Here is a 233,366-nt window from a genome sequence, read left to right as displayed (position 1 = left end):
ATGTTGTGTCCGCTGAAAACTAAAAAATAAATATTAAAAAAATTCTCTCTCTCTCTCTCTCTTAAAAAAAAAAAAAAGAATCTGACCCAATGGTCTCATGTCCAGAAAGTTTAAGAAAAGCAAACAAGCTAGATGTAGAGGTTGATACAGGAGGACTGCAAGTTCGAGGTCACCCTGGACCCTGTCTCAAAAAAATAAATAAATAAATAAGGTTGGGGTGTAACTCATTGGTAAAGTTCAAACCCCTGTATGAAAAAGAAAAGTACACATTCAACTGTTTATTTTTGTATTCAAGCATGATAAACATTTATTGCCAAAACCTTGGCGTTTATTTATTTTGGTACAGATTGAACCTAGGGACTCATGCACATTGGGCAAGTGCTTTATAACCGAGCTACATCCCTAACCCTAACTTTTTTATTTTATTTTATTGTACAAGGGATTGAACCCAAGGGTGCTTAACCACTGAGCCATATCCCCAGCCCTTTTTTATATTTTTTATTTTGAGACAGGGTCTCACTAAGTTGCTCAGGGTCTTGCTAGATTGTTGAGGCTGGCTTTGAACCTTCAGTCCTCCTATCAACCTCCCAAACTGCTGGGATTAGAGGCGTGCACCACCGTGCCTGCAAAATTTGGGAGTTTGAGACAGAATTTCTTTTTTTTTTTTTTTTTTTTAAGAGAGAGTGAGAGAGGAGAGAGAGAATTTTTTTTTTTGAGAGAGAGAATTTTTAATATTTATTTTTTAGTTCTTGGCAGACACAACATCTTTGTTGGTATGTGGTGCTGAGGATCGAACCCGGGCCGCACGCATGCCAGGCGAGCGCACTACCGCTTGAGCCACATCCCCAGCCCCAAGAGACAGAATTTCACTATGTTGCCCAGGCTAGTCTAAAGTCATGGGCTCAAGTGCTCCTTCTGCCTCAGCCTCCAGAGCACTGGGACTACAGGCCTGCACCACCACACTCCACTCATCCTGATATTTATTTTCAATTTTTTAATTAATTTATTTATTTTTGGCTCAGGGGATTTAACACAAGCCCACTTTACCACTGAGCTACATCCCCAACCCTTTTTACTTTTTGAGACAAGGTCTCTCTAAATTGCTGAGACTCGCCTCCAATTTGTGATCCTCCTGCCTCAGCCTCGAGAGTCGCTGGGATTACAGGCATGCACCATCAAGCCTGGCCTATTTATTCTTAAATAGCTACTTAAAGTAGAAAAAAAATCTTAGTCTGTTATGAAATATTCAAAAGAGAGGATCACACTATAGAATATGACAACATCTCCCTCTTGTGGTTCAAAGCGTTAATTTCAAAGATGAATGTAAGTACAGAATTGCTTTTTTTTTTTTTTTTTGCTACTGGGGATTGAACCCAGGGGTGCTTACCCTCTGAGCCACATCCCCAGCTCTAAATTGCTAAGGCTGGCTTTGAACTTGTGATCTTCCTGCCTCAGCCTCCCTAGTCACTGGGATTATAAGTGTGTGCCATTGCACCCAGTTATCCCCAGTCCTTTTTATTTTTTATTTTGAGACAGGGTATCACTAAGGGTATCACTAAGTTGCTGAGGGTCTTCCTAAATTGCCAAGTCTGGCCTCAAACTTACAATCTTCTTGTCTCACCCTCCCGAGTCACTGGGATTACAGGCATGCACCACTATACCTGGCTCAGAACTGTAAATTCTTAGTTTACAATTGTGCTGTAAATGTTTAGCTCATGTTTATTGAATCTTTTTTGGAGTAAAGAAGGACAATAGAATATTCCTTTTTCATAGATACTTTCAGAGTTCCAACATCTCAGCAGAATGTTTACAAAGTTCTTTTAAATTGGGCACAATGGCATGTGCCTGCAGTCCTAGCTGCTTGGGAGGCTGAGGCAGCAGGATGCCATGGGCCTAGTAGTTCAGCCTCATAGAGCAGCGTGGGCAACATGGCAAGACTCTGTCTCAACAAAACAAAAGTTCTCTATAGAGAACTTGAATTACTAAGTAGATGATTTCATTGAGAACTTGTTATTCCCCATTTAAAAATTTTCTGTGGTATGATGATGCACTCCCGTAATCCCAGCAACTCCAGAGGCTGAGGCAGGAGGATTCCAAGTTCAAGGATAGCTCTGGGCAACTTAGTGAGGCCCTAAGCAACTTGTCTCAAAATAAAAAATTAAAAAAGCTGAGGATATAGCTCAGTGGTTAAGTACCCCTGGGTTAAATCCACAGGTCCAAAAAAAGAAAGAAAAAGGTCTGGGGATATAGTTCAGTGGTAGAACACCCTGGGTTCAATCCCTATTACCAAAAAAAAATTTTTTTCTTCATTTCTGTGGGTATGACATGTGAATGGAATCAGCATTTTATCTTGTTAGTTTAATAGATCAAACTTTAAAAACTGTAGTATTGAAAATATTTCAGTCCAAACATTCCTAAGGTTTTCAAAATCAGATGTTAGAGTAACTCGAAACAACTTGTTCTAACAACGTGAAACTGTCCAAAAAGTCCTCTTCTTCGATTCCAAATTTTGTATACTGATGAACGTAGGCTCTAGTGAAAAAAAAAAGAAGTTGACAAATAAAAAACTTCAGGCAAACGAAATCAAACAATATACAAACAATAAATAGACCACTTCTACCTCATGAATATTCAAAAATCACAGAATCTCTTAGAAATCTTATATTTGATTGTTCACTCCAAAGATTTGTGAACTTCCACCTTGTCAAGTTTCTGACCTTTTACCGTCCAACAGAATGAGAAGAAGAGGCACACAAGGGCTGGGAGCCCTGACACACACCTGTACTCCCAGCTGCTCAGAAGCAGGATGGCAAAGTCAAGGCCAAAGGCCAACCACAGCAATTTAGGGAGGCCCTCAGCAACTTGGTGAGTCTCTGTCTCAAACTGAAAAATAAAAAGGGCTGGGAATGTAACTCAGTGATTAACCACCCCTGGGTTTATCCCCAGTACAAAGAGGGGATCGGGGAGAGAGAGAGAAAGAAGAGAAAGACAGGGAGGGAGAGAGAGAGGCACAAAGGAAAAAGAAGCATATTCAGGTTTGGACATCTACCCAGCACACTCTATGGGAGACGACTGACTAGGTTCAATATGAACTCTAAAAAGTGTCTGAGAAATTTCATTTAAGGCTTGAAGTTAGAAACACATCAATCCGATTTTAGGACTGTAGTGAAGCCTCCCAAAGTGCTTTTAAGAGAACATTTAATTTGAACTTATACTAGGGTGTCTTCTCAGTCTCTCCTCAATATTCTAAGATAGAGTCATGTCCAGAAAAAGACTATCAAGGGCAGACATTAGTTGACATAATACTGGCTGCTGCCTCTAATTAAGAGTCAATGAAAGAATGAGGCCAGAAGAGGACAGAACGTTCACATCAGAAGAGTGAGGGCTTATGGAATGGCCACGTGCAGGATGACCAGGCCCTTGGGAATCCTGGCTAATCAATCCTAGCTAATCCTAGCTAATCAGGCAAACGAAATCAAACAATATACAAACAATAAATAGACCACTTCTAACTCATGAATATGAATATGTTCAGTCATTTGAGGAATTTTACTTTGACAGTAAGTAATTGTCAATTGGTAGAGGTCAAGAACCTGCTAGAACATTCTTTAGTGTCAAGCAGAGTTGAACTTCCCATATACATTATTGAGGAAAATCTGAATCTCTTTTACTCTCATGAGTATCTTTTTTGGGGGGCAGGGGGTGCGGTTGGGGTACCAGGGATTGAACTCTGGGGCACTCGATCACTGAGCCACATCCCCAGCCCTTTTTTTTTGTATTTTATTTAGAGACAGGGTCTCACTGAGTTTCTTAGACCTCACCATTGCTGAGGCTGGCTTTGAACTAATGATCCTCCTGCCTTAGCCTCCCAAGCCACTGGGATTATAGGCATGTGGCACTGCACCCGGCTACTCTCCCAAGGGTCTTATATTTAAAAACTATCTTATCATCCCTGCCTTATGGTGGAATTTCTACTTTAATTTCATTTCTACTCTAATTTCATTTGGCTTAGAAAGTACCCATTTAGTCAACAATAACAATATCAATATAATGATAATAGTGTAGAGCAATTATTGAGCATTTACTAGTGGGACAGTGTTCCAGGTGTTTTACATGACTATCTCATTTAGTCCTCACCAGAGTTTCTCAGTTAAAACCCACAGTGCAGATGAGCCACAGAAGTTACATGCCCAGGGCTTCCCACCCATAAAGTAGCATCTGGGTTTATTCCAGATCCTTCACAGATCATGCTCTAACACTGTTATGTGCCTAACTTGAGAAGGTCTATAGATTTCTTTCTTACTTACTTTGAAGCAAACATATTCCACGCTTTGCCCACAATCATATCAAGAGGCTTTACTAAGAACTGGCTATTGCTGACGAGCGCTGCAGACTTCTCATATCTGTTAAAGGCTCGCTGGGTTTTCCACACATTGAAGGCAATGTCAGGCTGTAACCAGGAAGTGTAGAGAGCTGGATCTTTAAATCCCTCTAGAGTAAAAAAAAAAAAAAAAAAAATGACATAAGCTATTTTTTACAGCCTAGATTATTAATTGTAAAAATAAACGAATAAACATTTTCTCGGGGCTGGGGATGTGGCTCAAGCGGTAGCGCGCTCGCCTGGCATGCGTGTGGCCCGGGTTTGATCCTCAGCACCACATACAAAGATGTTGTGTCCGCCGAGAACTAAGAAAAAATAAATATTAAAATTCTCTCTCTCCATTTCCATGCAATTTCCCTTAAAAAAAATTTTTTCTCATCCATTTCATCAGAAATTTCCTTTTGTTTATTAATTTTTTACTCTATTATTTGCTGGGGGGTGAGGTTATTTATTCATTTTTTGCAGTGCTAGGGATTTAAACTGGGGCCTGGCACATGCTAGGCAAGTGTTCTACCACTAATAGGGCTAATACCCCAGCCCCACTTTGCCTCATAAATGTAGCTTTATATGGCTTTTGGATAAATGATCTACATTCATTGTTCCAAAAATAAGTAGTAATAATTCACACCATTCAGAAAAGTAATAAAAAGAAAATTTAAAAATCACCAGGACAGAGTTAGGGATATAGTTCAGTTGGTAGAGTGCTTATCTCACATGCATAAGGCCCTGGGTTCAATCCCCAGCACCACCAAAAAAAAAAAAAAAAAGAAGAAGAAGAAGAAGAAATTCACCAGGACAGCTGAAATGTCCCCACTCAGAGATAATGGCTATGAACCTTTTGTGGACCCCCCTGTGTGCTCAGTTTTACACACAGGAGCATCCATATTCTGTATTTTCTTCATTGATGTGTTGTGAATTTGTTTGCATATCAAGGATCACTTATGTTTAAAGGCTTCTTAGATGAACATGCCAACATTTTAGAAATTTCCTAGTATTGGCCATTTAGAAAATTCCCATTTTGTAAAAAAATGTTACACTGAACATCTCTTGTGCATTTGTGTCATTTTCTATGGCTAAATTTTTAGAAATCAAATTATTTTAGGCATAGTTTTAAATTTTTTTTTTAAAATCTAAAATGAAAACTATTGCCGGGTATAGTGGTGCACGCCTGTAATCCCAGCAGTTTGGGAGGCTGAGGCAGAGGCTTACAATCAAAGCCAGCCTCAGCAACAGCTAGGCACTAAGCAACCCAGTGAGACCCTGTCTCTAAATAAAATGTAAAAAAAGGCTATGGATGTGGCTCCGTGGTCAAGTGCCCCCGGGTACCAAAAAAAAAAACACAAAGACTATGAAGTGGGTATATCATCCAATTGACTTGAAATGATCCTTTATATATTATGAGTTCTTTGTTTAAGTGGCAAATATTATTTGGGTGTGGTGGCGCACACCTGTGATCCCAGCAGCTAAGGATTCTGAGGCGGAAGGATTGCAAGTTAGAAAAGACCTAAGCAATTTAGTGAGACCCTGGCTCAAAAAAATAAAAAGAGCCGTGGCTGTGGCTCAGTGGTTAAGTGGATAACCACTTAAGTGGTTCAATCATTGGTACCAAAAAAGAAAAAAAAAAAAGCAAATATTACAAGGACAAATTGTTTTCTTCCCTTTCTTTCTTCTTTTTTTGCAGTACTGGGAATTGAACGCAGGGGCACCTTACCACTGAACAACATCTTCAGGCCTTCTTATTTTTATATTGAGACAGGGTCTTGCTAAATTGCTGAGGCTCACTGGGAGCCTGTGATCATCTTACCTCAGCCTCATGGGACTACAGGCATGCACCATCACACCCAGCTTGCATGGGTTTTTTTTTTTTTTTTTGTATGTAATAAGAAATAGCAGGTTTGACACTGCTGCAGTTTTTATTATAAGGATAAAATAAATCTAGAAATCAGTCACAGATAAAATCTAATAAGAGTACTGCTCTTTCAATTTCTAGAAAAAACTGCAACAAAGAGCTAGTCAAACCCTTGCTGGGCAGTGGCATGCATTTATAATCCCAGTGATTCAGGAGGCCAAGGCAGGAGGATCACAAGTTCAAGTTCAGCAACTTAGTGAGACCCTGTCTCAAAATAAAAGGGCTAGGGATGTAGCTCAGTGGTAAAGTGCCCGTGGGTTCAATCCCCAGTATTGGGGGAAAGAAAGTTTGTCATAGAGATCATTGATTGTCCAACGATTCCTATTTTCCCCTTCTTCCCTAGTAGCAGGACTCTCAGTTTTTTTTCCCAGTGCTCAGGTTGAACCCAGTGCCTATACATGCTAGGCAGATACTTAAACCACAGAGGTACACCCCCAGTCCTTTAACCTCTCAATTTATTTTTCTTTCTTTTCTTTTTCCTGACTTCCTCTCTCCTTCTCCTCCCTCCCTCCTTCCCTCCCTTTCTCTCTCTTTTTTTCTACTAGGGACTGAACCCACATCCCCAGTCCTTTTTTAAAAAATTTGAAACAGGGTCTCACTAAATTACTTAGGGCCTTGCTAAATTGTAGAGTTTAGTTTCAAACTTGCAATCCTCCTGCCTCAGCCTCCTGAATTGCTGGAGACCCCCAAATTTTAACTCTTCTCATAGCCACCTTTACAGTTAGGTGTGGCACATAACTCAATCCCAGACAATGAAACAGAAATGGAAGGGTGATGTGCAACTTTCAGAGTGGGGAGGAATGTCTTTTTTTGCTCATTCCTATGTGATTTTGTGTGTGTATGGTGCTGGGGATTGAATCCAGGTCTTCATGCATGCTGGGCAAGCACTCTGGCACTGAGTTACTCTGCCAGCCCATTCCTATGTTATCTGATGGCCAAAGCTCTGGCAGGTGTCATGACTATGCATGTGGAGCCCCAAGGGAAGGACGGCAGAACAACCAGGTGTTTGGAAGAAAAGAATTAAACTGAAAGATGATATATCATGGGCTCTGTAATGTTGTGAACAATCAATAAAAAAAAAATAGCTAAAAAAAAAAAAAAGAACTAAACTTTTATCTTGTTTTAACCACTTCTATTTTGGTGTCCAGTAATATACAAACTGTTACAACAGTTCCAGTTTGATGTTAAAACACAGTTATTACTTTCTTTTCTTTTTCCATATTTTTTCAACTTTTTTTTTTAGTTGTAGATGGATACAATATCTTTGTTTTATTTATTTATTTTTGTATGTAGTGCTGAGAATTGAACCCAGTGCCTCACACATGTGAGGCAAGCACTCAACCACTGAAATATAACCCCAGCCCTCCATATTTTTATTGGAGATTTTTTTCATTTTTTTTATTATTTTTCCCCTCCATTTTTTTTTCTTTTTTTCCATAGTTTTTACCGTATGTGTCTTTCTCTAAGAATAAATATACAAGTGGGATTGTTTTTTTTTTCTTGTTGGTACCTGGGGTACTTTACCACTGATTCACATCCCCAACTTTTTATTTTTTGAGACAGTGACACTGGCCTCCAACTTGGAATCCTCCTGCCTCAGCTTCCTGAGTTGCTGGGATTACAGGCATGCATACCCAGTGGGACTTCTTTTTCAACCACTTGCAGGATGTGAATTGTACACCTTAATTTTCACCTTAACTTCTGCTTACCGAGATCTGCATTTTGTACCTCTTTCCCACGAAGGATGACCAAATTAGCAATGGAAGTGTTAAAATGCAGCTCCTTCTTGAGACTCATTTTCCCAATAGCTGGAAGTCCGGATATGGGAGGTCGTACCTGCCAATCAATCCCTACCGCAAGAAGGGGAAAAAATGTCTTGTGATATATATATTTTACATAAATTTTTATTAGCTATGTAAAAGTTGATTTTTTTCTTTCTTTCTTTTCTTTTTTTTTTTTTGGTACCAGAAATTTAACTCAGGGAAACTTAATCACTGAGCCACCTCCCCAGCCCTGTTTTGTATTTTATTTAGAGACAGGATCTCACTGAGTTGCTTAGTCCCTTGCTTTTGCTGAGGCTGACTTTGAACTTGCAATCCTCCTGTCTCAGTCTCCTGAGCTGCTAGAATTTCAGGCATGTGCCACAGAGCCTAGCTTTGTGTTTTTCCTTTAGAATTTAAAAATTCTCATCTGGTTGAATTATTCAAACTGCTGAGTCCTAAAAAAAAAAAAAAAGGCTGAAATATTCATCATTGAAAATCAGGCATGGTGGTATATGCCTGTAATTCCAGAGACTTCTGAGGCTGAGGCAGGAGGATCACAAGTTGGAGGCCAGCCTTAGCCATTTAGGGCGACCCTCAGTAACTTATGAGACGCCAGTCTCAAAATAGAAAGTAAAAAGGGCTGGAGATATAGCTCTGTGCTAAAGTGTCCCTGGGTTTTAGGTCCAATCCCCAGTAGCAATTAAAAAAAAAAAAAGGCCAATCTTTAGAGGAATCTGATAACATAGGAACAGTTATAAAACTAGATCCTACAACCTGACCTGTGCCATAAATATATTTATTCATATACATATTCATATATTTAAAAAAAGAAAAGATTCAGGGGCCAGGAGTGTAGCTCAGTAGTAGAGTACTTACTTAGCATGTGTGAGGCCTTGGGTTCAATCCCACAACCACAAAACAATAACAAAAAACACATTTATATGTTCAAACTCTATCTATAATTGTGAAAAACTGTTGACACCCTAAAGTCCCACATGGGAAAATGACTAAGCAAACTGTGGTTTATTGACTTAAGACAGCTTGGAGCAGAATGTCTCAAACTACCCTAAGGAACATTGTGTTCCTTGAGATACTAACAGGTATTGCTAGAAAAACAAGTATTGTGGCCAAAAACTTCGGGAAGTGCTACTTTAAGATGTGGACTTTTTATTTATCTTCAAACTTCTGGCACTATAATCTAAAAATCTATATGCTAATACAAGCAAATGTAGAGAAAATCCACTTTCATAGTATTTAAACCTGTTATCTTACTTTGCAATATAATATATGCTACTAAAATAATACATAGTGATTTCTAGTTAAACAGGAAATACTGAACATATACCAGTTTACTGCCCCTCTCTTTTCAAATTCCACAAAATGGAATATATATATATATATATATTTTTTTTTTTCTTTTAATTTTGTTTTCAGTGCTAGAGATCAAACACAGGGCCTCCCACATGTTAGGCGTGTGCTCTACCACTAAGCAACATCCCTGACCCAATAGGGACTTTCTTTAAATGCATAAATAAGAGGGGAAAAAAAAGAATAAGAAGAGAGAAGATAACATCAACAAGATTTTGGAAGCAGGGTCAGCAGATGAACCACTGGCTACTGAATGTAAGCAACTAGGAAAGCCAGAACTTCTGCCCATGCACTGTTGGGGTCCTAGAAGCAGGCTAGGCATTTCTAAAAGTGGACCAACAAGAGGATTAGTTAAAAATGTATATGAGAAGCAGTAATAGTCCTTGCTCCTTCCTACTTCTTGCAGCAGAAGGAGTACCTTCCTCTATCCTAGGTTTCTGCTCTGAAAAGTTTAAAGCAGAGGCCTTAGCCTCAGTGACTCCGGGCACAGCCATGCTGTGAACCTTACCAAAAACGGGGTCTCTAAGGGGAAGCTCTTCTGAACCAGTATTGAAGAGACTGGCAGCCAGGTTTAGTGGTTCACACCTAGGACCGCATGCACAGCTAAGCACATGCTCTATCACTGAGCTACAGCCCCAGCCCCTCCCATATTATTTTGATTTCTAATCCTGTCTTATACTCTCTAAAAGCCTTTAGACGGTTCTCTCTGTCCCAGACATTCTGAAATTACTCGGTATAGGTCCTTCATCCATCTCAGAAGAATGCAGGACTCTTGAGGACAGGGATTTTTTCTTTTTCTATTTTTTTGTAATACTTCTTTCACAAAGTTACATCCCAGTTCTTTTTTACTCTTTTAAATTTTTAAAAAATTTTGAGACAGGGCCTTGCTGAGTTGCTGAGCTTGGCCTTGAACTTACCATCCTTTTGCCTCAACCTCCTGAACAGCTGGGATTACAGGTGAGCACCACTACAACTTCTCACTGCACAGATTCCTGGTTTCTTCTTCTCCAGGTACTGGGGATTCAACTCAGGCACACTTTACCACTGAGCCAGCTCCCACTACTTCCTATTTTGTATTTTAAAATAGGGTCTCTCTAAATTGCTAAGGCTAGACTCAAACTTGGGATCTACTTGCCTAAGCCTCCCAAGGCTCTGAGATGACAATCATGTGCCACTATGTACAGTACTACACAGATGAACCTAGGGCGCTTAACCATTGAGCCACATCCCCATACATTTTTTAAAAAAATTATATTTTTAGTTGTTGATGGACCTTTATTTTATTCATTTATTTATATGCAGTGCTGAGAATTGAAACCAGTGCCTCACACATGCTAGGCAGGCACTCTACCACTGAGCCACAACCCCAGCCCGCCCAAGTCCCCCCCTTTATTTGTATTTTATTTAGAGACAGAGTCTCACTGAGTTGCTTAGGGCCTTGCTAAGTTGCTGAGGATGGCTTTGACCTTGTGATCCTGCTTCCTCAGCCTCCTGGGCTGCTGGGAGTACTATACAGGTTCTTGATTGCATTCATTAGTCTTGTTCATATAGTACCTCTCTTGGTGTATCAAAATTGACTTGAAGCTGGGTGCCATGGTGCATGCCTGTAATCCCAACGGCTCCAGAGGCTGAGACAGGAAGACTGTGAGTTCAAAGCCAGCCTTAGCAATTTAGTGAGGCCCTAAGCAACTCAGTGAGACCCTATCTCTAAATAAAATACCAAAAAAAAAAAAAAAAAAGCAGGGGGGTCTGGGGATGTGGCTCAGTGGTTAAGTGTTCCTAGGTTCAATCCTAGTACAGAAAAAAAAAGGATTAAGTTGGATGTGGTAGTGCAGGCCTGTAATCTCAGTAACTCAGGAGGCTGAAGCAGGAGGATTACAAATTTGAGGCCATCCTCAGCAACTAAGTGAGGCCCTCAGGAATTTAGGGAGAACCTGTCTCAAAAAAACTAAAAGTGCTGGATATGTAGCTCAGTGGCAAAGCACCCCTGAGTTCATCCCCAGTACCAAAAACAAACAAAAACCCCTTTGTCTCCAAAATACTGAGTGAAAATGATTCATAACCTCAGAGCCTATGCCTGGTCAAATGGAAGGCTGAATAATGACATTTATAGCCTCAAATTCTTTACCTTCCCAGTACTCTTTTTTAGGAAGCTCCTAGAGGGTATGGTCTACCAACATGAGGGAATAAACCAAGAAAGAGGAGGATCTGAAATCCAATAAGCTGGGGCTATAATATAGTATGAGGCAAATGGAGACACCTGCTGGCTGCTTATCAAGCCTGTAGAGCAACCAATCCCAACTGAAAGAGGAGGAGGGCTTTCCAGAGACACATCCCCAAGCAGACAGTGAAAGTAAACTGTTCCCTGAGGGCTTAAACATGTTGAGAAGGATTCATTTTTTTGTAGATGGACACAATACCTTTATTTTGTTTATTTACCCTTTTTTTTAATGTGGTGCTGGAGATCAAACCCAGTGCCTGGCAAGCGCTCTCCTACTTAGCCCCAGCCCCAGCCCAAGAAGGGAATCATTTTTATGGAAAAGTGTCAGGTAGATGGTGATAAGTACAGTGAATACTGACCAAATAAATAAAATTATTAACAACTCTAAAAGGAAAAAATAAATTCTACATGAAATGTTAGGAAGATGGGCTGGGGATGTGGCTCAAGCAGGTAGCGCGCTTGCCTGGCATGCGTGCGGCCCGGGTTCGATCCTCAGCACCACATACAAATAAAGATGTTGTCCCCTGAAAACTAAAAAAAAATAAATTAAAAAAAAATGTTAGGAAGACAATGGTGAATATCTAAAACAAGAAAATAAGACAAAAAAGGGTAGAAGCAAGATATTTAAAAAATCTGGGAACAGATTTCAGAAGAAACAGCTAAAGACAAAGTAGTTTCATCTGAGCAAGGAGCAGTTGTAGGACAGGGGACTACTGTTCTTGATATTATAAATTCATACTGAAAAATTACTTCACTTTAAAAAATTGATATGTAATTTACATACACTGCAATGTATACCTGTAGGTATATGTTTAGTTGTGATTTTTTTGTTTGTTTATTTTTCCTGGTGTTAGAATTTGCACCAGGGACACTTTAACCATTGAGCTATGTCCCCAGCCCTTTTTATTTTATTTATTTATTTTTTTTTAAAGAGAGAGTGAGAGAGGAGAGAGAGAGAGAGAGAGAATTTTTAATATTTATTTTTTTTAGTTCTTGGCAGACACAACATCTTTGTTGGTATGTGGTGCTGAGGATCGAACCCGGGCCGCACGCATGCCAGGCGAGCGCACTACCACTTGAGCCACATCCCCAGCCCCCGTTTTTATTTTTTATTTTGTAACAGGGTCTCACTAAATTGTGGAGGCTGGCCTTGAACTTTACAATCCTCCTGCCTCAGCTTCCTGAGTCACTGGGGTTACATGCATGTGCCAGTGCACCCAGCTTAAGTGCACAAACTCTTAAAAAAATGATTTTTTTGTTTGTTTGTGGTATTGGGGTATCCAGGACCTTGTGCGTGCGTGCATGTATACAAAGCACGCATTCTACCACTAAACTACCTTCTAGTCCTTAAATGAGTTTTAACTACTTGATTTGAAAACTATATTCAAGGCTGAGGTTGTTGTTCAGTGGTAGAACACTCTACTTGCCTGCCACATGTGAGACCCTGGGTTCAATCCTCAGCACCACATAAAAATAAATAAATAAATAAAATAAAGGTATTCTGTCTGGCTACAACTAAAAAATAGTTAAAAAAAAAAAAAGAAAACTATATTCATATATTGCTTTAATTAAAAGAAAATAAAAATTTGAAAAAAACATATGGCACTCATCCGAAATGTTCTTTGGTAATGTCAAAACGGTGAAATGATTAAATTTTCTTGTAGGCCTTGGTGGCTCATGCCAGTTTCTGCAACTTAGCGAGACCCTGTCTCAAAAAAAGAAGAAAAAGAAGACTTCATGTGGGTCTGGGTATGGAGCTTAGTGGAGAGCACATGCCTAGCATGCACCACGCCTTGGGGTTAGTCCCCAGCACAGGAGGACAGAGCTGGGAGGTGGGAAAGAAATGAAAAAGCAGCAGCAGCCTTCCTGTGATGTCCTGGTGAGTTTCTGCAGTAGCCTCCCTGGCAAGATGAAGGAATGTTTATATCAACTGGCCCAGCCCAGTTTATACTCAGAGCTCTAGGACAGGCACTTTTCTTAGCTTGTGGACTGTGTATTTTAAAAAACCCTTTACCTTCTTCCATTTTCGCATTAGAAATGAGCATCTGTCTCAAATGTTTGAGGAGGCCAATCCAAGTAAACGTGCTATATGCCAGTGAATTCTCAGACATTTGAGGAATGTTACGAATACCCAGCATCTTGAATTCAGGATGGGGAACTAAATCCTCCATTAAGTCTCCTATAAAGAAAAAATTAAAAAAAAAGATTTGAAGTAAATTTTTTTAAATTCTAGACTGTTGACATTGACCTATATACAATCATGATTTGTTTTTCTGGGTCAAATGCTTTCTTAAAGGCCAGAATTGGTTAAACTTTAAAATAATAAAAATTCAGAGAAAATGTCTAATACAGACCACATCTCTGGTTCATTTTGGCATCCATTTTAGCACAGGTGAGAAAATACAGTTTGCCAAAAAGGAAACAAGAATTCAGAAGCCAAGTAACTGAAAAATGTGAATGAATATTTAGCTAGATCCCAGGAAAACAAAGAAAGCATGAGGGCTAATATACTTTTCTTGTCTTTCTGTGTTCACTAAATATTTTGTTAGAAAATTTTCAAGATTTAAAATTAAAAAAAAAAATTTTAGTTGTAGATGAACATGATACCTTTATTTCTTTATTTTTATGTGGTGCTGAGGATTGAACCCATTGCCTCACATGTGCTAGGCAAGCGCTCCACCACTGAGCCACAACCCCATCCCTCTAGTTCTTCTATTTATCTGGTTAAATGATAATCAAAATTAGGCAGGTGCAGGGTGCAGTGGCACATGCCTGTAATCCCAGCAACTCAGGATGCTGAGGCAGGAGGATTGTGAGTTCAAAGCCAGCCTCAGCAAAAGCGAGGTACTAAGCAACTGAGTGAGAACCTGTCTCTAAATAAAATACAAAATAGGGCTGGAGGTCTGGCTCAGTGGTTAAGTGCCCCTGAGTTCAATCCCCAGTATCTCCCATCCCTGCCACCTCCCAAAATCAGGCAGGCTAGGGATGTAGCTCAGTGTTAGAGCCGTGCTCAACTGTTTGGAGAGAAAGGAAGGAAACAAATATGAGTGGCTGTGGGTGGGTGGGGGAGTAGAGGTGTGCTGGAGTTTGATCCCCAGCACTGGAATTAAAAAAAATTAAAAAAAAAAAAAAAGAAAGAAAAGAAAAGAGAAAGAAAATACCTGCTAACATGAAACCCTACTTGGAAAGAAGACAAAATGAATAAATTCCTTGAGACAGAAATGTGCCTATTTTTACAAACTTATATTTGTAATGAAATTGAATTAAGGAGAAAGGCTAATTTGTTTTACATTGACAGTTGTTTTATTTATTTATAGAAAATACCTATAGCAGAGAGAGAAGAATGTATTGCTATAATATAAAATGTAAATTTTATGACATTTTGAGTGAATACTCATGTCCTATGTCCTAGTGAAAGAAAATTTTTGACACAAACATCTACAAAATGCTGCAAAAATGGGTTTACACTAGTGGACTTTCCTCTAAACATAAGAATCTTTTTCTATAAAACACCTAGAGTCAAAGTCTAGGGTAAAAGTAACACACAGAGCTGGAATTGTGGCTCAGCGGTAGAGTGCTTGCCTAGCACGTGCGGGGCCCTGGGTTCGATCCTCACCACCACGTAAAAAGAAATAAAATAAAGGTATTGTGTTTAACTACAATTAAAAAATAAATATTTAAATAAATAAATAAAAATAAAGATAATATGTCCATCTACAACTAAAAAAAAAAAAAGTAACACAGTCACCAAATAACACATGGATTTTTTTTCTTTGGCAGTCCTGGGAATTAAGCCCAGAGCCTTCTACTTACAAGGCAATCACTCCTGCACTGAGCCACATCCCCAGTCCTCCTCTCCAGCTTTCTTGTTCAACTGCTGTCACCTTACCCATTTTTGGACCTCACTGAGAGCCTAATCCACCAACCTCTTCCCTTCTCAAATCATCAGACTTCTTCTTTCTGGCAAACTCCCAGTCTTGGATCAGTCCCTCTCCTCACATTCTCAGTCAGAGCACAACTGAAGAAAATCAGACCACATGGCAGATTGGGCCCCCCTTGAGTTCTTAATCCTCAAACATAACACCAATTTATGACTTAGGTCCATGCTACTTATGAACTTCAGATACATATACTCCCTACCCAACAAGTATTTTCTTGAGTGTTTACTATTCGCCACAAACTGTTCAAGCACTGAGACAGAGTGGTAAACAAACTAAACAAAAATTCTTACTTTATAGACAGTACTTTCCTATGTTCATATATGACCAATGTAATTGGTCATATTTACATGATCAATGTAATTCCACATGATGTACAACCAGAATGGGAAGATGTACACACACACACACACACACACACACACACACACACACACACTCTCTCTCTCTCTCTCTCTCTCTCTCTATATATATATATATATATATATATAAATAAAATTAATCTCATATAAAATTCATTTTATAATTTATGTATAAAATATGTCAAAGTACAGTCTACTTTCATGTGTAACTAAAAAGAACAAATAAAAAAGTTTTTTAAAAGTCCTGATTTTAGCGCGACTCAGTGGCCCATGCCTGTGGTCCCAGCTACTCCGGAGGCTGAGGCAAGATGAAAACTTAAGACCAGGAGTTCAAGGTCAGCCTCAACAACATGGGACAAGATAGTCTCAAAACAAAAAAGGAAAAGAAAATTTTAAAAAAGAAAATACACATGCTAAATTTTAAGAAGCAGAAGGCAAGTAAAAAACTGGGACTGGCAAGAATACAGCTCAGTGTGAGGCCTTGGGTTTCATCTGCAGCTCAAATAAAGAAAAGAAAGAGAGGAAAGAAAACTGGGACATACAACTTTTGGAGAGATCAGAAATGGAGGTAGGGCTGGGGATGTGGCTCAAGCGGTAGCGTGCTCGCCTGGCATGTGTGCGGCCTGGGTTCGATCCTCAGCACCACATACAAACAAAGATGTTGTGTCCGTCGAAAACTAAAAAATAAATATTAAAATTCTCTCTCTCTCTCTCAAAAAAAAAAAAAGAAATGGAGGTAGAGATAACAGAGACAATTACATTTAGATGATCTGAATTGATAAGGTACCACTTGAAGAAGAACTGAAGAAGAAAGAATGGTGGGAAATGTAAAAATGGTCAGAAAATACAAGAGTAATTAGGAAGGAAGAAGAAGAAAGAGAGTGAAGTCCTCAAGCTGACAGGTGCAGGAAGGAAGGTCAAGAAGGGAGCTGTCAAGTATAAAATGCTGCCAGAAACTCAGGCTAAACAGGTCTGCTGAATTGGGGGAATAGGCAGCTATAGTGGTACAAGAGACAGAAAGAGAGAAGGCCAGTGGCAAGAAATTAAAAAGGGAAATATATCATCTAGAAACCCAAAGAAAACCCAAGAATGAAAGAAAATGTTTGCAAATCAATATATTAGATAAGGGACTTATATCCAGACTATATAAAGAATACACAGCTAGGTGAGGTGGTGCATGCCCATAATTCCAGTTACTCGGGAGGCCCATGCAGCAGGGGGATCACAAGTTCAAGGCCAGCCTCAGAAACATAGTGAGACCATGTCTTGAAAATAAAATATAAATAGGAATAGAGTGTTTGTCTTGCACGCACAAGGCCCTGGGTTTGATTCCCAGAACCACCTCCCAAAACAATAACAAAAAAAAAAAAAGAAAGAAGAAAAAGAAGAAAGGATCTTGAATGATTCAGTTAGTGTATAGTATCTACCACTCTTGAGAAATTTAGCAACTTCTCGAGAATTTCAGTACAGCAGTTCAGAGATAAAAGCAGGCCTGAGAGAAGGTTTTTGAGATGAGGGAGATTTGAGTGTATCTTCAGGTGGAGGAGAGGAGACAGTAAAAAAATAACTTTGAGGGTTTCAGAGTAGGAGTCTTTCATACAAATAGCACACAGAGGGATAAATACCTAGTGGGTTTCTTCTGTAGTGAAAAGCGCCTTCTTCAGAATAAGTAGGCTGAAACACACTTCCCAGCTGATGTGCAAGGACTTGATTTATATCACTAAAGGATATCTGCTTGATATTCAAGAGCTTTGCACAGATCTTATGGACAGCATCGTTCTCGTGAACAAGGAGGGCATCTGAAGATCGGTACAGGTGAGAAAGAGTCATAATGGAGTTGTAGTTCTGAACAATAACCTGAGGAGGAAAAGGTCAGAAACAAGAAAGACAGGAGAGAATAGTAGTTAAGAGCAGAGATTCAAAGGGTAACAAGTCTAGGTTCACATCCTGGCTCTGTGATTTTCTAGCTGCATGACTTCGGGCAAGTTTGTAATGTCCGTATGCCTCAGTTTTCTCATTTGAAAAATGGGGATAATAATTACACTAGAATCGGGGCTGGGGCTATAGCTCAGCGGTAGAGTGCTTGCCTAGCACATGTGAGGCCCTGGGTTCAATCCTCAGAACCACATACAAATGAATAAATAGAATAAAGGTATTTAAAAAAAAAGATTTATTTTTATTTATTTTTTAATTTTTTTAAGAGAGAGTGAGAGAGGGGGGAGAGAGAGAGAGAGAGAGAGAGAATTTTTAATATTTATTTTTTAGCTCTCGGTGGACACAACATCCTTGTTGGTATGTGGTGCTGAGGATCGAACCCGGGTCGCACGCATGCCAGGCGAGCGCACTACCGCTTGAGCCACATCCCCAGCCCCAGATTTAGTTTTAAAAAAAAATAAAAATAAAATAATTACACTAGCATCCTAGAGTTCTAAAGATTAATGATATAATGCGAGTAAAGCACTTAGAATCATGCCTTGTACACAGTAAGGGCATGACAAATATGAGCTACTACTATTATGCCTCCTTCCTACATCATTTCCTAGAATGACTTATCTTACTACTAGGCTGATCACAGGAAATTGGCCTGCATAGAAAATTTCCTCCCAATGGAAAGAAATTATTTGAGCTAGGCATGGTGGCACATACCTACAAATGCAGCAGTTCGGGAGGCTGAGGCAGGAGGATCTCGAGTTCAAAGCCAGCCTCAACAATTTAGCGAGGTGCTAAACAACTCAGTGAGACCCTGTCTCTAATAAAATACAAATTAGGGCTGGGGATATAGCTCAGTAGTCAAGTATCCCTGAGTTCAATCACCGGTATTAAAAATATATATATATTTGAAGGCTGGCAATGGCCCCAACATGTGATCAAGGCCCCTGCTTTATATACAATAGCCAGAGGGATTATTTCATAAATGGGTTTCTCAGAGAAGAAGCACAGTCATCTTTGGAATTTTGTTCATTCAGTGCTTGGGACTGAACCCAGAGCCTTGTGCATGCTAAGCACATGCTCTACAACTAAGCTATATCCCCAGTCTTCATCTTTGGAAGTTACAAAAATAAGAAACACTCAATTGTATGGAAATGTTTAAGCAAAGTTACAGGAATTGTTCATAAAAGTACCGTATTGTTTAATCACTCATGATGTTGTAACTTAATGTTTTCTTTTTTTTTTTTTAATATTTTTTCGTTCTCAATGGACCTTTATTTTTTATCTATTTATATGTGGTGCTGAGAATTGAACCCAGTGCCTCACACATGGTAGGCAAGTGCTCTACCACTGAGCCACCACCCCAGTCCCTTAACATTTTCAAAGAAAGGGTGAGAGCCATCTTTTACTCACATTCATTTTAATTACAAAGAATAGAAAACATAAACTTTTCCATTAATTATGTTCATACCTCACCAGTTCCATAGGGCCATATAATCTGATTCATTCTTAAAGAGTTTGAGTACTGATCTTGTAAATCCTGTGTAATGAAGGCTCCCAGCCCAGATCCTGTGCCCCCAGCTATACTCATTATGATGAAAAAACCACTCAAGGAGTCACATTTCTCCACTTCCTTCTGGATTAGGTTCATGATAGATTCTTCATGCCTAGGTCCATGTACAGAGTAACTGCAATAGCAAAAGAAACAAACACAAACACTTTTCAATTTAAATAGAGATGCAATGCAGAACAAAGAAGTCTTTTCAAAGCTTTGAAAGTGAAGTAACTCTCATGAAAGGTTCAGGTCCCTGACGGACAAAATCTAAAATACACTAGTCAAATACATTTAACAGGTGATTATGACTATTAGCAGAGTGCATTTACAGGATCCTGAAAGTTCTCATTTATAGGCCATTCATTGAGGTAGAGCTTTCAATTACCAGGTAGTTTATGGTAGAACATAATATTATATATATATAACAACAGGCCTAAAGCAATGGTTCTCAAACTCTGCTGCACATTGGGAGTTATGGGAGCTTTGAACATCTCAATACTTGAGCTTCACCCAAAACCAATGAAACCATAATCTCTAGAAGTGAGCCCTATATAGCAGGATTTTCCCAAGACCCCCAGGAAATTCTAATGTAAACTGCAGTAAAGTTTGGAACTACTGCCTTGTAGTGTTCTCTAGAACTAATATTCCTGCCAAATAAGGATATTGCATTGACAAGTTAGTTTGCAGCAGGTCAGTGATGATGGAAAACCCTGCTATAAAAGATCTTTGGTTTCATCCGTACTTGTATCTGAGGCAGAGAGAGAATGAAAATTTCTTCTCAGTGAAGTCAAATTCTCAATTTTAAAACAACAATTTCAAGATTGTGTGCTCCACATATTAACTGTGCAGTTGTAACTACAGGGTCCATCAACTAACTATTAGCTGTAACCAAACTAAAAATCATGAGGAATTATTCTTACCCATATGCCCAGTTGTTTCCAGAACCTTGTTTTTGACAGAAGCATGCATGCTGACCATATTTCCATCGGCCAGACTGAGAAGACTTTGTCAGAGTTTGATTGATAACCTTAGGTTCCATGTCAATAAGCACAGCCCGGGCAACTGGAACTAGACAGGGGAAAAAAATCAACAGAAAAAATATGTCTTATTTGGGTAATTTAAAAGCATAAACTTCTAGGTCATTGAGTTACATCTCCTGCCTTAGGTCCAGAGGGGGGAAAAATCAGAGATTGGGAAAAGAAAGATTTGTCAAAATGCATAGAAATACTGCAGCAACAGATAAATGTAGACGTTAAGCCCAGAGTTCTGCTAAGTGGGATGAATCAGTACGGGATAAAATGGTCATTTTAGCTGGGTGTAGTGGCACCTGCCTATAATCCCAGCTACTCAGGGGGTTGAGGCAGGATTGCAGGTTTGAGGATAGACCAAGCAACTTAGCTAGACTCTGTTTCAAAATAAGAAAAATGAAAGGGCAAGGATATGGTTCAGTAATACAGTGTTTGCCTAGAATGTGTGGCCCAGGGTTCTATCCCCAGTACTACATACACACAAAAAAAGCCACTTTGGTCAGGTCTGCAATACCTGTTGAATGCTTATAATGTGCTATCTACTGTACTGGGAATACAGAGATGAAGACAACATCAAACCAATCCTAGAAGGACTCCTGGGAGAGATGAAACACAACAACAACTTAATCAGAGTGCACCATATGACCCACAATGAATCCATGCCAAAGGAGCAGCATATTCAGAGGTACAAAATACCACTGGTGCAAGAGGCAGCTCAAAATTGTTAAAGCAGAGGATGGAGGAGGGGGCAGAAGTGAAGGACAGGAATGGAAAGCAGACAGGGATCAGATCTTGGAAATTCTTGTAGGCAATGCTACAAAGCTTGAATTTGATCTTTTAGACAATGATAAACCACCTAGCATTTTCAAGCAGGTGAGGAAAATTGGATGTCTTTTTTAATACAGCAGAGTGGAGGACAGATGAGATAGATAACAAAACTCTAGGCAAGGAAACCTAGAAGGAGTGTCTTGAAACACTCTAGGCAAGAGAGGAAAAGAGCCAGAACCAAGTCAATGACAGTGGAGATGAGAAGAGCAGAACAGCTTCCAGAGGTATATGGGAGGCAAAATTAGCAGATTTTGGTAAGTGTAAGTTTTAAAGGCAAGATAATGAATGCCATGGGTATGGAGATGTTGCATTTGAGGTTAACATGGGAGATGCAACAGGAGATGTCCACTAATCAATCTACAGCTGGAAAGAGAGGCTGGGGTAGAGGTTTGAGAGTCAGTGGTATAAAAAATATAGCACATTATAGTGACTGAAATCACTCAGAAATATACCTGTGGGAGAAGAGGAGATTCTGAGGGAAAAAAAAAAAACTACTTCATAAGAAGAGTTCAGAGACTAAGAAGGAGGAATTTCAAAGAGGCAGTTTTGTAGTTAATGTTATCAAATCCAGTAGAAAAGTTAATTGAAGAAAAGAAAATCATGCAGCTGGGTGTGGTGGTGGTACAGGACTGTCAGTTCCAGCTACTCAGGAGGCTGATGCAGGAAGATTGCAAGGTTGAGGCCAGTGTCAGCCACTTAGCAAGACCCTGTCTCAAAAATAAGATTTACATAGAATGTAGCTCAGTGGTGGAGTATTTGCCTAGAATATTCAAGGCCCTGGGTTCAATCTCCAGTACCAAAATAAATAAATTAATAAAAATTTAAAAAAGAAAGAAGGAAAAGTAAAACAGTAATGAGGAAGTCATTGGAAACTCTTCTTTGAGCAGCTTCAGTGTGTTGTGGGGCAGAAGCAGGATTGTAGTTGGTTAAGCATGACTCTCCTTTGGAAATCTTGGTTGGAAATGCTAAGACATAAGAAGGAATAAGAAAGGTATAGTCAAGAGATAAGTTTTGTTTGATTTCATTTTTTATTTTTTTATGGTGTTGGGGACTGAACTCAAGGCCTCACATATGTTAGGTAAACTATTCACCTCAGCACTACATTCCAACCCATTTGGGTGGTTTCAGATTCATAAAGTCTAAGCATACTTACCTGCTGGAGGAAAGATGTCCTGGAGAGACAAAGGTTGCTAACACAGAAACAAAGCGCCAAAATCATAGTTATTCCCTAGTGAAACTGAAAGGGACCAGGTACAAACACCTTAAATTAAGCAATTTAAGTCAGAGTAAAGAAAAGGACTATGGACTACACATACCTCCATTTTCTTCCTCCCTGAAGAATCTTTCTTGGCAAGATGCTTGATATGCCTCATTTTCTTTTTTAGAGCAGAGTCCTTGGAAATCATGTGAGTCACTAAATAAAGTATCAAACACTTCAAAACCAATCTGGTTGCCACACTGACCAAGCTGCACTGTTACTATTGACATGCTGAGCCATGAACTAGTCCTGTTTCTTCAAAAAAAGTGAGCATCCTGTAACAGAAAAAACACAGAATCACTACATTATTAATAAGAAAAAGTGAGATGCCATGTGCATTAACTGTAAATCAATAAAAAGTAATTTTTAAAAATGCCTATATGTATATGGTATTATATGTGAAACAAAATAGGTCTATTGTCTAAAGAGCCATTCATTCAGGAAAGTTCTTCTCTTCTCTACTTAGTTTCAGGATTGGGGATTTTCTGTTCCCAAATGCATTCACACACAGCTTAATGGTTTCAAAAATCTGATTTGTAGTCACTTTTTTTCCTATGTATGCATTTAAAATAAAACAAAGCAAACAAATCAAAAGAAATGCGAATTGAAGGAATTAGTAACAAACACTTCACAACACAGGGACACTAGAAGTTGGCTCAACAATCGTAGTTCAATTAACGTTATTTTTCTCTGGCTCAACAATCGTAGTTCAATTAACGTTAATTTTCTCTGGTAAAATAAAAACTTAATCTCTTTCCACCAACCACCCTTCTGGCCTGGAAACTATAATTAACACTTTAAAGAAAGTCTTTGTGTTTAGCTCAAGTAATACAGCAAAAATGGAATTTGGAGAAAGAAGATCATATGATATAGTAAAGATCATTTAGAAATTGAACACAGGGGCTCTCTAACCACCTAGCTACATCCCCACCCCTTTTTATTTTTTGAGATAGGATTTCGATATATTGTCAAAGGTCTGCCTTAAATTTTTGATCCTTCTGCCTTCGCCTCCCCAGTCGCTGGATTAGAGGGTGCAACATCGAGCCCAGCTATATCTTCATTATTTTTAATGAAGACAATTTTGGTAAAGACTAATACCAAGTCCATGCAACACTGGAAATGAGCGGGCCTGGGGGGGTGGGAGGAGTTCTGAGCCAGCTCATGTACCCATAATTTCAAATCTTCAGAGTAAGTAATATTATTCTCATATTACCGATAAGAAAAACTGGTGCTCTGAAATGTTGTGTGACTTTCTCAAGGCCACCAAACTAGTAAGTGGCAAAGCCAAGATTCTCTCTTTTCCCACCGGCGGAGCTCCGGGCTACCGCCACTCACTGACAGCCCTCCACTCCGCCGCGGTTTCCGTCGAGTTCAAACTTCAGAGGATCAACCCTCTCACTATGCGCATGCTCCTTTCCGGAACTAAAAAGCCACAGAGAACGAAAGCATATGTTTCTTAAACGAAGAATTTTGCTGTATTCCCCGCCGTTTCTATTCAGAAAGGTTAATTACGCATGTTCGATTTCAATTTATCAACTTCAGATATGTTACGCATGCTCATTGTCCATCAAATTCTTTGGCTTACAATGCGCATGCTTTAGTCTCCCAGCGAGGCTTCGGGTGGAGTTTTGCGCATGTTTCTGCCAGTACCTAGATCCTGGAGATAGTTCTACGCATGTTCACTGCCCACAGTTTGACTTCATGGAACTCTATGCGCATGCTCTAGCGCTGAACTTGAAGAGCCAGTCTGGGGCCTAGGCGCAGACGCACTAAGCCTAAGCAGCCGGTGATGGCGGCAGCGGCGGCTGTGGCTGCGGCGGGTCCGGGCCCATGAGGCGACGACGGAGGCGGGACGGCTTTTACCCAGCGCCTGACTTCCGAGACAGGGAAGCTGAGGACATGGCAGGAGTGTTTGACATAGACCTGGACCAGCCAGAGGACGCAGGCTCTGAGGATGAGCTGGAGGAGGGGGTGAGGCCCGGGGTCCCGGGGGGCCCGAGGTGACAGGGCCAGGGCGGCGGCGCGGGCCCAGGAAGCCTGGCGTGTCCTAGAGCACGGAGACCCTGGGGGGCGCGAGTAGTCTCCTGGACTAGCTGAGGCGCCGCGCGGCCGCGCTGGGGACCTGGCGGGGAGGACCTGGCCCTAGGTATGAGGCCTCTGCGGGGCTCGCAGGTGCAGGTCGCGCCCTTATCCCTAGATCAGCGGAGCCCCCAGCAATCTGTCTGTAGAGAGGTGGAGAAAAGGGCGCGTGGTCGATTTCTGGAGCTGTTGAACTTGAGTGTGGCAGGGCACGGGTGGTGTGAGCGTGTGTTTGGGGGAGGGGGTGCTAAATGTCCCGTAAGTGCAGGTGAAGCGCGGAAGGGTTTCCCTCGGAGTGTAAGATTTCAAGTATTAAATCTTCAGACCTCCCACAACCACCTCTCTTCTCGGCCTGTCGCTTCTCTCCTAGGAAGCGCTCAGCTGTTAGAAGTGACAGCTGAAAACTTCTGTCGGGAGTAGCACTGCCGCTGCTGTTACAGCCACCAGGAGTTTTATTTCGGGAGCAAGGGGGCTCTGCTGCATCTTCCAGGGTTTGTTTGTTTGCCTTTTTTTTTTTAAACCCCTTCCGTGTGACTTTTTTTTTTTTTAAGTATCTATAATGACACACGGCATTTGTAACTTAATTTCCTCCAAGTTGAAGATGTCTGTATTTTTTTTTCAGAATAATTTATGTAATTTTGGGGTGGGAAAAAACCAGTGTTGACAGCTGTGATTTGGCTTGCCAAAAATAAATTGCTTGAACTGAGACTTGTGAATAGTGGTGTGAGGACTTTCCTTGCTGTAATTTAGGGTGCTAAATTTAGAGTTGTTTTTCCTAATGCACGTCTCAATTTTACCTTTGCTGTGATACTATTGGTTATTCTTTATGAAATATAAATGTTTCTAAGATACTTATGGGAAAAAAAACCAAATTGCACCTGCGGTGCAAAAATGATGTAGTTTATTACTGATTATGGACAAACGGTCTTCAAAGTTAACCTCATGGCAATTTAGGTCCTAAATTCCATTGTGTATATGTAACTTATGACTGCTGTCAGATGTTTGCTGTAACCGCATAAGGGGCTTCCCTTCTCTTTTCTCACCCCCAATTTTTCTCCTCTGGCAAGTAAATTGTGTCCTACTGCTGACCAAAGATTGAGATGCTATATGTAAAGAACTTTGAACACTTCATGAAACTAAGTGGGCTAAAATAATACTGTTCTTTTCATAATCAAATGAGTTTCAATCGAAGTCACACAGTTTAGAAGGTGGGTATTGAGAAATTTTTTTTAAACTGATATATTTTTGTATGGAATTCTAGTTAGCCTCTTAATTGGACATAGTGAACACTAAATACAGTTTGAAACAAATACAAGATTACTTTCTATGTTTAATATACTCTGTTGTATTGGTTCCATATGGAAGTGGCTGTGGAGTAGGGCAGGGGAGAAAACTAGATAGAAAGAATGTGTTACGTCTTTGTTAGTTGAACCGATTTTCCAGACTACAGGTTTATCTTCCTTTGAAAGTACACTATTGTATTAAGATTCCCTATAGGAACTGGGATTTTGTTTTTCTTCTCACATTCTAAATTTGTTTCAGAAACACTAAGTGTTACAGGTTAGCTTTACTCCTGGGCTTTTGTTTTGATGAGCATAGCAAAATTCTTTTTTTTTTTTTTTTTTTTTTTTTTTAAAGAGAGAGTGAGAGAGGAGAGAGAGAGAGAGAGAGAGAGAGAATTTTTTTTAAAGAGAGAGTGATAGAGGGAGAGAGAGAGAGAGAATTTTTTAATATTTATTTTTTATTTCTCGGCGGACACAACATCTTTGTTGGTATGTGGTGCTGAGGATGGAACCCGGGCCGCACGCTTGCCAGGCGAGCACACTACCGCTTGAGCCAGATCCCCAGCCCCAGCAAAATTCTGATAGGATGTGGTGGAGGGGGACTATAAGATTCTGATAGGTTATGGTAGAGGGAACCAGAAAAAGTGGAAAAGCCAAGAATTGTGGCCATTACTTTAAGAAGAGGAAGTTTCAAAAAAGAGCAAAGGTAATTAAGAGCAAAAGATTTTGAGAGAGAGCCTTCAGTAAAATATGTTACTTGGCAGTGCTGTTTATTTATTTTAATATATGACAGCAGAAAGCATTGCAGTTCTTTTTTTTTTTAAGTATTCATTTTTTAGTTGTAGTTGGACTCATTACCTTTGTTTTATTTATTTATTTTTACGTGGTGCTGAGGATCAAACCCCGGGCCTGGAATGTGCTAGGCAGGTGCTCGACCACTGAGCCAGAACCCCAGTCCCCATTGCAATTCTTATTATACATATAGAGTACAATTTTTCATTTCTCTGGTTGTATGCATAGTATATTCACACCAATTTGTGTCTTCATACCTGTACTTTGGATAATAATGATCATCACATTTCACCATGATTAATAACCCCATGCCCCCTCTCTTCCCCTCCAACCCCTCTGGCCTATCTAGAGTTAGCTTGTTCCTCCATGCTCCCACTCCCTATCCCACTATGAAACAGCTTCCTTATATCAGAGAAAACATTCGGCATTTGTTTTTTTGGGATTGGCTAACTTCTTAGCAGTGCTTTTGGAGTTGAAAGTGTTTCTTTTGAGTGTTATTCTTTTTTTTTTTTTTTTTGGAGACAGGGTCTCACTAAGTTGCTTGGTAAATTGCCAAGGCTATTTCGAACTTGCAGTCCTCCTGCCTCAGTTTCTTGAGTTGCTGGGATTACAGGCATGTACCACCACCCCTCACTAAGAGTTTGTTTTGCTTAAGGGGCTCCTCAAGATGGACAAGGGAAGAGAGTTGGAGTGGGATTGGGTTGGTAACCCAAAGAGATTCAGTGGCATACAGAGTACTCTGATATTTAAAATGAAAGGATTTTTTTTAACCTGAAATATGGGTAGAGTTTAGATTCTTAGAAAATCTTCAAATGTTTCCTTTTGGTTTATTATGCAAACCTTTTAACCTTGGTATCAGAGTAGCCTCACTTCTTCATTTTATAGTAAGGAAATGGAGGCATAGGCTAGAGAGATGATTGCCTACAATCATATAGTGGTGTATTCTCACTCCATTCAGCAAATTTCGTTGCACAGATTTTTCATTGCATTTATTAGTCTTGTTATATTTTGCCGGTATGTCAAAAGTGAATTTTGGCCATACTCACTGATAATGTGACCTAGAGTAAGTTGTCTAATCTTTGACACCTTTCTGTAAAATGAGCGTTACATGAAAAAAAATGTTAAATATTCTCAAAATATCCTGGTATATTAAAAAGTTAGCTGATTCATGGCAGTACTGACAGGTACTACTCATTTCCTTGGCAATGAACCAATCATTCAAGTTTACCCTCATTCATACCTAGAAACTTAATTATAAATGCAGTTATAGTATTTTTAGAACTGTAACATCAGGGTTTTTTTTCTTTTAATCATTGATCCTATATGCCTTTTTAGATATGTTACACTGAGTAAATCTGTAAGTATAGGTTTTTACATGCTTAATTAAATTTTCAGAGACTAAATGATGAAGAGATTGAATTGATGCATTTATGGATAAAGTAGAAGAATGTCTGTCATCTAATTAAACACAAAACAAACCCTGATTGAACACCCAGAGGAATGTAATAGTGTATATTAAAACCAATGGTTTAGAGTTTTGATGGGGGATTATTATTATTTTTTTGTGTGTGATGCTGAGCATCGAACCTAGGGCCTTGTGCAAGCAAGGCAAGCACCCTACCAACTGAGCCATATCCCCAGCCCTTTTTTTTCTTCTTCTTTTTTTTTTTTTTTTTGGTACCAGGGATTATAATAATCATAGAGGCTTACTATACAAGTTTCAGATTGGGATATCATATTTTTATTGAGTAGAATGTTTAATATTTTTGAAAAACTAAGTACTAGGTAGTATATACTTAAATATTCATGATTTTGAAAATTATAGAAAAAAATCTCATCAGTAATTATCTTGTCTTGTAATACGTAATTAACATAAAGCAGCAACTGAGATTTTGAGCAAGGTTTATCCCTTTCTCCCAGTTCATCTGGATTACTGAATCTCATAAAGGAAGTATATGTGTACATTCAGACAAGTGGATAATTGATTTCCTAAAAATCTTTTGTAGAGTGTGTGTGCCTGTATGCACTGGTAATCAAACCCCTGGTTTGCCCCTGCTAGGCCAAGTGCTTAACCACTGAGCTATATCCCAACCATGGATAATTGGTTTAACAAATATCTGGACTAAGGATAATTTATTTAAACTTTTATAAAATCTACTCTCTTTCGTTGGGTATAGGCATATTAATTTGAATTTGTATACATTTTTAATTTAAAACTTTGTAAATAGTCATTCCAGTGGGCTAGTTTGAAACAGTGTATCTTGTATAGTACCTTTTTTGTCAATCATAGTGGCACATAGAAAAAGTATTGGATGAATCATAAAGCTTAAGAGAGCAGAAAAATTCTGAATAGTTTCTTGTGAAAGAAGTCTTTAGTGTGTATTATATAGTGTTAGCTTCATTGTTCTCGTGTGAGACTTTTCTAAAGGAGGAGCAGAAAGAATTACACCTTTTGTGCCTTTGCCCTAGAAGGTAACGGGTAGAAGTTATAGGCAAAGATACAGGTGGTGTTACAGGCCTGGCCAGCTCCGGAAATGAAACATAGCCAAAGGGCATATCTTATGAGGTGGCTTCAAAGTAATGGTTCTGTGTTAACTACTCTGTGGTCTTTAATTTAGAATTAAGTAAAATGGACATTATAAAAAACAATTATGTAATACCACTTTTATCACATCTAGGAGAAGTTAGTCTTTTGTCTTTAAGCCATCAGAGGTGATTATATGGAGCAACAGCGACCAAAGAAACTAACCATAGCCATTCATACCACTTCTGTTTGAAAATTGTATACAGTTGAAACTGTGAGAATTATTTTTCAGCTTGATAGTGCCCTATCCATTTGCATAAGTTCAGTCATGAAACATATATACATCCTGGTTTTACACTTCATCCTGAGTTGTTCACACATGAGCAAATTATGACTAAGATAGTAAGTTTACGCCATGAATAAGTTATGACTAAATTTTGTGTTTTTAGGCTTTTGAATGTCTATTCTTTAAGAATACTACCAGTTTCATTGTGTATCTTGGCTGTATACTGATAACTTTAAAGATTTATTGGCCTAAATGTCTTTGGAATTGTTCTAAAATTTTAACTTGAAGACTTCTGATTTTTTAGAGCCTTTTCTAAAGTGATACTCTTTTGTGTAAAATGACTATTCAGTAATTTTCATTTTAAAACTGTATTTTATACCAATAACTGAATTCCTGCTGCTAATTTTATTATTATTATTTTGGTGCTGGGGGATTGAATTCAGAGGTGCTCTACTGCTGAACTATATATCTCCAGTCCCCCTTTCCTTTTTAAATTTTTTAATTTTGAGCCAGGCGCAGTGATGTACACCTATAATCCCAGTGGCTTAGGAGGCTGAGAGACAGGAGGATCCTAAGTTCAAGGCAAGCCTCAGCAATTTAGTGAGGCCCTAAGCATGTTAATGAGACCCTATCTCAAAAAATGAAAAGGACTGGGGATGTAGCTTAGTTGTAAATCGCTTCTGGATTAAATCCCCAGAACCCCTAACCCCCCCCCCCTTTTTTTTTTTTTAATTTTGAGATAGGTCTTGCTGAATTGCCAAAGCTAGCTTCAAACTCGCAATCCTCTTGCCTCAGCCTCTGGAGTCGCTGGAATTATAGGCGTGGGCTACTGTGCCTGACTTTTTTCACTTTCTTAATGGTATTTTTTAAAAAATATTTTTAGTTGTTGATGGACCTTTTTTACTTTATGTGATACTGAGAATCAAACCCAATGCCTCACAATGCTAGGCAAGTGCTCTACCATTAAGCCACAACCCCAGCCCTTAATGGTATTTTTTGAAGGCCAAGATTTTTAATTTTCAGTGAATCTAGATGATCAGTTCTTTTTCTTTAATCATTTGTGTTTTCAGTGATGGATCTAAGAAATCATTACCTACTTCATCATCATCTGTGTTTATTCTGCATTTTATCTCTTATGTTTAAATCTTTGATCCATTTTGAGGGTTTTTATTGTTGTTACTGAGAATTGAACCCAGAGGCACTTGACCACCGAGCCACATCCCCAACCCTTTTTATTTTTTATTTTCTTGAGACAGTGTCCACTAAGTTGTTTAAGGCCTCACTAAATTGCTGAGACTGGCCTCCAACTTGCAATGCTCCTGCCTCAGCCTCCCACATGACTGGGATTATAAGTATGTGCCTTCATACCTATCTTGAGTTAATTTTTATGTATGTTGTAAAGTAAGGATACAAATTATTTTTTTTCATGTGAATATCTAGTTATCCCAGCACCATTTATTGAAAAACAAACTGAATATTCTTGGCATCTTTGTCGAAATCAATGACTGTAAATGAAAGGATTTATATCTGGGTTCTCAATTCTCCATTGATCCATCTGTCTGTCCTTTGCCTCTACTATCTTGATTGCTGTAGCTGTGTATTAAGTTTTGTTTTGTTTTTTGATACTGGGGATTGAACCCAGGGGCACTTAATCACTGAGCCACATTCCCAATACCACCACCCCCACCTTTTTTTTTTTTTTTTTTTTTTTGAGACAGGTTCTCCCTGAGTTGCTTAGGGCCTTACCAACTTGCTGAGACTGGCCTGGAACTTGGAATACTCCTGCCTCAGCGTCCCAAATTGCTGGAATTACAGGCATGCACCACCACACCCAGCTAAATTTTCAGATTGAGAAGTGTTAGTCCTCCAACATTGTTCTTTTTCAAGATTGTATTGGCTTTTGGGGGTCCCTTGCATTTCGTTAATATATAATATTTTATATTTTAATGTATGTATATATGTAACATTATACATTTTTTAGTTGTTGGAAAAACTTTATTTTTAAAAAATATTTTTTAGTTGTAGTTGGACACAATACCTTTATTTTATTCAGTTAATTTGATGTGGTGCTAAGGATCAAACCCAGGGCCTCGCATGTGCTAGGCGAGCACTCTACCTTTGAGCCACAACCCCAGCCCTTTATTTTTTATTTATATTCGGTGCTAAGAATCAAACCCAGTGTTCCACACATGGGCCAGGCAAGTGCTCTACCTCTGAACTACAACCCTAGCCCGGTTCCCTGCATTTCTATATGAATTTTAGAATCAACTTGTCTACATCCTCAAGAATGGAACCTCAGATTTTGATAGGATTCAATCTATTCTGTAGACCATCTTGGTTAGTATTGTGACTTGACAATGTTAAGTCTTCTAATCTATAAATAAGGAACCTAAACAGGAATATTTAGATTTTTTTTTTCGTTTTTTGGTACTGGGGATTGAACTCAGGGGCACTCAACCACTGAGTCACATCCCCAGCCCTATTTTGTATTTTATTTAGAGACAGGATGTTGCTGAGTTGCTTAGCTCCTTGCCTTTGCTGAGTCTGGCTTTGAACTCAAAATCCTCTTGCCTCAGCCTCCCAAGATGCTGGGATTATAGGCATACATCACCCCAGGGAATATTTAAATCTCTAAAAAAATTTTCTCAGTGATGTTTTATAATTTTTTTTTCTTTTTGATACTGGGGATTGAACACAGGGGCACTTTACCACTTAGCTACATCTCAACCCCTTTTTATTTTTTATTTTGAGAGGCTGGCCTCAAACTTGCAATTCCCTGCCTTAACCTCCCAAGTCACTGGGATTACAGATGTGTGCCACTGTGCCCAGCTATATTATACTTTTCATTGTTCTAGTCTTGCCACTTTTGACACATTTTTTCTAAGCTATTTAAAAAATATTTTTCATTGTAGATGGACACAATACCTTTATTTTATTTATTTATATTTATGTGGTGCTGAGGATTTAACCCAGTGCCTCACACATGCTAGGCAAGCCGTCTTCCACTGAGATACAACACTAGCCCCTAAGCTATTATTTTTGGGGAGCAGGGATACTAGGGATTGCACCCAGGAGTGCTCTATCACTGAGCTTCATTCCCAACCCTTTTATTTATTTTTTGAGACAGGGTGTTGCTAAATTGCCAGGGCTGGCCTGAAACTTGTGATCCTCCTGTCTCATTCTTCCAAGTAACTGAAATGACAAGTGTGCATCACCACACCAGGCTTCTAAGCTATTCTTATTGATGCAGTTGTGAATGAAGTTTTCCTAATTTCATTTGGGGATTGTTCATTACTAGTGCATATAAGGTTAATTAAATTTTTTTACTCATTTACTCTGTAGTCAGAATGGCCAGCATGAATCCTAAATATTTGAGTACATTGCTTAATTATTTTTCCCTGATTAGCTCTATTGTACATTACATATCTTAGACTAGTTGTGATTATCTTAGACTTAGTTCAGAGCATTGTGTTAGTCTTCCTGACAGAAGCATAGCAGAATAGCACTTTGTGTGAATAATTTGATTTAATAACTCAGAATGTAATGCCTTCAGTTTCATCATGCACACGAATATATTTTTAATAGATATATGTCATTTTTGAAGGAAATGCCAATTGATTTTGTTTTGAAATGATGAATGAGTGGACTCTGTAGTATAGTTGTAATATGAAATTAAAAGTGAAAAATGTGGAGGGGAGGAAGAAATTAAAAGAGAAAAAAAATTGAAAGTGAAGCCCCCATAGTATTGTGTACTTTATTTTGTTCACCACCATATTTGCTGATTATTAAATTATAGAAAAATTTTAAGATGGTTTATTTATTTAATTCTTTTTCAGTTATAAGATAAAACATTAAACTTTTAAATTTTATGTGTATGTGATTATTCTAAAATTTTTAACATATTTTTCAGGGTCAGTTAAATGAAAGCATGGACCATGGGGGAGTTGGACCATATGAACTGTAAGTTTATATGAAAAGATTTTCATTGTGCTTTCCTTCAAGTAGGTTATACTAGTTCTAGTTCATAGCCATCAAGTGATTCCAATAACTTGTTCTTAAATATCTAGTCATTCTTATAGACTTGGTTTATTGAGTTTGGCACCAAAATCTGATCAATATAATAACGTATCCAGAGTTGTTGTTTTTTTTCCAGGTGCTGGGGCTGGGGATCGAACCCAGGGCCTTGCACTCGTGAGGCAAGCACTCTACCAACTAAGCTATATCCCCAGCCCCCCAGAGTTTTAATATTATGTATAGCTTTTGATAAAAAGCTATTTATTCAAATTCATGGTGTATGGAGTGAATCTAAATTTTTTCACTGAAAAATTTGTATAAAAAAAATCAAACGTGTCTAGTTTTTTTTAATACATCATTCAAACATATTCATGCAGTCTTAAATCATTTTAAACAAGCTGTATTCAGTGAGTATGGTGATTAATCTGATCTGCACCATACCCTCAGGTAAAAAGCTTTGGTATGGGAGGAGATTGAGAATATAGGTCACTCATATAGGAAACATAAATGACAGACACAATTGCCACCCCTTTTGGAATATTTATTTATGCCAGTACTGGGGATTGAACCAAGGGGTGCTCTACCACTGAGCTACATCCCCAGCTCTTTTTTTTTTTTTTTTTTTTTGGTACCAAGGATTGAACCCAGAGGCACTTAACTACTGAACCATATCCCCAACCCTTTTTTGTGGGCGGGGGGGGTCCCAGGGATTGAGCTCAGGAGCACTTAACCACTGAGCCACATCCCCAGCCCTATTTTTTTTTTTTTAATTTTATTTAGAGACAGGGTCTTAACTGAGTTGCCTAGTGCCTTACTTTTGCTGAGTCTGGCTTTGAACTTGTGATCCTCCTGCCTCAGCCTGCGAAGCAGCTGGGATTACAAGCGTGTGCCACTGTGCCAGGCTCCCAACCCTTATTTTATATATTTTTTTAGAGATAGGACCTTTCTGAGTTGCTTAGGGTCTCCCTAAGTTGCTGAGGCTGGCTTTGAACTTGTGATCATCCTGCATCAGCCTGGAGCCGCTGGGATTAGTTGTGTGCTCCCATGCCTGGCTAAATATTTTATTTTGAGTCAGAATCTCATCAAGTTGCCCAAGATAGTCTCAAACCTATGATTATCCTTCCTCAGCTTCCCAAATTGTAGGCATTACAGGTGTGTGCCACCATGCCTGGCCATGGATAGATTTTATTAGCAAGAATTTTTGTAGCCTAAGGATGAAATAATTGTAAATTTTGAAAGATCTTTGATTTCGGCTGAAGTTGACAAATGGTGTTATATAATACCTTTTCTCATGGACATTTTGAATTGGATAGGTTTTGAAAGATCCTAGGAAATCTAAATGTGAATAAGTATTCAACTAAATTTGAATAACTAGAAGATTTTTCCTTTGTCACCTTAATAAACTTATTCTAATTTCCCTTTGTTTGGAGGTGCTTCATGCGTATGAAAATAAATGATGGCGATTCTGTGAACAAGCAGATAGGCAATTATCAGCCCACCCTGATAATGACCTGCCATGTCATTAAATCATCACTTTTCTTAGAGCACAGATAACTAGTTTTATTGTTGTGTACTTTTTTCCTTTTACTTAATTGGATTCCATTTCTTTTATTGCTTTCTAACAATGTGACGAAGATAATTTAACTTTTTGCAAATTTACTTTTGGTTGTGCTTTTCTTCCCAGTGGCATGGAACATTGTGAGAAATTTGAAATCTCAGAAACTAGTGTGAACAGAGGGCCAGAAAAAATCAGACCAGAATGTTTTGAGCTACTTCGGGTACTTGGTAAAGGGGGCTATGGAAAGGTAGGAAGTATTTTTGAAATGAGAGCTGTTGTCTGTGTTGGTTAGATTGCTTTTTATACCCTTGTTCTAGCAGTTATCTTTAATCTTTGTTAGCCATTAGCAAAGAATATGGTTTGACTTGAGGGATGTAAATAGTTCCATTTTCTTTCTTGCTACTACCACACAGGTAAAAATCTGCCACATAATAGATGCTTAGTATTTGTTAAATAAGTAGGCACTGTGCCAGGCAAAGTCTAGTATTAGAAGATGGGTTCTTTCCTTTAGTTAAATGATACCTTGTATAAGTATCCTTTACAAACTACTGCTTACTTTCAAAAGGCATGCACATTAAGTTATCTGTTATTGATCTCTTAATCTCAATTGATTTTCTTTGATTTGCAGTTACCTGGAGAAATCAAGTTAGGGAAACTGAAAAAATAAGAAAGCAGACGAAATTTTACTATCATAGTTTTGCCGTAGGCAAGACCTCACCTTTAGGTGTTCTGTCCAAGAAAACTTACATCCAGCCATTTTATTTCAAGAGACAGAATTTAGGTAACATCTTGTTTAGGATTAGGTTTTAATAATTATTTATATTATTATAAAGTATTAATTTTTGCCAAATATGACATGTGTAGTTTATTCTTTAGCTTAAGGACATATCATATGTTTTGACCATTCTGAATGTGTAGCACATGCACTTCAAATTCATATGTTTTAACTGTTGCATGAAAATGTTTTATAGCTAGCTATTTTTTAATGGAATGGATAAATGGCAATTCCATATCAACTATTATTAAATAGTTTTATATGAAACAAGAACAGTGGCATCTCTGGAATAAATTTATGAAGTATTTTATAATTTTTGAGTTTGTTATGCTTTTGGAAACCCTGACTATAATTTATTCTAAGTAAACTGGGATTTTATGTATTAAAGTAGCACAGAGTTCTCATCACTAGATGGTCACTTTCTACCATTGCCAACAGATGGCAGCAGAACAAACAAGAAAGTTCCATGTTTAACAGATTTCACTAGTAAAATTTAAAATATGGTCTATTCCAGCTGATCATTTTTGCCCATACTACTTCATGGTGCTAAGTTTTACAATATAAACTATTGTGTTAATTGTTTCATATAAATAGCAAGTAAGGGAGCATAACTCACATAATTTGGCTTTTAATAACACAAATTTTTATTTCTTTATTCAGGTTTTTCAAGTACGAAAAGTAACAGGAGCAAATACTGGGAAAATATTTGCCATGAAGGTGCTTAAAAAGGTGATTCCCTCCTCCTACTTTTTTTCCCTCCACACAATGTTTTTTTATTGCTATAAAAGTTTGACTTTGAATTCTCAGTCAGAAAAATGTATTTCTAGGGACTGAAAAGATAGTTCAGTGGTAGATGACTTGCCTAGGATGTAGGGAGCCCTGGGTTCAATCCCTAGTACCACCAAAAAAGAAAAAAGCAAATGTGTTTCTGGAGGCTTGAGTTGTAGCTCAGTGGCAGAGCATGTGCTTAGCATGCATGAGGCCCTAGGTTTAATCTCTAGCACCAAAGGATGGGAGGAATTATTTCTAATAATTATCCTCTTAGAAAGTGAGGTCTGTTTTGTTACTTTTATTCCTGTTTTATTTCTGCCTGGTGAGTGTGGAAAGGAGAGCACTTTCAGTTCTCTGAAGTAAATCTAGCTGTTTTTGGTCTCTTTTTTTCTTTTTCTTTTTTTTGGTGGGGGGTGTGTGTGCTAGGTATTAAACTCAGCATTCTGCCATGGAGCTACATCCCAAGCCCACCCCATCCCCCCCCCCTTTTTTTTTTTTTTTTAAGAGAGAGTGAGAGAGGGGAGAGAGAGAGAGAGAGAGAGAGAGAGAGAAAAAAAATTTTTAATATTTATTTTATTTTTTTAGTTTTTGGCGGACACAACATCTTTGTTGGTATGTGGTGCTGAGGATCGAACCCGGGCCGCACGCATGCCAGGCGAGCGCGCTACCGCTTGAGCCACATCCCCAGCCCCCCTTTTGTTTTTTGATACTGGGGCTTGAACCCAGGGATGCTTAACCACTGAGCTACATCCTCAGCCCTTTCTTATATTTTATTCAGAGACAGGGTCTTGCTGAGTTGCTGAGGCTGGCTTTGAACTCGAGATTCTTCTGTCTCAGGTGGGATTAAAGGTGTACACCACTGCACCGAACCCTAGTGCCACCCCCCTTTTAAAATATTTTTTTAGTTGTTGATAGACCTTTATTTTATTTATTTATATGTGGTGATGAGAATTGAACCCAGTGCTTCACACATGCCAGGCAAGTGAGCTACCATTGAGCCACAGCCCCAGTCCTGCTAGTCCCCTTTTAAATATTATTTTAAAACTGGATCTCACTAAGTTGTTCAAACTGGCCTCAAACTTAAAATCCATCTCCTCAGTGAGTAGCTGGGTTTATAGGTGTGTGCCATCACACATGACTAGTGTCCATATTGTTAAGTAATAAACATATACTGCTATTTCTTAGTTCAGTTTTAGAATTATGTGTTGACTTCCTATTATAATAATTAAGGATCTTGGGGCTGGGGTTGTGGCTCAGTCGTAGAGTATGTGCTTAGCATGCGTGAGGCACTGGGTTCGATCCTCAGCACCACGAATAAATGAAATAAAGATGTTGTGTGTCCACCTTCATCTAAAAAATAAAGATAAAAAATAATAATAATTAAGGATCTTAATTTCTTTTTTTCCTCACTCCCTTTTTCATATCCTCTCATTTTGGTTCATTTTCTTTGACTTTGTGTGTGTGTGTGTGTGTGTGTGTGTGTGTGTGTAACTTTTTTATTTTTAAATGCCTGATATTAGAAAGTGTTTTTAGTTGAGGAGAATAATGTGAAAAGGCTTAGGGAATTGAAATAAGAACATCAATTATTGGCATTAGCCTAGAGAAATAATTTTGTAAGAGTCAATGTTAGGGGCTGGGGATGCTCAGTGGTAGAGTGCTCTGCTGGGTTGCTCAAGGTCCAAGGTTCACGCAAAATAAATAAATAAATACTCAGCCTCACCCCCCACCCACCCCTGCCATGGGGTTAGAATAAAAAGAAAGAGTCAATGTCAGTACATTACTGTAAATACACTCTTTACAAGTAAACCAAGTGGTGAATATTTACTAGACTTAAAAGTAGAGTTTTGGCTAGTTATCATGAATTCATTGTGTGGTAGCAGTCTAGTCACTTAGCCATTTTGGTGATTTCCATTTGCTTTGATTTTACTAATGTCTTCTCACACCTTTCAACAACTCTTTGAAACACCTTAAGTCTTGGATTTGGGCTGATTTATTAGATAATCTATCAGTTCCATTTATTTTCTTAAAGACCTCTCTTTAGAAACCTTCTATTCTCCTGTTTTCATCTGGACTGGTAGGTCTCTGGATAGACCTGTCATTACTGTCTCTTCATTATGGTCCTTAGAATTGATTGTTGGCTCCTTCAATATTGGATCCTGTTTTCTGGATCCCATATGATTCTTTTTCTTAGTTATGCCTTGTTTCCTTCTGCTAATAGCACCTTGAAAAAGGGTATATGATGGTAAACATTAAAAAAATACTGCATGTTTGGAGCTGCTGTTGTAGCCCATGTGCTTGCCTAGCACATGTTCGATCCTAAACATCATATAAAAAAAAGTATTGCATCCATCTACAACTAAAAAAATATTTTAAAAAAGATTGAATGTTTGAGAATTTCTTTATTATACCTTTGTACTTGTGTGTCTATATGTGTGGGACTGGGGATGGAACTCGGGGCCTTATGCATGCTAGGCAAGCACTCTACCACTGAGCTACATCCCCACCCCTGCATAATGTTTAAATCCAGTTAACATATTTATCTCTTCAAACATTTGTCATTTCTTTGTGGTGAAAACTCAAAAGTTCTGTTAACTCTTTTTTTTTTTTTTTTTTTTTTTTGGTGGTGGCAGTGGTGGTGGTGGGGTGATTAAACTCTTGGGCTCAGTTGTGATCAAATAATCTTGCTTCATCCTCTCAAGTAGCTGGATCTATAGCTATATATCACCATCTCTGGCTCTTCTAGCTTTTTGAAATGTATAATATATTATTGTTACCTATAGTTACCTTATTGTGCAGTAATACACCAGAACTTCGTGCTCCTATATCTGTAAATGAGTAAATACCATTTGATCAACTTTTCCCTATCCCTCCTTCCATCCTACTCTCTGTAGTCTCTGTTAATCATCATTCTACTCTAAACTATTGTGAGATCAATCTTAGCACTGATTGTGTTGTGTGGGTATGTGTGGGTATGGTACTAGGGATTGAACCCAGGAATACTCTACCACTGAGCTGTATCCCTGACCCTTTTATTTTGATACAGGGTCTTTTAAGTTCCCCAGGCCAGCCTTGAACTTGGAATCCTCTTGCCTCAGTCTCTTGCTGAGGATTATAGGCATGCACCAGCACACTCAGTCCTTGTTGCTTTCTGTTTGTAGAAAACTGTTTTATGAAAACATTATCTTCTCTTATCCCCCTGAGGAGGGTTTTTATTTGTTTTTTCTTTTGAGATTGAACCCAGGTCCTCCCATATTGTAGGCAAGTGCTCTATCACTGCATTTCATCTGCAGCCCCTTCTGAGGTTTTTGTTTTTGTTTTGTTGTTGTTGTGTTTATGGTGCCAGGGATTGAACCCATAGCTGGTGCTTTACTACTGAGCCACATCTCCAGCCCTTTTTGCTTTATATTTTGAGGCAGGGTTTTATTAAGTTGCTTAGAGTCTCACTAAATTGCTCAGGTGAGCCTTGAACTTGCAGTCCTTCTACCTCAGCCTTCTGAGCCACTGGAATTATAGGTGTGCCATACCACACCCAGCTGAGGTTTTAATTATTTATTTATTTTGTAGTGCTGTGGATTGAACCCAGGGCCTTATACATACCAGGCAGACACTCTACCACTGAGCCACATATAATTCTTTAAGTTGTCTTTTCTTCCATGTGTTGTGTCTTTTCTGAGTTTCTGTTTTGACTTTGGTTTCTCTCTCATGTCTGTGTTAGAGGCTTTCTTTAGATGCCTAGTATCCTTCACTGATTATTCCTGTTTAAGAGTGGCACTCTGAAAAGCTGATCTGAAGTTCTGTGTGTAGGCTTCATTGTAGGGAATTCAAATAGTTAGCTGTTAATTAACTAAGAACCTCCAAGCAATAATGCCTTTAAGTCTTTTTTTTCTGAGGCATATCAGTTGGGGAAAGTCCTCCATTCTTTTTGTCTTTATAAAGTTTTCTGGAACTGGGTGAGAGAAGAGATGGAGAACTCACCTTTCAACTTGTAGACTTTGACTAAATTCACCTTTTTACTTTAGTATCTCACTCTGTATCTTATCCTTTACCTTTTTTTTTTTTTTTTTTTTTTCCCTGGAGAGCATACTTTCCTAGAACTAGCTCCCTGTTTAGTGCAGGGGTGTGAATCTTTTTGCTTTATCTGTTCCTTATACAGACTTTCAGATTTTTAGCTTTCTACCTTTTGCTTTCTGTAGTCTTTAATACCCTTAATGTTTTTTCCTCTTGTACTGGGGATTGAACCCAGGGGCATTTTACACTGAGCTACATCCCTGGTGACCCCCGCCTTTTCTTTCTTTTTTTTTTTTTTTTTTTTTTTTTTTTTGTAGACAGTCACAATACCTTTATGTTATTTATTTTCATGTGGTACTGAGGATTGAACCCAGTGTCTCACACATATCAGGCAAGCATTCCACCAGTGAGCTACAATCCCAGCCCTGCCCCAGTCCTTTTAAAAAAAAAAAAAAAAAAATTTTTTTTTTGTAGTTGTAGATGGACAGCATGCCTTTATTTTATTTGTTTTTATTTTTATGTGGTGCCAAGGATCAAACTGAGGGCCTCACATGTGCTATGCAAGAGCTCTTCCACTGAGCTATAGCCCCATCCTCCCTCACCCAGCCCTTTTTATATTTTATTTTCAGACATAGTCTCATTAACTTGTCTTGCTAAGTTGCTGAGGCTAGCCTCAAACTTGTGATCCTCCTGCCTTAGCCTCCGGTATTGCTGTGAATACAGGCATGTGCCACTGGGCCTGGCCTCTAATTTTTAAAAATATTTTTGCCTCTGTTTTTTGAAACTTTTTAAGTTTTTATAGATGGAATCAACTTTTTTGTATCTTGTTTTTTACAGGTACTTAGGTTTGATCTGACCCCAGTCTATTAAGTCACAGACCATTGTTTTATCCACACTCTGTCATTACCTTTTGAGATGTAGGGTCTTTGTGTCTCCTAGTTTAACTTCAGATGGAATAATTATGTTCAGTTTCTTGTTCTTTTTGTATGGGACTGATTTCTAAAAAGTGTCTATTGTCTTAAAATAAAAACCTCAAGACAGTCAATGCACTGGGCTCAGTGAGGCAGGCCTGTAATCCCATCTACTTCAGATTCTGAAGCAAGAGGATTGCAAGTTTGAAGGCAGCCTGGACAAATTAGCCAGATCTTGTCTCAAAGTAAAAAAAAGGGGGGGGTGGCCTAGGGTCATAACACAGTGGTAGAGCATTTGCATAGTATGTGAAGCTCGGAGTTGGGTTCTCAGCACTACATGTTAAAAAAAAAAAAAAGTTATAAAGGTCCATTAACAACTTAAAAAAAAATTTTAAACAAAAAGGAAAACAGGGCTAGATATGTAGCTCAATGGTAGAGTACTTGCCTAGTGCATGTGAAGCCCTTTATTTGATCCTCAGTATGGGGAATGGGGAAGACAATCAGTGTGCTGGGAGTGTGTCGCTTAGAGGTAGAAAGCATGCATGCCTGGTATGCTTGAGTCCCTTGGTGTCATCCCCAGCACTCCTCTACTCCCACAAAAAAAAAAAAAAAAAAAAAAAAAAAACATAGACTTTTAAAAAACAAATTACAGAATTTGTTTTATTTTGGTCTTTTTCTTCTTCCTTCATGATTTTCATTTAAGCTATGTAAATGACTCCTCAATTTGAAGTAGCTGCTATATGGCATTCATATTGGAATTATTTGAGTTTAGTGAATTTTAATCTGTAAAACATATTAGATAGAGAATAATAATGTGTGTTTTAGAAGTGTTGGAAGAAATATTGGTTAAGATTTTTTTATTTGTTCTAATTAGTTATACATGACAGCAGAATGCAATTTCAGATATTATACACATGGAACACAACTTCTCCTTCCTCTAGCTGAACATGGTGTAGAGTCACCCTAGTAGTGTAGTCATATGTGTATGTAGGGTAATAATGTCCATCTCATTCCACAGTCCTTTCTATCCCCACACCCCCTCCCTTCCCCTCACTCCCTTCTGCACAATCCAAAGTTCTGTCATTCCTCCCCACCCCCCATTAAGATTCTTAAGTAATCTATTCCTTTTCTCTCTCTCTCTTTTTTAATCCATTCCTTTTGATATATTACTTGTTCATATTTGATAAACAGGGCTGTCCATATTAGACATAATTATACATGAATGAAATATGTTTCTCGCAGAAGTATCTTATTGAAAAGAAGACAATATTGTGGTTTTTTTTCCCAGTGATGGTGTTGGTGGCATATTGGAAAATCTGAATTTGGGGCACAGGTATCTAGATATAAGCTTCTCACCCCTCCTACTTGGTTATCATTCCTTCCCACTCCTAGGGTTTCTTCCCCCAAGCATGTCTAGAGGATCAGATATCATCTCCTTCCTTGTTGGTTGTCCTTGAAAACAAGCTCACAGCAAAAATAATGAAAGTGAAGAGGTTACTTAGGGTTATAAGTCCAGAGCTTTTATATCTAAATCCCTAGATTAGATGACTGTAGACTCCTTTTGAGGTTTTTCCTTCCCATTTTATTATTCTGGAGATAGTACTAACCTCCCTGACCTGCATATGTTGCGATTCCTCTTCCTAGCCTTAAAGATGATTAGAGAAGAAGCATATGTCCTGTTATATTAACTGAGTTGCTTGCAACTGGACATTCTGCTTGGTTTAATCAAATTGTTTACTTCTTACAGGAACGGTCTTATTTGGATATTTGCTCATGGTAGAATGTTGAGGAAAGGGCTACAAACAACCATGTCACTACCCTACTGATTGAAACAAAAATATATTCTGGAAGCAAAATAATATAATACAAGCATTATAAATTTTAGAACCTTTGGCCAAACGTTTGTGGTTCCCAAGAATGGCCATTCTGAGCTGGGGTTGTAGCTCAGTGATAGAGCACTTGCCTAGCATGTATGAAGCACTGGGTTCGATTCTCAGCACTGCATATAAATAAATAAAATAAAGGTCTATCCACAACTAAAAAAATATTTTAAAAAGTGAATAGCCGTTCTTCTCCCATTCCGTCCTTTATTGAACTAATTAAGAACCTTCTATATTCCAGGATATATACTAGATACTAGGATTTTCCATTTGAGACATGTAGTTCTGCCTCTTACTTTACTTACAATGTAATTCAAGGGAAGAATGGATACACTTTGTTTTGTTCTGTTCCATTTTGTGCTAGGGAAGTGCTCCACTGAGCCACATCCTCAAATTTTTACTTAAAATTGCTCATCTTCCCTTTGGTCAAAACCCTTTCTCCTTTGATATTTAAGCCTATACCACTCTTTTTCTCTGTTTATCTACCATCTCCATGTGTTGTTTTCATGAAGGTGTGACTTCATAGTTAAGTCCCCTCCAAATTCCTCCCTCCAAAATCCACATCTTATCATGCTGGGAGTCTTCACTATTTTGTATGAAATAAATAGCCTAGCTTTCTGAGTCTTTGATTATCTCAATACATCGGTTTTTACTTCCATTCCATACCATTGTTTTAGCCTCCTTATTTTATTTTTTTAACCCAAACTAATCAATATGATCTGCTGTTGCATTCATTTGATAACCCAATTGACCTTATATTTGGGGAAGTGAATCTGAATGAGTTCCATTGACAATGTTCCTTTACTCCTCTATCTCTGCTATTGAGAACAGAAATTAAACAAATATGTAGAATTGCTGTTTGGAAAAATTCATAATCCCCACTTCTAACTTATGATCTCAACTCCTTGGGATGCTTAATACTCCCTGACATTATTTCTGCATGTCCTTAGATAACTCACCCTCTACAACTATTTCGAGACTTTACTATTAGCCTCCTTCTCCTATTAGCCAACTGCCTTTCTTGTTTGAGAACATCAGATGTGATTTCCTTCAACCTCCTATTCTAGTCCTTACCCCCTAGCTTACTGATTTTCACTTTCACTTATCTTTTCTTTTTTCTTTCCAGATTTAGTGAAACGTGTTCTTCTTCATTTCCAGGGCTAATCTCTGGTTCGTGTTTTGCATACCATCATCCCTTTCTGCCTTTCAGGCACTTCTGTTTTGGTGCTGGAGATTGAAACAAGAGCCTCATGCATGCTAACCATATGCTTCACCACTTAGCTACATTCCCAAAACTCCAACTTCTTTTTTTTTTTAAATATATTTTTTAGATGTTGATGGACCTTTATTTTATTCATTTATTTATATGTGGTGCTGAGGATTGAATCCAGTGCCTCACACATGCTAGGCAAGGGCTCTACCACTGAACCCCAACTCCAGCCCCGCCCCCACCACTTCTTTTTTATTTCTTTTATTATTTATTTATTTTGATATATTTTTTAGTTGTTGATGGACCTTGATTTTATTTATTTGTATGTGGTGATGAGAATTGAACCCAGTGTCTCACATATGCTAGGCGAGTGCCCTACCGCTGAGCCACAACCCCAACCCAACCCAAAATTTTCTGAAATTTTTTTTCTTTTTAAAGATTGTTGTAATTTTTTTTTATACCTTTATTTTTTAATTTGTTTTCATGTGGTGCTGAGGATCGAACCCAGCGCCTCGCACATGCTAGGCGAGCCACAGCCCAGGCCCCTCCCGCCACTTTTTTTTTAACTTAAATATATTCATGTCTTTGGCATAATTAAAACCTTCCTTCCCTCAAAGTCTCACTTTGCTTCTTCATAGCTGTACTTGAAGTTCATTAGTCTCTTCTTTTTCAAGTTTTTTTTTAAAATTTTTTAATATTTATTTTTTAGTTTTCGGTGGACACAGCATCTTTATTTTATTTTTATGTGGTGCTGAGGATCAAACCCAGTGGCCCGCGCATGCCAGGCGAGCGCGTTACCGCTTGAGCCACATCCCTAGTCCCCCCTTTTTTTCTTAAACTCACTGTATTGTGACTTATAACTCTACTATTTCAGTTAAACTTTTATCCCCTGTGTCATCACTAACTTCCCCATTGCTGAGTCCAATGGTCTTTAGTTGGTTCATCTTTAATTTATTGCTATGTTGCATTGAAGCTTTAGAGCACAGTATCTATTTATTTATTTATTTTCCAATATTTTTTTAGTTGTAGATGAACACAATACCTTTATTTTATTTTTTAAAATTTTTATGTGGTGCTGAGGATCGAACCCAGCGCCTCAGATGTGTGAGGCAAGCGCTCTGCTGCTGAACTACAGCCCCAGCCCAAGCACAGCATTTTAAAGTCAGCTCCCCTGGCTGCTGTGATTCTACTTTGCTACTTTTGCATCTTACTCCCTGGCTTCTCATTTCTGTAATTGCTTATTTAAAAAATTGAAACCTTCTAAGCAGTTCAAAAATAACTTATCTTTGAAAATTTTCACACTTTCTAAAGAGTCCAAGAGTAGTGCAGTGATCACAGTTGTGTTTTGTCATATTTTCCTAGTCAGCTGTCCCTCCTTGATTCCATGCCCCCACATATGTGTAAGTATTTATGATTATTTAAGTTTTTAAGTTTAATTAATTTTTGTTGTATAATTTTGAGAGCTGTTTGAAGACATCAGAGCATTTCATCCCTGAATTCTTTGATATGTATCTGCTAAAAGTAAGGGCATTTTGATAGCACATTACAATTTTCACACTTGATAAATTTAACATAGATATACAATTTGTTTTCTAATATCTAGTCTATATTCAAACTTACCCAGTTGTCTCACTGACATAATTTATAACTGTTTTGTTTTTAATATCCATGATTTAATCAAGCCTCACACATTATATTGAATTATCCTCTCTTCTTTAATTTACTTTGGAGTCATTTCTCATCCTTTTGTTTTTTCTCCAGTTCTTGGTATTCAACACAAGGCAAGCACTCTACCATTAAGCTATATCTGCAGACCTTTTATAAATATAATTTTGAGATGGGGTCTCAATAAGTTGTTGAGATAGGCCTTGAAGTTGCTATCCTCCTGCATCAATCTCCGGAGAGCTGAGATTACAGGCATGTGCCACCACACCTAGCTCTCACCCCACCTTTCTTTCTTTCTTTCTTTTTTTTTTTTTTAAGAATCCAGGCCTGTTATTTTACAGAATATCCCTTAACTTAGAGTTATCATTTCCTCATGAAAATAACATTTTAAATTGGTTAAGCACCTCTTGGAAGAATGTTATATAGGTTCCGTTGTGTTTTCATGCATGGACTTAGGAGGCACATTATGTCAGTCTGTTCTATTATTTGATTAAGCTAAGTTTGATCACTTGGTTAAGACAGTGTTCATTAGATTTTTCATTGTACAAATAGTTTTTTTCCTTTTGCATCTAGTAAGTGATCTATGGGATGATTGTTAAAGATAATGTGAATTTCCTGTCCCATGATACTCTTTTATTGGGGGAGGAGTTACTGGGGATTGAACCCAGAGGCACTTTACCACTGAGCTACATCCCCAGGCCTTTTATTTTTTATTTTGAGACTGGGTCTTGCTAAGTTGCTGAGGCTGGCCTCCACCTTGCAGTCTTCCTCCTTTAGCTTCCAGAGTTGCTGAGATTATCACCAGACCTGGCCCCTAATAATCTTTTACCTAGTGATTTTATAATCACTTGTTTCTTGCCCAACTCAAATATTACTCTAGTGACTATAAGATGAAGATTTTTTAAAAAAATTTTTCTTTTCTTTTTTTCCACCCAGTACTGGGGGGGGGGGCAGGGTGAATCCAAGGGCACTTTACCACTGTGCTACATCCCCAGCCCTTTTTATTTTTTATTTTGAGATAGGGTCTCACTAAATTCATGGGCTGGCCTTGCTCAAACTTGCAATCCTCCTGCTTCAGCCTCCCAAGTCACTGGGATTACAGGCGTGGGCCACTGTGCCTGGTGAGAGACTTTTCTATTTTTATAGTTTTCTATTTTGTGATTTGTCTGTTAAGAAGTACTTTTCCCTTTGTTTTTTTAAGACTCAAAGCCAGGTACAGTGGTGTGCAACTGTAGTCTCAGTGACTCGATAGGCTGAGGTAGGAGGATCACTTGAGGCCAAGAATTGAAGACAAGACTTTGTAACAGTAAGACCTGGTCTTAAAAAGAGAGAGAGAGAGAGAGAGAATATCAGTCTGGACTTGGACTTGTATTTCCATCTCAATGTGTTACCTATTTTTGTCATCATTAATTTTGGTTCTCAAATTGTCCTAAATTTCACTAATGAGATCCCTTTTCAAAGGGCTTCTCTGTGCTTTTACTATATCCACATCAATTTTTGAGCAGTACCTTACTTTCTGGTATAATAGAGTTCTTTAGATTTTCCTTGCACTTTTTCATGACTCTGGCCTAAAATCATCCATTTCTCCAAGGTCTCTGGTTTCTTTTGGCAAAGAATGATATTTACAAACCAATATCTGCATGTTAGCTATGTTTCTTGCTACTGAAGTGACTCTTTTAGTAGACAGAGCTAGGAAATTGTTTTTTGTTTTGTTTTGTTTTGAAAATCATATCTTCATATTGCCACCCTAATTCTAGTCCAGTTTTATAGGGTTGTTCTTCCCTTAGTCCTTTTTTGTTAAGTATGGAAATTGAAGCCAGGGTCTCACACATGCTAAGCAGGCACTCTAGCACTGAGCTACATCCCCATCCTTGGTACAACATCAATAAAAGTACTCATTTGTTTAGTTATACAATACAGTTATTATACAACTCAGTGGTAGAGCATTTGCCCCTCATGTGAGAGACTGTGGGTTCAGTTCCCACCACTGCATGTGTGTGTGTGTGTGTGTGTGTGCGCGCGCGCGCACGTGTACATGTGAACATGTGCGTGCAGGCACACACACATACACACACAAAAGAGAATTGCAATACCGATATTCTTACTAAGCTATAAGCATACTAAGTATGGTTTAAGATTTCTTTGTAATGTTTTTTGTATTCACATATTATCAAGTGTGTGCAGCCTAGTGTTAAAGTTTCTTTTTCTTAAGTAAAGTTATCAGCATAATATTCAATTAAATGTATGCATTTCTGTCACATTCAGTTTTATTTTCCATTTCCATCCTTGTTGATATTTTATTCTAGGAATGTGTAAAACATTAACATGTTTCAGAAATCAAGATGTCTATAATTATAATATTTGATTTTGTCAGGAAAAATGGATACTTAAAAGTCTTAGTCTCTTTCCTGACCTACCATTCTTACTAGCTTCGGGTATGTCTTTGTTATGTTCACTTTTACAGGTGTAAGCAGATACATATCTGATTCTTATTTTCCCTTTCTTGCACGAAAGGACAGCATTATACATACACACTCATACAGGTGCTCTCTACTTTTTTTTGTTTGGGTACTAGGAATTGAACCCAGGGGTGCTTTACCATTGTGCTACATTGTCAGCCCCCACCCCGCTTTTTTTTTCTTTTTGAGCCAGAGTCTTTCTCTGAGTTGCTCTGGATGATCTCAAACTTGTGATCCTCCTGCCTTAGCTTCCTTAGTGTCTGGGATTATAGGCATGCACCACCATACCCAGCTCATATACTCTTTTGTATCTTGCTATAATAGAGTGTTCCTTATTCTTTTTATAGCTTTTGAAGAATACCTTGTGTAGATACTATAGGTTTTCAACCAATATCTTAAGAATGGGCTTACGAATATAAATTTAAGAATAAGTTTGTAGTGTTTCACTGTTACAAGTAATGTTGCAACTAATAACCTTGTGTATTTACTTCCCATCTTACTAGAGGTGTACCATTAGGGTACTAGAACTTCAACTTAGTGTTGTCTAAACAGTACATTATTTTCCCAAAACTTTTTTTGCCCCGCTTCCGTTTCCTGTTATTGACTGATAACATTTTCTATTATTTAAACAGAAACTAGGCTATCATTGTTTTTATCTAATTATTCAGAAAATACAATTGATATACCTTTAGCCTTTCTTTTTTTCTTTTTCTACTTTGATTTTCTTAGTTACTCATCTTCTTAGTTTCCTGTACTATAAGTTCTAACTAGTCTCATTTCTTCACTAAAACTCCATACCATTACTAGCACTTTCTTTTTTTTTTTTTTTTCTTCACCAGGGGTCCCCAACCACTGGGCCACATCCCCAGCCCCTTTTTATATTTTTATTTAGAGACAGGGCCTCACTAAGTTGCTGAGGCTGATTTTGAACTTGTGATCCTCCTGCCTCAGCTTCCTGAGCTGCTGGGATTACAGGTGTTCACCACTGTGCCTAGCCACTACTAGCACTTTCTTAAAGCCAAACATTACATTATTTAACTCATCTTAACATATCTTCTTTGACTCTAAAGTAAGATTCCACTACCTTTGCTTAGATGCCAAAGCCATTTCCTGGCCTCTGCCTACTTCTCCAGCCTAATCTCTAACCACTTGTTACCATACTGAAATGTTTATGGATTCCTCAGGCACATTCTGTCCTGTCAAGCCTCTTTTGCACTAGAATACCTTTGGGGGGGTGGGTACCAGGGATTGAACTCAGGGATACTCGACCACTGAGTCACATCCCCAGCCCTATTTTATATTTTATTTAGAGGCAGAGTCTCACTGAGTTGCTTAGCTCCTCACAGTTACTGAGGCTGGTTTTGAACTCATGATTGTCTTGCGTCAGCCTCCCAAGCTGCTGGGATTATAGGTGTGCGCCACTGCACCTGGCTGGAATGCTTTTTTCACCTTCCACATTTTAAAAAAATATTTATTTCTTAATTGTAGTTGGATATAATTTTATTTTTATTTTATGTGGTGCTAAGGATCAAATCCAGGGCTTTGCATGTGTTAGGTGAACACTTTACTGCTGAGCCACAACCCCAGCCCCTACATTTTATCTTAATAACTTTTCAAAGTATAGTTCAGGTATTGTAACTTCCAAAAAGACTTCTTGCCAGGTCAGATACTTTTGCTCTGTTCACCAATAATGCTGTATGTTTATGTCAAATGAATTCACTTTCCTCCCTGATACTCTGGGCTCCTGTGGATAGGGCATTCCTTCTGTTAGTTCTGCTTACTTGGCACAGAGCCTGGAGCATAGTAAACAGTAGTAACAGTTAGTGAATATATGAATAGACTTACTCTTGTTTATAGATTTTTTTTTTTTTTTTAGAAAATGTGTCTCTAGGTTTCATTTACATGTTTACTTCAAAAAAACCCTAACTAGTTCAAATGTGTAGAAGTGAATGTGTTTTATTACCCCATCTCAGTTTCTAGTAGGAACCATACCATGTTGGTTAGAAAAGCACAAAATAGATTTCCAGTTACTATAGAGTAAAAATGTTCACTATTTTGTTCTTATAGTTCATCTCTTTTCCTTTAGGCAATGATAGTAAGAAATGCTAAAGATACAGCTCATACAAAAGCAGAACGGAATATTCTGGAGGAAGTAAAGCATCCCTTCATTGTGGATTTAATTTATGCCTTTCAGACCGGTGGAAAACTCTACCTCATCCTTGAGTATCTCAGTGGTCAGTACACAGTTTGGTGTAATTGTTTGCATTTGCTCTAGAAACTGGGCTAAAACATTATTTTCTATTGGAAAATATACTTTTCCCTATCATTATCAAATAATTTTCAAAATTGATGAGTACATTGAAGTAAGGAATTCAGATGTAAGCAAATGTTTCTATTTGTAGACAAATATGTAAAAAGTCTTTGAAGTTTACATTTTTTCCCCAATATGTAAAATTTTGTCTTAAGCCTTTCATAGTCAATCATTAAAAAAATAATAACAGACAACATGTTGGGTCCTGGTGGCTCACACCTGTAATCCCAGCAGCTCGGGAAGCTGAGGCAAGAGGATCACAAGTTCTAAGCCAGCCTGGGCAATTTAACAAAACCCTGTCTCAAAATGAAAATTTAAAAAGGGCTGGGGATGTAGCTCAGTGATAAAGAATCCCTGGGTTCAATCCTCATTACTATAAAAATGCGAATACCTACTCAATGCAGATCCATCAAATTGTGCTAGAATTGAGATATTATAATTCAAACAAACCATTCAAATAGTCCTTTATAAACTGAAAAGAAAAAACTTGCTGAAAGTATTAAGATACTTCATTCTTGCCAGTGGCAGTGGCACATGCCTTTAATTCCAGTAACTTCAGAGGCTGAGGCAAGAGGATCTCAAGATCAAGGCCAACCTGGGCAATTTAGTGAGACATTGTCTCATAATGAAAACAAACAAAAAAAAGGGTTGGGATGTACCTCAATGGGAAAGCATACCTCAGTTCAATCCCCAGAACTGGTGGGGGGTTGGGGGAGATAGTGTATACTATTGTAATTATATTTTTAAAAGTTTGGTTGATGCATCCTTGGTGATAGGATATACAGTTTGCAGTGTGAATTGTCCACATTTTTCAGGGCCTACCATCTGCTGGGAACTCATTGTTCCCCATATCACTTCTAGATCAGAGGTATCTTATTTCCAACAAATAATATTTGGGAGAAAATAATATTCTGAGAAACAGAGATTTTGCAATAGCTTATAACTTGGAGAGAAAGCTGAAGAATTTAGCAACATTTTTGTGACTATTGCCATTTTTTCCTGTAGCTTTATTTTCACATAATTTCAAACCCATATTTTAAAAAAAGTCTCAATAGGGGTTTTACCGTAGTGGTAGAGCGCTTGCCTTGCCCTGGGTTCGATCCTGAGCACCACATAAAATAAATAAAGAAATTGTGTCCATCTACAAATTAAAAAACAAAAACAAAAACAAAAAAGGAGTCTCAATAGTACAAAAAACTCTCATATACCCCTCACCTAGATTCTCCAGATGATATCAGATTTTTACCACTCTTTGTTTTATCTTCCTCTATGTATGTATACACACACACTCATATGCACTTACATAATTTTTTTCTTTTTGTGGTGCTGGGGATCAAACACAGGGCAGCATTATTATTATTATTATTATTATTATTATTATTATTTTAGTACCTGGGATTGAATCCAGGGGCACTTAGCTACTGAACCACATCCCCAGTCCTTTTTGTATTTTTCTGTTTAGAGACAGGGTCCCAGTAAATGGCCTAGGGCCTTGATATGTTGCTGAGGCTGGCTATTTTTGGAGGGGGAGGGGCACCTGGCCTTGAACCCTGAGGCACTCTACCACTGAGCCACGTCTCCAACCCTATTTTGTATTTTATTTAAGACAAGGTCTCACTGTGTTGCTTAGGGTCTTCCTAAATTGCTGAGGCTAGCTTTGAATTCAAGATCCTCCTGCCTCAGCCTCCCAAGCCTCTGGGATTACAGGCATGGGCCACCTTGCCCCGCTTGAGGCTGGCTTTGAACTCCTGATACTCTTGCCTCATCCTCCCCAGCCACTGGGATTATATGTGTGTGCCCCCAGGCAAGGCAAACTCAGGGCCTTACGCATACCAGGCAAGCACTCTACCAATTGAACCACATCCCCAGCACTAGTTACATAAGTTTTGAACTGTTTAAGAATATCGTAGACATGATTTCTCTTTACCCCTAAAACTTCAGTGTTTATTTTCTAAAATCAAGAATAGTGTCTTATATGACTATACTAGAATTATCAAAAAAAAGGAAATTAAAATGGATACATAATTTCTTTCTTTAGTAGTCTAAGTTAGAATAGTTATTCAGTCTTTCTTTGTCTCTCATGATATTTACATTAAAAAAATTTATTTGTAGTTGTAGATGGACAGCATACCTTTATTTTATTTGTTTATTTTTATGTGGTGCTAAGGATTGAACCCAGTGCCTTACATGTGCAAGGCAAGTGCTCTGCCATTGAGCTGCAGTCCCAGCCCGATGTTTACAGTTTTTAAGCATATAGGCCAGTTACTTTGTAGAATGGGTCAATTTAGTTTTTTTGTTGTTGTTGTTGTTGTTGTTGTTGTTTGTAGTTGTTGATGGACAAAATAACTTTATTTTATGTGGTACTAAGAGGATCAAACCCAGTGTCTCACACATGCTAGGCAAGCACTCTCCCACTGAGCTATCCAGCCCTCAATTTGGGTTTATTTGATGTTTCTGTAGGATCTATTTATTTATTTATTGATTGATTGATTGATACTAGGGATTGAACCCAGAGGCACTTAACCACTGAGCCACATCCCCAGCCCTTTTTAATATTTTATTTAGAGACAGGGTCTCACTGAGTTGGTCTCACTTACTAAATTGCTGAATCTGGCTTTGAACTCAAAAATCTTCCCTGCCTCAGCCTCCCGAGCTGCTGGGATTACAGGTATGCACCACTGCACCTGGCTCCCTCTTTTTTTATTTTGAGACAGGGTTTCACTGAGTTGTTTAGAGCCTTACTAAGTTACTGAGGCTGATTTTGAACTATCAATCTTCAGCCTCAAACTTGAGGGATTGATGGGATTACATGATGGGGCACTTTACCACATCCCTAGTCCTTTATTTTATTTTATTTTGAGGCAGGATCTCACTAAATTGCAGAGGTTGGCCTGGAACTTTCTATCCTCTTGCCTCATCCTCCTGAGTCTCTGGATAAGTATCTTTTAAGGACATACTTTGAAATTATTTAAATTTACATCTCTCATCGAGTTTTCATATTCACTTTTCTCATCTGATGATTGGGGTGGGGGTGGTAATGGGAATTAAACCCAGGGGTGTTTACCATTAAGTTACATCCACAGACCTTTTTCGAGACAGGGTCTTGCTACATTGCTAGGCTGATCCTCTTGCTTTAGTCTCCTGGGTTGCTGAGATTACAGGCATGCACCTCTGCACCTAGCCATCTGATTTTTGCCTGTAATAAATAATTGTAATGTTTACCAAGTGATTTTTTTCCTTATTCTGTCATGTCTCTTTCATTTATTATTTGGCATCCTACTGTAATAAAAATTTATTAATTTTTTACCTCACTACGGTCTCATGGATTTTAAGATTATTTGGTAGAATATAGTCCTTTATTATTTATTTTCATACTCAAATTATGCCATATTTTACAAGGCCACTGCAGTGTTGTTTCAATTTATTTAAGTATTCTGAAAATATGGAATACTACTACTATTCACTAAAATTAATGAGGGTAGCTTAATAGTATACTAATGTCTTTCTACTTATGGATAAAATGTTAAAGAGGATTTAATCAGGGCTGGGGATGTGGCTCAAGAGGTAGCGCGCTCGCCTGGCATGCGTGCGGCCTGGGTTCGATCCTCAGCACCACATACCAACAAAGATGTTGTGTCTGCCAAGAACTAAAAAAATAAATAAATAAATATTAAAAACTCTCTCTCTCTCTCTCTCTCTCTCTCTCTCTCTCTCTCTCTCTCTCCTCTCTCACTCTCTCTTAAAAAAAAAAGAGGATTTAATCAAGATTCTTTTTTTTTTTTTCAAGTCTGATACCGACATATATTTGGAAGTTCGTATATGTAAAACGTAGAATTCTAAGTGTATTCTACTTTTAAACTTACATGTTTCATGTTTCAGGGCTGGGGTTGTGGCTTAGTGATAGAGCACTCACCAGCACAGGTGAGGCACTGAGTTCAATCCTCAGCACCACATTAAAATAAATAAATAAATAAAAAGTATAGTGTCTACCAACAACTAAAAAAATTTTAAAAAACCTCATATGTTTCATAGAAGAATATGAATACTGCCAGAAATAGAATCCTGCAGACTTTATTTTAAAACCTATAATTTTTAGGTTCGGTGTTTTATTTTTAAAGATTTTATTTTTAATCATGGTTAAAAGGAAAGCAAAAACTTTCTCATTAGTAGTGGATTGGAATTAAAGATGGTTTTGTTTTTTGTCTTTACCTTTCCTTCACAGGAGGAGAACTATTTATGCAGTTAGAAAGAGAGGGAATATTTATGGAAGACACAGCTTGGTAAGTGAAATTTTGTGGTTGCATGGATTTAGATGATGATTCACATCATTAAAAGCAAAGCCCCATTCCTACTGTGGGCAGCCACATGATTCAATAAATTGATCTGGAGCCAGTCAGTAACTCAGAACCTCAAGGGGGAGAACTAGCTCTGGGACCTGGCAGCTATTGGAGGTCACATCATTCCTTTGCCCCCAGGCCTTGGGTGGACGGCTCTTCACACCAGTTGTTCCTAACAGAATCATTCTCATTGCGACTTTCTTTCCTTGAATTGGTAAGCTGCCTGCCTTGGCTGTGGGTGAGTGTGGTTTTCCAGTGAAATTTTATGTGTGGAACAGTGGAAAGTATCAGAAATCATCTCCTCTTTTTTTTAGACTTTCCAGTTCCCAAGGTGCAATCTTAGGGAGGTGATAAGCCTGCACATATCATCTGTGGATTGGTTATGTAGCCAGAATGGGATCTACCCTCCTATTCGTAAGATGGCATCTGCTTCAAATTAAAAATATACACATCCTTTTGTGAAGCGACAGTATTGGGTAACAATAAATCAGTTTATCCTACACATTAATTGAATAGAAAACAACACTTAAATGTTTTTTCTACCTTAATTACCAAACTGCATTCCATTGTTTAATTTCAGGCCTTTTCTAACACAGAAGCTGCATTTAAGAGCCTTAGGGATGAAGTGCCCTTTTTTGGAGGAGGCTCTCTGAGCCATGTTGGAGGCTGTATTTGTGGTCGTGCTGGCTGTGAAACTGCCTCAGTCCTCTAGGACACACCCTCTCCATCCTGGAGTAATCTGCAGGATTGCAACCTTGTTATGCAGCCAGTATTGCAGTGCCTTGTGCTTTTCGAATCCAGACAGGGTTGATTCAGCCCTTTATTCTTTTGAGGTAGATAAATTTGAGTGTAACACAGTTTATAGTTGTGGGCTGGCTGGCAAGAGGGAGGGCAGGTACTGTGGGCATCTATCTATAAATATACAGTTGTATTAAATAAGGGATGAATGGGTTTTAAGGGTCAGATTATAAGGTAACTTTTAAAATCAAGACTTGATCTCTGAGAAAAAAGTTCCTGTTTACTGTGGGATTTTAAAGTTGAGGGTGGGTGGGAGGAATTTGCTTTGATCTGAATGACTGTTGACCTAATTCCTACACAGAACAGAACATGGTCAGTGACAGTTTAGTATATCCTGAATATCTTTGCATTTTTAGCAGTATATTCTAATGGCAAAATAAAAAGTTTTTATAATTTCACTAAAATGAGTGAAACATAAATGTCCCATGCCTTTGGCAGCATCCTATGCCATCTCTTTTCCACATACATCCCCTCACCCCTCTAATTTGGTCTTTGGTGCATGTCTGTTTCTTTCAAGGAATTTTGCTCCATACATAAACTGCATTGGGTAGATTACTCTTTTAATTTTATTAAATCACTTTTGTTTCCAGCTTTTACTTGGCAGAAATCTCCATGGCTTTGGGGCATTTACATCAAAAGGGAATCATCTACAGAGACCTGAAGCCGGAGAACATCATGCTTAATCACCAAGGTGGAGATATATTATAAATAGTTCTGCAGTAAATAATCATCTTAAAATTCTTCCACATGGGTCATGTCCATTTTCAAAGTTCCAATATCATCTTTTATTATGCATTTCCTTCCTTGGAATTTGTGGCATAATCATAGTTGATGTCTAAGTATTTAGGTAGTTAGGGTAGATGAGAGTAAAGGAAGTTGAAGCTAATAGCCCCTCTTTTTTGGTGGCACATGGGGATTGAACTCAGGGTATCCTACAACCAAGCTACATTCTCAGCCTTTTTTTATGTTTGGGGCGCAGTTTTTTGGTAAATTGTTGAGGCTGGCATCAATCCTCCTGACTCAACCTTCAGAGTCCCTGGGATTATTGCCTGACATGGGATTATTGCCACCATGCCTGACAAGAGCTACTCTTTTCTTTCTTTTTTTGGGGGGGTGAGAGTGGGGGGTATAGGGTTTGAATACAGGGGTACTTAACCACTAAGCCACATCCCCAGCCAAGGAGCTACTTTTTATAGCTTTTCTTTTCTTTTTAAATCTGTATGTTGTGTTGTGAAAATAATATTAGAAGCAATACTTTTGTTTCTGGTGTAGTGGTACTAGGGATTGAATCTAAGGGCACTCCACCACTGAGCTACACCCCCAGCCTTTATTTATTTATTTTAGTACTGAGGATTTAACCCAAGGGCACTTTACCTTTTTTTATTTTTTTAATTTGAGACAGGGTTTCACTAAGTTTCTGAGAGTCTTGCTAAGTAGCTGAGGCTGGCCTGGAACTTGAGATCCTCTTGCCTTAGCCTCCTGAGTTGTTGGGATTACTGATATGTGCCACCACACAGGACTCCCAACCATTGTTAATTATTTTTTTAAAAATTTTTAAAAATATATTTTTTTTTAGCTGTTGAAGGACTTTTATTTTATTTATTTGTTTATACATGAGAATTGTTTAATTTGTTTAATTGTTTTTTTAATTTATTTATTTGTTTATACAATGAGAATTGAACCCAGTGCGTCACACATGCTAGGGAAGTGCTCCACAACTAAGCCACAACCCCAGCCCACTGTTTATTTTTATTTTGTGCCAGGTCTTAGTAAATTATTGAGGCTGGCATCGAACTTGTAGTCCTCCTGCCTCAAGCTCCTGAGTTGCTGAGATTATAGGTGTGTACCACCATGCTCAGCTGGAAGTAACATTTTTTTTTTTTTCAGAGAGAGAGTGAGAGAGGGAGAGAGAGAAAGAGAGAGAGAGAATTTTAATATTTATTTTTTTTAGTTACTGGCGGACACAACATCTTTGTTTGTATGTGGTGCTGAGAATCGAACCCGGGCCGCATGCATGCCAGGCGAGCGCGCTACCGCTTGAGCCACATTCCCAGCCCCATGGAAGTAACATTTTTATGATAATTTTTTCTAATGCTGGAAAAAGGAAAGAATTGAAATTGAACCAAAGTATGTGATAGAGCCTTGGAAATAAAATGTTTAGTAAGCATCAGTTAATTCTTGTTGTTTTGTTACAACAAATATAAGCATCAAGAGACTAATATTCTTTACAGCTGTAGGCATATCAAAGTGATCCTTGACTACAACTGCATGATACTATAGATAGCTCAATTTATTCTGTAGTCATCTGGGTTGGGTAGACTGGCAGTTCACTCACACTACAAAGGAGAAAGCGGCAGACCAGAGTACCTAAGGGAGCTGGCAGAAGCTTCTGATCTTAAATGTCTACAAAATTATCCATGAGATAGTTAAGTGTTTCAGATTTTTGGGCACAAAATGGTGCATGGACAACTGGGGTCAATATAAATGTTCCCAATAGTGCTGCTTTTTTTTTTTTTTTTTTAAGAGAAATGATAGTTAACTAAGCACATCATGAGAATCAGTATTTTTACCTTTCTCCCACTTCCCATCAGCCCCTATCCCCAAAATTGGATTCTGATTCTATAATTCTAAGGCAAAGGATAAAATAGGGAAGTGATGAAATGGTAAAACTCTTTGATCCATGAGTTTGAGTACATTAGGTGGTTCTATGAAAAAAGTCCATAATTCTCTTCTATGTCATTATATAGTATATATCTACTTTGGAATTAATAGGCTACTACCTTTTCTTTTCTCTGAAATGAACCTAGAATATCAGTGCACCTGGTGTTGATCAAATGACAGTTCAGTAAAGCTAAACTTGAACTAAAATGATCTTTGTGAAAGGTGGAACTCCACTTTCTGGAGCAGAGACGACTATCCATGCCAAATTTATTTATTTATTTATTTATAGTTTTTAGTTATAGGTGGATGCAATATCTTTATTTTTATGTGGTGCTGAGGATTGAACCCAGTGCTTCACGCATGGTAGGAGAGCCCTCTACCTCTGAGCCACAACTCCAGCCCTCCCATGCCAATTTTAATTCTTCCCCCTAACTACTAGTAATTTGACAGTAAGTCATTTCATTTCTTTAACTGGAAGCATTTGGCAGAGAAATTATGTTATAATGACTTTTTGAGATCATTTTAAGAACTCTCAAGTTCATTGTGATATAGCTTTATCACTTTATCACAATGAACTTGACAGCTCCACCCATAACTTTCATTTAAAAGGTACAGAATATGTTTGTTAGGTTCTGTGAACTTAAACTAGACTTCAGAAAGAGGCTTTCCTAATACTTTCCTTTTTTCATAATGGAAGAAGACTCTACATATAGGTAAAGGCAGAACCTTAGACAAGCTGTTCCACTTCTTCTGTTTTATCTTTACTAGATTATATCATTGGCAAAAAAATGATTCTGTCCTAACCTTAAAGAATTATCACTCCATCTTATGAGTAGCACCTAATTAGTTCTTGATATTGTCAAGGTGAAGGCAAGGAAAAGTTAAATGGATAGATTTTCTTGTCTTGTACGATATGTTCAAACACTGCATATACTTAAAGCTCTCAGAATAATCATGTTTTAATCTTTTATTGTAGGTCATGTGAAATTAACAGACTTTGGACTATGCAAAGAATCTATTCATGATGGAACAGTCACACACACATTTTGTGGAACAATAGAATACATGTGAGCTGCATGTTAAAAGAAAATGTAACTGGTTTGGGGGTAAAATCTAACTTTTACATGATTTAAGTAATAGTGAGTTAGTTTTCTATAGTATTATTGACTTTTATATTGTTTTTAAAATTGTGATTCAGATAATATGCAAATGGGTGAATTTTTAGGCTTTTGTTTTTCTCATTATAGGGCCCCTGAAATCTTGATGAGAAGTGGCCACAATCGTGCTGTGGATTGGTGGAGTTTGGGAGCATTAATGTATGACATGCTGACTGGAGCAGTAGGTGCACAGTTAAAAGTTGCATGTATTAAGATCTGTGTCAAATAGTTATTAAACCACTACAGCAAGAGACCTTCCCTTTACTTACAGAAAATGTCACAAGTTATTTTCAAACCCAAAGATTTGTTTATCAGCAGTTTAACACTTGTAATGTTTTATGATTATATAGGATTCTTTTTTTTTTTTTTTTGGTACTGGGAATTGAACTCAGGGGTGTTTTACCACTGAGCTACACTCTCAGTCCTTTTATTGTTTTTATTTTATTTTGAGACAGGTTCTCACGAAGTTTCTGAGGTTCGTGTTAAGTTGCTTGGCAGGCTCCCAAGTTGCTGGGATTACAAGCATGCACCACTGAACCCATCAGGATTTCATGCCTTTTTTTTTTTTTTTGGTACCAGGGATTGAACCCAAGGGTGCTTAACCACTGAGTCATATCCTCAGCCCCTTTTTAAAATTTTTTACTTCAAGACAGGATCTCACTATGTTGCTTATAGCCTCGCTAAGTTGCTGAGGCTGGCTTTGAACCTGTGATCCTCCTGCCTCAGCCTTCTGAGTTGCTGGGATTACAGCATGCTCTACCATGCCCTACTGGATTCCCCACTTTTTAAAAAACATTTTTATTTAAATGATTTATGTCATGGCAATCCCATGAAATAGATGTAAGATTATCTAATGAGTTATTTTGGAAAAGGAGGAATGAAAGCATAAAATTCTATGCCTCATTGCTAATCACATGGCAAGTTAACAGAAGAAACCCAGTCTTCCTTACTGGGCATTGATATTTCTTCTATACCATTGCTTTAAAACTACAGGTCTTTAGTAGTTAGCTCATTTCACAACATATATTTTTGATCGATACAAATGATTGATTAATTTAAGAAATGGATAATATCATTTAATATTTTTTGTATGCTAATGTTTCTCATTCTTTTCTACCTTTAGCCTCCATTCACTGGGGAGAATAGAAAGAAAACAATTGACAAAATCCTCAAATGTAAACTCAATTTGCCTCCCTACCTCACACAAGAAGCCAGAGATTTGCTTAAAAAGGTAGGGTTCTTTTTATTTTATTATTTTGTAATGCTGGGAATAAAACCTAGGGCCTCACACATGCTGGGCAAGTGCTGTACCACTGAACTATATCCCTAATCCATGGGTAGAGTTCTTTTTTTTTTTTTTTTTTTTTTTTTTAATTAGTTACACATGACAGTACAATGATCTTGACATTTGAATCAAATGGGGTATAATTTCTCATTTTTCTGATTGTACAGGTTGCAGAATCACATTGGTCATACAGTCATACATTGGTCAAACAGCAATAATAATGTCTATTTTATTCTGCTGCCCTTCCTATCATGGGTAGAGTTCTTAAAAAGGCAAACTATAAACCTCAATAACTAGAATTGTAGTTAACTAGTTAGGATTTGTCACATATTTTGAATAAAAATCATACATAAATATTGAACCAAAAAGCCTGAAGTTTTTGAAAATAAAGAACAAATTTAAAGATTTTATTTTTGTTCTCAAACAATATTTGTTAGTTATGAATAAATTACATTTGCTCAAGGCAAAATAGAAAACAAATTCTAAAAAGAAAAAAGCATTCAATTTAAGTAAGTTTCTTCATTAGTACTTTTTTCCTCCCTAAAGCTGCTGAAAAGAAATGCTGCTTCTCGACTTGGAGCTGGTCCTGGGGACGCTGGAGAAGTTCAAGTAGGGATTGGCATGTTTGATGTTTTGGGAGAAGATGATGCCTAATTTTATTTATGTGTGAGGTTGAATGTAGTTGCTTATCAGTTTAGCTTATTTTGTGACTTATAACTTCAAAAAGGTGGTTTATTTGTCATTTCTGTAAAGTCTAATCCCCTTGACTTTTTCTGTTCTTTTTTCCTAGGCTCATCCATTCTTCCGACATATTAATTGGGAAGAACTTCTGGCTCGGAAGGTGGAGCCTCCCTTTAAACCTCTGTTGGTATGTATATATGAAAGCATATACTTTGAGGGATCTGGTACTTTTTTAGGGTAAGAAAAAAATTTCAGAACAGTCAGAAACATTACATTTATTAAATTTCAAAGGCACATTGATCTGTCCTCTCTTTTTAGAATTTTTGTATTATCTTTTCAAGAACTAATGCCAGTTGGCATTCAATGACTTTATTAGTTATTTTAAAGTTGATTTTAATATTTCAAGACGATGGGACTTGCTGGGCATGGTAGCACACACCTGTAATCTCAGTGGCTTGGGAGGCTGAGGCAGGAGGATTTCAAGTTTGAGACCAGCCTCAGTAACTTAGCAAGGCCCTGTCTCAAAAATCAAAAGGGCTGGGGATGTTGCTCAGAGGTAAAGCACCCCTATGTTCAATCCCCAGTACCAAAAAAAAAAAAAAAGGTTGGGACTTTTTTATTTTTCCTTTTTTGCTTTATTTGGTTTTGCTTAATTCAACCCCATTTTAAATGTGATTCTCTGGGAACATTTTCTTCAAAATATAGAATATGTATGAATTATTTTTCTAACCTTACCATAAAAAAAATGCCACAAAGTGGATGGTTTGACAGAAATTTATTTTTCTGTTGATCTGGAAGCCACAAGTCTGAGATCAAGTTGGCAGGATTGACTCATTATGAGCAAGACTGTTCCTTGTCTCCCTATGCTGGCAATCTTTGTCATTGTTTGGCTTTTAGGCACATCACCTGGATTTATTTGTCTGTGTAATCAAATGATGTTTTACCTGTGTGCATATCTGTGCCTAGATTTCTCTTTTTTTATAAGGACAGCAATCATATTGGATTAGGGTCCCTTCCTCATCTTTACTGATCACATTCTACAACAACCCTTATCAGATAAGGTCACATTCTGAAGAACTGGGGGTTAGAACTTCAGCTTATGAATTTAGGGATAGTACACAATTCAATTGATAATAATATGGTGATATATAAATGAGTATTTGTTCTTTCCTCCTACCTCAGAACCTGAAAAAAATGATAGTTTCTTTTTCTGTTTCTTGGGATGTAGGTGAAGGAAGAGGAGGAAGATACTGATAATGATAATGTTGATGATATGATGATGATGATGATGATAATGATGATTTGGTTATAAAGCACAAGTTGACCTGCTTTAAAATGTTGGCATGTACAATTGTAAGGAGAAAAATCAACTAACATGCTTCCTGCCCAGAATCAAAGTGTTCAGTTTGTTTAAGCATAAACATAAACATGACCACTATGCTATCATCACACCTAAAAAGTTGATAATTTCCCCAGTTGTTTCCTTTTATTTTTTTAATCCTATTAGCTTCTTTAATAAGGTTTCAATCACAGTCTATACATAGTTTGCTGTTTCTTTTATAGATAGCCCCTTTCCAATCTTCCCTTGGGGATTTATTGAAGAAACTCTTCATCCTCATGGCATCATTGACCATGTTCATGTTTCCTGTATTTATTTATTTTTTTTTAGTTATAGATGGACACAATACCAATATTTATGTGGTGCTGAGGATTGAACCCAGTGCCTCACGAATGCTAGGCGAGCACTCTACCACTGAGCCCCAGCCCCAGCCCAGTTTCCTGTATTTTCAAAAACTGATTGTTAGATTTAGGTGCTTGATCTGATTTAGATTAAACTCTTGGTATTATATGCTTTGATAAGGAGGCCTAATGTGTAGTTGTATTTTTTCCAGTGATTTTTGATTAATGCCTATGTCATTATTTCTTAACCAAGGGTAATTTTTGGTGGTGAGTACTTGGGATAGAACCCAGTGTGCTCTACCCCTAAGCTACACTCCATACCCTTTTTATTTATTTTGAGACAGGGTTTGCTAAGTTACCAAGTTTGGCCTTGAATTTGAAATTCTCCTACATCAGCCTCCAGAGTCATTGGGAATACAGGCGTGCACCACCATTCCCATGCCAGTGGCAATTTGGCAATGTCTAGAAACATTTTGTTTGTCACAGTTTGAAGGAGAGGATAATAACTAGTACATGGGGGCTAGAATAGGACAGCCCCCTATAACAAAGATTTTTCAAGCCCAAAATGTCAATAGTGTTGAGATTGAGAAAAATCTAACATAGTTCCATGATTACATTAATGGTTTGCAAAATGGTCTGTTCTTTTATGTTTATTGTTTATTCCCTGGAATTTTTCTTTTTGGGGGTGAGAGGATTCTGGGGATTGAATTCAGGAGCACTCAACCACTGGGCCCCATCTCCAGCCCTATTTTAGAAACAGTATATTACTGAGTTGCTTAGTGACTCACCATTGCTGAGGATGGCTTTGAACTTGTGATCCTCCGGCTTCAGCCTCCCAAGCTACTGGGATTACAGATGTGCACCACATCACCTGGCTGGAATTTTTCTTTCTTTTCTTTTCTTTTTTTTTTTTTAATTTGTTGTTTTTAGGTATACATGACAGTAATGTGTATTTTTTTTTTTTTAAGAGAGAGTGAGAGACAGTGAGAGAGAGGGAGAGAGAGAGAGAATTTTAATATTTATTTTTTAGTATTTGGCGGACACAACATCTTTCTTTGTATGTGGTGCTGAGGATCAAACCCGGGCCGCACGCATGCCAGATGAGCGCGCTACCGCTTGAGCCACATCCCCAGCCCCGTGTATTTTGACATATTATGCATACATGGAGTTACAACCCATTCCAATTGGTATCACATTCTTGTGGTTGTATGTGATGTGGAGTTACACTGGTCATGTATTTATATATTGGAATTTTTCAATAAAAAGAGACTCTCATCATTTGTTTGGTTACCCAAGGTGCAGTTCATATAGGAGAGACAGGATTGATTCTTTCCCAGTTTTCAGAATAATGAATTAGTTCCCTAGCATCTTCCTGAACTTGACTTGAATTAAAAAAAAAAAAATTAGTATCATGAATCCATGCATTTTAACATATTTGTATTTCAATACATTGTAGTTTATTGATGCTAACTTTTTCCAATTTTTGACATGACTACATTCTCTGCTATTGCTCTAGAAAGCAAAACAAGGAAATTGATATTCTGTGTATATCTTGTACATTTTCTTCCCTACACCTGGAATTAGCCATTTCTCCAAGGAGTGCTCATTCTTCCTCCTAGTGGAAAGTGGAGACATTGGGCTCTAAGAGTTCTCAATATTACTAGGTTGACCATTGTTACTATGTCTTGATGTCTTTCTTTAGAAATATATTTTGTGAATAAGGTTATTGTTGTAATCTTTTAGTATTAAATCAAATTTTCTGAATTGATATTTATTTTCTTTGTAAACGTCCATCATAGAATTAAAAGAAATTCAAAGATAATTAAGATGCAGCGGGGCTTCTTGGTAGTTACAACTTTGGTGTACTAGAACATACGGAGAAATGACCTCTGAAGTCACAAAGCATATTCATTGTAGATCATACCTTACTCTTTAGGACTTCACCTAGAGCCTGTTAAGCCTACTGTAATGTATATTCTCACTTATTGCCAATGATAAATAGGAGAAAAGATAGGCCTGAGTCTGAGATTGAATGTTCAGTCTATTATAAAAGTCTAACTATATTAGGAAAGAGAGAATGAATTAAAGAAATATATCTGATGGTTAGCACATAGGTGATACTATTCTTTCATGAGAAAATACTCTCATGCTGTGTAGACTTATTTTTGCTTCTTGAAAACTATTAAGGAGTGAAATAAGCTGTGAAAGGAAACTTTATTATTTATTTATTTATTTATGTTTGGTAGTGCTAAAGATTGAATCTAGGGCCTCTAGTATGCTAAGCAAGCACTGTACTATTAAACTCCATCCTCAGCCCCTAACTGGAGCATCTTACAGGTATGGCTTTACTCTTCTCTAATAGTCTTTTAGGGGCTGGGGATATAGCTCAGTTGGAGAGTGCCTGCCAAGCATTTACAAGGCCCTGGGTTCAATCCCCAGCACCACCAAAAAAAAAAAAAAAAAAAGTCTAGATTCATTACAAACCTGCCAATAGTCAGCTAAGCAAATTTTCTGAGTCTCAACAGGGATTTAGCCAGTGGACTAGACAGAATTGAAGATTTCTAAGAGGGAAAGGGAAAAATTAATATTTACATATTTAATAGGAATGATAACTATATATTAGAATCTATTTCAATGCATATGTAGAATGTGAAGATGTAATTTGACTGTTGATACTTTCCAACTGCATTTTTTCTTTAGTCTGTGCCAAAAACTATTCTGATATTTTATTACAGTCAACCCCCTCGAAAAGAGCTTTTTGTACAGCTTGCAACAAACACAGTTGGTTGACATATGTAATATACTGTTCATCATTTTCTAATTCTTTTGTTTTCATAAAGCAATCCGAAGAGGATGTGAGTCAGTTTGATTCAAAGTTTACACGTCAGACACCTGTTGACAGCCCAGATGACTCAACTCTCAGTGAAAGTGCCAACCAGGTCTTTCTGGTAAGTAAAAAAAATTTCCATGTGGCCATGGGAAATTTAAATAGAAGGATGGGTTTTTTGTTTTTTTTTTCAAGTTGTTGATGGACCTTTATTATTTATTTATTTGCTTACTTATTTATTTATATGCAGTGCTGAGAGTCAAACCCAGTGCCTCATACATACTAGGCAAATGCTGAGCCACAATAACATTGGTACCTACAAAATTTATTTTGATAAGCTAACACTCCATTTTAGCAATTAAAGTGTGAATTGTGATTCTTTTCAATGTATGATTTCTTTTTTGGTTGAGCAACTGACTTAAAATGATGTTTGGCTTGGCACTGCAACCCAAAACCACACAGCCATTGCAAATGGGAAAAAGGATTTTAATTTTTTCCAGAACAGCAGTAGATTGCTGGTAGTCTTAACTAAGTCTGTAGGGGATCCATAATGTCAACTGTGAATATTTGACATCAGAATAGAGTATCATTTGTGGTAATAATTATTCTTTCATGTAGAAGTACTTAAATGTGCTATGCCCCCAACCACAAGATCTGTTTACGTTATTATTCTTTTTCCAGTACTGGGGATTAAACCCAGGGATGCTTTATCACTGAACTACATCCCCACCCTTTTTTATGTTTTTATTTCGAGACAGGCTCTCATTGAGTTGCTTAGGCTGGCCTCAAATTCTCCTGCCTTAGCCTTCTGAGTTTCTGGGAATAGTTTTGTGCTACCATGCCTGACTTCCAGGATACACACATACACATCTCTCTCGCTTTTAATTAGAGCATTATAGTATAAATAGTAGCTAAGCTTATCCTGAATGCATGGAATCTGACCCACTCCTTCAGTCCTGATCCCTCCCCCCTCCCCCACTCTCCCACCCTACGCCCTTAATACATTGATCTTCCCTTATCCATCCTTCCCAAGATCTCTTTAAAAATTATTATTTTTTGATTCTTTTTTATTATTATTAGTTGTTCAAAACATTACAAAGCTCTTGACATATCATATTTCATAAATTTGATTCAAGCAGATTATGAACTCCCATTTTTACCCCGTATACATATTGCAGATTCACATCGGTTCCACATCCACTTTTTTACATACTGCCATACTAGTGTCTGTTGTATACTGCTGCCTTTCCTATCCTCTACTATCCCCCCTCCCTTCCCCTCCCCTCTCCTCCCATCTTCTCTCTCTACCCCATCTACTGTAATTCATTTCTCTCTCTCGTTTTTTTCCCTTTCCCCTGACTTCCTCTTATATATAATTTTGTATAACAATGAGGGTCTCCTTCCTTTACCATGCAATTTCCCTTCTCTCTCTTTTTCCCTCCCCCCTCTCGACCCTGTTTAATGGTGATCTTCTTCTCATGCTCTTCCTCCCTATTCTGTTCTTAGTTGCTCTCCTTATATCAAAGATGACATTTGGCATTTGTTTTTTAGGGATTGGCTAGCTTCGCTTAGCATAATCTGCTCTAGTGCCATCCATTTCCCTGCAAATTCCATGATTTTGTCATTTTTTAGTGCAGAGTAATACTCCATTGTGTATAAATGCCACATTTTTTTTATCCATTCATCTATTGAAGGGCATCTAGGTTGGTTCCACAGTCTAGCTATTGTGAATTGTGCTGCTATGAACATCGATGTAGCAGTATCCCTATAGTACGGTCTTTTAAGGTCTTCAGGGAATAGTCTGAGAAGGGCAATAGCTGGGTCAAATGGTGGTTCCATTCCCAGCTTTCCCAGGAATCTCCATACTGCTTTCCAAATTGGCTGCACCAATTTGCAGTCCCACCAACAATGAACAAGTGTACCCTTTTCCCCACATCCTCGCCAGCACTTGTTGTTGTTTGACTTCATAGTGGCTGCCAATCTTACTGGAGTGAGATGGTATCTTAGGGTGGTTTTGATTTGCATTTCTCTGACTGCTAGAGATGGTGAGCATTTTTTCATGTACTTGTTGATTGATTGTATATCCTCCTCTGAGAAGTGTCTGTTCAGGTCCTTGGCCCATTTGTTGATTGGGTTATTTGTTATCTTATTGTCTAATTTTTTGAGTTCTTTGTATACTCTGGATATTAGGGCTCTATCTGAAGTGTGAGGAGTAAAAATTTGTTCCCAGGATGTAGGCTCCCTATTTACCTCTCTTATTGTTTCTCTTGCTGAGAAAAAACTTTTTAGTTTAAGTAAGTCCCATTTGTTGATTCTTGTTATTAACTCTTGTGCTATGGGTGTCCTATTAAGGAATTTGGAGCCCAACCCCACAATATGTAGATTGAAGCCAACTTTTTCTTCTATCAGACGCAGAGTCTCTGATTTGATATCAAGCTCCTTGATCCATTTTGAGTTAACTTTTGTGCATGGCGAGAGAAAGGGATTCAGTTTCATTTTGTTGCATATGGATTTCCAGTTTTCCCAGCACCATTTGTTGAAGATGCTATCCTTCCTCCATTGCATGCTTTTAGCCCCTTTATCAAATATAAGATAGTTGTAACTTTGTGGATTAGTCTCTGTGTCCTCTATTCTGTACCATTGGTCCACCTGCCTGTTTCCTTTAAAAATTAATTTAAAAATAGGGCCTGCAGGTATACTCAGTGGTAGAGTCTGTGGGTAACGTGTGAGGCTCTGTGTTCAATCTCCAGCACTGCCAGGGGGATAAAAAATTGATATCCCACCTACCTGAAGATTTTGTTTCTAGCAACTGCAGGTCATCAAAATTTAAATTCGATTGTAAGATTCCGTCATAGAATTAAAAGAAATTCAAAGATAATTAAGATGCAGTGGGGCTTCTTGGTAGTTACAACTTTGTACTAGAACATATAGAGAAATGACCTCTGAAGTCACAAAGCATATTCATTGCAGAATCATACCTTACTCTTTAGGACTTCACCTAGAGCCTGTTAAGCCTACTGTAATGTATATTCTCACTCATTGCCAATGATAAATAGGAGAAAAGATAGGCCTGAGACTGATTGTAAGAGATTGAACATTCACAGCAAGGACAGTGGCAGCTGGTAGCCCAATAGCAAGGTCCAAGACAGAATTAAAGCTAATAAAATTGCATTTTTGCCCTTTACAGTTGAGGGGTTTTGTAATGTCGATACTTGTTCACCAAAACAAAACAAAACAAAAAAAATCTGGGGCTGGGTATGTAGGAATGTTGGAGTGCTTGCCTAGCATGCATGAGGCCCTGTGGGTTTAATCCCTAGTACCACAAGGAAAAAAAAAATCTTTCTAATCATTGGTGCAATACCAGAACAATCACTCGTGCCATGTCTGAAGATTTTAGTTTTACTGTGGTCTAATGAAGAGAAATTGTTTTGGGAGTGATAATCTTGGTTGCTTATATGCATATGTCTGGAAACATGCATTTCGTTTGCATTTCTTTCAGTTTGTAATATCTTAATGTGGAACCTATATTTTTCCTATTTTCCTACTCCTAAAAATAGGGTAGAGTTTTTTTGGGTTTTTTAACCCAATGCCTTTATTTTTATGTGGTGCTGAGAATCTAACCCCGGTTCCGCCCCTGCCCATGCTAGGCGAGCACTCTACCGCTGAGCCACAATCCCAGCCCCAAGTAGAGTTTTGTTTGCTGGATTTTCCTTACTTTAAAAAATACACCTGGGCTGGAGTTGTTGCTCAGTGGTAGACCGCTCTCTTAACATGCATGAAACACTGGATTCGATCCTCAGCACCACATAAAAATAAAAAAATAAAGGTATTGTGTCCACCTACAACTAAAAACTAAATATTCTTTAAAAATACACTTGTATTTTTTGCAGTGCTAAGGATTGAATCCAAGGCCTTGCCCATGTGAGGCAGGCACTCTTGAGAGTGCACAACTAGCCCAGCATTGGTGATTTTAGTTGTGCATCATTGTGTTGGTGTGTCAGAGACTAGACACCCATTTTCTTTTCTTTTTTTTTTTAATATTTTTTTAATTGTAGATGGACACAATACCTTTATTTTATTTATTATTTTTATGTGGTACTGAGGATAGAACCCAGTGCCTCACACATGGTAGGCAAGCACTCTCCCACTGAGCTACAACCCTGGCCCTGGACACCCATTTTCTTGATGTATGTGTCAAAATGCCATTCTGTAGTTCACTGTTAACTGTCTTTCAGGGTTTTACATATGTGGCTCCATCTGTACTTGAAAGTGTGAAAGAAAAGTTTTCCTTTGAACCAAAAATTCGATCTCCACGAAGATTTATTGGCAGCCCACGAACACCTGTCAGGTATTTCAGACTGTTATTCTCAGGTTTTTTTGTTCATTTGTTTTTTTCCTTAAACCTAGAAGAGCATTGCTTAAGAAACTTATGTCAAGTAAAATAAATGAAAGTTTGTCATATTCTCTTTGGTTAATGTAATCACAGCATCTATGTCATCTCAAATTGCAAAGGACTAGTCTAACGATAGATCAGTCACACGCTAGTTTACATTTCCCTCCTGAAAGTAAGCTGCTATGCTGGCAAATACCCTCTTACTCCATTCACTCAACATTTATTGTGCACTAGGAGCTGGGCTGCATGTTATATGTTTTTACAGTACATATAACATGGGAATTGTCCCTGCCCTGATGGAGCTTACAATTTAGTGGCAGTCACAGTAACAAAGATGGAAATACATACAAAAATATGTAACTATCACTAGTGCCAAGTGCTATTTAAAAAAAAAAAAAAAAAAAGCTGGGTACAATGGTGCATTCCTGTAATCCCAGCAACTTTCAAGGCAGAGGATCACAAGTTTGAAGCCAGCCTCAGCAACCTGGGGAGACTGTCTCAAAGTTTAAAAGGGTGGGCGATGGTGGCTGAGAATGTAGCTCAGTGGTAAAATGCCCCTGGGTTCAATCCTTGTTACCTACCCCTCAAAAAAAAAAAAAAAAAAAAAAAGTAGCAAACAGAGGAGACAACAAGGAGACTTCTACTTATAGGAATAAGAGAGTGGCCTCCTGGTGAAGTAACATCTAGGAATAAAGAGCAAGAGCCAGCTATGCAAAAATAGGAGGTACAAAATGTTGCAGGCAAAAGAACAGCAAGTGAACAAGCCCAGAGGGAGAAAAAAAACTTGGCCTTTTCTTGGTGTTTTGGAGTGTGGTGAGTGAGGAGGAAAATGGCAGAAATTTGGAAAAGTGTTTTAATTTTAAATGCATTGGGAAGCTGTTTGAAGTAAGGGAGTAAAATTGTTTTAAAAATAAGGTCTGGAGATGTGGCTCAGTGGTAGAGTGCTTGCCTAGCCTGCATGAGACCGTGGGTTCGATCCCGACCACTGCAAAAACAAAAAAACCTGCATATCTGTTTATCACTCAGGGACTTAGAGACCAGTTAGAACACTCCAGGAATTAGTCTAGGGAAAAGATGGTAAAACCAAAATTTTTGCCTTCATTGCTAATCCACACAATAATAAATTTAAATGAAAAAAGTGTTATATGTGCCTCTCCCTTTAAATCTAAGGGAAATACTTCTTGTTGAGATGATCCTTGAGACAAATGAATGATAGCTCTTCCTTGTCTTAAAGCCCCGTCAAATTTTCTCCTGGGGATTTCTGGGCAAGAGGTGCTTCAGCCAGCACAGCAAATCCTCAGACGCCTGTGGAATACCCAATGGAAACAAGTGGAATAGAGCAGATGGATGTGACAATGAGTGGGGAAGCGTCAGCACCACTTCCAATACGACAGCCGAACTCCGGGCCATACAAAAAACAAGCTTTTCCCATGATCTCCAAACGGCCAGAGCACCTGCGAATGAATCTATGACAAAGCAATGCTTTAATTAATTTGAGGCAAAAACAAAAAAAAGCAGGGGAAAAGGGATGTGTGAGCATCCTGCAAGATGAAACAAGAAGAATTAAAAACGACAGTCTCAAAGAGTCAGTGTCATTTCCTGAAATGCTTTGGACAAAGGAAAAACAAACATGGATTTTTAAAAATCAATCAATGGTGCAAAAAACAAAACAAAACAAAAAAACTTGAGCAAAATAGTATTTCAGAACTCTTAGGCACATCAATTAATTGGTTCCTAGCAACATCTCAACCTTATCAAGGATTTTCACGTTGATGGCTGGAAACTGACAGTATTAAGAATAGGATGTTGCTTCTGAATCACTGTCAAATTCTGATTGTGTCGGAGAAGGGTTTTCCTTTCATTAGGCAAAGTATGAAATTGCCTATAATACTTGCAACTAAGGACAAATTAGCATGCAAGCTTGGTCAAACTTTTTCCAGCAACATGGAATCAAAGACAAACTTATCAATTGATGTTTTACGTGCAAACAACCTGAATCTTTTTTTTATATAAATATATATTTTTCAAATAGATTTTTGATTCAGCTCATTATGGAAAACATCCCAAACTTTAAAATGCGAAATTATTGGTGGTGTGAAGAAAGCCAGACAGCTTGTTTCTTCTCTTGATGAAATAAAAAAATGCAAATGAATCATTGTTAACCACAGCTGTGGCTCCTTTGAGGGCTTGGGGTGGACCTGGGGTTTATTTTTAGTAACCCAGCTGCAATACCTGTCTGTAATACTAGGAAAACAACAGCAACAATCTATTTAATCATTTCTACTTGCAGTACTGCTATGTGCTAAGCTTAACTGGAAGCCTTGGAATGGGCATAAATTGTATGTCCTACATTTCATCCTTGTACTGGGCCTGCATTGCACTGGAAAAAAGTCACCACCTGTTCTTATACCAGTATTTGGTTCAAGACACCAAATGTGTTCAGCCCATGGCTGAGGAAGGATGGACGAGAGTCAGGATAAAATGCATACTAAGGGCAGCAAAATGGGGAAGATAGGAATATCCAGGGGAAGAGGGTGTTGCCATGGTCCACTCTCTGTCTAATCTCTTTATGGCAAATTGGTAAAATTTTAAGTTTTACTTCGTTTTACTGTTTTTGCTGTCTACCTTCTTTAACATTTTTTTCCTTAACAGTTTTAAAAAGGAAAAAAGGTCTAATTTTTTTCTCCTATACTGGGGCTACCTTTTTTGATTGTAAAAATACTTGATGGCCTTTTGATGAATGTCTTCCACAGTGAATAAGAAAACTTAGTGGCTTAATTTAGGGAACATGTTAACAGGACACTGTTTTTGAATTGTAACAAAATCTACATAAGTGATTTACAGGTACAAAGAATAAATAAAGGTGACTTTACCTTTCTTAAATACTTCCTGCCTTAAAGAGAGCATTTCCATGACTTTAGCTGGTCAAAGGGTTTAATATCTGCAGAGCTTTATAAAAATATATTTCAGCGCATACTGGTATAAGTAGATGATCATGCAGTTGAGTCTTACCACTTCTTTTTTGTTTGTCTTTTATAATGTATTCAGTCTGAGTGTCAAAGTCAATTTGTAATAGTTTGCAACCCTAGAATTTTTTTAAATAGATGCTGCTTGCTATGTTCTCCAAACCTTTTTGAGCCATAGGATCCAAGCCATAAAATTCTTTATGCGTGTTGAATTCAGTCAGAAAAGAGAAAAACTTTGCTTATTTAAATTGCAACTCAAGTGAGATGCGATGACAGTAAGCAAAAGAGAACCATGAAAAATGATTGGAAATATACCTTTCAATTGTGGCAATAATGAAAGAACTGATAAAAGTTCATATTTGGACAGAAAACCATTAAAACAAACAAACAAACAAAAAAATCCCTGTACCCCACCCTCTTACTGCAGCAGCCTACTAAGAATTTTATAATTGTAACTGGTAAATTAGAAGCTACATGATGATTAAGGGCAGAAATTGTACTTAAAATGTGCAGATCTTTGTTCTCTGACAATTGTGATGTCTGGAAAAAACAAATCCAAAAAGCTATGGTGACATGTATAGGTATTATTTCAGACTGTAAATGGCTTGTGCTACCCTGATAACTTGTTTTCAAATGTGTTTACTAACTGTAGTGTTGACTGCCTGACCAAATTCCAGTGAAACTTTTACACCAAAATATTCCTCCTCAGTCCTATCTGCTAGTAACATGTGCACTGTGATTGGCTGGCTATAACACCCTATAGTTAATCTGTTTTCATAATTAGTAGTGCCAGCAATAGGGGCGAACACTGCAACTTTTTTGCATAAAAAGCATTAATTGCACACTTACCATCCACACAGATATTTAGTTTTTCTAACTTAACATTTATTAAGTGAAATTAATTTCCCATGCTGTGTCAAGTTTATTGAGAAATTGTGTTTCATAAGTGGATACCCCTACTATGACTGTGAAAACATGTCAAGTGTCACATTAGTGCCACAGACAGAAAGCACACACCTATGCAATATGGCGTACCCTATATTTATTTGTAAAAATTTAAGCATAGTTTAAAATATATGATGTCAATATTACTAGTCTTGAGTTTCTAAGATGGTTCTTTATGGTTATTCCAGGTAAGTGTATAAAAATGATTAAGTGCTTTTCTTTCATCACTTGATTATTTTCTTTACAATCAGCTATTATGTGATATTTTTTTATTTTATACATGCAGTTTTTTAATTAAAATGTAATCACTGAACTGAAGTTTACTAATTTGATTTTATAAGGTTTGTAGCATTACAGAATAACTAAACTGGGATTTGTAAACCAGCTGTGATTAACAATGTAAAGTATTAATTATTGAACTTGAACCAGATTTTTAGGAAAATTATGTTATTTATTTCTTTTTCCCCTTTATGGTCTTAAATAATTTGAATCTTTCAAGGATTTTTTCCATACTGTTTTGAAGATAGAAGATAATTTGATGGGTGGGGGAGAAGGATGCATGTTTGAGACTCCATAAATTCAACATTCTTTCCTATAAGTAATAAATGATTATAAACAAGATGCATCTTAGATAGTATTAATATCCTAAGCCTTGGATTTCATATTTAATATAGGACCTTTCTTTTCTGAATATTCAGCTAGTCATATGGTTCCTAGTTTACAAGGGCTTAATCTAAGATTATCCCCATGAAAAATGTTGAATTTATGAAGAATGGACTTTGAAACTTTGAAAATGGTTAACTTCTCAAATAAAAATATCAATATCCAAACATCTGCCTTTTTTCATAGGAGTAGACACTAGCAAGCTGGACAAAACTATCATAAAAGTATTTGTCACACATGACCTGTGGTCTGTTGCTGATTAATACAGTACTTTTCTTGTGTGATTCTTAACACTACAGCACAAGTATTATCTCAGTTGATATCTGAAGTAACATCTAAAAGATGGGTTCATCTCTGTGTTTGCTCTTTAAACTATTATGTTTCTATTATCCCAAGTTGGCTTTGCATCTATTAAGTAAACTCTTCAGCTGCCTTATTAGGAGTGCTATGAGGGTAACACCTTTTCTGCTTTTCATCTTGTATTTAGTTTACTGTATTAAGATATTTGGTTTCAGATTGAATGAATGTAAATAGAAATTAAATGCAAATTTGAATGAACATAAAATAGAAGTGACTTTTTTTATTACCTAAACAGAGGAAGAAACAACTGTGTACATTATCAGTTATATAGTTTTTTTCTCATTAACAAGTCAGATGTATTCATGTTCTCATATTTAATAAACTATTAATGTACGTAAGGAATAACAGTTGTAAAACTGTTTCTGCCGAGAATAGAAGCTATTTAAATATATAACAAAGCTTTAGTATTGATTTTATATATTGGATGTTACACATCTTTTATTTTCAAATTGTATCAAGTAGAAGAACTTGAATTGTTTGCTTTTTTAAAAAATTCACGCAACAAGTTATGAGTTTTTTTCCCTCAAAATATCTTCTTTGTTTAGCCATATTTATCTTTTGGAGACAGAATCTGTGTTGCCCCCAGCTGGTCTCCAGCTTGCAGTCCTCCTGCCTTAGCTACCTCAGTAGCTGGGATTACTGGCATGTGCCACTGCACCCAGCTTCTTGGCAACATTTGATTGTTCTTTTGCAGTGCTGGAATCAAGCCCAGGGCCTGTTGCATGCTAGGCAAGCACTCCATTACTGAGCCACATCCTCAGTCCAACTGGGCTACATTTGATAGTTTGTGCACAAATCTGTTTTTTAATTTTTCTTTGCTAGAGATTGAACCCAGGGCCTTAGATATACTAGGCAAGCACTCTTCCATTGAACTACATCTCCAGCCCCACAAACTGTTTTAATTGTCTCACATCTACTCTAAAATGGCCATTTTGTACAAACCGCATCTCTTCTATGAACATTTATATCACACTTGCCTAGGTAATACCTCTACAGAAAGTTATCACTCATGTTGATTTTTTATAAAAGATGGTAGCATCTCTTAATGCTGGTACTCTTTAACTTTTGGAGATTGTGATCTGAATTCACAGAATAATTGGGGTTTTGGAGCTCTGTTCCCTTTGGGGTCAAGGACTAAAAAGTAGTAGCAAAATGCTTCTAGTTCATCATCTGTCTTAATAGATGGCATAGCTCTCCTATTACATCTTCCCAGTTTTCAGTTCATTGTAGTAAAACCCCACCACAGTCCAAACTTCTGTTGTTATTTAGTCAATACAAACTGTTTGAATAACCACTAGGGGAGTAGGTATGGTTAAATGGTATTGTAAATAGGGCTGAATGCTATTCTTGTGTTCTGAACTAGAAGTCGTTTCAGCTGTTTTTCACAGCCAAACTTTAATCCTAAATTCCTTTTCTCACCCATTCCCTGCCATATACCTAAACAATACAACTGAGCTTTGCCACAAAGCCAGGAAGGTGATTTAAGGCTAAATAAACTTGCTCAAATATTTGTGGTAATTCTCAAAGTAAAAAAGAGAATTAAATATATTGTGACTAAATAGACAGAAAATAGTTACTCTTATAACCTGGCAGTGTTTACCTAGGGTAAAAGGTTACCTTTGTCAGTTTGAGTAGTTCTCCAGGCATTATCACTTGGCTGCTATCTTTATTAATGCATGTTCTGGTCTAGGCTTTGTCTTACCAATACTACAATATGTTTTCAGCTTTCTCCTAACTTTTGCTTCCCACCATCCTTTCTTTGTGTACAAATTGATAGTAATAAAGAAATAGGCAGAAGCCTTGTACTCTAATTGTAGATGTAACCAGTAGCAGCCCTTTATTGTTCTGTTAATATTTAGGTATCAAGTGGAGAGAAAAAGTGCCTTATTTTCTTTTCCACGACCCTGAACAAATTACCTAGAGGCAGGCAAACCACACTATCCAAAGCTATGACCACCCCTAATACAAGCTTTTTTTCCCCTGCTTGATGCTGGGGATTGAATCCAGAACCTCTCACATGCCAGGCAAGTGCTGTACTACTGAGTTTCACCTCGAGCAGTGCATGAATTATTTTAATAGTTACTTTGAGATATTTAATAGCACTATACAAAAAGCAAGATTGTGAACATTAAAGCTGATGGTAGGAAGCATGTATGAGGTCCACAAATAATGAATTTAAATAATTTATTCTTACTGATTACTTATACTATAGAGAATAATACAATATTAAAATATATCATCCTCAGTAAATTAATCTTCATCTAGAAAATGTAATTTTTACAGGTAAAATATAGCATTTAGAAATTCAATTGAAAAATACAAATTTCGTGAAAAATTTTAAGCATTTTTAGAATGGGAATTATAAAAGTCAATGCTGAAGAAAATTGTTTCAAATAATATGTATCTTAAAATACTGTGAAAAATATACTGTAATGTCAGGAAAGAATACCTGAATTATTATTATTACTATTTTCTTCTTTTTCTTTCTGGGGTAGGGAACGAATCCAGGGCCTTACATGTGCTAGACCAGCACTCTGCCACTGGGGCAATATCCCCAACCCACCTGCATTCCTTTGAAACTACTAGTTACGGTTTATAATTTCTGTTTTGGTAACATCAACAAGAGAACACATTTACAATTTAACACTGCAATTATCTGTCAGATAATTAGGATAGAACAAATGTTGTATATTCTTTAGGTTGAATATTATATACTTTTTAAAACACGGGTTTTTCATTTGATCTTGATAAACCAGACTACACATGTAAATTATATTCTAAAACCACTTGGAAACAGTTTTCTTCCAGCCCTGAAAATCTGTTCAAATGCATTTATCAATAGTCACTTTTTACCAAATGAAATTAGTGTTTGTGGCCTTAACAGTTGTACAACTTAATACATTTGAAGGTGTGATGAAGTGGCTCCATCATTCCATTTGTTTATACGATCTGAAATCACAGTTCTGCATAATGGACATGTTTTCTCTCTGTTGAACCATAAGGTAATGCATTCTTCACAAAATATATGCTGTAAAGGGAATTAAGAACTAGATTTTACATTAGCAAACACTTTACATTCATCATATTGTAGATAATCCTATTCTTTAGAGCTGAAAGGGATTTTGGAAACACTAATTCCCACATTTTACAAATGAGAAAATGGAGAAAGTACTATGTATTCAAGAAGACAGAGTGGTTTTAATGGTAGAGCCACTAGTAGTATTCTGACTTTACTATCCATTTAGCCTTTTTTTAACAAAATGTGGCTATCCCTAGGTGATATCTTTAAGATTCTTAAATATGATGACTTAAGAGCTTAATAAATCTTTGAGTTAGTAGTAACTTCTGTAAAGTCTAAGAAAAAGCCATATATACTTCCATAACATTGTGGTACTATTTTGAATACTAGTATCTAATTATAAAAAATAGACTGTTTTCTAATCATTTTGGCATCCAATCTGCCAGTTGAATTATCTTTCCCCTTTTATATATTCCTGCATAAAAATCATCAGAACATAAAGGATAAGATTTAGCCAATCTGCTAAACTCCTAATCATAAATAAATTACGTGTGTGTACTCTGCTACTTTCCACTAAACAGTGTAGATTATTTTTTGCCATTCAACAAACATAAATATTACTTGTAATTCACAGAAAAGTACTGTGTTCAGTTTGCTTAAAAATATAATTACCTGACAGATGAGAAGAATTGGCTTCTGAAATTCAGCTTGACATATTGAACAAATATCATCCACATCTGAACACTGTCTCTTGCTGGCAGCTACACCATAACTCTGTGAAGGTAAATTATTTGCAATTACAAATTTCTTTTCCTGTTGAGCACATAGGTGATACTGTACTTCTCAAATCTCCCAGGAATCAGGCATTTCAAAACTTTCCCATAGGATACATTTTATAGCTACATCTTGACTACATGAGTGTGAAATCATTAAATAGTAAATAGCAGGATCGTGGAAGATTGTCAAATCCACTGGATTCCCAAATGGTAATAGTTTTCAAATTCAACACAAATGGCTATAAGTACCTAAACAATTTGAAATATAACTAAATATTTATAAAAATATTTACAAATACTTCCTGGGTATAGTGTTGCCCAGGATTGCCAAATTAAGCAGTCAATCTAGCACTTTGCTAGTTAAATGTAATTCATGTGGAGAGCTTATTTTAAAAGTATATGTATCTGGGGGCTGGGGTTGTGGCTCAGTGGTAGAAGGCTGGGTTCAATCCTCAGAACCACATAGAAATAAAAAATAAAGTTATTTTTTAAAAAAAGTATATATATCTGGGCCAGGCGTGGTGGCACATGCTATAATCCCCGCAGCTCAGAAGGCTGAGACAGGATGATCGGGACTTCAAAGCCAGCCTCAACAACAGTGAGGCACTAAGTAACTTAGCAAGACCCTGTCTCTAGCGGGGCCAGGGTTATGGCTCAGTGATAGGGCACTTGTCTAGCATGCATGAGGCACTGGTTTCAATCCTTAGCACCACATAAAAATAAATTTTAAAAAGACCCTGTCTCTAAATAAAATATGAAAGAGGGCTGGGGATGTGGTTCAGTGGTTAACTTCCCCTGGTTTCAATCCCTGGTACAAAAAAAAAATTGTGTGTGTATGTATGTATGTGTGTATGTATCTGGGGTTAGAGATATAGTTCAGTGATAGAGCACTGGCCTAGCATGCACAAGGTCCTTAGTTTTAAACTAATTTTTAGTACCACACACATACAGAGAATATCTGGCTGGGGGTGTGGTATGAGGCCCAGCATGTAGGAGGGAAAAAGAAAAAAAATCTCTGGTTCTACACTGGAGTTTCAGTAGGCCCAAACACTGGAATATGACTCAGGAATCTTTTTTTGAAAGGTCTTCAAGGTAAGTTCAACATGAAGGAGATTTCAGTTTCTCACCACTAAACTAAAAATGATTTTTAATTACCTCTTATTATCATAAAGTCAGAGCATTTAGTACTTTGAAAGAATGATAAACCAAATTTTATTAAGAAAATAAATGTAAAATGTCATTGGGATGGGATAACTGTCAAAACTAACAATAGTGCAATTCTCTGAATATCCCTTTATTCTAATGTCCTAAAAAAAGTTTCTGATCTCTTTAATATCTTAACTTCCTCACCAAACTCAGCAGGACTTAGTCATGAACTAGATGTGACAATTAAGACTCTTTAGCAAAATTTGAAAGAATCAAAATGTTACAAATGAGATGAGCTTTCTGTAGAAATGATGGTGGCAAGGGTGGCTAAGAACACCTAAGTGTAGTAGTCATGGGAAGTTAGGTAAGGAGTGACTTACTTAAACACATTTGATTATGATCTAAACTTCCTGTACTTAAATGTTTAGGGCTAACAAAACTCAAAGGTCAAAAAAAATTTAATTTATCCTTCAGTTTTAGGTGGAGTCCACCTATGTGGTGCTGAGGATCGAACCCAGTGCCCCTTGTATGCAAGGCCAGCACTCTTCCATACCACTGAGCCACAATCCCAGCCCTGACAAAAATGTTAAAATTAAGTTCTTTTTTGTTTTTTTGGGGTTTTTTTGTTTTTTTTTTTGAGACTGGTGATACTAAGGATTTCAGAAGTCAGTCAGGACAGTGTTAAATGATCTTGATGCCAATTTCCCTTCAGTAAAGGAGTCCATTACAAAAATATTTATGTTGACAAGCTTTTAAAACATCACTTTTGTCTGGCATTTTGGAGACTTCCTTTAGATGAAGACATCCTGATGGCAACTGTCATTTCCATGATAAAGAACATGTATGTATATGTTCAGGATATCAGGGAGACAGGAGTAAAAGTGTCAATGACTGATTCTCTGTGCTTTCTTTGTCTCACAGAGAAGAATCTCAAGTGTTGATTGGGTTTTGTGATGCTGGATCTGGATCACAGGGCCTCACACATGGTAGGCAAACCTTTTACCACTAAGCTACACCCCTAACCCACAGGAGATTTTCTTAAGGGTATTTCAGCACAAACCTGACTAGATCAATTATGGGAAAATGGCTGATTCTCATATAATCAACTGTATTAACCTGGACAAAACCAGACTCTCTGAATATACTGTATCTTCTCCAAAAGAAAAGTGTGCATAAGATATAGCAAAACTTGTTTCCATATTGCTCTTAGGGAAAAGGTACCCTGGCTAGTTAGTCTGAACAGTTTTTTAGACAATTCTTTTTTGTTTGGATACTATGGATTGAACTCAGGGGCACTATACCACTAAGCCCCATTCCCCAGCCCTTTTTATTTTTTATTTTGAGACAAGGTCTCATTAAGTTGCTGGGGCTGGCTTCAAATTTGCCATCTTCCTGTCTTAGCCTCCTGAGTTGCTGGGATTACATGCAAGCACCATTATGTATGGCTCCTTTTTACTTTTAACAGTACATTATTAGGTTGGCATTCTTGTCAGTCAGTCCCATTAACTGTTTAAGGACCTAATGGACTAAAAAGCTGAAGATCAGCCTTGAAATTTGGTAATCACACCTAGGTATTGGGAATCTTTGAGGCTACTAAATATGAATTACCCTTCTGTATGATACCCTTTCTCTGTATTCTGTAACATCCACAGAATCACATAATAACAAGTTTATAATTGATAGTGAAGTCTCAATCATTAAATTCCATGCTGAAAATTATTTGTATATTTAGTACTGTGTAATGGGGACATTTCCCCCAGTGATAAAATTGCAAGGGACATGATTTTTGGTAATGAGCTGAACATAGAACTAAAACTCCTGGTGCCAGAGTACTAGCAAATAATCTAAAAAGACCATTTTATAATGAAAGGTAGAAGTGTTTTTCCTTAAAAAACAAGAAAGTACTTACTGGTCGTGTAAAAAATATTCGCAAAACCTGTCTGAAAGTTTTCAGATGTCCAAAGAAGTCCAAAAGCTGAAAGAGGAAATAAGAGATAATTTATTAATTCAAGAGTCTTATCTGCTAAACCCAAAGCAAAAGCTGAAATCTTACAATATTCAATTCCCATATTACCCTAATGCTCACTGCATTCAGAGATAATCATTTCATTCTAAATATATTTCAAGCCTAATTAATGAATATTTATGGGGTTGAGCCAACAAGAAGTACATTTAAAAATCTATAGTTATAGTTTGTTCAAGATAAATAAAAACCTGTCAAAGACAAAGCAACTACATCTGATTCACATATTAACATTTTGATTTTTAAAGTCTCAAAGTGATTATTAATTTGAAATAATCAGGCAGAAAGGGAGCAGAACAAGGCACTCTACTAGTTTAAGAGTTATGTGTACAACAAACTTTGCTGTTGAGGATGGGTGTGTTTTTTTCCACTTGTTTATCCCGTTAGATAATCCATGTTATGTGGAACTCCACTTTCTCTCTCTCTCTCTCTCTCTGAGACAGGGTCTTATGTTATCCATGTTGGCCTCAAACTCAGAATCCTGTCTCAGCCTCCCAAGTAGCTGAGATTATAGTTACATGCCACCACAAACTGATAAAGAACCTGCGGTTACTTCAAACTACTGATATGAAGATAAGCCTTAAGACAGTTAAGGAGAAAAGTAGTAGTATGTAAAATCAATAATTACATGAATCATTATGCAGTGGCAAGATTTATAATGTTACTTACTTTTAATATGAGGTAGAGTAAAGCCAGCAATATCCCAAGACTCCATCTAGTACCATTACCAAACTCCCCATAACTTATAAGGTAACGAAACCAAACTGGTATGGGAACAAAAGTTCGGTAATACTGACACAATTCTTCTAAAAGCATATACCAGTAACCCTAGAAAGAAAGGAAAAAGAAAATAAATAGAACTACCCAAGCCACTTAAACACATAGCAAAAATCCTTAATATTGGACTGAAAACATCATGAGTACATGATGCAATAATATAAGTAACTGTGAAATTAGTCTTCATTATGATTATGACTGACAATTTCAACCTGATTCTTCCATGTTACAGTCACTGCATAGTGTGCTTTTAAAGTATTCCTCAGAATGAAATAGTAAAATGTTTTATATGTACTGTGTTTTTGCCGATTATAAAAATTTGTTTTTATTGAATATGGGAAGCCACTAAATAACTGCATATAGTCAATTATCAATTGATAGTACCCTGTTGGAGAACAGAAGTACAAATTAATAGTTTCTCATATTTGATGTGGAGACTGATTTTTCAGTTCTTCTGATGCAAATGTTTGTTGTTGTTCTTTTTAGTTATACATGACAGTACAGTTTAATTTGACTTATTTATACAAACATGGAGTACATTTTATTCTAACTAGGACCCCAGTCTCATGGTTGTACATGATGTAGAGATTCACTGGTGTATTCATGTATGTACATAGGAAAGTTATGTCATTCTACTCTTTTCCTATTCCCATCCCCCCTCCATTCCCTTCATTCCCCCTAGTCTAATCTACTGAACTTGTATTCTTCCCCTCCCTGAAACAAATATAATTCTCATTTTATCCAAATAGGTTAATATTTTGGTTCAAGTCCTTGAACAAATGTTGCCAAGCGATAATAAAGATAATTAAAATTAGATTATTTAGCAAACGAAAAAATTACAAAATCTTTAAGCAAAGATTAAACAGTATTAATGTGTTTGCCAACATCATTCCAATAATGCATCAGTTAGTTTCTTACCTTTGACTTAAAAGGCATGATGAAAGGAGGCACCAATAAAACAAGGCATTTTAAGCCCATGAAGAGGAATTTTAGAATGAAGTCCGTAATTCCAACAATCCAAAGTACTTCCCAGAAGCTCAAGTGATCCAGTGTAGGATTTAAGAAAATTAAACTACCAAGAGAAAATCATCAAAATTTACCAGAGCAACGCACAAAGGTAAAATATTGAAAAGGGTTTTAAATTTGCTACAAATATTTTAATTTGATATGTAGAAATGAGTTTGGCAAGATAACATCAGAGTTCATATAAATGGAATGAAGGATAATTTTTTTATTATTATTTTAAAGGAACTTTTCCTTTTATATGATATAGAAAAAGGTCTTCCTGGCTTATTATGTTCATACCTTTGTAGCCTATAAACTCTAAAACCTGTATACTAGACTTATGCCATTATCTTCCTAACGATTTCCAATCAGGATTCCATCCCCTCTTTTCCACTGAATTACTTTTGTCCTTTATATCACTAGACCTAAAGGTCACTTCTCTTTCCATTTACTCATCCTAAATTTTCTTTGTAGACCTTTTTTCCTCTATGGTGTTGGGGATTGAACCCAGGACCTCATTCATGATAGGCACTGAGCTGCACCTGTAGCTTGTTCTTTCTAAACTTCTTTTTTTCTCTCCTGGTTGTTCTCATATGTCTCCTTTGTGGCTGCTACTCTGATGATGGGTCTTGTCCAGGACTGGGCCCTCTTTGTATTTTCTTTGTATTACCATATAGTTATTTGTATTACCCAGGTTAGTTCTGTTCAGTCCTGTGGTTTTAAAATATCAGTCATATTTAAATGCTGATTACTTTGCTAACATACCAAAATTTATAGCTCTAACCTCTACCCTGAGCTCATGATATATCTAGAACTGCTTTCTTAACAATTCTACTTGACTTCTCATGCTTAACATGTTAAAAACAAAATTACTGATTTTCCTCTCAAATCTAGTTCCTTCCCCAGCCCAATAAAATGACACCACCATCAAAATCTTTCTTGCTTTCCCTACCTACTCACCCACACAGCCCTACCCATATCAATGTACTGGCTCGACCTCTAAACTATATCCCATATTTGTCCATAATTATTTTCTGACTAAAGCTGAAAATTCAGAAAAACTTGTTACCTATTGTCTTTTAATGAATCTTTGCCTTATTTCTAGAAACTGAAAAAGACAACAATACCCACCTACTGGTACTTAATAAGTACGGATTAAACAAAAATGCAGTTATCAAAAAAATTAAATATTTATTGAGCACCTGCTGTGTGCCAAGGAACTAAGGATACAAGTCTGAATAAGTCACTCAAAGCTCTCAATCATTAAAGAAGACAGGTAAAAATTGAACTACAATAAGTATTATGTGTAAGTAAGATATATGCAGAGTGCTGCGGAACATATGATTACATTTTAAAAAGTATACTAGAACTAGTAATTACCTGTAATAAAGTGACTGAGAATGAAAGGTATAATACAGAAGAACAGATGATCCTGCTAAGAATATCAGTAACCAAGCACATTGAATCTTTGAAGATCTTTCCTGAAAAATAAACAATTTTATAATTTGTTACTTTGAATTATGCCAGAATTTCAAATATTATTAAACTTTAAATTTAATGGCTTATTAACATTAACTTTCTAGATTAACCTTAAAATATAAAGTATCTATTAAATTGTATACCACATTGTTTTATTTATCGTTAGCAAACAAAATTTGAAACAAGTTATAAAAATACAATTTCTTCACTGTATGAAAAATAAGAGGTTTCAAAGAAACCAAATCATCTAAAAGTTGACATAAAGGACCTACCCTAAACAATCTTTAGCTGTTCAGTTCCCTTTTTTGTGCATCTTCCACAAGACAAATTTCAAAAATGCATTTAAGTAAATCAGGGTTCACAGATATTCAATAATTTATTTTTAATCTAAGGTTAAGTTTTAATTACAAGTTTAATTAAATGTTTTATAGGTTAAGCATCCTAATCTGAAAGTTAGCAATTGAAATGCTCTAAAATCCAAAACTTTTTGTGCACCAACGTGAAGCCCCAAGTGGACAATTCTTAAACCTGATCTCCTGTTAAAATTAAAATACAGATACACTAAAATTACTGTATAAAATTACAGTTGGGCTATGAGTTGTATATAAAACAGAAATGAATTCTGTTTAGACTTGAGTTCCCATTCCCAAATCCCCCCAAATCTGAAAAAGTTTTGGTTTCAAGCATTTTGGAATAGAGAATACTCAATCTGTACTAGTTTGAAACCATGAATTAAAGTTTTTTTAGTTTACAGGTTCTACTATAAATTTCCAGGTCAGAATGTATGATATCTTCCTTTAATATGGCCTTATGGTGAAATTTCATGAACTTTTTCCTATTTTTTCCCATGATTTTTATGACTAGGACTTTTACATTATAGAAAAACTTCTTGAATTAAATTTCCTTTAAATAAGAGAGCTAAACAGTTCAATACCTATTTATTCAATGCTCCATAATTTATTTAGTTATTTTAAATCTTATTATAGTCAGTCAGTTGAAATTTTAATGAGATTATGTTTAAATTAGCTCACAAAATAAAAAGGTACTTGCCAAACCAGATCAAATAGTGTAGTCCTTTGTCTACTCCCCTACATCCTCAGCACTTTTTTATTTTGAGACAGGGTCTTGCTAAATTGCTGAGGCTGGCCTCAGACTTGTGAACCTCTTGCCTCAGCCCCGGCAAGTTGCTGGGATTTCAGGCATGCATGGTTGTGCCTGGCTTTTTCTTTATTAGAAACCAAATATATAAAGAGAATAAGGTGAAGCAATCAGTATTAGGACAGATAATTTAGATAACAAAATAAAATATGTCATGGAACAACATATTTGATTTCCTACTTCTCTCAAAAGCTATTCCTATTTCTCACAAAATTATTTCTCTATAATTCTATAGAGAGAAAACAGTTAATAATTTTTTAGTTGCTTGTTATACTTACTCTTAGAAAAACCTGATTTACAATGCTTTTGTTTGCATACATAAAAGTTGTTAGCAGCCCAATTCCAAGAGAAATGCCTGTTAGAAAATAAGTTCCAGTTAATTGAAAGAAAAAAAAACAAAGAGGACAATATAAGCTAATAATATGAATTAAAAGAAAACATACAATTTTAAAAGCCAACAGAAAAATAAGTAACTGAAATACATAGGTAAAAATAGAATTCCAATAAAGAAAAATAACTGAATTTACCAATTAAGCAAATCATTGTTTTATTATACCCTACCTGTTATATGCTGCATAACAAGTTTGACACCCAGAATCAAAATATATGGAAGACTTTTCTGCAGCCACTTGAAAAGATAGCGGAATTCTGAGAAGGTGCTACTTCCATGTTCTCCAGACCCCGTGGCAGTATCCTCAGGCTGCCTTGCTTCACTGTGGGAGTGACTCCGGAAACGACTATGTGCACATCCGTGGTTACAGCTATGGACAGCTGACCTTATATTTCTGGAGCTTGGATTTTCAGCATATTCTTTAGATATGGGGTTAATCTGGATATGAACATCTCCAGAATGAAGACAAGAACCTTCTCCTGTCAATCTTGTATGGGTACACTGGGAGGCTGAGGCATCCTCACCACTTGCAGTTCCTGGAGGACTGTGCAGTTGGTTACAGTTGGCTTGCATGGCCCTTAAAATACTTTTTCTCTAATCCAGATTTCTTTGCTTGGAGGTTTTGTCTCCTAAAAATAAATAAATAAATTATCCAAGAGCAGAAAATATTCCAAGGGAATAGTTAAATACAAGTAAGTACACAGCTCATCAATTGTTCTTTATTCACTTTATAAAAGGAGTTGCTGATAGTCACAGCATATGAATTTTCAGATTATCGCACTTATTTCTAAACTCCTCCCTTAATGCCAAGAATCTGCTTAAAAATTATCATTTCAGGAAACATTTACTAACAAAAAAAAGACGAGTTTCAGATGACTCCATTTCTCTAATGCCAGAACACACTGGCAAAATAGTCATGATGTATGGGGGGCCCAGAAGATGTTAATATAATACTAGTGTTCATATTTAATAGTTTGGCACATTCACTCAGCACCCAACTGGAGCAGTTTCATCTGAGTAGATTCTTTTTTTTTTTTTTTAATTTTTAATATTTATTTTTTAGTTCTTGGCGGACACAACATCTTTGTTGGTATGTGGTGCTGAGGATCGAACCCGGGCCGCACGCATGCCAGGCGAGCGCGCTACCGCTTGAGCCACATCCCCAGCCCCTGAGTAGATTCTACATCAAAGAACTTTCAGAATGAAGAGTGATTCAGTATTTTTTTCCTAATATTTTAAAATTCTTATTTGTAGATGGACACGATAGTTTATTTTTATTTATTTATGTGGTGCTGAGGATCAAACCCAGTGCTCCATGCATGTGAGGCAAGTGCTCTACCATTGAACCACAACCCCAGCTCTGATTCAGTATTTTTTAATACTTGGAAATGCTAGGAAGAAAGAAAAAATTCCATTAAACTTCAATGCTTTAAATATCATTATAGATAATAAACATCTCACTTAGATGAACTATAAATTTTATCTTATGCTGAAAGAGCTTCCCCAAAGCGAATATATTAATAGTGCTACCAAGAATACGACTTCCCCTCCTAAAAGAATGTTTCCTAAATATCTTCAAAATAGGGATAAGTTGGGGAGTCACAGTAATGTTAGGTGATACTTCAGTCTGAATGAAGATAGTCACAGTGTATGGAATAAAAATGCCACCATCGGTGGTGTGTGTGTTGCGGGAGGTGGGGTGAGGGTATCAGAAATGAGGACGTTGGCAGGGAGGTTCCTAAATGACCCAGCAAGGATCTCCTAGCAGCTCGATGCCGGAATCGCAATGCCAGCTGACAAAATGCAAAGCCTATCCCAGACTGTCTGCTTTTCCCGTTTCTCTAGGAGGAAGCTAGAGTTAACGACAGGGCATGTTCTGTGTCATTCTGTCTTATGCCTTGGCTTGAACGCTGTGCAATTACCCTGTGGCGGTTTGGGTTTTGATCCTTTTCGCCGAAGGCTTCGCACCCAGGCTCCGATGCCACGGTGCGTTTTATTTCCTCAAATCTCAAGAGCGACTTTGGACAGGATGGTTTATGTGTTTTCTATAAATAAAAACAGGCCTCTCCCACTCTCCTCCACGCACAGATAAAAAAAAGAGGAGAGAAAAAGAATCAAAGTGAACATCAACAACTCTTCCGGAATCCCCGAGCACAGGTCTCCACCCACGTCCGAGCATCCGGCGGCCCGGTTAGTCTCCCTGGAGCCCCTTGCCCCCGCCTCCCCCAGGCCTGACCTCTCATGACCAGGAGCGGATGGAGGCCTCGGCAGCGACAGCAGGAACAGCAGCGCACGCCGCCCCCAGCACTAGAGTCAGAGCCATCACGCTCAAGCCCCACGGCCAGCAACTCGGGCCCGGCGGCGCGCGCGCTCCCCGGACGTCCTCGAGCGCGCGGCCCGCCCCCGCCTGCGCTGCGCCGCGCCGAGGATAGGCGAGCGGCTGGAGCACGCCGCTGCCAGGGCCTGCGCCTGGGGATGGCCCGCGGACGCGTGCCCTTAACAGTTCGTTGCCTCACGTCTTGAGTCTATGCTGCCAGTCTACCACGGCACAGGGCCCCCGAGGTGCTGGACGTTTTGAGGTTAAAAGCGCGCAGGCTCCAGGAACCTGCCTCCGGAGGCGGGGCCTGACGCTGAGGGCTGTCCCAGCCTCCCCGCCTTCCCGAGGCGTCTCGCCTGCCGCAACCCAAGCGGGGCAGCCACGTTGGCGGGGCTCGGCGCGTCTCCGGAAGAGCGGCGCTGGGCGGGGCTGGAGCGCTGGGGTTTCCGGGTTCGGGTTTCGCGACCGACGCTCCAGACCCACTTGTGGCTGGCGGCGAAGTTTAACTAAACTAGGTTTTCTCTCAGGCCCAAGTTGCGGCGAGCGAACCAGGCCCCGCGGGATCTGAAGTGCTGGACGGTTTGCGGGGGACCGAAGAGACTGAGAAAGCGGCCTTCCGCGGAGTGTGGAGAGCGTTTCTGCCCTCCTGTAATTCTCTTAATCCACTATTGTTCTAAGTGGAAAGGTTACTAAGGGCGCGGGGGCGGGGCGGTTAACAGGAAGAAAAACGGAGATGTAGTTTATGTGGTTCTGAATGTATTCCACGCGTGCCCTCCACAGCCGCCAATATAGCCTTTCCGTTCCGAACTGCTGCTCTCTACATTTTGTTTTTACCTGGCACTTCTATTTGCTATTTATTTATTTATTTTTACTTTTGGCCTGGGGATTGCACCCAGGGGCACTTAATCGCTGAGCTACTTCCCCAGCCCTTTTAATTTGTTTTGAGATAGAATCTCGCTAAATTGCGGAGGCTGGCCTCGAATTTGGGATCCTTCTGCCTTAGCCTCCTGAACTGCTGGGATTAAAAGAGTGCACCACCACGCCAAGCATTACCTGGCATTTCTAGAGTTGCTGTCAAATAAGTAAAAGCCTTCCATATTTCTTGAAATTAAATATTCCTTGTGAGGTGGACTGAAGAATGGGATCCAGGTCAGTCTTTCCTCACTAGAGTAGATAAGTTTACATACCCATACATGCTATCATTGAATGTCTAATGAAATTATGTTTTGTTTTATTGGTCACTACCTGCTTTAAAACCATTCACTTGCCAAAGTTGCTGCTGTGTGACTTTCAACCATGAAATTGTACCTTATTTTCTCCCAGTACAATTGAATTCTCTGTTTAACCTCAATTATCTACTTTGAGGCTGTGCTTAAATCATATGAGTTCTATTACCAGATCATTTGCCTTGAGTAGAAAAGCATGTTTAAACAAATTCAAAACCAGCCCGCCTCTCACTGTCGATTAAGACATTAACAGCACAGCTGTTGCTTTCTTTCTAGTCCCCGCCCCTTTTGTGCTTAAGTCTCCAAGCTTCACTGAGCTTCTTGACAAATTAGATTTTTGGGTCAGTAAACCTGAGGGCCAGGCTCTGAACTGTAGTAAATTTTCTTGGAAAATTTATTTACATATAGTCTACCATCCCAACTACATGGATATTTTTATTTTTATCATATTATTTATTGCAGTACTGGGGGTCCAATCCAGGGCCTGGTGCATACTAGGCAAGTAATGCACCACTGAGCTACATTCCCAACTCTGAATATTTTTATTTTAAACATGAAAATGTGTGAGGATTTAGTAAACAGGAAAAAAATAAATAAAGCAATCTCTCCCAGTCTAGCCTCAGCCATAATGGAGAACCAGTATGCCGTCAGTACATTAGTAGTTTTGGAATATTTGGCACATTAGTAAATTTAGCGTATCTAATGTTTGCATTCTCATTTTAACATAACACACTGAACGCATGTCAGTGAATATTGGAGGTTTATTAGCGCATTTGGTACTGCATTTCAATAACAACTAAAAGGTAGTATTTGAAGAAAAGCACCAAGTTGAGAGATGACTTAGTAGCCCACAGATATTTGGTAAATTTTCTTTCCACTGGCATTTGGATTGCTGGAATGGGCATTTGATTTTGATTAATTCAAAAAGCGCTTGTGAGCTGGGGTTGTGGCTAAGTGGTATAATGCTCGCCTAGGACCCATGAGGCACTGAGTTCGATCCTCGGCACCACATAAAAATAAAATAAAGATATTGTGTCCACCTAAAACTAAAAAATAAAACATTACCAAAAAAAAAGCACTTGCTGCATACTTACTGCCAAGAATTGTACTAGGCATGGGAGAAATAGATAATAAAAAAGATGTCCCTATCCAATAGTAAAACAAGTGGTTAGACATACAAACAAACAATTACATTGTATTAAAGTAAACAGTATAATTGTTGAAGGTTGTGTGAAATGCAATGGAAGTAAAAGTTGGGATCCTATAACTTTGTCAGGCAAGAAACACTTCATTAAATTTATGGCATTGGAGAGAAAGACTGAGGAAAACTTTGAAATTTGCCAGGATGCAAGCAATGATGGGCTTTTTTTTTTTTTTTTTTTTTTTTTTTTTTTTTTTTTTTTTGCTATTGGGGATTGAACCTAGAGAACCCTTTACTACTGAGCCACATCCCCAACTCTTTTATTTATTTTTTATTCTGAGACATGATCTTACTAAGTAGCTTAGGGCCTAAGTTGCTGAGGCTGGTTTTGAACTTGCCATCCTTTTGCCTCAGCCTCCTGAGTCACTAATGTTACAGGTGTGTGCCTCTGAGTTGGGATTTTTTTAAAGTTATAGTTTCTTTTTTTAAAAAAAAATCATTTTTATTTGTTTATTTTTTATATGGTGCTGAGGAGAGAACCCAGGGCCTCATATGTGCTAGGCAAGCTGAGCCACAACCCCAGCCCCATGAGCTGGGCATTCTTGATAAGAAACAACATTAAGTGGAGAGTGATGGTATTGAAATACTGTGGCCCGATGGGCAAAGTAGTAAATGCCTGTAGTCCCAGATGCTCAGGAGACTGAGGCAGGAGGTTCAAAGCCAGTCTCAGCAATTTAGCAAGGCCCTAAGCAACTCGGACCCTCTCTCTATATAAAATACAAAAAAGGAATAGGGATGTGCTCAGTGGTGAAGTGCCCTTGGGTTCAGTCCCCAGTACCAAAAAGAAAAACAAAATACCATGGCCCTTTAAGGACTAAGTTTTCAACTTTGGAAAGTGGGGGCTAGAAAATAAAAGATTTCTTTTTTTTTTTAATATTTATTTTCTAGTTTTTCGGTGAACACAACATCTTTGTTTGTGGTGCTAGGGATAGAACCAGGGCCGCACGCATGCCAGGCGAGTGTGCTACCGCTTGAGCCACATCCCCAGCCCCAATAAAAGATTTCAAGAGCTTCATGGAGAAGTTTACTATCTAGCTTATTCTAGTGGCCAAAGGGAAGATATTGTGGGGTTTTATTATCTATTTATTTTTCATACTAGGGATTGAGTTTAGGGGTCCTTAACCACCAAGCCACATTCTCAGTCCTTTTTAGTTTTTATTTTGAGACAGGGTCTTGCTAAATTGCTGAGGCTGTCTTTGAACTTGTGATCCTCCTGCCTCAGCCTCCCAAATCACTGGGTTATAGCCATCTGCAACATAACAATTACTGTGTCCAGCTGAGATACTGAGTTTTAAACACCAGTTATCTGTGACCAGATTTGTTTTCCAGAAAACTCACATGCTAACAGTGTAACAATGCAAGCTGAATTAGGAGACTTTTATAAGTAGTTCAGTTAGATAAGGTCTTGAACTTGTCAGTCAAGTAGAATTCAAAAGGAAGTATAAGATTGGAGAAGTTTAAAGGAGAAAGAATCAATAGGATTAAGTGTGGTGGATTGTTGCAGTTATGCCCCTCACCTCCTCCCACTTCCCACACCAATTTTTCACACCAACCTGTATCCATACCCTTGGATTTAATTTTTTAATTTCCTTTTTAGTTGTCAATAGATCTACATATATATATTTATTTATATGCAATGCTGAGAATCGAACCTAGGGTCTCACAGTTGCTAGGCAAGTGCTCTACCACTGAGCCACAACCCCAGCCCTTGAATAGTCTCTTTTTAGAATAATTTACATGACTTCCTTTTGCCACAGTAATAGTAATTGTTATGTTAGTAGAGGCTTGAAAAATTCTTGCACATTGAGACTTAACACTTATTGCTGGCAACCATGCAAGCAACTCAAGGCTAGCCTCCTAGAAGATAAGGGATCATTTGGTTTTTTTTTTTATATTTTGTTATTTTATTTTATTTTTTTTATTGGTTGTTCACAACATTACAAAGCTCTTGACATATCATATTTCATACATTAGATTGAAGTGGGTTATGAACCCCCAATTTTACCCCAAATGCAGATTGCAGAATCACGTCGGTTACACATCCACAATTTTACATAATGCCCTATTAGTAATTGTTGTATTCTGCTACCTTTCCTATCCCCTACTATCCCCCCTCCCCTCCCCTCCCATCTTCTCTCTCTACCCCATCTACTGTAATTCATTTCTCTCCTTGTTTATTTTCCCATTCCCCTCACAACCTCTTATATGTAATTTTGTATAGCAATGAGGGTCTCCCTTCATTTCCATGCAATTTCCCTTTTCTCCCCCTTTCCCTCCCATCTCATGTCTCTGTTTAATGTTAATCTTTTCTTCCTGCTCCTCCTCCCTGCTCTGTTCATAGTTGCTCTCATTATATCAAAGAAGACATTTGGTACTTGTTTTTTAGGGATTGGCTAGCTTCACTAAGCATAATCTGCTCTAGTGCCATCCATTTCCCTGCAAATTCTATGATTTTGTCATTTTTTATTGCTGCATAGTACTCCATTGTGTATAGATGCCACATTTTTTTTATCCATTCATCTATTGAGGGGCATCTGGGTTTGTTCCACAGTCTAGCTATTGTGAATTGTGCTGCTATGAACATCGATGTGGCAGTATCCCTGTAGCATGCTCTTTTAAGGTCTTCAGGGAATAGTCCGAGAAGGGCAATAGCAGGGTCAAATAGTGGTTCCATTCCCAGCTTTCCCAGGAATCTCCAAACTGCTTTCCAAATTGGCCGCACCAATTTGCAGTCCCACCAGCAATGTACAAGTGTACCCTTTTCTCCACATCCTCGCCAGCACTTGTTGTTGTTTGACTTCATAGTGGCTGCCAATCTTACTGGAGTGAGATGGTATCTTAGGGTGGTTTTGATTTGCATTTCTCTGACTGCTAGAGATGGTGAGCATTTTTTCATGTACTTGTTGATTGATTGTATATCCTCCTCTGAGAAGTGTCTGTTCAGGTCCTTGGCCCATTTGTTGATTGGGTTATTTGTTATCTTATTGTCTAATTTTTTGAGTTCTTTGTATACTCTGGATATTAGGGCTCTATCTGAAGTGTGAGGAGTAAAAATTTGTTCCCAGGATGTAGGCTCCCTATTTACCTCTCTTATTGTTTCTCTTGCTGAGAAAAAACTTTTTAGTTTAAGTAAGTCCTATTTGTTGATTCTTGTTATTAACTCTTGTGCTATGGGTGTCCTATTAAGGAATTTGGAGCCCAACCGCACAATATGTAGATCAGAGCCAACTTTTTCTTCTATCAGATGCAGAGTCTCTGATTTGATATCAAGCTCCTTGATCCATTTTGAGTTAACTTTTGTGCATGGCGAGAGAAAGGGATTCAGTTTCATTTTGTTGCATATGGATTTCCAGTTTTCCCAGCACCATTTGTTGAAGATGCTATCCTTCCTCCATTGCATGCTTTTAGCCCCTTTATCAAATATAAGATAGTTGTAACTTTGTGGAATAGTCTCTGTGTCCTCTATTCTATACCATTGGTCCACCCGCCTGTTTTGGTACCAGTACCATGCTGTTTTTGTCACTATTGCTCTGTAATATAGTTTGAAATCTGGTATCGCTATACCGCCTGATTCACACTTCCTGTTTAGAATTGCTTTTGCTATTCTGGGTCTTTTATTTTTCCATATGAATTTCATGATTGCTTTATCTATTTCTACAAGAAATGCCGTTGGGATTTTGATTGGCATTGCATTCAACCTATAGAGAACTTTTGGTAATGTCGCCATTTTGATGATGTTTGTTCTGCCTATCCATGAACAGGGTATATTTTTCCATCTTCTAAGATCTTCTTCTACTTCTCTCTTTAGGGTTCTGTAGTTTTCATTGTATAAATCTTTCACCTCTTTTGTTAGGTTGATTCCCAAGTATTTTATTTTTTTTTTGAGGATATTGTGAATAGAGTGTTTTTCCTCATTTCCGTTTCAGAAGTTTTGTCGCTGATATACAGAAATGCCTTTGATTTATGCGTGTTGATTTTATATCCTGCCACTTTGCTGAATTCATTTATTAGTTCTAGTAGTTTCTTTGTAGACCCTTTTGGGTCTTCTAGGTATGGAATCATGTCATCTGCAAATAGTGATAATTTAAGTTCTTCTTTTCCTATTTTTATGCCTTTAATTTCTTTCGTCTGTCTAATTGCTCTGGCCAGTGTTTTGAGAACTATATTGAATAGAAGTGGTGATAGAGGGCATCCCTGTCTTGTTCCAGATTTTAGAGGGAATGCCTTTAACTTTTGTCCATTCAGAATGATGCTAGCCTGAGGCTTAGCATAGATAGCTTTTACAATGTCAAGGTAAGTTCCTGTTATCCCTAGTTTTTCTAATGTTTTGAACATAAAGGGATGCTGTACTTTGTCGAATGCTTTCTCTGCGTCTATCGAGATGATCATATGGTTCTTATCTTTAAGTCTATTGATGTGGTGAATAACATTTATTGACTTCCGTATATTGAACCATCCTTGCATCCCAGGGATGAATCCTACTTGATCATGGTGCACAATTTTTTTGATGTGTTTTTGTATTCGATTCGCCAGAATTTTATTGAGGATTTTTGCATCTAGGTTCATTAGAGATTTTGGTCTGTAGTTTTCTTTCATTGAGGTGTCTTTGTCTGGTTTCGGAATCAGGGTGATGTTGGCCTCATAGAATGAATTTGGAAAAGCTCCCTCTTTTTCTATTTCCTGAAATAACTTGAAAAGTATTGGTATTAATTCTTCTTTAAAGGTTTTGTAAAACTCCGCTGTATACCCAATCCGGTCCTGGGCTTTTCTTGGTTGGTAGTCTTTTGATGGCTTTTTCAATTTCATCCATTGATATTGGTCTGTTCAAATTGTGTGTATCCTCCTGACTCAGTCTGGGCAAATCATATGACTCAAGAAATTTATCGATGTCTTCACTATCTTCTATTTTATTGGAATATAGGTTTTCAAAATAATTTCTAATTGTCTTCTGTATTTCTGTAGCATCTGTTGTGATATTGCCTTTTTCATCCCGTATGTTAGTAATTTGAGTTCTCTCTCTTCTTTTCTTCGTTAGCATGGCTAAAGGTCTGTCGATCTTATTTATTTTTTCGACGAACCAACTTTTAGTTTTGTTAATTTTTTCAATAGTTTCTTTTGTTTCAATTTCATTGATATCCGCTCTGATTTTAATTATTTCTTGCCTTCTGCTACATTTGCTGTTGTTTTGCTCTTCCTTTTCTAGGGCTTTGAGATGAAGTGTGAGCTCATTTATTTGTTGTTTTTTTCTTTTTTTGAGGAATGACCACCAGGCGATGAATTTTCCTCTTAAAACTGCTTTCATTGTGTCCCATAGATTCCGATATGTTGTGTCTGTATTTTCATTTATCTCTAAGAATTTTTTGATTTCCTCCTTTATGTCTTCTGTAACCCATTGATCATTCAGTAACATATTGTTCATTTTCCATGTGATGTAGGATTTTTCCTTCCTTCTTTTATCATTGATTTCCAGTTTCATTCCATTATGATCAGATAAAATGCAAGGTATTATCTCCACCCCTTTATATTTACTGAGGGTTGCCCTATGGCATAATATATGGTCTATTTTTGAGAAGGATCCATGTGCTGCTGAGAAAAAAGTATATCCATTTGATGATGGTTGATATATTCTATATATGTCAGTTAAGTCTAGGTTATTGATTGTGATATTGAGTTCTGTAGTTTCTTTATTCAACTTTTGTTTAGAGGATCTGTCCAATGGTGAGAGAGGTGTGTTGAAGTCACCCATAATTATTGTGTTGTGGTCTATTTGATTCTTGAACTTGAGGAGAATTTGTTTTATGAATGTCGCAGCACCATTATTTGGTGCATAAATATTGATAATTGTTATGTCTTGTTGGTGAATGGTTCCTTTTAACAGTATATAATGTCCTTCTTTATCCCTTTTGATTAACTTAGTCTTGAAGTCGATTTTATTCGATATGAGGATGGCCACCCCTGCTTGCTTACGAGGACCATGTGCATGGTATATTTTTTCCCATCCTTTCACCTTCAGCCTGTGTATGTCTTTTCCAATCAGATGTGTCTCCTGGAGGCAGCATATTGTTGGATTTGTTTTTTTAATCCATGATACCAGCCTATGTCACTTTATTGTAGAGTTTAAGCCATTAACATTCAGAGTTACTATTGATATATGGTTTGTACTTCCATCCATGTTTGATTATTTATCCTTTTTTTAAAAAATTTAGTTTGTTTCTCCATGATTATCTTTCCCCTCACCCTCTGTCTTTACCGAGGCACTTCCTACTGATGGTTTTGGTTATTGTTTTTCATTTCTTCCTCGTGTAGTATTTTGCTCAAAATGCTTTGCAATGCTGGTTTTCTGGCTGCAAATTCTTTTAACTTTTGTTTATCATGAAAGATTTTTATTTCGTTGTCATACCTGAAGCTTAATTTTGCTGGATACAGAATTCTTGGTTGGCATCCATTGTCTTTCAGTGTTTAAAATACATTGTTCCATGACCTTCTTGCTTTCAGTGTCTGTGATGAAAAATCCGTGGTTAACCTTATTGGTTTACCCCTGAATGTAATCTGTCTCCTTTCTCTTGTAGCTTTTAATATTTTCTCTTTGTTCTGTATATTGGATATCTTCATAACAATGTGTCTTGGTGTTGGTCTACTGTGATTTTGTGTGCTCGGTGTCCTGTATGCATCTTCAATTTGTATATCTGTTTCCTTTTTTATTTCTGGAAAGTTTTCTGTAATTATTTCATTCAGCAGGTTACTCATTCCCTTGGTTTGAATCTCTGTACCTTCTTCTATCCCGATGACTTGTAAGTTTGGTTTTTTTATGTTATCCCATAACTCTTGGATGTTTTTCTCGTGATTTTTTACCAGCCTTTCTGAGTTGGCTAGACTCTTTTCAAGATGATATATTTTGTCTTCATTATCTGACGTTCTGGCTTCTACTTGCTCCACTCTGTTAGTGATACTCTCAATTGAGTTTTTAATTTGGTTTATCATTTCCTTCATTTCTAGAATTATTGTTTGATTATTTTTTATAATCTCTATCTCCTGATAGAGATGCTTCTTCTTTTATCTGTTTATGTAATTCATTCTCAATGTGTTCTTTTGCTGCTTGAATTTGCTGTCTTGTATCCTCTTTAAGGTTCCATTCCATCTGTCTAAGGTGTTCCTTGAGTTCTTTATATGACCATTTTTCTGATGACTCTAGGTCCTCCTGAATATTTAGGCTGTCCTGCATTGTTTGTACTCCTTTTCTTCCTTGCTTTTTGAAGCTGCTCATGTTACTTCTTGTTCTGTTTGACTAATGAATTATTGTTTACTCCTATAAATTTATTAGATGCTCGGGAGGAAAGGTATTAGAAGGGAAGGGAACAAGTCACTAAAGAGAATGAGAGTAAGCAGGTAGAATTCAAGGAAGGGGGGATAAGATAATTGAAAAGAAATGAAAAGACAAAAGAAGAAAAAAAATAGGAAATAAAAAAAGAAAAAAAAATTAAAAAAAATAATAAAAAAAATTAAAATTAAAATTAGAAGAAAAAAAATTTAAAGAAATTGTAAAAAAAAATTTAAAAAACAACAAGAAAGAAAAATGAAAATGAAAGAAAAACCCAAATCAAAAAAAAAAGAGAGAAAAGAAAAAAAGAAAAAAGAAAAAAAAACTAATAAATGCAGTCTTAGAGTTTGATTAACTTCTCTTCCAGTAGGTGGCGCTGTGCCCACCAGGCCAAGTTTCTCCTGTCAATACGCGGGAACCAATCACTGTGCAGCAGCTCCTCCCAGACTGGGCGAGTCTCCAATCCTGAGTGCCTAGGGCCTCCTCTTGTGTCTAGTCACTTCCCACTTTTCCTCTAGCCAGGCCCCTCTCACAGGTGCCGCTCACCACAATACTGGCTACACGCCAGGTCTGCTGCTCCCGGGAGCCCTGTTTTCATGAATGACTGGGCACACTCTCCCAGTTTGCCATTCCCTCAGACCCTAAGTTTGTAGAGCTTGGGGCTGAGAATCCTCAGCGAATTTTACTCACCCTCCGATAGCCACGCCCCCGGTAGCTGGTGCAAGAGACCTCAGCTGTCAGCACTGGTGGGAGCGGTAGTTCCGCGCCACCTCTGATTCCCTCGGTCTGGCTATCATGCTCATGGGAGAGCTGGGAGGGGCCCTTAAGGTTTCCCCAATGTGTGGGGAGGGAAGGCTAGGGAATTACACACCTGTAGCCGCAGGTTTCAATGAAGTTATCTCCTCCGCCGCAGTCTGATGACGTCAGTTCTCTGCCATGGTGGTATCTCTTGCAAATGGCAACAGTTCGTTTCCCTTTGCCGGGCGACCAATGCAATGGGTGGGTCCTTACTGTCTCTCCCAAGCCCCGTTTCAAACCTGTGGCCACTACCTATGAAGGCTCGGTAGGCATTTACCTCCGTAGGATGAGAAGGGCTGACCAGTTGTTTCAGCCGGATGGATTAGTGCTGAGTCACAGCTGTTTGTCTGCGGGAAGCAGGTGAACGGGAGCTTGAATTCAGCCGATCCGGTCTCAGTGTGTGTTCTGAGAGGCCCAGACTGTTCGCCCCAGATCCATGTCAGCTCAGCATTGCCTAGTGATCCTGAGCAAACAGATTTAGGTTGTTTATGACTCCCTATGCCTGCACAGCTGAAGAGGTCAGAGACTTGATCTCTCTGCGCCCGCCGCCATGTTGGAAACTCCTGATAAGGGATCATTTGTAGTGAGGCCCTGTCTCAGCTCTCTTGGTCTTCCGAGTTGAGGACCCCAAAACATGTATGAGGCCATCCTAGACAATCCAGCTCCAACTGAGATGCTTCAGACGAGAAGGGTCAATGAGGCAACACAAAGACAAAACATACAATGTATTTTGGCAGGGCACAGTGGCACATGTCTGTAATCCCCATGGCTCATGAAGCTGAGAAAGGAGAATCCCAAGTTCAAAGTCAGCCTCAACAAAAAAGTGAGGAACTAAGCAACTCAGTGAGACCCTGTCTCCAAATAAAATATAAAATAGGTCTGGGGAGTGGCTTTGTGGTTGAGTGCCCCTGAGTTCAATACCTGGTACTCATCCCCACCTCCATTTTTTTTTATTATTATTTTAAGCCTCTAGACTTGGGGCAGCTTGTTTCATAACATATTAACTGATACCCTAAGTGACCAATTACAGGATGAGAAAGAAGGGAGTCTGTGATGAATATTTTTATAGCTTAGGTGGATAGATAAATCAGTATTGGAAATCTATAAAAATTAGAGTAAGTAAATTGGATATATTACCAAATTGAGGAGGGAATTGTTTTTTAAAGGCCAAATTTGGAGAGAGAATAATAAATCAGCTTCAGAAATCTGAGCCTTAGGAGTTCCTCAGACAAATAGGTAAAGATATCCAGTTGGAAGTTTTTTGTTTTTTGTTTTTTTTTAAGAGAGAGTGATAGCGGGAGAGAGAGAGAGAGAGAATTTTTAATATTTTATTTTTTTAGTTATCGGCAGACACAACATCTTTGTTTGTATGTGGTGCTGAGGATCGAACCCGGGTCGCACGCATGCCAGGCCAGCGCGCTACCGCTTGAGCCACATCCCCAGCCCCTCCAGTTGGAAGTTTGATGTAAGGATCTAGAGGTAGAAAATTCAGAGTAAAAACTGGTTTTTAAAGTGACAGTAACCGGGCTGGGGATGTGGCTCAAGCTGTAGTGCGCTCGCCTAGCATGCATGCGGCCCGGGTTCGATCCTCAGCACCACATACAAACTAAGATGTTGTGTCCGCCAAATACTAAAAAATAAAATATTAAAATTAAAAAAAATAAAATAAAAAAAATAAAGTGACAGTAACCATTTCATGTTTATTTGTTTTCAGAGTTTTTTTTTTATTGTTGTTGTTTGTAGATTGTCATAGACTTTGTTGTCTAGGAACAGTCTTCTCCTTTCTTTCTGTTCCCAATGCCTTTTACTTCTTGCTTTATTATATTAACTAGAACTGCTAGTACTCTGCTGAGTAAGACTGGTAAGAGTAGACATCCTTGCCATGTTCCTGATTTTAAGGGAAAAACATTCAGTCTTTCACCATTAAGTATGTTAACTGGAAATTGTTTTTATAGGTGTCCTATGTCAGATTAAATAAACTCCCTTTTATTATTCCTACATTGCTAATGCTACTGTTTGGATAACTGTACCCAGAAGTCCATGTATTAAAGGCTTAGTCCTTAGCCTGTGGCTCTGTAGGGAGGGGATAGAACCTTTAAGAAGTTGGGTCTAAAGCTAGGTTTGCAGCTCAGTGGTAGAGCATTTGCCAACTGTGTGAGGCTCTGGATTCAATCCTCAGTATCACATAAAATAAATAAATAAACAAATACATAAAGGTGTCCATTTACAACTAAAAATAACAAACAAATAAGAAGTGGGGCCTAGTGAGAAGAAGCTATCACTGGAAACCTGCCCTAGAAAAAGATTTTGGGACCTGATCCCATTTTTCTTTCTTCCTTCCTGGCTGTCATGAAGTCACAGGTTTTCTCTGCCAAACATTCCTGCCAGGATACATGGTGCTGCCACAGGCCCAAAGTAATAGAGCCAAGAGACCATGAACTGATACCTCTGAAACAATGAGCTAAGGCAAAGCTTTTTCTTTATTAAGTAGATTATCTCAGGCATTTTGTCACAATAACAGAAGACTAGCACAGCTGAGATTTTTTTTTTTTAACTTTGTGTGTGTGTGTGTCTGGTACAGGGTATTGAATCCAGGGGCACTTTACCACTAAGCTATGTTCCCAGCCCTTCTTTTAATATTCGGGGTCTCACTAAGTTGCTGAAGCAGACTTTGAACTTGGGATCCTCCTGCCTCCAACCTGAGCTGTTGGAATTACAGGCATGCACCACCATGCTAGGCAAATGAGAATTTTTATTATGAATGGATGTTGAATTTTGGCAAATGCTTTTCTGTCTTTATTGAAAATCACATGATTTTATTTCTTTAGTCTTATTGGTGTTGAATTTTATAAGTTCTTTTTAATTTTACTTTATTTTATTATTTTTGGTGATATGGGGATTAAACTCAGGGTGCTTTACCACCAAGTTACATCCCCAGCCCTTTTCATTTTGAAACAGAGTCTCACTAAGTTGCTGTGATTGGTCTTGAACTCGTGATCTTCCTACTTCAGCCTCCTAAGTCTGTGGGATTATAAGTTCGCACTGCTGCATTTAGAAAGATCTTTTTCTTTTTTGATATAAACATATTTTTATAGATTTCTCACTAAGCATTGTTTTAGCAGAATATCATAAGTTTGATATGTTGTATTTAAATTTTTGTTCAGTTCAAAATAGTTTCTAATTTCCCTTACAGTTTCTTTTTTGATTCTTGTGTTATTTAGAAATATGTTGTCTAATCAGGCGTCGTGTCACACACCTGTAATCCTATCAGCTTAGGAGGCTGAGGCAGGAGGATCACGAGCTCAAAGCCATTTTCAGCAGTTTAGTGAGGCCCTACACAACTTAGCAAGATGCTGTCTCAAATAAATAAATAAATAAATAAATAAATAAATAAATAAATAAATAAAAGGGCTGGGGATGTGGTTCATTGGTTAAGTGCCCCTGGATTCAATCCCTGGTACAAAAAAAAAAAAAAAAAATGATTTCTGAGTATCTGGGGATCTCCTGAGACTTTCCTATCATTGGTTTCTAATTTAATTCTGATATATGTAGAGATATGTATACTTTTTACTATGTATACTTTAAAATTTGTTTTGTGATTTAGAATATCATGTGTCTTGGTAAAGTTCTAGGTGTACTTGAAAAGAATGTGCATTCTGCTGTTACCGGGTAATGTATTTTACAAATGTCTATTAGGTCAAGTTGATTGGTGGTGTTTTTTAGGTCTGCCGAGTCTTTGCTGATTTTCTGTCTGCTGCTTCTCAGTTCCTGAGAGAGAAGTATTGAAATCTCCATGTTTAATTATGAATTCATATATTTTTCTTTAGAATTTTAGTACTATCAGTTTTTGCCTCATATGTTTTTGAGGATCTGTTGTTAGGTCCTTACCCATTTATAATTGTTATGTCATTGTGGAAATTTGATCATTTAACATTGCATAAATACTCTTTTTATCCCTGTCCATATATAGCAACTCTGTTTCTTTTGATTAGTTTTTACATAATTTTAAATAATTTTTAAAAATAATTTTACTCCTAACCTGCTTATGGGTTGCTTTAAATACAATCTGACAATTTCTGCTTTTAATTGGTATGTTTACACCATTTTTAGAAATAGCCTATGAACTGCACAACAGTTCCAATTTCTCCACATCTTTGCCAGTACCCATTATTTTCTGGATGTTTGATAGTAGCCATCCCGATGGGCGTAAGTTAATATCTTGTTGGTTTTGATTAGCATTCCCTAATAACTAGTGATAAACATCTTTTCATGGGGTTGTTGATCATTTGTGTACCTTCTTTGAAAGACAGATATGGTCATAAGCCAAGATGCTGACAGCCTAAAAAAGGCAAGGAGTGGGTTTTCCCATAGAGCCTCAGAAGGAATGTAGTCCTGCTGATCTTTCTTTAATTTCAGATATCTGGATTCCAGAACTGAGAGAATAAATTCCTGTTATTTTAAGCCATAAAGTTTGTCATAATTTGACAGTGTTCACAGGAAAAAAAAAAATATTTCTCCTTGAACTCCAGTGACATGAATGTTAAGTCAATCGGATACTGTCCCACAGGTTCCTGAGGCTGTGTTCATTATCAATAGAGTAATAAATGCTCTCTCACCATCATCACCCTAAAAAAAGAGTAGATATTAACTGCATGATGCTGCTCCTTTACTGTTCCTCTGTTACCCACTATTATTGGATCCAAAGTTAGCTAAGTCCACTACAACTCTTCTATTCCCACTTTCTAGCCTATCATTACTTTCCTACACAACTCTTACTAAAATATAATTTCTAAAAGTTAAATTACTTATTAAGTTCACTAAAGAACATTAAGATATTAAGATGTTAATTTTCTTTAAAGAAATTTTTGACAGAATTTATATGGTCAGTCAAAGGAATGCTATAATAAAATTTGCTAATAGATTTCAAATTCCTACAAAGCGGGAGACATAATATTTGGATTTATGTTTTTGTTTTGTGGCTCTAGAGATTGAACCCAAGGGTGCTTTATCACTGAGCTACATCCCTAGCTTTTAAAAAATCTTTTATTTTGAGACAGGGCTTTCTGAGTTGCTATGGCTGGCTCAAACTTGTGATTCTCTTGCCTCAGCCTCCTGAGTTGCTGGGAATACAGGTGGATGCTCCCTTACGCAGCTGGAGTGACATCTTTTACCAGATACAAAACAATTGATTTGCATTTGTTTTGCTAAGGACAAGAATCATTTGCATCGCTCTCTGACAAGAACTATTTGTATTTCCATCAGTTTTTAACATGGTAACACTACCCCTGTAAAGTTATGGCCTAGTTCATAGAAACTCTAATTCAGATGCACACCCCTCCATACTCAGATAATTCCCAGCAGGTCTAAATGACATCCTGCATCCCAGTGAAAAGACCCCAGTAATCTCTTTCTCTTATTTCCAAGTTTTGGATGTTTTTAAATACTCTTTACCCCAGATAGTAAGACATTTCATGTTCATTTTCTCCCTGTCCCCCTGCTTTTCATACCCATCTTCCTTCCATCATAGAATGTTTTTCCTCTCCTCTTACCCAGTTATATCTCCTACTTTCTTTATATCTTGGCCTTTCACTTTCTTTGAACACACAAGTATTTGTTTCTTGACTCTCTTACCCATATGTGACACAGCTGATGTCTCAGATATTTGTTCCCTAAATATCTGAGGAATAACCTGAAGTGTTAGTTTCTCATTTGGGGAGATAACAAATGATATTATTTTTTATTGAAAAATGGGCTTTATTGGTTTGGCATATTTATATTCCCAGTTTTAATCTAAGTCCCATTAGGGTAGGAACTACAATTAATCCTTTTTTATTTATAGAAATTATATCCACTAATTCAGGGATGGTAAATATATAGCCCTATGTTACCATTCCACCTACTCATACCAATGGCAGATATTGACAGCTGATTTCAAAGTCATTCTTGTGCAGCCTGAACAGCCTCAGATTTCCTCTTAGCACAAAATTCTAGGCTTCTATTACCAGTCAGTTGAAGTTGGCACAAAATGAAAATGTTTTAAATGAAAGTTTTGAATAAATAAAGAGTGGTCATAGACCAATCTGGTTCTATCTAGAGTTGATACTTTTTAAATATATTTTTTAGTTGTAGATGGACATAATACCTTTATTTTAGTTATTTATTTTTTTATGTGGTACTGAGGCGAACCCAGTGCCTCACACATTCTAGGCAAGCACTCTACCAGTGAGTCACAACACCAACCCTAGAATTGATATTTTAAATAAAATCAATCAGATTATTTTATGGGCTTAGAAATGTATATGTGAGTATAGGGGAGCAATTTTTGTCTCTATCCTCAAATAAAAATGTTTTTGGGGAATTGTTCCAAAGTAATTAGTTGGATGGAGTTGATTATTTTTACAATATTACGAAATATGTTTTCCTTTGCTTTTTAAGCTAAAAAAATCCATGCAAATTATCAAAGTAGATACCTTTATTATATAAAAGTTTGTATGTATCATGTAACTCAGTGATTAATCTTCTGAAATATAAGTATATAGATTTATTTACTTATTTTCTTTTTTTAATATTTATTTTTTAGTTTTCGGCAGACACAACATCTTTATTTGTATGTGGTGCTGAGGATTGAACCCAGCACCGCTCGAATGCCAGGTGAGTGCACTACCGCTTGAGCCACATCCCCAGCCCCTATTTACTTATTTTCAATAGTTTTTTTTTTTCCTCAATGGACCTTTATTTTATTTGTTTATACGTAGTGCTGATAATCGAATCCAGTGCCTGACACATGCTAGGTCAGGGCCCTACCAGTAAGCTACAACCCAGCCCTCAATATATATTTTTAATGTATTTTCATTTTATCCTAAATTAATATACTATAGACTAAAAATTATTTGGAATCTTAAAATGAGTCACTAAGTCTCGAAAATTTATTATATATCAAGAGGGTTGAAAAACAGAAATTAGTCACCTCTTTTCCTGTAAAAGAACTTTACAGTAAGCGCTAAATGTATCCTGTATCCAAAGGAAACACTAGCTATTTTATACTTGTCAATATTGAACAAGAGATAGGAAGTAACTGCTGGCTGTTTAATGTTCGCCTTAGAGCTCTTGATACTCACAGAGAGTAATAATCAAAAGCATAGACTCTGAAGCTAAACACCCTTGAGTTTGGCCTGGACAAATTATTTAACCTCACTTTATCTTGTTTCCCATATCTTAGTAGAGTAATGGTAAAGAATATTTATTTATTCATTTATTTGTGTTTTCCTAGTGCTTGAAGCCAGGACCTCGTGCATGTTCAGGAAGCCACTGAGCTACATCCCTACATTCATATGCCTAAGTATGTGTTTATGTATGGGTATACACTCTTGGGTGTGACATTTAGAACAGATTAAAGACATGGTGAGCACTATACATGTTAATTATTATTTATCTTTACAAATAAAACTTTATATCATTCCTTAAATGCTTACCAGTTCCAGATCTTTTCTCAGGAAAGAATATTAAAATTATTTAAAATGTTGATATCTTAACTCCATAAATTTTTTGTAAATAGTTTTTTTTAAAACTTACAAAAAGAACTTTTGCCAATAAAGAAACCCCCAATTTGTGGATTTCCAGGAAGAACAGACCAATTTGAACAATCTTTAAAAATATTAACTACTCAGCTATAGTATTCTTCATAAAATGGCTGTAGGAGGCAGTGCTACTAAGAAAAATGAATTTGGGAACATAGACACTGCTTTTTACCGTCAATTTGATTTAAATTTAATATCCTCCCACAATGGAAAATGATTTGCAATAAAGAGATTAAATGGAAGAAATAGGAAAATGGAAACAAGATGTCATTTCTTTTTACTATCCAACAGATTTACCATATGTTTTAAAATGATGTTTGGCCATCCTCAGTAAATGAAAGAAAATGTCTTTTAAAATAATGTAACACTTTAAACTATTTTTACTACCAAACTCTTCTTCCCCTGTGAGACACATTCATCTTACTGAGCAAAGGTTTATTTAAGCTCACTTACTTCTATGTTGTTTTTAGCTCATTTTCCTTTTTTAAAAAGCAATTGGTGAGTTTATTTCCCAATTTAGCTGTTATAATAAAATGTAAAAGACATTTCTGTTTTGGCCTCTAGTGTAGCATTATCTAAAGTGAGGAAACTCACAGCAAAATATAGGACAGTATAAAATTAGAAACGGCTGGTGTTTCTTTAGCAGCAGTTGCTGCACTTGCAGTTGTTTTTCTTTTGCTACCAGCACGAATCTGAAGGTCACCTCTGTGTACCAGGCAGCAACCCCCAGGTGTGTTTTTTAACTAACACTTTATTATTCACATAGCATAAAATTCATCCTTTAAAGTATACAATTCAGTGGATTTAGTATGTTCACAGAGTTGTGTAATCATCATCATTACAAATTGAGAACATTTTCTTCACTTCAAAAAAGAAACTCTGAATCCATTAGCAGTCATTCTCCATTGCCCATTGCCCCAGGCACTGGCAACCACTGACCTATTTTCCATGGATTTGTGTATTCTGGATCTTTTGTACAAATGGAATCATAAATATTTGGCCTTTTTGTGACTGGCTTCTTTCACTTTGCATATGTTTTTGAGTTTATCCCTGTTGAATCATATATCAGTAGTTTTCTTGCCAAATAATGTTCCATTGTATGGATATTTCATTTTGTTTATTCATTCATCAGATGGTGGACATTTGGATTGTTTCTTGCTTGATTGTTATGAACAATAACATTTGCATACAAGTCTTTGGATGGACATGTTTTCATTTCTCTTGAGTACATACCTAGGAATGGAATTACTGCTGATGTTGAACATGTTTTCATGTGCCTATTGTCCTTTTGTATATCTATGGAGACATCTCTTTTTTTTTTCTTTCTTTTCTTTTTTTTTTTTTTTAATTTTATTGGTATAGGGATTGAAACCAGGAGTGCTTTACCACTGAGCCACATCCCCAGCCCTTTTTATTTTTGAGACAGGGCTCACTAAATTGCTTAGGGCCTCACTGAATTGTTGAGACTGGCTTTGAACTTGTGATCCTTTTGCCTCAGCCTTAGGATTATAGGAATATGCCACCATGCCTGGCCTATAGGTTATCTTTTATTTTTTCTTTTTCAGTACTGGAGATTGAACCCCTTTTCACTTTTTTTCTTTTAATTTTTGTAATTGTAGATGGACACAATGTCTTTATTTTATTTATTTATTTTTATGTGGTGCTGAGGATTGAAGCCAGGACGTCACATGTGTGAGGCAAGCACTCTACCTCAGCCCCCCTTTTCACCTTTTTTTTCATTTTTTTATTTTAATTAGTTATACATGACAGTAGAATGCACTTTGATACATCATACATATATAATGGTATATAATGGAGTATAATTTCTCCTCCTTCTGGTCGTGCATGAGGTAGAATCCCTTTGGTCATGTAGTTATATATGTACAAAGGGTAATAATGTCTGTTTTATTCTACTATACTTAACCTTCTTTTCACTTTCTTGATGGTATTTCTTTCTTTTTTTTTTTTTTTCTTTTTATCCTGAGCAATATCTTACTATTTGTCTAGGATGGCCTTGAACTTCTGGTCTCAATCAATCCTCCTGCCTGAGTAACTGCGATTATTGGCAAATGCCACCTCTTGATGGTGCTCCCCCCCCTTTTTTTCTTTCTTTTTTTTTTTTTTTTTTTTTTTGGAGGGGGTGTTTAGGGATGCTTAACCACTAAGCCACATCCCCAACCTTTTTTATTTTGAGACAGGGTCTCACTAAATTGTCAAGGGCTGGCTTTGAACAGCACTCCTCCTGCTCCAGCCTCCTGAGCTGCTGAGATTTCAGGCATGCACCACTGTACCTGCATGAGTTAATTTTTACATATGGTGTAATGTCAGAGCCCAGATAAATTCTATAGCAATCCAATTATCCTAATACTATTTATTGAAAGTCTTTCTCTTTCCCATTGAATTTTTTGGCAACTTTGTCAAAAATCAATCAACCATAAACATAAGCATTTATTTCAGGGCTCTAATTCTATTCCATTGATCTATATGTATGTTCTTATTCCAGTACCATGCTATTTTAATTACTGTAGCTTTGTAATATGTTTTGAAATTGAGAATATCTTTCAACTATGTTCCTCCTTTTCAAGATTGTTTTGGCAGCTGGACACAGTTGTGCACACCTATATATAATCCCAGTGGCTCAGGAGGCTGAGGAGGAGGATGAAGTATAAGATTTATATACTGAAAACCTCAAAAGACTACTGAAAGAAATTAAAGAAGACTTAAATAAATGGAAAGATAGTCCATGTTAAAGATCCAGAAGACTTAATATTTCTGCCTCAGGAAAAGCAGGGTGGTAAGCAACTCAGTGAGACCCTGTCTCTAAATAAAATGCAAAATAGAGCAGGGGTTGGGGATGTGGCTTAGTGATAAGTGCTCCTGAGTTAAATCCCCAGTACACCACCCACCCACCCCCCCAAAAAAAAAAAAAAAAGAAAAAAAGATTCTTTGGGCCATTTTGAGTCCCTTGCATTTTTTTCACTTGTTTTCTGCCTACAGGTTTTAATTGAGCATTTTATATGAATCCATTTCTTTCTTTTTTCTTAATATACCAGTACAGGTTGTACTTATTTTTAAAAAAATTTCAGTGATTGCCCTAGATTCCCTTGTATCTTTATGTGAATTTTATAGGGGCAATTTAACAGTTTCTTCAAGAAACAGTACTGGGATTTTGATAGGCTTGCTTTGAAGCTGAAAATCAATTTGAGGCTGGAATAGCATGTTAAGAATATTAAGTCGGGGGCTGGGGATGTGGCTCAAGCGGTAGCGCGCTCGCCTCGCATGCGTGCGGCCCGGGTTCGATCCTCAGCACCACATACCAACAAAGATGTTGTGTCCGCCAAGAACTAAAAAATAAATATTAAAATTCTCTCTCTCTCTCTCTCTCTCTCTCTCTCAAAAAAAAAAAAATTAAGTCTTCTGGCTCTTTTACATGGACTGTCTTTCCATTTATTTAGGTCTTCTTTAATTTCTTTCAGTAGTCTTTTGTAGTTTTCAGTATATAAATCTTATACTTCTTTCATTATATTTAGTTCTTTTGATGCTATTATAAATGGAATTATTTTCTTGATTTTATTGTTGGATTATTCATTGCCAGTGTATTGAAATTCTCTCTCAATTTCTCTCTCTCTCTTGTCTGTCTCTCTCTCTTGTCTGTCTCTTTGGCAGTGCTTTGGGTTGAGCCCAGGACCTCACATCTTGGGCAAATGTTCTGCCACTGTGGTTTTTACTTACTGATCTTGTATCCTGCAACTGTGCCACACTGGTTTATTAATTCTAGTATAAATATTTTTATGGATTCATTAGGATTTTATATATCAGTTCATATATGCGAATAAATAATTTTACTTTCACCATTGATTTTTTTATACCAGGGATTGAACCCAGAGGTGCCAGATTGCTGAGATTGGCGTTAAACTTGCCATCCTCCTGCCTCAGCTCCAGAGCCACTGGGATTACAGGGGTACAGGGGTGTGTCACTGAACCTGGCTCACCTATGATCTTTTTTTTTTTTAAAGAGAGAGAGAGAGAGAGAGAGAGAGAGAGAGAGAGAATTTTAATATTTTTTTTTTTAGTTATTGGCGGACACAATATCTTTGTTTATATGTGGTGTTGAGGATCGAACCCAGGCCACAGGCATGCCAGGCAAGCGCGCTACCGCTTGAACCACATCCCCAGCCCCAATCTTTTTTTTAATACCTTTATTTTACTTATTTATTTTCATGTGGTGCTGAGGATTGAACCCAGGGCCTCGGACTCGCTAGGCGAGCGCTCTACCGCTGAGCCACAACCCCAGCCTCTCACCTATGATCTTAAAGGCTGTTTCATACTCTGGAAAAATTTCAGTCTGTTCTTTAAATTTGTTGAAACTGTAATGTGAAAGGTTTTGGGTGAACATACTAGTAATATTGTTTTGGAATCAATTACTCCTGTAAAATCGGAATAAAATTTGGTGAAATATTTCTATTGTCATGTTGCTAAAGGAAGAGTTGATTTGATAAATTCTTATGGACAATGAAAGGATCTATTGAAAGGATACTGGGGAACTCACAAAATTTTCAGGATAGCTAAAGAATCAGGCTTGGAAAACATGCAACAATTAAGTGGGGCCAGGCTGTAGAAGACATAGCTGAGGTTATGCCACCTAACAACCTGGTGAGGGCTTGCAACCTCAGCATCTGGACACTTACTGCCAATATCAAAACAATTCCAACTGTCCTTGAGTCATTGTGAATTTCATTCAACATTTCATATTCCTTGTGACATAATCTGATTGGTCAAACCTAGATCAGATTCCTGTACATTTGTGGCAGGGCCTGAAAGGAATGGTGGAGTATCTAGTCTTATAGGTTTTCATAATAGAAAGCTGGAACTTAATTCTTACCAGAGCATGTTCAATGGAAGACGTTTCCCAAATAGGAAGAGAGATGTTGGACAGTGAATAAAATTTAAAAAAAATAAAGCCCGTGTGAAGCATCTTTGAAATCCCAGCAACTCAGGAGACTGAGGTAGGAGGATCAGAAGTTCAAGAGTAGCCTCAGCAACTTAGAAAGACCTTGTCTCAAAATAAAAAGGACTGGGATGTACCTCAGTGGTAAAACAACTGTGGACTCAATTTTCAGTACTAAAAACAAAACAATTAGTTGTCCACTTTAGTTCATGATTGTTCAAAATTTGCACAGACATACTTAAGATACTCATTTTTTTCCTAAATTGCTGTTTAAGATTATTATTTTGTGCTGGGGTTTGTAGCTCAGTGGTAGAGGGCTTGCCTAGCATGCTTGAGGCACTGAGTTGAATCCTCAGCACCACATAAAAATAAATAAGTGTATTTAAAAATATTATTATTTTACTCACAAAACCACATTTATAGTTACATCATTTTTCTGCCTTTTCTATTTGTATTAATATGAACAACTACTGACAAAAAGATAAAACACCTTACATATAGTCACTTTATTAACTTATTTATATTTCATTAGATAAAAAAACCTGGCATATTCTACTTATTTTTTATCCTGATTCTAAAAAATTTTTGTTTACTTATTTTATTTGTCACAGTTTTTCAGAGAAATACTTTAGCCATCAATTAATGATGAGAAAAAAGTAAAATTTGAAAAGTATTTGCTTGTAAGCGGCCGCTGATATAACACGATCATCAAACCATATGAATTTGTTAGCCTCAGGAGTTAGCTGTGCTACATCATGAGTTAAATGTTCTATCTGAGAATGATTAGCTGATGATTGTGCCATTTTAACAAAGATTTTTTTCTCCTTTTAATTTTTAAAAATTTATAATTAATTTTTTATAGAAGTTGAATTATTGAAGCCCAGTTTCAGGATCTCAGTTATCAGTTTATTGGCTCCCTGAATTTACAGAATATAAATGTGTGGTGTCTCTCCTAATTGCATGCATTTTCTGCCTTTTACGCACTATAGCATTATTGGTATATGTATTCACTTTTTTTTTTTTTTTTTGGTACTGGGGAGTGAATTCAGGAGCAGTCGACCACTGAGTCACATCCCCAGTCCTATTTTGAATTTTATTTAGAGACGGGGTCTCACTGAGTTGCTTAGCACCTCGCTGTTGCTGAGGCTGGCAGCCTCCTGCTGGGATTACCGTCACCTCGCCAGGCTAACTGTATTTTATCTTGCTCTTGATGTTCTGGCATAAGCATCCTGACTGGGGAAGGGCTGCTCCTCCCAGAGTAAGCTAATTCCTGGAGACAGTAAACTAAGGAAACCAAAGACCGGGTCGCCCAACTTCTTCCTTTATTGAATTAAAAAAATATATTTATTTTTTAGTTGTAGTTGGACACAATAACTTTATTTTAAAATTTATTTTTATGTAGTGCTGAGGATCAAACCCAGTGCCTCGCATGTGCTAGTTAAGTGCTCTACCGCTGAGCCACAGCCCTAGCCCCTTTATTGAGTTCTTATACTATAGACCACTGTTCCCTTGCCCTAGGTAACAGACAACCCTTACACCCTAGAGCCCACCAAATTAGTCAATTTAGACAAACTTAAGTCTATTTACCCTGCCTTGCCTGTTCTTCCCCACCAAGCCATGATAAAACTCTTGCCATGTTTCCCACCCACCCCACTCCCCCCCATTCCTTCTGCCCCAAATGCTTGTATTTTCACCTGTGACCTATGTCATGTGGCATACAACGTGATTCTAGGGATCTGTGAGTATTAAATTTTTTTTGCATGACACTTGTATTCTTGTTTGCTTGTTTTACCATGCTGAATTAAAACTAGTCCCTTGTACATTTTAAATACTTTTATATAGCTGGGTGCATTGGTGCATGCCTATAATCCCAGCCTCTCAGGAGGCTGAGGCAGGAGGATGGCGATTTCAATGCCAGCTTCAGCAACTTAGTGAGATCCTAAGCAACTTCGCAAGACCCTGTCTTAAAACAAAAATAAAAATACTCAGTGGTAAAGCACCCCTGAGGTCAGTCCCTAGCACTAAAACAACAACAAAACACTCCTATGTAGATGAATGTGCTGAATCCCTTATCTATGTAAGAGTGAAAATAGCCTTGTATTTTATATAATGAAAAATTGCTCATATTCAGGAGGCACCTATCTGAGATAAAGCCCAATAGTGGGGGTGGAAATATTTTCATAATTTTTTTTAGTGGACTAGATTTGGACTGATTTGACCTAATTTAATGAGGGCATGAAATTTTGAAAATATTTTTAACTGAAAATTGAACCCAGGAACTCTCAACCACTGAGCCACATTCCTAGACCTTTTATTTCTGAGATAAGGTCTTGCTAAACTGCTGAGGCTGGCCTTGAAATTGTGATCCTACTGCATCAGCCACCTCATATCATTGGGATTACAGGCGTGGGCTTCCACATCAGTTAACTGTTGGTATTTTGTGTATATCAGCAATATCTGAGGTGTCTCCTAGCTCAGCTGAAAGTCAACTAAACTTGGAAGCACTCTTAACTAAATATTTTTATTGATTACATTTCTTCTTTTTTTTAAGAAATATTTTTTTTGTTTTTAGTTGTAGACGGACACAACACCTTCATTCTATTTATTTCATTTTTTTTGGTGCTGGGGATTGAACTCAGGGGCATATGACTACTGAGTCACATCCCCAGCCCTATTTCGTATTTTATTTAGAGATAGGGTCTCACTAAGTTGTTTAGCGCCTCACTTTTGCTGAGGCTGGCTTTGAACTCGCAATTCTCCTGCCTCAGTCTCCCAAGACACTAGGATTACAGGCATGTGCCACCATGCCTGGCTTCTTCTTTATATTTTAATCTGTTAAAATATTTTCTAGGCTGAAGGAAAGTGGTTATTAAAGTCTGATAATTTTCCGTACTGGGTCCTTAAAGCAGGTACCCAGAGTGAGGCTTTTCTACCTAGAGACTAAAATAAGTCTGCTTTCCAACACTGGACTGATCTCAAAGAGGAAATAATCACTGTAGAGAAATTAGAATCCAAACCATGTCTGGGGGAATGGTCGAGTTTTATTATTCCAATGATGGGAACTCTGAGCCAACAAACTAATGAAAAAAAAAAAAGTCCAAATCTGGTGAAACCTTTGATTCACTGAAGGGAAAGAAAGAGAGGGGGTGGGGGTGGGAGAGGAGAAAAAGGGAAGGGAGAAGAGAGGGAAAAGAGATGGCTCCATTTTAACCAACTGTGGGGCCAGTTGCAAACATGTCCCCAGAGGCTGAGGCAGGAAGATCCCATATTTGAGAGATCAAATACCAGATCCTGTTTCAAAATAAAATAAAAATGGCTGGAGATGTTGCTCAGAGGTAAGTGCTCCTGGATTTAGTCCTCAGCAACGCCAAAAATTATGAGAAGAGAAAGGAAAGGAGAGGAGGAGAGGAAGGAAAGAAAAGAGAAAGAAAGAACCAACAAACCTCTGTAGAAGGGATATTGAATCTTCTCAGTTTAGTCACATTACTAATTCAGCACTTAACATGTTACCTAAATGATTACATAATATTTCCTCTCCTGCTATTTACCTTTTGTATCCTTTGTCTATTTTTCTATTGCTTGCTTCCCTTGTACTACTCTTCTTCCTTCTCCCTCACCTCTCCACCCTCCTCCCATATTGGATATTGAACCCAGGGTACTCTACTACTGAGCCACATCCCCAGCCTTTCTTGTTTTATTTTGAGACAGAGTCTCACTAAATTGCTGAGACTGATGGAACTTACAAGCCTGCTATCTCAGCCTCCCAGAGTGGCTGGGATTATAGGTGTGTGCCACCATGTCTGGCTACCATCCAGATTTTTAAAAATCAAGGAATTCTGATTGGAATTGCATATACCTGTTAATTTAGGAGGAATTGCCATTCTTATATTAATTATTCCAATTTAAGAACATAATATGTCATATATATATATATATATATATATATATATATATATATATATATATAGTTATAATTGGACACAATACCTTTATTTTATTTATTTATTTTTATGTGGTGCTGAGGATTGAACCCAGCACCTCACATGTGCTAGGCAAGCACTCTACTGCTGAGCCATACCCCAGCCCCTCTTTTCTCTTTTTTAAAGGTATTAGTTTAAAGGTATTAGTTTTTTAAAGGTATTAGTTTCTCTTCTACAGACAAAAAAATATTTCTTCATATCTTCTGAGTTTGGTAATGCATACTTTAAAAAGCCTTTTATTTTGGTAGCGGAGATTGAACCCAGGGAGGCTTAACCATTGAGCCACATCCTCAGCCCCTTTTTTAATTTTTTTTTTTTTTAATTTTGAGACAGGGCCTTGCTAGGTTGCTGAGGCTGGCTTTAAAATTGCAATCCTCCAACCTCAGCCTCCTGAGTTGCTGGGATTACAGGTGCACCTGGCTAAAGGCTTTTGATTTTGTTTTTTAGTGTCTTTTAGTCTCTTTCCTGTAGACAAAAAAAAATTTCTTCATAACTTTTGAATTTGGTAATACGTGCTTAAAAAGGCCTTTTGTTGTTGTTGTTTTTACTGCAATATCACAGAAATATTCTAAAGGTTTCCCTTTAGAACTTTCATGGTCTCTTATTTTATCTTTAATTTTTGACATATATGGAGTTTATTTTGGCCTAAAGTAATTATTTACCTTTCTTTTTAAAAGAGATATAATGAATTATCTCATTACATGTATTGAATAAGCCATCTCTCTCCCACTGACCTGAAATGCTAGGTGTTGTGGTGGTGGTGTTGTTTTGTTTTTGTGGCTTTGGGGATCGAACCCAGGACCTCACATAAGCAAGTTCTCTATAGCTGACCTATATCCCCAACCCTGGAATCCTAGTTTTTATCATATACTAAATTAAGCATATGTTTGGGTCCTGTTTGGATTTTTACTTTTCTGTTTTTAAACTAATACAGCAAACATTTAGTCTCCTTAGAGTGATAGGTGATTTCATCAAGATGTATAACTTCCAATTCCCTAATGTAAGGGTCCGGCGAAGCGTCGGAGAAAGAGACCACACGAGACTAGCTTCATGCAATGGCAAGGGGGATTTATTAGGGATCCGTTCCAGCGCGCTGGGGCTCCGTGCTCACTCAGGAAGGGAGAGCGGCCCAGAGCCCAGAGCAGAGGTCAAGCAGAGCTTAAGTACACTTTTTGGAGAGGGCGGTGGGCTTTGCATACATCAGAACAAATCAAAATGAGGCACGGGAAAATTGAACAACAACTTTGAGACGTGATTGGCACATTCATTGGCGGGAACAGGTCGGGCGGGGGTGATTGGTCACTCCTAAGCGGGATACACATTCAAACTGATTGGTTCGGGCCCTGTGACAAACTGCACAGGGCCCTAGGCTAAATGGCCAGTAGGGTGTTGTTTTAACTATCTCAGGAATTTCAGGTTCTGGGTGTAACAGAGGAACTTAATAATACCTAATCTTTTACATTTTAATTCAAGCTTTCCAGCTTAGAAACTTTACCCTTTCACTACAAATTCAGTATTTTTTCTTCTATTCTGAGATAAGGAAAATGAACCTAGAAAAACTCTGATTATTTCCCACATGTTTGGATATGACAGAAAAGCATCTTGAACTTTCTTGTTATTTTTTTTACATTATGGAAAGAATAAACATTAGAAGATTCAGATGAGGTTCTGAAGTATTATTATGGTGTTAATTCAGGGAACAAAGAATGCCTGGGTCCTCTGCTCCCTTGGACGTTCAGATTGAGGCAGCTATGTGGAGCTCTATTCAGGGAATGAAAATTCATTAACTCCCACTACAGAACTCTGTTTTATTAAACTTTTTCTCTCTTCCTCCTGAAACTAACACAAAACAATCTATAGAGGAGACCTTTAAGAGGTAGAAAAGAAATGATATCACTCTTAAGAGGAGTCAACAGGCCTGGGAAAGCCTTTTTTGATTGGTAACCTTGAGGAAACAGAGCAGAAATGTTCCTTCCTCTGAGATCTGAGATCTGATATAACATTGCTCCAGAGATTAATTTTGATGTGAAGTAGTTGGTGGTTGTGATTAGCCATTGTCCCCTTAGTCTTCCTGTGTTCTCAGCCCAAGAATTTTCACAAACTCTGGGTCCTTAGAATTTTTCTCATTAGAAACCTCAAGAAAAACTGGGGATGTAGAACAGTGGTAGGGCACTTGCCTGAGTTCTTGATCCCCAGTACCAGGAAAAAAAAAGTGGGGGGATTTCTAATCAATTTTCCTTACGATCACAGAACCACTTATATCATCTCTTATACTGCTTTCTTTTGAATATCAAGGGTTGCTGGTATCTGGTTTCAGGAAATTTTAGAAGGTGAAAATTCTGGCTTCTGCCACAGGAGTCATTGCTCCATTCTGGCTAGTCCAGTATAGCCAGTCTGACCTCTTGGCTTAACTGCTACCATCTCCTACCAGCCCATGCCATGTCTTGCTAAGAGAAAGAGTAAGAGGTGATAAAGAATAGTTTAGATCGCTCTTCTTAGATTGACATAATCCTATCATCCTACTTTCTCTCCTGTCATGGAAAATTTGAAGAAAAATTAAATAAAAAATCAGAAGAACCTCACATTCAGGAATTTTCCACATGCAAAATAATCCTTAAGATAAGTGCTCAGAGTCACCAAGGTTTCTCTTGTAAACATTTTAATAACACCTCACTCTTTAAAATATGCTTATATGTTATGTTATTAAGTCTTTACAGCAGATATTAGGCAAGGCCATTCTTACAAGGTCATTCTACAGGAGGAAAAGAACTACATTTTTGCTTTAGTGTCTGTGGAAACTATAGTTTGACATTTCAATCCTGGAACATAGTGGATGCTTAATAAATATTTATTAAATTGATTTCATTTAAAATATGAATGGATTTTTGAGATTTTGATTTTTTTGTGTGTTTTTTAAAAAACTGATTCCTGGGCTGGGACTATAGCTTAGCCAGAGAGCACTTGCCTCACACACGTGAGGCACTGGGTTTGATCCTTAGCACTGCATAAAAATAAAAAAATAAAGTATTCTGTTAAAAACAAAAAGCAAAAACCTGAGATTTTGTTTTGGTGCCCTCCAATGTTGTCTTTTTGATTAGGACAAAAAAAATTTTTTTCAGTGATTTACATAAGTAAATTTTTATTATTGGGGCTGGGGTCATAGAGTGCTTGCCTAGCATGTGTGAAGCAATGGGTTCAATCCTCAGCACCACATAAAAACAAATAAAACAAAGGTATTTAAAAAATTTATTATCTATCCCTAAAAATATGATGTCAAGCTATCACATAAAAATGACTTACTGCCTATATGTTTTCTTTTAGGCCTGATAATAAAGTAATATTATGAAAAATTTATCTTGTAAGTCTAAAGGAAAAAGACACTTTAAGTCATTTAATTAAAATTTAAACCAAAGCAACAGGAGTAACTGCATTGTTTTAGAATAACATTTGGCATGGAGGAAGTTTGATAGGGAACTTTAGTAAAATTAGCCACACTCTAGCATTTACTGAGTGATACTTGAAGCTATCATAAATGCAAAAATACATTATTAATTGTATTGCTGTCACTGAGATTAATACTACTTTCTCAATATCTAAAACATTACAACAAAGACACACATGAGGGCGCTCTAATCAGTCAGAAACTGGGCATGCATGAACATTTGCTGCTAGGAATTAGATTTATAACAAGTCCAAATTTATAATTTTTAAGAAGTCCATAATTTTACAGATGAATAAATTAAGGTCCAAAGAGATTATGACTCCACATTGACCTAATCTTTAGAGTAAATAATAAATTGAGCAATTTGTAAAATATTGGACAGCAATTCCTTGTCAGTGAAGAAATGCTATAGAATTTTGACTCTCATTCTGGCCACTCTTTAAAATTTTACTACAGCATGACATAATTTATTTCCAATCTTAAATGGGTTTGGTGATAGCATTTATAAGATGGAGGGAGAGAGCTGGGAGTGCCTCTCCGTGGTTGCCTGGCACATACGTGACCCTGGGTCTGATCCCCAGCATTTGAAAAAAGGGAAAAAAAGCATTAAGAAATAATTACAATCTATCAACAACTAAAAAAAAGAAAGAAAGAAAAATGTTAATTATGCTTCATTTATACCAAAAACTGATTCTCAATTGATTTCTTTGGGTATGATCTTTAATCTTTACCCCATTTCTGATATCTTCAGTTTATTCTTTGACTTTCATATAAATATAAAGCTACTGGGCTACCTGTAGATTTTCCAGAGGAGGCCCATAAAGACCCACAAAGATTTTATTAAAGAGAAGCTACAGTAAGCATTTAGAATGCAGAATTTAAAAAAAAAAAACAGCTCATATACGGCAATCTTTGTTTTACAGGCAAATTTTCTTCAACTTAAAGTACCATATTCATAGGAAGATTTACTTTATTACATCAATATACACTTATCAGTTACACATTTCTACTTTTTCAAAGGAGTTTTTTTCTTCTTAGGAAAGATAAACTTTTATTTTCAAAAAGAAGAAAAAGTAAATAATGAAACAAAATACAAAACTGTGAATGAAAAGTATCTTTCCTTTGAGGGGCTAGGTGATAGGAATCTTGGTGTCCTGCTTTGTTTTTATTAATGACTTATGTGTGTATATGTTTCAGTTCAAGACATGGGCATACATTTGATTGCCTAAATATATCTGTGTTTTACGAGTCAAAGATTTCCTGTCCTAAAAGTAATTGACAATTCTGTAATAAAAAGCACAGGATTTAAAAATCAAGACTGCAAAAAAAATAAAAATCAAGAATGCAAAATGATAGGTTACATTACAAACACTAAAAGTTGTGTCTTTGTTTTATTTATATTTACCCAAATATACCAGACAAGTAAAAAATTTAGCAGTATGCATATGATCCAGCCCCTGCCCACCACTCTATTGTCTTTTTTTTTTTTTTGCTTGAGATGGTATTACTATGTTGGCCTTGAACTCCTGGGCTCAAGCGATCCTCCTGCCTCCACCTTCCAATTAGATGGGACTTGTCCTCACTTCTTATTACTTACTCTACTGAGTCATCCACTTCTTTTACTTACTCTACTGAGTCATCCTTTGTTGGTCACACCGGTCTTTCTGCACAGCCAACATGAAAAGCTTCTGTCTGGAACAACAGGATAGTACTTCTGTTTTCTTTGCTTGCAACATTCTTATTAGTATGTTTCTTTCTTTCTTTCTTTCTTTCTTTCTTTCTTTCTTTCTTTCTTTCTTTCTTTTTTTGACCATTCAAATGACAGCTCTAATATAGCAGGGGGCTTGTCTATCTAGTTTAGTAAGTGTCTGATCAGAAAGCAGATGGTATGCTCAGAATAATTCCAGGATATTTCATACAAATGGAATCTTGGATGATGTGATGTTGTCTATTGTGATTGGTTTCTTTCTCTTAGCATTAAGTTTTCAAGTTTCATCCTTACTGTAGAATATATCACTACTTTGTTCTTATTTATTTGAGATAGGGTCTTGCTCTGTTGGTCAAGCTAGTCTTGAACTTTTGGGTTCAAATGATCCTTCTGCATCAGCCTCCCAAGTAGACATGTGTCACCAGGCTCAGCTTATTTATTATTATTATTATTATTATTATTTTATTTTTGGTCCTGGGGATTGAATCCAGGGTCTCATGCATACTAAAACATGCACTATACCACTAGCTACACTCCAACCAACCCTTGTGTTTTTTAAAACTATGTCCACAGATAGAAGCCACTTCATATATAGATAGGAAAAAAACCTACAGAAATATATAAGATATTATTGGTAACCATAATCTTTGGGGAAATAATTTTATGGGGAAGGGCTGGGTAATGTGGCTCAAGCGGTAGCGCACTCGCCTGGCATGCGTGCGGCCCGGGTTCGATCCTCAGCACCACATACAAACAGGGATGTTGTGTCCGCCAAAAACTAAAAAATAAATATTAAAAAATTCTCTCTCTCTCTCTCTCTCTCTCTCTCTCTCTCTCTCCACTCTTTTAAAAAAAATTTATGGGGAAATTGAATGTTTTTACAATGACCAAGGTTTTCTTTAGTTAGAAGCAAAAGGTAAATATGTGAGGGTTTGTTATGAAATAAAAATGACTTTTAATTCCACCCAATGCTTTTAAAATAATTTTCGTGGGTTTTTTTTAGTTCACCCAATGTTTTTAAATCAAAACTTCCTCATTGATAGTATTAAAACAACCAGCTGCTTTTATTTTTGAAAGCATTAACTAAACAGAAGTTTCATTAAAGATATCTGCTCAAGTATGGTAGCACTTGGGATTGTTTTGCATTGACTTGGTTGAGTGGCCCAAATCCTAGTTTTGTGACTTTGAGCAAGTTAGTTAGTTCACCTACATATGCCTCAGTTTGCTCATACATAAAGTGAAGAAATAATACCCTCCTTCGTGGGGTTACTATAAAAATTAAGGAAATACTTATAGTGTTTGTAGCAAAACACCTGGAATAATAAATTGTAGCTCATAGTAATTCACTATTATTGAATTTTCTTTTCTGCAGAATTGTGAAACTATCAGAAACAAAAAACAGCTATTAATTTTCTCAAAGTCTATACTGAATTCAATCTGATGTAAGTCTAATTGTAATCATGGTAAACTTGAAGGTATTGTGAAAGGTTTTTTTTTTTTTTTATTCGTTTGTTTTTTAAATCAGAAGTTATGCCAGGTATGGTAGTGCATGCCTATAATCCCAGCAGCTCGGGAGGATCACAAGTTCAAGGCCAGCCTCAGCAAATTAGTGAGGCCCTAAGCAACTTAGGGAGAACTTGCTTCAAAATAAAATAAAAATAAAATAAAATAAAAGGGGTGGCTCACGCCTGTAATCCCAGCAGCTTGGGAGGCTGAGGCAGGAAGATTGCAGGTTCAAAGCCAGTCTCAGCCACTTAAAGAGGCTGTAAGCAACCTAGTGAGATGCTGTCTAAAAAATAAAAAGAGCAGGCTGTGGTGGCACATGCCTGTAATCCTAGTGGCTCAGGAGGCTGAGGCAGGAGGATCACAAATTCAAGGCCAGCCTCAGCACAAGTGGGCACTAGGCAACTCAGTGAGACACTGTCTCTAAATAAAATACAAAATAGGGCTGTGGATGTGACTTAGTGGCCAAGTGTCCCTGAGTTCAACCCCCAGTACCCCCCAGCCCAAATTTTAAAATTAAAAGGGCTGGTAATATGGCTCAGTACTTGAACGCCCTTGATTTCAATCCCTGGCACCAAAAACCAAAAAATAAACAAAACAAACAAAAGGGCCGGGGATGTGGTTCAGTGGTAATATAACCCTGGGTTTAATCCTCAGTACCCCTCCCCCAAACACACACACACACGAAGTTTGAAGGGAGTTCAAGGAAGTGATAGAATGGAACACACACACGCACACCCATATTTTTCTCTGTACCACAGATCAAACCCAGGGCCTCATGCATAGTAGGCAAGTGCTCTACTACAAGCTACATCCCTGAAACATATATTTAAGTGGTGGAACAATATTCCCTTCTATCTTTTTTTTCCTCCATTCCTCTCAGGTCATCACCATTCTCTGCCTCAAGCAAAGGGTGATACAGGTGGAAAGCTTTTGAAGTATACAAACCTGGGCTCCCCTCCACACCAGTACTGAGGGTCAAACCCTTTTGCATGCTAGGCAAGCATTCTACCACTGAGCTACATTCCCAGCCCAAACCTGGGCTTTTGATTTTCAAAAACTTAAGTCCAGAAGATTCATGGAATAGAGTTCATGCCATGAACAGATATAGAAGGCTGGATGAAGAGCCAGTCTACCTACTGTACTCTGGGCTAATAGTGTCTATGGGTTGGCAAGGTATGGGCCCAAGAGAAGGGTACACATGAATGTATGTATGGGTATCCAGAGGCTGCCTGCTCCCTGTAGGCTAAATGGCCAGCAGACCTGAAGAGGCTTGTAGCCAGGACCAGGAAGGTGGCAGCATACCCAGCAAATCACAGGCAAGAAGGACAGTGTCTCAGAACATGTTGGTTTAAATAAATGGCAATAAATGGCCAGCATCATATTTGCCTCTGAAACTGAGGAAAGGCAGGGTGAGCATTTTACATTCACTGTGATCATCTGTGCCATCAGGTAAAATGTAGGCTTAAAATATAAATTAAGTGCAATGACATAAAAATTAATTTTTTATACTGCTAAGTTAAGGCTTTAAATCCATAAAGATCTAAATATGTTCCAAATGCCTTAAGGGTCAGGATGTTTTGAATGTCATGTCCTTTTTGTATTAGAAAAACTGTAGGCTGCCTTCCTAACATCATGACTAGAAAAAAGATGTCTTTAGGGCTGGGAAATAACTCAGTGGTAGAGCACTTAACTAGCATGTGTGAAGCCCTGGGTTTGATCCCCAGCATCTGGAGGGTGGAGGGCAGGGGAAAGAAAGAAAAAGATGCCATTGTCCATAAGGCTGAGCACAAGGAGTAGATGTTTTAACCGTACATCTATAGAAATTGTACTTTGATTTATACCCAACAAGGTATTTACTTCTATTCACTAAAAGTCATGCTCTAGAATGTAGCAATACTGTTTATAATGGATAAAATGTAGAAGCTATGCTCACCAACAGAGGAAAGGATAAACTGTAGAACATTTCAATAATGGAATGGCATAAAGCAAGGAGCAGGAATAGACCACAGCATGGCCATGTTTCATAGACCTAAACCCAGTGGAAGAGGTCATTCTCAAAATCACCAATGTATTATTCCAGTTGTATGAAGTATAAAAGCAGGCAAAAGTAATCTCTCCATCAGAAGTCAGGATTACCTTATTAGAGTGGCTAGTGACTGCAGACAAATGGGAGGGGAGCTTCTGGAAAGCCAGTAACATTCTGTGTCTTGATTATATGGGTGTGTTCACTTTGTGAAAATCAATTGAGTTATGACATATGTGCCTTTAAAAATACTGCGGCTATTATGCATGCTTTCTTCCTTATGCGAATCAACTGCACAGTTTCCAGTTTTTCATTTGTCAAAACCAGAAAGATATGTCAGAAATAAAAGGTAGGCCCTGAAAATGTGATTAGAATTAAAATGTCTTGCTCTTCATTGTAGTGATAATTTCCTTTTACTTAAAAGATAATAGAGTGGTCAAAACATTAGAGCAATTTTGGAAATATTCCGTAATTTGGAAGAAAATTACATTTCAAAATACCCAGTGGTTAAGATGATTTCCACGTATAGATGCTAAATAGTCTAGACTTGCTTTATGAAGATGGGCTTCCTCGAACACTGCCATGTTAGATTTCAGCATTCCATGCAGCAGTGAAAACTTCACACTTTAAATCTGGCTGGAGTGGAGATAGAGACTGACATGTTAGATTTAGTACAACTGTAGAATTAATGCTAAAAACTCCCATGCTGCACAGTTTTCCCATATGCTACATAAAAATGCTATATAGTTTCTCACTCAAAAGCTGCTATATTAGGGTGCTAGCTGATTTTATGCCTTCAACTTGCTTAATGTTTTCATTTATATACAATAGAGTTTTACACCACATCAGTCAAACAATCTATTGCAAAATAATTTACAGTGAAATCATAATAAATTTATACAAAGTATTGATTTAGCATTAATTTTCAAACCAAAAGCCAATGAACCATAAATCTGTAAATAAACTGGTGAAGCAAAAGACATAAATGACAAAAAAATTAGTCTCTGTGTTGTGTGTGTGCTTTTTAGATAGCTATATGGGGAAAATATATGGGAGGAGGCCTCATAAAATTTTAAATTAGTGACATAAAAATAACATAATGCACAAAGAAATAGACTTGTCTCAACAAAATTGTGAAGAAAACCACCCGAGAATCTGGTTCATAATTTTGACGTACTGGCATCACAATTCAGTTGAATGATACCCTGCAAAGGAAAGAATCTTCACACTCTTATGCTTCCAAAAAATTTTGGAGGCAAATCTATAGCACAATCTATTTAATTCTTGGAATATCATGTTTCTGTTTGTGTGCATATGTTTGAATATCTTTACTATTTTAAAAGCCCACATGGAAGACATCACCTTGGCAATGTAACAGTCTAAGCCCCCAGTGGGCATATGAATCCCCTGTACTTCAGGCTTTATAAGCAATTAATTGCCCAGCCTGTGTTTGATCACCTGCAGCGATGGGACTCACTACCTTCCAATACACCATGGTCTGTTTTATTCTAGCCTTGACTGATTAGAGATTACAGCAGTGCTTGTTGTTGAGTCTCCATCTTGGTCAGAGAAAAACTTTCCTCTAAAAATATATTTACTAGATTATTTTCAGCCTAATTCAGTGGTACCCAATGGACACAAGAGATACCAGAGGGCTGGGGTTTTGGCTCAGTGGTACAGTGTTTGCCTAGCATGTGTGAGGCACTGGATTCGATTCTCAGCACCACATATAAATAAATAAATAAAATAAAGGTCCATTGACAACTAAAAAATATTTTTTTTTAAAGAGAGAGAGAGAGAGAGAAAATTTTATTTACTTTTTAGTTTTTTTGGTGGACACAACATCTTTGTTGGTATGTGGTGCTGAGGATCGAACCCGGGCCGCACGCATGCCAGGCGAGCGCGCTACCGCTTGAGCCACATCTCCAGCCCCTAAAAAATATTTTTTAAAAAATAGATACCAGAGAGGAGAGAGGCTAAGTTAGTAAAGATGCCAGCACCATTGCTTGGAAAAAACAAGTCCTTCATTTTGACACTTTTAATTGATAGTTGCTGTCTTCATTAAGTATCATTAGTGTAAAAAGAAAATTAGTTTTTCTTCTGGGAAGTTATGTCACAAGGCTGTACATTTCACCAAGTATCCTATGATATAATTGATATGGCTGCTAATGAGTCCAAGGACATGGGAATGGGATGGATTAGACCTATTTATGTGCTATAGTTCTAGGACCAGGATTAGCATCCTATCAGATAGTGCTGTGAGAGGCTGAGCTAGGTATCACAAAGGAAAACTAGGACTGTAACCAGGTCTACTGTGAATGTTGTGTAGATTGCATGGCTCAGCTCCAAAGGTCACAAATCACTTTGCAATGTATCTGGCATCCCTTGTGTACTTTACAACTTGTGCAAATGTATACAGTGACACTAGTTGTGACTTGGAGAAGGAATAATAAGGGCTTGAGAGGCAAAATACAAGTGTCCCCTATTCTAATTACCCATGTTTGCTTATCTATTTGTTTCCAAAAGTCTTAATAGGGTTCTTATGATCCTTACTCCTTTTTATTTCTCTGCTGTATATTTCTTGTCTCTGTAACAGTAGCTTTCAACTCTTTTTTCCCCCTTGCTATGGCACATAACAATTTTCATATAAATTTGTACTTAGGATACATGCAATCATGAAGTGTGTTCAGGAACTCTACCTCTTTATCACTCATTTAAGAAAGCACATCTTTGGACTTCTGATTATCATGGGCCTGCTGGGGAGTACAGTGGTCATGGTGAAGGGTGAGTCCCCCCCTTCCCCATAGCAAGACAAGTAAAGTGGAAGATGCTTAGAAGATCACTTGTAGACTGTGTTATGGAGGGGCCTGCAAGAAAGAGTGATTGGCATTTCAGTATCCTAAATAATGATATTTATTTAGTATTAATAAGCTTAAGCAGCACACCTGACCTACTGCCTGTACCTGTCTACACAAGAGAAGAGCTAATGGGAGAGAGATGTCTAGGCAGAGACAGGCTGTGGTGGAGCAGCCTGCATTGCCCTGTATCAGGACAAGGGTGCAAGCATTTCCCAAGGGTTGTAGGGATACAGCCTGCAGAAAGCAGCTATTTATTCAAGAGAGCCACCCCCTGACTAAAGATTCCCTGATACCAAGAGTCTGTGGGATCCATTAGTGCTGTGGGAGATGGGGGCAGATGTGAAAGAAGTAAAGCCAAAACCAGACTTCCCAAAACTGGGAAAGTAGTTATGACAGCCCCACCAGGCCCTCCAAAGAAACCACACAGTAGTCTCAGGAGGGAAAGGGCAATTGGGCACCTTCCACACAGAAGATACCTATGGTGGTCATGCTGGTGAGCTGCCCAGATCACTATTTATAAAAGAACTCCTTAGCTGTGGGGAGTACAGTGAGCTGTGACAAGCCTTCTTGTACAGCTCCTCAAAATGCTTTTCTTGGGTAGTCCTCAGTCAGTGACAGAACACAGCAGGACACAATGGCCTTGCATCTCAGCCCCAGGCAAGATTTCTGTAATGTGCAGTCTTTGCTCCACAGCTGCCCATGGGTTGGCTAAGACATTGTCAGATCTGCATCATATGCTGAGGTTCTCCCTGCTAGATTTTTATTCTCTCATCCTTTATTGTTTGCAAGTATTATGCCTAAGCAAACTTCTTGACTCTTTTTTTTTTATATTTATTCTTTAGTTAAAGGTGGACACAATGTCTTTATTTTACATTTATGTGGTGCTGAGGATCGAACCCAGTACCCCATGCATGCTAGGCGACCAGTACCTCATGCATGCTAGGTGAGTGCCCTACCTCTGAGCCACAACTCCAGTCCCCTTGACTCTTTTTTTTTTTTAAAGAGAGAGTGAGAGAGGAGAGAGAGAGAATTTTTAATATTTATTTTTTTTTAGTTCTCGGCGGACACAACATCTTTGTTGGTATGTGGTGCTGAGGATTGAACCCGGGCCGCACGCACACCAGGCGAGCGCGCTACCGCTTGAGCCACATCCCCAGCCCCCCCTTGACTCTTAACTCCATCTCAGCATCTGCTTCTTGGAGGACTTGAATTGGCAGAGCATCCTTGGCCAGGTAATATTTACCAGAGAAATGAAGGCAACCTAAATCCATACTTGAGTAGATAAAGGTAACTACCAATCCTCTTCTTTCACCTCTCAGTAGAGATCAGCAACTATACAAAGCCTAGAAGAAAGGGGAGAACTTGAAATTGGTGATGAAATAGATTTATTCTAAGGAGAGTAGAGAGCAGTTTTTGAATTACAAATTCCAAAGGTATAAAAAGGACATAATTTCCAGAGGGCAAGAAAAAATACATAGTCAAGTAATATAGTTCAAACATACTGGGTGGGGTTGAGCAATAAAGGATTTATGGTCATAAGTGAATAAATGAATTGAACAACTAGAGATTTCTTGGCTCTTTAGTTTTAATCACACCCTAACATTACAAAAAACTTATTTCAAATCAACAGCCAATAAAATACTTAATGTTAAAATACTGAAAACATTTCATTAAAATCAGGAGTGCAACAAAATGTCTACTGACTCCATTGTTATATGACATTATTCTGGAAGTTCTTACCAATGCAAAGATACATAAAACAGAAATATGATCAGTTAATAAATTATGACATTCATAAATGAAATATTTTATATACGCTAACATGATGTCTGCAAGAATTTTGAAGGACATGATAAATTTTAATATTATCATAAATGAAAATGTAGCATACAAAACTGTTTGTGGTCAAAGTTATCATCATCATAATGGGACAAATTGCCATCATGTGCTTCCCAGACACATACACTGAGAAGAATGAATTATTTCTATGGTGTTTTTGAAAAAAAAAAAAGATAACTTGAAAGTCATTAGAAAATATTAGACAATTCCAAATTAAGGGACATTCTGCAAAATAAGTGGCCTTTATTCCTCAAATAGGTCAATATTAAGAAATACTTGCTGGGTGGGGTGGTGCACACCTCTAGTCCCAGGGTTTTGGGAGGCTGAAGCAGGAGGATTGCTTGAGCCCAGGAGGAGTTGGAGATCCAGCTGGGCAACATATTAAGACCATAAGACCCCCATCTCGAAAACAATCACTAAGAAAGACTGAAAATTAAAAAGATACAACCAAATATGAAGCATAACCAAGGATTTTCTTTTGTTAAAAAGGACATTGTTGTGAGAATTGGTGAAATGTGGCAAAAATTATATAATAGTCTTGTATCAATATTAATCTCCTGATTTTGATCATTGTACTGTGGTTAATGCAAAACAATTTCTTCTTTTTAGGAAATACAGAATGAAGGGTTGAAGAGATGTAAAGGGGCATACATCATCATATATCAAGGTACTCTTAAAAAGGTTCACAGAGAGAGCAGAAGGATAAAGCAAGTGTAATCAAATGTTAATATTCGGAAAATCTGGGTGAAGGGTAGAACAGAGTTGTTTGTACTATTTTGCAACTTCTCTATAAGTCTAACATTATATAACAAACACTTAAGGATAAAAATTCCAGCATGATATTTGTTTAAATGTATATTACAAATATGAAAGACTGGGAAGAAACATACCAGACTGCTATTTGTTTGTTTATTGTGGTGCTGGGAATCAAACCCAGGACTTGTCCTTGCTAGGCAACACTCTGCCACACCCCAGCTCCTCTTTCCTTTTTCATTGTTTATGTCAATATAATGGTTAAAGAATCTTTTGTTTTCATCTAAAACTGACTTGCAAATGATTATCCATTTGCCTGTATTAATCACATGAGTAAAATGAACAATGAAGAGTTCTGATTTTATTTATTGGTACTGGGGATTGAACTCAGGTATGCTTTTCCACTAAGTTACATTCCCCCACTCCATCCCTCTTTTTTTTTGATACAGGGTCTTGCCAAGTTGCTGAGGCTGACCTTGAACTTGCAATCCTCCTGCCTCAGCTTCCTGAACTGCTGGAATTACAGCATGCACCATCAAGCTAAGAGTTCTGATTTTAACTCCTCTCATGCATAGGAGAAAAAGCTAGATTTATAGATTATTAATTTTATATTTGGTTATACAAGAGCAACCTAAGTATTTTATATGTAATATATTGTTTCAATGTAATATATGCTTTTAAATGAAGGAAAGTACTGGATTACTAAGAACTATGAAATTTATGATTCTTTTTATATCAGACTTTTTATAGAGAAATATACTATGAAGGTTGCCTAGAACCTGGATTCCACAAAATCTAGGTTATAGATTTCCTATCTATAAATCAACACTTTGATCTTTATGTGAATGCATTCCACCATAAGCCTTGTAATAAATTTAAAACTATGCAGGTTTTATATTCTTTTCAATAGAACTATAAAATCCTAGTGCAGATGTCATCAACTCAGCCTCATGCCTCTAGGCAAAAACCATAATTAAGTCATCCTAGACAGGTAATTGTCCATCCCAGTGAGAGTCTATAACATGTTTAGTAATCCTTTTCTATAATGATCCTTCACCAGAAACTTTTTTTACTATGTCTTATTCTACTGTTTTCTTTCAGTTTAATCCCATTTCATTTGACTTTCTGCTACATACAGGAATTTATCCCACTGTGGAAGCTTATGCAATAAATGTCCTTATGTCATCATTTATTTATTTATTGATTGATTGATACCGAGGATTCAACCTAGGGACATTTAACCACTAAGCCACATTCCCAGCCCTATTTTGTGTTTTATTTAGAGACAGGGTTTCGCTGAGTTGCTTAGGGCCTCGCTAAATTGCTGAGACTGGCTTTGAACTCACAATCCTCCTGCCTCAGCCTCCTGAGCCGCCAGAATTATGGCATACATCACCACACCCTGCTCATCATTTCCTTTTACCATCACCCCAATGAGAAAAACATTACTTTTTTTTTTTAAGTGGATGGATGGCACAATTCCTAAGAAACTACAATACCATGTTGATGTGTGGTGTGGAGTGGATGGAGCAAGCCCTTATTCCATCTCTCTGCTCTAAAAATCCACTTAATATATTGTCCTCAGATGGAGGATGTATCAGATGTTAAATTGATTAAGAGATAGTATACATGATCTTAGCCAAAAGGCTGAGAAGCTATTGGCCAAACTATATTGTTATATTGTGTGCATATATGAATATGTAACAACAAATACCATCATTATGTTCAACTATATTGCACAAGTTTAAAAATGTGAAAAAAATTAAAATAAAGAGAATATTTTTTAACATTTTGCCATTTAAAATAAAGTTTGCTGTAAATAAACCAAAAAGATTTAGAAGCTATCATTGACATGATTTAGTAACCCTAATGATTATTTTCCTTATATCCACTACATCATCAGCTTCCAAATGTTTTTATTATTTATTTATGTTACTGGGATTGAGCCTAGGGGTGCTTTACCACTGAGCCACATCCCCAGCCCTTTTTATTTTTTATTTTGAGACAGAGTCTCACTAAGTTGCTGAGAACCTTGCTAAATTGCTAAGACTGGCCTTGAAGTTGCAATCCTCTTTCCTCAGCTTCTCCAGTCATTGAGATTACATGGTGGCCACTAACTACCAGCCCAAATGTTTTAAAATAAACTTGATTGAGATATAACTTACATACAATAAAATGCATATATTTTAAGTATACTGTTCAATGAGTTTCAGTAAATGTTTGTATCAGCTGGGCACTGTGGCACATGCCTGTAATCCCAATGACTTGGGAAGCTAAGCCAGGAGGATTGCCAAAAACATTACTTTATATTCATCATAAATGTTATTTGCACATATTAACTATGTTTTTTTCTATTTTATCAGAGTATAATGATTGTCTATTACATCACTCATTTAATTGATATGTGTAAATGGTGCAAAATTTTGACAAAACAAAAACATGGCCTTCATGCATTTATATGTAATTTCTGACCATATTAGATGATAGTAATTTGAGTTCATACAAATGACATACATTGAGTAAATTATTAAGAATGTTGAAATGTACATAGATCAGAGAAAATCATCACCCACTGTTGTCTGCGTGATGCATAGTGACCTTTCATTTTACTGATGTTGAATGGTAGCTGGAGTCTGGCACAATATTTAGGATTGAGGGTAGAAACCTGCACAAACATTCCTGTCACCATGCTGCATCTCCCATTCATAAAATACTCCTTAAGTGGGGGTAGTGTAGTCTCTTATCTGTTTGGACAGCATGCTGCTCCGCAGTCTCTCTCCCTTCCAGACTGAGCCATTTGTAGTTCCAGATTACCTGACTTGTATGTGCAAGCAGGGATGAGTTCTTATCAAAGCAGGTTCGTTTGAAAGATGGGGAAATATCCAAGATACCAGGCATATGGGCAATGGGGGATGTCAAGAAACAAGACTCAAAGGGACATACAGTGAAGGGCCTTGTCTACCACACCAGAAAGATTGGATTTTATCCTTAAGACAAATTAATTGAAATATTATGTAGGGAAATTGGAGACACACTATACAGATTTAGATTTTAGAATGTGTTCCACAGGACAGCAGTGGAATTGGAGGGATGAGGGGGCAGGAGTAGGAAGAATGACAAATGTTCCGTCTGAGGCAACGCTGCAGGAATGAAGTGAAAGGGGCAGAACTGAGTTTTGTTTTGTTTTTAATGGTGCTGGGGATTGAATGCAGGGCCTAGTACATGCTTGGGTAGTTGATTGAATATGGAAGGAGAATAAATAATAAGGATGACACCCCATTTTGTTTATTTTTATTTTTTAATATTTATTTTTTAGTTGTAGTTAGACACAATACCTTTATTTTATTTATTTATGTTTTTGAGGTGCTGAGGATTAAACCCAGGTCCTTGTGCATGCTAGGTGAGTGCTCCACCGCTGAGCCACAACCCCAGCCCAATGCCCCATTTTAGATTTACACCTTGACACTATGTGGTGATGCCTGGGGTTGCAATGTAATGCTGCCTTGTTAAGTTATTCCATTTAGAGTTTCCTCATTGAATCAGACATGATTCTGATTGATAGAAACCATCTCTGGCTATCATAAGTTTAAAAAAGTAATTATGGAAAGTGTGGTGAGAGAGCTTATTATTATTTAATTTCTATATATTTTTTTTCCTTTTTACCCAGTAGTGCAGCACTTGGGTCATGATCTATGAGAATAAAGACCACATTTCTCAGCTTCCCTTGCAGCTAGGTCCAAGCATGTGTCTAATTTCTGATTAATGGAATGTAAGTGGGAGTAGTGCGTGCAAGTTCCTGGACTTATCCTTAAAGGACAGAAGCATACACTTCTTCCTTTTATCCCCTCACATGTATGACAGCTTGGTCTATATTTTAAAGGTGGCAAAACAGAAATCTAGGAAGTCCTCTGGGTTCCAAATGACTAAGAGCCACTATAGCATCATAAAAGCCTCTAACCAAACTATTATGTGAAAGAGACATACACTTGTACTTTGTTTAAGTTCCCATTATTTTTGGTTTCTGTTACATGAAATTGCATCCATATCTCCATATGTGAGTAGGCATTAAGGACTTACCAAAATGAAAGATGGCTTGAGAGCTTGGAAAAAATTGGATTCAGGTAGCCATGGAGGTGAAATACCAGAGACTGCGTAGTCTCAGCACCATGTTATTGCTGCTGAGAGCAATCCAATCCCAGATTTCCCCAGTCTTTGGGTCACTCATTCAAAATGCAAAATCCTGGTATTTTATTGCCCAAGTCAGGACATGTGTCTATTCAGCAGAAGTACCAAAGGGCAGCTAGAAGACTTTGTGGTTCTGTGGGTATCTGCATGGGGACGTGTGTGCTGGGGGGCCTACACAGCAAGGGGAAAGAAAGAATAGTAGGATGCTGGACAGCCAAAAAAACCCAACAGATGTCCATTACATTCAACTTCCCCTTATTTCTACTGAATCAAGGCAAATTAAGAGAAGCCATTGTGAGTTACTTTTGCATTTTACTTAAAACTTCTATTTTAGTGAATCCATTTTGCCATAAAGCATTGCAATTTTCTTTCACAATATCCTTACTTTAAATGGCACACATTTATCATTTCTTTTTCTAAATTCTGTTGTAAGCAAAGATATTCACAAGCTGCTTATAGTACTCATATGCTGTACCCTCCTTTTTGGCAACAGCATCATGAAAAATAATGGCAACATTGTATAAAAGCTACAATCAAAATTCTTTCTTTGGATCTTGAAAATACTTCTTAAGGATAGCAAGAGTATTTTCTATGTATAAAAAGAAACTCTTAGCAACTAAAAAGTTATTAGTATTCTTTCAAAAGCCAGTATCAGTCCTGGCAATCTTGTATTTTAACGCCACATTTTTATTGCATTTCAGGGAAAAAGAATCACAAAGAATTCAACTTCTTAATTTATTTGAAAGATAAAAAGTTGAACTATTTCCTGTCATCAGGATGGGACTAAGATGCCATCATTAAAAATGAACGTACATTTTTAAAAATGAGGTCAATCTCATTATTGTTCTATTGCAATTATCTGACAATTTGGGGAAAATGATTATTAATACTTATTTTTTAAATGCCTTCCAAATTAGCAATATTAGTTGAGATGCCAATAATTTATAAATAAGCCTTATCCTTGCTCAAAATCTGTGAACAAACTATTCACAGTCACACCAAGTAAAAGATCGTGTATGTGTGTGTGTGTGTGTGTGTGTGTGTCTGTGTGTGTGTGCACCCTACTACTAAGCTACACTCCCAGCTCCCAAACTCCTAGTTTTGTAACTCCAGGATTTTCATTAAATACTTCACAGAGATAGGAACAAGATTTCCCATTCTTTTCTCCTTTTCTGTCCTTTCATTCCTCCCTCCTGCTCATTGCTCATCCAATTCTGACTAAATAGTTAAACACGAAGTTTTGCACTTTTTTTTTTTTTTTTTTTTTTTTTTAGAGACAGATCTTACTAGGTCTCACTATGATGCCCAGGCTGACCTCAAACTTCTTGACTCAAGAGCTCCTATCACCTCAGCCTTCCAAATCTCTGGTGCGATCACTGTGGCCATGACATCTTTGCACTATTTCTAATGAAAATTCATGTGACTTGTTGGAAGAAGTTTTTGGTAATCATTTACTATGCATATGAAAAATGTAAAGAATGTGGATTAATCCTTTTATTACTCTTTGAAGAGCTAATCTTTGTTTGTGTTTTATGTTCTATTATGCAGTTATAGCAGCTTTGACCACTGGTTCCATTTAAACAGAATCACTTTTTAGACAGGCTTTTCACAATGAAGAACAAGAAGCTGCAAAGTTGGTAACATACTTATTTTTAAAAATTGACTACATGAAGTATTGTCAGATTATTCACCACAAGCAACATTTATTTCACTTGTAACAAAAATTGTACCAAATATTGTATCAAAACATGGATTTAGAATTTGAAGAGGTAATGTATGCATATGATAAAAAATTAAAACAAAATGGTATACAATAAAAGTCTCCATGCTTCATCTCTATCACCCAGTCAGATAATTCCCCTTCCTCAAAACACTATTCCCAGTTTTATGTGTATCACTGTGGATATTATCTGTGCATATAACAAGACATTAAAAATATTCTTTTTTTTCTACAAATATACATTACTAAATACACATTCTTTTACTTATCCCTTTTTTCCCTATATACCTAGGAAGTGATTATATTAGTTGTAAATTAAAGATGGCTGCAAAAATCCTGGTCATTCTCCTCATAGAGTTCATTTCTCCTCCTCCTGAATCTGTGTGGCCCTGTGACTCTTTACACAATCAAATGTAGCAAAGTAACACTGTGCCAGCTTTAAAAGGACTGGCAGCTTCTGTTCCCAATCTCTTGGAATTTCTCTTGGAATGCACATTCTGAGAGAATCTAGTCACCCTCTAGTCACCCGTGTCAGAAGTCCTCCACACTGTGAGGAGGCCTCATAGAGGTTGCCTGGAGAGAGAAAGAGATTGATTCTTGCTAGTTCTCAGCTGTTCCATGTGTTCCAACCAACACACAAGACAACCTGAGTGAAGAAGCCCTCTTGGACATGCATCCCAAGAGAGCCTTCCAATGACTCCTATCGCAGCCACCATCATATGGCAGAAAGATTCCAGAAGAGAATTGCCCAGCCTAGCAAACCAATCCACAGAACTAGGAGAGAACATAATAAATTGTTTTAATCCACTGAATTATCAGGAAAGTTATCATATAGCAATAGATAACAGGAACATTTGTATATAAAGAGCCTTTCTCTCTCTCCTCTCTCTTAATCAGTAGATAGTATTCTGTTTTTTGAACAGTGTAATCACATGCTAGGCAAGCGCTGTACCGCTGAGCCACAATCCCAGCCCCTGATACTGCTTTTTAATGGATCCAGAGAATACCTGTAATTTTGTTTAAACAATCTCCAGTGCTTTGCTGTGATAAACAATACTATGGTGGATATCTATGTACACATGTTATATTGCACAGTGAAAGTATATCTACAAGATGAATTCCTAGAAATGGATTTTTGCAAGTGTAATCTTTCTAGATCCTAGATGTTTCCTAATGGCCCTAGCCTATAAAGATATATCAGTTTTCATTCCCTCCAAAAGTGTATGAGAGGGCTGGGGTTGTGGCTTAGTGGTAGAGCGCTTGCCTGGCACGTGTAAGGCACTGGATTTGATCCTCAGCACCGCATAAAAATAAAATAAAGGTATTATTTCAACCTACAACTATATATATATATATATATATATATATATATATATATATATATATATATATATATATATATATATATATATATATATATTTTTTTTTTTTTAAGTGTATGAGAGCCAGGTGAGGTGGTGCATGTCTCTAATAGCAGCAGCTTAGGAGGCTGAGGCAGGAGGATCACAAGTTCAAAGCAAGCCTCAGCAATTTAACAAGGCCCTAAGCAACTTAGTGAGACCCTTTTCAAAACAAAAAAATAAAAAAGGTTGGCGATGTGGCTTAGTGGTTAAGCACCCTGGGTTCAATCCCTGGTACCAAAAAAATTAAAAAGTGTCTATCTTCTCACATCATCCCAATACAGTGTGGAGTCAGCTTGTTTCGTTCGTTCGTTCTTTCTTTCTTTCTTTCTTTCTTTCTTTCTTTCTTTCTTTCTTTCTTCCTTCCTTCCTTCCTTCCCTTCCTTCCCTCCCTTCCCTCCCTTCCCTCCCTTCCCTCCCTTCCCTCCCTTCCCTCCCTTCCTTCCTTCCCTTCCTTCCCTTCCTTCCCTTCCTTCCTTCCTTCCTTCCTTCCTTCCTTCCTTCCTTCCTTCCTTCCTTCCTTCCTTCCTTTCTTTCTTGTTTTTTTTGTTACCAGGGGGTTAACCCAGAGGCACTTTACCACTGAGCCACATCCCCAGCCCTTTATTTTTTATTTTGAAACAGATTCTTACTAAATTGCTGAGGCTGGCCTCAAACTTGCAATCTTCCTGCTCAGTCTTCCCGAGTATCTGGGATTACAGGAGTGCTCCACCACGTTCAGCCCTGATACTGCTTTTTTTTAATATTTATTTTTTAGTTGTAGTTGGACACAATATCTTTATTTATTTATTTATTTTTTTATGTGGTGCTGAGGATTGAACCCTGGGCATCGCACATGCTAGGCGAGCGCTCTATCGCTGAGCCACAATCCCAGCCCCTGATACTGCTTTTTAATGGATCCAGAGAATACCTGTAAAGGAAGAGCCTGTTGCATAGAAAGTTGCCTTGTGCTGTAAGCCTGCTGATGCCAATGGTAAAGTATTTGTGGTTCACCTGCTCCCTGCCTACTGTGTGTATTATTTTCCTGGTGGATGAGAGTGAATGTTAATTAAAAATACCCCAAGTCTCTGTTTTAGGGCACAAGAAAGATAACATTTTACATGTGTGTCACAGTCCATAGTTTAACAGAAGTTACTTCATTTAATCATCATGATAGTGTAGGGAGGTAGGTATTATTGCCCATGGCTAATGAGGAAAAATCAAGCTTAATATTGCATAGTAGTACTAAATAGTTTCATTCTTGAATAACTGGACAAATTGTAGCCTTAGATTTGCACATACACTACAGTTTTAACTCTTGCTTGTGAAATTAATATCACAATTCTGAATTCCAGGATAGTGGCAAATAATGGCAACAATGAAGCCATTAATGTTAATATACCTTTCTCAAATCCAGGTGATCTGGGTATAATTTGTTAGTAAATTTGTTTGCCATATTTCTTTTCCTCCTGATTTCTTCCATTTATTTAGCTTTCCTCAGTATGGAGAATAAATATTTTAAATCAATATGAAAAGAAAATAAACCACTGATGTGAGAAATGGGCATTTGTTAGCAACAGTACAGAAATATTGATGTTAAGTATATTTGCTGCTCATCACATACCTTATTAATAATTTATTGAATTTATAATGCATCAGCGGATGGTGGAATAGTTTGAGATCTCACATGTAAAATGATCTGGGGATAGGAAAGCAATTCAGATATTTGTGCTATAGAATTACCATTCAATGTGTCATTCAATGAAATAATTAGCAGTTTGGTCTGGGAAAGCTACTTAATTGTTTAAAACAATGTATATGAACACCAAACCTAATAGCTTATTGGATTGCATATGGCAAGGTGCTGGTCTGCATAGTTTCTAGAACGCTAGGATTTGGACTGGAACACACTGAAGATGTGGGTAAACAGATGCTTTATTTTTATTTATTTTTTAATTTTTTTAAGAGAGAGTGAGAGAGGAGGGAGAGAGAGAGAGAGAGAGAGAGAGAGAGAGAGAGAGAGAGAGAGAGAGAATTTTTTTAATATTTATTTTTTTAGTTCTCGGCGGACACAACATCTTTGTTGGTATGTGGTGCTGAGGATCGAACCCGGGCCGCACGCATGCCAGGCGAGCGCGCTACCACTTGAGCCACATCCCCAGCCCTAAACAGATGCTTTATACATCCTGGGATAGTTTGTCGCCAAGCGTCTCTTTTACATCTGTCCCTCATTTCCATTCTCAGTGCTACCATCTTCTGTCAGCTCCTATGCCTCCCCCCACAGTTTATGGCAGTAATCTTTTCATTGGCCTGTGTTTCCCCAAGCTTTCCCTGTTCTGACTTCTTTGCACAGAGCTCTGGATTAATCTTAATACAATTCCCTCTTAAATGAAATCCAGCCTTCTCAGCTCAGGCTCAGAATCCACTGTGAATTCTAGCTTCCCTCCTGTCTGGCCCACATAGCTCATGTCTCCAAAGGTCTCACAGGCTTGAGAGTAAAAATGATGAATTCCCTCACACACCAAAAAGCCCAACAGTCTCCCATCTCCTCCCCTCTTTGCTGCAAAGACTTCTAATCATTCTGTGGCTCTTTTCTCTTTTCTTCTGTGCTATTGTCCTTCCCTAGTGTCTTCTGCTGAGCCTCCACATCCTACTGAGCCCCTTCATAAGAAGAATATTAAAAGATAAATATGAACAAGACGCTGGGTTTAACTGAGCTTTGTTACCTGAGCAAATCCTTCCAGCGCCCTGTGGAGAAGGTACCAGGAGGAGCTAGTAAGTAGCAACGCCAGGAGAAAGCCAGGGAAAGCCAAGTCCAGAAGCCACGCTCCTGAGTGCCACTGTATGAGGACACTTTCTGACGTCACTCTGACCACTGAGGATGAGGACTTCTACAGCTGCCACGTCCATAAGTTGCCATCTCTTGCTTCCACCTGTGGTGCTGTTCCTCCTGTTTAGAAGTCACTGATTCCTGATGTCACCAGAGCCTCAGGCCTGGACCTGCACCATTTGAGACGCTTATCAGCTGGGAGCTGTGGTGTATCCAAACTTCCCTCTGCACTCTTGAACCTCCTACTGTCGTAGACCTGTGGGGTCCCTACCAAGGGGAGCAGAATACATTCTCACCCTTTGATCTACACTCACATATCAGGCCACCTAAACTATTCCTTGGACCATCTTCTCTCTGGATGCTTTCATAGGTTTTAGTAAGACCCACTTCTTGCTCCCTGGCACCTGAACACAAGCCCATGGGGGCACTGGAAGATCTAATGTAGGCAGAGGTCCCTAGAAAGAACTCAATTCCCTCCCTACTGGTATGGAAGGGAGAATTTTTTGTTGTTGTTGAATATTTCTTTGGACTGTTAAAACACACGTTTTCCTTTTCCAATTTAAAAAAAAAAAGCTAGAGGCTACGGTTGTGGCTCAGCAGTAGAGCACTTACCTAGCATGCATGAGGCACTGGGTTCGATTCTCAGCACCACATAAAAATAAAATAAAGGTTATTGTGTCCACCTACAACTAAAACAAATATATTTTTTTTAAAAAAAAATCTAGTTAGCCAGTGGGGTGACACACACCTGTAATCCCAGCTACTCGGGAGGCTAAGGCAGGAGGATCACAAGTTTAAGGCCAGCCTGGACAACTTAGAGAGGTCCTGTCTAAAAACAAAGCGGGGGGGGGGGGTGTTGTGGCTTAGTGGTAGAGCACCACTGAGTTCAATTCCCAGTACCAAAAAAAAAAAAAAAAAAAGAATCAACCCTAATTAAAAATAAGGAATTACTTATTTTAAGTAATTCAAATTACTTCAAATCCCCCCTATCCCCCAGGACATGGTTATTAGAATTAGGGTAATTCTCTCTCAGAGCTGCTCAGTCTCATATAAGTAGATGGCTGGCCTGCCCCAATTCTGGAAACAGCCTACTTGGGCCCTGTTTAGGCTCAGAGTTGAACCCTACTATCCTTTTGTTCCTTTGTGACCCCTCTAGAACCCACCAAATAGAAACATATCCAAAGCCAGCCCTGTGCTTTCTTGCAATGCCTTTTTAAATGGCTCTTCCTTTACCTAAATCTCCTCATCATCTCTGCCTCCTAATATCCTATCTAACTGCTCAGGTCCAAGGTCCCTCTTATAGGTCCCTTCACTGACCCCAGAAGTGAACTCTCTCTCCCTGCTCTGAACTCCCAAGTACTAGAAACCACTTTCCCAGCAAGAGTACTGGACATTTGTCTTACATGCCCAATGTTCCTTTCCACTTCCTCCATCTTTTTTCCCCTCCGGCCATGAAATTTGGTGTGGATTTCAATCACAGTGCCCCATTACACTGGGCAAGGGATAACACACACCCAGCATTGCCAAACATTACACTCTACGGTGGCAGCTTCAATGATTGGCAAGGGGCAGGGACGTGGGACCAATTCAGAACAGAGTCTTTCTCTAGGATCTGCAATTATATAGGTATATATAGAAGTGAGGAGACATTCTCTCTTCTCTGAGTCAGAGTCTGCTAGCATGCATGAAGCCCTAGAAAAAGAAACTAATGTGGTATTAGCCTAGAGATGCTTTGTTTTTGGTGTGTGTGAGAGAATCCAACAATTTCATCCCTCAGTCCACCTACCACATCCTTCCCAGTTGTGTGAGCCCATAAATCCCCTTTTTTGCTTAAGCTGGTGTGAATTGGTTGCTGCTACTTGCCGGGAGTACAGAAGAGCTTGCCCCTTTAGTTGGTGACTGTTTGATTTGGGGCTCCTTTCTTTCCTACTAGATCATGAACTCCTGCCAGCAAAGACTACACCTTGCTTATATTTATATCTCCCCAAAACACAGCAAGATGCAATCACTTACAGATTAGCCCAATATCACATTCTATTAATGAATAACTTTTTACATTATGCCTCAATTGAGAAGCTATGATTAATTTTCTTCTTTTTTAATATTTATTTTTTTAGTTTTTGGCAGACACAACATCTTTGTTTGTATGTGGTGCTGAGGATCGAACCCGGGCCGCTCGCATGCCAGGCGAGTAAGCCAAGGCTTGAGCCACATCCCCAGCCCCTAATTTTCTTCTTGAACACTTTTTATCCATATAAATTTAGCCACTGTCATGTACACAGTGGTGTTTTGCAAAATTACATGGATTGATCCGAAGGATAAGACTGTAGTAGTTAGGGTTTTCTGGCCAAATTAAACAAGAAAGAAATTTACTGGAAAGATGTGGAGTAGCTCATGTACTCACAGAAGTTGAACACACTGACTTTGTAAAAGACATCTCTGAGCATCTAGTGGCAGACTCCTTTGGGTCAATTGTTGTAAAAAACAAAACAAAACAGTTTTGATCCTTTTCTATCCCAGGCACTCCACCCAAGTCCTCTTTCTCAGAAAGATTGGCCAAAGTCATATCACATGCCCACTCCTCATCCTGGGAAGGATCAAATACCCTGAAACGACACAGACTTAACCAGGGGAAGGAGGTTTCTCAAAGAAAGATGACAGGATCGAATGACAAAATCCTTCACAGGTAAGTCCAGTTTAGGCAGCTGTTTTAATTAGACACAATTTTAAGTACTTTCTGTGAACTGTGAATTATGATTGATACAAAGAAGCATAACATGCTTTTCTCTCAAGAATGAGGAAACAAAACTTATACATAGGAAAATAAATACAATGGACAAATTAAGGCAGCATAATGTTAGCACTGAATTGAAGGTACAGGAGGTGGATGCTATGGTAACAAGCATTTGCTTCCTGGATTCTCTTGGCCATTAACCAACTATACCAAGCATTTCCAGACCTCTATATTTCTTTAGTTTAAAATGCCCTTTCCTCCTATAAAATTCTATTTATCTTGTGAAACAATTCAAAGACCACTTCCCAGCTGGCCCCCACTACAAGTTCCATGCTTTTGTCAGACATGGTGGTGCACACCTGTAATCCCAGTGACTTGGGAGGCCGAGGCAGGAGAATCACAAGGTCAAGGCCAGCCTGGGCAACTTAGCAAGACTTTCAGAAACTTAGTGGAACCCTGTCTCAAAATAAAAAATAAAAAAAGGGCTGGGGAATGTGTTTCAGCAGTAAAGCACCCCTGGGTTCAACTCCCAATATCTCCCCCAAAATGAAACAAAAACAAAAACAAAAAATGCTTTCACAGAACTTTCTTTGTGCCTCTATAACATAGCATTTGGTTCATTCTTTTTTATTTCCCATCTTTCCCATTACTCATCAAGAATAGGGATTGTGTAGCTTTTCATTTTCCTTCTCATGCTATGGTGGTTAATTTTATGTTTCAAATTACCTGTCCTATGGTGCCCAGTTGTTGGACCAAATACCAGTCTAGATGTTGGTGTAGAAGTATTTTTTAGATGTAAGTAAGATTTAAAATTAGTAGGCTTTGAGTAAGACAAGTACTCTCTACACTGTGTATGGGCCCCATCTAATCAGTTGAAGGCACTAAGAGCAAGCGCTGAAGTTTCCAAAGAGGAAGCAGTTTTCCTTAAGACCATAACATCAAAGCCCTACCAAGATTCCTGCCTACTGTCCTAAGGAATTTGGATTCAAGATTGTAATGCAGCATTAACTCTTCACTGAATTTTCCAGCATGCCATCCCCCTACAATCACAGGTCCATTCTTCAAAATTTTTCTCTATTGGTTCTGTTTCTTTGGAAAATTCCAATGCATATGCTTACCTTTAAAAATAAATCTAGGGACTCTGTGTAGCTCAATGGTAAAGTATGTGCTTAGCATGCACAAGGCACTGGGTTCAATCCCGGCACCAAAAAAAATTAAATATATGAATAAAGCTAATAATTCTTTTTGGATTTTGCATTTTCTCACACATTTAACAAGGATTTATTGTGTATCTGGCACTGTTTTAGGTCCTTGTGATACAGTATACATGAGACAAAAAAATCAGCTGCTCGTGGTGGCGCATGCCTGTAATTCCACCAACTCTGAAGGTTGAGGCAGGAGGATCACAAGTTCAAGGCCAGTATGGGTAACTCAGAGAGACCTTGTCTAAAAAAAAAAAAAAAAAGTAAATTCTTCAATGCCACTCTAGACCTACAGGGTCACAAGTTGCAGTGGTAGAATCCAGAAACGGGGGTGTAGTAAGTCCTCTGGGTGATGCCTGGCATATGCAGAAGTTTGAGAATTAGCCTCAAGCCAATTGTTATAGTTTGGATATTATTGTTTTTGTAGTGGTGGGGCCTGAACTCAGGGCCCCATACATGTGAGGTAGCTGCTCTACCACTGAGCTATACCCCCAGTGCTATGGTTTGGATGTTGAACAAGCCCCAGTGGTCTAAAAGGCTTGGTCCTCAGGGTCATGCTTTTAGGTTTTTAGGAGGTACTATGGACCTTTAAGAGGAAGAGCCTGGTAAGAGGTTCTTAGGTCACTGGGGGTGTGCCCCCACAGGGAATTATGGAACCCTCACCTCCTTTGGCCTTTTCTTAGCCATGTGCTCCCTGACATTGCTCTCTGGCACACCCATTCAAGGCCAAAAGCAATGAGTTCACACAATCTTGGACTGGAACCTCCAAAACTGTGAGCTAAAACAAATCTTTTTTCTTTATGTTAATTATCTCAGGTATTTCATTATAGTGATAGAAACTGACTAATATGCCAATGCTTCTAAAATTTTAATATGTATAAATATCAAGTGAAGTTCTTGTTAAAATGCAGATTCTGATTCAGGTGTTCTGATGCAATAGGTATGTCAGGATTCCCCCTTCAGTGCTGAGGCATTCCTTCCCTAGTCTTCTGAGGATATGGGCAGATGGAGATTCTCAGGTGAGTACCTAAGAATTACCTGCAGCTGAAGAGAACTGTCTCACCCAATTCTCAAATGCCCTCAGCTTACAATGAAGCCTTGATTGCTAGTGCAGGATGTTGATCCTTGGCAAGAGATTGTGTTGTAATTGTTAAAACTTCTAACAGTAGGAATTATGAATGGAAAACTGGTGGAAGGGGCTGAGTTGCTGGGGCATTTGAGAGTTTCAAAGGAAATTGTAATTATATAAGGGCTTGGGAATTGAATGGCTGTTTCCCTGGCATTTGATGCAATTGAGAAAGACAATGGAAGGCTGAGGGTCATTACTCACCTATTCTAAGAGGCCCTCCTTGGTGGGGTGGGGTAGGGGGGACAGAAGATGCTGAGGAACTAGAGCCAGGACTTAATTATAAAAGTAGCAGAGTTCCAAAGAAGGTTGGATTTTCTATCATGTCATGTTTACCATAGCAATGTTAGGGCCCTGACTGAGAAAAAAAATGGGACCCTGAGATTTGGGATAGGGACATCTAGATCAATGAACTCAAAATCCTGTGGGTCAATACTATTTTTTTTTAAAGAGAGAGTGAGAGACAGTGAGAGGGAGAGAGAGAGAATTTTAATATTTATTTTTTTTTAGTTTTTGGCGGACACAACATCTTTGTTGGTATGTGGTGCTGAGGATCGAACCTGAGCCGCACGCATGCCAGGCGAGCGCGCTACCGCTTGAGCCACATCCCCAGCCCTCAATACTATTTTCTAATTCATCTTAAATCCTTGACTTGGAGTAATGTTCATCCAAGGTTCATGTGAAGACTTCAAGATATTTTGCCCCCAAAATCTCTGTCTGGCTTCCCCTGTCACAGCCACTGCCCATCGGGTGACACTGAGTTGACCCACCTCAGATTCTGCTTCTTGTTTCTTTCTTCCTTCCTTATAACTGCCAGGACTGCACAGCTCTTTCTGCTCCTCTCCTGGGTTTTTCCACCCAGCAGTTTCTGAGGGACAGACAAGAAGTCACAGAAGAGTCCAGCCACCCCAGCACGTTCTTTCTCACACTGACAAAATCACCACTTTGGTCATCGGTAATCTGCTTCTGAGAGAGCAATTTATAAAATCTCCAGTTAAGCCAGAGACTCTTTTCAAAAAGGTCCAACATCGCTGGCAGAATAAATGCTATCTTTGAGCCAAAATCCAATAGTTAAGCCAAAAACAGGATTTCAAAATGGAATTGTATAATGTGTTTTTTGTTGGTTTTTTTTTTTTTTTAAATCACAATTCACTAAGAAGAGAACAAAGAAAGACAGGTTTGGGTGTATATTTGATTAAGAGGAAGAACATTTTCAAACATAGTTTGAACATTGAATCAGGTTATTAGAGATTGCCTTCTTTGATGATCTTTAAAAATAGAAGAGACCATCATTCTTCTTCAACGATTTGGCTGCAGACCAGCTTGAAGATCTGAAATAAATGCTCTTCTGAAGTTTCCTCTGGTTTGTCTTATCTACCCTTTCTGACAACACCTGCCTCACTCACTGTCCTTGTCCCAGGTCCTCCAGGCCAGGCAGAGACAGAAATTGATAGAAAGGTGAATGATGGTGGTGACATTTGGGATTATTTTACCACAGAAATTGAGAAGAAATTATTACAGTGCTCTGTCAGTCCACCAACTGAGCAGTTAACAAAAGCAGGTGGTATAATACAATCCTTCAGTTATTTCTAGAATCTTGATGAATCAGTCAATTTGTTCTTTAAAAAAAAAAACCCTAAGGAAAATAGTTACTACACCCCTTGAAGAAGTAAAGCTGTGATTCCAATCTGAAGATAATATTGATTGGAATACAACAAAGATGTTCCTTTCTTCCCACTCCTACATGATGTCCGACTCTTATTCAAGGTCTAATATGTATGACAAGTGTCATGTCTGTGGTGTATATTTATTGGTGTCTGTGGGGCACGCATAACTGGCATAAATCTTATGATACATATCAATTTTGTTAGAAATGGACTTATTCCATTTTTATTTATTTATTTATTTTTACAATTCAGTGTCTTCTTTTAGTGTCATTCTGCCAAGGATAGATTACTTAATCTTTGTCAGTTTAGGGTTGCCACTGTTCTTTTCCTCTGAGATCTGGGGACTGAACATGGTGCCACATCATCGGGGTAGGGACGGGTAGCATCTTGTCCTCGTTCCTCAGCCAGTGCCAGCTTCTGCCAGATATACCATATCCTATCCCATTTCTCCCTTCAGTACAGATGGCTGTTTCATTGTCTCTCCTCACAGCAGATTCTCTCTCTCCCCCTCTCCCTCGCTCTCTCTGTCTCTGTCTCTGTCTCCCCCCCTTCTCTCTCAGTGACCACTGTACCACTGAGCTAAACTCTGGAGTCTCTCTTGAACATCTCTTTCCCCACTTCCCTGCTTCACCATCCCTGGACTACAGACAACCCGGTGGGGACCCAACCCCACCCCTGGTCTGTGTTACTCTCAGTTGTGTGGAAAGCATTTTACTTCTCCCCATACCACAGTAAGGCCCAAGCAGATGGCTTGAGCTTGCTTCTGTCCTACCTGCAGAGGCAGGCAGCCAGGGTACTTCCTCCTCACCAAGCTATTGTGAGCTGGGATTACATGTGTACACCCTGGTGTTTTGAAAGCTCCCTGGGCTCTCTGCTGGAGCTGCATCACAGATTCTTCCATCCTGGATTCCTTTTTGGAGTGGGGAAATGTCCCTAGACACTTCTTTAGGGACACACTAGTATCTAAACTCCTCTCCTTTTTCTTCTTCTTTTTTTGGTACTGGGGATTGAACCCAGGGGCACTCTACCACTGAGCTGCATCCCAAGTCTTTTTATTGTTTAATTAGGACAGGGTCTGGCTCATTTGCTGAGGCTGGCCTTGAACTTGAGATCCTCCTGCCTCAGCTTCCTGAGTCACTGGGATTACATGTGTACACCACTATGCCCAGCTAAACTTCTCTTCTTCTGATACCCTTTTTATTCTTCTGGTCCAAGTAAACTTTATTTGGTCTCAGAGGTAGTACAGAGATCTTCTAAATTGTTCCTCCTCTGAGATCTCCAGGGCTTTACCATGCACAAAAAGTCTTTTCTGCTGTAGCAACCTTTCTCAGGTTGGAGGCCTCACTCAGAGTATAGGTGTAAGTGCCCATATAAAGAAAGTACCAAGAATTAGAAACATATGTTATGATGGGCATGGAAGCACACGCCTTTAATCCCAGCAACTTGGGAAGCTGAGGCAGGAGGATCATGAGTTCAAAGCCAGCCTCAGTAGATTAGTAAGACACTTAGCAAATCAGCGAGACCCTGTCTCTAAATAAAATATAAAAAAGGGCTGGGGACTTGGCTCAGTGGTTGAGGGGCCCTGGGTTCAATCTCCAATACTAAGAAATATATGTTGGTTTTCAAAATATGGTACCACTATACTGCAGTAAAAGAAATTCAATGATGAGAGGTGATCAGAACAGGCAGATTTCAGAATCAGGTGGGACACCTCTTCTCTCTCAAGGACAATGCATTCCCTTCCTTGTGGCTCAGCTTGATTTTTCTTCTTTCTGCATTCTCCAGCAAATCTCTTGTCACATCAGGTACTAATTAGTTGAGATCTACTTCATCTGCACCCAGAAGACCCTCTCTCCTACCCAGGAAAACTCGAGTCTGTTTTTCCTTCAGGGCTGGAGTCAGAGCCTGCTGCCTAAGTATTGAGAGAAGATCTTTCAGTGAGTGCATGATGGCTTCCCACATATCCTTAGATTGGAAAACTGGGAAGAAAAAGTAGAAATAAATGAATCTCCCCTACCTTGGAAATTAGTTCTTCCAACAGATTGTGTTAGCACTTGAAATCACTGCTTTAACTACTAAAATTGATTAAATTAGCAGCTCTGTATTTTGCCAAGATTTTTATAGGCTTTTTTCCCCTGTTCTTCACAAATTAAAACCTGGCTCGCTGGGGAGTGTAGTAGACTGGAGACATTTCTCCTCCTGTCGCTGGATGCTGATGTAGCAAGCTTTTGACAGTTTTTAAAAAGAAAAATTTAATTTTTGATTACTCCTCCTTATGTGTCTCATACCAGGAATGCAGTATGGGTGTGTGGGAGGAAAACTGATATAACATTGAAGAGTTTAATAAATATTTGTAATATGGAGTCTTAAATCATTGCTTTACAAAAGTCAATTACTATAGGAAATAGAATAATTTCATTTCAAAGATAATGGTAGATGTTTGGGAACATGCTAATGAATTTAATAAACATTATCTCTTGATAATAAATGTCAGACCTAGTGCAAAGTAACAGATTTAAAACAATTCAAAATTTTTTTGTCATAAAATGTAATAACTGCTAGGAATTATAGTCACTGTTCAAAAAATAGCATTCTCTAAAATCTAGAAAAGATGTAATGTTCAACTTCACTCGTGGAAAAGAAAGTAGTAGATGATGAGGAAATACACTGTATGATATTCAAAGTAATGTTATAATCTGACTTCCAATTCAAATGAAACACAGATTTTTACTAAACCCTGAACTTACATCAACTTTCAAAGTATGCATTTTTTTTTGCTTGTGTTATAATTGGAAGTGAAAATAGGGCACAAAAGTATGTATGTACTATATATATATTTAGAATGATCACAGCATTGTTTAAAAAAAACTGTGCTTGAATAAAAGCCCAAAGGAAAATGCACTGAAACATTATTGATGATGATGATGATGATTTTTTTGGAGGGAGGGTGTATGGATGTGGTTTTTAAAATTTTTTCTTAGTTTTGACCTTTTCAAAATATTCTGTAATGGCCATCTATTGATCAAAGTGAATTAAAAATCCTACAATTATAAGTAAATATTTATTTGCCTCACTGTCACTTATATTTGTTAAACACAGCATTTCCTTCTTGAAAGCTGCATAAGACATAAATGCTCACTCGGAGGCCGAGAAGCATAAATGTGCTCCATTCAGTGTTCCCAGGAAGCAAGTATCAGAACAAGGATCAAACACACTTTGGTCTTCAAAGTAATAGACATTGAATAGTCATAATTTCAGTTTAACTATCCTCTCTCTCTGACTAGATGGCTTTGCCTTTGAACTGCCCACTGGAAAGAGCCAGGTGTGTAAATACTCAGATCTTTCTGAGGTTGACAACTGCTTCCCTTCACGTTTCATTTTACATAATGATTTCAATGCAGAAATGTCATGGTAGGGAAATATAAGGTGCTAAAAAGAGGCAGAGCAATGTAGTTAAAAGATGGTGGAGTTGTCTGTTGATTACTGAGCTTTCTACAGATTTTATCTACAGACCTGGTGAATTCTGCTGATGAGGAGGCAAAAGAAATCAGGACAACTAGGATCAAAAGGAGAGGATGTCTTTGATCATCTATTTGAATGAAAGTAATAGTCACAATATACTTGAGTATTTTATAGGTGCTAAACTCATCCAAAATAAGTCTCTCATCTACTTTTAATGCAGCTGTTGGCATTGGTTTGTACACAAGTTTGTTCAAGAGTCTTCAGAAAAACAAGTATGAATTTGCTTGATTTACCTTCATATTGGAGTGCAAAAGAAAATTAGCAGGAGTGAAATCATGAATCCTGTAGACATTTCCAAGGTAAACAGATTCATGAATTAGTTACTTTCAAGTAGATCTTCACATGTTTATAAAAGTAGCTACTAGCTATTTCTTTGGGTCTTATTTTGCCTTTTTTTTTTTTTTTTTTTTTTTTTTGTACCAGGGACTGAACCCAGAGGTGCTTAACCACTGAGCTACATCCTCAGCCCTTTTTATGTTTTATATTGAGACAGGGTCCCACTAAGTTGCTCAGACTGGCTTTGAACTTGTGATTCTCCTGCCTCAGCCTTGGAAGCCACTGAAATTGCAGGTGTGCACCACTATGCCTGACTCAGTCTACTTTTTTTTTTTTCACTCGTAGGAACATTACTATTTTTTTAAACTTATGTACCTTAGAGGAAATCCCTAGTGCCATATCTCAAATACCACCTTTAAAAAAAAATATATATATACTGTCAATGGACCTTATTTATTATATGTGGTACTGAGAATCTAATCCAGTGCCTCACACGTGCTAGGCAAGCACTCTACCACTGAGCCATAACCCCAACCCCCTTTTTAAAAAATACTTATTTTTTAGTTGTAGTTGGACAAAATACCTTTATTTTATTTATTTATTTTTATGTGGTGCTGAGGATCAAACCCAGGGCCCCACACACGGTAGGCAAGCACTCTACCACTGAGCCACAACCCCAGCCCCTCAAATAGCATCTTTAAAGTTTTATCAATGAATGGTTAAAATGAATATTCAAAGATTGTTCCAATCTTTCTCTGTTAAAAAGAAGACCTTGAGCTGGGTTCAATGGCGCACACCGGTAATCCCAGCAGCTCAGGAGGCTGAGACAGGAGGATCACAAGTTCAAAGGCAGCCTCAGCAATGGCGAGGCACTAAGCAACTCAGTAAGACCCTCTCTCTAAATAAAATACAAAATGGGGCTGGGGATGGGACTTAGTAGTCTAGTGAGAGTGTCCCTGAGTTCAATCCCTGGTACCAAAAAAAAAAAAAAAAAAAAAGGAGAAGATCTTGCATAATCAGTTAAGATGTTAAGTAAAAGAAAGATCCAATACATACAACAAGGAATAGACAAGAAGTCACAAAAACATAAGCTTCTAGGATAGAACACACCTTGATGATTGTCCTACCAGAGAGTGGTCAAAATATGGATGACAAAAAGAAATTTTAAAAAAATGGGGCTGGGGATGTGGCTCAAGCAGTAGTGCGCTTGCCTGGCATGCTCAGGGCGCTGGGTTCGATCCTCAGCACCACATAAAAATAAAATAAAGATGTTGTGTCCACCGAAAACTAAAATAAATAAATAAATAAATATTAAAAATTCTCTCTCTCTCTCTCTTAAAAAAAAATATGGATGACACTAAAGCCCTACAAAAGATCACTAAATTACCGATACCTTCTTGCTTGTCAGAGCCCATGTGCTAGGACGAAGTGACCAGGACAGCAAGAAGAGAGAGGCTGGGCTGGAATACTGGCGAGGCCTAGAACATGGCTAGGAGTGGATAATGATCCCCAGCATCTGGCAGATCAGGAATGGGCCTCACAGGTACTGGGTAGGGCAGAGCCTACTTTTAAGCAAACACAGAGAAGTCAAGCTGGCCCAGGTAGATGGAGGTGCGAAGGTGGAACCAACAGTAAAGAAATAGTAGAGCTGCATTGGACAGTGGGTCTGGTTCTAGGAAGGATGCTAAGAGCAGGGACATGGTAGTCAGGAGTGGGTAGAGAACTGGGATGAGGAAGCAGAGATGAAGCCAGGATCAATTACCCTCAGCAAAAAGGATGATATCAATAAAGCCTACCTCCAGGGGTTGTTGGAAGACTTAAGTAATACCTGAAAATAAAAATGTCTGGACCAGGTTACCAGAAATGGATTCAGGAAAGGAAGGATCATAAAAGAAGCAGGCAGAGAATAGGAATGGGTGCTCAGGATTCTCAGAATAGCTCTTTACATGCCCAAATTTTCCCATCAGTGCTGCTTCTCACCCCTGGAATCCTGGAGCTTCCTGAGCCTGGAGCTTTTCTTGTCACACCTTCTTGCTAACACCAAGTCCATAGAGGTAAAATTTTATTACCACATCTAAAGCAAACTTTTACGCAATAAAGCTGTCTGTAGTCTAAAAATAATGCATATCACAGGTGATTAGTTTTCATCTGCTTAGCATTAGCTCTCATCGGGGAATAATCTTGTAGATAAATATATCATCTCATTCCTGATCGCAAGCTCTCAAAGCCAAAGGGACCATAAAAGACAATAGTCCAAAAAGCTGCTTGAACTATCCACAACAACCCTCATTTGTTGTCTATTGTTGTGTAACAAATTGCCCCAAACTTTAGCAACTTAAAAGACAATTATAATCTCACACAGTTCAAGAGGGTCAGGAATCCTGCAGCTCTCATTCAGGGTCTGTCATGAGATAACAGTCAAACTGGTTGCCTGGGTCAGCTTCAGGTTTGACCAAGTCTGGAAGATCTACTTCAAGCTCACTCATGGGGCTTTTGGAATGAGATATCAGTTCTTTATCTCGCGGGTCTCTCCTTTAAACTTCCCCTGAAGCAAAAGATACAAAGTGAAGAGAACAATGCCACCTTGCCATTAAATGATCTGTCCTAAGTCATATCCCAGCACACTGTCTTATTCTATTCATTAGGAGTGAGTCATTATTCCATTTTTCGATTAAAGAAGGGAATGACACATGGGGCATGGTAGCATGGTGGCTCATGCCTGTAATCCCAGCATCTTGGGAGGCTGAGGTAGGAGGATCCTGAGTTCAAAGCCAGCCTCAGCAACTTAGCAAGGACCTAAGCAACTCAGTGAGACCCTGACTCTATAAAAATATAAAAAAGGGTTGGGGATGTGGCTCAGAGGTTAAATGTCCCGGGGTTCACCCCAGTACCAAAAAAATAAAAAATAAAAAAAAAGAAAGGAAAGAAAGAAAAAAAAAAAGAAGGGGATGATACAAAGACATGAGTACCAAGAGGTACAGACCATTGGACCATCTTGGAGACTGACTACAAGACAACATCTAATTTTTGCATAAACACCTCCAGAAATGGGAAATTAGTTTGAAGGAAGCCCAACACAATTTTGAAGAGCAAATGATTTAACTTATACTGAGCAATATTTCTGGTAACTTCCATACATCAGTTTGAATTCAATCCCTTTAAGACAACCATTCAAATATTTGGGAAAATGTCACCTTTTAATTAATTGGAGAGACAAGCAACTCAAACTTCTTTGACTATTTTTATATAATAAGAGTTTTGACTTGTTTTTCATTTTCTTGTTTGTGGGCATAACTTCACTCTTCAAATACTTGAGCAGAAGTAGTCTAGCACTTATGGAGGAGATAAAGAAAAGGGAGGAGCCCAGTCTTAATTTGAGCAGGAAACTAGTCGCATAGATAGCTTTTTGTGTAATTGTATCACATCCTTGATTCCTACCAAGCATGAAGTTCACTGAAACTCTAATCTGTTGCCCTTGGACTGCCATTGAGCTGTGTATCCCTCACTTTGAACCTGTGCAGGTGATTTTTAGACTCCAATTCAGGATCTTATATTTATCTCTGTTAAATAGTTCTGCCTTTCCTTTTGCTTGTTTAATAATTTCAAATGACTTATACATACACCTTCAACATTTTCTGATGATGCAAAACTTCTACAGCAAGCTATTATTGGCAAGTTAATTTCCTCAGCTCTGAGATGTCAATGATTGCAAGATGCACCATTGATTTAATAACAGCTTTTCAGGAAAGATAACACTACATTATCCAAGTCATAAGCGACACATCATGATTTCAGAAGTATTACATTATGAAAAAAAAATATTACTAGGATTAAGGAAATATAGATGTTGGTTGGAGGCATCAGAGTTGAGAAAGTTTTTATTGGACTAGAAAAACTGTACATATCTAAATAAGGACCAAGAACATAACCCCACTAAAAGTAATCTTATTTATTTAATCATTCCTTTCTTTGTTCAAACATCCATCCATCTGTTATGTGTAAGAGGTGATGTAAAGCAAAGATATATAAGACATGGACTCTTCTCTCTGGAGCTCACAGTTTTCATAAAAAAAAAAAATAACACCACCAGCAACAGTTGAGTTCAAGCACAATAGTTTCAGCTTCTTTTTTGAACACAATAGTATTGTTTCTCATTCACCTTCAATGTTCTCTAAGCCCTGAGTCAAATTATTACCTTGTCGAAGGAAAATCCTGCTTGCCAAATGGTGATGGCTTTGAGAATATGGGTTCACCAAATTCATTTTTTGGGGGGGTACATTTCTTCATGGGACCTTGACTTTCTAAATAAACCATCAAATGAAGAGATGGAACTAGATTTTTCTCCCCAAGTTTCCTTCTGGTTAAAAAAATATAGATAAATGGATGGGCAGATAGATGGTTGGATGTATGGATAGGTAGATGGATAGAAGATTAGAAAGATAGATGATAGATAGATAGATAGATAGATAGATCACCAAGGGAACAAAGCAGATAAATTATTTCTGCATTTTCCAGAAAAGGCAAACTTGCAATAAGGTATCTATATTGATAGGCAAAGAGAAGTTTTTACTCAGGGAAGAAACAGTGAGTTATCATGCATACAAAATTATCATCCATTTTCTTTCTTGGACATAAGCAGGTGACTGAATTCTTAACTTTCCTGAACATGGGGAGTTTTCTAAATTCCTGAATTTATTCCTAAATTCATGCTTTATTGAAATATAATCCATATACCACGTGATTCTTCCATTTAAAGCATACAATTTCATGGCTTTTTGTATAGTCACAGATTTGTATAGTAATCTCTGTATTCAATTTTAGACTATTTTGTCACCTCCAAAAGAAACTTCATCTCCATTTTCCCTAGTAAGCCATTCCACATTTATTTACAATCCCCAGCAGCCCTATACAACCACCAATCTACTTTCCGTCTCTATAGATGTGCCCACTCCGGACATCTCATATAAATGGAATGATATATGGTCTTTTGTGTCTGGTTTCTTTCACTCAGTGATATTTTCAAGATTTATCCATATTGTGGCATGTGTCAGTGCTTCAAACCTTCTGATGGCTGAATAATACTCCATTCTGTAAATACATCACCCTTTGTTCATACATTCACCAGTTGATGGACATTTGGGTTGTTTCTACCTTTTGGCTATTGTAATGCATTGTGAACATTGATATATACATTTTCGTCTGAATATATATTTTCTTTTCTCTTAAGTGGACTTGCTGGGTCATATTGTGGCTCTATGTTTATAATCTTTTAAGAAACTGCCAGATTGTTTCAAAGTAGACACACCATTTTACATTCCAATGAGGAGCATGAGGGTTTCTATTACACCATTTGTCATATCTGAGTTTTTAACGAACCTGTGAAGTTGTATCTCATGTTGGTTTTGATTTGCATTTCCCTAGTGACTAGTTGTTGACTATCTTTTCATTTGCTTATTGGTCATTTGTACTGTGGTTTTGGGAGAAGGTCTACTCAGATCCTTTGTTCATACTTAATTTGTTTGGTTTTGGTGTACTTGGGATTTAACTGAAAGGCACTTTACCACTGAGCAACATCCCCAGCCCTTTCTGCATTTTACTTGGAGGCAGGATCTCACTAAATAGCTTAGGGCATCACTATGTTGCTGAGGCTGGCTTTGAACCTGTGATCCTCCTGCCTCAGCCTCCTGAGCTTCTAGATTTACAGGTGTGTGCTGCAGCACCCAGCTGATTTTTTTTTTTTTTTTATTATTGAGTTAAAAGAGTTTTACTTCTCAGAGGCAGAAAGAACTGGAAGAAGGCTACTCAACTCTTTTATTTTCTTTGCATTTTGTTTCTTGGCTGAGCTGGGGATCAACCTCTCAAGTGCTTAAAAAGTGTCTTATCACTAAGCCACATCCTCAGCCCCACCCACTACCTTTTTTGGTTTTTGCTTTTAATACCAACATCAGTGACCAGACTTTATGAACTGGATGATGTAATGTTAAGGGAAAAGCCAAAGCAAGAGATGAGGGATCTACTCAGATCCTATTTTGCTGCTATCAAGAATAGTGTCCTGGGCCCGGGTTGTGGCTCAGTGGTAGTGGCTTGTCTAGCATTCTTGAAGCACTGGGTTCAAACTCTGGCACCACATAAAAATAAACAAATAAAATAAAGGTATAGTGTTCATCTACAACTGAAAAAAAAATAGTATCTTGACCAGAAAGGGAAGCAACATGGTTAAGAGATAAGCAAAGTTCTTGCCCAGGGGAATGATGCTTGGAGAATATTGGGTATTCTCATTGAGTTTAAAGTTCTTGGCCCAGAGAGACTAGAGTTGAGAATGAAAAATCTTACAGATGAGATAACTCAGTTTTTTGGTTATTATTTCCACCAAATTGTGGACAACAGAAATGATGGAAGACTGTAGACCTGCTGCTTTTCAAAATGAATAGAGTGCTCAGTTCTGTCAGTCCTAGAAGGTAAGTTGGCAGCCACTGCAACAAAATCCTCATTAAATTGCTGAGGCTGGCCTTAACTTGCAATCCTCCTGCCTCAGCCTCCCCAGCCATGGGGTTACTTTCTATAGGATTACTTGGATTACAGGTGTGCACAAGTGTGCCTGGTGATTTGCGATTACAAAAAAGGAGTGACTTACTAGGAGACACATGGGTCACTATTCAAATTAACATTCATTTATTAGTATCCTCTGTGCATATGCTAATTCCATTTAATAGTTTACAGTACCAGTTCTCCATAAATTATATTTTTAGATTGAAAAACATTATTTACAGGGATAACATTGTCACAATAATTTGGAGAATTAGAAATTCATTCCCCATAATAACTTGGCACTTTAAATTTGAATAAGGATTAGAAAATGACTTTATTGTTATGTATAACTGCAGTCCCTTGTTAAATTGACTAATTAGATCTGTTTTGTTTATATAAGAATATAAATATTTTAGAATAAATCCTAATTTAATAAATGAACAAACTTATTAAGATGTAATTACTTTTCTGAGTTCTGTTTTAAAAGTCATAATTAGAATGTGGATTACAAACTATTCTACAGAGAGCCTTCAGGGAGATTTGGCTTATCTTCCTGTAACTTTATTGGTTTAAAGCTAAACATGTGTTAATATAGAATGCAAAGTTTATAGCTAGAGTAATTCCATTTTGATAAAGCAAAGTTTTATTAAAAACAAATGTAGTATTGTTTAAGTTGGAAAAATGGGGAAGAAAAGCATTCCAAGCAGAAGGAATTTCTAATTAGGCTTCTCATTTCCCAGTACAAAAACAATTGCGTATATTATTTATGAACATAAAGCCTGGCTGTAAGTATGATAGTATGTACATAAAGTATGAATATAAGTAGAAAAAGTACAAAAATGTGTGGAAGTAACAGAGGCAGCTTTAGGACGGTGGTTATCTCTGGGGGCGGGAGGAGCAGTCAGGGCTTTAGTTGTATTCATAATATTTCACCAGTAGGAAGAATGGGTGGGGGGTGGATTTCCCTTGTTATTTTCTATAGATTTAAAACATTTCATTAGTTGAAAATTTTAAAAAAACAAAAAAGTGCAGTGTAATTCTCCTTGTTTTTTCTAAAGGATCTTAATGTTTACCTCATGTTGATTTAAGAACAGGTCTAAATAACATTTAAAGAGTACCAGGGGAGCTTATTTTTAGATACTTAGCATATACTACTAATAACAAAAGCCACAGTTCATTAAGCAAATAATACAGGCCATGCAAGGTGCTTTAAATACACTCTCTGCTGCTTTGACAATAACTGGGGAGAAAGGTGCTTCCTTCATTCCCATTGAGCAGATGGCCAGGTAATTCCAATCCATTACTGGTGATAAAATATGCTAAGTGAAAACTCCGACTTTCAAATGTCAAGTTTAATATCCTCAAGATTGTTTCTCACACAAGAGCTTTCCTTTTCCCGAGAATTAGCTCTACATTTTAATATGTTTACTTGAGAAAAATCAGAAAATGTGGACAGGGAAAAAGAAGATAAAAATTGCCTATAATTTCACTATCACACAGAGATGATGATCACTAGCATTTTGATGAGTGCCCTTTCATGCGTTTTCCATGCATAAATTTGTACCAACTTTCAAATGCTATGAGAAGAAACGGTGTCAAGAATTTCTCTATTACTATTGCTTATGACACATAGAATAAATTAAAAGTTGGCTTTTATTTCATACTTGCCTGTGTGTATTGTTTAAAGCAGAGTTTAGACTGAAGGAAAAAAACCTTCATTTTTAAAAACCTATGCAACATCCAGGCGTGATGGCACACGCCTGTAATCCCAGTAGCTCAGGAGGTGGAGGCAGGAGGATCACAGGTTCAAAGCCAGCCTCAGCAATTTAGCCAGGTGCTAGGCAACACAGTGAGACCCTGTCTCTAAATAAAATACAAAATAGGGTGGGGATATGGCTCAGTGGTTAAGTGCCCCTGAGTTCAATCCCCGGTACCCACACCCTCCACAAAAAACAAAAACTATGCAACGTATAGGGGAAATATTCAGCTCTTTTTTTTTATTCCATTCACATATTTAATATAAAAACCATAGGGGAAATTACCACATTATATTTACCAGTAAATTATAGAACTAATAATGAGCATATTACCCCCTTGTAGATGGTTTCTTTCAAATAATAGGCAGCCCTTTCTTTTAAGGAAATGGGAAATGGCTTTATAACAGACGAAAGCCAATATTTCAAAAATTTAAATTCTATTGGGCAGTTATAATCCAAAATTCTCAGACGTTCAGTTGAGAAAAAGTAACACTTACATATTGTTTTCAAAAATCCATACAGATATTTTATATATTTTCCCAATATCTTCGTTCACATCAAGAAATGTGACACACAGATTTTCCTATGACATGTCTCCATTCTTCATTCTTGACAAATGTCCCTACGAGAAACTAAATATTCACGAACAAATACTTGTTAAGTACCCTTGTTTTATAAAGCATTAATCCTTCGTCAATTATATAAATCTAAAATAATAGTGCCATTTTAGACCACGTCATAATATTTGTGTTATGTACAGGAAACATCGATTTCTACCTTTTTAAAAATCTATTGAGCACTTACTGTGTATCAAGTGCTTTTCTAAGTCTCAAGGTTATAGTAATTCATACTTCCTTCCTGTTGAATGTACATACGTAATACTACCTGATCTTGTTCTGGCAATTTTTCTTTCTTTTTCTTAAGAGAGACCCTTGACACAGCACAGCTTTCGGGCTGTGCAAAGCTTGAATCTGTTTTTGCTGTGGCATCAAGGTGACACCTTCAATTCAAAGTCATCCTCAAGGTGTCTAGTCTTCAAATATGCCTGCAGTCCGACTTTCATTTTTGTTTCTTGAACACCTCCTCCTCTTAATCCTGCTCTCTGCCAATGGGAAACTATTACAACAAGACTAGAAGACAAGCACATCAGAACACAAGTTACCTTTTCTCTGTTGATAAAGAGTGAAATTTTAGGGTTGTCAGATTTAACAACAACAATAACAACAACAACAAAAAAATAGAAGATGACCAGTTAAACTTGAACTTCAATAAATGTTACAAGGCACATACTTTAAAAAAAATGTTGTTGAAATTAAAATGTTAAGTGGCAATCTATTTTTTCAGGCAGACCTATGAATTTCTCAAAAATGGATTCCTCTAGCACAGGGATTAAGTTTTGTTCATCTTTCTCTCTATAGAACTAGAAGAGTTTTGGGGTCATTGATAGTGGTATTGATTACTCACACCAGTGTCCCTTCTTAACCTTTTCTGGGAAATAAAAACATGTTACTACTTAAGGATCTTCTTCACAGAAAAGTATACAAACACAAGACGCTTTGCATACAGTTCCAGGACACCAAAATCCAGCTGTGTAAGTTGTCCCTTCCCGCCCTCCTGCCTCAGACCCCTCCTGTCTAGCTTCGGCTTTACCAATGCTCCATGATTTCCAAAGTGCTTTCATCCTAGCAGCCTTATAATAAGACAATTATAGAAGAGGAAACAGACTCGGGGTCAGAAACAATGACAAACTCAGTTCTTCCCATTTCCCTTCCTGGGCTCTTTTCCTCATGCTGACCTTCTTCGCAAGTCTTCCCTCTTACGATATTATGATTTCCACAGCATTTTTGGATGGAAGTCCAAGTGGAAGAGTGAAAAGGGGATTGGATAAGGAATTGTAGGTGAGAGTCTTAATTCCTTCACTAGGAAGTTATGTGAGTTTGGCCAAGACAATTTGCCTCTCTGGGCCTCAGCATCTGTACAATGAGGGAACTGGAGAAGGTGAGAGCCTCTAAGAAGCACTATTCTAAAATTATAAAGGAGCATTTTTATCATCCCTTTTTTCCTAGTAGGCTGTAATAACACCAATTTGTTTGATATTCTAAGGCACAGACATTGCAGATGTATCTGTAGGAGTTCAAAGTTGAAAAGGCTTGACAGCTCTACTTGAGAAGTTCCGGAATCCACAGTGTAAAACAGTTGCATCTCTGTGAGGGGGTCTCATGGCCACCTGTGCAGACCTTGGGTTTGAAGAGGAGTAGGGCATTGCTGTAAATGGATCAAAATTTTAAATATGAGTGCTAAAACTATAAAACATTAAAGGTAAAGTTTCATGACGTGAAATTTGGTAATGATTTCTTGGATGTGACACTGAGAAAATAAGAAAAATAAAGATACATGTTAGGTACCTCATGAAAATTAAAGCCTTCTGTTTATCAAAGGACATTCCCAACAGAGTGAAATGGCAACCTACTGAATAGGAGGAAATATTTGCAAATCATATGTCTGACACATACATAGGAATTGATAGCTAAAATTTATAAATAACCCCTACATCTCAACAATAAAAGTAAATCCCCAAACAACCCAAGTAACAAATGGAGAGCTGGACGTGGTGGCACATGCCTGTAATCCCAACAGCTCAGGAGGCTGAGGCAGGAGGATCTCATGTTCAAAGGCAGCCTCAGCAATCTAGCAAGGCCCTAAGCAGCTCAGGGAGACCCTGTCTCTAAATAAAAGATAAAAAAAAAAAAAAAAAAGGTCTGAGGATATGGCTCAGTGGTTAAGTGCCCCTGGGTTCAATCTGTAGTCCCAAAGGGGAAAAAAGGACAAAGGAGGGGGCTGGGAGTGGTAGAGTACTCGCCTAGTGTATAGGAGGCCCTGGATTCCATCTAAAACTGCATCTAAAAAAAAGGACAGGGCTGGGGATGTGGCTCAAGTGGTAGCGCGCTCACCTAGCATGCTTGTGGCCCGGGTTCGATCCTCAGCACCACATGCAAAGATGTTGTGTCTGCCGAAAACTAAAAAAAAAATAAATATTAAAATTCTCTCTCTCCCACTTTAAAAAAAAAAAAAAGGACAAAGGACTCAAACAGATATTCCTCCAAAGAGGGTATATAAATGGCCAATAAACACTTGAAAAAATGCTTAAAACCCTTAATCATTAGAGAAATGCAAATCAACACCACAATGAGACATCCCTTCACATATATTAAGTTGACCATTATTAAAATAACTGATGGATGAGAGAGCATGGGGAAGTACTAGGGAATAAAACCTACCAAATTAGGCTATGTCCTTGTAGGAATATACCACACTGAATCCTGTTTATACATATAATTTTAATATACTAATTAAAATAGTAATAATGGAAGATGAGTAGATCAGAGCAAGTGGATTGGGATCGGGAGGAGGGGAGGGAAAAGGAAGGCACTGGACATGGATCAAATGATGACATGGACGAAACTTGAGGACCTCACGCTAAGTGAAAGAAGCCAGTGATAAAGACAGACTGTATCTGCGATAACTAGAAGGGTCATATTCTTAGAGACAGTGGCTGGGGCTATAGCTCAGTGGTAGAGTGTTAGCCTGGCACGCATGAGAAACTGGGTTCGATCCTCAGCACCACATAAAAATAAACAAATAAATAAAAATTCATAGAGACAGGATAAAAATGGTGTCATGGGCTGTGTGTGTGGTGAGGTGAGGAGTTAATGTTTGATATGTATAGAGTTTCAGTTAGGAAAGGTGAAAAATCCATCTCTTGGAGATGGACAGTGGTGATAATGTGAATGTACTTAATACCGTGGAACAACAATATTCTTACAAATGAATGAAATGGCAAATTTTATTGTGTATATTTTACCACAGTTTTTTTTTTTAATTAAAAAAAGAAATATTTAGGGGGGCTAGGGTTGTAGCTCAGTGGTAGAGTGCTTGCTTGCATGCATGAGGCCCTGGGTTTGATCCTCAGCACCACATAAAAAATAAACAAACAAAAAAAGAAATATTTAGGAGTTAAAAATGAAAACAGAATTGGCTAGGATGGTCAGGATGGCATATGGGAGACAGACAATTTGAAGGACTCCAAAGTTTTTGGTTTGATCAACTGAGTCTAATGGTAGTGTCATTTAATGAGTTAAGTAACATTATAGAAGAAATAGATTTTGAGGTGTACCGATGTTATTGGAACTTGGGGTGTCTCTAGGCCATGCAGAGGGTTGATAAATACAGGATTTGGACCTTAGGAGAGCAAACTGGGCTAGGCATTATAGATTTATGAGTCATTTGTTTACAGAAAATAAAGCCATGGGAATGAGTGAGATGCCCAGGCACGAGGGTGATGTCCATGATTTGGGGCCCAAACTAAGAACACTGAGATTCAAACAAAGGGAAAAGAACTTAAAATGAGACTGAGAAGGACAACCGGAAAGAAGAGTATGATTCCAAGGAGCCAGGGGAAGAAAGTATCCCAGGTAGAGGAACTAATCAGCGTAGAAAAATCAATGAAGCCGGCACTGTGGCGCACAACTGTGATCCCAGGGGCTAGGGAGGCTGAGGCCGGAGGATCGTGAGTTCAAAGCCAGCCTCAGCAAAAGCAAGGTGCTAAGCAACTCAGTGAGACCCTGTCTCTAAATAAAATACAAAATAGGGTTGGGGATGTGGCTCAGTGGTTGAGTGCCCCAGAGTTCAATCCCCAGTACTCTTCCCACCCCCCAGCCCCCCAAATCAATGAAGATCTGAAAAAGACCCACTGCATTTGTCAACCAGAATGTCATTGACAACTGTGGGAAGAGCCCTTCCTTCGTGTGGTGCCGGCAGAAGCCAGAATGTGGTGAACTGAAGAATGAGTGGGGCTGGGGTCCATTCAGCTCAGGGGAGAGCACTTGCCTTGCTGGCACCAGGGTGCAGGGTGCAGGGTGGGGATGGGGAGGGTGAGCGGAAAGCGAGGAAAAAAGGAAGTTGTTGACAGATCCTCTAAGACATGTGGGAAGAGGAAGAGAAAAGCAGTTGTTCTCTATTCCCTGAGATGCACCATGGCAAGGCTCTGACACGCGCTGTTTTCTCTCTTTGGATGGCCTCTCTTGCATCTGCCCGTTTTGTCACTTGGTAAATTCAGACTGATCCCTGGAGGGAGTCACCCCCTCTCTGCTGCCTTTCTCATCCCTCTTCCAGGGAAAGATCAGGACATGAAAACAGACTAATAATTGATCCTTCAAATCAATACACTTAAATATGTTGAACATTTATTAGGTGGGGCTAGGGAGAAAGCAATATTTGTGTGGCTATTCTTAAAAAGAGGGGTTCAACCACTTCGACTGGCTGATATGGAATCAAAGTTCTTTTAAAAAATTTCTCTCTCTCTCTCTCTCTTTTTTTTTTTTTTTTTGGTAATTCTTGTTCTCATTTCTATTTTCTTTTGCAATTTACTGAATAAGACTATTTGGGAGATACACCAAAGGATTTAAAATTTAGACTTTGTGCAACAGTTTAAAATTCATTCCAGAAAAAACAGCTTGGTGCTATGCATGATTTGATTTCAGAATTTCAGTTGACTTCATCTGCAGCTGCTCATGGCAAAACTAATCAACAGACATAGGTCGGCTCTACAGAAGAGGATTTTTTTTTCTCTCTCTGTCTCTGTTTTAATTTTCATCTGAAAGCATTGTCTTTAGTGCAAACAGAATCAAATTATAATTCTCTAGAAAGGTAGGAAGTTTTGTATAGAAACCTGAGTTAACTGGCACATTTTTATTCTCATGACATCCCATATATACTTGGTGCCTAGGACAGATTCCCAGATGTCTTATTTCTTAATACACCTCTGTCCCCTACCTAAACAGAACTGTATGTTCCCTCTGATCTTTCTAATACCACCATAGTGTGATTGCTTTTGTGTCTATGTCCTCTACTAGATTATGAGCTTGTTTAGGTCAGAGGCCACGTTGTCTCCCTGGTTCCTAGTGGACCCTCAACAAGTGAATGAATAACATCAGGGGCAACTAAGAAAGATCAGTAGGCACTAGACCTGCCTATGGGAAATCAGTGAAAGATCTGAAGTTTCGCTGGTTATTTATTTTGATAAATAACTTTCTACGTATTGGTCAGAAACACCGAGCCAAATCTTGCCAAAAATTCAAAGAATTTAAGCATAAATTGACCATTGGGGGTCATAACCCACATAAAATCCTTACCATTTCTAACTTGATGCAAAATAGAACTGACTGCAATCCAGGAACTGATCTGGAATTCATATGCATGTATGTGTGTATGTGTGTGTGTGTATGTACATATATATATATAACATAGACATATATAACTTAGCATAACAGCCCTATGAGGTAGGTGCTATTCGCCTCCGTTTTATATTAAATAACTGAATTTGGAAAAACTAAGTAAGTCCATGATTCCTGAGCCAGAAATGGAACTGGCATTTTTTTTTTCTGGGGTGGCCCTGCTGGGGAAGTGCTCTACCACTGAGCTGCACCCCCAGCCCTGGAACTGGCCTTTGAATTCCCTCTGCCTTCTTCCACCATATCTCCTGCTATAGTTGCACATTACAGATCTCCACATGGAGTGACAAGGAACAAGAGACACTCGAACATTACATGAATTAGAATTTTCAGGATACTTCAGCAATCGGAGAACAATTCTCTCCAGCCTCAGCCCTGAAATTGAAATACAGTGGTGTTCGACATAAAAATGTATCTTGATTTTCCCCTGAGGAATTTATTTCCCTCTCTTATCCACACAGTGGGCATTAACAATTAATGGAAAAATGCTTTCCAAACCATATAATATCGTTCTTAATATTTATGATGCCCACGAAACATACAAACATCTGTTCTGTAGAGTGATAGCTATTAAAGCATACTTAAGCACCAAGCACTCTCTCACACATAGACCAATCAATGCTTTAAGCATTAATCCCTCTGGAGTTACCTAAATAGCAAGGATTCCAAGAAGGTGGGAGGAAGATAATTTTAGACTCAACTTAAAGAATATTAGTTCATTTTATCATGGCTGAAAGCACATAGTAATTTTAAATTGCACAAAGTTATTTTTAAATCATTGACATGATCTTTCATATTAGGGATAACTGCACCCCTAAAGCTGAAGTCAAGGTTTTCCTGTGAGAAATAAAATTAGAAAAGACTCAAAAGGTGATGGATGAGATCATCCGTCAGCAGGAATGACAGATCTAAGAAATCTGTTGCTAAAATAAGACTGAAAGTTTGGGCAGACCTGAAATCCAATTGAGGAGGCCTGTGAGTTCCCTCAGGGAGCAGGCCTGGAATGAGGTTATTACTAAGAAAAAATAACATTTTATTCTCCTTGTAACTAGAATATATTAATGGGAAGAGAGTGGTCTGCTTGGGTCTCAGAACAGAGTCAGTAAAGCTAGTACTTTCACTAGGATGTCCTATATGACAATGAAATTTATTTTGATAAATAACTGGCACTTATAATCAGTATGGCTCAGGTGAGCTAGTTATTGTGCATACTAACAAAATAAATCTAACAAAGCTGAGAACCAGACCCTAAACCTGGCAATCATATACAAATACCGCTACCAGACTTTCCCTGCTGACATTTCTTCAAATTGCGACAAACACAAGATTAACATAACAGCCATAACAACAACAATAATAAAAATAGCAACTAGCACTTGTGGAGCACTTATCAAATGTCAGAGATACTTCCAAAGCTGTACATATAAATCACCCATTGAGTCTTCACAGCAATTCCACAAGGAAAAAAAAATAAAACACACCCGGGGCCCACAGAGATTATGTAATTTGTGCTAAGACATATGTTGATGACTGCTAGAACCTAAATCCTAACCTAGGTAAACTCTCTGCTTTCTTAACCACTCCTGGGGAGGGAGTCGCACAAAGGAAACAATATGTATATATTTAAAAGAAGGTGTTCATGGGCTGGGGATGTGGCTCAAGCGGTAGCGCGCTCGCCTCGCATGCGTGCGGCCCGGGTTCGATCCTCAGCACCACATACAAACAAAGATGTTGTGTCCGCTGAGAACTAAAAAATAAATATTAAAAATTCTCTCTCTCTCTCTCTCTCTCTCTCCTCTCTTAAATAAAATAAAAGAAGGTGTTCAAGCAGAGCTTCTTTTGATCACCAGATACAAAATGTCCCTGCAGCTGTTTTATTTATAAATTATTTGGGTACCTGGGGATTGAACTCAGGGGCACTCAACCACTGAGGCATATCCCCACCCTATTTTGTATTTTATTTAGAGACAGGGTCTCACTGAGTTGCTTAGCACCTTGCTTTTGCTGAGGCTGGCTTTGAATTCACCATCCTCCTGCCTCAGCCTCCCAAGCCACTGGGATTATTGGTGCAAGGGCTCTGGAGCTGTTTTAAATAAAATATTGAGTGAGGCTCCATAAGTCAAGTAAGATATCCTCTCATACCTTGCATTTATCTCTCCTCTTGCTTTCAGGCCACTGCATTATAGTGATCATCTTATGTATTCATTATATTCTCCTATTTGACCTCAATAAACTCTTACTTTTTTCCTCTTTTACTACTACTACATCCTTGTGCAAAGAACAGTATGTGACAAATGGTGGGTGCTGAAGAAGTATTTATTCAAATAAAAAGCAGTGTTCAGGGCACTGGGCAGGGACTGAGGATTGGCTTTTTTTTTTTTTTTTTTTTTTAGTTATCGGCAGACACAACATCTTTGTTGGTATGTGGTGCTGAGAAGCGAACCTGGGCCGCACGCATGCCAGGCCAGCGCGCTACCGCTTGAGCCACATCCCCAGGCCCTAGGATAGGCTTTTTTTTTTTTTTAATTTTTTATTGATTATTTAAAGCATTACATAGCTCATGATATATCATCTTTCATACATTAGACTCAAATTGTGTTTTGAACTCCCATTTTCACCCCAAATATAGATTGCAGAATCACATCTGTTACATATTCACATTTTTACATAATGCCATATTAGTGTCTGTTGTATTCTGCTACCTTTCCTAACCCCTACTATCCCCCCTCCCCTCCCCTCCCCTCCCATCTTCCCTCTCTATCTCCCCTGCTGTTGTTCAATTCTCTCCCTTTTTTTTCCCTCCCCCTTGCCCCTCATAGCCTCTTATAATTTTATGTATCCTTGAAGGTCTCGTACCATTTCCATATGCTTTCCCTTCTCTCTCCGTTTCTCTCCCCCCATTCGTCTTTGTTTACTGTAGTCTTTTCCACATGCTCTTCCTTCCTGTTCTGTTCTTAGTTGTTCTCTTTATATCAAAGCAGACATTTGGCATTTGTTTTTTAGGGCTTGGCTAGCTTCACTTAGCATAATCTGCTCTAATGCCATCCATTTCCCTGCAAATTCTATGATTTTGTCATTTCTTAGTGCTGCATAATATTCCATTGTGTATAGATGCCACATTTTTTTTATCTAGGATAGGCTTTTTAAAAAGCAAGAAACAAAGTCAGTCAGAGTTCATGGGAACTGAAAATTCAGAAACAGAACTTATTCCCCCCACCCTGCCCTCCAGCCATGTCTCTGCCCTTCTTTGCATTTATATTTCCTTTTTCCTTTGTTTCAAGTGCTTCTCTTGCTATACTTTTCTGCTCCCCCATAATCTTGGCTTTTGTGAGATTTTGGCTAGTCCTGGTGCCAGCCTCAGCCTCAACTCCTGCTACTCTCAAGTTCTGGAGTCCCCCACTTTCTGCAGATACAATGATTCCTCCTCTCTGGATAAAGATTCTGATTGGTTCAGCTTAGGTTGAGAGCTCTCCAGTTGTCCAATTAGCTCTCGGCTTGCCCTTTTGTTTCAGTAGAAAGGATGTGGGCCAAGTTTGCATCTCCAAAATAGGTCTCCTACGGTTGTCAAATTGATACTGCTTTCTTTTTGAATCTAGATAATCTTTAAAAACCAACACGGAGAACGTTTTAAATTACATTGAGAATTTATAGTCATACATTGACTGTTCTTCAACAGAGAATTTCTATGGACTGCCATTTTCCAGTTGCTTGCATTTTCAATTTTGTTCTTTGATTGCTTAAAACACAGAAATCTTTTTCTTTTTTGCCATGCAATGAAAATGTTCTATTTTGATATGGTATGTGTTAGCCAGAGTGTTTGCATTTTCATTATGATATCAAGAAGTGAATCTGTTCCACTCTTTTTAACCAGTGCAGTTAAGGGCTTTTGATGGTTTCTTGTGATAATTGCATTATGATTTTCACCCTCTTATGTTTTAAGACTACATAATTTCTAAAGCTGTAAGAGAATTGACTGGGATTTTACTTCTAGTTCCTGATTTAATATTGAAGAGCCCTAGATTGTCCCTAATTTACAAGTGAATTCCAAAAGATCACTTTGGAACTTGAAATACATTTTTTTCTAGTGATCCACAAGAGGTTATTTAACTTATATTCACTCAATGATTCATTTCATTAAGAACCACTCTTTGGCACACTTGTAACCTCAGCTACTCTCTGGCTGAGGCAGGGAGGATTGCAAGTTGGAGGCCAAACTGGGCAACTTAGCAAGACCCTGTCTCAAAACTAAAAAAATTAAAAAGGGATGGGGGAGTAGTTCAGTGGTAGAGCACTTGCCTAGTAGCGCAAGGCCCTAGGTTCAATCACCAGTACGGAAAAAGCCACTACTTGCCTGGCACTGTGTGCGTAACATAAATGAAATAGAATAGCATAGTCCCTGTCCCATGCAGCTTATAGTCTATACTCCATCATATCCACATTCCAGACAGCAAAGGGCAAAACAAAAAAACCCGGATTATACCTCCCACCAGATTAAAGAGTCTCTTCCCACGTCCTTCATAACATTTCTGCTTTTATCTAATTGTTCAATTTAGTCCTGAGGCTATGTGTTTAAGGGAAGCTGGGTGGGTTTTTTTTTTTAATTTATTCTAAATGGTTCTACATAACAGTAGAACTCATTTTGACACAATGTACACAAATGGAGCACAACTTCTCATTCCTCTAGCTGTACATTGTGCCGAATCACTCCAGTAGTGTAATCATACATGTATGATTACATGTATGTAGAGTAATAATGCCGTCCCACCCCAACGCCCTACCCCTCCTCTAACTCCCCTCTGCACAATATAAAGTTCCTTCATTCTTCCCTCCCCCCACTATGGATCAGCATCCACTTATCAGAGAAAACATTCAGCCTTTGGTTTGGGGGGATTGGCTTATTTCACTTAGCATGATATTTTCTAGTTCCATCCATTTACCTGCAAATGCCATAATTTCATTCTTCTTTAAGGCCTGAGTAATATTCTATTGTGTATATGTACCATATTTTCTTTATCCATTCATCTGTTGAAGGGCATCTAGGCTGATTCTATAGTTTAGGGGAAGCTGGTTTTTTAGCTACCACATTGATATCCTCAATTATATAGATATTCTACTAGTGAGGAAGAAGGAAAGACCATATTTGGGGTATACAACTAGTAGTATTTGCTATACTTTTGATGATTTTGATTATAATTACTCATCCTACATCATATTTTCTAATAAATTATTTTCTGCAAAAAATAAGAAAGTAAATTCAATATAATGAATAAAAACTGAAATATGGGCATTCAAAGTAAGTTCTAACATCATTTACTGTGCAAAATTATCTTTTTAGCCAGATTCCATTACTTGCTGTAGGGCTGGAAACAGACAGCAGACCTTTCTGAACCCAGGAGTCTCATTCATAGAATGTGGTAGATACAACTTCTCTCTTTTTTTTCGGGGGGGGGGGTGTGCTACTGGGGATTGAACTCAGGAGCATTTGACCGCTGAGCCATATCCCCAGTCCTATTTTGTATTTTATTTAGAGACAGGGTTTCACTGAGTTGCTTAGCAATCCTCTTGTCTCAGCCTCCCCAGGCTGGGATTACAAGTGTGTGCCACTGTGCCACACCTGTATGTGCAGAGCCATAGAAAAAATTTCTCTAAAAAGTGTGTGTGTGTGTGTGTGTGTGTGTGTGTGTGTGTTAGGCATTGACTAGAAAAATTTGGAGTATTCAGTCCTCACAGGAATATTTTCTTCTTTTAAGTTCAGTATTTTGAGATCATCAAAAGGTTAAGCTTATCATTAAATGAATTCATCTCTAGAACAAGTTAGGTCTTGCCGACCACAAGGAAAAGTACTTCATAAAAAGGCTCATGTGTCATGATTACAAGGCAGGTGCTACTCCTGTCTCCCCTCTTCACCGTATTATTAATGTTGGGCTCAGTTCTGAGATGAGCCCTCCCTAGGGCTGAGTGAGACCAAGAGCAAGCTGAACTTTGAGGCTTTCCTGCCTGTCATTTTTAAACAGGTGAAATCTGGGGAGAGCGAGCCTCCAGGGCAGCCTGTATCAGTAGAGCTAAGGATGTAAACAGCAGGAAGAGCAGGAGGAGGAGGGGCTGACCAGCTGCTGCTGAAAGGATACATTTCTACAGGAGCAAGGTCTGAGGTTAACAGGGAGACTGGTCAGGGCAGCAGGAGTGGGAGATAGAAATTGTAGAGGGAAACAGGAGAAGAAGAGTAGAGGGAGGTTTCCAAGTAGGCAAAGGAGTTGTGAATGCAGTCAGAGCCCCAAGCTGCTGCAGTAAAGCAAGGGCCAGGTGGTGGATTCATGGAACATTACGGAGCACCTGCCATGTAAAATGCCCTGTGCTAGGTGTCATGGGGAACATAGATATAAACCAGACATGGATCCTGTTCAAAGAGTGCTGGTGGTCACCAACCTCTAACAAGGGCAATAAGGAAGCTGGGAACAATGGCAAATGCCTCTAATCCCAGTGACTCAGAAGGTTGAGGCAGGAGGATCACAAGTTTGAGGCCAGCCTCAGCAATTGAGCTGGACCCAATTTAAAATGTCCTGTCTCAAAATGTGGTAGATCTCCCCTGGGTTAAATCCCTGGTAAAACACACACACACACACACACACACACACACTCACACACACACATACACACACACACACACTCACACACACACATATACACACACACACATATATACACACACAAAGGCAATAAGGCTTGGGCTTAAATATATATCACAAGGTTTAAGGTGATCTGTGTTGTAGAAGAAGGATAAATGAAATGTTCCAGAAATTCAGTGGTGGGGGGTAGTTATTAAGCTGAAGATTGGTGAAGGTGAGGTGCAGTGGGGAGAAGGGACTACAGAAAGTTTGAAGATGATCTTTGAGTTGGAGCTTGAAGGCTGAGCATGAGGGATAGGGAAGGGTCTTCAGGTTAGAAGACAACAGGGACAGGGACTTCAGATAAGACAATGGGAGGGTGGATATTTAGAAACAGACACAGCGAGTTGTGAAGAAGGTGAGGCTAAGAGATGCCATCGAGTGACGAAATGTCCTTGTCCTACAGAATATAAGAGGGCACCCAGGACCTCTCAATACAGACTATTCTAAGGGGAAGGGTGCCGCAAGGTAGAGCAAGGAAACCCCTTGCTCTCTCCCTTGGTCTAGGGTGCTCGCCTGATTCCCTGCCGTGAATGGACTTTGCCTTCCCCATCTGCTGCCATCGTCATAAGGAGGCACTCTGTTTCTGTGACCTTCAGCCGACGGTGTGGTGGCTGCAGAGCCAGCTGGAGAAGATGGAGTGAATTAGAGAAACATAGGTGAGAATAAAGGGAGAGAAAGAGGAGAGAGAGACCGGGAGGATTGCAACAGTTGTCCCTTCATAATCAACAGACATTGGAGGATTTATTTGTAAAAAAAAAACAAACCAAACAAAAACTTTTGTGTGGTGCTGGGAATTGAACCGAGGGCCTTGTGCATACTAAGCAAGTGCCCTAGCACCGAGCGACATCCTCAGCCCAAGATTTTTCTGATATGTATGTAGGGGATCTTTCCCAAGGGTACAATTTCACTTGAAGGGTTTCAACAGTAGACAACTAGGTACTGAACAAGCGGAAGGCTCAAGTGGGGTGACAGTGACTAAGGTAGGGCAGGAAAGGAAACTGAACATGGATGTAGGAGAGAAGGCACGGATGTTGCTCAGCAACCCACCCCCCTCCTGTATGGTAACATGCAGGAAGGCAGAGGGGCAAGTTACGAGAAGCTGATACCAGTGTGACAAATTTTTTATTTTGAACCAGATTCTGTGGCGCACACCTATAATCCCAGCTACTCAGGAGACTGAGGCAGGAGGACCACAAATTCAAGGCCAGCCTGGGCAGCTTAGCTGGACTGTTTTATTGTTTTTTGTTTTATTGTCTCAGAACAAAACAAAACAAAACAAAAGGCTGGAGATATAACTCAGTGGTAGAGTGCTTGTCTAGCACGCATGAGGCCCCAGGTTTGATCCCTCATATTGCAAAAGAGAAAAAGAACTGTTTTTGAGACAGGGTCTTCCTGTATTGCCCAGGCTGGTCTTGAACTCCTGGGCTCAAGCAATCTCTTGCCTTAACTTCCTGAGTAGCTCGGATTGCAGTGTGTGCCAGTGCGCCCAGTTTATATATAAATTTTTAATCTTTTCCTTTTTATTTTTTCCTTCCTTCCCTTAATCCTTTCTCCATTTGACTAGCTAGACGATATGGTATCCATTGCCTTAGGAAGGAGGAAAAAAAGTGAATAAAAGGCTTAGGTTTCAAAAGCACTGACCTGGAAAGAATTCAAGGCATAGGGGACAAAGGCTTCTTTTCCCTAGAAGAGATAAAAGTGTCCTGGGTCAGAGGAGGAACAGGAATCTGAAGAGAAATGGAGGCATGGAGTCAGGCCTTGCCCCACCTGCGCCCACTCCAGGGAGACTGGGGAACAACAGTCTCCAAAGAGGATTAGAGGACCTGGTACAGTAAGGACCTGAGCTTCAACATGCAAACCGAGAATGGGGAGAAGATTAAGACTCCCAAGAAATGGCTGAGTAGTAGCTAGGTACAAAGACCCTCCAGAAGGGCTTCCTGTACACTGTGTCTAAAGAGGTTGGGAGGGCATACCTGGGTACCCAAGAGTGGCACTGAATGAGTACCAGCTAAGTAGTAACCTTAGGGGGAAAAAAAGGTCAGGTAGACTTAAAATGGAGACCCATGATGAATTGGACTGGAATTACCAACCAGAGACCTGCACATTCCTGGGCCTTTTTCTAGCAATGTCATGGTCCTGTGGTTTTGTTAAATTTGAAAACATAAGTACAATCAATTAAAGCCACCACATCTTCCCACTTGGACTTCTCTTCCTTCGTCTTTCCCTTCTGTACTGTGATGTTGAAGTGGCTGTAGGCATTCTTAGGATTCAGTTAAGGGAAATTTGAAAGATATCATCTTAACTGCAGTATAGAAAGATATTTTGAGATGTTTCAGTAAAACAAGTGAAATTAGAGTCCTCTAATTTGGACCGATATGAAGATGGTTTTTATTGTTACCATAAAATGTATCACCACCATCCCACACTTTTTTTTTCTTTTTGGTACTAGGGATGGAATCCAGGGGGCCTCTACTTCTGAACTATTCCTCAGTCCTTTTTATTTTTTGAGACAGGGTCTCACTAAGTTGCTGAGGCTGGCCTTGAACTTAAAATCCTCCTGCCTCAGCTGCTGAATACTTGAGATTACAGGTATGTGCCACCACATCCAGCTTTTATTTTTCTTCTTTTTTTGAGACTGGGTCTTGATATGTTGTCCGAGCTGGTCTCGGGTTCCTCAAGTAATCCTCCTGCCTCAGCCTCCTGAGTAACTGGGACTACAGGCACTTGCCCCTATACCTGGCTTAAATATAGTATTTAAATGTATTATTAAGAAATGAAAGACAATTCAGATTAAAATAAAGTTTTGGAAAAAAACTAATAAAATATAAAGCAGAGCAATAAAGATCAACAATTAAATCAATAGACATTCTTCTATCCAAGAAGCTAGTTGTAACAAAAATAAATTTTGGATTTTTAAAATTTTTTTATTTTTTTTCCTTCTTTTTAGTTATACATGACAGTAGAATGTATTTAGACATGTTATACATACATGGAGTATAATTTCCCATACTTGTGGTTGAACATGATGGGAGTTACACTGGTCGTGTATTCATATATGAACATAGGAAAATTATATCTGATTAACTCTACTGTCTTTCTTATTCCCATTCCTGCTTCCCTTCATTTGCCTTTATATAATCCAAAGTACTTCCCTCCTGCCCCCCACCTTATTGTGTGTTAGCATCCACACATAAGAGAGAACATTTAGCCTTTGTTTTTTGGGTTGGTTTATTTCACTTAGCATGATGGTCTCCAGTTCCATCCATTTACCTGCAAATGCCATAATTTCATTGTTCTTTATGGCTGGGCAATATTCCACTGTATGTGTGTGTGTGTGTGTATATATATATATATATATATATATATATATATATATATATATATCACATTTTCTGTTTTTAATTTTATTTTTTTAGTTATAGTTGGACACAATACCTTTATTCTACTTATTTATTTTTTTGTGGTGCTGAGGATTGAACCCAGGGCCTCGCACATGCTAGGCAAGTGCTCTACCGCTGAGCCACAACCCCAGCCCCTACACCACATTTTCTTTATCCATTCATCTGTTGAAGGGCATCTAGGTTGGTTCCATAGCTTAGCTATTGTGAATTGGGCTGCTATAAACATTGATGTGGCTGTGTCACTATAGTATGCTGATTTTAAGTCCTTTGGGTATATACTGAAGAGTTGGATAACTGGGCCAAATAGTGGTTCCATTCCAAGTTTTCTGAGGAATCACCATACTGCTTTCCAGAGTGGTTGCACCAATCCCACCAGCAGTGTAGGATTGTACATTTTTCCCCACATCCTTGCAACATTTATTGTTACTTATATACTTGATCATTGCCATTTTGACTAGAGTGAGATGAAATCTCAGTGTAGTTTTAATTTGCATTTCTCTAATTGCTAGAGATGTTGAACATTTTTTCATATATTTGTTGACCATTAGTAGTTCAATTCCTTTGTCCACTTACTGATTGGGTTATTTGGGTTTTTTGGTGTTAAGTTTTTTGAGTTCTTTATGTATTTTAGAGATTAATACTCTATCTGAGGTTCAGGTGGAAAATATTTTTCTCCCATTCTGTAGGCTCTTTCTTCACATTCTTGATTGTTTAAATTTTGGATTATAACAAAAACAGCAATTCATTAAGGATCCTAATTAAATTTCAAATGAAACTAATGAATAGACTTTTAGATTATTTGATCATCTAATTAATGAAGAAAAAGAAACAAAAAAACACATTGAGAACAAGTTAAATTTTTTCCTGATTTGACAGAAATGATCGATATCGACCAAAGTAACCTAAAACTCACCAGATGCTGCTACTGTAAAGAGGACATTAACAATATATTGGTTAAGGGGCTGTGGTTGTGGCTCAGTGGTAGAGCGCTTGCCTAGCATGTGTGAGGCACTGGGTTTGGTTCTCAGAACCACATAAAAATAAATTAATAAAATAAAGGTCCGTTAACACCTAAAAAACCCCAATATATTGGTTAATAAGTTTGTTAATTTAAAGATTGAAATTAATATTCCAAATATTCAGTTTAAATGAAAAAAAAAAAACTTGATGAAAATGTTCTTAAATATAATCATGAACATTGATATGACATACCAATAATGAACTGGAAAAAAATCTCAGGTAGTAAATTAATAAAAATATAATAGATTGTGATTATTTTTTTCATTCTAAATAAAAATTCCCATTTCCACCTGATTTTCTATTTACTATGTGTATATGCTTTTTCTTAATGGACTCCGCTGTCCCAACTATATAAACTTCAGGTCCCATAGAAGCTGAATCCATTCCTGCTTCTACTCCCTGCCTCCATGCCCAACACTGTATTATTTTCCTGGAACTCAATTGTAACTTGGAGAAAGAGTAAGAAATCTGTGAATGAACTGGGACTGAACTTCCACCATGTACCAGATATTGTCTGCTGTACTCAAATCATCCCTCTTTTTCTAAGCTCTTGCCAGTATTGCAGGAGCCTCACTACTTTGCTCATTCTTGTAATCACCAACAGGCATTCTGGTGAGATTTGGAAGATAAAAGAAAACCAGAAGCCATTATTGATCCTTCAACATCAAAGACCCGTGAACCTCAACAAACAAGAAAATAAAATTTTGTAATGGTTTCTAGAGACCTTCCTGAACTCCTCTACCCTGGCCATGCAGCCAACAGAGATAGCTTTCAAGATTTCTGCAACTTCCTTTTTCCTCAAATGATGGTTGGTTTTCACTGACATTTGCTCTTTCTAGAAACGCCCAGTGTTTTCTGTTTTCTTAGTACATCCTGATTGATACACCTGATGAAATGGAAACCTAAGTGTTAGAGGAAAATAAATCTACCTTCCCTGTGCACCTGAATTTGTGGTTGAGATGCCCCCACCCCTAGTTCAGTAAGAAGGAGGGCATCAATAAGATATGAGCTCAGGGGCTGGGGTTGTGGCTCAGTGGTAGAGCACTTGCCTAGCACGTGTGAGGAACTGGGTTCAATTCTCAGTACTACATATAAATAAGTAAAATAAAATAAAGGTCCATCAATTTCTAAAAAAGTATTCAAGCCAGGCGCAGTGGTGTCCTCTTATAATCCCATGCTAGGTATAATTGTACTTTGGCATGAACAAAATTATGTTTGGCACTTACCCTTAATCGTTCCCATGTTCTCCTCGCCCTTGGCTCTGCCATTTGCTAAATCTGGTACATTATTTCCATACTGTTTCATTTCTTCTCTTCGGGCCCAACTCTCTCAATACTGTTATGAATCACACACTACTAAACAACTCTCCAAATTCACCCCAGCTTTCAGATTCTGGAGGTTAAAATATTAAAAAAAAAAAAAAAAACAGTCCTCATTCCAATTGGGAGACACTACATGTAATTTTAATCTTGATGTTATTAAAATGTTAATTATAAAATGTACATACATTAAGGAATTCTCTTTTTTAAATTTTATTTTTATTTATTTTAGTTGTTGATGGATCTTTATTTTATTTATTTTATTTTATATGCAGTGTTGAGGATCGAAACCAGTGCCTCACACATGGTAGGCAAGTGCTCTACCACTGAGCCACAACCCCAGCCCCACTTTAAGAAATTCTTTCAAAACACAGTTATGGTGAGCTTTTATTCATAGATTAACAACTGGTGCTTCCATATTGGGTTAATTTAAAGTGGACTGTTCCTAATGGAAAGGAGTCACATCAATTGATTTATTCTACATATGGCAAATCCAGGCTGCCATTGCTTGGACTCCTAAAAGCTATCTAGGTGAACGAATGCCTTTTCAAATAAAAAAGAAAAAATTGCCGACTGGGTGCAGTGGCGCAGTCCTGTAATCCCAGCTACTTGGAAGATTGAAGCAGGAGGATCCCAGGTTCGAGGCCAGGCTGGACAATGTATCAAGACCCTGTTTCAAAAGAAAAACAAATAAATAAAAAGGGGAGGGGTGTAACTCAGTGGTAAAGTGGCCCGTGAGTTCAATCCCAAAAGAAAAAGAAATAAAGATTGCAAAGACCACACATGATAGAGTTAGAAGTACTTATGTTAGCCTCAAGCAAGCAAACTTTATGTGTTACTCTTTTTGAATATTGATTCATTCCAGGAATAGTTTAAATTAGTACTTTCATTCAAAGGCTCAAAGGCATTATGCTTGCAGCAAAACTAATAGTCACTTCCTGATACCACTGACTTATGTATATTTTTTTCTTCTTGTCGTTTGAGAAAAGGAAGTCATAAAGCCAAGCATCTGGTTTCAATATTAAGCTTCAAAGATAGAGATTCTACCTGTATTGCAGAAAACTGGTTCATTAAAATCCTTTGCTCTTTTCATTTATCACCCAAATCTGTCTACTTGCACCTGTGGATAAGAAGGAGCAGGCTTCTATAAGGGATGCTCCTTACTTGGTGAGCTCATTGAGATCTTGAATTGCAAAAGTCAGATTGGGTTGTTTTAGGTATCTTTCTTTAAGGAAAGGATTCTTACTGCCATGACAATAAGCAGATATCAAAGAGATTAACTGAGATTCACTGGTCTCATGCAATGTAATGAATCATTATAAAAGTAGATAGTTTGGCATAAAATGTGGGTTAGGTACTTGGTGCAGGGTGCAGAAACCAACTTGAAATAGCTTAGAACTAACAAGGGAAGTTTTTAATGATTATTTGAGTTTTCTCAGGAAGGGAGGCCACAAAGCTTCAATAAATTAAAGTGGCAATAAAATAAAATAAAGTGGCAATAAATTAAAGGGAACTGTCAATTTTTTGTTTTTTGGTTTGTGTGTATGTGTGTGTGTGATAGTAGGGCTTGAACCCAGGAGCACTCTACCAATGAACTACATCTTGAGTCCTTTTAATTTTTTATTTTAAGATGGGGTCTCACTAAGTTGCCCAGGCTGGCCTCAAATATGTGGTCCTCCTGCATCTGGTTGGTGGTCAGCCTCCCCCTTTGCTGGGATCACACACGTGGGCCACTGTGCCTGAAAAACAACTATGTAAGGATCATTTCATAGAAAGTATACAGGAAGCTGGACATATTAGTAAAAACAGATTCAAAAGGGATGCATTTTTGAGAGCTTATCTTAATAATCTATGAGAAAATCCTATTCTTCTAGGAAATTATAATTCTAATTTAAAATTCATTAACTAACCAAGGGTATGAAAAATTATACAGAAAAATTTTAAATTATTTCTTCCAACCCATAAGGCAGTAAACCTAATAAATCACTAAACTGGCTTACCCCTATGAAAACAAGGCAATCTTCATTTTTGGTGAAGGGTTTGCAGGGTCTGTCTAGTAAACATGCTCTCGTTTTAAGAGAACATGAGATACTAAGATTTTTTAGTGAAATTCTTGAGGGAAGATGGAATTTATGAACTCATAATACAGATCTCTATTATTGTGTTGAAAACGCCTACACACCCATATAGACAAACTAGCAAAACTCAGTGATGGTGCCAGGTAACTCATCCAACTCAAAGATGTCTTTGTGGTAACTACAAACTATGAAAGTATGAGGGAAATATGGAGTAGAATAAATAATTTTAAAATTGCATATTAATTCTGAATTTATTATAAAGGTTGAAAAAATAAGACAATAGCATTTCAAAGAATTCTTCCTCTTGAGATGTAATGTGAAAATTCATTTTGCTTTTTAAAATTCATTTTTGCAGTACTGAGAATCAAACCCAGAACCTATGCTAGGCAAGTGCTCTACCACTGAGTCACCCAGCAATGATTTTGCTTTCTAATTATTAATTAGTGATTTTGGTTTGGGCACTTTCCAAACACTCTGAAAAATGTTTAAATAGCAGTAAATATATTTGCATAAAATTGACGAAAAAAAGCAATTAGAACTTGATTAATATGTAAATTTAGTCCAGTACAAATACATCCATGTAGAGTTTATCCAGTAAATCTCTTAGTATAATAGTAACCCAGGTGGATTTATTTATGTTAAAATTGAGCTAATTGGCTCATACAATTTTTGGATATGAGAAAGTGAATTGATGCTATAATTCTCATGCCAAAACAAAAAGACCTTTTTTTTTTAATTTGTTACCAACTTAATCACATGACATCAAATACAAAGCAAAGCTAGTTTTTCTAACAGTTATCCCATGAACATTTTTTAATGTAGAATTTTTTTCCATATTAAATAATGAAGTTGAAGATACCCATCCATGATGATCCAGATGTGAACAGCACACTCATTAGAACCATGTGAATAGACGGTTCTATTTGGAGTGAATATAAAATACCAAGAATTTAACATCCTAAGCCAGGAAAGACTTCCATCATTGACTTAGGTAGAAAGCCTTTTTGAGATTTGCTTCAAAAATTTGGCAGTTCAATTTTAGAGACTGATTATAATCCCTTAACCATAAATCATAAGGGTTAGTCAGTGATTTTCAAATATACATTGTAAAAAAATCTAGTTAAAAATTAGTCCTCTGTCAATGTATTTCTTTCTTTTTTTTTTCTTGTGTAATATCTGACGCACACAAAAGAGTATGGGTGACATGTGTCAATTTGAAACATATTAAAATGAATACCTGTTACCTGCCACCACTCTTGAGAAGTAGCACATTAACTCTGTCTCTGCAAATGTACTTCTCCTTGTTCCATTCTCCTGTCCCTCCTCCCAAGTCCTGCATACTGTGTTTCACTCTCCCTTTTTAAAAGTCATTTAATCGTGTATGCATGTATTTCTAAGCAATGTATTATTTAGTTTTGTTTGTAGGTTTCATAAAAATCATATCCTGGGCTCTGGGCTGCTCTCGCTTTTTGAGCGAGCCTGCCTGGGGCCTCAGCGCGCTGAATTGGATCCTCAATAAATCCCCTTCTGCATTTGCAAAAAAAATAAATAAATAAATAAAAATCATATCCTGTATATAGTTTTCTGCCACCTCCTTTTTTTTACTCAGTATTGAGTTTCTAAGATTTCATCCACAGGGTGGCCTATGGCTGAAGCAGTTTTAGGATCTGCGTTTCCCATTGTGTTTCTATGCTACGTCCTTGCTGCTGTGCATCTGTAGGAACCTACTTTCCCTCTCAGCCAGAATTTCCTTATTGTGAAGTAGAAAAAAGATAGTAACTACTATGTAGGATCGTTGTGAGCACTGGAAAACAATTGTTGTGTGTCCTTTTTAAAAAAACAAAATAAACCTGAATCCAGTGACTTGGGAAGCTGAGGCAGGAGGATTGAAAGTTTGAGGCCAGCCTCAACAACTTAGCGAGCCCCTATTTCAAAATGTTAAAAAAAGGGGGAAGGACTGGGAATTTGGCTCAGTGATTTAGCACCCCTGGGTTCAATCCCTGGTACCAAAAAACAAAACACACACACATACACACACACCCCAGATAGTTTATTGCTTATTCTTTGAAGGTGCCCCAACATTTTTTTCTCTGGAAATTTAAAGTCTTCATCTTAAGTGTAGGTACAGTTTCACTATAATATGACCAGGTGTGGATTTCTCTTTGTCCTGCTTGATCTATGCTGTACTTTATGTGTGGGTTCACCTTTAATCAGTTAAGGAAAAATTCTTGGCCATTATATAATTCAGTATTGCCTGTTTTCAACTCTCTCTGTTCTTTCCTTCTGGAACTTTACTTAGACATATGTTAAATTTTGTCCTGCCTTCCACGTCTTTTAATCTGTCTTTCATATTTCCATTTCCTGTAGTCTCTGTGCTTCATTCTTCATTCTTCATTCCTCAGATATAACTTCCAGGTGACCAATCCTATCTTTAGCTGTTTTCATTCTGGTTTTTTTTTCACAATGAATTGTTATTTTCAAAATCTATATCTACATCTATATCTACATCTACCTATATCTAATCTATATCAATTAAATCTAAAATCTCTATTTGGGTCTTTTACTAGTCTTTCTGGTAATTTTAAAATTTCCTTATTTCTTATTCTATTTTATTCCATTTTTTAAAAAATGTTTCATAAAAATTAGATAATAATCTGTATATGACAATTTGAATTCTTATTCTTCCATCTTCCTAGATGTAAATTTATTGTTTGTTGTTTATATTTATTATAGTTCAAGTGTTTATGTGTTGCTGATTTTTTTTTTTTTTTAGTGTGAGCTCATATCTTATTGACCTTCATTTGTGGAAATCCCTAAGATGCATGTTGAGAATTGCTTTCCTCCAGAGAGTACTTGCATTTGATTCTATGGGGAGCTCCGAGGTACAATTGATCAGGGATCTCTGAAGCTCCCCTTGCAGAATGAGGCTTAATGGCTCTCTGGTGTAATTCCACACTTTGCAGCATATTTCCAAGGTTAGCCTCCTTTTTCAGGACTAGTACCAGCATTTCCCCCTTACAACTCTGATTGTTATGTTTGCCTGTTATTCCCTGGAGTTTGTTGTTGTTGTTTTTTTTTTTTTTTTTTTTTTCTTCTTGTTCTTCTTTTTGACCCCTTTCATGAGACTCCAATTTTTTTTTTTTTTTTTTTTTTTTTTTTACTGGAGATTGAACTCAGGGGCACTTACCCACTGAGCCACAGCCCCAGCCCTTTTTAAATATTTTATTTAGAGACAGGATCTTGCTGAGTTGCCAAGTGCCTTGATACATTGCTGAGGCTGGCTTTAAACTCAAGATCCTTCTGCCTCAGCCTCCCAAGCTGCTGGGAGTACAGGTGTGCGCTATGATGCCTGGCAGAAAAACTTTTAAATGCATGTTAGTTGTAATTCAAATCAGTATTTAATTGTATTGTAGCTAATGATCCCTTTAGCTTTCCAGGCTGCCAACGATAGATGACCACAGGAAATTTCCAGTTGAGTAGCAATTCTTATGTGAAAGTTGTGAAGAATTTTTCCTTTACTATGATATTTTTATTTTTTTATTTTTTTAATTTTTTTAAGAGAGAGTGAGAGAGAGACAGAGAGGGAGAGAGAGAGAGAATTTTAATATTTATTATTTTTTAGTTCTCGGCGGACACAACATCTTTGTTGTATGTGGTGCTGAGGATCGAACCCAGGCCGCACGCATGCCAGGCGAGCGCGCTACCGCTTGAGCCACATCCCCAGCCCACTATGATATTTTTTTAAAAATTTTATAGCTTGTTCTTTTTAGTTATACATGACAATAGAATGTATTTTGACATATTATATGTACATGGAGTATAACTTCCCATTCTTGTGGTTGTGCATGACGTGGAGTTCTACACTGGTCATATATTCATATATGAACATAGGAAAGTTATGTCCCATTCATTCTAGGGTCCTTCCTTTTCCCATACCGGCTCCCTTCCTCTCATTCCCCTTTACTGTTTTAAGCTTCCCCTTTACCAATGTCCCTGTCACAGCTTAAGTTCTGTGCAAAAGAAACACTCAACTGGAGCCTGGGGATGTGGCTCAGTGGTAGAGCCTGGCATGTGTGAGGCACTGGGTTCGATTCTCAGCACCACATAAAAATAAAATAAAAGTCCATCGACAACTAAAAAATAAAGAAAGAAACAAGTGGAAGTGATTGTCCATGTGGCCTTAGAAAAACCACTATTCCGGGGGCTTGGGATGTGGCTCAAGTGGTTGCGCACTCGCCTGGCATGCATGAGGCACTGGCTTCGATCCTCAGCACCACATTAAAAATAAGTAAATAAATAAAGATATTTTTAAAAAGAAAAGAAAGAAAAACCACTTTTCCTGGTAAACTGACATATTTTTTCTATTTGTTATAGTATAAAATAAGAATAATTACCACCATGCTACTCATGCATTATTTTTAGGCTAAAGAGAATCTCTATGCACAAAGTTCTGGGATCAACCCCAGCACCCACCCCACCCCACCCCCCCCAAAAAGAATCTGTATGCTAGAAACACCTTAAAAATAGTAAGGTAAAAAATGAAATGTAATGATAATTAGAATGATTAACATTCATTGATCATTTATGTTTTGTAATTTTCTTTTTCTTTTCTTTCTTTTTTCTTTGATAGTGCTGAGGATTGAAACCCTGGCCTCACATATGCTAGGCAAGTGCTCTACCACTGATTCACACCTCCAGCCCTGTTTGGCAGTTTTCTAGGCTCTTTATAAACATTGTCTCATTGGCTTTTCCAACAACTCCATAAGATAGGCACAAATACTCTGATTTAACAGTTGAGGAAACTGAGGCACAGAGAGACCAAAAGTGTTAGATGATGATACTGTTATTTAGAAGCTTCTTATTTTCCTTATGAAATAATATCTAGTTTAGTGATTATTGATGAGGGACAGAGGGTTCATCTGGGTGAGTTAAGTACTACCATATCGAAAGTACCTGGATGATTTTCTTTCGAGTAATAAGAATTATTTTTGCAGCTTTAGAAAAATCACTTGTCCCTGGTGATATGCAAAGATGCATGCATGTCCCTCGAGGTGGCTGCCATGCCAAAATCTCCACCCTTGAAGAAGTGATGTACTTTTGATAAAAGCATCTTTAGCTGTGACAACTCCACTGCAATTTGTACAGCTGTGTAATTGAAACTACTAAAAGACAAGTTAATATATTATTCTAGTCACAGAACAGCAGTTTGATTCCTATGACTTCTTGGCACATCTGTTTGAGATATAAATCCTAAGCAGACTGAGCAGTCACTTTCTAAATCTTCAAAATGCTTTACTAAGCAAAGTCTTTAGTGTGGTTAAGGGGAGAAAAAAAATTAATAGACTCCCAAGTGAGTGGAGAAGTCTAGCTCACTGCAGACTGTTTAAGACAGGTGCAGGCAGGACTGGGGACGTGGAGAAGATGCACTTTGAGGTAGGGGATGGCACACATGCCCACAAGCACCAGAAGGTGAACTCTCTCACCAACCTGAGATAATTACAGAGGGTCCTTGGGAAATGAGTTGCCCATGTTTACAACATGTTTAATTTTTCTTATTGGCAAGAGTTCAAATTACATTTAAGTTGGCTTGATTAGAGATGCCAATTATTACTGGCCATGCCCACAGCCCTTTCTAGTAAAATCCTGAACCACTCACATTACTAAGGAAGCAGTGGGCCACATGACCATGACCACAACCAATTGGACACCTGGTCCAAGGGGGTGGCTATAAACTATACCCAGCCACCTTTGCCTCAGGGAGTTTGGTTTTAAGAGATAAGCAGTGTCCATGTATGATTACACTACTGGTGTGACTCTGAATGAACCATGTTCCCCCAGAGGAAGGAGAAGTTGTGCTCCATTTGTGTACAATGTGTCAAAATGCATTTTATTGTCACATATAACTAATTAGAACAAATTTTTAAAAAAATTTTCTTAAACTAAAAAAAAAAAAAAGATACGCAGAAGTGAAGTCTTCTCTTTTGGGAACCTGCAATAAGAGACACAAAGGGAAGTTTCTCTTTTGACATGTGCTGAAACTGGTAGAAGCATAGAAGCTAGAGTGGTCATTTTTGCAGCTGGGTGCAAGATGAGTAGGTTAAGAAAGTGGGCCCCGAGGGAGGGTGGTGCTGACTCACCTAGAGGTCAAAAAATCCTGAGAAGAGGGCCAGTGGCTGTTCCCTAGTGCTACAACTGCAGTTCCAACTTGGCTGCAGCCTCTGTAGTTCAGTTCAACCAGGTTTCAGTACACGTGTCTCATTTCTATGCACCCTCCTTTAAAAAAAATGTTTTTAGTTGTAGATGAACACAATACCTTTATTTATTTATTTTTTATGTGGTGTTAGGATCAAACCCAGCGCCTCACACATGCTAGGCAAGTGCTCTACCATTGAGCTACAACCCCAGCCCCAAATTTTTCTCTGATTTTTCTCTGAGTAATGAGTATTTTGTCTCTAGTAACTTGACTGAGTCTCTGTTTCTTGCAAGCAAGATAACACAGTTTGGATCAGACAGTTCATTAATATTTTGTTTCATGTCGCTCTGGAGGTTAATACTTAGACTCTCTTATTCCCTTGAAAAATACTCTGTTTTCTTCCCTCCCTCCTTTCCTTCCTTCTTCTTTCTGGTACTGGGGATTAAATCCAGGGACACTTTACCACTGATCTACATCCCCAACTTTTTTTTTTTTAATTTTTTATTTTGCGACAGAGCCTCACTAAGTTGCTGAGGGTTTTGCTAAGTTGCTGAGGCTGGCCTCAAACTTGTGATCCTCTTGTCTCAGCTTTTCAAGTCTTCGGGATTACAGGTGTGCACCACCATGCCTGACTCTGCTTATTTTCTGTTTCAGTAGGGCCCTTGAATTATAAATGACCAAAAGCCACATCACATGGATCAAATGGGGGAGTTTATTGGAAGGACTGGGATATCTGATAACACAACTGAGTCTGGAGAAGAACAGGATGATCTGGGGCCTCAGAAACAACTGGAACTAAGGTCTCAAACCCTGATAGGACTTTAATTCTCTCTCTTGTTTCTGCTTCTCTCTACTTTTTTTTTCCTTTCCTTCTTACTACAGTACTAATTTCCTCTGTATGACAGAGAATATGAGGACATTCCAATTTTCTACAGAGATGGTTCGGTTTAGTGGTTCGTAAGCATGCGTGGCTCCTGACTCTGGTGCTCTGGTCTTGAATCCTAACTTAACAACAAGCTAATGGGAGATCTTGACCTTTAAGCTTAACCTTGACTTCTTTGTGACTTCCTCTTTTGTAATATGGAGATTAAAAATAGGTGCCTACCTCCCAGGGTTATTGCTAAGTGTTAGGTGCTAATGTATGTAAAGCATTTAGTTAAGTATCTGGTTCTTAATTAAGTTAGAAATTATTATTACTTCCCTGCCAAATGCAAATCCAGAAAAGGCTTGTCCTTTAACCTAGCTCATGTGAGGCACTACATTCAAGTCTCAGCACCATATATAAATGAATAAATAAAATAAAGGTCCATCGATAACTAAAATAATATTTTTTTTAAAAAAAGAATGTAGATCTTAGCGTATCTTGATACAAATGCATTTTATAAGATAAAGTAAGGCAGGGTCTTTTATGAATTTCTCCATCAGTAAATTGCAGGTGGTGAATTTTAAGAGACTGGGCCAAAGTAAGGCTTGCCAGAATCTGATTGTAGATCTCTGATAATGGCTCCTTTAAACTGTCACAGGAGGGCGCTAATAGGCCTGGGGACACTGCAGCAGGACCTAGTGTTAAAATTCACTACCAGCCCAGGCACACCTACCCACAGCCACTGGAGGGTGCCAGATCACCAGAAAGGCCCAGACACCTTCTCTACTGGCCCCAAGAGACTGTTTTTGAATGAAGAGGGAAAAGAAAAGAGAGAGAAAGTCAATCAAGGAGTGAATTCCTTACTGACTTCTTGGGAATGCCTTGCCAACTGGGGGATCTAGAGACCTGGAACAAACCATGAAACAGTCCTGGAGAACCAGGTCAAGACTCCAAGCAAATGCAGAACCTTGGGAAATCCTTGCATCATCTCTGGGTTGAGTTCTCAAACTACCATATGTCAAGGACAGTGGGCCATCTAGATATCAAGAGCGCTGGGTTGGGGTGTAGCTCACTGGTAGAGTGCTTGCCTGGCACGCACAGGCCCTGGGCTTGATCCTCCACAGCAAGTGTATAGTCACGCACACAACACAAGAGCAAAAGCATTGTGGGAGATTAAGAACTGGATTTGATTTGAAGAACCTATACAGAAGTCAGATAAGGCCCAGAGAGCAAGATAAAAGATGGAATCTAAAAAATGTGACCCAAGGCAAATGTAGCAGAGGCCAGGAATAATGAACAGGACAGACATCTGTCTTACCGGTTGCTCTCTGGGATACTCTACCAAAATTCAGATTCAAAGGTGAAATTATCATTTCAGTCTTAAATTATTAAAAAATTCACTCATATACCATGATAATAGACATTAAAACACAAAGTTATCTAATGTTCATTTGTCTGATATGCATAAAGTATTTCAGTTATTATCTAAACTACAGTTCTTTATGTACCACCAGAAACTCCATAATGGTATAAAGTGGTAGAAAAAAGAGAAAGCACTATTAGCCAGAAGTCTAGAGACAATTTGGGTTACAAGGATATGGAAAAAATACAGATAAGTATAGAGATCAAAACAAAAACGGGGCTGGGGCTATAGCTCAGTGGCAGAGTGCTTACCTCACGTGTGTTTGGCACTGGGTTCAATCCTCAACACCACATAAAAATAAAATAAAAAATAAAGGCATGTTGTCCATCTATAACTACAAAAAATTTTTAAAAAACATTATTTGTACTCCCATCCATCTTGATTGGTCTTTTACTCTTATTTTTAAAATATAATTTATGAGTATATTCATTCTGGTATTCTGTCTTTTACACCCACTATCATCTCACAAGTATCTCTGTAACAAAATTATTTTTAACAACTACATATGGGAGCCCATGAATTTCATGTGGCTATGTCACAAATTACTTTAACACGCTCAGCTCACTATTGTTGAATACTTAGATTGTTTTCAGTTTTAAATTATACTATGGTAAATACTTTTTTGCATCAAACTGTGTTCACATTTCAGATTATTTCCTTAGAAGCTATTCTTTTTTTTTTTTTTTTGCTGTCATAGAAAATGATGAATTAAACAGAATTTATTTCCAAGATCTTCAAAGATTATTACAAACACTAAGTATCCTTCTAAAAGTATCCCAAATTAAATCAAAGGCACATCATCAAATCATGAAGAATTCTTTTAGGTAATATTTTCACATTACTTTGTTGTCAATCATTTGCAATGTTCTGTATGTAGGTCCTACTTTAAACATTTTTTTAAAGGCATGAAATAATGTAGTATCTTTTTAAAAGTGCAACAACAACTATAAAGTAAAGGAACTTAAAAAGAGATCAAATCTGCTTCATACATAAAATGGGACAACCTAATATATATCATAACATGAATCTTTCTAAACAACACCTCTTGTGTTAAATAAAACAATCTTCTTATTTAGAAAAAATCAAGGCATCATTTGATTAGTAAAGTCTATTCTTCCCCCACAATTTTATACTTTCTTGTCTTCATTTAGTAATTGTAAATTTATGATAGAACAAATTTTATTATAGTATAAAATCTTAGGAACAACAAATTACAATTACTCCATTTTTTAAAATAAACAAAAGTGTTTTCCTTCCTAAAATGTAAACATCCAGTTAATAAAACATACATGATATTCTAGGTATAGCAACACCAGTAACTCACTTATTAAAGAGGTGTATTTTGGTATATTTGGTGGTAAGGTTTTTATCTTAATACAAAGCACTTCTTCAGGAGAACCAAGCCATTATTACTTAAAACAATTCTATTTCTTCACTCAGTTTCCTTATTTGAGTAGAAAATCATTAATTTCTGTAGAATTTTGGCTGTAAGATCAGGACACTGGAAAGGTCTGAAATATCTCAGTCATTTGGCTAAAGAAAAGTGTTTTCTTGAGACTTGGAGTCAGTCATTCATTACTTTGTGCTCGAAGGCATTTCTCAACAAACTTCTTCCAAGTCTTCCGAGTAAAATGCAGGATCTGGGCTCTAGGAAGGGGTTGCTTCCGGCTGGAACTCTGACCAGCAGAGCATCCTTACAGGCATTCTGCATGCAGTACTGCTGAAGCTCTGCCGCAGCCTGAGAGACCATGATCCTCTCCACGCTTGCCTCCAGCTTGAGCTGCTCCACCAGGCGCTGCAGGGCGCTCACGCTGGCCTAGAAGCTATTCTTGAAAATAAAATTATCAGCTCAAAGAGCCTGAGTATTTTAAGACTCTTGATACATATGGTCAAATTGTTTTGCAGAAAATTTGGTCAAATCCACATTCCTTTCTGCAGTCTTGCCAACACAGGATATTATCTAAGTCGGTGCTAACATCTCTGATAAATGATACTAGTAAAATTAAACTTTTTCATATTTTTAGTCATTTGTTTATTGAATTGTCTGTCCATGTCCTTTATTTATTTTTCTAAACTTGGATCCCAATGTTTTTTCTTCTGAATTTATTTAAATGCAACATAAAGATTTTAAAATAGGATAACTTTTCTCAGACTAATTATTAGCATTTATTTTCATTTTGATATCTTGCTATAGGGAAGATATTTCTTTTATGTAATTGAATTAACTTATTTGATATTTCATCTACTGATTTAGTGATTACAAGGTTTTTCCTTATCTAATAGACAGATAAAATATATCACATTTTTGTTCTAGTGTTTTAAGATTTTACCTTCTTATATCTAATGCTTTCTTTTAGCAGGATTCCTTTTATTTTGTGTGATTTGTTTGTTTGTTTGTTTGTTTTTAGTACTGAGGATTGAACTCAGGGGTATTAACCACTGAGCTACATCTCCAGCCCTTTTAATTTTTTTTTTTTTATTTTGAGATAGGGCCTCATTAAGTTGTTGAGGCTTGCTTTGAATCCACAGTCCTCCTGCCTCAGCCTCCGAAGTCACTGGGATTAGAGGCATATGCTACCACACCTAGTGCTATTTTTTTTTTGTTTTATTTTTATTTTTTTACAACATACGTCCTTGATTGCATTTCATAAACATTTTGACACAATTATTCTATCATAGTCTGCATTCCATCATGGTATTTCTCTACCTCTTAAATATGTGCTTTTTGATCTTACAGGCATTAATGTTCACTCTGTGTTATAAATGTCTATGGGTGACAAATTCATAGGGTTATGTATTGACCAATACAGTACGGTATGGAATAAATTCAACACTCCATAAATCATACATGCTTAACCTAGTCAACACCCTGCCTCGAACTGCTGCCAATCATTGATATTTTTACTGGTTCTATACTTCTTCTTTTCGTGAATGTTCTCTAAATGGAACAAATGTAATGAATACTATGTAGTTTTTTCAGTCTGGCATCTTGGCATTTTTCATTTAGCATTTATACACACACACGTATATGTGAACCATATATATATATACATATATATGTTTTTTTCCATTTTTTGTTTTTTATATTTATCAATAATTATACATAACTGGGGAGTTCATTTTGACATATTCATAAATGCATGTAACATAATTTGCTCCATTTTAATCCCCAGTACTACACCCTTCAAGAGTCCTTGCCCCATCCTCTTCCTCTACTCTATTGATCTTCCTTATACTAATTTATTTTTTAACTGGTACAGTCTAGTTATGTGTAGAAGTGGAATTCATTGTGATACATTCATATGTTCGCATAGCATTTTATTTCAGTCTCTCTCCTTTCCCTTTTCTCTTCCCTCCTCCTTAATCTGCTTCCTCTATGCCACTGTTCTCCTTTCTATTTTCATGAAGTTTCCCTTTTTTAAAAAAATTTCTTATTTCTCTTTAGCTTCCATATAAGAGAGAAAACATTTGAACCTTGCCTTTGCAGGATTTCCTTTTGAGGTGTCATATGAGGTGAGAATTAGTATAAAAAAAAAAGACAAAGTGTTTGTGACAGAAATCCCTTCCGATAAGGTGGCTTTATAGTGGTCAGAGTCTCCCCTGACTTATTTCTGGGTGACTGGTTCTATGCTAGGTGCTTATTCTAGGCACCATGAACATCAGACATTGGATTACTTTCATTTGTTATGACCATAAGAGGAATTACAAGATAGAAATGTTTCTTTCACTCCCTGATACTTTGAAATATGGAACCCCCTTGTTCATGTAGTTGCCTAATTTAGGAGATGGTAAAATTGAAATAGTCAAAGAAAGGGGTTCATTTGAGTCTGTCTCAGCTGTTCCAGGCTTTAATGGTCCAAGTACCTTACCACAAGATGGTAGATACCTAGACATGGTGCTTCCAGACCTCTAAGGTAGCTCTCATAGGCCATAATTCCTATTCACTTCCTCCACTGGGACTGATTATGGCCAGAGCTATGGATCTCTTATCCTAGGAAACAAGTCCACACTGCACTGTTAAAGGCACCATGTAAGCCAAAGTTGAAAAAGAATTTAGTCTTCAACAACTAGAATGTTTTATCTAACTCTTTATTTAAGGGAAACTTTTTCTTCCTTTTGGGAAGGTTGGTTTTGGTCCAATGAAAGCAAAGGCCTGTAAGAATCCCAGGAATAACTCAATGCCTTTAGTGAACCTGCCTGAGTACAAAGTACAAGGCCACCATGTAGATAACCATGGGGATCTCTGAGCCAATTCTTAGAGTTGGCCTGGAATGTTGCTAGATGGCCAGTAATTGGAGAAAAAAAAAAAAAACAAAACTTGGTTTCTGGGCTCCTATCAGATCAGGGATGTATCTTGTGTAGGTAGAGCATGACTTCCCCAAAGTCACACAGAAGGTGTTCATTAAATGACTAAGACTGTGCGGGTAAAAGGCAACACTGTGATTTAGACTTAGCAGTCTGTAGGGCACTTTTTCTTTCATTTTTCTTCCATATCTGGATGAAATTGTAGGCTCCTTGAAACTTTTATTTTGTAAAGATCTGTGCTTGAAGTCAGAGATCAATTGGAGCAGACAGTGATCACAGATGGAGGACCCAGAAGCGGTCATTCTGTAGAGGTAGAATTCTCTATTCCTTATTATGAGGCACTGGGGTGAGGATTAAGGAGGGGAAGAGGCTGATAAAAACTACTACAAGGGCTGGGGTTGTGGCTCAGCGGTAGAGCATTCGCCTAGCACATATGAGGCCCTGGGTTCGATCCTCAGCACCGCACAAAAACAAATAAATAAAATAAAGGTATTGTGTCCAACTACAGCTAAAAAAATAAAAAGTAATAATATATATATAAGCTACTATGAAAAAAAAGAGGGGGTCATTTACACCTGCTGAAGGTCTCTGACTCTGAAAGGAATATACAGGAAGGATCATCACATGGCACCAGATCTGTTGTATGGTCCCACTTATGGAACAGGAAAGCTTCTTTGCCTCTGTGTCTAAAAGCACTTCCTGACCAACACGGTGGCGCACTCCTGTGATCCCAGCAGCTCAGGAGGCTGAGGCAGGAAAATCATGAGTTCAAAGCCAGCCTCAGCAAAAGTGAGGCCCTGTCTCTAAATAAAATACAAAATAGGGCTGGGGATGTGGCTCAGTGGTCAAGTGCCCCTGAGTTCAATCCCTATACCAAAAAAAAACCACTTCTTTCCAAGTCTTGTGCTCAACTAGAATCTGGGAACAAAGATCAGGTGAGATTGGGTTTGGTTGGGAGTGGGATATGGAGAGGCCATGGGCTCTATTATGGTAGAAATACGTCAGTGGGGAGAGGCAGTGAGTTTTCCAGGACATGGTAAGGTCATGGGCCTCCAATTGGAGCCAGAAATCTAGTGACAGCATTCACATTGAATGTCCTTAGTTTCTATGTATGCTGCAGTGGCCTTGTGTCAGGTGGGAGAGAAATGAGTGAGATCAGAGATAGCTGCCTGAGGCCCCTAAGTCCACCATCATTTCAGTCAAAGACTGGAGCCCAGAAGCCGGAGCTCCACTGGGATGTGAAGCATCTCCTATGCCTCAGGACCAGGATATCTCATGGGATGAGGCCCCAAAGAGAGCATCTGGTGGGGTCGATGGTACCTCTTTAGACCAGGCATCAATGGATGAAGTAGTCTGCCCTTAGATAAGCTCAGTCACCCAGTCTACTAATCCTGGAGCAAATAGAGAATGCCAACTGGTTGAGTTGAAACATACCTCACTTTATTTGGCCAACTGTTTGGTTTAATTAAGCAGACACATTTGTCTCAGTTGTTATTTTTAAATTAACATTGAATCTTAATTTGGTCCTTTTAAATGGTGACAACGGAATGGCATTGCAATTTGCCCATTTTCCTAAAAATCTTTTCATTAATGTAAACAGATATATGTATTCCCTATAAATTAATACATTTGTTTCCTTAAATAATTGAGTCAAAACCCTGGTTACCAATGAATACACCATCATAACTATTATGTCGCTAAAGTAAATAACACAGCGTAGGTCTAGGGATTGGTAACCTGTTTCCAGGGAAATGTTTATATTTGTTTTTGTTTTGAAATAGGGTCTCACTGTGTTGCCCAGGTTGGTCTCAAATTGGGCTCACATGATCCTTCTGCTTCAACCTCCCAAGTATCTGGGACTGCAGGAATGTGCCACTATTCCTGGCTAATGTTTATAGTAAACTTCCCTCTGTGCACCCACCTTTGCCTTCTCAGACAAAAATTGAGCTCATCACATTTTGATGATGTGGATTTTCATTTCGTGTTTGGGATTGACATGCTATTAACTATGACTTCTGTGAATTTATTCTTTGAGTTGCTTTGAAGCAACAGATTTGTTCTCATCTATCAACCTTCTGCCATCAGGGTGTCAATTATTTAGAGTTCTTCACTCATACACAACAGAAACAGACTCTGGATAATTCGATTAAAAATAAATATTTTAGGAAGATGATAGGAAGCTGATGGAGCTAATGGGAAAGCTGGAGGACAGGAAGCAGGACATGTTCAGAGGTTTAGGTGGCAGGAAGCACTTGACAGTCTGAGGGCATAGCACTGAGTTAATGGGTGCCAACCAGATGCTCAGTGTCTAAGTTATGCATTCAAGAGTCAAGTCCCAGCCAGGCGGGTGGTGCACACCTATAATCCCAGCCACCTGAGAGGTGGAGGCAGGAATATCACAAGTTCAAGGTCAGCCTCAGCAATTTAGCAAGACCCTATCTCAAAAAATAAAAAAGGCTCCGGGTATGCTCATTGGTAAAGTGCTCCTGAGTTAAATCCCAGTACTACACACACACACACACACACACACACAGAGAGAGAGAGAGAGAGAGAGAGAGAGAGAGAGAGAGAAATAGAGAGAGAGAAAAAAAAAGCATTCAAGTCCCAGAGATGCACATTTCATTTGCCTAGCATGCACAAGGCCCTAGGTTGCATCCCCAGCACTAGGAGAAAAAAGAAAGGAAGACAAAAAGGAAGGAAGGAAGGAAGGAAGGAAGGAAAGGAGGGAGGTAAGAAAGAGAGAAAGGGGGGTAGAGAGAAATTGATTGATTGATTGATTGATTCAAGTTCCAGGAGACTGTCTTTGACTAGCTCATTGGCTAGGGGAAAACAAGGCGGTTTGATTCATGATCCCATCAAAACTATATAATAGGGGCTGGCGATGTGGCTCAAGCGGTAGCGCGCTCGCCTAGCGTGCGTGCGGCCCGGGTTCGATCCTCAGCACCACATACAAACGAAGATGTTGTGTCCGCCTAGAACTAAGAATAAATAAATGTTAAAATTCTCTCTCTCTCTGTTCCACTCTCTCTTTAAAAAAAAAAATTAAAAAAAAACTATATAATAGAGGAAAGATATTGTTGCAATCAGAGTGTTAACAAAATAAGCCTTTTGTGATACTAAGGTTCTAAGTCTCCACTGTCCAAAAGCCACCAGGACCACTGTATAGCACTGTCCCCCATCACTGAAACTGGGACTCTGGATGGAGTGAGAAAGTTTCCTACAACAACTTTCATAGTCAACAGAAAGACATTTGGTCTACGAAAAAAATGATAGTTTTGTATTTAGCAACCCCCACCCCCACATGCCATGGGGATTTTTTAGTTTTCATTTCTCCAAGTGAGAGTATTAGAGTATCAGTAGCACATTCAGGGATGCTTCTTGCCAAAGCCACCTTTCCTAACACAGAGCACATTTTTCTTCTCATTGTAACCAACATCAGGGTGACTTCTTTTCTTGATCTTGAGGATCTCTATTCAAAGGTTGTTTCAGGCTTATCTCCCCTGCCAGTGTCTCAGGGACTTATTTTACTAGTTCTAAAGTCTTCCATGTCATTTCCCTCATAAAATGAGGACTACTGGTTGTCTCCCCTAACAACAAGAAATATACAAATTAAGTCCCTAATGTGACAGTTTTTGTATAGCTTGTATTAGGGTGTGGAAAGCATGTGTGCATAAGAAGCTGCATATTGCATAAAGGCTGAACTTAGATCACACATCTGGGTACATAGTAGAGATTGGGGTCAACTCAGTGAAGATAAATTGCTTGAAACTCTAGCTTGAATCTAGCAGCAAGAGAAAGCAACTAATCTGCTCTCCACTACATATGGAGCCACTCTGATAAGAATCAGCTCTGTGGGAACAAGGTCAAGAGTCCTGAAGAATTGCAGGGCAGAGGCATGTGTATTACTGGCATTAAAACTCTAAATGCACTTGGCCACAGAAACACTGTTATGAAGTGGTCGGGGTCTTTAGTGTTATTAGTACAATATTTTAGGTACATTAGGGTTCTGTAAGCTTTTGTGGGCTGGTGTTGGGAAAGAGCCACCATTTGTAATATTATTTCTATAGGAAAATTTGTTCCCAATTCCAGGCAACAGACCAACAAATAAACTAGTAAGTTGGGAATTGTCTATTTTTGAGGTTTTTCACCCATAAGCACAATAAATTCATATGCTTTCATAGTCAGTCAAACTGACCTCACAGCTTTGTGGTCTGAAATGCTGGCTTTGAGTCCGGAAGCCCTGCACTACCTCTTTATCCTCTCTCTGATGAATGTTCTGATTTAACTCCCCCTAGTCCCCCAGAGTCTGTCTGTGCTATCTGTACCCCCAGGTCCACCTACAAGGATCCAGTAGGGTTAAAGCCAAGTGCTTCCAAATCTAAATGTTTTCATTGAAATATTTCAGAATTACAAAAAGATGTAAGGATATAATACATAGGTACTATCTTTTAAAAATTTATTTAGTTGTAAATGGATGTAATACTTTTATTTATTTTTATGTGGTGCTGCTGAGGATTAAACCCAGTGCCTCACATGTGCTAGGCAAGCGCTCTGCCACTGAGCCACAATTGTAGCCCCATAGGTACCATCTTTAGAAATAAAATATCACCTATACAGTTGAAATCCCTAAAGTCTGTCACTTTCCTGAAATCAGAGATTATCATGACCATGCAAATTCTCATCCTATATATTTACCTTAGGCTTCCCCTCTGCTGGAATAGCAGAGATACACAGGGTGTGGGGGACTCACTCCAGGGAATATGGACAAGGTGATCCTGGCCCTAATCTAAGTGTTGGAAGTTGGAGACTCAACCATGTTGTAGAGATGTCATTTTAGGAAATGGAGAAAACACAGTATGTGTCAGCCCCGAATTCTGGGAGTTTGCTGGGAAGACAGGCTAGGAAGAATCAGGACAGGGTGTCTCTCGAGCTGAGTTTGTCTAGCCCGCCAGATGGTCTAAGTCTGGCAAATGTGGAATCAAGGCCAGAAAATCAGTAATCATACAAAAGGGTGGGCAAGAATGGGAAAGTCTCACCACAGAGGCCACCTCGCAGAGTCTCACATTTCTAGGCTACAGGAACAAGGTAATAAGAGATCAAAGTCCATTTACTCATTCATTTTCAACAAATTAATCCCTGTCTAGTTCACAGGTAGTATGCTAGGCATTAGATGGGAGGATAGAAATAAGAATAGGAAATGGTCCTTGGTCTGAAGAAACTCATAGATTAGAACACAAGAGAGACATAAAAATGTCTGCAATATCATGTGGTAAGTTGGAAATGGAAGAGGCTTGACAGGGCTCAGGGGCGCAGGACAGGTCAGCATCAGATCCACATATTAGGTGTTAGTTTAATTAAAACATTCAGGGGTCCAGCTTCTTAGGAGGTAGCAGAAGGTTTAATGGCAGTGTAGATGTGAGAGATCTTCCAAGACAAAGAAAGGAGATGAGGTGAAGGAGGTCAGAAATTCAAATTCAGTGGGGAAAATGAATCAGGGAGCAGACAGGAATCCGAAATGGAACAAGAGTTCAGGCAGTGGGCAACTAGGACAATTGTCACCACATGTTTATAGGTCCTTGTATTATCTACTGTTCTGGATAACACTTCTTAATGCCACCATTTGGAATTCACAGCCCACTCTAATCCCACACTTCTCTGAACGGCTTCTCTCTACTCCTGCGGACATTCTATTTGTGTCCTATAAATCCCCTGTTGGTGAACGAATTCTCTTACTTCCTCAATTTCTTCACGGAGCTATTTATAGTGGACACCTTTTTGGAATACCTGCTCAGTTCAAAAAGATCTTCAGAGCACTCTCTCCACCCATATTGGTAGTCTTGTGGCTTCAGTGTGCACAGACACCCAACCCCCCACCAACCCTCCACTCCCTGGCCACAGACAGCCAAAATTGGTTTCTGTTAATGCAACCAGAGACCTAGCTAATCTCCTTCACCTTCTAGCCTGAACTGAAACCTGGCTTTCCCCTGAGGTTACCACTTCCCTTGTAGAAGTTATTTATTCTCCCATGTCCCCCCACACAGGGAGGCAGAAGCAACATTCTTCTACTTTCCCAAGAACCTTCTAAGCAATTTCTCCTTTGTCCTGGTATGAAAAACCTCTGCTCCCCTGAGGACCAAGCATTCAACTTGTTGCCTTTCATCTCTGTCATCTCCCAACTTGCATTATACCTGCCTCACTCCTTCATCCTGGGGGGTGGAGGGAGGAAGGGCTTTTGCTGACACTGTGACCATCCACTAATGGCCCAGTTTCTCCTTTCCTCGACCTTTCAATCAGAGTCTTCCCTTATATTCCACCTCAGTGGACTCCTGTGGCCACACCCTGTACTTTATCACCCCTGGAACCGTTCCACCCTGGAAATTTGAAACTCTCACCGGACTCATCCAGCTCTCTCTCCCGACACAATCAAATTGATGGAGTCCTCTACAAAGTTTCAGCTCTGATCTCAGACTAGAGGGTGCACTTTTTTACAGGTTTCCCATCATCTCCTGGTGATGGTCGCATACCTTCAGTACTCTTCCTGACCATCCCACAACCAAGCACATTGCTGTTCTGTTGTGTTTCTTCCTCAGTTTATTTATCACTATTATTTGGCAAATATGCATCACGTGACTGTGTGGATACGATGACAACAGCATCGCCGGTGAGCAGTTCACAGCCTGGAGAGGAGGCAGGTCTGATCATTGTGCACATGAACATAATTATAAACTGTGAGAAGACCTGGGGGTGGGGCCAGGGGTAGACAGGAGGTTTTCAGGAAGAAGAAAGCATGAGCAAAACTCGGAGGCAGAATGGAGTGTGGCTTGAGGAAGTGAAACAAATAGAACTACATGGTTGGAGGCAGAAAGCTAGAGTGGAACAAGGTGAAACTGAGTAAGGGGAGAGATTTTGAACACTTCTTTTTTTTTTTTTTTTCGGTAGTGAGACTATTTTGTTAGACACTGTAACGATGGATACACAACATTATACGTTTGTCAAAACCCACAGAATTGTACAAATGCGATCCTTAATGCAAACATTAAATATAGCATATATATAAATATGCAAACATTAAAATAGCTGGGTGTCGTGGTGCACGCCTATAATCCCAGTGGCGTGGGAGGCTGAGGCAGGAGGATCACAAGTTTGAGGCCAGCCACAGCAATTTAGCAGGCCTTAAGCAATTTAGTGAGACCCTGTTTCAAAATAAAAAATAAAAAGGGTTAGGGATATAGATCAGTGGTAAAGTGCCCCTGAGATCAACCCCTGGTACAAAAACAAACAAAAATAAAACCCACATGGATTTAATTAATAATAAAGAATCAATATTGGCTCATCAGTTGTAACAAAAGTACCACACTAATGCAAGATATTAATAATAGGAGAGACTGGGTGAAATAGAGAGCAGGTATGACGGACCTCTCGGAACTATGTGTTCAATTTTCTCAAATCTGTAAAACTGCTCTAAAAAATGAAATCTATTAACTAATTTATTAAATTTGTCTCCTTCCTAGGCTGTGAATTGCTTACTGGGAAAGCTGCATCATTATATGCATAGTATCTGGCACACAATAAATGTGTAATAGACATATTTATTGAATAATAGTAATTTATCTTTTATTAAGAGGTGATGGGAAGTTCACTGCTTGTTGTAAGAGAAGGAGATTGGAGACAGAGGAAATGTGAGCAGACCATTAGATCATGTCCCAAGCCAGGCGTGGTGGCACAAGCCTATCATCCTAGCAACTCAGGAGGCTGAGGCAAGAATGATGGCAAGTTTGAGACCAGCAATAGCAACTTAGCAATACTCTACCTCAAAATAAAAAAAAAAAAAAGAAGGCTGAGAATTTAGCTCAGTGGTAGAACATCCCTGGATTCAATTCCCAGTGCTGAAAGAAAAGAAGAAAGAAAGAAAGGCTCTGACCCAAGCCAAGCCAGCGCAGTGGTGCACACCTGTAGTCCCAGTCACTCGGGGGGTAATGAGGCAGGAGGACTGCTTGAGGCCAAGAGTTCAAGGTCATCCTAGGCATCATGGTGAGAAAAAAAAAGAGGGGGACAGAGAAAGAGGAGGTAGAAAAGAAGGAAGGAAAAAGGGGATAGGAAGGAAGGAAGAAGATAGATAGATAGATAGATAGATAGATAGATAGATAGATAGATAGATAGATATCCCAGAAGTCCAGGCAAGAGAAGATGATAGTTCAGCTCAGGGTGGTTATGGAGAAAAAAAATGTGGCTGGCAGTGGTAAGGACAAGACTTGGCGATGGGACTGGATATGGGCTGGGGATCAAGGGCCACTGAGGTTTTTGGTTTGCCCAAGCTGATAAAATGATGTCATTTACCAGTTGTCACAGAGGATGTAGGACAGTTTTATCAACACCATCACGATATGCTGAGAGACTGTTGAGCACATGGATTCTCAGCCTTCTTGCAAATGTGAAGCCCACACACACACAACACAAACATTTCATTGCCTGCTTTTCAGCTCTGTGCATGATCATTCCCTGCCAGACCTCATTTAAAAGGGAGGTCATTCCATGAGTCCTATTCTTGTTTCAACTCTTGATTGAACTAGGCAAGATTCGTTGTCTTTCTTGGGTCTTGATATTTACACCAATGCTATGAAAAAGTTGAACCAGACCACCTCTAAAAGGTACCACAAAGTAGTCACCTAAGGAAGATTGATGGCCTCTAGAAGCTAGAGATCTTCTAGACCCTCCCCACCCCCAGGACATTCACAATGAATCCTAATACACCCAATTTGCTGTTTAGTGTTCTCCTGTTCTTGGCAGATCTGTAGTTCCTGGATTCCTATTTCTGTGTTCTAGAACTGTGACTAGGGTCTGTATAAACTACCATAACCTCAAGTTACCCTGGACCAACACCAAATACTTCTCTAAGTCAGGTTGGGGACATTCTACCAGATGGTCCTAAAGGGAAATTAGTTCTCTGTGTGTTTTTATTTCAAATTGAAGCCCATCTTCAGACAACAGAACAAATGTGCCAACAACCTGTTCCAAAACTCAGAATACACAAACTCCCAAGAACCACCAGCCCTTTAATCAATCTGGCTCCTAGAGAATGCTTTTACTATTCAGTGTCACTGCGGCCTCACCTCCTTTCCTGCCACACCAGTCAAACAACACAGAACATGTAGCCAACTGAGCCATGCCAACTCTACTGCCAGCCCACAACCAACAGTGTAAGGGACTGCCCCTTCAATCTGACCTTCTCTGCAAAAACTCTATCTGTGGTTTCCAACAGAAGAACTCAAGGTCGTGTGCTATAGTTGTGCCACGATGTGTCTGAATGGCTTGTCTAAAATGCCATAGCGTCTCTAAAATGCTTCATTGAGAACAGCCTAAATAAACACAATGGCCCAAAGCCTGACACAAGACCCAGTGCTATGTTGAAACCTATGCACTTGGGTCCAGACCAAGGATTGTCCCAGAGAATCCCTGAGAAACAAATCTCCTGGAAATGGTCACTGGGTTATCCCTATCCAGGGCTATGCTACTTCACTACAAGGAACTTGGCACAGTTTCCTAAGCCTCACTCTGGCCACCATCGAGTGATAAACACAGCCTTATGCTATGTTCAAAAACACCCTGTCTCTGCCCTTTACCATTCTCAGAGTTCCTGCATAAAAAAGTACCCTCTAACTTTCTCTTCCACAAATGAGAAAACTCCCTATGGATCAAGGCCTTCCACATATACTATCACTTCTCTGGAGTACAAGGTTTATCCCCCCACGGTAAACAAGTCAATTCTATATAGCATCTGCTACACTGTAATTTCTTCCTCTCAGGGAAGCTTATTAGAGTTAAACTACAGGTTGCTGGCTGCACAATGTATTAATTTTCCTTGGTCAAATGCCAGCCCTTAGTTTAATCAGCTGTCTGGACTTTAAGGAAAGGGGAGGGTCATGCGGTTTTAAACAGGACGGCCTACTGCTGGTGCTCCTGAAAGCAGCCAGTTTGTGCAACATCCAGCGACTGATCTTAAGTCCTCATTTGAACAAATAAGCTGAGTCAATCAGACTGTACCTGAAGTGGGCTGGGGTGTTGCTTAGCTGCAACACACTTGCCTAGAATGCACAAGGCCCCGGGTTCCACTTCCAGCACCTAGGGCATTTTTGTACTAATTTGATTGCTAATATCTATGACTAGATAATAAACTGCGTGGGGTCCCGTCGTAGATGCTCTGTAGTTACTTTTCAAATTAAGGAACCAATGCATGAATAGAACTGAGAGGCAAAGAGGTCAGGAGAAGTTGGAGAAGCAGGAGGGGGCTTGAGTGAATCAAAGGTTTGACTGAGTCGAGTGGTGAGTAAGCCAAGTTATGAGTAAGCAGAACTCTGACAATACGAAAGCTAGGCAGCAGCGAGGAGAGTGTGGCAATCGTAAAGGGAATCATGAGTCACAGAAGAGTCAAGATTCACAAAATCCTGTGGCCGAGGGCTTGGAATTACCTTGAATTCATAACCATCCTCCTATTCCAGTTCTTCCTGACCCTGATTGCTCATCCTTCCCTGAGTTTCCATGAATATGCATCTTTATAACAAACTATTCATTACTAAAGGTAAAGAGTGAATTGTCCCTTTTTTGTAATCTCGGCTTTGGGAAGTCTTGGAGATAATAGATGAGCACCAAGGAATCCAATTATTATGAAGCACACTATGTATTTCTGCGAGTAAAATGGTGGTCAGCCTGTATAGAATGTTCTGACATTTTAAAATTCAAAATATAGTTTCTGCTCAGGCTCAATCTAGATCGCTGCCATTGATACCGTATTATTTGGTACTGGGGATTGAACTCAGGAGCACTTTGCCACTGAGCAACATCCTCAGTCCTTTTATTTTTTATTTTGAGACAGGATCTCACTAAGTTGCTTAGGGCTTCACTATGTTGCTGAGGCTGGCCTCAAACTGTGATCCTCCTCAGTTGCTGGGATTGCAGGCATGTGCCACCATGCTTGGCCACACTATTTTTTATTCCCACGCATTTTAACAAAATCTTGCCTCACTCTTAAGCAAGGGAAAACAGGTTTGCTTGGCCCCATCTGCATTTTTAAATGAAGATTAGAAAAAAAATATTACTTAGAATAATATTTATGGAATTAACACTCAGATCATCATCATCAATACTTATTGCTTGATTATTATGAATCACCAATTGGTTAATTGTATAGCCAAACCATCAGGTACCAACATGGTCTTGAGCCGTTTTTGGTGCCTATGTATTTTAGTTTCTATTGCTGCTATAGCAAATCAGCATAGACTGAATGTCCTAAAAACACAAACTATCTTACAATTCTGTTTGTTAGAAGTCGAATATGGACCTCACTGGGCAAAATTCAAAGTATCAGTAGAGCTTCATTCTTTCCTAGAAGTTTTAGGGAAGAATGTGTTTCTTAACCTTTTTTTGGTTTCAACAGGATTCCTGTATCCCTGGCTCATGATTCTTCTCGTTCTTCATTTTCAAAGCCAGTGATGGCAGATCCTATTTCCATCGCATCTCTCCAGTCCTTTTTCACAGTCACATCTTCCTCCAACCAATATCAGCGAGGAAAAGGTCTCTCTGTTATTAAGGATCTGTAAGAGTAGCTTGGGCCTACCTGGAAAATCCAGAATAATTTCCCCAAGTCAAAGTACTTAACCTCAATTACAAACCTTAATTGCAAAGTTCCTTTTGGCAATTAAGGTAACACTGGTTACCTTGGATTGAGGCATGGATATTTTCGGGGAACAATTATTCTGCTTACCACTCTACAATAACAAATCCTTCTATGTTCTGATAAGAACATCTAGGATCAAGATGGCCATTGCATATATCTAAAAAATTCAAGTTGTGCCATGCACACCTGTATCCCAGTTACTCAGGAGGCTGAGGCAGAAGAACTGCAAGTTTGAGGGTAGCCTCAGCAATTTAGTGATACCCTGTCTCAAAAAGCAAACAAATAAACAAACAAAAAAAAAGCCAGGAGCCATGACACACACCTGTAATCCCAGAGGCTAGGAGGCTGAGGCAGGAGGATCACAAGTTCAAAGCCAGCCTCAGCAACTTAGGGAGAATCTGTAATTAAATAAAGTATTAAAAAAAAAAAAGGGCGGGGAGGTGGCTCAGTGGTTAAGCACCTCTGAGTTCAATCCCTGGTACCACACACAAAAAAAAGGTAGGGGTGTAGCTCAATGGTAGAGTGCCTCTTTGTTCAATGCCCAGTACCCCAATCAATCAATCAGTCAATCAATCAATAAAAAAATGTGCAAAGTTACATAGCTTATCAGTGAAGCTGGAATTCCAACTAGATTTGTTTTCTTTTTTTCTTTTTTTGGTACCTAGGATTGAACTCAGGGGCACTTGACCACTGAGCCACATCCTCAGCCCTATTTTATTTAGAGACAAGGTCTCACTGAATTGCTTAGCACTTCACTTTTGCTGAGACTGGCTTTGAACTCGAAATTCTTCTGCCTCAGTCTCCTGAGCCACTGGGATTAAAGGAGTGTGTGACCATGCCTGGCTCCAACTAAATGTGTTAAGCACTAAAACCCATATACTTTCCGCTATGTCACATGGCGTCCCAGATTTTCTGTGGAAGTTAGTTCATCTGTATAAAAATGGATATACCACCTGAAAAAAGTTTCTCTCAAGGGCTTTAAGATGGGCTTTCTTGCACTCACACAGCCCCCAACCCCGTGAGATGAGGAAAAAGCCAGCCTTATTGCTCAGGTTGGTCTAGAACTCCTAGGCTCCATCAATCCTACTGCCTCCCAAGTAGCTGGGACTACAGATGTGTGCCAGTGCACTTGGCTGGACTCTAAAGATACACTTGGCATTGGATACCTAAAGGAAAACATGATCCCAAGACAGACTGCTTCTTCTATTCCCCTGCTGTAGTGAATAACCAGAGCGACTTCTAGACACCCTAATTTTTTCAGAAAGATCATGGATAATCCTGCCATTTTATTAATGGATCTGAGGACTGCCGTGGGGATTTACTGGTCAAATCCATTCTCCAACCAATCCTCTCTATCAATGGACACTCAGATGAATCTAGATCCAAGACATCAATGAAGAAAGCCAGAAATACTTTTCAAGAGATCAAGTCTCACTCTTACGTCTATCCATCCAGTTTCTATTTCCAACAAGTTTAGACCAGGCTCACTAAGGATGCTTTCCCCCCAGATGAAAGAACTCTAATGGTTTTTGAAGCTAAGAGAGGATGTGGCTTCTGTATTGCCAGCCTTTCTCCCCTGCTGGGCCTGGGTACCCTAGAGTTGGGTTCTCCCAGCAACTCTACCTCTCCTTCCACATTTCCTATGACCCACCTCTAAGCCTGACTGTTTGGTTAACAGCTCTCCTCCCTGCAGACTGTTTGCATGTACTTTGGTCATCCTATCTTGTTCTGCCCTCTGATACTTATTTACTCTTGATTTCTGTTGATTAATTGGCCTTTGTCTTTATTAGTGCCCAAACCTTTGCATTTCTTGTTGTGACCTTGCTCTCTCACACCCTCAGGCTGCTATCACATTCAACATGATTAAGATTTCTCTCCAGAATTCTTTAAAGGCCGACCCAACATATACTACTTAGGCATCAGTTTCCCTCTGGTCCTTCTTTCATCAAAAGCTATTTATTGAGATCAGCAATAATCTAGGACTGTGACTTTTTCTTGATTCTTTCAATTTCTTAATACATTTGTGCCTTTTTATTGTGTAATGTATTGGTATTTAATTTGTAGCCCCCCCCCCCTTTATCAGTACCTGGGATAGAACCCAGGGAAGCTTTATCACTGAGCTACACCCCCAGCTCTTTTTATTTTTTTTATTTTGAGACTGGGCCATGCTATGTTGCAAAGGCTGGCCTCCAATTTGTGATCCTCCTGCCTCAGGCTCCTGAGTAGCTGGGATTACAGGTGTGTGAGTCACTGCACTTGGTTATTTAACTAACATTCTCTAATTGCATTCCTCTGCGCCTTAGAATGTGTTACCTACAGAGTTTATCTACATGTCACTTGACTGACAATCATAAAGAGGGATTCATTTGCAAGCTTCTCAGCAAATGTATTCACTTTCTCAGTTCAGCTAGACTCCTTAACACCATCCAGTGTTGGGAAGGTGATAATGACCATTCTTATAACAAAGTGTCCCACAGCCAGCGTTTATTAAGTAGCTTATGAACCTAGTGTTTTACTCACATATTATTTAATCTTCCCAACAGCCCTCCAAGTCTTGATGGTGTTTTACAGAAATGAGGAAACTAATGGTTAACTACCTTGTACAGTTTCCTAGCTATAAGTGGTAGATCAAGATCAAGGATTTTAACCTCATTTTATCCGTTTCCAAAATGCAGACTTCTGCTATGCTTTATTGCTGCTGTTGGTTAAGATATCAGTTTGCTGGGGCTGGGGATGTAGCTCATTTAGTAGAGTGCTTGCCTTGCATGCTCAAGGCCATGGATTCGATCCCCAGCACCACAAAATAAAAATAAAAAGACATCAGTTTGCACATTTTAGAAACAGAATATAAAAAACAAACAGGTAAACAGCATAGATCACAGAAATGAAAAGGTTTCCATTACTCTCTTCTGATAGGATAAAATGGGACTATGATGGCCAAGGAGGTTAGCCGCCTAGAGGGACCAGACTGACGTGATTGTTATCCTCTGTGTCCTAGAGGGGTGGCAAGGTATAGACAGAAACAAGAAACAAGTAGGGCAAAGGGACAAAAAGACCATAGTCTGGAACAATTCCCAAAGTAGTTCAGATATTAGTGGACCTCTTTACTATATCCAAACCAACTTGCATTAGTTTGCCAAGTTCAATAACAGTCTGCAAGGGAATCGACCAGAGTAGGGGCAGAGTTCAGAGAAGGTGTATGGCAGCCCTAGCAACAAAGAAATGAGCCTGGATTCTGATAGGTTGCTTGGTTCCAGCTGTTCTTGTTCTTTCTATCCAGGATCCCCACCCTGATAGAGTGATGGTGACTGAAGAAGAGGAGTGTCCTTGTCCTATAAGGAGTCAGAGCAAGTCAGAGCAAGCACGCTCGCCTGGCATGCGCTGGGTTTGATCCTCAACACCACATAAAAATAAAAAATGAAGATATTGTGTCCACCTAAATAAAAGGTATAGAATTTCCACTTAAGACAATGGAAAATATCCAAATCCTAGAAGCCATCATTGTTTGAAGAACCCAAATCCTTGAAACTAGAAGGAGGGTTTGGAGGTGGGTTGTGAATGGGGGATGTCACCAAAACAAAGAACCCAGAAAGTAGATAGATAGTGAGAAGTATTATAATTTTTGTCTAAAATCGCTTGGTCCTTCCATAGCTCTTTCACAGCACATAGAAGCTTTAAAAACCCTGTAGAAGCTGGGCACAGTGGGTGCATGCCTATAACCCCAGCAGCTTGGGAGGCTGAGGCCGGAGGATCACAAGTTCAAGCCAGCCTCAGCAAATTAGTAAGGCCCTAAGCAATTCAATGAGACCCTGTCTCTAAATAATATTTTTTTAAAAAAGGGATGTGGCTCTGTTGTTAAGTGCTCTGGGTTCAGTTCCCAGTACCAAGACAAAAACAAAAATAAAAACCCTATAGAAAGCCTGTTACTGCTGATTCTCACACCTTATTTTCTTCCTAAACCACTTGCTCTGTTCTGATGGTCTCCATTTCCATCCTGTTACCATGTACCTAGCTTTGGCTGTCCTGCCTAATCACCTTGGTTAAGAAATTCACTAAATAATCTTTTTGGCCCTCTGTTCCAGCTTCAGCCCTTGACAGTGTTCTTCGGATTTTTGTGGCTCCGTTCTCTGAAGCACATAAGCTGTCTCATCCAGCCAACCAAGTTAACTCATCCCAGAACACCCGCTCCCTGCCCCCCTTCTCAGAACTAAGCCTGTGGTGATGTTTCTTCCATTCCACCTGAGAACTAAGAGGTGGAGACCTATGTAGTGTTGGCTGTGAATCATATCCCTGGTCACAGCCTGCAAACACCACGATCTCCACTTGCAGATAGGGCAGGTATACATTAGAACAGAGGACTCATACATTGCTAGGCATCTCCAAATGACATGCAGGAACACAAGAAAATTTATTTACCCAGCACTAAACTTGAGTATCCTCTGTAACTATATTTTCAGGAGAAAGCAAGGAAATTTTCTTTCTGTCATTCACACCTACAATATATATATAGGAAAAAATACAAAGCACAGGTCTTCAGTTGGCTAAACTATTGTGAAGTGAACATACTCATTTTATTTGTACCCAGAAGAAGCACCTAGTACTGTACTGTCTATACCTGGTTACTTCACCCCATATAACAACCACTTGATTGACCCCTAACATTGATTCATTTTGCCTATTTTAGAATTTCACATAAATGAAAAAAAAAATATATATATATATACACACACACACACACACACATACCCAGACACACACACACAAAGTATTTCTACATATATATGGGAAATGGAATATATATTTATATATATAAATGGAATGTAAAATATATATTATTATTTTTGTGAGGCTTTTTAAAAGAATTTAACATTGTGCTCATAAGATTCATCCATATGCATAACTATAGCTCACTTACCTTTTCATTGTTGTACAGTCTATTATATGAACATACTATTTTTCTTCTTCTTCTAATAGTACTGGGGATTGAACCCAGGGCCTCATGCATCCTAGGCAGATGCTTTACCACTGAGCTACATCCCCATTCCTTTTTATTTTATATTTGATATGGGGTCTTGCTGGGTTACCCAGACTGGCTTCAAACTTGCAGTCCTCCTGCCTCAGCCTCCCCAGTAGCTGGGATTACAGGCATGCATCCCTTGCCTGGCTGACATGCTTTTCTTTATCCATTCTGTGGCTGTTGTACATTTGGATTGTCTCTAGTTTTTAGCTATTGTGAAAAGTCCTGCTATGAACATTCTCGGGCATGTCTTCAGATGAACATATGTATGCTTTTTTGTTGGGTATGTATCTAGGAGTAGAATTGTTGCATATGTTCAGTTTTAGTTAGACACTGCCAAACAGTTTTCTGAAGATGTAACTAAGAAGATTCTTCAGCGTTTCTTAAATCTCCTGGAACCATAAGGCAAGGGGTGTAGAGTCAGGCAGGTAGAAACCTGGCTGGCAGTGCCAGCGAGTACAGCTTAAAAGCCACCCTTCCCTCTGTTCTGTCATTGTTTTTTGCAGCTACAGTTTCTTCCCAAGGCACAGGACTTGAACAACACCTGCCATCCAGTTCTGTTGGCTGGTGGAATCCTGCAGTCCTGGGACTTAGTGTGGAGAACCTCAGCTAAGTCTATATGCCCTCCAAGCCAGAGAAGTTATTATAACAGGAAAATTCAGCAAAAGGTCAAAGTTCAAGAGGCCTGAAGGGGAGTACAATAGGAAATGGAGTGGAGTTGGCAAAAATAAAGATGGAGATGCAGATGTCACGTTGGTATATAGGGATTTGAATCCAGAGACAGGAGGAGAAAAGCAAGCAGGTGAGGAGAATGGAAACAGTCTGTGGTTTACGACTCGACTTTCCGTCCCAGTCCAGGGTAAAAGGACAACGGTCAGCCAAAATTAAAGCAATGAAAAAATACCAAACAATCTCTTTCTACTGAAAACCAAAGCTGAGTAAGCCTTGTCTGGAAACATCTTTTAAGAATAATTGCAAACTTCTGGGAACTTGAATGGAGAATGTGGGGGTGGAACAAATAGAGTTTTCTGACAGAGATGTAATGTTTGTGTAACACGGTTCCCCAGGTCCCTCCAGTTTGGCAGTACAATTGGAGAACACGGTCAGCAGAGCCCCACCCAAGATCATGGGAACCTCAGGTCCCTTCTGTATGTTTCTCAAGGGTATGTGGGGGCAGGGAGCCGCACAGGCACATCTGAGTGGCTACTCACTGACTCATTTCACCAACCACAGCTGTTGTGCAGCCACTTCTTTGCCGAAGTGGAGAGAGATGCCTTCCTCCCACCTGCTCCATAATCAAGCCACAAAAAAGGTTGACTTTAGACCCTATTTCCTTGGGTGCCTCTAACGGCACAACACTTTCATTTGAGTTTGTTTTTCACTTAAACAAAAAGCAACTGAGGTGACAATGTGAGTGACTAAACCATGTGCCATTCTAAAAACAAAAAATCATCTCTCCTCATTTTATATATATATATTTATTTTATTTTTTTTTTGGCTAGGCAACCCTCTTCACCCCTAAAATAGCAAATACTTGCTGTGTGACCCTGAGCAAGTTACTCAACATCTCTAATCCTTCATCTTCTCATGGGTAATATGGAAAGAAAAATATTGACCTTTCAGAGTTATTGTGAGGGTGGAATAAGACAATATGTCTAGGGTCTAGGGAAGTAGACATTGTTCACAGTTTCTTCCTCAGACCCTTTCTTGTTTCTCTTCCCCTTCATGAGAGGAGTGACTAGTCTGGTTGATCAGAGTCCAAGCCATTGACCAAGCCATTTTCCCCAGTGGTCAGGATCATATATGATGTGCTTGGACCATGTACACGGGTGTGACTCCAACTGGAGCTCCTCTGCCTTCTTTTCCCTAGGACTTGAGTGACACTCAGCCATGCCTGATCTCAGGCTTAGAAGGAGGAAACAGCCAGATGGATAGTCATACTGGGAAGATATGGCTTGGCTTAGCTGGTGTCTGTTTTGACTAGGCAGGACCCTGGCTGTCCTGTTCTTCTGTGTCAATGTGTCCTGTGTCTATTTCTCCCTCCGGGACCTTGGTGACAGTTGGGATGAAGTAATGGCTGTTGTCTGAGGTAATATTCTGGCATTCTTGGGTGCCTTGACTTGATATTATCTAATTGGACTCCAAACTGAACATAATCGCTAACATTATTTAGTGGTATTTTGGTTATCTATTGCTGCTTAATGAAAAACATAATTAATTGTGGTTAATTAATAACTGTGGCTTAAAAATATTTTTTGATAAAATTTCTCATGATTATGTAGGTTGACCTGGGGTAGATATTTTGCTGGTGGGTTCTGCTGGTCTCGTGTGTCTCTCACAGGGCCGAGGTCAGATGGCTTCACTCATGTGTCCCACACCATATCAGGGATGTCTGGAAGGCCAGGCCCAGCTGGGATGAGGCAAGAAGAGACCTCTGTCTCTTGGGGTCTTTCTCTCCACCTGAACTTCTCCAGTGGTGGCTTGGGGCTCCCAAAGCATACAATTGGAAGTTGTCAGGCTTTCTTAAGGTTTAGGCTTAGGATGGGCACAGAGTCTCTGCTGCTATATTATATTCTTTAAAATAAGTCATAGTCGCAGCCCTGATTCAAGGTGAGGGAACTATAAAGGGTATAAGTACCAGGAGGTAAAATGGATTGGGGACCATTAATATAACTGACTTCCACAAGAACTATCAGTATTGGTTTTTTTTCTTCAGTTGCTATGTTTTAGTAAATCTATGCCAGAATTTACCTCCCTCTAAGCTCAGGATGTTTTCGGTTTTATTTTCAGTTACTAGATTTAGTAAATGTGTGCCAAAACATACCTCCCTCCCAGCTCAGGGTAAGTGTTTTTCTGTATAAGGTACAATCTCTAGGAAGTGTTTCCTAAGAGCTTGGGGGTCTTTGTGCATAGGGCTAGTCATACACCTCAGCATTCCCTATCACTGTCTTTTGTACGTGGTTTAATTTAAAATCAGGCACTTCACGCCTTTGTTGACCTATCTGTTCAAATTTGACCTCACTGGCTGCAGAGACGGTTAGATAAAATCATCATGTAAATTGCCTAGCACAATATGCCAATAAATACTTGATAATGGTAATTATTTTTATTTTATTACCAGAGTCCCCAAGGTATTGTACAGGCCATGGTAAACATGTAATGAGATGACTTTGAGATGTCATAGTTCCCCAGGGCACTAAGTGATTAAAACCCAAGAAAGTGGGTGGAATGGTTAACCGAGATAGGGGAACAGAACAGGTCATCCACTGCCCACACTGCAGCGAATGCAGTCGCAGGAAGGATCAAAACAAGAACAAGAAAAAATAGACATAGTCTGAGGTCAGGTGAATAGGAAAACGAATGTAGGGAAGACATCAGAACAAAAGGAAAAATCGCTTCTTAGCAACAGGCCCCCAAAAGGTAACGGAGCCAACCTAGGGAGAAAGATCACCTGCAAAAGGAGGGATTCGATGAGGGAAGGCCGTCTCCAGCTTGCAAGAGACAGAGCCAGGTACCAGCTAGACTTCCAGACAAGCGGGGTAGACATTTCCCTTGGAGTAGCTCCAGCCTTCCAGCACAACTCTTTATGGTTGACCTGGACAGCAGAAGACAAAGAAAAAAGCCTTCAGAAGGTAATAAATCAATCAGTTCTATCCAGAATGAAATGCCGGAATCAATTCAAACAGCTTCGATCCAATCGCGATTACAGTGTTTGCAATGAGTCAGACCAACTCACACTCTAAAACTTTTTTTTTTTCCTCTTGTTATCTGTCATTCTAATTTCTCCCTTAGTTCTACCACAAGAAAAGGTAGAAATTTGAGGTTTGAGGACAAACTGATTAAATAAGATTTACGTGGTTTGTGGAAATAAAAAGCACTTTGTAAACTTTTTGTTAAATTTTAAGTACAATGTTTAATATTATTGTTGTTATTTTAAGATGGGATCTCTCTACATTGCCTAGGTTGGCCTCAAACTCCTAGGTTCGAGCAATCCTCCTGCCTCAGCCTCCCAAGTAAGCTGGATTACAGGTGTGCACCACTGCACCCAGCTAATGTGATTTTTTTTTTTTTGTACCAGGAATTGAACTCAGGGGCACTTGACCACTGAGCCACATTCTCTAATATTTTTATTAGAGACAGGGTCTCACTGAGTTGCTTAGTGCCTTGCTTTTTGCTGAGGCTGGCTTTGAACTTGTGATCCTCCTGTCTCAGCCTCCCCAGCTGCTGGGATTACAGGCATGTGCCACCACTCCTGACTCTAACGTTGTCTTCAGATTGAAGTGTTGCTCAGAGAGAAGGGTATTAGAGCCCCATGACTGACAAAACTGAGAATACCTCTATATTCCAAGGACAAGAAGGAGTTTTAAAAACCACAGAAAGACTGAGGTAGAGACCATTTCTAATTATTGACCTTGTAAGTTCTCTCTCTGGGTCTTACCCTGTTTCTGCCCTATCTCCTGACAACTTCAAGAGAGAAAATGTTTGGTATCATTTATCTTCAACCAAGTTTGTATATTGAAATTAAAGGTAAAGAGCTACTAAGTATATTAATCATCATATTAAATTAATAAGCAATTATCTAGATACAGGTAATTTTTATTGGAAGATAAGCTGAGAGTAAAACACAGATAATAATTTTCTGCTTCATTTGTATCAGATGAAGAAGAATTTCTGAACAGAGGAGGAGCAGAATTTATGGAGAAATACTTTAGTAGCAGGCTGAAAAGAGGGGCAGTCATGGGAATAATTTCTAAAGTTGATATTCTCACAAACACAGCAGGGAGGGTCAGTAAGATCTTTTGGGGCTAAATTAGAGTGAAGCTATAAAGCCATAGAAATGTATCAGAAAAGATGTTTGATTTCATTTATAAGATTCAATATAGTTTTCACTTATCCCTTCATTCAGTAAGTATTCATATACAAGGTCTTGTCTATGAACTTCTTTTATCCTGGAGGGTCAGATAGATGATTTTTTTTTAAAAAAGGGAACATAAGTAAAAAATTAAGTAGTAATAAATTCTATGAAGAAAAATAAAGTTGGGAGAGGGGTTAGAAATCGATAGTGTACTTAAAGTATCTTTGCTCCCCTTGCACTTAGTGCAGTGAGGAGCTCCTAAATGCTGGATAAATGACTAGATGACTGCTCCCACCAGGGTCAAGCATGATGCATACCATTATCACTGATTTAAGTGATACTGTAATTATGTTACTATTCTACTCCAAAATATTTAGTGACTTCCTAATGCCTTTTGTTTTAGTAAAGTTAAAAAGAAAGCAGTATACAGACCTGTCACTGAATCTTATTTATTGACTAATATGATTATCTTTTCTCTCTCTTTCTTAGGGGGAAGATACTGGGAATTGATTGAAAGGAGGGTGTTTTTGCATGCTAGGCAAGTGCTCCCCAAATAAACTACATTAATTCCCAGTCTTTTTGTTAACATTTTATTTTTAAGATAGCATCTTGCTAAATGATCCAGGCTGGTCTTGAACTCAAAATCCTCCTGCCTCAGCCTCCCAAAGCGGGCACAGCTATGCCTGGCTTCCACCTCTCTCTCTTTCTTTTGGTATTGGGGATTTAACCCAGGGGCACTTTACCACTAAGCTCCATCCCCAGTCCTTTTCATTTATTTATTTATTTATTTTTATTTTGAGACAGGGTGTCACTAAGTTGCTTAGGGCCTCATTCATTTGCTGAGGCTGGCTTTGAACTTGTGATCCTCCTGCTTTAGCCTCCAGAGTCGCTGGGATCACAGACACGCACCACCACGCCCCACAAATTCAGTGCTTTGGCTTCCCACTCTCCTTTCCCACTGCACTCTTATACATACATACATACATTTCTCCATAATGTAATCAGAATATATATTCTGTTTTGTGGTCTCTTCTTCTGCATTTACATTACTCTGTATGCACATTTCCATGTATGGACACAAGCCATATTCTTGTCATTTTTAGTAGCTACATGACATTCCTTCATATCAATACAGGCATTGGTCTTTTCTAAATCATCATCTTGAGTTGCACATAAAAGAAGACAAGCCAATACTAACACTTCATGTTAACTGTCGTTAAAAATAAAATAATATCAGCAGTGACGTTGTAAATAAACTATGTGAAAAAATAAATATTCTCTGGGCTGGGCTTGTAGCTCAGTGGTAGCTTACCTCACATTTGTGAGGCACTGGGTTCGATCCTCAGCATCACATAAAAATAAATAAAAATAAAGATATTGTGTCCATATACTGCTAAAAAATATTTTTAAAATTGATAAAGCAATCATGAAATTCATATGGAAAAATAAAAGACCCAGAATAGCAAAAGCAATTCTAAACAGGAAGTGTGAATCAGGTGGTATAGCGATACCAGATTTCAAACTATATTACCGAGCAATAGTGACAAAAACAGCATGGTACTGGTACCAAAACAGGCGGGTGGACCAATGGTTTAGAATAGAGGATACAGAGACTAATCCACAAAGTTACAACTATCTTATATTTGATAAAGGGGCTAAAAGCATGCAATGGAGGAAGGATAGCATCTTCAACAAATGGTGTTGGGAAAACTGAAAATCCATATGCAACAAAATGAAACTGAATCCCTTTCTCTCACCATGCACAAAAGTTAACTCAAAATGGATCAAGGAGCTTGATATCAAACCAGAGACTCTGCGTCTGATAGAAGAAAAAGTTGGCTCCGATCTACAAATTGTGGGGTTGGGCTCCAAATTCCTTAATAGGACACCCATAGCACAAGAGTTAACAACAAGAATCAACAAATGGGACTTACTTAAACTAAAAATTTTTTCTCAGCAAGAGAAACAATAAGAGAGGTAAATAGGGAGCCCTACATCCTGGGAACAAATTTTTACTCCTCACACTTCAGATAGAGCCCTAATATCCAGAGTATACAAAGAACTCAAAAAATTAGACAATAAGATAACAAATAACCCAATCAACAAATGGGCCAAGGACCTGAACAGACACTTCTCAGAGGAGGATATACAATCAATCAACAAGTACATGAAAAAATGCTCACCATCTCTAGCAGTCAGAGAAATGCAAATCAAAACCACCCTAAGATACCATCTCACTCCAGTAAGATTGGCAGCCACTATGAAGTCAAACAACAACAAGTGCTGGCGAGGATGTGGAGAAAAGGGTACACTTGTACATTGCTGGTGGGACTGCAAATTGGTGCGGCCAATTTGGAAAGCAGTTTGGAGATTCCTGGGAAAGCTGGGAATGGAACCACCATTTGACCCTGCTATTGCCCTTCTCGGACTATTCCCTGAAGACCTTAAAAGAGCATGCTACAGGGATACTGCCACATCGATGTTCATAGCAGCACAATTCACAATTGCTAGACTGTGGAACCAACCCAGATGCCCCTCAATAGATGAATGGATAAAAAAAATGTGGCATCTATACACAATGGAGTACTATGCAGCAATAAAAAATGACAAAATCATAGAATTTGCAGGGAAATGGACGGCACTAGAGCAGATTATGCTTAGTGAAGCTAGCCAATCCCTAAAAAACAAATACCAAATGTCTTCTTTGATATAATGAGAGCAAATATGAACAGAGCAGGGAGGAAGAGTAGGAAGAAAAGAGTAACATTAATCAGTGACATGAGACGGGAGGGAAAGGGAGAGAAGAGGAAAATTGCATGGAAATAAAGGGAGACCCTCATTGCTATACAAAATTACATATAAGAGGTTGTGAGGGGAATGGGAAAATAAACAAGGAGAGAAATGAATTACAGTAGATGGGGTAGAGAGAGAAGATGGGAGGGGAGGGGAGGGGGGATAGTAGGGGATAGGAAAGGTAGCAGAATACAACAATTACTAATAGGGCATTATGTAAAATTGTGGATGTGTAACCGACGTGATTCTGCAATCTGCATTTGGGGTAAAATTGGGGGTTCATAACCCACTTCAATCTAATGTATGAAGTATGATATGTCAAGAGCTTTGTAATGTTGTGAACAACCAATAAAAAAAAAAATAAGTATTCTGGGGCTGGGGCTGGGGCTCAGTGGCAGAGTGATTGCCTCAAATGGGTGAGGCACTGTGTTCGATCCTTAGCACCAGATAAAAATAAATAATCAAATAAATAAATTGTGCCCATCTACAATTAATTTTTTTAAAATAAATAATCTGGGTCTCAGTGGTAACCTAGCACACACAAGGCCCTGGGTTCGATCCTCAGTACCACATATAAATCAATAAAATAAAGGCATTGTGTCCAACTAAACTAAAAAATAAATAAATAATCTGGATTACTTATATTTTCTAAAAGTGAGCCTGATTTTTTTATGCTTTAAAGTGTTATTCTTAAGGTTTTAAGTATATAAAAAAAGGTTAAGGCATAAAAATATACAAAATATGAAATGGTTTTGCATTGAAGTCAAACCCATTTACTACTATATCAAAATGTACACATATTTAAATTCTTGATTGTTTTTTGAAACTCATCTCTTTGACTTTTTAGACATGCAAAAAAAATGGGGGCTGGGGGCTGGGGGCTGGGGTTGTGGCTTAGGGGTAGAGAGCTTGCCTAGCATGTGTGAGGCACTGGGTTTTATCCTCAGCACCACCGAAGAAAATAAATAAATAAAATAAAGTTTAAAAAAATTTTTTTAAAAAGTTGGGTGTGGTAATACACACCTGTAATCCCAGCAATGTGGGAGGCTGAGGCAGGAGGATTACAAATTTGAGGCCAACCTCAGCAATTTAGTGAGGCTCTCAGTGGTTTAGCAAGACCCTGTCTCAAAGTAAAAGAAAAAAGGACTGGGGATGTGATGGCTCAGTGATAAAGCACCCCTGGTTTCAATCCCCAGTACAAAAAAAAAAAAAAAAAAAAGACTTTGGAGAGTATTATTCCTCTTGCCCATATGGAAAATAGAATCTTTCAAAGGTGAACATCCCCAAAGTTTGTTCCATATCCTCTAGAATGTCTCAAGATTTATGGCATTTAAACTTAAGTCCAAAATGATGACAATCCAATGATCATTTTGTTATTATTGTGTCTTGTTTCTCTTAAAGGTTAATATTACAATAAAAGCAGATTTTTTTTTTTGAAACAGGTATCTTAGTATGTTGCCTAGGCTGCTCTTGAGCTGGTAAGCTCAAGTGATCCTCCCATTTCAACTTCCAAAGTAGCTAAGACTTCAGGTGTGCACCCAATGGGCAGCAAAAAAAAAGTAGGTTTAAAAAAACAAACAAACAAAAAAAAAACCTGTTCACATTTGAATTGGTTGCACACTTTAAATAGACCCCTATATATAGATCACTTTATATCCAAATCAAACTCACAGATAAAGGACAACACACCCATAAATTGAGCTTTTTCATTGTTGTTTTTGCAGTTCCTTCATTTCAACATTTGAAAATCAGTAATTGTAAATGCCATGTAGAACCAATAGACAACTAACAGACTGAAGGGTGAACTTTTTGTGGGTGGAACTGTGTGCCCAACTTCTAATAATAGCTATCATTCATTGACCCTTTTCTGTGCCAAGCATTAGGCTAAGTACTATAAGTACATTCCTCATTTTATAGATTAGCAAACAGAGGTTTGGAAAGGTTAGGTAACTGTACAAACCTTTTTCTAATTCCAGGGCTCATGCTTTTCATATACCACACTGCCTCTGTTCTAAAGATTGTTGAGGGAAAGCATTGTAGTTTACTCTTGGAATAGTCTCAAAGAGGGAGATTAAGGATTGGAATTGTAGTTCAGTGGTAGAGCACTTGCTTAGGACATGTGAGGCACTGGGTTCTATCCTCAGCACCCCATGAAAATAAATAAATACATAAATGAATAAAGGTTTTAAAAAAAGAGGGAAATTATGTAAAGGTTGAGGTGGTTCTCATGAGAATATATCATTTTATTAATTTTGGTCATACACTTTTTTAAAATATTTTTTTTTAGTTGTCGATGGTCCTTTATTTTATTTATTTACTTATTTAAATGTGGTACTGAGAATTGAACCCAGTACCTCATACAAGCCAGGCAAGTTCTTTACCACTGAGCCACAACCCTAGCCCCTGTCATACACTTTTAGTAAATTATTCCATATCCAAAGAATGAATGCAGCTGGTGCTTTTAATTTTTTTACTTTTTTAATGTTTTGATACTGAGGATTGAACCCAGGGTGCTTTACCATTGAGCTACATCCCCAGCCTTTTTTAAAACATTTTTTTTTTATTTTGAGATGAGGGTCTCCCTAAGTAGTGTAAGGCCTTGTTAAGTTGCTGAAGCTGGCCTTGAACTTTTGATCCTCTTGTCTCAGTCTCTGGAGTCACTGGAATTGCTGGCGTGTGCCATGGTGCCCATTTTTATCGTTTTAGAACAGAAGCTGTTGAAAATCAAGCACAGAAGCCAAGTGCAGTGGCTCATGCCTGTAATCCTGGCAGCTTGGGAGTCTGAGGCAGGAGGATCACAAGTTCAAGGCCAGCCTCATCAACTTAGTGAGACCCTATCTCAAAATAAGAAATAAAAAGGACTGGGGATATGGTAGTTAAGCACCCCTGGGTTCAATCAATTCCTGGTACAAAAAAAAAAAAATCAAACATGGTAGTTATAACACATACCTATCCCAAGGTGTGTGTGGGAGAGCAGGTGAATTTGTTTACAAGGAGCAGAATTATAAAAAAAGCTGGTACCATATGCTACTTTTCTTCATTAAAGCTGCATTTTCAGCCTTTGGATTGGCCTTTGTTCTTGAGAGATTTCTGACTTGCTTAGTTTTTGCAATAGGAAATCCCATATATTAAAAAAAAAAAAAAAGGATAAAAGGCCAGAAGCCTGGCTGAAATTCTTTACAATCTGACCAGATAATATGAATTTTGAGTATGACACGTTGGACTTGGCTACTCAAGATGTATCTATTTTGTAAGTCACTTTTTTGGGGAAAAGAATAATAGCAAAGGAATCTAAAAAAGTAGTAGCCAGCCTCCAAGAAAACCTAGGACAATCCTCATATTGTGACAGTCTCCTCCCACAGTGAATCAGGCAGACTTGTTATAGATTACTGTAATACTGACAATGTGAGGTTTCTGCAGCTAGGTAATAAAGACCATCGGGACTTCTGTCATGGCCTCTTGGATTCCTTGCTCTAGGGAAAACCAGTTGCCATGGATGCAAGGACCCCTGAAGTTAGACCTATAGGAAGAGATAGTGAGTTCTCCTGCCAACTGCCAACACCAACTTGCCATCCATGTGAGTGAGCTCCATTGGAAGTACATCTGCTAGCCAAAAGAAAGCTTTCAGGTGACTACCGTCAGAGTCACATCTGACTGACCCTCTAGAAACTCTAACTACAACTGTGCCACTATCCAGCTACAGAAATTTGGAGAGATAATATTTACTGCTGTTTGGTCCACAAAGTTTTTATTTGTTTTATAACATAAATAACTAGTATACATGTTCCCCATCCTCCCACTCTTTTTTTTTTTTTTTTTTTTGGTGCTGGGGATGAAACCCAGGATTCTGTGCATACTATACTAAACATGTGCTCTAATACTGAGCCACATTCCCAGCCCCTAATGATACCATTTCAATACTGCTTTTAAGAAAGGATGTTGGGGCTGGGATTGTGGCTCAGTGGCAGAGAACTTGCCTAGTATGTGTGAGGCACTGGTTCGATTCTCAGCACCGCATATCAATAAATAAAATAAAGGTTCATTGACAACTAAAAAAATAATAATAAAAAAAGAAAGGATGTTGGTTCTTTACCTAATTACTAGCTCATTATTTCCCTGAGATATGCTTCCATCTCTCTTTGTTAGCGCCAATTCTTTTCAAAAGAATTCTTCCATTTTTTTCCTTCCCCTTTCCCCTACCCTTTTCTTCCTATGTTGCTTAGGCTGGCTTCCAACTCCTGGGCTCAAATGATCCTTCCACCTCAGCCTCCTGAGCACTGTGTATATAGGCATGTTCTACTGCGCCCAGCTCTTCCTCCATCTTTTAACCCCTATGACAATACTATATTTTAGGGAGGGGGTATGTTATAACCTTTTCTTTCTCTCCTGAGGGTCTCCTCATATTTTTTTTAATCTCTTCTACCTTTTTTCTTTTCTTGTAGTAGTACTAAGAATTGAACCTAGGGTTGCTCTACTACTGAGCTATATCCCCAGCCCTTTTTCTTTTTAATTTTGAGACAGGGTCTCTCTAAGTGGCCCAGGCTGGCCTTAAATTTGCAATCCTTCTACCTCAGCCTCCTAAATTACCAGAATTAAAGGTGAGTACCAGCACATCTGCTTCTTGTACCATATTGAAAACATAGGCCAAATAATATCGGGCTCATGAAGCTTGGGCCAAGGTCCTTCAACCTTACTGAACCAAAGGTAAAGGTACAAAGAGAAATGTTTAAAATGTAAGTCTCCTTTATTTGTAAGTCTCCTTTAGTTGTAGTATGTAATCCTACATACAAATGAAACAGTGTGTTATTATGATTAAACAGTTGAGCTCAACAATTCTAACTTTTCACCTAGCAGAAAGCAACCATTAGGGATTATGGGATCAAAGCCAATCGCCTGACTTTAATATAATTCACCATCTACTCCACTTTTTTTTTAAACCATATTTTCTGCTGCTTTCCTTCATGTACTCATTGTTTCAGTCAAACTAAGCTATGATGTTTCTAACTCAAGCCTCTTGCATTCTAGCTATTAACTCCATGTAAAAGCAAAGTAAAAACAGGGCGTGTGACCAAAAGAGTTTAGGAAATACCACATGTTATAGATTCCTCCAGGAGATTTATAAGGCACATTAGCACATTAAAAGCTCTAAGAAGTCCTTCAGTAAAGAAATATGTTCAACTCACTAAGACTTAGTTGGATTAGTCAGGATCCAGACGAGAAAATAGTACCTATGCCAGGGAATTCAATATAGGAATCTTATATGAGAAACTAACTTGAATTTTTTTTTGGAGGATTTTGAAGGTAAATAGGGGATGATGGATTTGTATGGTTTGGATCTAGAAATGTTACCCCCCAAAAGCTCATGTTTTGAAAGCATGGTGCCCAATGCAGGAAGTTTCAGGGGTGGGGCTTTTAGACAATGATGAAAGCTATAAACTTATCAGTGGATGAGTCCATTTGATGAATTAATAGTGGACTACTAGGTGATAACTGTAGGTAAGTGGCTAGAGGAAGCAGGTCACTGGGGACATGCCCTTGGGGATTGTATCTTGTCCCTAATCCCTCTCATTACCCCCACACACTCCTCTGCCCGCTCTCTCTTTCTCTCCTTCCTGGCTGCCATTATCTGAGCAGCTTTCCTCTGTCATACCCTTCCGCCATGATGTTCCGCCTCATCTTGGACTCAGAGTGATGGAATCAGCAGACCGCGGACTGAACCTCTGAAACTGTGAGCCTAAAATAAACTTTTCCTCCTCAAAGTTTTTTTTTTTTTTTTTTTTTTTTTTTTTGGTCAGCTATTTGGGTCACAGTAACAAAAGCTTACTAACAGTGGGATAACCCAGAGATGAGACACATGGAGATGTTACTCCTAGGGCTGGAGGGATTGAAGGAGGAGGTGTTGTTAACTCAGATATGATACAGATTGTGTGGGTATGTGTGTGGGGGGGTGCATATTCTCAGCTCTAGTTAAGCCATGAGCCCTGGCTGACATTTTTAAAAACTTGTTGGCACATAATATTGTGCATATTTATGGGTTAAATGTGATGTTTTGATACATGAATATATTGTATAATCTGACTTTTTTAAATGTTTTTTTAAGTTGGATATAATATCTTTATTTTACTTATTTATTTATTTGTGGTGCTGAGGATTGAACTTGTACGTGCTAAGTGAGTGCTCTACCACTGAGCCACAACCCCAGCGTCCCCCACCCCAACTGACATTTTGATTACAACCTTTTGAGAAACTCTGAACCAGAACTACCTACCTAATTCAGGTTTTGAATTCCTGATCCATCGGAACTTGTAAGATAATGAATATTTGTTGTTTTAAGCTGCTAAGTATCCAAGTAACTTGTTAAACAGGAAAGGATAACTAATACAGAATTTGGTGTCTGGAAGTGGGGTTGGAAGTGGGGTTCAGTTGTAGCAAAACCCTTAAATTCAGAAGTGGTTTTGGAAGTGAGTGTTGGTTTTAAGGAGTGCTGATCAAAGTCTGAAGTATCTTGAAGAAACCATTAATACACATATCATGTTCTTTCATGTGTCGCAGGTGAAAGTTTGCAAGAAAGCATGGTAATATTATTGAAAACTGGAGGAAAGGGAAACCTTTCCTTGGCAGAATGTTCAGCAACACCTATTGTCTTCAGTAACTGAAAAGTAGAAATATGTCTAACAAACTAGATAATCTAAGATAAGGAGATTTCCAAGAAAAAATTTCTTCTTGCAGCTTACTGTAAAATATGAGAGGTAAACTAAAAAAAAAAAAAAAAAAGAAAAGAAAAAGAAAAGAAGGTTAAGCAAAAAGAAAACAGAATTTGCTAGTTTTGAAAATTCTCAGCCTTGCCCAATGTGGTGGCACATGCCTGTAATCCCATTGGCTCAGAAAACTAAGGCAGGAGGATTGCAGGTACAAAGCCAGGCTTAGCAATTTAGCAATGCTGTTAAGCAACCTAGTAAGACCCTGTCTGAAAACAGAAAGTTATCTGATGGAAGCATGAATAAAATACAGCAGGAGCTGGACACAGTGATGCATGCCTGTAATCCCAGCAGCTGAGGCTGAGGCAGGAGGATCACAAGTTTGAGGCAAGCCTCAGCAATTTAGTGAGGCCCTCAGTAATTTAGTAAGACCCTGTCTCAAAATAAAAAATAAAAAGGGCTGGGGATGTGGCTCAGTGGTTAAGGACCCTTGGGTTTAAACCCTGATACAAAAACCAAACCAACCAACAAACAAAAACTCAGCCTCTCTAACAAACAATGCTGCAATTGATGTAACCTCTAGCAAAAATCAAATACTGGACATTGCCAAGTAAATCACGGTCCAGGGCTGGGAGCGGGGGCAGGGGTAGCTCAGTAGTACATCACTTTTCACAGCAAAATAGAAAAAAAGAAGATGAAAACTAAAACCAAACAAACAAATAAAATGTGGTCTAAAGATGAAACTAAGTATGTGACTGTAAAACCTTTTGTTAAAACCTCGGAAAGATTTAAGGTAGTGCCTCAGGGTACTATTTAGTTAGACAAAAGGTCCTTTAAAGAAATTAAAGGTGTGCCTCATATTCGCTCAATAAAATTATATAGCATCCAGGAAGCTTCAGGGCATTGTCCCCCAGAGAAGGGATTTCCTAAAAAAAGATTTGTGGATGTGACTTCAGTCTAATGGAGTGAGCCCCAGTAAAATGCACAAAGATGGGCTGGGGGTGTGGCTCAGTGGTAGAGCACTTGCCTAGCATGTGTGAGGCACTGGGTTCGATCCTCAGCACTACATATAAATAAATAAAATAAAGGTCCATTGACAACTAAAAAATATTTTTTTAAAAAAATGCACAAAGACCCATTAGATTAAAAAAAAACATACATTGTCATATATTGTCACCTTGAACAAAAATAGCACAAAATGAAAAGAGGCCTTTGGACTCTCCAGTTCTACTGACAAGAAAAAAGTTGAGAAGGGCTGGGGATGTTGGTTCAGTGGTGGAGCACTTGCCTAGCAGGTGTGAGGCCCTGGTTTGATCACCAGCACCACACACACACACACACACACACACACACACACACACACCAAAACTCTGAGAAAACTCCTCAGCTGCAAACATGAACTATCTTCATGAAAAAGGAAGGATGAGCTAGTTGTAGTGGTGCTTGCCTGTAATCCTAGTGGCTTGGGAGTCTGAGGCAGGAGGATAGTGAGTTCAAAGCTCGTGTCAGTGGTTAAGTGCTTCCAAGTTCAATCACAGGTACCCCCAAAAAATTTTTTAAAAAAAGAAAAAAAATTTTTAAATGCAGAATCAAGTTCCCATAACATAAAGCAGAGAACCAAAGAGAATTATTCCCAGGCCTTGAACTTAATGAACTTTCGATATTTTTCTTATCTGAATTTCAGAACGAAAATGGACCAGCAACTCCTTTCTGCCTGCCATTTGCCTACTTTTTGAAGCAGGGATATCTGTAACAATTACCCTGTTACACCTGTCTTGTCATTGTATGTTCAGTGTATGAAGAGACAGATTAGTTGCCTCTTCAATTTCACAAATGAATAGAGACTGTATTCAAGAAGGCTTACTTAAGGAATGGTACCCAAGAAGTCTCAGCTGCCCTGGACTTGAATCAGATGATGAGATTCTGGGCTTCAACTGATGCTATGCAGTGAGACTTTTGGTGACTTACGGAGGAAATGGGTGTATTTTGCATGAGGAAGAGATATGAATCATTGGGACCAGAGGGTGGATAGTGGAAGTTAGTCTCCCAGATAGCTAGCCCCTAATTATCCTTGACTCCTGGCATTTATACCCCTGTATCTCTCCCACACTGTATCACGGTAAGTCTGTGTGACCAACAGCATGTGGCAGAAGTGATGGTTTGTTACATATGAGATTAGGTTACAAAAAGACTGTGGCTTCTATCTGGATCACTCTTTTTCTCTATTTCTGGATCTTGGATTATTGTTTTGGAGAAATAAGTGGCCATGTTGCATACAGCTTTAGACAGAGGTCCACCCCCCAGAAAACTGAAGCTTCTGACCAACAGTCAGCTAGGAACTGTGTCCTGCCATGGACCATGTAAGTCAGCATGGAACTGAATTCTTCACCCCTACTCTAGCCTCGAGATGATTGAAGCCCCAACCAATATCTTTACTATAACCTCAGGAAAGAGGCTGACCAGAACCTCCTGGCTAAGTCACCCTCAGATTACTAAATTTTGGAAATTGCATGAGATGATAAAGTGCTTGTTCTTTTAAACTGTGAAATTTCCAGGTACCTTATTGTATAGCAATAAATAACAAATATGCCACAGCCCAGGAGCCAGGATAGCCTGGCAAAAGTAAAAACCACAAAAGGGACTTTCTGTCTGTAGATGGAGTCACAAAGAAGATGCAGCCAATGCCAGGAATATTGCCTAAAACACAAGGAGAAGAAGAAAAAGGGTGCCTCCTTATGTGCCTCCTGTCTGCTATCCATGATTCCATTGGCCAAAACAAACCACAAGGACATTGGTAAGGAAGGGAGCCTGATGTTATTTGCAGCCTCTTGCAGTGAGGGGGTGTGGGGAGGGAAAGAGGGAAATGAATCTGAGAATAAATAGGCAAATTGCCAGGACCACCTTTTTTTTTTTTTTTTTTTTTTTTTGGATACTAGGGATTGAACCCAGGGGGGTGCTTTACCACTGAGCTATATTCACGGTCTTTATTTATTTATTTTTTTGTTTGTTTGTTTGGTCTTTGGTTTGGGGGTTTTGAGACAGGGTTTCATTAAGTTGCTGAGGGTCTTGAAAAGTTGCTGAGGCTGGCCTTGATCTTGCCAACCTCCTGCCTTAACCTCTGGTATCACTGGGATTACCGGCCTGTGTCACCTTGTTGATGCCCAAGAACTCCTGTTATTTAGAATCTCCAATAAACATTCTTTAGAACCTTATCCTAAGATTCCAATTGGGGAAATACCAGCCTAAAATCTCTGCAAGACTATGGCATGCACATGTAATCCCAGTGACTCGGGATGCTGAGATGGGAGGATCGAAAGTTCAAAGCCAGCCTCAGCAATTCTGCAAGGCCCTAAGCAATTTACCCTGTCTTAAAACAAAACAAAAAATTTTTAAAAAGGAAAAAGGACTGGGGATATGGCTTACTAATAAAACGCCTTTGGGTTCAATCCCTGGTAGAGAGAGAGAGAGAGAGAGAGAGAGACTCTGCAAGACCAAATCTTATTTATCAATTAATATCCAGTTGAAATGCAAAGTTCTTCTTTACTAATCTTTCCTTCCTCCACCTAGGGTATTGTCTTCTTCTGTCAGTGCCATAGCATTTGATCTGCAAGTGTTTTAACCATTCTAAAACACAGCTTTCAGTTATTCAGTTCATGTCTTATTTTCTGAGAATTTATATTCTGGAAGATCAGGTCTATTTTTGATGTGCTGTGGCTTATTGTCCCATCTCCACAGCACCTAGCGTAGAATCTTGCACATAATAAATATCATTGTATTAAGTGAATGAGAATGAATGATTGAATACCAAAAGGTATTGAATACCAGAGGTACAGGTGGCATAAAACTCTGGTTTATGTTATTATTAATTACCTTACAAACTCTTAGTAAAATCAAGAGGTTCTAGAATATCTAGAATAATCTTCTTGGCTAGTCACGTTTTTTGAATCCCTATCAACCTTTTCTTGAGGGAAGAGAACAATAAAATTGCAAACCAGTTTGTATCTGGGTAGGAATAATTATCCTGTGAGACCAAAGTCCTGCCTGGACTATTTTTTTTTTTTTTTTTTTAGCAGGAGGAATAGGTTCAAAGGACTGTACTTATCTGCTCTCTCAGCTTCTGCCACTCAGAAAAGTCATCTGTTCAGTAAGAAAAGAATGCTCAACAGTTTGCGAAAGTGATTTCCTCTACTTTCCCACCTTTCTTGCTGATGCCTTAACAGAGGGAATAAATGGGAAACAGAAAGGTTGTTTTTAGACAAGCTCCTCTTAATTAGTTCAGTCCTCTTCACTTCCTGCCTGGATTACCACAGTGCCCCCAACAAGCCTCCTGGTATCTTGTTTCTAAAAACAAATCTGAGCTCCGTCACTCTCATGTTTAGTCTTTCAATGGTTACTCATTCTTTTCTGGATAAAATCCAAACTCTTCATGATTCGACCCTGGGATTAATTTTCCAGTCAACTCTTTTCCCACTGATACCAAGCCATCCAATCCTCCCCCCACCCTCTTTCTTCTGGGCCTCTTCTTCCCCTCCCCCATCAATCTTTTCCTGGTTCAACCCAACTCATCCTTCAAGATTTAGTTCCAACTGTCCCCCCAGGAAGTACCTTTTGAGCCCTCTTGATATATTAGCTTCCCTTAACATACTTTAGAGACCTCTTTTGCTTCAGGCAAGCTGTTCTCTAAACCTAAGTATCTCAATCTAGGAACTTGGTCTAATATAGTACTTACCTCAGAAGCTTGTGGCAAAGATACTTAACACTCTGACTGACATATATTATGTGTCACATATTAGATATTAAGTTGTAGTGTTATTGAATCCAATGTCTTTATCATGTTTGAGGAAATAGAGATCCAGAGTGGTTCAAAGGCTGACCGGAAGAGAATAAAGATGGGGAAGGGGAATAGTCTGATTTGGTTTTGAAGGTTTACAAACTTAATTTCGAAGTAAGGAAATTAGGAAAATTGACTTCAAATTTAACGTTTAAATGAAACATTTGAAATAAAACTTGAGGTTGAGAGTAGATGCTGCATTACTTAGAAAAATGGCAAGTCAGGGCAGCTTTTGAGACAATTCAGGATATTTGACAGATAGACTTGAAGTGTATCCTTAATTGTCTCAACTGGCTGATTTACTTTGTTTAGGTCTGCTCATTCCTATAGTCAATGAAGTAGTGTCTGCACATTCACTAAATAAAAGGTTTTTTTTTTTTTTCCCAACTTCTTAGGCTTTTTTTCTATTGAATTAAGTACAACATTAAGACATCCACATGACCTTAAGAAAATCAATACTGTCCCTAGGCTCAAGACCACTCACTTCCACAATTTAATTGGTTCCTTAGCTTTCAGCTTTGGACTCTAGACTTGTACTATCCAACATAGTAGTCGTTAGGTACATGTGGCTGTTGGGCACTGGAAAGGGGGCTAGTCCTTATTGAAATGTGCTTTAAGTGAAAAAACACATGGATTTTTGAAGGTTTGGTTAGGTAGGTAGGTAGGTAGGTAAATAAATAAATAAATAAATAAATAAATAAATAAATAAATAAATAATGGCAAGGGCTGTGGTTGTGGCCCAAGTGGTAGAGCACTCGCCTAGCACCCATGAGGCACTGGTTCGATCCTCAGCACCACATAAAAATAAAATAAAGATATTGTGTCCACCTAAAAAACAAAACAAAACAAAAATATTTAAGAAAGGATGACAAACTATCTCACTAAAATTTTTATATTGACTGTATGTGAAATGGTACAATCTCCAATATATCAGGATAATGAAATACATAATTAATATAAATATAACTTTTTATTTACTTTTTTAATGTGGCTACTGCAGAAAATCAAATCGTAGTATTTATTTAGTTCTCATTACATTTCTATTGGACTGTTCTGCTCTAGACCTTGTAGTTTTTCAAAATCAGGTTGGGGCGTTAGCCCTGAGATGAGGCATGGACTTTCCTGGACTTCTCTGTCTCTAGTGATATAACTGTGTCCAAGAAGGAGGCCAATAGTAGTTTGTAAGCCAGTGCCTCCACCATCCCATTCGGAATGGAGCCTTTAAAAGGATAAAGAAGTTAAGAAATTTTAAACATAGATCACTGAGTAGGTCCACATTTCAGAGTAGAAAATAATAGATGACCCAAGGCTTCCTCTAAATTTTTTCACTGGTTCTCCTATTATTATTGTAATTTTTTGGTGGTACTAGGGGTAAAACCTTGTGACTCTCATATTTTATTTGGCCTCTTTCTCTCTCTCTCTCTCTCTCTCTCTCTCTCTCTCTCTCTCTCTCTCTCTTAGTTGTAAATGGACCTTTTATTTTATTTATTTGTACGTGATGCTGAGGATCAAACCCAGGGCCTCACACATGCCAGGCAAGTACTCTACCACTGAGACACAACTCCAGCCCCTAGCATCTCTCTTTTAATCACTTCATCAATTCTGACATTTAGTGCTTTTCTTTCCCTTCCCTTCTCCTCCTTCTCTTTATTTTCTGTACTGGCGATTGAACCTAGGGGTGCTTTACCACTGAGATATATCTCCAGCCCTTTTTATTTTTTATTTTGTAGGCAGGATCTCTCTAAGTTGCTGAGGCTGACCTGGAACTTGCAATCCTCCTTCCTCAACCTCCCAAGTGCCCAGGCATGTGCTACTCTGCTCAGCTCTAGTGCTACTCTTATGCACCCAAATACAAATGGGTAAATCAAAGTTAGGGAGGTAGCCTGGTTAAAGCTTTGGCCCTAATTAGTCCAGTTTGTCCCAGTGCATTGTATCTAGTAAGATTTTTTTTTTTTAAACCGGTACCAGAGGATTGGACCCAGGGCCTCATGCACGCTAGGTAAGCACTGGATTCACTAAACTAAGTCCCCAGCCCCTTACATAGCATTTTAAGCTCCTTGTATATCCTCTATCTTGTCTATACATGACCAGACACACACTAAGTGGTCAATAAATGAGTGTAAACTCTGTATATAGTATGAACTCAACCATGTAGGAAAAAATATATGGGAAAATCTGGAAGGAAATACATCAAAATGTTAAAAGGTAGTTAATTATGATGCTTTTATGGGCAATTTTTTTGGGGGGGTAATGTACATTTAAAATTTCCACCTTTATACTTTTCTCTATCTTCCAAATCTCTGAAAATGTGTGTGTGCTCTTTGTACTTATTTACACACACACTCTCTCTCTTTTAAATCCCATACCCTGTTTCCATACACGCATACCCTCTCCAGTCATCAGCACCCCCTGCCAGGGTGTTATATAGTTTTTTACAATTGATGACCCTACATTGCCCCATCACTCACTTTTGTCCAAAGTTCCCGTTTCTGTTACTCTTTAAATCACACAGGATATCATTTTAATAGGTCTAAGTGGTTCCTGACAGGCTCTCCATGGGCTGATATTGCTCTCTTCTCCTCTCCTCCCCATGAGGTTTCCATTTCCCTTACTCATGGGGTCTTTGTCCTCCACTTTGCTTCTTCATTCCTTCTCTCAACTTTTCTTCTGCCCCCCTCCCACACCCCCCCTTCCTTAGAATTCTCAGAGTCTTCTTGTCTTCTGTTTTCCCCCTCTTTTGAGAATATTGACATTCAAATGAAAGGCCAAAATTTACTTCCCGCTAGTAGGTTTCAGGCAAATTCTACCTGACCCTGGAGTCCTGAGGAAGGTGCTCAAGTTAGGTGGTGGGGACAAGGGGGGACAAAACTAAACCGATGGGTCTACTGCAGATCAAGAGTTGGGGGAGGATATGAGACTATTTCAGGCTGAGGAAAGCAGCAGAACAAAGCCCCGAGGGTTCTCTCTGGGAAAGAGAAATGAGCAGAGGAGCTCTTATTAGGTCTGGGGATCCCTGTCTCCTGGTGCTGGCACTCAGTTATAAAGGATGCCGACCTTAGTTGATTTGAGTCCTGGATTGAATTAGTCCTGGTTGTATAATTGACTTTGATATGTGGCCTTTGGATCTGAATTGGGTTTAACAAGATTTAACTGCTTCAAAGGGCTTTATAAGAATTCATTTTATCCTTCAAATCTGATTTCAAATGCTACCTACTTTATGACGCCTTTTCAACTTTGATGCTCCTTCTCTAGTGCTCCTATTGTTGATATATTTTAATACATATTTTATTCAAGCAGTTACTCCTATTGTGTTTTATCTTACACTGTAGGAAATATTCCCTTTATTGTTTCTTCAGAAATTTTGTGGAATAGGCATGTATCTTAATAATATTTGTATCCCAGGCCTAGTACAGACCAGAAACACTCAATTGAGCCAGCAGGTGCTCAAAAATGACTTTAATAATTATATGAATCACTGGGCACAGTGGCACATACCTGTAATCCCAGAGGCTGGGGAGGCTGAGGCAGGAGGACTGCAAGTTCAAAGCCAGCTTCAGCAACATAGTGAGGACCTAAGCAATTTAGGGAGATCCTGTCTCAAAATGAAACAATAAAAAGGACTGGGGATGTGGCTCAGTGGTTAAAGTGCCCCTGGGTTCAAATCCCTGGCACTCCCCGCAAGATTATATGAAAGTTAACTATGACTTATTATTCCAATTTATAATAACTGAAAGTAAGACAAATTGATTTGATGTGAGGTTACATTTGATCTAAGGTCAATTAGAAAGTGGCAGAACTTTTCTAACAGGGTTTTGGCTTCAAGCTCTTAACCAGCAGAGATGAACAAATGGGTGGATGAAGATTTCTTTTCATTCTGTATCTAAATAAGTGGTATGCACGAGTCCTTCTATTTTACAGAGATAATT

The 233,366-nt window shown here is 38.3% G+C and overlaps 3 protein-coding genes and 1 long non-coding RNA gene across 13 annotated transcripts; 2 read left to right on the top strand and 2 right to left on the bottom strand.

Annotated features, from left to right (window-relative positions):
- Positions 1-253: 253 nt before the first annotated feature.
- Positions 254-24,111, bottom strand: TUBD1 (tubulin delta 1). 3 transcript variants are annotated; one of them, XM_081270447.1, is made up of 9 exons: positions 23,754-24,111; positions 22,599-22,815; positions 20,347-20,494; positions 19,343-19,559; positions 17,568-17,799; positions 13,657-13,821; positions 8,000-8,140; positions 4,308-4,491; positions 255-2,532 (listed from the first exon to the last, which is right to left on the bottom strand). In XM_081270447.1, exons 2-9 carry the CDS (start codon positions 22,768-22,770, stop codon positions 2,430-2,432), a joined length of 1,362 nt encoding a protein of 453 aa, XP_081126573.1. In that variant the 5' UTR covers positions 22,771-22,815; positions 23,754-24,111; the 3' UTR covers positions 255-2,429. The 3 variants fall into 3 exon arrangements, with proteins under 3 accessions (XP_081126574.1, XP_081126575.1, XP_081126573.1); XM_081270448.1 differs by lacking the exon at positions 13,657-13,821 and having other exon boundaries at positions 254-2,532; XM_081270449.1 differs by lacking the exon at positions 23,754-24,111 and having other exon boundaries at positions 254-2,532; positions 22,599-22,779.
- A 179-nt stretch (positions 24,112-24,290) lies between these two features.
- Positions 24,291-84,623, top strand: RPS6KB1 (ribosomal protein S6 kinase B1). Of its 8 annotated transcripts, none has more exons than XM_081270443.1 (15): positions 24,291-24,511; positions 33,415-33,464; positions 35,203-35,323; positions 36,512-36,580; positions 50,842-50,989; positions 55,289-55,346; positions 56,792-56,892; positions 59,839-59,929; positions 60,110-60,200; positions 61,143-61,250; positions 61,851-61,913; positions 62,095-62,172; positions 66,506-66,613; positions 70,728-70,840; positions 84,493-84,623. In XM_081270443.1, the coding sequence occupies exons 1-15, from the start codon at positions 24,371-24,373 to the stop codon at positions 84,515-84,517; spliced, it is 1,365 nt and encodes a 454-aa protein (XP_081126569.1). In that variant the 5' UTR covers positions 24,291-24,370; the 3' UTR covers positions 84,518-84,623. The 8 variants fall into 8 exon arrangements, with proteins under 8 accessions (XP_081126569.1, XP_081126571.1, XP_081126568.1 ...); XM_081270445.1 differs by lacking the exon at positions 84,493-84,623 and adding an exon at positions 72,102-72,307; XM_081270442.1 differs by lacking the exon at positions 84,493-84,623 and adding an exon at positions 72,056-72,167.
- Positions 76,025-90,205, bottom strand: RNFT1 (ring finger protein, transmembrane 1). Its single transcript, XM_081270454.1, has 9 exons — positions 89,830-90,205; positions 87,764-88,222; positions 87,481-87,557; positions 85,946-86,046; positions 84,479-84,632; positions 83,453-83,611; positions 82,670-82,735; positions 79,511-79,612; positions 76,025-78,847 (listed from the first exon to the last, which is right to left on the bottom strand). The coding sequence occupies exons 2-9, from the start codon at positions 88,164-88,166 to the stop codon at positions 78,713-78,715; spliced, it is 1,197 nt and encodes a 398-aa protein (XP_081126580.1). The 5' UTR covers positions 88,167-88,222; positions 89,830-90,205; the 3' UTR covers positions 76,025-78,712.
- Positions 90,206-90,474: 269 nt separating this feature from the next.
- On the top strand, positions 90,475-131,632 carry LOC308635744. Its single transcript, XR_014019255.1, has 3 exons — positions 90,475-90,558; positions 130,944-131,001; positions 131,537-131,632. It is a non-coding gene; the product is annotated as an uncharacterized lncRNA (long non-coding RNA).
- Positions 131,633-233,366: the final 101,734 nt, after the last annotated feature.

The sequence above is a fragment of the Spermophilus citellus genome (assembly GCF_964194105.1).
Source record: "Spermophilus citellus genome assembly, chromosome: 17".
NCBI classification, from domain to species: Eukaryota; Metazoa; Chordata; class Mammalia; order Rodentia; family Sciuridae; genus Spermophilus; species Spermophilus citellus.
The sequence above is the reverse complement of the archived record's forward strand: the minus strand, read 5'-3'. Positions and strand labels throughout refer to the sequence as shown.

What these genes read in the sequence shown, in the direction of transcription:
- RNFT1 (XM_081270454.1), bottom strand. Translation starts at nt 88,166, where the DNA reads ATGCAAGCCAACTGTAACCAACTGCACAGTCCTCCAGGAACTGCAAGT. An exon ending in TAAATCAGGTTTTTCTAAGA is followed by an intron (nt 86,047 to 87,480) that starts GTAAGTATAACA and finishes TTTATTTTTCAG; the next exon opens with GAAAGATCTTCAAAGATTCA. An exon ending in GAATATTTTTTACACGACCA is followed by an intron (nt 79,613 to 82,669) that starts GTAAGTACTTTC and finishes TTACCTTCACAG; the next exon opens with AGTTATGGTGTAGCTGCCAG.
- TUBD1 (XM_081270447.1), bottom strand. Translation starts at nt 22,770, where the DNA reads ATGTCAATAGTAACAGTGCAGCTTGGTCAGTGTGGCAACCAGATTGGT. An exon ending in CTACAGAAGAAACCCACTAG is followed by an intron (nt 13,822 to 17,567) that starts GTATTTATCCCT and finishes TTTTCTTTATAG; the next exon opens with GAGACTTAATGGAGGATTTA. An exon ending in TAATGCGAAAATGGAAGAAG is followed by an intron (nt 8,141 to 13,656) that starts GTAAAGGGTTTT and finishes TTCTTGCGGTAG; the next exon opens with GGATTGATTGGCAGGTACGA.
- RPS6KB1 (XM_081270439.1), top strand. Translation starts at nt 24,371, where the DNA reads ATGAGGCGACGACGGAGGCGGGACGGCTTTTACCCAGCGCCTGACTTC. An exon ending in AGGATGAGCTGGAGGAGGGG is followed by an intron (nt 24,512 to 33,414) that starts GTGAGGCCCGGG and finishes CATATTTTTCAG; the next exon opens with GGTCAGTTAAATGAAAGCAT. An exon ending in CTCCCTTTAAACCTCTGTTG is followed by an intron (nt 62,173 to 66,505) that starts GTATGTATATAT and finishes GTTTTCATAAAG; the next exon opens with CAATCCGAAGAGGATGTGAG.